The 246,839-nt window shown below is 58.5% G+C and overlaps 9 protein-coding genes and 1 pseudogene across 19 annotated transcripts; 7 read left to right on the top strand and 3 right to left on the bottom strand.

Moving 5' to 3' along the window:
• Nucleotides 1-3,689: 3,689 nt before the first annotated feature.
• Ube2i (ubiquitin conjugating enzyme E2 I) lies at nt 3,690-18,396 on the bottom strand. Of its 8 annotated transcripts, XM_046441808.2 has the most exons (7): nt 17,018-17,128; nt 13,129-13,205; nt 12,896-12,979; nt 11,571-11,643; nt 8,133-8,242; nt 7,957-8,036; nt 3,690-5,462 (listed from the first exon to the last, which is right to left on the bottom strand). In XM_046441808.2, exons 2-7 carry the CDS (start codon nt 13,192-13,194, stop codon nt 5,399-5,401), a joined length of 477 nt encoding a protein of 158 aa, XP_046297764.1. In that variant the 5' UTR covers nt 13,195-13,205; nt 17,018-17,128; the 3' UTR covers nt 3,690-5,398. The 8 variants fall into 8 exon arrangements, with proteins under 8 accessions (XP_046297764.1, XP_058434646.1, XP_058434640.1 ...); XM_058578663.1 differs by lacking the exons at nt 3,690-5,462; nt 7,957-8,036; nt 8,133-8,242; nt 17,018-17,128 and adding exons at nt 8,249-9,789; nt 18,111-18,396; XM_058578657.1 differs by lacking the exons at nt 3,690-5,462; nt 7,957-8,036; nt 8,133-8,242; nt 17,018-17,128 and adding exons at nt 8,249-9,789; nt 17,341-17,611.
• Nucleotides 18,397-39,086: 20,690 nt separating this feature from the next.
• On the top strand, nt 39,087-40,865 carry LOC124078658 (mastin). Its single transcript, XM_046423656.2, has 5 exons — nt 39,087-39,201; nt 39,385-39,565; nt 39,783-40,057; nt 40,154-40,317; nt 40,423-40,865. Exons 1-5 carry the CDS (start codon nt 39,141-39,143, stop codon nt 40,591-40,593), a joined length of 852 nt encoding a protein of 283 aa, XP_046279612.1. The 5' UTR covers nt 39,087-39,140; the 3' UTR covers nt 40,594-40,865.
• Nucleotides 40,866-49,081: 8,216 nt separating this feature from the next.
• Nucleotides 49,082-51,198, top strand: LOC124090974 (serine protease 29). Its single transcript, XM_046441794.2, has 5 exons — nt 49,082-49,213; nt 49,368-49,548; nt 49,724-49,989; nt 50,472-50,638; nt 50,712-51,198. Exons 1-5 carry the CDS (start codon nt 49,153-49,155, stop codon nt 50,874-50,876), a joined length of 840 nt encoding a protein of 279 aa, XP_046297750.1. The 5' UTR covers nt 49,082-49,152; the 3' UTR covers nt 50,877-51,198.
• Nucleotides 51,199-56,846: 5,648 nt separating this feature from the next.
• On the top strand, nt 56,847-75,724 carry LOC124093562 (uncharacterized). Its single transcript, XM_058580024.1, has 14 exons — nt 56,847-56,866; nt 56,963-57,023; nt 57,178-57,358; nt 57,535-57,800; nt 58,325-58,491; nt 58,565-58,726; nt 61,761-61,998; nt 62,208-62,286; nt 70,108-70,357; nt 74,205-74,265; nt 74,429-74,600; nt 74,721-74,986; nt 75,129-75,292; nt 75,361-75,724. Exons 2-14 carry the CDS (start codon nt 56,963-56,965, stop codon nt 75,523-75,525), a joined length of 2,232 nt encoding a protein of 743 aa, XP_058436007.1. The 5' UTR covers nt 56,847-56,866; the 3' UTR covers nt 75,526-75,724.
• Nucleotides 75,725-82,160: 6,436 nt separating this feature from the next.
• On the top strand, nt 82,161-88,735 carry LOC124078614 (tryptase beta-2-like). Its single transcript, XM_046423527.2, is given in 7 exon segments — nt 82,161-82,260; nt 83,373-83,647; nt 87,222-87,282; nt 87,445-87,616; nt 87,739-88,004; nt 88,147-88,310; nt 88,379-88,735. Coding segments are annotated over 7 exon segments (1,203 nt in total). The 3' UTR covers nt 88,544-88,735.
• Nucleotides 88,736-96,061: 7,326 nt separating this feature from the next.
• Cacna1h (calcium voltage-gated channel subunit alpha1 H) lies at nt 96,062-118,121 on the bottom strand. Of its 4 annotated transcripts, none has more exons than XM_046441761.2 (33): nt 117,990-118,121; nt 117,783-117,916; nt 117,525-117,622; nt 115,750-115,909; nt 114,369-114,678; nt 114,159-114,251; nt 113,250-114,042; nt 111,415-111,857; nt 109,989-110,140; nt 109,121-109,306; nt 108,526-108,643; nt 108,283-108,438; nt 108,061-108,151; nt 107,744-107,952; nt 106,442-106,864; nt 105,952-106,052; nt 105,743-105,866; nt 105,597-105,665; nt 105,314-105,498; nt 104,998-105,124; nt 104,794-104,919; nt 104,626-104,715; nt 104,326-104,518; nt 103,711-103,728; nt 102,446-102,597; nt 101,736-101,845; nt 101,446-101,579; nt 101,149-101,219; nt 99,873-99,951; nt 99,264-99,385; nt 98,770-99,193; nt 98,485-98,645; nt 96,062-97,839 (listed from the first exon to the last, which is right to left on the bottom strand). In XM_046441761.2, the coding sequence occupies exons 1-33, from the start codon at nt 118,080-118,082 to the stop codon at nt 96,805-96,807; spliced, it is 6,780 nt and encodes a 2,259-aa protein (XP_046297717.1). In that variant the 5' UTR covers nt 118,083-118,121; the 3' UTR covers nt 96,062-96,804. The 4 variants fall into 4 exon arrangements, with proteins under 4 accessions (XP_046297717.1, XP_046297725.1, XP_046297734.1 ...); XM_046441778.2 differs by having other exon boundaries at nt 97,661-97,839; nt 98,485-98,592; nt 117,990-118,105; XM_046441769.2 differs by lacking the exon at nt 103,711-103,728 and having other exon boundaries at nt 117,990-118,105.
• A 40,333-nt stretch (nt 118,122-158,454) lies between these two features.
• On the top strand, nt 158,455-185,755 carry LOC124093552 (large ribosomal subunit protein eL6-like; annotated as a pseudogene).
• Nucleotides 185,756-188,605: 2,850 nt separating this feature from the next.
• On the top strand, nt 188,606-193,887 carry Tekt4 (tektin 4). Its single transcript, XM_046423414.2, has 6 exons — nt 188,606-189,269; nt 190,523-190,593; nt 190,927-191,070; nt 191,841-192,063; nt 192,731-192,885; nt 193,610-193,887. Exons 1-6 carry the CDS (start codon nt 188,736-188,738, stop codon nt 193,824-193,826), a joined length of 1,344 nt encoding a protein of 447 aa, XP_046279370.1. The 5' UTR covers nt 188,606-188,735; the 3' UTR covers nt 193,827-193,887.
• Nucleotides 193,888-199,278: 5,391 nt separating this feature from the next.
• C1qtnf8 (C1q and TNF related 8) lies at nt 199,279-200,711 on the top strand. Its single transcript, XM_058572782.1, has 2 exons — nt 199,279-199,490; nt 199,915-200,711. The coding sequence occupies exons 1-2, from the start codon at nt 199,280-199,282 to the stop codon at nt 200,463-200,465; spliced, it is 762 nt and encodes a 253-aa protein (XP_058428765.1). The 5' UTR covers nt 199,279; the 3' UTR covers nt 200,466-200,711.
• Nucleotides 200,712-208,143: 7,432 nt separating this feature from the next.
• Nucleotides 208,144-209,235, bottom strand: Sstr5 (somatostatin receptor 5). Its single transcript, XM_046423210.1, has one exon. It carries the CDS (start codon nt 209,233-209,235, stop codon nt 208,144-208,146), a length of 1,092 nt encoding a protein of 363 aa, XP_046279166.1.
• Nucleotides 209,236-246,839: the final 37,604 nt, after the last annotated feature.

The following is a 246,839-nucleotide window of genomic DNA, read 5'->3' as shown; positions in this document are numbered from 1 at the left end:
CACCCCTGCAGTCTTACGTCAGTTTCTGCTAACTTGTTGGAACAAACAGGTCTGGTTGTCATGGTGATCATAATGGCTTTGGGGTGAAGGGATGAGACTGCAGTGGCTGTAAACAGGAAGTTGGGGAGGCACCTACTGACTGCCAGGGAGGGGGCCTAGCAGGGCCACTGCAGGGGCTCTAGCCCTTCAGACTAACCTTTCTGCAGGGCTAGGTGGACCCTTGGAGACCTCATTCTTCTACAGGTAGGGAAAACTGAGGTCCAGACATAGGAAGGGGTTTCTCTGAGGCCACAACAATAGGCGGGGTCCCAAACTCAGGGCTGGGTCTCAGTTCCCCCAGGATAAGATAAATCCCCAGACCAAGAGTAGTATTGTGCATCAGTAACACCACCAACTCGGAAGCTGAGGCAAATGGATCAAAAATCCAAAGGAGCTGGGTGCGGTGGCACACTCCTGTAATCCCAGTGGCTTGGGAGGCTGAGACAGGAGGATCACAAGTTCAAAGCCAGCCTCAGCAATTTAGTGAGGCACTAAGCAACTCAGTGAGACCCTGCCTCTAAATAAAATTCAAAATAGGGCTGGGGATATGGCTCAGTAGTTGAGTGCCTCTGAGTTCAATCCCTGGTACCTCCCCAAAAAATGTCCAAAGGAATTGCTGGGTGCGATGGTGCATACCTGTAATCTCAGCGACTCTAGAGGCTGAGGCAGAAGGATTTCAAATTCAAACCTGCCTCAGCAACTTAGCTAGACCCTGTCTCTAATACAAAAAAGGGCTGCAAATGCAGTTCAGTAGTTGAGCTCCCCTGGGTTCAATCCCTTGCACCAAAAAATAAATAAATAAATAAATAAATAAATAAATTCTGGAGGCCCTAAGCAATTTAGTGAGAACCTGTCTCAAAATAAAAAAAAAAATTTAAAAAAGAGGCAAAAGGGCTAGGGATGTACTCAGTGGTAGAGTGTCCCAGGGTTCAATCCCCAGTATGTAAAAACAAGTGATAATCATCACCCCCAGGGTTCTTCCCTCCACAGATTAGTTTAGTAGGGTGTTGAATGGATGAGTGACATCCCATTCGGTGACCTATTCCTTCATTCTACCCTGATGGGGTCTGAGACCAGGTCAGATGGACCTGAGTCAGAGGCCTGGCCCTGATACTCCTGCTCCAGTACCTTCTCCACTGCCTGGTGCCTCTGTTACCCTTGTCTGTAAAAAGAGTTAACAGCTACACCCCTGAGGCTACTGGGGGATCTTGGTAGGCCTGTGTCTGCTGGAGTCTCCTCCCCACCAGCAGGTGGGATAGGAACTGCAGAGTCCCACTCAGTTCCCAACTCTGTGGTTGGGGGTGGAAGCTCATCCTTGTGTTGTCTGGTGGCTGAGAAAGAGGACAGGAAGGCAAGTCCCCACCCTCCTTGTGCCTGGCCCCAGACCCTGCTCTCCTGCTCTCAGACCAGTGCCTACAGCTGCTGTGCTCTGAGGTGAGGGGCAGAGAGAGGCCATGCAGGTGCAGGACCGTCTCCATGCAGCTGTGTTGGGTCAAGGGGCACACCCTGCCTAGATGCCATTACTGCCCCAGGAATCCTCGCAGAAGCCGAGCTTTGCTCCTGAAGACCACTTACAAGCCTGGCTGTGTGCACGCTCAGGGTCTCAGGCTGGAAAGGCTGAGGCAGTGTGAGAAAAACACCAGGCTCAGGAAGGCCTGCCTGCTCCCTGGCTGCTGAAGGGTACCCATGAGGGCTTCTGAGAAGTCCAAGTGACCTGCTAATTATCACAGGGCCACCCTCTGGTGGCATCCCTTGGAATTACAGGCACAGCTCCGAGAGTTAAAGCTTCTTCACTGTCCCCTTCCTTCAGGGTCAGAGGCAGGGAAAGTGGGGCACCAAGAACCTTGGGTTATAGACAAAGGTCTCTAGCCAGGACCCTAGCTGTTGTGGGGCTGGAGGATCTCGAATATTGCAGAAAAGAGGTGGCTGGGTGGTGGTCTGGCCCAGTCCCGGCCTTTTGCCCAAGGTGCTATCTCCTGGGCTGGGGGTCACCGGGGTCCATATCAGAAGCTCAGTGGGCATTCTCAGGCCTTGGTATCACGGTGGGTCTGCAGTTTGTGAGGAGGAGCCCTGGGTGGGGAAAGAGAAGCAGACCAGCACAGGACTCTGTCAACTGAAAAACAAAGGATGTTTCTGGACAGAGTGCCTGTGAGGCCCTGCAGCAGAGGGCCTGTGGAGCATGAGATTCTGGTGCCTGCTTGCAAGCAGTGCTGCTTCCCAGGAAGAGCTCATTCCTGCATGCAGCTCTTTATTGGGACCCAAAGGGGCAGAGGATGAGGAGACAGGAGACAGAGCTGAACATGGCACCTGTGCACTGGGCTCCTCCATGCCCATCATCCTATGCAGAACATGGGCTGCGGGAGCCTTTATCCTGCCCAAAGGGAGGACCCTTTTAAGGGCGTGGAAGCCTGTCTTTCTTCAGAGGGGGCATCCTGAAGGAAGGACATAGATGGCTTGGCCTGGAAGGGCAAGGCCCAGTGAGATAAGCCTATCCCACGCATCCAGGAGTCTTGTTTGTCTCTTCCCCACAAGAGCTCGGATATGGCAGCCTCTGGACAAACAACCTTTGGGTCAGGCCAGCGGACAGGCAGAATGGGTAGGGCCATTGGCTCCAGCCCTTTCCCATCAATGGTCCAAAGCCAGGGTCACCACCATGGCCTGGTGGCTTCCTCAGAGGGGTCAGCAGTATCTGGAGGCCTCCAGAGGAGTTCCTTGCCCTGTGGAAGTTCCTAGACCGCCCAGTGTCAGGGGCAAGCTGAGGACCAGCTGCAGGGAACAGGTCCTCAAATCCAGAGCTTCTCAGGCCCCTCCCTGCTGTGGCTGGCTCAGACTGGTTCCAGCAAGTCCAAGTCAGTGCTGGGCCCTCCAACCTGGCAGCTTGTTGCCATGGAGACCCCTGGGCTGGAGGCCTGCTGTCAGCAGCTCAGAGGCTGCAGAGGGAGCCCAGGTGGCCTGGGGCTATGTCTATGGGGACAGGCATGATAACTGGACCAAGGCTTCGCAGCCCAAGAAGCCAAAGGGGACCATAGCAGGCCCTACCTAAGTCCTGGGCAGCAGCCATGTGCTGTCGTCAGGGTCTCTGTGCCTCCCATAGCCTGGCTGACCCCAAGTCCCACAGGCTAGAGATGGAGGTCCAAACAGGATGCCAAGGCCCAAGTACAGGCCCACATTCCTGTCCTGCCTACGGTCAGTTTCCCCTGGGAGGTGCCCTGGGGCCAGCTCTATCTGCACTCACACAATGGCCTGCCTGCAGAAATCCCTCCTGGCACGGCCAGTCCTGGACACACCAGAGTCCAGGAGCCCTGTCATGGTCTGAACTGAGAGCTCTCCCCTGCACACCTGGGAACCTATAAAGCTTGTTGTCCCCTCTCCGAGACCCACTCCAGGCAGCAGGGGAACAGCTCAAAATTCTAGGTCTCAGGGCCCAGAAGAGTGTGGAGAGACATGGGGACACAGGGCATCCACCTTGGCTTGAGTGACATCACTGGCTGCTGAGGTCTGATTCTGGGGGCTGGAGGCCGTTGGGGGCCCTGCTGGGCAGGGTGAAAGATCAAGAACAGGGCCCTGAAGAGGAGGGGAGTCTTTGCCTAAGAGGCTTTAAAGCCCAAGGGGATGGGTCAGGGCAGGAAAGGACAATCAGAGGGCCACAGTTTGTGGAAATGCTTTAATTTGAAGATTCTTGGATACAGTGGTTAGTCTGTTGCCCACGATTCCTTACTAGCATGGGCCTCATGCTGGGAACACCCTCCTCCCTCAGGTGAACACAGTTATCACATTGCATGTTCTCATGTTACGCGTCACATCTTTGTTAAGCCAAGGACCGTGGTACAGAAGGAACATTTCATAGCCGAAGTCACTACAATTTGCCAGAAACATCAGTTACTTTAGAATACTATAAAATATATTGAATTTCCATATATTAACCATATACATGTGTAACTATAACTAAATGTAGTCAGTTGTTACAAAATGACATTCCAGGAGCAGGCTACAAATGAGGGAGCGGAATTCCCCTGGCAAGGCCCTCTGTCTCATTAACTGCCAACCTGAGGATTCCAATTCCAGGGCCCACTCCTTTCACCTGTTCCTTAGGTTCTGGGGGTCCCCCAATGCACTGGCCCTGCCCTCTTCGTGGATGCACTTGGTCTTCCAGGTGGGAGAGCGGAGTGGCTGCAGGCCTCAGCCAGATCTCAGAGCAGGACAATGGGCCATTTCTGCCTGCTGCATCTCCCTGTCCTTAGGGGCTTGCCTGCCTAGCCCTGCCAGGCAGCTCAAGGTTATGGTTGGGGAGCAGCTCCTCCTCACCACCGGTGGCTCCAGTTCCTGTAGGATCAGTGGACAGTCGTGTCTCAGGGCTTCCTGTGACAAGACACACCCAGGCCAAGGGCCCTTCAGGCTGCCAGGCTAGACGCAAGCTGGGGCACAGGAGGGCCATGGCTTGAGGCTGCCTCCTGGGGGGCCACAGCAGTCACAATCAGTTGGGGAGGGCAGATGCTGATCGCAGCTGGACTGAGCCACTGTGTCCTCCTTGGCGGCTGCAGCTGCACAGGTACCAGCTTTGGGTGGGAACACTTTACAAGGGTCTGGACACGACTCCGACTTCACCAGGTCTGCACTCCAGGGCCCAAAGATCCAGGGACAGGAGGATGGAACCTTGGACAGACCCCACATAGTCCTATCCAAACAACAGGACAAGATAGTGCCAGGGACCTGGTGCACCCACAGCAGGGGCCTGAGCAAGGGCACAGCCACTGGCTGGGGAGGCTGGGCACACCAGGTGCCCTCTCCCTGTAATGATGATAGTGCAACAGAGCCTTTATATAAACAGTTTATTTACTCTAAACAGCAACACAGACAAACGCCATATAAACACAAAGGAAGAGGTGCGGGTCGAGACGCTGCTGACTTTGGATCGGAGGCGCATTAGCAACAGCCAGGTTCTGAGAGAAGGGTGTGGGAGGGAAGGACAGGGACTTCCACACAGCCCGCTGGAGGCCGGGACAGCTCTGAACGGTGAAGCATGCCTGCATCCGAGCAAAGGAACTAGCTCCTAGGGGCTTACCCAAGTATAAAAGTTTATAATTTTACAGCAGTTGAAATACTGACATCAATATTAAAATAAAAGCAAGTTTTACATAACAATCAAAAATACAAAAGACTGAAGGAAGAGACCCTGTATGAAAAACTGGGGCAATTCAGCGAATTGAGAACTGTATGCCAGTGGCGGAAATGGAAGATGGCGCCCGCCCAACCCTCCCAGGCGACCGGTAACTGCACGAGCGACTTGAGATTTGCAAAAGGTGTAAACAAGTTCTTGCCAAACCAATCCCTTCCTTTTGCGGTGCCACAGGGTCGCTGTCTATGAGGGTGCAAACTTCTTGGCTTGTGCTCGAACCCTTTTCTCATATTCCACTCTGTTTTGGCTGAGGAGGTCAAAAGAGAAGAGATAAGTTAGAAGGCAACAGTGTGGCCCACCTCCCAGGCTGGAGGGCCACTCAGGCTGCCTGGAGAAGCCAGCACTCACCAAGCCACTGCAGGGGCAGCAGTGGGGTGCAGCCTTGTGGCAGAAGGCGGGAAGGCTGCAGAGGCAGGGGAGCTGGGTGGGGAACCCACACTAGCTCCTGGATGGAGAGTGGGAGCAGGGAAGAAGGCCATCAAAAAGGGAGAAGCAGCAACCTCCATGTGGAGACTCCACAGCCAACTGGACCTCCATGCAGTAGGCAGAGAGGCCCCACAGGCAATGAGGGCTGAAGGACGGGGGGGGGGGGCAGGTGGCCTGCAACATAGTAATCTGTACCAAATTCAGTTTTCTCTTCCTTTTCTGAAGAGTGCAGTAGTTGTTCACAAGTGCAACCCCATTACTGACCAGCATGGGCAGCCTGGTGGTCCCCCACATTGATGCTGAGCTTACTATGTACACCAGATGAGCACACTGCATATAGCCTTGAACTCCAGGCCCAAGTGATCCTCCCACCTCGGCCTCCCAAGCAGCAGGGATTATAGTTCCACTGTACCTTAATCAGATGTTTGCAATTATTAGATAGCATTAAAAATTGTGGTCAAGAGACTGCTAAGCACTAGTTTTTGCTCCTCATTTCTAAAACCAGACACAAGCTTCTGGTGGGCTTTCCATGTAGCTCTCGGCTCAGACAAAGGTGCAGGAGGCAGCATTGTGCAGAGTGCTGGAGCAGCCCAGGACACGGGCCAGCCTGCATGACCCACTTGGGCAAAACTGGCTGGCCAGGCAGGCAACCCCACATCAGGAAGTAGTGTGACCCTGGTGACATTTGTGAAGCTAGACTCCTAGGAACAGGGATCTTAGCAACCTCATAACACTGGGGGCTGATCTGAGACCCCATGCCACGCCAGCTGTGTCTGAGTGAGTGAGCTTCCAGGGTGCTCCCCAAGAAACAGGTCTGGAGCTCTTCCCAGCCCTGCTCTCGGCCTGAGCCAGGCCCCAGCCTGCACGCAGCTCAGGCCCAAGGCTTTGCAGACATCCCCAGGGTTGATGACAGGCTCTGGCGGCAGGGCCAACCAGAAAGGCCCAATGCCCAGCACCAGAGCAAGCAAGGGCAGAAAATGACGATGTGCATGCCAGTCCTGGGTGTGGGATGGGGAACAGTTCAATAGGAAGGTGATGGGCCCAGGGCAGCAGCCCAGCAGCGCAGGACCCACCAGGCGCCCTCACCTGCTCTGCTGTTCACCAAGCGAGGCTGGGTGATGGATGAGGCCCCTGCCCAGCAAGCCAGCCTGCTGGAACCTGGGAAGGGACCTGAAACTTTCAGGACATTTCGCCAAAGGTGCTTTTGGGGTAGACGGTGTCACAGAGACCTTGCTCAGGTGAGAGAAAGTACACACAGCAAGCCAGCAGCACGAGCCCCAGGGACACAGGACATGGGGCCACACAGCACAGCCGCAGGCCTCCACGGAGGGGACACACAGCGCACCCACAACAGGCACGCACCCTCCACCAGCAAGAGGCCAGCCACAGCCAGACAGCTGGGCTTGTTGACAGTGGCAGCACAAACGGACGGAGGCCATCCCAGAGGCTCCAGGGCACTGCCTGGAGGCCACCAGGGAGGGAGACACATAGCACCTGGCCATACACCCAGGGAGAAGCACATTTCTCAAGAACCAGCACCTTCCCCTCCTGACCAGCTCCAATTCAGGAAATGCCCTTGGAAGGAACAGACTACTAGTGATAGGGGTTAGAGCCCCTCTGGGTCCCAGGCAAGAGGGACACAGGGGGATGCTGCTCTCAGAAAGCCCTCCACTCCATTCCTCTTGGTGAGGGTGCCCATGCTAGACCAGCTGGGGGTCTGAGAGCTGTAGACAGAGCTGTCAGGGGCCAGGGGGCCCTAGACACCAGAAACGTGACCCTGCTGAGGGCAAAGGTCTTTCTGGCTGGCGGACCCAATCACACCAGGCCCTGATCCCTCAGCAGACAAGGCAGGACCCAGGGACCCCATCATGACAGCACCACAGGAAAACGTGGTGGAGGCCAGGACTGTGCGAGGCTGTCACTGAGCAGCTCCCCTGCGCTGGGACACAATCCCCAGAGGAGCCACAACAGTGATGGGGTGTGCTGTGCTAGGAGACACTGTCTCACAGGCCCACAGGAACTCATGCCACCCCACTCTAGCGCCTGCCTCCAGGCCGAGCAGTGCCTGGCCCCACCAGCCCTGGCTGTTGTGCTCCCTCCCGATGGCCCCTGCACATGCAGCTCAGTCATCAACAGGGCTGGCAACGGACACATGCCACACCCTGCACGTAGCCCTAGCCACCCCGAGTGGCCATCCCATCCTCCCCTCTGTGGCACCACCCTGGCTGCCGGCAGCACCCGGCTCTCCTTCCGACAGACGGCCTGGACTTGCACTTCAGGGAAGGCCTGCAGGTAGCAGGCCAGTTACTACTAACCAGTAAATCGTGTAGGCCTCTGCTTGAGCGGGGTCTTGGATATTTGGTTCATTTAGAAGTTCCTGTATTCCTAATAAGATCTGTGCGAGACAAAAACAAGAGGGCACAGTGCGTTCAGTGGCTAGACAGGTGGTCTCTGCCAGGATGAGCCCAACAGGCCCGGCCAGCCCACATACCTGCTTGATCGTGATAGCTGGCCTCCAGTCCTTGTCCTCCTCCAGAATGGACAGACACACAGTACCAGAAGGGTACACATTTGGGTGAAACAGCGGTGGCTCAAATTTACCTGGATGAGGGGAAAAGAAGGAAATCACTGTTGAGAGGCAACTCTTAGCTTCCCCACCGCCCTCCTCCCCGGTGCTGGGCCCTTCAGGGAGAGAAGCAAGGCCAGGAGAGGACGGGAGTGCAGCACACATTTCCTTCTCAGAAACAGGGCCTGAAGAATGTGACATGTCTCCCAGGGCAGGAACTCCAGGGACAGCAGACAGCCAGGAGCGGGCCAGGCCAGCTCAGCCCAGGGCCCCCTCCAGAGAGGACTTGGGAAGGTGTGGAGTAAAGAGGCACAGTAGCAGGCGAGGGCGGACAGCTGGAGCTCTCCCCATTTTCTTCAACCCCACCCCCACCACCCCCAAAATAGGGAAGAGGAAAGTCTGCTGGTTGTGGTGCTCCAGGGCGTCTCATCTTTCCTCTGGGCAACCTGCATTTTATGATTTGACCATACCCAGAGTGCAAGTGCAGCCTGGTCAGTCGCTGGAGAGGAGCAACCGACCAGCACCCAGGAACTCAGCGGGTACCCTCCCAATGCTGCTCTCCAGCCAGGCCGCTCCTGCCTGCAGGTGGCTTCCTGGGCCTTCTGCCTTCGGCCACAGTGCACGTGAGCAGGTGGGGCCGTGGAGGCGGTAGGCTGCAGAGAAGGAGGTTTGTGCTGCTCCACTGAGTAAGGCTGCTGTGCTGGACGTGAACTCTGGTGTGCGCAGGCACAGGGCCAGGGCAGCACCAACAGGAGTTGCCAATACCAGGCCTCTGGGTGCCCCTTCGCCTCTCCCCTGAGCTGCAGAGGCAGAGCCCCTTTCTTGGGTCGCCATTCGCTGGCTGCTCCTGAGTTCTTGTTCTACCTCCCACTGCCTGGCAGGACCTCCTCACACACTCTGGACACAGACCTTCCTCACCCCTATAATGTACCTTATTGCAAACTAAATGCCTAATTTTAATTTAATCTGATTTACCAACCTTGTTACTTCTATCAACAACTTGCATGGAGAAAGAATGCACACCACGAATACCAGCCCCCTGCCCTGGTTGGCTTCCCTCCAAACTCAGCAATTGTCCTCCTGACTTTTAACTCACAAGGAGCAGGGCCTGTTGTTGAATCCTAGGAGAGGATATAGCCCTGTGTGCAAGGTTAATAGCCCCTCCATGCCGCTACCAATGCACACCTGGCCCATCTCCAGCTCTGGTTATTACAGATGGGGCGGCCTGGGTCTCCTGAGGCCTCCCTCTGTGAACACACACGCTCCTGGGTATCCTCCAACATGGAGCTATCCAGGTTTAGCTCCAATGGTCGTGGCAGACAGACTTCCAAAGAGAAGCTCTCAAACAAGCATGTGAGGTATCTTACTGCCCAGCACCTTGCCGCATCTGCCCTTCTCTGTAAGACAGCAACATCCAACCAAGATGCCGACTCTCCCCTCCGGTGATGAGCAGCTGGATTTCCCTGTGTGGACTGGCCAACTAGACAGCTCTGGACAGCTCTTCTGTGAAGGGCCTGCTCCACCTCGTGGTGGTTTGCCTTCTTTGTGACCTGTAGAGTTCTCTTTTCTTTCTCACAGGACCCTGCAGCAATGGGGATGGAACCCAGGGCCTCAACCATGCTAGGCAAGCTCTACCAAGCTGCCCCGTCCCATCTTCTCTGGGGTTTGCTCCTCTCCCTGTATCTCCTGATGAAGAGTCTTCAGGCCAGTCCAGCTGGCTGATCCCCAAGGGCCAGTGTTCTGTGCTTTCCTGGGTGCTCTTGCTGATCCCTGATCAGAAGACAGCCTCTGTGCCTCCTTGCCTCCCCTTCTGCTGGTGCTGTGAAGCAGGCAGGGTCATCCACAAAGAAGGAGACAGCTCTCTTATCCATTGGTCATCCCTGAGGCCAGACTCACTACACCTAAAACACACTACACGGCCTTTCTGGTCCACCCACTCTTCTGTGGGTCTGCCTGCCTGTCCTCACACCTGTCCCAATGTAGACTTCCATGCCCTGAGGCAAGTCTCAGTATCTGATGAATGGCAACTGGCCCATCCATTGACAGGTCTGGGCACCCTCTGCCCTGAGAGCCTCAACCTGGGTCTCATGACATCCCCAGGACTGCATGGGCCCTGACCATTCCTGCCCTCTGCATTTCCATATGCACTTTGAGCCTGCTGGACTCTGAGGACTGCATGACATGTGCAGAGCAGCCAGGGATGCGGTTGCATTCCCAGAGCTGAGCCCTCTGGGCCACACAGCAGAGCCTGCTGACTGTCTAGCTGTCCTTTGCTTCTTCCAGAAAGGCCTTGGTTTCCAGCTAGAGACCTCACCACACCTGGTGGGATTCACTTCAAGGCATCAGATGCTATTGCAGATGGCTTAGTTTTACACGTTCATGAGCTGCAATTCTATGGAAATAGGTTTCAGCAGGTTAATTGTTTGGCAGCAACCCTCCCAAGCAGCTGGTGACCTGGACGCTTCTTCCCAGGTCTCCTAGGGGGCTTTTCCCACTTTGATGCATTTGCTTGGATTTTGCAGCAGGGTATCAAACGAAATGGCTATGTCTGTCTCATTTTGGGGTATTTTCCCCTCTTAATTAAAAGAAATCATTACAAAGTAACTGTGCCCAACAAAAGGAATCCAAATGGCTGAAGACAACCTAAAACAAAGTTAAGTCTCCACTTTGTGTTCTGTCAATAGTTAATTTTGAAGCTTTCCTGTGGGGCTATGAGAACGTAGAAGACTTCTCTCAGCAAAGTTCACACCCAGAGCTTCCCCTCTGGGCCAGCGCTCTTCCCAGCACCCACTGGCCATGCTATATGTGGGTATCTAGCCACAGGAGCAGGACTGATGACCCCTCCCCGCCCAGGTCTTGCCTAACTGCATCCAGATAATTTTCCAGTGGCCACCATTTTAAACTCAGCTCAGGCTTCTCTGAGCAGCAGTTTGAGTGCTCTGTCACCCAGGCTGCAGACAGCCACAGGAACCCTAACAGACAACAGCTGGGTGGCAGCAGACTGGGTTAGGGTGCAATTCTGAGCCCTAATCTTGTTGTATGCCTGTCCCCACCAGGGCTGGAGTGCCTGTGGGCACAAAGTGAAGTTCCTCAAAGCTGACAGCCATGGAGGGTGCAGGCAGTCCGGGCCTGGGAGCTTCCCCACTGATCAGCTGGGATCAGAGACTAAGCTGATCATATGCACTTTCCACCCCAGGACTGGACAGACTCAAATCAACAACCTGCACAGGAGACTTAGGCTGACTCGACCAGAGCTGCTTTGATCTCCCACACTGCACCACAGCACTGGGGCGGGGTGGCAGCCACCATGGCTCGGGCAGCCCAAGACTCTGAAGACGACCACAGGTCTCTGTAGGAACTCACATTTCGGTGGCGAGGATGGATAATCATCTTTGAAGAGCATCCGCAGCTTGAACAAGCCTCCTTCCCACGGAGTCTGTTGGGAAGTAATCGTGATTAGGTGTGCCGCTTGTGTGCAGCAGGCAGACCCAGGAGGGCTGGTTTCCTCATCTCACCAGCTCCCGGGGGCCAGAGACCCAACACCCTCAGTGGCATTGTGGAGACTTGCTCTGAACCCGTGGGAGAGCTGGAAAGGAGCAAGGGCAGCAGCTGGGCTCTACAGAAGGCAGGGGCCCTCAGAGAAGTCAGGATCCACAGCTCATGGGCTGCTCCAGGGCATCAAAGAGCTCAGGTACTGCAGGACATGTGCAGAGCAGCTGGGGGCATGGCTGTATTCCCAGTGCTGAGCCCTGAGAATCTGGGCCCAGCAGCTTGCATCCCCAACCTCAGATTCTTCAAGCCAGCTGCCTTACATCTGGCCTGGACAGGGACTAGTAGTGCTGACCCACAGCCAGAAACCCCGCCCAACCTGGAATCATGGGGAGCACCAGGGTATACCTCCTACCCCAACGCAACGGGCAAGGGACATTCTCAACAAAGGCTGGGGATTCCACCTGTACCACTCAAGAGAGCCACACACAAATGGACCAAACACATCTCTGTTCAGGAAAACAAAGTCCTACTAGAGATGGCTTTGCTCAACTCAAGGGGACGAAATCTGGGTGGTAAGCACCCCCAACCCCCGGCACAGTCCAAGTACCTCAGGGGTTCACAAGTGCTGTGTGTGTGGATGGCCATTAGAGTCATGGGAGGCCCTCACACCCAGATCTCCATCTGACACACAATGAGGACAGACAACGAGCTCAGGGACACCCAGGTGAGCCGAGGCCACCACCCAAGTTCTGCATGCGAGGGAACACTCCAGGAGTGCATGCATGAGATGGGCTCATCCTGCCCTTGGGGTCCCATGTACCTCACCACATCCTGAGGGATGGGCCAGAGCCCAGTGCTCAGCCAGCTCCCAGAAGCTCCTCACCATGGGCCCTGGCCTGGCCCCCGGGCCTGCCCTCCAACATGATGCCCTAGGAGGTTCTTTGTGCTCCCCACAACCCAATGGGTCTGACCATTCCCCACAGCTATGCCCACTCCAAACCTAGCCAGTGGCTACTTCCTTCTGATCTCATGTCCCCTCTCTGGACTGAGGACAGGCCAGAGCTGTGGATATGACTGGCAGGCCCACAATGCTGAGGGCTGTGGGCCGTCACAGAGGGTGAACACCTAAACCTGAGTCCCTTCTGGTAGTTCTTCTCCTGCTAAAAACCAGGACCAAGTCCTCAAGCAGCTCTTACCCCCTTCTTTCCTGGGATAGCACATTCCCAGTTCATCAGGTTCATCGTGCCGTCTGGGTTCTTAGTTGGGACAGCCACAAAGCCCTGAGAGAAAACAGCCACAGAACCAGGTCAGCACCAAAGACCAACTGCAAAACCCCACCCAGTGGCCACAAGCAGGCCACAAGACCACATGCAGGGACCTCAGGGCAATGAGGACCGTGCCCTGGGCAGCAGAGAAACAGAGTCCTTACAAAAGGATGGTCCTTCCTCCAAGCTTTTCTCTCCTGGGCGAGTCTGCTGAGGGCGATCCCCGACATGTTCAAAGTCCCTGCAATAGATGAGACACACCATAGTGTTAGCAAAAGCAAACCTCAGGTCCTCTGCACCTCCCAGCACACCGGCCAGAGTCGGCAAGCCATGTCCAAGGAACAACTGACCAAGGCTCTGATCCAGTCCAGCAGGATGTCTCCTCTGCAAGCTACCCCCAATGTATTCAGCATCACACTCTCCACATTCACCAAGACACTACTAGGTGGGCAAGTGGGGCAATATTGCTGTGCCCCTTCCCCAGGGCACTGTTGGAAAGAGACGGAGGTCTAAGGCCATAGCTGTGCTCTGCCCACAGGACACACACTCCCCAGCAGACACAGAGCACACCTGTCCTGCCTTCTGTCCCCCATTCCACTTTGGGACTCCCAGGAAAACGGTAGGGTTGGCAGGGATACCCACAGCATCACCTGAAGACTCATGGTACAGAGATGGGGCCCTCTCCTCATGATGCACTAGATGTGGGGGGCTGCTGGGACCCCAGCTTAGCTCAGACCTGGCCAAGAGGACAAGCCATTTCAGCATGCCAGTCTACCTGCCCTCCTGCAGCCTTGCCTGCCAAAAGTGTGCTGACTACCTGTCTGGAAGTCTGCCCCAGGACCCTGTGCAACAGATGGTCCCAAGGGAGGGCTTGCCTGCACTGCTCAGCGTCTGTCCTGCAGCACACCAGGACACACAGGGCCTCCAAGGCCCTGACCCCACCTGGCTGCCACCTGCTTCCTCTACCACACAAGTCAGGACTCAGTTACTGCCAAGCTTGCCAGAACACTGGAACCTAAGGTCTTCAAAGCCATTGGGAGCCCAACACTCCAAACACATACCAAAGCATTAAGCGATGCTCTCACAAGACCAGAGCATTTCCCTGAAGTGGCCCACACTGAGGGTCATGGGGTGGGGTGGGGTGGAGAGCAGCCTCCCCTGTCCTAGAGAGAAAAGGCCCACACTGAGATGAACCTTGGCCCTTAGCAACCCACGCATGGGATTGTGCTGGGCTGAAAACACCCATCTCCCTCTAGGCCAACCCCAAAGTCCCCTTGTGGCTGGGCCAGGCTTCAACATAGCTGTGAAGCACTGAGAAAGGACATACAGACCCCTGCCCAAGGCACAGTCTCAACTCAAACCAGCCTGATTTGTGGTAGGAGCTTCCCACTGCAGCCTCTGGCTGGCCCCCACCTTCCACTCTCCTCCTCTGGCTCCTCTGATGCCCTCAACTCAGGCCACCCACTTTGCCCACAAGGCCACAAATATCTTAGCAATCAAACCCTTTGCCCAGCACAACCCCAGGCAGCCTCCCACCTCCCCAAATAACTCACACTGCCACAAACCCCACTGGCTGGTCCAGCAACATAACCAGGAGTCCCTCACTACCCTTGGAGCACAGCTGTTCTTAATGTGGCCCCACAAGCAGTACCACCTGGAAAGCAAGCCCACTGAGCTCTGGGTGGAGTTCTGCATTGGGGTCTTAGGTGGCATTGGGAGAGGGCTGATGAAGATTTTAAACCCAAGGGTATTTCACCACTGAGCCACATCCACATCCCTTTTTAAAAATTTTACTTTAAGACAAGGTTTCCCTAAGTTGCCTAAGCTGGCCTTGAACTTAGAATCCTCCTGCGTCAGCCTCCAGAGTTGCTGGGATCACAGGTGTGGATCACTGAGCCCAGTTCTTAGATGACTTCTGACACTCTAACCATATAGGCAGAGAAGGGGGGTTGGGAGCCACCAAAGGCCACCAGGTGGCCTTCAGCATCACTCCAAGAGCCCAGGGTTCAGGAAGCTGGTTAGGGTCACCACAAACTACCAACAAGGCACAGGCATTTTTTAGTGGTCATGTGCACTTGGGTCTCATAAGAAAGAAAGGTAGGCCGCTAGGGCAAGAGGAGGCCACAGTGGCCATTGGCTCCAACACCTGAGCCCAGAGCACATAGTTGAAGGCTCCTACCTTTCCTGGCCTCAAGATTAAATCCAAAATAGGCACACCAGGCTCAGACCCAAATCAGAACTGTCCTTCACCACCACAGAGTGCTGGTGTGCCCACTCCTCCCTCCCGAGCAGGACAATACCGTCTATGAACAACCATGGCTGCTAGGCCTCTGCCATAAAGGCCCCCCACCCCCTCAATGGAACATTTCCCCCTTCAGGACACTCAGGATTGGGGTGGCAGTGGCATTCTTGTAAGCAAAGGGGAGACAGACACAGATGAGGAAGTATGAAGATGGAGAGCACCTGTCAGAGAGCAGGTTGCTGCCTGCTCAGGAGGGCATGAGGGACAGAGGAGGAGCAGAGATGGTGGGAGCAAATCTAGGGTCTGACTGCTGCCAGGACTCCATCACAGGACACCTCTCTGGCTCCCAGGTCAGGACAAAGGTGCCCACAGAGGCACCTATCCCAGTACCCAACTGTGATAGTCGTTGGTGTGAAGACATTGAGGGATGCTCCAATGAGACTGGCTGTGCTTCTTCCCAAGGCCTGGCTGCCTCTTTAATGTCCTCTGCCCCAGAGCACCCTGACATCAGGGGGTGGGCCCACGGGAGTTACTGACCCAAATGAGGCTTGGTTCCCAAGACAGGGAGTTCCATTCCTGCTGGCCTCCTGGTGTCCAGGAGAAAGCACCCAATCTGTCACAGAGCAAATCTGTTCATTCAAACTCCCACTTAAACTCAGACCTGTCTCCCCAAATTAACAGCATCACTTGATGAGCAGCAAATGTTATTAACTATATAGAGCAGGAAAGTTTTCTGAGACAAAGACAAAAATAACCCAGAACTATCAAAGACCAAGCAAGGCACAAAACCCATGCAGTGTGGGGAGATGAGAACTCTGCCCTCACCTCTCCTGGAGCTCTCACAGTGGACTGCGGGGAATGCAGAGATACTTACAGGCTGAGTAAGGTGCTTACCTCCCCCAGACTCCACCTGCCCGCGTGTAACATGGGCTCGTAGTACTATGACATGCACGGAGAAACCTCTGGCGGCGGCTCTCCATCCAGACGCACTTCTGCATGCACCATGCACTCTGCCCTCAGGCCCAGCCACATCAGATCTGTCCCAGGACCCAGGCTATTTCTGGAGCAAGGTTCCAAAACCCGAGAGGAGCCAGACACCCATCACTTCAAACCCCAGAAAGAGGACCTCTATGGAAGCAAATCGTAAATTTCGGCTCTATGCCAGTTTCCTGTTGGTTCGCTACAGCACCAATCCTCTAACGTACACAGGAATGACCAACAAAACCCTAAAGACAGGTTCGGCAATCCCCCAGAGGGAGGAACTAAGCTTTGGCTCCAAAGATACAAACCAAGGCAGCTGCTGTAACGCCAGGTGCGCGGGTCGACGCGGCCCACTGACCACGGCCTTACCAGAGTCCCGCTCACCCAACTACCAGTGTCCACCTCCGTCCAGCAGCCTCGCGGATACTAAGGGGGATGCCGGGAAACTACAGCTCGTCTGATGTCGGGACGTCGGGTCAGAGAACACCCCGTGGACCGCGACGCAAACCCGGGTGGCCCAGAACCGCGGGGCGGGCGGGAAGGAGGCCGTGGGCGGGGAGAGGCAGCGGCCCGTGACCCCGGCGGCGGCGGGAGGCCGCGACCTGGGGGAGGGAGGCCGCATCTGGAGGAAGATCGCGGACGAGGAGGCAGGGAGACGGCGTCGTGAGTTCGCGGACCGAGAGGCAGAGAGACCGCCGGGGGAAGGAGGTGGCGGAGAGGGAGGCCCCGGCGGGAGGGAGTTCGCCGACGGGGAGGCCGCGGCGGGCTCGGCACTCGGCGGCCGACCGGGGCGCGGGCCGGCGGCGGCGGCAGGGCCGGGCGGCGCTCACCTGGGCGGCCGCGGCCCGGCGCGTCGCGGCGGCAGAGGCGGCGGCGTTCCCTTTGTCTCGGGACTTCCCTCCGCGCCCGCCGCGCGCAGCCCCGAGCGCAGGACCCCGGCGGGCGGGGCGGGGCGGGGCGGGGCCTGAGCCGGGCTGCCCGCCGCGCGCCTGCCCCGCGCGCCATCGCCGCCGCCCCGCGCCCCGCACCGCCCATGTCGTCGCGCGTCTCTTGTCGCCCGCGCCCCGCCGCCGCGCTCCCGCCGTCCGGGGCCGCCCGGGGAGTCCGCGCAGGGGCCGCCTCTCTCGGCAGGCGGCGCCACGGACGCCCGTACCCTTAAAGGAGCCGCGTCCCCGGCGCGAGGGAGCGTCTGCAAACTCCCCTTCGGAGTGCGTGCGTCCACTCGAGGACACACCGGCGAGCCGTGGGGGGAGTTGAAGGCCGAGACCCCCAAGGGCTGCCCGGATGCCCGGCGGGCACCTCCCGGGGCACGGGCCTCGGAGGTCTCCTTGGGGTCAGGGCCCGGACCCGGGGGACAACGACCGCTGAGGCCTAAGTATCCCCCAAATCGTCGCAGGACGGTGACGATCCCCGGAGCTCAGCGCCCTGTGACATGCCTTGCAATTGGCCAGCTCGGGGCGATGGGCGGGGCATTCCGCGAATCCACCCAATGAGCTGAGCCCGTACAAAAGCCCGAACAAGCGCACACCGACGGGCGGAGACGTGTGAACGGTCCCTAACCCGCTGGCTGCCCCTGGTGGGGGAGGGGCGCGGCTCGGTGCCGTGGGTGGTGGGGCGCGTCCACAGGGACCCTTCCCGCCCCACGCCTCGAGTCCGCCCGAGTCTTCCGTGGCTCTGCTGACCAGCCGCTCACGTCCAGTGGGCGGCCGCCGCGTGCGGGACATCCCGGCCCCTGGGAGTCGGCTGGGCGCAGGACGCCAGTAGGGACAAGTGTCTGAGCCCCGCCAGGATCAGCTCGGCACCAGACTCCTGGGATGGCTGGGACGGAGATGTGCTCCCGGACAGCGGGAGCGGCCTGCCTCCGCTGCTTCCATTCATTCACTCCCGCCTCCTTCCTCCCCGCTGTCTTCCCTCTTAACTTACTCGCTCACTCTCTTCCTTTCTTCCGTCTCTCCTTGCTCTTCTCCTTCTCCTTTCTCTCTCCCCGTCCCTTCTCCCTCCCTCCTCGTGGTCTCCTTCCCTATCCCTCTCCTTCCTTCCCCAGAGTTCCCAGGGCATGGACCACGGGTCCCTTGTCCGCTGGTTCACCTCTGGCCCAGTGCTCGCTCTCATGAGCCATCTGTGCAGGGCTCCCCTGTGCTCCCAGCCATCCTGTAGATCTTGTGGGTCTCTGCCGGGCTGGGAGGAGAGTTGGGGCCAGAAGAGGGATTAAGTCTGTCTGCTCCCTGCCCTCCCCCACAAACGGAAGGCTTCCAAGTCTCTCCCAGACTGAGCTAGGTCCCTGGATGGGCCTGGCCTGGGGACTGTCCCTTCAGCAGGTTGACTGCAACACCCCATCCAGTCTCTGGGCCCTTGGGCCTCAGTGGACCTGCATTTCTTACATGCACCACATTTGAGCCTGTCCTGGGCTAGTGTCTGTGGGGCTTTCTGGAGGGAAAGTGAGGGTCCAGCACCAACTGTAGTCAAAGAGAGGGCAGGGTTGGTTTGGAGGGGTCATGAGGGATGTAGTTTGGGGAGGTAGACTGGACATGGTGAGTGATTGTGGAGGGCCTAGACCTGATCCTATGGTCCATGAGGAGCCATAGAATGTTATGGAGCAGGAGAAGCAAGTCAAGGCTCTGGTTCCTATTCTGTGTGTGGTAAGGGGATAGAAGAGATACTGGCCCTCAGCTCTGGTTACTGAGTTCCAGACAGCATAAAGAACTCTTTTCCTTATGGACAATGGTGTGAGGCCCAAAGACCCTCATGCTGCAAGGGATGTGGGGACTGGTGGGAGGGAGGAAGAGGTGTTGGGCTGGAGGAGGGCAGGGGGCCACCTTAGATATGGGGTCCTCAGCTCAGGAGCCTTTGGTGAGCACCTGTACCCTGCACACACATTCTCAAGAGGACAAGGGACTTGACTGGGGGAAACATCAGTGGGGTGTGTATGTGAGGAGTTTGTGCAGAATCAATGGGTGTAATGTCCTGGGGAGGGTTCTAGCTGCTGCACCTGCCCTTGGCCTAATCCCCTTGGGAGGGGCACAGTGAGTGTGGGCTGCCTGGAAGAGGGGCAGGACCCCCTCCCCTGGGTGTTTCTTCCCAGGCAGCTGGGACAGGGCTTTGCACCCACAGGGTTCTGAGCAGGGTCTGGCTTCAACAAAGAAGATCCACATGCAGGAGAGTGAATTTTTTTTTTAATGTTTATTTTTTGGTGTAGATGGACACAACACAATGCTTTTATTATTTTTTATGTGGTGCTGAGGATCAAACCCGGGTCCCGCCCTTGCTAGGTGAGCGCTCGACCACTGAGCCACAATCCCAGCCCCAGGAGAGTGAAATTGGACCCTTACCTTCCACCACACGGAAAAACCAGCTCAAAGTAGAAGAAGATGGGAAAGCCCAACTCAAGATTCACAGTGATTTCTTGGGTGTGGCACTGAAAGCCCAGGCAACAGGCAAAGCTAGATACATTGGATTTCAACAAAATGAAAAATGGGTGCATGAGAAACATGGTGCAGAGAGGATCCATTTGCAAACCTGTTGTCATCTGATAACACATTAATATCCAGAACATGCACAGAGCTGCAGCCCCACAAGAACAACATTGCCCCTCTCCACACCAGATCCAGATGCCCTCTGCCTCCTGCTCCCATGAGGGCTACACCCCTGTCTTGCAGCCCCACCTGGCCAGGCCAACTTTCAGAAGATATAACAGGTAGCTATGACCCTGGCCCTACGGTGCCTTCCCACCCTCCTAAACTCTCAGAGGGAAGCCTCTAACCCCAGTGGGCTGGGCCCTCTATCTCTGTCCTTGTAACATTCTAAGCAGGGAGGCTGGCCAGGCTGAAGGTGCAATATCCCCTTCCTTCCATGTAAAGACAAGTGACCTTCCCATTCATCTCAAGTATCACTGGGCCCAGAGAGCAGGTACAATGTTCAGAGTGCCCTCGGTTTGCCCAAGGACTCTGTGCCCTAAACCCCTCCCACCCCCAACCATGCTCATCACTGTTAAACTGCCAAATTGCCAGTGTTGCTAAAGAATGGTGAGGATCAGGCTGGGTGCTCAGAACCTGGCTGTGGTCCCGCCTTGGACTCTGTGTCCCCCACAGATGTCTCTAGTTCTGTTCAGTCTTGGCTAACAGAGAACTGAGAAGCTGGAGTGAGAAACAGCTGGCTGGCTGGGGCACGGCAGAGGAAAAGGGGTTACCTGCAAGAGTTGGGAGGTCCTCCACTCCCTTGCAGGAGGCCCTGGGCACTGATTTTGTCTGGCTCAGAGCTGTGCATCTTTGCATCCTCAGCTGACCAAGAGCATCCTGGTGTGACCCCCTGTCTGCTCCTACCTGGCTCGCCTTTCATTCATTTCCTGCCCAAGTACTGAGCTCAGGCCAAGCCCGGGTTTATGTTCTTTTAGGGTTGAGGACAGTTTGCTGCCCAGCGCTCCTTCAGGAGAATGGGAGAAGGCTGTGCATGTGTCCCTTCCCTGTACATCCACAGTCCTGTACCCTGCCAGGGCCTTGGCCCAGCCTCTTTCCTGCAGCCCTCAGATGACTCCCAGGTCCCTGCACTTCTGCCCACTCCTACCTCCTCGCATTTGCTTGTGTTGTCCCCTCCACCTGCATGCCCTCCCTTACTCAAATGACAGCCTGGTGGCTCTGTGACACCTCTCTCAGCCCCTGTACTTTGGTGGAAAGCAGACAGTGGGGCCTTTGGAGGATGGAGCTCACGAGGTCTGCAGGAGCCAGGGTCAGAGCTCGTTTGGGGCACACTGGGTTCTGGGTGCTGAGAGACACTGCTGACAGCATAGACCTGGGTGGGCTCGCAGTGCAGGTGCCCAGGTTTGAATGAAGGGACATCCAGGAACCAGTCCGTTTGGCTCTCAGACGGCACCCAGAGCCCAACAGAGGAGCCTGCAAAGGAGCAGACATACTCTCAAGGGGAAAGAAACCACGGAGATTTGTCAAAGGAACCGCTTGAGGCATTTTCCAGGACCGAATGACCAGTTGGGCAAGGGCTCCTGGGGAGGGCTAGCAAAGCAGTGCCTGATGACCATCCACGTGTCATGCTCAGAGGATGCTTTCAGCTCCGGCTCTCTGCCGCCCCTGGTGGCCTCATCCGGGCTAGGTGGGGCTGGAGTGGACGACGGGGCCGACAGGGCCTTGGGAGCTCAGCGCCGAGCCAGCGAGGACCCCTCCAAGGACACCGGGTGTCTGAGACCGGAGCCGCACCTGCAGAGTGGGCTGTGGTCGTGTTGGGACGCGGAGGACAGGCCGCGGGCACTGACCAGTGGCTAATATTTCCAGTGAACGGCCATGGACCTGCAGTCATTTCTCTTGATCACACGGGGGCGCTGTGCCACAGCTCTGGGGAGGGGCGGGGCCGGGGCGTGGCTGCAGGTCGCACCTATTCCCCTGATGCAGTGCAGGTAACTCTGGGCTCGCGATTTATAGGCGCTGTAGATTCCCTGCAAGGCCGACATTTTAAACTTAAGCTTCTTAGGTGGACTTAAGAGACTACAGAAATGGCTTATACTTTTGCACAGATAAATGCGTGTGTGCACACATGCTCGCTCAGTGCCGCCGTTGGGGGGTGCAGTCTGTCTGGATCATTTGTTAAACTTGGGAGGGACAGGTGGCTCAGCTCTCTGGGCCATGCTCTTCTCAGCTCCAGGAAAGCAGGGACATTAATGTACTCTCAGTTCCAGGAGCAGTAGCTGGCACGTGTTGGGTGGTCAGTAATGATTTGTAGAAGGAATGAACCAGCCAGTGTCTCACTGGACATTAACTGAAGATGGGTGGACTGAGTTGGTTGGATCAGACCAGAAGCTTGAAATGAAAATGGAAATGGAAATGGTAATGGTAATGGTGGGGCTGGGATTGTGGCTCAGCGGTAGAGCACTCGCCTAGCATGGGCGCGACCCGGGTTCGATTCTCAGCACCACATAAAAATAAAGGCATTGTGTTAAAAAAGAAAAGAAAATGGAAATGGGTTTATGGATATGGAAAGTGAATTTCCACCTTTGCACCACCCTTACAGACTCAGGCCATGGTTCCATCTGTACACTTGGGCTCCAGTATTGCAGTGTCTCTCTGTCCCACACAGGGGACAGGGGTGAGAGTAGCCCTGGAGAGGGAAGTGGGAGCTGGGCAGCCAGCTGGGCTGTAGAAGAAGGGGAGGGACCCCGGTGGACAGACAGAGGGAGCACTGGAAGAGAGGTGATTCACTGGTGTCTCAGTCCCACCTGACCCAAGACCCAGAGGGAAGGAGCCAGGGAAAGGCTCCCAGTGTTGAGATACAGTGCTCAGAATTTCTCACATTCCCAAGTGGTACTGAGTCAGCTCAGCTGCCCTCCCCTCCTCTGTTGTGCTCCCAAGTGAGAACCTGATGTAGCCGACATCCACAAGTGTGGCTAAGTTCTCTTTCAGGTGACTGTGCCTCTTTGTCCACGAGCAGAATGATGGTACCTACTCCACTATCATGGGAACAGTGGCTGTCCAAAGATATGTCCATGTCCTAATCTAGGAACCAACAAGTTTACATTATACGGATTTCCTGTCCCTACAGCCTTGGAAGGACATGTAAGAGATACTGGGCACTTTGAGTTCCCTTTGTCAGACATCAGCAGGCAGGAAGAAGTGCTGCCATATTGGCAGGGCCATCTTGGTGGCCCCTATTAATTTTGAGGCAAAGCACAAAGGCTGCCTTTGGCCTGGGAAGTCCCTGTGACCAGAGTAGTCTATGATACCAGGCAGTTTCAAAGTCTCCAGTGGTAGCTGGATAGGGCCTCTGCTACCCAGGAAAGTAACCTGACTGGCTCTGTTGAGTCCTTATAGTGGCCCCACAGGACTACAGACTTAGCTCCCTGTTTCCCCAGGAAGAGAAACTCCCTGGTCCTGCAACCACTGTCCCCAGAGAAATAAAAAATATGAAACAGGACAGGAGAATCCATTAATTAATTTTTTTTTCTTTTCTCTCTTCTGGACACCAGCAGGCAGGAGGAAGTGCTGCCATATCTTTCTTTTTGCTTATCTCTCTTTTGCTACAGTCATCCTGCTGTTAATTTCTTCCTATGACTTTAAATTTTCATCTATTGCTGGCGTGGTGGCACATGTCTGTAATCTCAGCAGCTAGGGAGGCTGAAGCAAGAGGATTGAGAGTTCACAGCCAGCCTCAGCAATGGAAAGGCACTAAGCAACTCAGTGAGACCCTGTCTCTAAGTAAAATACAAACTGTAAGGGTAAAAGAAATTGAAGTTAAAGCGTAAAAGTTAAAGGGTAAAAGACTGGGTGTTGTAAAGTTTCTAAGCTGCAAGGTCTGAGTTAAAATGTAAAGGATTAGGTATTGTTAGGTTTCTGTGCTACCTGCAAAACCTGAAATTTCTGTAGCTGTTAAGACAGTGCTTGGAACTGCCCAGTAAATATTTCCCCTGACTATTTGGTTGTTTAATAAGGGCTCTGTGTGGTCGCACGGAGGCATTGCAGGGCCTGGACCAATCAGTTTAAATGTAACCCCCTCCTTAGGAAAGACCTATCACTCCAGCCTGACCTGTTCCCGCCAGTGAATGAACTAATCATGTTTAGGAGTTGTTGTTCAATTTTCCCGCGCCTCATGATGATTTGTTCTGATGTATACAAAGCCCTCCGCCCTCCCCAAAAAGTGTACTTAAGCAGTGCTCAGCCCCTGCTCGGGGCTCTGGGCTGCTTTCCCTTCTTGAGTGGGCACGGAGCCCCAGCATGCTGGTTCAATAAATCCCCCTTCTGCCAATTGCATGAGTGGTCACTTGGTGGTCTCTTTCTCAGACGTTTCGCGGGACCCTTACAAAACTAGGGCTGGAGATGTGGCTCAGTGGTCCAGTACCAAAAAATAAATGAATAAAAAAAATCTATTGTATTTTTGCCTCTTTTTTTAATATTTATTTTTTAGTTGTAGTTGGACACAATACCTTTATTTCACTTATTTTTATGTGGTGCGGAGGATTGAACCCAGGGTCTCGTAGGTGCAAGGCAAGCGCTCCACTGCTGAGCCACAACCCCAGCCCATTTTGCCTCTTTTTAAATTGAATGTTTTTAATTATAAGTTGATGTGGTTTAATTTGCACTCATGGCTTCTGTTTAACAACTCCATTAAAAGTTCCTGAAAATCAACATTGGCCTTTTCAAGCTGAACTAACTCTGTGAAGGGGTGTAGGGGTTCACCACCTCACTGCTTTCTTGTCATTTCTTGTGTACCAGTGGGTCAGAGAAGGCAGATTTTCCCAAATGGCACAGCCAGGCTGTGGGTAAGCCCAGAGTGCTCACAACCTCCTTGGCACTCCAATCCCCACCTCCTTGGTGTGATGTCTTTTTCTCATTTGTAAACCTAAGCAGCAAAATTGTCCCTGGAACCTTAATGGGAACACCCAGACCTAGTGGTCTAAGCAGCACTGACCAGGGGCTGCAGAGGAAGGGAGATTTTAGTTATGAAATAAATTCCCCAGGTCGCAGCCATTGGACAAAGGACTGTGTCTTGCAGGTTGTTCATGGTTGAGGGACCCTGAAGACTTATCTCTGGTGATGGAATGCAGGTGAAGCCAGAATTAGATAGGCAGTCAGTATAGATAGATAAATCAAGTCAGGTCAGATCTAGGAGGTCAGTTTTGAGTGAGTCCGGGAAGTTGGAGACTGCCCCCTGAGGGATTGAAATGTTAATTCCTTCAGAGCCCTTCCTGCACCCTTATCAGGAACCTGCCTCTGCTTCAATCTGTTGCCAAGGTAACCTGTCCTAGGAATCGCCCCTCCCTACAGGGAGTTATAAGGTTGTTAATGTGTCCCGGGTTGCAACATCCTGCCCTTCCCCCCTCAGCCCACTGGGTTCCCACCTTTTGGCCATCCCGGCGAGCATTCCTGGGCCTAGCCTAGTCATGTATGCAGGAAGTAGAAAGACAGGGGAAGGGCAGAAGAACACAGGAAGCCTAGGACATATAAAAAGGGCAGAACACCTTGCTTCTTGGGATACCAGAATACCAGCTATGGCCCCCTTCTCCCTCCTTACCCCTTTTTAAATAAAATTGCTTTGTATGTTTGCCTCGGCATGCTTCTCTAATGTTCAAACTTCAACATGTGGGGAAGCAGGACATCACTGTCACAGATAACCGGTGGTATCACGGGGAGCTGGGCCAGCCTGCTAGGGAGGCAGCTGGGTGTTAATACCCTCCCCCTGCTTTCCCAGGGCTGGTCTCTTAACTGATCCCAAATTCCCCATTTTAACCTGGCCTGCGGGGAGGGTGCTAAAGACCCAACAGGGAGAGAAAGTCAGGCCCCCTGTCTTCCTGTATCCTCGAGCTGCAAGGGCCCCACAGTGTCTCCCTGGGGGTTGTGGGCTCCTTGTCCCTGTAGTGATGCAATGTCCCTGCTGCAGGAGGACTCAGGCTGGGGCTCAGGTTGGTGGCAACCACAGTTGACCGTTGTCTGATTAACCTGTTTTCAAGCCTGTGCCCAGCAAGGCCAGGGGAATTGGAGGGAGCTGATGACTGGTGAGGATGGGTCTCCACAGGGTGGCCCAGTACAGTCATGTCAAATCCAGTGGCATTTTAACATTCTGGGGACACCAGTGCAGGGAGCAGAGGGCCCCTGGTGAACAGGAACACATAGGGCTTCAAGGTCTTGGACACATTAATCTAGACCTGGAGCCCTCATTCCTCAGGCTGCAGACAGCTTCAGGCTGAATCATTCCCACCCCTCAGGGCAGGAAGGATCCCAGAGAGGGGATATAGCACCCACACTGCTCCTTGCTTCGGAAGTCTGTCCTCTGCTCCTCTGGTGCCTGCTGTGGCCCCACTCCCTGAACTCAAGCCCCGGCCTCAGCCAGCTGGGGGGACATGGAAGGTTCAAGGTCCCCAGAACAAACCCTTTATTCCCAAGAACAGTGGGCACCTCAGGCCAGATGTGGAGGGGCCTGGCCCAGAACCAGAACCAGGAAGAGCCGTCCTTGTCAACGCGACTGGCCCTGAGCGCAGGGCCCCTCCTCAAGTCTTTCCACCTTCTCAGGCTCAGGCACCTCTGTGCTGCAGGCTGGGCTCCTCCAGGAACCTTTAGGTCCCTCCACAGCCCAGCTGCCCCCAGTCTCCTTCATACAGAGCTGTCTTTGTTCCCCAAGGTACCCTCCCCTGGGGCTGCTCCACCCATCTACTTCCTTTGATGAAAAACAAATGTCTCTCAGAGCTGCCAGGAGGAGGTGGCAGTAGGACCAGTCCAGTGAGGAAGCAGCCCTAAGCAGAGGGCCCCAGACCCTGGGAGCCAGTGCTTCTCTGGCCCCAGCCTGGCCCTTCACCCAGGATGCTGTGGTTGCTGCTCCTGGCTCTCCCCTTCCTGGGGGGCTCACTCCTCTGGCCACCTTGAGTCCCAAACCCACTCCATCCCTTGCCTTCCCACCCCAGGACTCGTCCCCACCCCCAGGGCTCACAGGACCATTCCTGGGGTTGCATGGGCATCATCCACTCGCCAGGAGCCTTGCTGCCTCCTGAGCCCTGGGGAGACCCTTGTCTGGTCCCTGACAGCCCCTCCACGTGCCTCCCCAGACCCCCGCCCAGGACTGGAGCTGGTGGGCATCGTCGGGGGATGCCCTGTCTCAACCAGGAGGTTCCCGTGGCAGGTCAGCTTGAGGTTCTACAACATGGGGAGGAGACTGTGGGAGCATGTCTGTGGAGGCTCCCTCATGTTGGGGACCGCAAATCAAGTCAAGATGGCGCCTGGCAGTTTGCCAGGAGGAGTGGTTTGTGAGGCAATGCCACCGAGCCATTAAGATGGTGGGGATTCCTTATTGGCTGACTGCTGTATCTGGATGATGCTAATTGAGTCAAGCTGTGTGTAATCAGTTAGGTATATATACCTCTGCTGTTCCGCAATAAAGCGGTTCCCACTACCTTGAGTTCCCGCTGAGTTCCTCCACAATAAAGCAGTTCCCGCTTCAACCTTCAAGTTGCTTGTCACCTCCTGGTTATTTTGCCCAGCCGGAATGCGGCACCCTCATCCACCCTCAGTGAGTGCTGACAACTGCCCACTGTGTTGAGCCATGAGTGGGCCCCACCCATTTCCTTTGCTGGGTATAGGTGGGCACCTGGAGGGGGCCAAGGGGCCAAGGGTGGGAGGCAGGATTTTGGGGGCCCCTCTCTGGACTGCAGGGAAGCCTTGGCCCTGAGGGTGTGGTCAGATTCCTGGGCTGCTGCAGAGCTTGGCCTCCCTGAGGGCCTGGCCAGCCTCCCTGAGGAGTTCCTGCTCCACTCTCCCAGGGGGCAACTGGAGGCTGTGCCTTCAGGGAGCAGGTGGGGCAGCTGAGGCTCTATGAAGAGGATGGGCTGGTAAAGGTGGCTGAGATTGTCTGCCACCCCAAGTACAATGAGAGCCTGTCTGTCAGTGGAGGTGGGGACATCGCCCTGCTGTAGGTGGAGGTCCCTATGACCAGCAGATGCACCTGGTCATCCTCCTGGCTGCCTCCCTGAGAGTCTCCCAGGGGTCAATGTGCTGGGTGACCTGCTGGGGCAATAGCAGAATCCAAGGTAAAGGGTAAGAGACGCTTAGGTGGGGATGGCAGTTGGGACATGGGTATAGGTAGCTGTAGTGGAAATCCTCCCTCAGTGTGTCTTTGGGATCCTCTCTGTGGCAGCAGCATACAGAGCTGGGCTGCAGACCTCTGGGCGTCCTGGCTGCAGCTGGTGCAGAAGCGTGCTTTCTCACAGCTGGCGGGGTTTGGGGGTTGGGCCTGGTGTTGTTGGCAATCCAGGGGCCAACAGACTTGTGGCCCCCTGATCTCTGCCTCAGTCAAGATGACCCTGCTTGCCTGTGTCCCCCACCCTCCCACAGTGTGACTCATCTTAATCTAATGAAATCTGAAAAGACCCTATTTCCAAACAGTGGCAACCATAGTACTGTGGCTGAGAAGGAGGACATGTCTTCTGGGGCACTGCTAACCCCTCAATGGGCACTGGATGTGCTTCTGATTCACTCCCCACAACCTTATTTTGGTGATACTGCTGCTTACTTTGTAGAAAAGAACCCCAAACTCAGGAAGGTTGTCCTTTGCCCCAGACCCCCAGCTGTCCAGTCCCTTAAGTGAATATGTGTGGGAATGTGTGACTGGCCCCATTCCCACCCAGGTGCACCCCAGGGAGAGCCCTGGGTGACTCCCCCCTTCCTGAGGGTGGTCTCCACAGGATGCTGCCCCAAAGGCCCACAGGCTCTTCTTCCGCCCCCAGGTGAAGGTAGGGGGGGACCCAGTTCTGAGCCAATTGTACATCCCCACTGTGGGCCTCTAGGAAGGCCATCTGCCTCCCCACTTGGGCCCCACCCTGCTTCTCCCAGCAGAGCCCCTGCCCTTGCCCTTCTACTTTCCAGAAGTGAAGGTGAAGGTCAAGGGGAACAAGAGTTGTGGTCTGAGCTGTGGCTTCGCCTTTCCTCCACACTCCTCACCAGTTTATCAAAAACGATAGGCTAACGGCTGGGACCCAGGTCTGTGGCCCTTGCCAGGTGAGACCCCAGATTCTCTCTTCTGTCCCCTCCTGGCCCAGGAATTGGGATCCATCAGACTCACTCCCCACAGGGTGACTCCAGGAGGCCCCGCATCTGCACATAGAACTGCACCTGGGTCCAGGTGGGGGTGGTGAGCTGGGTGGGGAACCTCTGTGGTCATGACAACCTCCCTGGGGTAAGTACCCGTGTGATGAGCTAGGTGCCCTGGATCTACCCCCCCCCCCCCCCCCCCCGTTCCCTGCTTTCCCGGGGCCTTAGATGGGCCGGGTCTGCCTGGCAGAGGAGACCCAGCCTTCTGTGGTGATGCTCCTTTAGGCCACTCATGTTCCAGCCAACACTCAGCTGTCCTTCCCACCCCTGCTCCACGTCAGCACTGTCTTCAGCCTCCTCTACTTCCTGTGCTCAGGAGAGAGGCAGGGGAGGCCCCCAAGGGTGGTGTCCGCCTGGAAGGGGTGTGCCTGGGAAGGACTTGCAGGGTCTCCTGCCTTCTGCTCTCCTTGAATCACATTAAACTGCAAAGCCTTCTTCCTGTGGCTGAGTATTTGTCCATGCGGGGCCATCCTCTGGGGGTCCTTAGGCTCAGGCTCTTTGGGGGAGGCAGAATGGAGCTGGGAGGAGGCTCAGGATGCCCTGGGCCCGTGTGCTCCCGTCTGGATGTCCAGGGCTCCACTAGGGAAAGGAGCTGCCGAAGATCAGCCTGGCTGGTGGCTTCCCTTCTGCCCCCTCCCCTCTCTGCCCACTCCTTAGTCTCCTCTGGGCCAGGCCTTGGGCAGTGGACCTGGGTAAGGGAATAGCCCCCATGGTGGCTGATAGGAGCCAGGTCCACAGACTTCCTGGGTGCAGCGCAGCTTGCAGAGACCTCTGTGCGGATGAGGGATGGCCTGGAGTGAGGCCCTGGGTGGGCTTGCAGGGCTGCACACACTCCTGACCATGGCAAGCCAGGCTCCTCTGGGCCAGAACTGAGATGGGGCCACAGGGATGCGCTCAGCCCAGCGAGTGGGTCCAGGTGACCAGTGTCTTGACTCCAACTGCAGCTTCTCCTCCTGGGATCCATGTGCAGTGGCTCTTGACCTTGGAAGGAAGCAGAGCCTCCAGGGTGGGTAGCGGGGTGCTTGGTTCTGCCACCACTGTCTGAAACCCTGGCTCAGGGTTCCTACCCCCACAATCCACGGGAGACCTCCCATGTGGTCCTGAGCATGAGTGCCCTGCGCCCCTGTGGTGGTGTGCACATCCCAGTGTGATCTGAACCCTCAGCCCCTGCTTCAGGCCTAATGCTGTCTCTCAGGGAAGCAGGGGCTGAATTCCTTCAGAGCCAGGCCTTTTCCCACCAGAGAGGGGCAATGTGGGTAGGCCATGCCTGGGATCTGCAGCCACAGCCCACATGCCCTCACTCTCATCCAGCCAGCCAACATGTGCAGGCCTTAGTCAACCTGTCCAGCCAACACCCCCTTGCTGTCTAGCCAACACCCCCTTGCTGGCCTAGGCTTTGTGTCCAGCTACACCTGTGCCATTGTCCACTGGTCACCCAAAGCAGTGGGTCCAGAAGGCCCCCTGCTGGGAAGCCTGGGTCTGGGGATGGCCTTAGTGACAAGAAGCCTCAAGCCAGGCCAGCCTGCTGGGCTGTGGGGGAGAAGGCAGGGAGGCATGGCGGTTTACAACTTGTCTCAGTGAAGCGGAATTAAAAGAGGTCGTCAATAAAGGTAGGCAAATCCAGTGAGCAAGGAGGCCAATTAGGGTCTGGGAAATTGGAGCGGGATTGAAATATTAATGTCTTCAGAGCCCTTCCTCCACCCTAATCAAGAAAGACTTCCCCTGCTCCAACCTGTTGCTAAGAACCTGTCCCAAGGAAGTTATAAAAGTTATTAATTAATGCACCCTGTTCCCCCATCCTGCTTGGCCCCTGCAGCCCATCTGTTTCTACTTCTCACCTTTTGGCCATGCCACCAAGCATCTCCCGGGCCTAGTACACAGGAAGGAGAGAGATAAGGGGAAGAGTGCAGGAGAACCAAGGAAGCCTAGGACTTTAAAAAGACAGACTGCTCTCGATTCTTGGGATACCAACTATGGCCCCCTTCTCCCTCCCAGGAGAAGTCTATGTGATGGCCCCCCCCCTTTTTTTTTTGAGAGAGAGAGAGAATTTTTTTAATATTTATTTTTTAGTTTTCAGTGGCCATAACATCTTTATTTTATTTTTATGTGGTGCTGAGGATAGAACCCAGCGCCCCACACATGCTAGGCGAGCGCGCTACCGCTTGAGCCACATCCCCAGCCCCTTTTTATTTCTTTCTTTTATACATGACAATAGTGAAATGCATTACATTCATAATTATCCATTCGCAGCACAATTTTTCATAACTCTGTATATAAAGTATGTTCATGCCAAATTATGCCATTATACATGAGCTCTCTTATTGATTTTTTTTTTGCATTACAATTCTTTTTTTTTTAATTTTTATTGTTGGTTGTTCAAAACATTACATAGTTCTTGATATATCATATTTCACACTTTGATTCAAGTGGGTTATGAACTCCCATTTTTACCCTTTTTTAAATATTTATTTATTTTTTTAGTTGTAGTTGGACCCAATACCTTTATTTAATTCATTTATTTTTATGTGGTGCTGAGGATCGGACCCAGGGCCCCGAGCATGCTATGTGAGCGCTCTACCGCTGAGCCACAATCCCAGCCCCTATGTGACCCCCTTTTAAAATAAACCCTGCTTTATATGCTTGCCTCAGCGTGCTTCTCTAATGTTATACTTCAACATGTGAGGGAGCAGGACTGGTCACTGGTAAATGGCAGTACCACCTGTTTTCCTGGCGCTTGCCTTTAACTGTCCCCAACAGGAGAACAGGAGAAGAAAGGCCAGGCTTCTGCTCTTGGTCCTGAGCCAGTTCCTGGGTCCTTGCCCTCACCCTTAGGCTGTCTCCTGGTCATCGTGGGCTCCTTGGCCTGCTGTGGTACAAAGGAGGCCTGGGGCTGGGGCTCAGGTTGGTGATGCCCATGGTTGATGTTTGTCTGATTAACCTGTGTTTGCAAGGCTGGGCTCAGCAGGGCCAGGGAGCATTGGATGGGGCCAATGGCCGCTGTGGGCCCAGCACAGGATATTGATACCCATCACCGGTTATCTGTCAGGAACTAGAAGGAAATTCTCCTTCAAAGATTAGCCTGACAGCCCCCTGGGAGACATCCTGCCTGGGAGGCATCCTGCAGCTACTTATCTCACCTGAGACATCCTGCGGCCACCTATCTTCCTGAAACCTATCTTCCTGAAACATCCTGCGGTTATCTCACCTTGTGCAGACATCCAGCAACTGCCAATAAGAGAGCTTCCCCATCCCCAGCATATAAATACCCCTGTGTGAACAATAAAAGTTTGCAGCTTGATCAGAACTCTTGTCTTGCTGTCATCCTTCTGTGTCTCTTGTCCCTTCATTCCTCCCCATCTAGGTTCGCTGCCCACGTTGATGTGTCCTGCCGGACGGGACAGTTATCGGTGAGGAGTCCTGCTTTCCCACATGTTGAAGTTTGAACACTAGAGAAGCATATTAAGGCAAGCATATGAAGCAGGGTTTATTTAAAAAGGGGTAACATAGACTTCTCCCACAGGGAGAAGGGGGCCATAGCCGGTATCCTGTTATCCCAAGAAGTGAGGTGTTCCGCCCTTTTAATATATGTCCTGGGCTTCCTTTGTTCTCCTGCATTTTCCCTCTAATCTTTCTCCTTCCTGCATACTTGACTAGGCCCAGGAATGCTAGGTGGGAAGGCCAAAAGGTGGGAAACAGGTGGGCTGAAGGGGGAAGGGCAGGATGGAGTAGGCAAGGACACATTAACAACCTTATGGCTCCTTGTTGGGAGGGGGAATTCCTGGGACAGGTTACCTGGGCAACAGGTTGGAGCTGGGGCAGGTTCTTGATAAGATCCCACAGTGGACTGTCTCCAACTTCCCAGACTCACTCAAAATTGGCCTCCTGGATCCGACCTGACTCGATTTACCTATCTATACTGACTGTCTAATTCTGGTTTCAATATGAGCGTCTCTTGTGTGGCCTCCGTTTTGTGCTGGGGAGCCCATGAGTAGCCACGTATCCAGTCACACCACTCTGTATTCTTTGCATCATAGGAAACTGGACTTCAGATTGGCCCAAAATTCAATCCCAGTGTGTCTGGGGACCTGTACATGCTCATGGCACTTGGAAGGGATCCTCAGCAGAGCAGAGCATTCAGAAGGTCCATTGGATCTGCAGTCCACCCACTGCTCTGGCGTGCCCAGTGTCCAACTGCACCCTCTGAGGCTGTAACAATGGTCCACTTTTTACTTTGAATGCAGCCCTTGCTGCTCTGCTACTGGCAACTGATTTTTTTGGGGGGGTACTGGGGATTGAACTCAGGGGCACTCGACCACTGAGCCACATCCCAACCCTAGTTTGTATTTTATTTAGAGACAGGGTCTCACTGAGTTGCTTAGCACTTCGCTTTTGCTGAGGCTGGCTTTGAATTCTCATCCTCTTGACTCAGCCTCCCGAGCCGCTGGATTACAGGCGCCACTGGGATTAAAGGCATGTACCACTGCAATTTATTTATTTATTTATTTTTATTTTTATTTTTTTATTATTATAGTTGTTCAAAACATTACAAAGCTCTTGACATATCATATTTCATACATTTGATTCAAGTGGATTATGCACTCCCATTTTTACCCCGTATACAGATTGCAGAATCACGTTGGTTTTTATTTATTTTTAAAATGAACATGTTTCTTTCTCTTCCTCTCTCCCTGCTTCTCCCTAATCACTCCCTGTCCTTAATCTCAGTGGATTTAGTATTACCTTTCTTCCCCATCCTAGGTAGATTTATCTGTCCTTTGGCACACACCCACCAGACTTTGGGGTTGGCACCAGAATATCTCAGAAATGACTATCTCCCAAATTAACAAGTAAATTACACCTCCAGACAGAGAACAGTGGAATGTAGCCTTTGAGTCACCTCTTTGAAAGCCGCCTGTTCACACTGATGGGCAGAATCACAGTGTCTGAGACAGGAGTCCCCTGTGTTTCTCCTTTGCCAGCAAAGCTATAAACCTTCCTTTCCCTCAAAACCATGTCCTTGTTATTTTATTGGCATCAGGGACAAAGACAGAGCTTTTGTCAACAGTGCTTGGTCTCTCTCTCTCTCTCTGTCTCTCTCTCTCTTTTAATATCTTTACTTCATTTATTTATTTTTATATGGTGCTGAGGGTTGAACCTAGCGCCTCGCACATGGTAGGCGAGTGCTCTACAGCTGAGCCCCAGCCTCAGCCCAGTGCTTGGTCTCTTGCTGAACATGATTTCTGTAAGAAGATGATGACAGCCTTTTAAAAATCTTCTTTCCAAATCTAATCTTTTAATTCCTTTTTCTCTTTTCATTACCCTTGTTAGGACTATAAAAACATTGAATAAAGTAGAGACAGAACTCTTAGTGTTGTCTTTTTTGTTTTTGGTGCTGGGGCTTAGAACCCAGGGCCTTGTGCACACAAAGCAAGTACTCTACCAACTGAGCTACAGCCCTAGTCCTCTCTTTTGTCTTTTTAAAGGATGCTTCCAAATCTCCATTTGGGATAATGATTCCTCTAGGATTTATCTTTTTTTTTTTTTTTTGGTGCTGGGGATTTATCTCAGCAGCACCACTGAGCCATCTCCCCAGCCAAATTTTGTATTTTATTTGAGACAAGATCTCACTGAGTTGCTCAGCACCTTGCTTTTGCTGAGGCTGGCTTTGAACTCATGATCCTCCTGACTCAGCCTCCCAAATCACTGGGAATACAGGCATGTGCCACTGTGCCTGGCTTGGGTTTTATCTTTTGTATTTGTTTTTGTGATGCTGGGAGTTGAAGCCAGGGCCTCATCCATGCTAGGTGAGTGCTCTGCCACTGAGCTACATCCCTAGACCTTTTTTTTTTTTTTTTTACTTTTTTGAGACAGGGCCTGCTGTGTGCTGAGGCTGGCCTCCAACTTGCTATCCTCCTGCTTCAGCCTCCTGAGTCACTGGAATTACAGGCATGGGCACTGTTCTCGCCCCAGGACTGATTTTTATAGTTATCTTTTACCAGGCAAATAAATTTTTTTTCTTTCCTTTTCACTGAGTTTTATATTTTACATAATGAATTGATGATTAATTTTTCACACTTACTGAGATTTTTATAAGATTTCTCCCCCCCCCCCCCTTTGGGTACCAGGGATTGAACTCAGGGCACTTGACCACTAAGCCACTTCCCCTGCCCTACTTTGTATCTCATTTAGAGACAGGGTCTCACTGAGTTGCTTAGGGCCTCGATAAGTTGCTGAGGCTGGGTTTGAACTTGATATTTTCCTGCCTCAGCCTCCCAAGCCACTGTGCCCGGCTGGGTTGCCAGCTTCTTAACCCACCAATTTAACAGGCTTGTGCCCACTTCAACTCTCTGTCCTGTGGCTGAAGCCAGAATTAGACAGGCAGATAGGCTAGGGTCTGATCCAAAGAATGAAGGGATTGAAATGTTAATTCCTGCAGAGCCCTCCCTCCACCCTTATCAAGAAAATCTGCCCCTAGCTCCTACCTCTGGCTAAGGTAACCTGTTCCAGGGACTGTCCCTCCCTACAAGGAGTTTTTAATTATGCCTTCTTCCTGCCCCATCACTCCACCTTGGCCTCTGCAGCCCACCTGCTTCTCACCTTTTGGCCATCCCACCAAGCATCTCCTGGGGTCTAGACCCGTTTGCAGGAAGGAGAGATAAGGGGAAGAGAGCAGGAGAACAAAGGAAGCCTAGGACTTATAAAAGAACCGAACACTCTCACTTCTTGGGATACCAGGATACCAGCTATGGCCCCCTTCTCCCTCCCAGGAGAAGTCTATGTGACCCCTTTTAAATAAACCCTGTCTTATGTGCTTGCCTCGGCTTGCTTCTCTAATGTTCTTCAACACGTGAGGGAGCAGGACTCATCACTGGTAACCTGCAGTATCATGACTACTGATGCTCAGAGCTTTCAGGGTTTGTTTTGCCAATTTCTGACTTCTTTTGTAGGAAGTGTTGGGCACCATTTCTTTTCTTTTTTTTTTAAAGAGAGAGAGAGTGAGAGAGAGAGAAATTTTTTTTAATATTTATTTTTTAGTTTTCAGCGGACACAACATCTTTGTTTGTATGTGGTGCTGAGGATCGAACCCGGGCCGCACGCATGCCAGGCGAGCGAGCTACGGCTTGAGCCACATCCCCAGCCCTATTTGCATTTATTTTATGCTAAACTTATTTAATTATTTTATTTATTTATTTTTAATTTATTATTTTTGTTTTTGTTTCTCTGGCTTCTTCCAGGATCTTTTTCTCCTGGTTGAAGAACAATCTGTTCCTTTTCACTGAGGATCACCTACCTGCATGTTGCAGGGGACTCCTGTAGGGGCGAATTTAGCTGGACCCCATAGGACTCAACCTGGGTGTGTTCAAAGTCACATCTTTTGGACACTTGGTGGCTTTCTGGACCCACATACCCTTGATGGCCTGGTGGGTTTCCTGGGTGTCCTTGAAGTGGACACCAAGGTTTGAACCTCTGGATTTGCCTGTTGTGTGGGTGTGTGGGGTTCCAGGGAGCCCTCTCAGGCTGCCACTGGGAGGCAGAGGCTTCTCTCCATGGGCAGCTGGAGGCCTCCTTTCATTTCTTTCAGTGCTTTTGTTTGCTCCTTTGTTTTCTGGTGCTGGGGATGGAGCCCAGGGCCTGGCACTGTTACCGCTGTTGACTGGTGACGAGTTCTTGCTTCCCCAATGTTGAAGAATAACACCAAAGAAGCACGCCGAGGCAAGGTCAGAGTAGAAATTAGAAGTTTATTAAAGGACAGCAGAAAAGACTTCTCCCGGAGGAAGAAGGGGACCCAAGAGGTGGAATCCGTGGAAGGGATGTTGTCTCCCCTTTTTATAGTTTTGGTGATGGAATGTAGGTTGGAAGGCCCGAGGGGTGGGACACAGGTGGGCCAAAGAAGTAATCTGGTCAGGAAGGACTTCTGAGTCAGCACCTTTTTGCTGGGGGCTGTTCATTAACATTTCTTTGAGGTGGACTTTGGCCTAGGGCCTTTTCGGGACTTCCATGAGTTGTCCTGTGTTTTCCCTGAGTCATTCTCCGCATGGTCTCCATTTTAGATTTCACTCGATATTAGACCCGATTTATCTAACTACACTGACTACCTAACTTTAAATCTGGCTTCAGCACACGCCCACTTAGCCTTCTAAAGTGGTTTTTGATGGGAGCAAGTTTTTAATTTAATTAATCAATTTCTGAACATTTTTATGCTTTCTTGGTGAACACCTGTCCTTGTCTCTCCTTTCTAAACAGTGCATTTGGGGTCCTCTCTTGTATGCACCTGTGGGCTGCATTTGGACTGTGTTAGAGCCACTGACCCACGGAGGCTGCTCCCACCCCCTTGACTTATTCTTTTGTACAATTCACTTGTTTTCTGTGTTTACTTTCTTCCTTCCCTGCCTCTGTGCTGGAGGGATACATGCGTGGACCTCCCCATCCACCACACGGATGGATACCATCTAGACTGTGGGTGCTGGGTTACTGGGCAGGGCTTTCTCTTTTTCTTGGGCGCTACCTGTTTTCTGAAGATAACAGTGGCCTTTGCCTTAATCATTGATTTCCTTTGCTGACTGTATCTCTTGCAACATTTTCTGAAACCGTCCTTTCATTTGGCTGTCTCATGGGTGTGACACTGGCTTTGCCTGAGAATGCGCTGCCTCCTGCTTGAGCCGCTGTTCTGGGGAGGCACAGTCCAGGCTCTAAGTGTCTTCCTCAGCATTTGAAGCTGCTCTGCTGACAGTGTACATCCCCTGTTGCAGGTGTCCCATGCCGATCACAGGTCTCTTTGTGGGTATGGAAATTTGTGGGCAGTGTAGGGAGGCAGTGTCCCTTCCATAGGGCACTGTGGTCAGCCCTTTAGTGTCTGAGGCCCAAGAGGAGGAGTGGCCACCTAGGCAGGCAGGCAGGGTCCAGGGGACAGGGCGATGGCCTGGGTCCTCAGCCTGAAGCCCCAGTGTTCCTGGGGGCTGTGGAGATCCAGAACCTGCAGGGGCATGGCAATGTGTGCAGGCAGGGAGCATCTGTTCTGCTGCCACATTTAGGGATCCCTTTAGGCTGAAAGCCACTTGATGTGTGGCTTTAGTGGACCAGGGTCACCTGCAGGCATGGGAGGGGGCTCCAGAGAGACTTGTCAGACAAGTATCTCTGTCTTCCAATGGCAGGGGGCAAAATTTGGCCCATAACAAGGAGCTACTCCCTGCTGGACCTGAAGAGCCCATGGCCTCCTGGGGAACAAGGAGAGACGTCCTCCCTTCCTCTCAGGGTCTGTCTTCTCTCAAATGCGCACCCCCCACACACCTGGCAAGAGGTCCTCATATTCCCAGACTCTTCTAGAAGCAGATTCAGGGTGTCTTAAGCCAGGGTTGCAAGGGCTTTGGGATCACAGAAGGCTCATGGGAGGGGAGACCAGGAGACCCCACAGCTCCCTTTTTCTGATCAGGAACCATGACATAGCAGTCCCCCAGAGACCCACCCACCATACACAGTCCTTAGCCTAGGGACACAGAGAGGCCTGAGGAAGGCATCAGGCATCAGAGACGACTGTCACTCTTTGGGGGCCCAGGCCCCAGCCCTCCAAGTTTGGGGAATGCCCCGAGGGTCTCGGCAGGCCCAGACTCTCTCCTCCTGTGTGGTCTCTGTCCTGCCTCCCCAGCCTAAGTGCTGTCCACCACCTGGCTCAGCCCACAGGAGGGACCCAGCTGTGCTGGAAGCCAGAGGGGGGTAGGGGTGGGGGGTAGGGGTCCTGGTCCTGGCTGCAGTCAGTGTCCTGCCCAGGTGGCCCCCAAGGAGGTGGCAGACAGAGCTTGGGCCCCTCTTCCTCCATCTTCACCTGCATGTGGAGGTCACTGTGAGGTCAGCATGCCAGGGCCCACCTTCCTGGGCCTCCCACCCTCACAGACCCTTCTACAGACCTGCGGATAACAAGGAGGCCTTCCAACAGCCTTTCCTTAGCTGAGGTCCCCAGCCCGTGTCTGAGCTTATGGCTAGGAGTCCCTCCAGGCTACGGAGGAGACAACCACAGCTGGGGTGTCCCTGGTCCTTCTGCAGCCCTGCTGAGGACAGAAGGAAGTGCCTGAGGAGCCAGCCTCTGACTTGTCCTTCACGGTATTTCTCTCCCTTTCCAATGGCACACTCCCACACTCGTGGTCTGTGTCCTTCAGCTACAAGGGGAGCAGGGCATATGCCAGGGCTTGCCCCACCTGGCCCCAGCTTCTGGAGAAGTGCTTGGCCACAGCACTCCCCCAACCCCCTCCCCCACAGGGCTGGTGTGCCAGTGCCCACATCCTGTGGCAGAGGGATAAATGGGGCCTGAGGGGACACCCAGGGAGGGAGCAGGACCGCCGTCCCAGTCCGCCCTCAATACTCCTGGCCCAGGAGCTCTCCGGTCCCTAGGATGCTGTGGCTGCTGCTCCTGGCTCTCCCCTGCCTGGGGGGCTCCACTCCCCTGACCCCTGGTGAGTCCTAACCCCACCCCACTCCATGCCTTCCTGCCCCAGGACCCGTCCCCACCCCCAGGGCTCACAGGACCATTCCTGGGGTTGCATGGGCATCATCCACTCGCCAGGAGCCTTGCTGCCTCCTGAGCCCTGGGGAGACCCTTGTCTGGTCCCTGACAGCCCCTCCACGTGCCTCCCCAGACCCCCGCCCAGGACTGGAGCTGGTGGGCATCGTCGGGGGATGCCCTGTCTCAACCAGGAGGTTCCCGTGGCAGGTCAGCTTGAGGTTCTACAACATGGGGAGGAGACTGTGGGAGCATGTCTGCGGAGGCTCCCTCATCCACCCTCAGTGGGTGCTCACAGCTGCCCACTGTGTTGAGCCGTGAGTGGGCCCCACCCGTTTCCTTTGCTGGGTGCAGGTGGGCACCAGGAGGGGGCCAAGGGGCCGGGGGTGGGAGGCAGGATTTCTGGGGCCCCTCCCTGGGCTGCAGGGAAGCCTTGGCCCCGAGGGTGTGGCCAGATTCCTGGGCTGCTGCAGAGCTTGGCTTCCCTGAGGGCCTGGCCAGCCTCCCTGAGGGGCTCCTGCTCCCCTCTCCCAGGGGGGAGCTGGAGGCTTGTGCTTTCAGGGTGCAGGTGGGGCAGCTGAGGCTCTATGAAGATGACCAGCTGGCAAAGGTGGCTGAGATTGTCCGCCACCCCAAGTACAATGAGAGCCTGTCTGTCAGTGGAGGTGGGGACATCGCCTTGCTGCGGCTGGAGGTCCCCTTGGCTCTGTCTGAGCAGGTGCACCCCGTCATCCTCCCGGCTGCCTCCCTGAGGGTCTCCTCGAGGAAGCGATGCTGGGTGACTGGCTGGGGCAACATCAAGGACTACAGTGGGTATCAGGGAGGCCTTGTGTCCATTCTATCTCCATTGCTGGGGTGAGGTGGGAGCCCCCAGCCCCTGGTGCTCACCTGGCTCCTCCCCACAGCACCACTGCCTGAGCCCTACCACCTGCAGGAGGTGGAGGTCCCCATAGTGGGGAGCCAGGAATGTGACCGGAAGTACCAGAACATGTCCTTCCCAGACATCTCCGAAAGGGTCATCAAGGAGGACATGCTGTGTGCAGGCAGCAGGGGCCGGGACTCCTGCGAGGTGAGGCTCACCCACCCTGTCTCTGTCCTCAAGTGGTCAAAGAAGTGGGGACCCAGGCACTCCAGGCAGGGGATCTTGGAGGTACTGAGTCTGGCCTCTCCACAGGGTGACTCTGGAGGACCCCTCGTCTGCTTGTGGAACTGCACTTGGATCCAGGTTGGGGTGGTGAGCTGGGGCCACAGCTGTGGTCATGCCGACCTACCTGGGGTTTACACCCGTGTGATGAGCTACGTGTCCTGGATCCATCACCATGTCCCCCAGTTTCCTGGATGCTAGACAGGCCAGGACAGGGCTATATGATGGTGGCGACCCCCGTCTTCCTTGTGATGCCTCTGCTTCTCCCAGTTCTACATTCTCCCTAACTTCCTCACTCTTTTCAGCACTGAGACCCCTGCCCTCCTGGCCCAGAGTTTCCTGGACTTCCCTGAATCCCGGGAGAGAGGGGCTCTGAGCTGGTGTCTCTTAAAGTGTGGTGGGTGTGGATGGGTGGCAGGACCCAGGCCTCCTGCTCACCCTGTCTCCCATTAAAATATGCATTGTCTAAGTGATCTCTGTTTGGACTTGGAGCCCAGAGGTGGACACTGGTGAGCCAGCAGAGTGGCTGTCCTTGGTCAGTGTTCCCAAGGCCACAATACTGGCAAGAGGAAGGCTCTGATAGCCTCGATTCACCTTGTGACCCTTGGCCTTCAAAGGGAGGCAGACCCACAGTGGGAACAGTCCTGGGCTGCACATCCACTGGCCTGTTTGGGCAGAGCTTGGCTTTGGAGGACCTACTCGACCCGGCACTGCAGTCCCCACGCAGTGGTGTCAAGATACCCAAGCGGCCATTCCAGTTCTAAAGATGGGGATGCTGACTTCACTGTGGTACTCTACAACCCCCTACCCATGATCTGCATTGGGCAGCATCTAGCTGAATTCAGTGGGAGGGTCGGGTCCCCACTGACATCTGGGAGGAACCCTCTCCCATGGTTGATGGCTGAGTCCTGCAAAGTTCATAGTGAATTCTGAAACCTCAGTCCCAGTGTGGTAGCACTGGGGAGGGAGAGAGGGAATTAGTGCCCTTGTAACAGGGACCCCAGGAAGCTCATTAGAGGACATGGGAGAAGAAGGTGCTATCTATGAGCCAGGAAGGGGCCCTCGCCAGAATGTCCATGGACACCTGGACCCTGACCCAGAGTTAGTAAGCCACTGAGACCACAGCAGGGGTTGGGACAGCATCAGCCAGGAGGTGACTCCAAGCTTGGGAGCTGGCTTTCAAGTTGGGGGACCTCCCCTGCTTCCTGGGACTGGGAGGGGACCACGCAGGTAAAAGCCCACAGATTTCCACCAGGCAAGTGAGTGAAGCAGGTCTCAGAAGACCTTGTGGGGCAATGCTTAAAAGCCCACAGAGACAGTGGGGGTGGCTGCCAGGGGTAGGGATTAGTGGGGGGTTGGAGGGCACAGGCATTTTTTGGGGGAGTGAGTGCTATAAAATCAGCCCTGGAGATGCTGCACAGCCCTGCGAATGTGCTGAAACCCACCGCACTACACACTAAGTGGGTGGATGGTGTGAGTCTTATCTCAATAAAGCTGCTAAAAAAACAAATAAAGTTTAAAAAGTCCACAGTTTTCATTTCACCCCCCACCCCCACGTTTTTTCCTTCTTTTTGTGGTGCTGGGGATTGAACCTAGGACCTTGCACGTATTCGGCAAGCACTCTACCACTGAGCTACATTTCCAGTCCTTTTTATTTTTAAATTTTAATTTGGGACAGGGTCTGGCCTTGAACTTGTGATCTTCCTGCCTGAGCCTCCCAGGATGGCAGGCCTGTGCCACTGTGTCTGGGCCCAGCTCTTCTAAGGTTGCAAAACTAGACACATGTCCCTAGAAGCTGCTGAGCACCTGAGTCCACAATTAGGTCTGGGCCTCCTGGACCCTTGGACATGACACATGGGTGTCCAAGGCTCTTGCCCTGGAGGCAGGGTCTGCCGCAGAATGGTACTGAATGCTGGTGCTAAGTTTGGGGAATCCCCCTGTGGGGACTTTCTGGCTTGTGGGTCAGTGACTTGACATGGCCAATGGGGGAGCCTTGTGTGCAGGATTCCTGGGGTGGGGGTGGAGGTATTCACAGTTGGGCGAGGGCCCAGATGGCAAGAATAGGATCGCCAGGGGAGGCAGGGCCACCAAGGAATCCTGGTGCCAGCCAGCAGTGCCCTTGTTCCTCAGCTCCTTTTCAGTGTCTGGCAAGGACCTGTCCCCAGAGCCGTGGAGCCCACTGGGGCTCTGAGGAGCGGACCTGCCCAAGTTTATTTCCAAGCCGTAGGCCCCCACCTCACATCTCACCAGCCCTTGGTGACTAGGCCCCAGGAGACAGCTGAAGGGACAGGAAGCCCTCTTCTTCCAAGGGCAGTTGTCTAGTGCCCCTGGAGAGGCAGGAAGAGTGTAGGAAGTGGGTCCCTGGCTCCAGCTCACACAGACCTGGCTCTCTCACTATGGGGCCCTGTTTCCCAGGTCCTCTGGTGTTCTGGGCTCCACGTGGCTCGTCTGGGCCCTGGGGCTCTCTGGGGCTGGGGTTGTTGGTGGCTCTGTGTGGAGGATGCTGCTGTCCAGGCTTCCAGGGCTGGTACCAGGCCCCACTTGCACTGTGTCCTTGTCTCTCCTGCACCTGGGGTTCCGTGCCTGTGGGTCCTGGCCCCATTCAATGTTCCCGCTGTCCTGGGACCTGTCCCCATCTCCAGGCCTGCACTGGTTTGGGAGGAATGGTGACCCCACTTGTGGCTGGGGGGCTCACCCTGGGTCCTGGGAGGCACCAGGGCGGCTGTCAGTGGTGAGCTCTGGGCAGGGCCCAGTGTTGGGGTATGTGGGCATTGTGGGGTCTTGACCTCCAGGAGAGTGGCCCTGACAGGTCAGGATCTTCGACAAAGATCACCGCCAGTGGGAACACATGTGGGGACCCTGTGTCGGCCCCTGAGGGCACTGGCTGCTGCCTGAGCAGCAGGAGTGACTCGCTGTCCACCTCTCCTAGGGTGCGAGGGTCTGTGGAGTGGGGGCAAGCAGAGGGCTGGGGGATGGCTGAGCCCCACTGAAGATGCCACCGCCTGTGCTCTGCCCTTGCCTAGCTATGGGGGCTCACCTCTGTGTCCTTCTTGTCCCTTCATAACCTGAGGCCTCCTGCTGGTCTCTGGGGAGGGACAGCTCCAGCAAGGTCCTCTATGCCTCCCTCATTGGGCACCTCTGACCTGGGAAACTCCCCAGCCCCAAGGGAGACAGCTTCATCTGCTGCCCAGCTGCCAGCCCCAAGCCCAGCATAGGAGTCACCTTGGGGCTGGGTAGGAGGCTTCTGGGAAACCACTGGTGAGTGCAGGTGGCATTCTGAATCAACTGGGCCACCTGAGTGCCATCAGGATCCCAACCATGGGGTTTACAGGAGGAGAACTGATTGTGCAATTTACCAAGGGACAGAGCAGAGGCAAATGGCATAGGATATACCCAACAGATGAGGAAAAGGATTGGAATATTTGGTTGACACATTCAACCACATATTTGGATAAAGATAAGGCCTTGACAAATTCGCAGGATGTCACCAAAGCCTGCAGCAAATGTTCCGCTTAATGGTGAAATGCAGGTAGCCCCTCCTCTGGGCCAGGGACCCGCAGGGCCTGCCCCCTCCTTGCTTCTGCCCCACGTGGGGCAGGTGACCTGGAGCTACAAGCCAGCTGAGAAACCAGGGGAAGGTGTAGGCCAGGCCAGGAAGGGGCCAGGCAGCAGTCTTCCTAGACCTCCCAGGTTACCTGGGACACTGCAGAGGGGCTGACAGTGCTTTCCCAACCTGAAGACTGCATACCACCTGGAAAAAAGTCTGGCAGAGCAGGCAAGGGTTCACAGAGGAGCCAGCCAGCCAGACAACTTGGCCTAACTATGCCCCATGTGGGTGGCCATGGACAGGGAGACTCAGCGTCCTGGGCTACCGATATTAGGGATCGCTACCGATTATTCCTAAAGTGTGACAGCTGAGTCTTTACGTGTTTAGGGCAGCTTTGTGCAAGTAGACTGTTACACCAAACTGTTGATTAAAAGAGAATTAATCTGGCTGGGGCTGGGGCTCAGTGGCAGAGCGCTTGCCTAGCATGTGTGAGGCACTATGTTTGATCCTTAGCACTGCATAAAAAAACTAAACAAATAAAGGCATGCTGTCCATTTACAACTATAAACAAACAAATAAACAAACAAAAAACAATTAGTTCATATTTTTTTAAAAAGAGAATTAATCTTTGGTTATAAGACTCAATTTGATAAGAGAATTTTTGAATAAATTGTATTTGGTTGGCATGAAAAATTTAGGAATTAAAAATGCTTGGCTGGCCCTGCTCTGCATCTCCTTGTTATTTTTTTGTGGTACTGGGGATCAAACCCAGGGATTCCAGCATGCTGGACAAACGTTCTACCACTGACCTACATCCCTAGCCGCTGTTTCTTTTTTTCTGCCACAGGCTGAGTCCTGCTGAAGTTATATAGAGAACACTGGGCTGTCTTCTGGACAGGAAGAAGTCATGAGGCAAGGACTACAGTTATTTTTAAAGTCTATACTGCGTGGTTGCCTATACTCACAGCCCTCTCACAGGCTGAGGAATGGAGATCAAGGAGCACATGGCATGTCTGTTGTGACTACCGGGATTATAACCAATCACAGGATTACATGACTCTGGTTACAATGTCATCACCAATGGTATTTGTTCCCCTATTTGTTAAAGAAAGTTGCTTTTGCTCACTCAAATCTGTAAAATTTACATTTATAAATTGTACATTATAAGATCTATAAATTTTACATGTGTCATAAAAAATAAAATGTATGGCCAGGTACAGTGGTGCATACCTGTAATCCCAGTGACCCAGGAGGCTGAGGCAGGAAGATTATTGCAATCTCTAGGCCAGCCTGAGCAATTTAGCAAGACTATGTCTCAAAATTGAAAAAATGAAAAGGCCTGGGGCTTTCGCTCAGAGAACCCCTGGGTTCAATCCTCAATAGAAAGAAGAAAAAAAGAAAGAAATCAAACCTATCTGCTCACATCCGTCCTCTCAGCCCTGCCCTGCAGCCTCACCAGCAGAAAGGTACTTAAGCTGTTGGGCCAGCTGTGGAAGTAAACTCAACACCGCGCACGAGTCAGTTTGAAGTGGAAAGCACAACTCCCAGTCCCCTTGGCTCTGAGGTAGACGCCCGGATACCCAGGGTGGTCTGGAGGAAGGCTTTCGGGAAGGCAGCCCACCCAGCAGCAATTCCCAGAGGAAGGGCGCTTGGGCGTATGAAGGTGGCACATCTCCCCAGCAGCACCGCAGAGAGCTTAGCTGGGTGGAAGACAAACAGCCTCACGGGCCTCCTGCCACCCACTGCCATAGGCTCCAGTCCTGTGGGAATTTCTTGTGTTTTTGAGAGTTTCTCTTTTTTATCGGTGTGTTGCAGTTGTACGTGTTGGTGGGATTTATTGTTACATATTTGTACATGACATACTAGGAAGACGGAGTTTGGCCAGTGTCATTAGCCAGTGCTTCCCACACTGAAGGTCTTATTTTGTAAAAGGAAACAAAAACAAAAACAAAACAAACAAACAAACAAACATTACAGGGGGATATTATGAATTATCTTCGTTTACATATAAACAAAAAATAATTTTTTTGGTTTGTTTTCAGTGTTGGGGATCAGACCCAAGACCTTGCGCATGGTAGGCAAGCAATGCAATGCTGAATTACATCCCTAGATTGTTTTAAAAAGAGCACAAAAACCTAGGCCAGCAGGGTGGCTTAGTGGTAGAGCGTTTGCCTGGCATGTGTGAGATCCTGAGTTCAATCTTCAGCACTGGAAAGAAAATAAAAAATAAATAAAAAAGAGAAACTTAAAATCCAAAAATGATAAAAGGACAGCAGCGGCGAGGCCCCAAGCAACGCAGTGAGTCCCTGTCTCTAATTAAAAAACAAAACAGGGCTGGGGATGTGGCTCAGTGGCCGAGGGTCCCTGGGTTCAATCTCTGGTACCAAAAAAACAAAAACAAAAACAAACAAACAAAAAAACAGATAAAAGGAAAGAATTGGTGGTTTTAACCACCTTTAAGTCTAAAACTGAAAGACAAAGACTCACGTGGGGATGAACCATACGTGGGAAGGAACATAGTGTCCAGAATATATAAAGAGTTCAGGTATTCAATAAGGGAGCAGCCGACAGGAGAAGTGCGCTGGCCACTGGGGCTTCTAATTCCCTCTGTCCTGTGGAGGCAGGAATGTGGAAACCTCCTTTCCCAGGGTGCCCTAGCCGAAGGGCTCTGATGAGAAAGGGGCCCATCAAACACGTGTGTGCAGTGAGATTGGCAGGTGAAAGAGGCGTGGCCTCTCTCTGTACTTCTGCCGGAGATGAGGCTGGCTTTCCTGAAAAGTCCAGGGTACAAGAGAAGGAGACAATGCCCACAGTCACAGATCGCAGAGATTGTACAGAGCAGAACCCTGAGGGACAGGCTCACAGGTCCTGGCTCCATAGCAGTTACAGCGCCCAGGGAGCTGGCTGGCTCTGGGAGAGGCCCAGGCTGTCAGGAGCACACCCTGTCCCTGCCTCCACTAACTCCCCACCTGGCCCTTCTGCCTGTGGTGGGCCTCCTCAGAGCCTGGGCGGCATCTCTACGCCAGCTCCAGCAACTGCAGCCACTCCCAACTCCCTGCATCCTGTCGTCCCCATCTGAGGGGCACCAGAGGGGCAGTGGATACCACCCACCCTGACTTGTCACGCCATGTGCAACAGAAAATGGTCCCAAGGATCCCAGAAACACGGGACAGTCTCTCGGGTCCTGGGAAGCCCCAGCCCCAGTCAAGGAAGCTGGTTTATCCTGATGGGGTTGAACTGGCCTCCAAGGCTGGGCTCCAGGCCATTCCTCCCTGGGTTCCATGACCTTAGGCCTTCAGAGCCCTCGGCTCAGAGACACTGGTGCCCCTGTGCTGGATCCCTCTGTCCAGCCTTCTGCCCAAGCAGCCCTCTTGCGACACTGCCTGGGTGGCCACATCCTTCACCTGAGCCCAGGCATCCTGGCCACAGCCCATCTGGCCCCAGTCCTAACGGTCACACAACTGGAGCCCCAGGTCCCTGGTTCTTTCTCTGATGCTATCGCTGAATGTGCTCATGGTGGCCTGGTCCTGACCCTATCAGGGTGACCAGATATCCTGTCCCAGTCCTCGATTCTTAACCATTGTCTTGTTCAAGTAGTGGGGGCCGCAGGTGGACCCCTCCATGCTGAGGGGCTCAGGCCCCATGCTTGGCATAGAAGCAGGATGTATAGTGTTTTTCTGGGGAGATGGCCCTGGTGTCACTGTCTACGGGGGCCACACTGTTTCAGGAGGGCACCAAGGGCATATCCCTGGCCCTACTTCCTACTCCACTGGTGGCAGCTGCCCTTATGGAGGGCCTGGGTGGCTGGGTGCTCCCTCCAGGTCTCTCCTGAGGCCCCAACATGTGCCCCTCTCCCTCCTCTGCTCTTGCCAGCTGGTTCTAATAGCCTGTGGGGCTCAGCCACACTGGACACCCCAGGGCTCCACCTCCTCGATGCCAGAACTCCATTGCCCCAATTCCAGCAGAGACCCTACCTGGACACAGCATGGTTCTACCGTGCTCAGTTTGGGTTTCTGCAAGCCAAGACCCAGAGCCCCCAGACCCAGGTCATGGGGCTCTGGGGGATCACCCAGTCCTGTGCAGGGCCCTCTGCCTGCCTCAGGCCCTCAGTCCTCTGCCTCCTGGTAAGGTGGCCCTTGGTCCAGCTGTGGATCTCCACGATCCCCTCTGCAACTGTCCCTGTTCCCAAGGCACTGCCGGCCCTGTCACTCACAGCCACTGTGATCTGCATCACCAGCCATCCTAGAGGTCTGCCTGCACCTGGAGCTCAAGGCCAGCGAGTCATGAGAGGGACAGGAATCTCTGTCCCAGGGGGGAGCAAGGAGAAGCTGGTTCCTGCTGGGTGCAGAGGCCTGAGGGCCTGGGTGAGATGGCCAGAGAGGAGGTGGCCAGCTTGCTGGCTCTCCACAGAGTGGAACTGCCCACTCAGAGAGAGGTCCAGTCTGTCATGGAGTATGCATGGGGATGGTGCATGGGGGCCTCAGGACTGACCCTGAATGTGGGGCTGTCCCTCAGGGGCCTCGGGCAATGCACCTGCTGGGCTTTCCCATGGCCAGCAGGAAAGATTGGTGGTGAGAGATTGGTCCGCACTAGCCCAGACAGAAGCAGAGCCTGGCCTGGCACAGAAGGTGCCAGAAGACAGAGGCCCAGCAGAGGAGCCTGAGCAGCCGCTCCCCAGGACGTGGTTCCTGTGCCCAGATGCTCCCAGCACAGGGAGCTTGGCCACCTGGTAGTGGGCACCTCCGTGTCTGGGGAAGGCTGCTGACTTACCCTGTCCCCTGCCAGGATGCTGAAAGACCTCAGGAGGTGCTGGCTGGCCCTTCTTTCAGCACCAACCCTGAGCCAAACAGCCCTTCTCCCACCCCAGCCTCTAGTGACATTCTTCCAAGAACATGGTGAGGTCCGAGTAATCCTGACTCTGGCTGATCCAGACCCTGGCAAGGACCTAGAACCCCGTGTTTGGGTCACCAGCCCCTTTTGTATCTCAGGCCAAATGCCACTTCCTCTCTACCCCTCCTCCAAGCAGAGCGCTGGACAAGCCCCCTGCCCACTTCCTGTGGCTGGAGGATAAAGCATAGAGAGGCCCAGGGAGAAGGGAGCCCAGGAGCCCTGGCAAGGTAAGGTGCTGTCCCTGCAGACTGCTGTGGCTGGCCCTGGCCCACTCTACCCCTGGCCTCAGGTAGCCCAGCACCCTCTGTGTCTGTCCTCTGCAGATGCTGAGCCTGTGGTTTGTGACCCTTCTCTTGGTGGGGACCTCCAGTGCTGGGACCCCGGGTGAGTCCTGACCCATTTGACCCTGTCCCTTCACCAAGGGTCCTGTGAGCAATGTCCCCAGGATCTGGGGACATGTGCACGGCCTGTTCGGGCCCGAGTTGGGGATCTTGGCCTGTGTGCGCCAGGCTCCCTGACCTTCATCTGTTGCTTCTAGCACCTGTCTCTCAGAACGACCTGGTGGGCATTGTGGGTGGCCACAGTGCCCCCCAGGGGAGGTGGCCGTGGCAGGTCAGCTTGAGGGTCTACAGCTACCGCTGGGCTGCATGGGTGCACATCTGTGGGGGCTCCCTCATCCACCCACAGTGGGTGCTGACTGCTGCCCACTGCATTGGCCGGTGAGTCTCCTCCCTTCTGCCCGGCTCTGGGTTGGATATGGGGGCTAAACCAGGGGGTGTGGGCAGGGCCTGGGCTGCACACATGGGGCCACTTGTTTTTCCTAGGCCTGCTGGCCTTCTGCAATGTCCAGGGGACCTAGAGTGAGTTGCCGCCATGGTTTCTTTCCGACTCCAGGAAAGATGCTGACCCATCAACCTACCGAGTCCAGGCTGGAAACGTTTTCCTCTATGGGGACACGAAGCTGCTGCGTGTGAACCGGGTCATTGTCCACCCTGACTATGTGGATGCCCATTTGGGCTCAGACGTGGCCTTGCTGCGTCTGGCGAAACCTGCAGTGTGCTCTGCCAACATCAAGCCCGTCAGGCTCTACTCTCTCTCTGATAGTGTCACCCCGAGGGACCAGTGCTGGGTGACTGGCTGGGGCACCATCAGCATGTTTGGTACATACAGAGGGTGTGGCTGGAAGGGTCTCTGCGTGGGACCTACACTTGCTCTGAGAACTATTGGAGGCCGGGTGGTGCTGGGTGGTGCTGGGTTTCTGGGTTACAGCTTCAGAGGGAATCCAGGGAATGGCCGAGGAACCCAGGGCACTCCCACCTCGTCTCCCACCCACTGCGGTCTCCATGGGAGCCTCAGCACCTGCACAGGGAAAGCCTGAGCCCAGAGCTCAGTGCTCTGAGCGGGGAAACGTTTGGTTTTGAAACACCAGAAGAACACGTTGCTCATTGTCTCTCTGATGCCCCAACTGCAGGCCGGTAGAGTGCCTGTGTGGAGTGCCAGGGTTCAGGTGGACAGGGTCCCTGTGAGCTGCGTTCCCACACAGTGTGCGACAGAAGGGAGCTGAGGCCAGGGATGTAGAGGGGCTTGGGCAAGGGTGGGGTCTAGCCACACCTGTGCTGCTAGCCCCCCTTTCCTCTCCCAGGCTTCCTGCCCCCACCCTTCCGCCTGCAGCAGGTGGAGGTGCAGGTGGTGGAGAATGCAGTCTGCGAGCAACAGTACCACAACGCCAGCAGGCACCGCCACAGGGACCGGAGGATCATCTTGGACGACATGCTGTGTGCGGGCAGTGAGGGTCGGGATTCCTGCTATGTGAGTCCTTTTCCACCTGCCCACCCCCATTTCACCTTTGGGGCCAATACCCAGTGACTCCTTTTCTTCCTAGGGTGACTCTGGAGGGCCCCTGGTGTGCAAGGTGACAGGCTCCTGGAGCTTGGTGGGAGTGGTCAGCTGGGGCATCGGCTGTGCCCTCCGCGACATTCCTGGGGTCTATGCTCGGGTCCAGTCCTTTGTGCCATGGATCCAGCAGCAGATGAGGAGGTACACCTGAGGGCAGACCACTGGCCTTCTGCTTCTGTTGGCCAAGCCATCCAAGGAGAGAGAAGCCAGCTCACCTCCCAAGCGTGCTGCTCTGGCCTCAGTCCCCACCCCTGAGCCTATGGTGCCCAGGTCCACTCTGACCCCTGGTAGCAAGCAGTTGATGGGCAGGGTGGGGCCTGGGCTTGCTGTGCAGTGTCTCTAATGAGAAGACCTGGGGAGGGGCTTGTGTTCCAGGGCACAGGTGCCCATTTTGCTTAGTGTCCAGCAGTTGAAGGACATTCGAGCTGTTTGCGCTTTGTGGCCACGATGAATAAAATGCTATATGAACATTTGCTGTCAGGGTTTTGTGTGAGTGTAATTCCTCTTTTTCTGGGAGAAATCCTCAGTGGTTGTTTTGCCCAGGAGACAATGCTTGTACTTTCCCAGTGGGGCTTCGATGCCCTAGGTCTGCATACTCCAGACCTGGTGCTCCAATCTTGTCCTCGACTCTGGGCTCCTTTCATCTTGTCACTCTGTCCCCTCATGTGCAGAGCCTCCCAACTGTGTCCTGGAGCCCAGATAGGCCATGATGCACAGGGTGGGGTGGGGTGGACATGCTGAGTCTGAGCCATGTGGTGGTAAGAGATTGGCCCTCTCCAGAATCAACCAGGGACAGTGAGCTGAGGGCCAGCTCAGACCAGAACTTCCCTGTCTTCTGTCCCCCTTGTTTATTCTGCTTGGGGCCTGGGACGGCTCAGCACCCAGATCATGTACTTAAGGTTATTCCTGAAGCCTTGTGGTTACCTTGAATTCCCACCAACCATCCCCTTGCCTAATGTCCTAGGGGAAGGCTGATGAAGTATGGCCTTCCCTCACTTAGGGCAATCCTGACCCTGGGCGTGCTGTGGAGGGCGGGGCTGGCCACGCTGTGCAGAACCTGGAGAGTAGGGGCTGGGTGGGAGCACCTGCATCCTTGGCCAGTCATGCAGCCCCTCCTGCAGATTCCAAGCTGGCCTGGTGAGAGAGGCAGAGGAGGCAGGCCAGCCTGCAGGACCCAATTCTTGGTCACTGCCAGGAAATGGAGTCTCTTGAGGAAGAAACTCAAGGCACAGGGGCAGTGACCAGGGCGCATGCTCTACGGCATGCAGGGATCCTGTGGTCTTTGGGCCTGTCAGGAGCTAAACTAATACCAGAAGAGATTTATCCCAGGCTGCTGGGTGGGGTCAGTTGGGCCTCATGAGAGGAAGCAGCATTGGAAGGGGAGGCCTGAGTCTGGAGGGCTCCTGGCCTGCTGTGGAGGCAGGAGAGAGCTGGCCTTTCTTATCTGCAGCTGGGCAGGGCTGTGAGGGAGAAGAGGGCATTCCAGGGAGGTGGGCAGTCACCCAGTCAATGTGGCAGTCTGCCTGAACCTGGAGAACCCATGGTCCAATCCACCTACCTGCAGGCTACCTGCAGGCCCTTCATCCACAGGCAGGCTCCACCCCAGCCCAGCCCTCTCCAGCCCCAGGCTCCAGGATCCTGGCAGGACAGGTAGGGTGGGAGGCCAAGGGGAAGTCTTTATGGGAGCCCAATCCTGTGATGGCAGGCCAGGTCAGATGGCATGATGTCATCGGCAAAGGGAGGAAGCGAAGCCCCAGAGTCCTATGGGTCCCGGGGTGCTGCGGCTTTGCAGATCCTGCCCTTTCTCTCCCCATGGGTGTGATTCCCTCGATGCTTTTCATATCCCCTTCTTGGGAGAAAGGGGTGAATCCTCTGGTCCCTGACCTTCTGCGCCGTCTTGCACCCCTGGAGGAGTGACCACAGCACCTCTGTCTGGTGTCCCCAACTCCTTTGCTCCAAGGTCCCTCAGGGCTCCTTTAATAGCCCTCTCCCTGAGTTTTATGCCAGTCAGATTCTGTGAGCAAGGTCTGGGGGGGAGGGACCAAGTTCAATCCAATCTGTCTCTGAGCTCAAGACCTGCCCTGCTGGACTTCTATGTGGGGCTGGCCTCGAGGCGCCTGGGATGGCATTCCAAGTCCTTCCTCTTGAAGCATTGGGCTCTCGGGCTCAGGAGGAAACCTAGACACAGGACAGGGAGACAAGATTCACCAGCACGCCCAACATGCCAGAAATGGTGCTCTTGGTATGCTGCTCCTCAGAATGACAGCCAGGGACACATCCTGCCAGATGCCAGCAAGGAGACTGACTGGAGCTACTATTACAGGTGGCTGCTTAGTCCAAATTCATTCCAAGTTAACCAAAGTTAAAACTTCAGTTGCTCAGTCCCATGAGCTGCATTTCCAACAGTCAAAATCTATGTAACAGGGGTTCACTTGATGCTTTGAAACTTACAAGTTTTTTTTTCTTTTTCCCAATCTTTCTTTCCCTAAGCTTCTCCTCCCTGATCTTCTCCTTCCTCATCTCTTCTCCTTAATCTCATTTTCTCTGAATCACCTCTATAAAAACACCTTGTTCCTGATGATGGACAGAATCACAGCCTTTAGGACAGGAGTCCCCTGTGTTTCTCCTTGGCTAGCAAAGCAATAAAGCTTCTTTTTCCTTTTTCTCAAAACCATGTCCTCATTATTGGATTGACAACGGGGACAAGGACTGAGATTTCCGCAACATCTACATGCTGCGGTGGCGACAAGCCTGCACAGCAGTTAAGAATGTTGCCTGTTATTGTAGAAAGTTCCACAGGGCAGCACTGGCCCAGGGATTCCAAAATATGATCCCAGTGGATAGATCTAGAGATGTAGGTGGGAGGGGATCCCCCTCCCATCCAGCCCTGGGCCCTTCATCGACAAGACGGCACCAGATTCCAGAAAAGGGGCACCAAGGTGGGGGTGCCTTGCTGGGCTGCCCACCACCTTCTGCCCTTCACCCTTCTAACGTTGCCACCATCTCTGCAGCAGTGAGAGGCTGTGTTCCCAGTTCCCAAAGCCCACAGTACAGGGGCCCGGCGGCCACCCCTCATGACCCATGAGAGGATGGCACATCACCTGCAGAGTGCAGGGCCAGTGTGTCCACAGAAGCAGTTTCACCAGCCAACACTGAGTGCTGACTGGTGTCCACAGGGTCCCCAGGTGGGTCCTGCTACCCATAGGCTGGGAGGCCCAGGCTGCCCACTTCTGTAGGGCAGTGGAATGGGAAAGAGAATTTGCGGCAGGGAAGGGCCTCCAACCACACAGCCTTATGGGCTTACAACTGCCTGACAGGCACCCACTCCTACAAGCTGGGGGGGCCATCATACCAGCTCTCCAAGGAAGGTCCAGCACTGCTCGAATCCTTTGGATTAGGGAAGAAGATGGGTTTTACTATTGGAAAATCATTGAAAATAGAAAAAAATCTAAAGAGCAAATGATTTAGAAAACACTGGAAAGGTAGAGGAGAGAAACCATCACAGTTGAAAGGTGAATTCTACTTGGAGGCCCTCGACAGCCCAGAATGGCCATTCTCAGCCTAAGCCGTCCTGCCAGCCTTCCTTAGCAGAAGCAATAAGGAATACATAACTGGCTGGTCCCAAGAGCCACCTGATTCACCCTGTCCCACTCCTGTTGGTGCCAAATCCTTTGTGGCATGTTCTTGGTAGATGAGAGATGGTGACCATCACCCCTGGCGACTTCCTAGGGGTAGGCGTCATTCCAGGCACACTGGGTAGATTACTCCCTTCTCCTGGGGAGGCACCAGCATCCCACTTTCCAGCTGAGGAAAGTGGGGCAAAGAGAATGACCATCTTCCTGAGGTGGTGCCCTCAGCAGGCTGAGGAGCAGCTGTGAAGGTAACTACCCCCTACCTGTTGCTCCACTCCCCACCTGCAGACCCCCTAAATGACAGGCGCACAGGCCCTGGCTCCACAGCAGTTACAGCACCCAGGGAGCCGGCTGGCTCTGGGAGAGGCCTAGGCTGTCAGGAGCACACCCTGTCCCTGCCTCCACTAACTCCCCACCTGGCCCTTCTGCCTGTGGTGGGCCTCCTCAGAGCCTGGGCGGCATCTCTACGCCAGCTCCAGCACCTGCAGCCACCCCCAACTCCCTGCATCCTGTCGTCCCCATCTGAGGGGCACCAGAGGGGCAGTGGATACTACCCACCCTGACTTGTCACGCCATGTGCAACAGAAAATGGTCCCAAGGATCCCAGAAACACTGGGGACAGTCTCTCGGGTCCTGGGAAGCCCCAGCCCCAGTCAAGGAAGCTGGTTTATCCTGATGGGGTTGAACTGGCCTCCAAGGCTGGGCTCCAGGCCGTTCCTCCCTGGGTTCCATGACCTTAGGCCTTCAGAGCCCTCGGCTCAGAGACACTGGTGCCCCTGTGCTGGATCCCTCTGTCCAGCCTTCTGCCCAAGCAGCCCTCTTGCGACACTGCCTGGGTGGCCACATCCTTCACCTGAGCCCAGGCATCCTGGCCACAGCCCATCTGGCCCCAGTCCTAACGGTCACACAACCGGAGCCCCCAGGTCCCTGGTTCTTTCTCTGATGCTATCGCTGAATGTGCTCATGGTGGCCTGGTCCTGACCCTATCAGGGTGACCAGATATCCTGTCCCAGTCCTCGATTCTTAACCATTATCTTGTTCAAGTAGTGGGGGCCGCAGGTGGACCCTTCCACGTTGAGCGGCCCAGGCCCTGTACCTGGCATAGATGCAGGAGGTGCAGTGTTTCTCTGGGGGAGATGGCTCTGGTGTTACTGCCTAGGGAGCCACACTGTTTCAGGAGGGCACCAAGGACATATCCCTGGCCCCACTTCCTTCTCCACTGATGGCAGCTGCCCTTATGGAGGGCTTGGGTGGCTGGGTGCTCCCTCCAGGTCTCTCCTGCGGCTTTCCCCAACATGTGCCCCTCTCCCTCCTCTGCTCTTGCCAGCTGGTTCTGACAGCCTGTGGAGCTCAGCCTCGCTGTACACCCCAGGGCCCCACCTCCTCAATGCCAGGACTCCATTCCCCAAATTCCAGCAGAGACCCTGCCTGGACATTGTCCAGTTCTACCGTGCTCAGTGTAGGTCTCTGCAAGTCAAGATCCAGGCCCCTCAGGCCCAGGTCATTGGGCCCCTGGGGATCATCCAGTCCTGTGCAGGGCCCTCTGCCTGCCTCAGGCCTTCAGTCCTCTGCCTCCTGGTAAGGTGGCTCTTGGTCCAGCTGTGGGTCTCCACAGTCCCTTCTGCAACTGTCTCTGTTCCCCAGGCATTGCAAGCCTTGTCACTCACAGACACTGTGACCCGCATCACCAGCCATCCTAGAGGCCTACCTGCACCTGGAGCTCGGGGCCAGCCTGTCATGAGAGGGACAGGAATCTCTGTCCCAGTCACCTAAGGGCCCATGAGATAGCCAGAGAGCAGGTGGCCAGCTTGATGGCTCCCCATGGAGTAGGACTTCCCACTCAGAGAGGGGTAGAGTCTGTGCATGGGGGCCTCAGGACTGACCCTGAATGTGGGGCTGTCCCTCAGGGGCCTCGGGCAGTGCACCTGCTGGGCTTTCCTGTGGCCAGCAGGAAAGATTGGTGGTAAGACATTGGTCTGCACTAGCCCAGACAGGAGCAGAGCCTGGCCTGGCACAGAAGGTGCTGGAAAACAGAGGCCCAGCAGAGGAGCCTGAGCAGCAGCTCCCCAGGACGTGGTTCCTGTGCCCAGATGCTCCCAGCACAGGGAGCTTGGCCACCTGGTAGTGGGCACCTCCGTGTCTGGGGAAGGCTGCTGACTTACCCTGTCCCCTGCCAGGATGCTGAAAGACCTCAGGAGGTGCTGGCTGGCCCTTCTTTCAGCACCAACCCTGAGCCAAACAGCCCTTCTCCCACCCCAGCCTCTAGTGACATTCTTCCAAGAACATGGTGAGGTCCGAGTAATCCTGACTCTGGCTGATCCAGACCCTGGCAAGGACCTAGAACCCCGTGTTTGGGTCACCAGTCCCTTTTGCATCTCAGGCCAAATGCCACTTCCTCTCTGCCCCTCCTCCAAGCAGAGCGCTGGACAAGCCCCCTGCCCACTTCCTGTGGCTGGAGGATAAAGGATAGAGAGGCCCAGGGAGAAGGGAGCCCAGGAGCCCTGGCAAGGTAGGGTGCTGTCCCTGCAGACTGCTGTGGCTGGCCCTGGCCCGCTCTACCCCTGGCCTCAGGTAGCCCAGCACCCTCTGTGTCTGTCCTCTGCAGATGCTGAGCCTGTGGTTTGTGACCCTTCTCTTGGTGGGGACCTCCAGTGCTGGGACCCCGGGTGAGTCCTGACCCATTTGACCCTGTCCTTTCCCCAAGGCTCCTGTGAGCAATGTCCCCAGGATCTGGGGACATGTGCACGGCCTGTTCGGGCCCGAGTTGGGGATCTTGGCCTGTGTGCGCCAGGCTCCCTGACCTTCACCTGTTGCTTCTAGCACCTGTCTCTCAGAACGACCTGGTGGGCATTGTGGGTGGCCACAGTGCCCCCCAGGGGAGGTGGCCATGGCAGATCAGCTTGAGGGTCTACAGCTACCGCTGGGCTGCATGGGTGCACATCTGTGGGGGTTCCCTCATCCACCCACAGTGGGTGCTGACTGCTGCCCACTGCATTGGCCGGTGAGTCCCCTCCCTTCTGCCCGACTCTGGGTTGGATGTGGGGGCTAAGTCAGGGAGTATGGGCAAGGCCTGGGCTGCACATGTGGGGCCATTTTGTCTTCCTAGGCCTGCTGGCCTTCTGCAATGCCCCGAGGGACCTAGAGTGAGTTGCTTCCATGGTTTCTCTCCAACTCCAGGAAAGATGCTGACCCATCAGCCTACCGGGTCCAGGCTGGGAACGTTTTCCTCTATGGGGACACGAAGCTGTTGCATGTGAACCGGGTCATCGTCCACCCTGACTATGTGAATGCCTTCTTGGGCTCAGACGTGGCCTTGCTGCGTCTGGCGAAACCTGCAGTGTGCTCTGCCAACATCAAGCCCGTCAGGCTCTCCTCCCTGTCTGATAGTATCACCCCAAGGGACCAGTGCTGGGTGACTGGCTGGGGCGCCATCAGCATGTTTGGTACTTACAGAGGGTGTGGCTGGAAGGGTCTCTGCGTGGGACCTACACTTGCTCTGAGAACTATTGGAGGCCGGGTGGTGCTGGGTTTCTGGGTTACAGCTTCAGAGGGAATCCAGGGAATGGCCGAGGAACCCAGGGCACTCCCACCTCTCGTCTCCCACCCACTGCGGTCTCCATGGGAGCCTCAGCACCTGCACAGGGAAAGCCTGAGCCCAGAGCTCAGTGCTCTGAGCGGGGAAACGTTTGCTCCTCTAGTTTCTAACCTTAAAAAATGTGTTTTTGAGACACCAGAAGAACACATTGTTCATTGTCTCTCTGGTGCCCCAACTGCAGGCCTGTAGAGTGCCTGTGTGGAGTGCCAGGGTTCAGGTGGACATGGTCCCTATGAGCTGTGTCTCCACACAGTGTGTGACAGGAGGGAGCTGAGGCCAGGGATGCAGAGGGGAGGTGGCCGTGGCAGGTCAGCTTGGGCGAGGGTAGGGTCTAACCACACCTGTGCTGCTAGCCCCCCTTTTCTCCCCTAGGCTCCCTGCCCCCACCCTTCCGCCTGCAGCAGGTGGAGGTGCAGGTGGTGGAGAATGCAGTCTGCGAGCAACAGTACCACAACGCCAGCAGGCACCGCCACAGGGACCGGAGGATCATCTTGGACGACATGCTGTGTGCGGGCAGTGAGGGCCGCAGTGCCTGCTATGTAAGTCCTTTTCCACCTGCCCACCCCCATTTCACCTTTGGGGCCAATATCCAATGACTCCTTTTCCTCCTAGGGTGACTCTGGAGGGCCCCTAGTGTGCAAAGTGACAGGCTCCTGGAGGTTGGTGGGAGTGGTCAGCTGGGGCATCGGCTGTGCCCTCCGCGACATTCCTGGGGTCTATGCTCGGGTCCAGTCTTTCATGCCATGGATCCAGCAGCACATGAGGAGGTACACCTGAGAGCAGACCACTGGCCTTCTGCTGGTCAGCCAAGCCAGCCAAGGAGAAGCCAGCTCACCTCCCAAGTGTGCTGCTTTGGCCTCAGTCCCCACCCCTGAGTCTATGGTGCCCAGGTCCACTCTGACCCCTATCAGCAAACAGAGTGATGGGCAGGATGGGGCCCAGGCTTGCTGTGCAGTCTCTCTAATGAGAGGACCTGAGGAGGGGCTTGTGCTCCAGGGCACAGGTGCCCATTCTGCTTAGTGTCCAGCAGTTGAAGGACATTCGAGCTGTTTGCGCTTTGTGGCCACGATGAATAAAGATACTATGAAAATTTGTATTCTGGATTTTGTGTGAGCAAAAAGTCTCCCTTTCTCTCAAGTTATCCCAATCCAGCTCTTTCTCAAGAAGAGAAGTGCCCAAGTCCTCTGAATTAGGGAAGAAGATTTTATTATTGGATAATCACTGAAACTAGTAAAAACTTTAAAGAGCAAAATGTCTTAGAACACACTGGAAAGGTAAAGGAGAGAAACCATCACAATTGAAAGGTGAATTCTACTTGGAGGCCCTCCACAGCCCAGGATGGCCATTCTCAGCCTGAGCCGTACTGCCAGCCTCCCTTAGTAGAAGCAATAAGGAATACATAACTGGCTCGTCCTAAGAGCCACCTGATTCACCCTGTCCCACTCCTGTTGGTGCCAAATCCTTTGTGGCATGTTCTTGGTAGATGAGAGATGGTGACCACCACCCCTGGGGGCTCCCTAGGGGTACGCGTCATTCAAGGCACACTGGGTAGATTACTTCCTTCTCCTGGGGAGGCACCAGCACCCTACTTTCCAGCTGAGGAAAGTGGGGCAAAGAGAATGACCATCTTCCTGAGGTGGTGCCCTCAGCAGGCTGAATAGCCGCTGTGCAGGTGCCCACCCCCTCCACCTTCTCTCTCTGCTTGGAAGTCTGTCTCTTTGACCACATTGGGTTCTTCATGGACAAGGCTCCCAGATGAGATGGACCCACCATGTTCCAGTGATAGATACTTATCCGTGGGTTGGGCAGCATACAGGCTCCTGTAGATGAAGGCTCTGGGGTGAGCTCTCCTCTCCCTGCACAGCTTTGCTGTCCTCACTGCCCCAAGACCTGGCCTCCTCCACAGCCCAGTCAACCTCCAGACCTGTGTAATCAGCTGGGAGTGTCTATCCTGTGCCACAGTCCTCAAAGCTCCCTCTGTGTGACTGTCAGCAGCCATCTTACAACAGAGACTCATCCCAGGCGGAGGCTGTGGTGCTGTTGAGCTAGGCACCTGTGCTCTTCTCCTGTACCAGCATGCTCACCGCTCTGGCCGTGAAGGGGTCTTTCTTCCCCTTGGTCATCCCCTACTGGGTGACGTTTGTGGGACATCAGGCAGAATGGTAGGTGAGAGGCAAGGGGCTAGGGCCAGAGGGACTCACCCCAAAGTAAAGCAGAGAACACCCCAGCCTTCTCTCTGTTCTGAACTCCTCCAGTATCCTTGTCCAGCCAATCCAGGCTACCAGTCCTCAGTATCCTCCTTACCAGGACCCTCAGCTGCAGGTCCCTGGGGAGGCAATCCACTGGGAAGGTACAGCCAGCTGCTTCCCAAAGCAGGCTCTGGTTGCTTCTGTGATGCTGACTCTGTGCTATAGAGGCTCTGCCTGAGCCCCACAGGCTGTAGGAAGTAGATGTGCACATCATTGCCTGCAGGTGTAGACTTATGTCTGTGAGCCCATAGCCAAGGAGATGCTGTGTGCTAGCTACTTCCATGGCCATAAGGCTTTTGCAAGGGCAGCCCCCTGCCCACCAAGCCCCCAATCCACAGTGGGGCCAGGGAGAGTTACTGAAACTTTAAGGCCAGTGGGGATATGGAAGCAGAGAATTGGTGATGAACCTTTGCCATGGTTGGCCAAGCCCATCTCCTAATCCTCAGTGACCTGAGAGGCTTTAGTTTTCAGCTGGGGGGCGTGGTCTGGCTCAGGGAGGGTGCAGACTCTGCCTGTCACCTTGGTAACCTGGTGCCTAGGACTGTCTGACTGCAGCTGGTATCCATAAGTGCTGTAAGGATGAACCTAGAATTCCGAGCCAGCCTTGGGGGAGTGTGAGGAGGTGCTGCTAGGTACAGAGGAACATGGGTGACTCCCAAAGGGTGTAGCACACACCACCAAGCAAGGACAGAGCCCTGGCCTGTTCGTCACACACAACTGGAACGCCAAAGGGGTCCCCATGTATCACATTCCCTGGTGTCCAGCCCTCCCGGCTCCCTGCCCACCTCAGCCTCAGTCTGAGAGCCTTCACCTGAGCCCTGTTCTTCCTTATTCTTCTTCTAGGATGATGATGGGGGCCTCTGGTCTGTTGACTCAGGGACAGGTGCAGGGCACAGGTGGTGATGCTGAGCTTTAGCCAGGGATGTCCAAGTCTCAGTGTCCTGGAGTGTATGCCAGGTCACTGCCTACCTGCTCTGAGTCCACATCGTGTGCTTCTGCCTCACCACTTCTCTGGGGGCTGATCCCTCCCAAACCTCCCAAACCTCTCATCTCTGGGGCTCCTTCTCTGCTCTGTCCTGCTGGGTGTCGACCCCACCGTTCCTTTCCTGTGTGGCCAGTAGATTGCTTTAGGGCAAAGGGCAGAAAAGTAAAGTTTCTGGGACTCCTGCTGAGCAAAGAGCTGGGCTAGAATGGAAGCACAATTGGGGGTTCTGAGAAGAGTAAATGCTTGGGAAACGCTTCTGGCCTGTTCACTGGATCGAGAGCAGGGGCTGCAGGACCAGAGGGGTGCGCTGTTGGTCTGGTGTGCACAGGGCCCGCTCCTCAAGCCTCTGCTGCCCTAGGCAGGATGGGCTAAGAAATTTGCATGCCACTCCTTAAAGGGCAAAAAGCTGCCTCTCCCCCTGCTTTTAAATTTTTTTTTTTTTGGAGTCAGGACAACCTCCCGAGCAGCTGGAGTAGCTGAGACTAACAGGCTTGCGCCGGCTCTTCGGGGTAGCTCTTTCCGTGGTGTTTTGCTATTTTAATGCCCATCATTCTTGGACACTGGACTCCCCCAGTTTGTGCCCCGTGCGGAGGGGCGGGAGTGGGCGCCGCAGTGGGGAGAGGAGCTCAGAGGAGCCAGACCCTTCCGCGGGAAGGTGCGGGAGGCGGCCATGCACCGCCTTGCCCAAACACCCCCGACACCGCCAAGCCGCGGAACTTCACTTACAGATGACCATGAACTCCACGACAGCGCCAAGCGCGGTCGCGCAGCCCCAGGGTCTCCAGGACCACCCCGGCAGCCAGCGCGCACCGGTCAGCGGGGGCGGACCCCACCCACCTGAGGCCCACACGACCCGCGCACACCTGGCCGCTCTTGATTGGCTGGTGGCATCAACCGGGGTGCCCACGATCGGCCGCAGGCCCTATGGCGTTAGGGGGGCGTGACCGGCAGTTCCCGGGGCCAAGCTGCAGGGTCCGCACCGCGCAGTGACCAGTCTCCTCGCCCTCCTGTCTTCCTGCAGATGCGGACCCGGAGAAGGACCCGGAGACCCCTGTGAAGGTGGGACTCCCGGCTCTCCGCATGCGGTTCCCTGCCTACGGGTAGCCCTGGGCCACCACTGGCTTGCGGGCTTCACTCCTGCGCACTGCTTCTGAGCTTGTGCGCCTTGTGCAGGAGTTCCTGGCCCTTGGGTTGTGGCAGAGTGCTGTTCCACCGAAAGGGTCGCTAGGATTTGCTGATCCATTCACAAGCGGATGAACATCTGGCTTGTTTCCACTTCAGGCTCTTATGAATAAAGTTTCTGTAAACATTTTTGTGGGAACATAAGTTTTTAATTATCTTGGGTAAACACCGAATGGAATTGCGAAGGCATACAGCAGGTTTGCATTTATGTGGTTTCCGAATTATCCTTGAAGGCGCTGCAGAGAGTGCATCCCTCTCCGCGGTGGATGGCATCAGTGTCCTTGCCAGCACCTGGGATCTGCAATCTCTGTGGCTTCAGGACTTCCGGGGAAAATGCAGTGTATCCCACCCTTTTGTTTTTCTTTCTTTTTCTTCTTTCTTCTCTCTCTCTCTCTGTTTTTTTTTTTTTTTTTTTTTTTTTACTGGAAATGAACCAGGAGCGTTTTACCGCTGAGCTACATCCCCAGTCCTTTACAGATTTTATTTTTAGACAGGGCCTGTTGAGTTGCGGAGGCTGGCGTCAGACTTGAGATCCTCCTGCCTCAGCCTCTTAAATTGTTGGGATTACAGGCGAGGCACCATGCTCAGCTCATGTGTTTGTAATTTGCATTTTTGCCATGGCCAACAGTATTGTGCATTTTACCACGTGTTTATATTTTCTATTTATATATCTTTAGTGAATGTTCAAATATTTCCCCCTATTTAATGTTTTAATAATTTCATAAAACTTTATACACCTCAAAATGCTTTCAACCCTGTGCCATGAAGAACTGAGATCTAATTGTACAGAGCATGATAAAGCCGGATGGTACCAAGGAGATGAAAGGCCTGAAAGACCTGACCTTCTCTCTGTTTGAAGCAGGAAGCCATGAGCCGAGGCCCAAGTGTCTGCCCACTGCAGGGACAGTGGGCAGTGAGCCCTGGACCTGTAGGGTGGTGGGGGACAGCCACACACCTGTGCCCTGGGCAGGGAGTGAGGAGGAGGAGAACAGGGCTCCACCAAAGACCCCACCTACTCCTGTATCTCCATGTGGACACTACAGCCCGGGGAACAAGCTTAGTGACACAGAGAGACCACACAGGGACAGGATGGGACCCGGGCATCCCTGCAAACCCAGGCGGTGGATGGAGTCCTTGCCACCTTCTCCAGGAAGCCCTCCCTGGATCCTGCAGCTCACACCTCCCCAGAGAGCCTCTGGGAGCCCAGCCTTTGGGGTTCTCCTCCTGAGGCCCAGAGGAGGGGAGACAGCTGGGGGAGACAGCTCAGGACTCCGTGATAACCTGCCCTCCAGGATGTCCTCACATCCGTCCTCAAGTCCCATGACTCCACCACAGATCAGATGGGCAAAGCCCCCCAACTGCCCAGACCATGCAGGGCTTCCTCTCTGGCTGGGACCTGATGACTGAGCTGATTAGGGGCCCCGGGCCCAGCCTGAGACTTTCCCACCCCCTCCCCAGCCCCATGCACAGGCTGGGGTTGGAGGGCCCCACCAAGAACCTCAGGGCAGGACCCCTCTTAGGAGTGGGGAAACCGAGGCAGGGTGGCAGTCCTCTGATGGTGAAGCAGGCTGTGGCTCTGCGAGGCCCAAGCCCAGCCCCCCTCATGCCAGTACCCGGTCCTGGCCGAGGCTCATGGTGCATGGTCTGAGCTGGGATGGCGAGGAAGGGAATGTGCTGGGTGGGGCCCAGCCTCTCTCAGATGGACCACACCTGGGAGGTGGCCGATGGGACAGGGAGTGGGACCTGCCTGGTCAGCACAGCACAGGGAAGCAGGGTGGGGTCCAGGTGTGCCTAGCCCAGGCTGCCTACCCAGCGCCCAGCAGCCTCACATTGCCCAGTGACGGTGGGGTGCAGGGTCTTAGGGAGCCAGATCCGCTGAGACCTGACCCCCAGGAGGGGACTTCAGGAACCTCACCTTCCCCAGCTCCATCTTTGGGGACTCCATTCCCCTTCACACTGCTGCCTGCAGAGCCCTTGACACCCCGGAACCCAAGCTGTTGTGAAAGATACCCCAAATCATCCCTGGGTCCCCTTGGCACCCCTGTGACAGGTGCTGCTTCCTCTCATCTGACAGAGGAGTTCAGGGAGGGGGCGGCCATTGCCTTGGCCATGCCCCCACCTTGCAGGGTCTTCTCAGGTCCATGGAACATGGGTTGAGCCAGTCCACTATTTTGGAGCCAAGCCTGACTTGAAAGCCAGTTCTCCAGGTTTCAAAGGGGGACCTGCACTTGGGTGACTGCCCTGCGGTCACCACTCAGAAATCCACCTTTGTTTTCTGAACCAGGGTCCTGCAATTTCAGTTTGCATGAAAACCCCAAATCCTGCAGCTGATTGCAGCATCGTGTACGGTGCTTTCTAGATGCACTGTTGGGGTCCTGAAGGTAGCCCCAGTGCTGCCATCTGCCAGACCAGGGTGTGCGGATGGTGGGGACCAACCCATTGCTCCATGACAAGCCAGGTTATTCAGATCCCATGTGCTTTTTCTTTTCATGCCCCTTTTCTGCTGCAGTATCAAATCCAGTCTGCCACATAAGATTGGTCATTGAGCCATCTCTGTTCCTGCTAATCTGGTATAAATGAGTCAATAGATGAGGAAAAATAAAATTTAAGAAGTGCTCAATGTGATTACACACCTGTAATCCCAGTTACTCAGTATTCCTGGGTGCTGCCCAGGTCCCCTAATCTGTTCGGTCATCAGGCCCCAGGCAGAGAGAGGACGGTTGGGAAGGGCCTGCCCTGTGCCCATCTTATCTGCAGTGACCATGGGACCTGCAACGGGTGTGGCCAAAGGGTGATTGCCGAGTGTGGGTTTCCATGGGTCACTACTCAGAGGGCCAGAGCTGTCTCTGGCAGCCTTGGTCTGAGCCTTGGACTGCATTTTCATATTTCTTTTTTTCAAAAAAATACACTATTTTAATCAATTCATTTTTATTTTTCCCACTTTTTATGGGTGCATTATAGTTGTAAGCACTGGTGGGATTTGTTGTTATATATTTGTACATGCACATAATACATAATGTAATGATATAATTTAGCCAATACCACTCCTTAGCACTTTTTCCCTCCCACCCCAAATACACTATTTTAGAAAAGATTTAGATTCATAGAAAAATTATAAAGATAGAATAAGGTACCCATACTCCTTGCATCTGATTTCTGCTGTTACTAACACCATACATTGGAATGATTCATTTGTTATAATCAATGAGGTGATATGATACACTATTTAACAAAAGTCCATAGTTGATTTGGATTTCATTACTTTTCCCTGAATATCCTTTTCCTGTCCTCAGGCTCCTCTGGGCAGGACAGCTTCTGACTTCCCTGCTCTTGGCTCCAGAGGGTTTTGCAGAGTGCAGTCACGGGGTTTATAGAAGGTCCTCTGTCAGGATTTTGCCAGCTGTTTCTCTCATAGGAGTATTGTGGGTCCTGGGGGAGGACCACAGGGGTGAGTTTCCTGCTCCTCAGCTGCATCAGGGGCGTATGTGGCTGTGGAAGTCCATCTTGCTCACCTGGTGGAGAGAGTGCCCAGGTGTGTCCACTGAGCCGGCTCGCCTCCCCAGGCGAGTCTGGTCAGTACTGTGCAGAAAGAAGCCGTGAGGCGTGGCCATGCCTCACTTCTGGAGAAGCATCCCCTTGTGGAATTCTGAGGGAGACTGAGCTCTTTCTCCCAATTTGATTATTAATTCAGTTACACATTTGTATCTGTTTGGACTCATGAATGTTGAGCTTTGGGTCAGGGCCCAGCAGTCCTTCATCTGTGGCCTTGGTTGTTTTGGCCTGTCTTCAGGGGCTCGCTTGGTCTTAAAGTGTCTCTTGCATCTGGTGCGAGACGCCGTGGCTCTTGTGCATCTCCTGCCAGGGGCCCAGGGCCAGCTATCCCCTGGTTCCCTTCAGTGAGAAAGGCACTGGAAACAGAGACTGGGCCACGTGCCCCTGCTGCTAGGGGGTGTCACTGCCTCTTGGCCTTCTGCCACCAGAGCACAGTATCGGTGCCACGTGGGAAGGAGATGTGTGTCTATTTGTAGCAGCACTCCCTCTGTATGCTGTCCTGAGTCTCTCCTGGTCCAGCACCTCAGGGGCCACGCCAGCCCCTCTCCGAGCTTGCTACAAGACACCAGCCCTCCTGTGCTCCACGGATCAGTCCTAGCACCCTGTGTAGCAGCTTGGGTGCTGTGGACCTGCACCCCTGTGGGGGCTTTCTCCAGGGAGCACTGGCCCTGTGCCTGGTCCTCCCCCAGCCTCACAGCCAATGCCCCCACTGTCCAGGGCCGTCCGTGTCCCCCTCCCTGTTGTAGTTCTTCCCAGGCACGTACCATGGTTCACCCACCTGTGTCCTTCTGGTGGGCTTTGGTGTTTCCTGCTTGGGTTGTTACAATAAAGCTGAAGTGAACATTATTGTTTAAGTCTTCTCCCCGAGCTACATTTTTATTTCTCTTGGGTAATTCCCTAGGGTGGAATGGCTGAGTCACAGGGAAACTTCGTTTCTGAAAGTGTAGCGGCTGCAGAGGCTGGGGAGGCCGCTCAGTGGCAGGTGCCTGACTGGCATGCATGAAGTCTGGGGTTGATCCCCAGCAATGTAAAAAAGAAAAAATAAAATTTGTTACAGACCAAAGTAGGAAAATTCCACTTACAATGGCATCCAAAAGGTTAAAACACCTAGAAATCAACATGACCAGAAGGTGGAACACAGGTGCTGGGCTGCCTCTAAGCCCTTTCCCACATTCCTGATGCTCTGGCATTTGGGAGACTGCCCCTCAGGGCTGGCTAATTCCTGGAGGTGGTGAATGAGTCCCCTGGGACTCACCTGACACCTGTCAGGTGGTGCATGAACCTTGAGAGCCTTCTGTTAAGGCCACACATGAACTGTCTGAGGTCTACTGTGGAGCTCCACTCACGGGAATTGTGCAGAACAGGTCAACCCACAGAGATGGCAGACTGGAGGAGAGTGGGGACACGGGGTCTGTTTTTTCTGGCGGGGGTGGTGGTGGAAATGTTTGCACGTTGCCTGGAGGTGGCTGCAGAACATGGTGTATGCACTAAACCCTTGGACTTGTTCCCTCTGAATGACAGGTGTCATCCATGCCGATTTATCCTCATTAGCAAATGTCTAAGTTGGTTGCCGAACGAAGGCAGGTTCACTGGTTCCACCGTTCCACGTAAGGAGCTCGCTTATCCACAAAAACGACTGTTGAGGTTTCCAGAGAGATTGGTCCTTCTTCACCCTCTCCCTGGCAGTCTGGCCGTTCCTCGCTTCCTGGCACTTGGTCCTGTCAGGCTTTGGTTCAATCTCAGACTCTGGGTTGCTGCAAGCTCCTCTGGGAACATAGTTTTGGACCATTTGAGAACTCCAGTGACAGGAGGGTTTTAAAGGAGAGGTACCTGCCCACAGCACCACCCCAAGCCTCCTGAACCCTGAGACAGTCACAGGCATCCTGGTGGCTCCTGTCACTGGAAGTCTACCCACTGCCCCAGGGCAGCAGGAGCAGAGGACCTGCTAAAACCCAGGGCACATCAGGTGGCTCCTCGGCTGACAGAGATGGCCCTTTGTCTCCTGGACTCTCCTGAGCCCTGGCTTCTAAGAAGTTCAGGCCAGCACCTTGCAGGGCACCCTCACACTGGGCCATCTGATGCTTTCTCACGAGTAGACTGAAGTTCTATGCTTTTGGCAAGAATATACAGGTAGGACTGAGTGCTGCGTCTTGTTGAGGGTGTCCAGCCTGCTGTCCACTTTCACTGCTGGATAAGGGGGGACTGCCAGGTCCCTTACTGTTTTCCCCTTAGTAACTAATACATACTTCATGGGGAGATTTAAGACTATGTAAGTAGCTGATTTCTCATCAGAATTTTAATTAATTTATTTATGACCACACAGACTCATGAGACATCCTATCTTATTCAAATCTTAATTTGTTTCTTTTTCCCAATTATAATGTGGTATGCCAGTCAGATCTGGGGATTCTGGGGGCTCATACAAATTGGCTTCCATGTCTTTTTTCTTTTTTTTTTTTAATTCACTGCTAGACATTGAGCATGGGGTGCTCTACCTCTGAGGTATATCCCCAACTCTTTTAAAATCTTTTAGGTTTTGGGATAGGGCATCACTAAGTAGCTGAGTCCAGTCTTGAACTTGTGACCCTTCTGCTTCAGCCTCCTGAGAAGCTAGGTTAGCAGCGTGCATCACCATGCACAGCTTCTAGGTCTTTTTCACAGGTCTCAATTTCTCTTGGAGTATTTCCTTGTACAAGATGACTTTCGCTCCTTTTTTACTTCCTCTGATCTGGACATTTCTGCAGGAAACCCAGTTCCTTTCAGTGGTAGATTGTATTTAGAAACCAAAATCTAGGGGTTGGGTATTTCTCATTGCTTTTGGAGTGTCTCTGCTCTCAGCCTTCTCAGGGGACATGTATGGGGTCATGCAGGTGTGCACATGTGCATTCCCACACTCCCTCCTCACTGTGTCTGCACAGGAAGCCATAAGCTCTCTGTCACCTGTGCCTGAGGCCGTGTTCCTATCCCATGGCTCATCAGGTCTGCCCCCTCTCCATCCTGGGCAGCCCCCCACCTAATTCTTCCCCCATGAGCAGCAGTCCCGCCTCCCCCAGGGCTCTCCTGCTCAGACTCTGACCTCACTCTGGGCCCTGTGGCTCCCCTGCACTGCCCGACCTGAGGCTCAGGACTGACTCTGAGGAAAGGGGCTAGGAGTAACTGTAACCCTTTGTTACAGCTCTAGCCATTTTGGTGGTATATGGCAGGACCCCTCGGTGACTTCCCCTGCAGCTCCCTGTAGAAGGGTATCTTCATGCCTTTCTGGTGGCTACGTGTGCCCCTCACTGTTCCTCTGCAGGATCTGCTGCCCGTCACAGAGCTGTAGAGTTCTGCTTTCCTCTTCCTTTCATGCCCTGCTTCCTGGGGTGAGGATCCAGTTCACCTAGGAATGTGGCTGTAGGCCCCAGGACAAAGGGTGCAAGTCCTTTGTCCTCCACAGGACTATTGAGGTACCTTGCTCCTGGGCTGCAGATGGCCTCTGGTTTTCCTAGTTTTCAAGTTGGGTGTGGCCCGATCTATCAAGCCTTTTCTTAGGTTCCTGCTTTGAGTTCCTTCTGTGCTTAAGGCAGGGGAGGTTCTCTTTTGTGCTGTGTGACTTTGCTTGTTACTTTAGGTCTATGATCCACTGTGAATTATGGTGTGAGGAACCAGTGGTTGAGACTCTGTCCCCTGTGCAGAAATGTAGATGTGGTCATGTCTGTTGAAAGATATCCTTTTCTTCTGTGGAACGTAGTTGGTGGTGTGTGCTGGTCTCTCTTGACTGCTGGCTGCATTGATGTATAGGTCCCGAACCCAACACCAACTCTGTAATCCCTGCAGCCTTATAGTCGGGCATCTCACATCACATGTCTGACCCAGAGCCAGTGTGTGACTGGGCCACCAGGGAGCAGGATTTGAGGGGTGTGATCCCCTCCTCCACTCTGCCACTACAGGGGTGGCCAGCTTCCCCTGAACCTGCCCCTCCCCAGAGCCTCTGTGGCCCCCAAAAAGCCTGTAGGAGGCAGAGGCCTCCATAGTGGACACAGGCTTACCCCAGCATGGATGGCAGCACCTTCAGGTCACACATGCTGTGTGCTGGGGGCTGGCATATCCTGCCAGGTGGGCCTAGGGCACAGTGGAGGGCTTGGGGCCTGGAGTCCAGCAAGACTCCCCACTAACAACACTGGCCCTCACCCTGCTCTGCCCTCCAGGATGACTGGAGGCCCGCTGACCTGCCAGGTGGATGGGACCTGGTTGCAGGCTGGCGTGGTCAGCTGGGGCGAGGCTGTGTCCATCCTTACCAGCCTGGGGCCACAGCCACATACCCATGTGAACTGGATCCTCACCCCAGAATTGGGGGCCTTGGGGCTGGGAATTCTAGGGCTCCCCTGGCCCCTTCTCCTGGCTGGGCTCTTCCTGCTGGTCTTCCTGCTGCTGCTGCTGCTGGCCTCCTGCATCCTGGTGGCCAAGTGCTGGCTGCACAGAACCTGGCTTGAAGTTCCCACACTACTAAGCCCTGATCCCGATTTGCATGACCCCCTCCCTCCCCCGCCAATCCTCCTCCCTGCAGAGCAGAGAGAGGGCAAGGGCCACATCCTAGGCCTGTCCGGGTTCTGTCAGCAGTTCAGTCCCTGCGCAATAATGCCTTCTTCCTGGAGGGAAACAAAGGCTGAGAAGGTGCAGTTATCTGCCAAGGTCCGGGGAGGAGGGTACACCGACCCAGGTGCTTTCTGTTCAGTCTCATTCACCCCCGCACGGCCTTTAGCAGTCCTGGAAGGCCCCCAGCACCGCCGAGGCCAAAAGACCTCGGTCAGTGGCATAACCTGGTCGTGGCAGCAGAGCCTAAAGGTGCACCTGCGCAGCTGCGCCCAGCGCGTGCCCAGCGTTGACGGCCGGGCTCTCCCTCTGGTGGAGACAGGAGGAACTGCGTCGCTCCGAACATCGCTTGGCTTTGCGGAAGAAAACAGCAAACTGTTTGTGAACCCCATGATTGGCGCACATAAAATCCTAAGGGTCCCGCAGACGCTGGCGAAGTAGAACTTGGCAAGGCTATGGAGCGTGACGAAATACAAAATGCTGTACTTTTAAATTTATTTTTTTTTAACATTTATTTTTTAGTTTTAGGTAGGCACAATATCTTTATTTTATTATTTTATTTTTATGTGGTGCTAAGGATCAAACCCAGTGCCTCGCGCATGCTAGGCGAGCTCCCTACCCCTGAGCCCCAGCCCCGGACCGTGTACTTTTTAATTTTTTTATTTTTGGTACCGGGGGTTGAATCCAGGGGCGCTTAACCATTGAGCCACATCCTCAGCCTTTTTTTTTTTTTTTTTTTTAATTTAGAGACAGGGTTTAGCTGCGTTGCTGAGGCTGGCTTTGAACTCACGATCGCCCAGCCTCAGCCTCCCAAGCTGCTAGGATTATAGGCTTGCCACCACACCAGGTTCAAAACGCTGTAGTTCTGAATATTATCCACTACTAACTGGAAAATGATCTTGGAAGCCCTAGCAAGAGTGAGGATCAATCCACAGTACCACAATCAATCAATCAAAACTTGAAAGTCAATATCGTTTCTATCAGAATTTTTTAAAAAAATTAAATTCTAGGCATAAAGACAGCACATTGTCCTGTTTTTGTTGTTATTTTGGGTTGTCAATTATCTTTACTTTTTTTTGGGGGGGGGGAGAGTTGCTGGGGATCAAACCCAGGGCCTTGCACATGCTAGGCAAGTGCTTTATCACTGAGCTACACACCTAGCCCCTCATGAACTAGGTATTTTTTGGGGTGGGGGAACCAGGGATTGAACTCAGGGTCACTCAACCACTGAGTTTGTATTTTCTTCATAGACAGGGTCTCACTGAGTTGCTTAGCACCTTGGTTTTGCTGAGGCTGGCTTTGAACTTGGGATCCTTCTGCCTCAGCCTCCCATGCCCCCATCCCTAAGTTTTTGACAAAGAAATATGTCTTTCACCTTTACAGATATTTCCACTTTCAGGACTTTCCTTTGTGTGAGTCTAGATTGTCACCTCTTGTTTTCTTTCTCCTGCTGAACTTCTTTTGACAATTTGGTGACAGGAGGTGCTGGCACTGGTCTTTCAGCAAGCCAACAGTTCATTTCCTTCTAGTAGTCCTTTGACGATGGCTTCCAACCTTCTGCTGACTGCCAGTTTCTGAAGACTTTCATTGATTTCCAGCCCTATGTGATGTGCCCCAGCCTGTTTTTCTTTAATTGTATTCTATTTGGTGTTCATTGAGATTGTTAGATCTGTTTGTTTATTTTTCCATCAAATATGTAAAGTTCTGGCCATTTGCTCCTCAAACATCCCCCATATCCATCCCCTTTCTCTCGTCTGGCTTTCTGCCTCACATTCTGCAGCCTGGGTCTCTCCCGACTGCATGTCCCGAGGCAGTGTGGGTTTCTCATCCCTACTTGTTCTGCTCTCCTGTCCCCCTCACCCACCTGGCTTTCTACCCATCTTGTCCCTTTGCATCTGCACTACCAGTTAGTTCTGTCAACAATCCCACCTCCATTAGAACAGTCTCCCCCAGAGGAGACGTGAGGAGGATGTGCCCCTCCCAGGGAGCGGTGGTGGGGCTCGCAGGTTTGAGGTGTGGGGGAGAGTGACTGAGTATCTCTCTGAGAGGGTGTCACTTCCAGTGACCCTAAGACCAGTGGCTGTCCTCCAGCGGAGGAGGTCCATGCTTAGGGCCGGGGTAGCAGATACTGCTTGCCCATCCTGGGCTCGCAGCAAATAGACGAGAGGCTCCATCACCTCTATCCCCTGATTGGCTCAGTGATAGCCAATCACAGGGACCACACCCTCACAGCTATTGACTGGTCCACCTTTCAGGCCAGAGCCAATGGGAGCATCCTTTGGAGGACAAGGGTCCAGAGCCCCTGACTCAGTGGTGCCCGCAGCCCCTGCCCGCTGTGTGTCCAGCCACCCCTGTTCACCCTCTTGCCCCCTGTGGGCTCCTGTGGTTCCATCTTGCCAGCCCTTGACAGGGCTTGGGAGTTTGTTAGAGAATGAGTAGAAGCCAGATCGCTGAGCAGGACAAGCCCCTGCTGGTCTCATGCTGTCCTTGGGGTGTCCAGAGGGCAGGGTGGGGGCAGGGGCTGCACTGCCCTCTGCTGAGGGCCCAGAAGTAGCAGTGAGGCAGAATAAGGGCTGGGGTCCCAGAGTCCTAGGTGAGGAGGTAGCCCACATGGGACCCTTTGAGTAGCAGTGTGTCAGGAGAAGGGGCATATGGACAGGCAGGACAGTGATCATCCCTGGACCTGGCGGGGGGTGCAGGAGAGGTTTGGGGGAGGACTGCTGGCTGCAGGTTTCTTCTGCTATCCTGCTCTGACCACGTGCCATCCGATGTGCAGATAAAGTGCAGATGGCAGAGATAATGAAGTACCCTCATTACAGTTTGATGGGGAGCAGCAGGGCCCCTTCCTGACCCAGACTCATGGTGCTGTTGATGTGACCCTCCCTCAAGTTGAGTCTCCCAGGGCTGTGCCACACCCCTGGGATCAGAGAACTTGGGTGGGGTGAGAGTGCCATCCCGAGCACTGGTCCTTTGAGGGTGGCCCACAGACATGGACTTATGCCCTGCATTCAACTTGAGGAAGCTTTTTTGGTAGGACAGCAATGGTCCCTGAATGCCACTGTTCCTGAGGCCTCCTAGGGAGTCCTCTGAGCCTGGGCAGGAGGGGACAAGAGCCCAGCTGAGAGGTGTTGCCATTCTGGTGCTAGAGATCCAGCAGCTGAGAGATGGACCCCTGGGAAGTACACAGCCCATGGCAGGGCCCATCTGGGAGCCCCCATACACAGGGGACCTGGCAGACCCTGAGCAGACTGGAGCCCTCTCATCCCTACACTCCCACTGGGGCAGAGCCTGAGAAGCCAGCATCCTGTCCTGGGGGTGGTTTTGTGGTTGCCTGTGCATCCCAAAGTTAAGGCCTGTGGACATCAGATAGACATCTTGGTGTGGGGGCATGTGTCACATGGGTGGCCCTGGGTCTGAGTCATCTACTTCCTCCACATCTGGATTGGAGGTGGAGGGCCCTCTGACCCTAGCCTGATTTGGAAGGATAAATGGAGGGGAGCAGGCTGGGTGGAGGAGAACAGGGACTGGCCAGGGTGAGTGTCCCCCACTCAGAGCCCCTGACATCTGTGTGCCCCATCTTTGGATCCCTGAGACCTCAGACCCCTAGTCTGGACCAGTGCTCTCATCCACATGGGCCCTGGCTCCATTTTGCTGCACACTCTGCCACCCTGATCCGTCTGGCTTCACGCTGCCCACTCCTCACTCCTTCCAGATGCTGAATCTGCTGGTGCTGGCACTGTCATTTCTGTCCAGCATGGTCCATGGGGCCCCTGGTGAGTCCTGCCCTAGGCCTGCCCTTTCCCTGCCCCCTGCCCCCTACTCCCTGCTGCACAGGCTGGGGCAGGTGGACTCTGAGAAGCCCAGCATTGTCCCAGGCAGGGGAGGGCTGATCCAGGGTGGGGCTGACCCCGGTGCTGAGGGTGCTCCCTGCCCCAGCCCCAGGCCCAGCTCTGGAGCGAGTGGGCATCGTGGGAGGACGGGAGGCCCCTGAGAGCAAGTGGCCCTGGCAAGTGAGCCTGAGACTCAACATCAGATACTGGATGCATGTGTGTGGAGGCTCCCTCATCCACCCACAGTGGGTGCTGACCGCTGCTCACTGCGTGGGACCGTGAGTCTCCATGGGACTGCGGGTGGGGTGAGGGCCTGGTTCATCCTGTGGCCCCAGATGCTCTGGAGGCTCTGATGTTGGGGCCACTTCGTCCTCCTGAGCAAGACTCTCCTTTCCCAGAGAAATCAGAAGCCCAGAGTTCTACCGGGTACAGCTTCGCCAACAGCACCTTTACTACCGAGACCAGCTGCTGGCCATCAGCAGGATCATCCCTCACCCCAACTACTATATTGTGGAGGATGGGGCGGACATTGCCCTGCTGGAGCTCGAGGATCCAGTGAACATTTCCAGCCATGTTCACCCCATCTCTCTGCCCCCTGCCTCGGAGACCTTCCCCTCTGGGACACCGTGCTGGGTGACAGGCTGGGGGAATGTGCATGATGGCGGTGGGTGGCTGGGACAGCTGAGGGCTTGGGCAGGGGGGCTCGAGACCACACCATGGCCCCAGCCCTGGGGGTTCCCTTTGGGGAACAGGGAAGGGCGCTGATCAACCTTCTCCTGAGGCTGCTCCCTCTTCTTTCACCCCAGAGTCCCTCCCACCACCGTTTCCCCTGAAGCAGGTGAAAGTCCCGATTGTGGAAAACCACCTTTGTGACGCGCAGTACCACACAGGGCTCTACACAGGGGACAGCGTTCACATTGTCCGTGATGACATGCTGTGTGCTGGGAACAAAGGGCACGACTCCTGCCAGGTGGGCCCTTGTCCCTCACACCCCCCACGTGGGCCTTGCCCCCCCGCACTGACTCTTGTTCTCCCCAGGGTGACTCTGGAGGGCCCCTGGTCTGCAAGGTGAAGGGTGCCTGGCTGCAGGCGGGCGTGGTCAGCTGGGGTGAGGGCTGTGCTCATGTCAACCGGCCGGGCATCTACACCCGTCTTACCCACTACTTGGACTGGATCCACCGCTATGTCCCCAAGGTCCCCTGAGCCAGGTTGGCAGGGTTGCCACCCAGATCAGGGCATCATCAGTCCTCTCCTGCCTCAGCACACTGTTTTCTTCCCAGGTGGCATCACCCCACCTTCCCAATCCCCCTACTCCTGCCCTGTGGACCCCTCCACCTGCCTCCCAGTCTGTAGGTGGCAGGTGCTAATTCTCCTGGCTGCTGTGTCTCATTAAAGTGCAGAGAAAGCATCATGGTGGTCACTGTTTTTTTTTTTTTTTTGGCTAAGGGCATCTCTAGGGAAGAAAGGTGTCCAGGTAGCGACTGGGTGCACCAGCTGTAGCTATGGGGTCCCTGGCCCCGAGACTTGGTCTGCGGTCATGAGTCGGGCCTCCTCACCAATGCCTGTCCCTAGGCCGGCTGCTCTTCCACACAAACTTGTTTCTTTTTTATTCTTTTTTTCAGGGGATGGGTAGCAGGGATTGAACTCAGGGGCATACTGACCCACATCCCCAGCCCTATTTTGCATTTTCTTTAAGACAGGGTCTCACTGAGTTGCTTAGGGCCTCACTTTTGCTGAGGCTGGCTTTGAACTTGCAATCCTCCTGCCTCAGCCTCAATTACTGTGAGCCACAGTGCCCTGCTCACAGGTTTGTTTCTGTGTGGTGTGGGAGGTAGAACAACGTGGGCAGCTGAAGGGAGCAAGGTAGAGGACAGAGAGCACCCGTGGCCAGGTGGAGAGAGCATGGGCAGCTGCAGAGCCCAGCCCCACCCACCTCTCCCCATCCTAACCCCCTGCCAGGTGCCTCTGCGTAGCTCCAGTGTTCTCTGGTCTGCTTGGAGGTGAGTGCTGCCCTGGTGACAGCTGAGTGCAGCAGGGGTCATTCCTTCTCTCTGCCATGCAGAGCCCTGTTTGGCAGCTGTGTCAAGCTGCTGCAGATGGGCTTTGGGGTTTCCGACTCCAGGCCCTCAGGACTGGGAGGCTGAGCTGTCCAGACATGCAAGGTGCCCAGCATCTGGCAGGTTTGGCGAGGGCAGTGGCTGGGCTCAGGGTGCCTTCTCCTCCTGTTGGGGCTTCAGACGTGTTCATGGGCATAGCAACCCACCTGTGCTTCCTCATCCTTCCGCCTTCTGTACACGGAGTGGCAGAAACCCTCCTTCGAGGTTTATTGTGTTTTTATGATTATGAAAGAGGGCAGTGCTTTCTTGCAAGGGGCCCTGTTCCACACCTGGGTCCTGGTGGGGCTGTGAGCTCCATTGTCCCCCTCTACGGTTGGGCTGGAGCCCCGAGGGCTGTGCCTTCACCCTGGTCTTGCGCCCTTCCCTGTGGGACTCGTGTTCTGTGCTGTTGTCAGGCTGGGTTGTATTTCATCCAGTCTCCTGGGATTAGGCTCCATAAGCTCCAGGTGTTTCTTCCTGGCTCCTGGCCGGGCTGCAGGGTTCCCCAGACGTCCAACCCTGCCTTCTCTCCAGGCACACAGTATGTCGTGTGCAGACCCTGAGCTGGCCCCTTCCTTCCACAAACAGTGCACATGAGAGCTCATGGACAGATGGGGCCCAGTTTTGCCTCCTGGGAACCCTCTGTTTGGCACTGACCCTTTCCTTTGCTGGGGAGGGGCTCTGGCTTCTGACCCACTGTCCACATCGAGGTTTCAGGATAGATATGTCAGTCGGGTCCTTGATGAGTGCTGTGGTTGCTCCCAGGCCCTGTGTGCATCGTGTATTTAGACATGCTCATGCTTATAAAAAAGACAGTACCCTCCTTTAGGATGATTCTGAGAACTTTTGGGCAAGAAGAAACTTTTGGGGTAGGTGGTGGTACTGGGGATTGAACCTGGGGTGCTCTACTTCTGAGGTACCTCTCCACATCTTTTTATTTTTATTTTAATTTTGAGTTAGGGTCTCACAAAGTTGCTGAGGTTGGCCTTGATCTTGCATTCCTCTTGCCTCAGCCTCCCAAGGCTCTGGGATTGTAGGTGTGCACCACTACCCTTGGCAGAGAAGATATTTTCTAAAGAAACATTTGCTTCCTCTCCTTGCAGTCATCAAATACAAAGATGTTGGTTTAATCTGCAGAATCTCTGGAAATGATCTTTTGGGGGATCTGAATGGCCTGCCAGTTCCTCATCTGGACCCTCCTGCTTCTGTCTCTGCTCTGGTAGCCCCTCAGTCTCTTTAGGTATGAGAATCATGAGGAAGGAAGTACTAACCCTCTTTAGTGTTCCTTTTGGTTTTAATTTTCAATGACAAACTTGATGTCTGCCTATCAAAAAAACAAAAGATAAACCTGGAGGTATTTTCCTCTCCACCTCCACCCCACGGCCCATCTCTCTTGGGGTCACCACAGGTCGGGGAGTGATCTCCTGTGAGTGTTTCTGACATCCTTCAGCAAGGTTGGAGGTTGTGCACAGTGGGGGCAAGGGACCAAGGTTCCCCAGGAAAGGTGACATATGGGGGTGGGGGCAGATCCAGAGAAGAGAGGGCAGGGTGGCCTTCCTCTTATCTGGCCCTGGATCCCAGCTCAGCCCAGCTCAGGCCAGCCACAGTTGAAGGATTCATGTGGGCCTTGCCCTATCAGGGCTGCCAATCTCAGGGCCAGGCTGAGGGGTTGGGGCCCAGCCCCTGTCTTTACCATCCAGGGTTCCTCCCCAGAGACAGTGTCCAGAAGGTCAGCTCACTGCAGACAGATGCAGCCCAATGATGCCCCCCTGGGCAGCTGACCCTTCGAGGTGGGGGCATGGACAAGGCCAGGCTGCCCACTCCCTGAATACCTCTGTCAGATGAGAGGAAGCAGCACCTGTCACAGAGGTGCCAAGGGGACCAACAGGATGATTTGGGGTGTCTTTCACAACAGCAGGGTGTCAAGTGTCAGGTGTGTCAAGTGCTCTGCAGGCAGCAGCGTGAAGGGGAACGGAGTCCCCAAAGATGGAGCTGGGACAGGTGAGGGCCCTAAAGTCCCCTCCTGGGGGTCAGGTCTCAGCGGATCTAGCTCCCTGAAGACCCTGCACCCCACCGTCACTCGGCAATGTGAGGCTGCTGGGCCCTGGGTATGGCAGCCTGGGCTGGGCACACCTGGACCCCACCCTTCTTCCCTGTGCTGTGCTGACCAGGCAGGTCCCACTCCCTGTCCCTTTGGCCACCTCCCAGGGGTGGTTCATCTGAAGGAGGCTGGGCCCCACCCAACACACTCCCTGCCCCACCATCCCAGCTCAGACCCTTAGCATGCACCCTGAGCCTCGGCCAGGACCAGGTGCTGGGGTAAGGGGCCCGGGCCTGGACTTCGAGGAGCCACAGCCTGCTGCACCATCAGATGACTGCCACCATGCCTTGTTTTCCCCACTTCTAAGAGAAGTCCTGCCCTGGGGTTCTTGGTGGGGCCCTCCAATCCCAGCCTGTGCATGGGGCTGGGGAGGGTGGGATACTCCCAGGCTGGGCTCGGGGTCCCTAATCAGCTCAGTTATCAGGCCCCAGCCAGACAGGAAGCCCTACTTGGACTGGGCAGCTGGGGGACTTTGCCCATCTGATCTATGGTGGAGGCATGGGACCTGAGGACAGGACATCACGGAGGGCAGGTTATCACGGAGTCCTGAGCTGTCTCCCGCAGGCTTCTGGGCCTCAGGAGGAGAACCCCAAAGGCTGGGCTCCCAAGGCTCTCAGGGGAGGTATGAACTGCAGGATCCAGGGAGGCCTCCTGAATAAGGTGGAAAAGACCCAATCCACTGCCCGGGTTTGCAGGGATACATGGGTCCCTGTGTGGTCTCTGTGTCACTAAGCTTGTTCCCTGGGGTAGTGACCACATGGAGATACAGGCGAAGGTGGGGCCTTTGGTGGAGCCCTGTTCTGCTCCTCCTCACTCCCTGCCCAGGGCACAGGTGTGTGGCTGTCCCCTACCACCCTACAGGTCCAGGCCTCAAGGTCAACTATCCTGTCCCTGCAGTGGGCAGACACCACAGTCCTCAGACCTGTGGCCTCCTGCTGTGCCTGATGTGTGTCCCAGCCTAGGTGTGAGGATGGTGGCATTGCTGGGGGATGTCTGCATCTTGGCTGGTGTTGGTGGACCCAGTACTCTCTGGTCACCTGGGGCTGCTGTACTTGCCACCAAACACAGAGCTAAAGCGTGGTCAGCTGTGGCGAGGCTGCGTTCATCCTTACCAGCCTGGGGCCTACAGCCACATTCCTGTGTGAACGGGGTCCTCACCCCAGAATTAGGGGGCTAGGGGCCAGAAAGCCCAGGACTGTCCTGGCCCCACATGCCTGGTCCTGGGGGCCCGGAGAGCCAGCAGCCCCAGCAGGAAGTGTGGTGCTTCAGGAGGCTGAGCCCTTCCTCTCAGGTCCTGGTGTGCTCCTTGGCCATCAGGCCTGGGCCAGTGCACAGGGTCAGGGGGTACTAGGCAAGTTCCCCCTTGAGGGAAAGGGTGGGGTGAGGCAGGCTGGGGCTGGGCAGTGCTGTGCCTCTCAGTTGCTGTTTATGGCCTGTGGCTGGTTTCACCCTGCCCTGGGCTTTGGAGGACAACTGGCAACCAGCCCATTTGCTCTGGCCCCACCTGCCAGGCCAGATGGATCTTGGCTTCAGCTTGGGATGGGGACATCCACCCCCAGCCTCACCCTGGGGCCTGGAGGGCATCTCTTGGGCCTGCTGTACTGACAGTCTTTCCCTCATTACAGGCCTGTCCTTCTGTTTGTTCCTAAGGTGTCCATCAGGTTCTGCAGCCAGGTATGTCCTCAACTGGTGTGTGGGGAGTGGAGGGGAGGACTGGGTATTTGTCACAGGTGGTGCCTGGAGGCCCAGGGAGGCCACATGCTGGAGTATGCACTTGGGTGTCCTGGCTGAGGGGTTGCTGGGAATCTGCCCTGTGAAGGGACCTCTGTCCCCTTGGTGGTTAGTTTGTATCATTGGGCAGTTACTTTTGGCCTCACAGCACAGCTGTGGCTCAGAGGCACCACCAGCTCTGGATCAGCTACACCGTCGCCTTCCTCCTCAATGACTTTCCTGGTTGGGCAGGGGCCATTCCCACCAGCCTGCACCAGCTTCCCATCTCACTGGTTGACCACGTTGTCATCTATTGCTGCCACTAGGTGGAAGCTCAAGTTGACCCAGAGCTGGCCAGGGAGGACCCTGCATGCTGACCTCAGGGACTTAGCCTTTACCAACATCTGAGGGGAAACTTACGCAAGAAGACTCTAACCACGATATAGCGCAGAATTTGGGGGCATTCGGCACAGTTTCCCGTTAATGTGATGCCACCTCTGTCTAGTTCTCATCCCTGCTTGGCCAACCAGCCTTCCCTCCCTCCCCCGCTGCCTGGGTCTTCCTATTTCCTGTCATTCTGAGCCCCCCTTGATTCCTGGGGTGCCTGCCCTGGTCCAGCCCCCTGTGACTCCAAGGAGCCCTGCTACAATGTGTGGATCATGGTACTTAGAAACCAGCACATGGGCTTCTGGGGTGTCATTTCTCCAGGGAGGGCCCAGCAGGTGGGGAACTGAAGTTGTAAGAGGGAGACCCCCTGGAAGATGGGAGGGGCAGTGGGGAAGCGGTAGCAGGCAGGACGCTGGCCTCTGGAGAGCCAGCAGCCACCCCTTATCTTCCGTCTGAGGGGTGGACAGTCTCAGGTTTTAGATACAGGGGACCAAATCGTGAGGGGCCATGCTTCAGAGGCCGGCGTGAGGCCATGGTAGACCAGCCTTTGCTGTGGTGGGTGCTCACTGCTGCCCACAGCTTCTCTGGGTATGTCCAGGGTGAGTGGGGGCAGTGTGAATGTCCAGGCCTGTGGGCACACTGGCAGAACAGAGGACTCCTCTTGACTTTTGGCTCACTTCTGAGCCTGGAACCTGTCCTCTTCAGCAACAAGGAGGACTATGGTATGGCAGCAGGCAGCCCCAGGGCTCTGAGGCCTTCCTGGCCACCACACTGGTACTGACTTTGGAAGTTTCCGGACCCTAACCAGCAGGAAGAAGCTTCTGCATGTCTTTGTATACCTGGAGGTGGGGAGTGGCTCCCTCTCTCCCCACTGCTGAAATCTGCAATCTGCCCCTCTGGATATGTTCCAGCTCAGGCAGCAGGAGCCCGAGATGCCGTCAATCCTCCACACCTGAAGATTGAGGGGAATGAGCTGGACATGGATTGTGATGGGGTGGAGTCTGGTGGGCTGGACACCAACTTCTAGCCTCTGCAGCTGGCTCCCTCATAGCTGGGGTGCCACCACACCCATCCACCCCACCCTTCCAGGTCCTTGATTTCATGTGACTACCAGGTCCACCTGGGAGAGCTGAAGACCTTTGTCTCCTAATGTTTCCACCATGAAGTGAAATGTCCTGTACTCCAACTCCCCTGGACCACCAGGGTCTAGAAGGGACATTGCCTTGGTGCAACTGGTCACCCTTGTGACCTTCTGCAGCCAGATCCTGCCTGCCTCCCTAAAGCCTCAGCCGACTTCCACCCTGGGATGGGTGCTGAGTGATGGGCTGGGACCACATGCAGGAGGGAGGCGAGGAGCCCCCTGACATCCTCTGGACCGTGGCGGGAAGAGGGGAATTGGCCCACCAACCTTGGTGCATGTACCAAGGGGCCACCTCCTTGCCCACTCTGCAAGTGTGGGGGCTGGTGCTCCAGTCTGTCCAGAACCTGCCCCGTCCCCAGAGCCTCTGTGGCCCCCATACAGCCTGTAGGAGGCAGAGGCCTCCATGGTGGACACAGAGACCTGCAGCCAGGCCTACCTCAGCATGGATGGCAGCACCTTCAGGCCAGACATGCTGTTTGATGGGGGCTGGCATACACTGCCAGGTGGGCCTAGGGCACAGTGGAGGGCTTGGGGCCTGGAGTCCAGCAAGACTCCCCACCAACCACCACTGGACCTCACCCTGCTCTGCCCTTCAGGATGACTGGAGGTCTGCTGGCCTGCCAGATGGATGGGACCTGGTTGCAGGCTGGCGTGGTCAGCTGGGGCGAGGCTATGTCCATCCTTACCAGCCTGGGGCCACAGCCACATACCCATGTGAACTGGATCTTCACCCCAGAATTGGGGGCCTTGGGGTTGGGAAACCCAGGGCTCCCCTGGCCCTTTCTCTTGGTTGGGCTCTTCCTGCCGGTCTTCCTGCTGCTGATGGCCTCCTGCGTCCTGGTGCCCAAGTGCTGGCTGCACAGAACCTGGCTTGAAGTTCCCACACTACTAACCCCTGATCCCGATTTGCATGACCCCCCTCCCATCCTCCTCCCTGCAGAGCAGAGAGATTGCTGGGAGCCATTAGCCAAGTAGGTATGACAATTTCCTTGCCAGCGTACCCCATGTTGCAGTGACATTGAATGTACGTGACCTTGCTCAAGGACCAAGGCAGATTAGGGTGTTCCTGGTTTTAAGATAATCGTGTTTAGGGCGTTCCCAGTTTAGGTTCCAGGTTTAAGGTTTAAGATTATTCCTGCTGGGAATAGGGCGTATCCTGCTGCCTGAGTTCCCCTTGAGTTCTCACGGGATTCAGACAGTATATTTTGGAGATAGAAGCCCAGTGGAGGTGGATTTGGGCAGAGAATGGGGATTTGGGCAGAGAACGTGGATTTCCCCAGAACGTGATTGTAGACGGCTGGTGTGAGTTCGGGAATAAAGAGTTGCTGTTTGAATCTACAAGCTGTGTGGTGGCTCGTGATTGTGTGCCCAGCCAGACTGCGGCATTTGTGCCCAGCCAGACTGCGGCAAGAGATTGCAAGGGCCACATCCTAGGCCTGTCCGGGCTCTGTCAGCAGTTCAGTCCCTGCCCAGTAATGCCTTCTTCCTGTAATGCCTTCTTCCTGCAGGGAAAGGAAGGCTAAGGTGCAGTTATCTGCCAAGGTCCGGGGAGGAGGGTTCACAGACCCCGGTGCTTTCTGTTCAGTCTCATCCACCCCCGCACGCCCTTTAGCAGTCCTGGAAGGCCCCCAGCACCGCCGAGGCCAAAAGACCTCGGTCAGTGGTATAACCTGGTCGTGGCAGCAGAGCCTAATAGTGCACCTGTGCAGCTGCGCCCAGCGCGTTCCCATCAATGACGGCCGGGCTCTCCCTCTGGTGGAGACAGGAGGAACTGCGTCGCTCCGAACATCGCTTGGCTTTGCGGAAGAAAACAGCAAACTGTTTGTGAACCCCATGATTGGCGCACATAAAATCCTAAGGGTCCCGCAGACGCCGGCGCAGACGAACTTGGCAAGGCTATGGAGCGTGACGAAATACAAAATACAAAATGCTGTACTTTTAAATTTATTTTTTAATATTTTTATTTTTACTTATAGGTAGGCACAATATCTTTATTTTATTATTTTATTTTTATGTGGTGCCAAGGATCAAACGCAGTGCCTCACTCATGCTAGGCGTGCCCCCTACCACTCAGCCCCAGCCCCAGTCCGTGTACTTTTTAATTTTTTTATTTTTGGTACCGGGGGTTGAGCCACATCCTCAGCCTTTTTTTTTTTTTTTTTTTTTTTTTTAATTTAGAGACAGGGTTTAGCTGCGTTGCTGAGGCTGGCTTTGAACTCACGATCGCCCAGCCTCAGCCTCCCAAGCTGCTAGGGTTATAGGCTTGCCACCACACCAGGTTCAAAACGCTGTAGTTCTGAATATTATCCACTACTAACTGGAAAATGATCTTGGAAGCCCTAGCAAGAGTGAGGATCAATCCACAGTACCACAATCAATCAACCAAAACTTGAAAGTCAATATCGTTTCTATCAGATTTTTTTAAAATTAAATTCTAGGCATAAAGGCAGCACATTGTCCTGTTTTTGTTGTTACTTTAAGTTGTCAATTATCTTTATATTTTTTTTGGGGGGGGAGTTGCTGGGGATCAAACCCAGGGCCTTGCACATGCTAGGCAAGTGCTTTATCACTGAGCTACACACCTAGCCCCTCATGAACTAGGTATTTTTTTGGGTGGGGGTACCAGGGTTTGAACTCAGGGTCACTCAACCACTGAGCCCCATCCCCAGCCCTATTTTGTATTTTCTTTAGAGACAGGGTCTCACTGAGTTGCTTAGCACCTTGGTTTTGCTGAGGCTGGCTTTGAACTTGGGATCCTCCTGCCTCAGTCTCCCATGCCCCCATCACTAAGTTTTTGACAAAGAAATATGTCTTTCACCTTTACAGATATTTCCACTTTCAGGACTTTCTTGGTGTGAGTCTAGATTGTCACCTCTTGTTTTCTTTCTCCTGCAGAACTTCTTTTGACAATTTGGTGACAGGAGGTGCTGGCACTGGTCTTTCAGCAAGCCAACAGTTCATTTCCTTCTAGTAGTCCTTTGACGATGGCTTCCAACCTTCTGCTGACTGCCAGTTTCTCAAGACTTTCATTGATTTCCAGCCCTATGTGATGTGCCTCAGCCTGTTTTTCATTAATTGTATTCTATTTGTTGTTCATTGAGATTGTTAGATCTGTTTGTTTATTTTTCCATCAAATATGTAAAGTTCTGGCCATTTGCTCCTCAAACATCCCCCTTATCCATCCCCTTTCTCTCGTCCAGCTTTCTGCCTCACATTCTGCAGTCTGAGTCTCTCCCGACTGCATGTCCTGAGGCAGTGTGAGTTTCTCATCCCTACTTGTCCTGCTGTCTGTCCCCCTCACCCACCTGGCTTTCTACCCATCTTGTCCCTTTGCATCTGCACTACCAGTTAGTTCTGTCAACAATCCCACCTCCAGTAGAACAGCCTCCCCCAGAAGAGAGGTGAGGAGGATGAGCCCCCTCCCAGGGAACGGTGGTGGGGCTGGCCTGCATCCCAGTGAGGTTCGCAGGTGTGGGGGACAGTGACTGAGTCCCTCTCTGGGAGAGCGTCACTTCCAGTGACCCTAAGACCAGTGGCTGTCCTCCAGGGGAGGATGCTTAGGGCCGGGGCAGCAGACACTGCTCTCCCATCCTGGCCTCCCAGCAAATAGACCAGAGGCTCTATCACCTCTAGCCCCTGATTGGCCCAGTGACAGCCAATCACAGGGACCGCAACCTTACTGCTACTTTTTTTTTTTTTAAGAGAGACAGACAGACAGAGAAAGAGAGAGAGAGAGAGAGAGAGAGAGAGAGAGAGAGAGAGAGAGAGAGAGAGAGAATTTTAATATTTATTTTTTAGTTTTCGGCAGACACAATATCTTTGTATGTGGTGCTGAGGATCGAACCTGGGCCTCACACATGCAGGCGAGTGTGCCACCGCTTGAGCCACATCCCCAGCCCCCTCACAGCTATTGACTGGTCCACCTCCCAGGCCTGAGCCAATTGGAGCATCCCTTGGAAGACAAGGGTCCAGAGCCCCTGACTCAGTAGTGCCCAAAGCCCCTGCCCTCTGTGTGTCCAGCCACCCCTGTTCACCCTCTCGCCCCATGTGGGCTCCTGTGGTTCCATCTTGCCAGCCCATGACAGGGCTCCGGAGTTTGTTAGAGAATGAGTGGAAGCCAGGTTGCTGAGCAGGACAGCGCCTGCTGCCCCCTCCTGTCCTGGGGTGTGCAGAGGACAGGGTGGGGGCAGGGCCTGCACTGCCCTCTGCTGAGGGCCCAGAAGTAGCAGTGAGGCAGAATAAGGGCTGGGGTCCTGGAGTCCTAGGTGAGGAAGTAGCCCACATGGGACCCTTTGAGTAGCAGTGTGTCAGAAGGAGGGGCATATGGACAGGCAGGACAGTGATCATCCCTGGGACGTGGCAGGGAGTGCAGGAGAGGTTTGGGGGAGGAATGCTGGCTGCAGGCCTCTTCTGCTATCCTGCTCTGACATGGAGCCATCTGGTGTGCAGATAAAGCACAGATGTCAGAGATAATGAGGTACCCTCAGGACAGCAGAGCTGCACAGATAAGGCCGGAGACCACCCTGCCATATTCTTCTGGCGAGCCAGTTCCATGGGGAGCAGCAGGGCCCCTTCCTGACCCAGACTCATGGTGCTGTTGATGTGACCCTCCCTCAAGTTGAATTTCTGATCCCATGGGATCAGAGAACTTGGGTGGGGTGAGAGTGAGAACTTGGGTGGGGTGAGAGTACCATCCTGTGCACTGCTCCTTTGAGGGTGGCCCACAGACATGGACTTATGCCCTGCATTCATCTTGGGGAAGCATGTTGGGTAGGACAGCAGTGGTCCCTGAATGCCACTGTTCCTGAGGCCTCCTAGGGAGTCCTCTGCACCTGGGCAGGAGGGGACAAGAGCCCAGTCCTGACAGCTGGGAGGTGTTGCCATTCTGGTGCTAGAGATCCAGCAGCTGAGAGATGGACCCTCAATTCCCAGTGCCCAGCCCATGGCAGGGCCCATCTGGGAGCCCCCATACACAGGGGGACCTGGCAGACCCTGAGCAGACTGGAGCCCTCTCATCCCTATACTCCCACTGGGGCAGAGCCTGAGAAGCCAGCATCCTGTCCTGGGGGTGGTTTTGTGGTTGCCTGTGCATCCCAACATTAAGGCCTGTGGACATCAGATGGACATCTTGGTGTGGGGGCATGTGTCACATGGTGGCCCTGGGTCTGAGTCATCTACTTCCTCCACATCTGGATTGGAGGTGGAGGGCCCTCTGACCCTAGCCTGATTTGGAAGGATAAATGGAGGGGAGCAGGCTGGGTGGAGGAGAACAGGGACTGGCCAGGGTGAGTGTCCCCCATTCAGAGCCCCTGACATCTGTGCGCCCCATCCCTGGATCCCTAAGACCCCAGACCCCTAGTCTGGACCAGTGCTCTGATCCACATGGGCCCTGGCTCCATTTTGCTCCATGCTCTGCCAACCGGATCCATCTGGCTTCACGCTGCCCACTCCACACTCTTTCCAGATGCTGAATCTGCTGGTGCTGGCACTGCCTCTTCTGTTCAGTATGGTCCATGGGGCCCCTGGTGAGTCCTGCCCTAGGCTTGCCTTTCCCTGCCCCCTGCCCCCTACTCCCTGCTGCACAGGCTGGGGCAGGTGGACTCTGAGAAGCCCAGCATTGTCCCAGGCAGGGGAGGGCTGATCCAGGGTGGGGCTGACCCTGGTACTGAGTGTGCTCCTGGCCCCAGCCACTGGCCTAGCTCTGGAATGAGTGGGCATCGTGGGAGGAGAGGAGGCCCCTGAGACCAAGTGGCCCTGGCAAGTGAGCCTGAGATTCTACAAAAGATACTGGATGCATGTGTGTGGAGGCTCCCTCATCCACCCACAGTGGGTGCTGACCGCTGCTCACTGTGTGGGACCGTGAGTCTCCATGTGCCTGTGTGTGGGGGGTGAGGGCCTGGTTTACCCTGTGGCCCCAGACGCTCTGGAGGCTCTGATGTTGGGGCCACTTCGTCCTCCTGAGCAAGACTCTCCTTTCCCAGAGAAATCAGAAGCCCAGAGTTCTACCGGGTACAGCTTCGCCAACAGCACCTTTACTACCGAGACCAGCTGCTGGCCATCAGCAGGATCATCCCTCACCCCAACTACTATATTGTGGAGGATGGGGCGGACATTGCCCTGCTGGAGCTCGAGGATCCAGTGAACATCTCCAGCCATGTTCACCCCATCTCTCTGCCCCCTGCCTCGGAGACCTTCCCCTCGGGGACACCGTGCTGGGTGACAGGCTGGGGCAATGTGCATGACGGCGGTGGGTGGCTGGGACAGCTGAGGGCTTGGGCAGGGGGGCTCGAGACCACACCATGGCCCCAGCCCTGGGGGTTCCCTTTGCAGAACAGTGAAGGGCGCTGATTGACCCCCTCCTGAGGCTGCTCCCTCTTCTTTCACCCCAGAGTCCCTCCCACCACCGTTTCCCCTGAAGCAGGTGAAAGTCCCGATTGTGGAAAACCACCTTTGTGACGCGCAGCACCACACAGGGCTCTACACAGGGGACAGCGTTCACATTGTCTGTGATGACATGCTGTGTGCTGGGAAAATAGGGCACAGCACCTGCCAGGTGGGCCCTTGTCCCCCGCATCCCCCACGTGGGCCTTGCCCCCCCGCACTGACTCTTGTTCTCCCCAGGGTGACTCTGGAGGGCCCCTGGTCTGCAAGGTGAAGGGTGCCTGGCTGCAGGCGGGCGTGGTCAGCTGGGGTGAGGGCTGTGCTCATGCCAACCGGCCAGGCATCTACACCTGTCTTACCCACTACTTGGACTGGATCCACCGCTATGTCCCCAAGGTCCCCTGAGCCAGGTTGGCAGGGTTGCCACCCAGATCAGGGCATCATCAGTCCTTATCCTGCCTCAGCACACTGTTTCCTTCCCAGGTGGCATCACCCCACCTTGCCAAACCCCCAACCCCTTCCCTGTGGACCCCTCCACCTGCCTCCCAGCCTGTAGGTGGCAGGTGCTAATCCTCCTGGCTGCTGTGTCTCATTAAAGTGCAGAGAAAGCATCATGGTGGTCACTGTTTTTTTTTTTAGCTAAGGGCATCTCTAGGGAAGAAAGGGGTCCAGGTAGTGACTGGGTGCAGCGGCTGTAGGTATGGGGTCCCTGGCCCCGAGACTTGGTCTGCGGTCATGAGTCGGGCCTCCTCGCCAATGCCTGTCCCTAGGCCGGCTGCTCTTCCACACAAACTTGTTTCCTTTTTTATTCTTTTTTTCAGGGGATGGGTAGCAGGGATTGAACTCAGGGCATACTTGACTCACATCCCTAGCCCTATTTTGCATTTTCTTTAAGACAGAGTCTCACTGAGTTGCTTAGGGCCTCACTTTTGCTAAGGCTGGCTTTGAACTTACAATCCTCCTGCCTCAGCCTCAATTACAGGTGTGCGCCACAGTGCCCTGCTCACAGGTTTGTTTCTGTGTGGTGTGGGAGGTAGAACAACGTGGGCAGCTGAAGGGAGCAAGGTAGAGGACAGAGAGCACCCGTGGCCAGGTGGAGAGAGCATGGGCAGCTGCAGAGCCCAGCCCTGCCGCAGTCTGGCTGGGCACAAAATCACGAGCCACTCAAACAGGAACAAACTTTATTTTTGAAACTTCCGCCAATGCCCTGTATGCTCCCGGGTAATATGCCGACCCACACATGCACGGGGTGTTCTCCAGGACACACACACCAACAGGAAATCCCTCCTCCGGAATTCCCTCCTACCGCACTTCCCCAACCTATGGGAACTCTCCAGGAGTCCAGTAGCAGGTGAGGTGGACAGCAGGGGTCTAATATCCATTTGAATGCAGGTCTTAACATAATCATATCATCTCAATGGCTTGCTGGCTTCACCTTTCAACCAAAAATGCCATGCATCATTACTACTTGGCTATGGCTCTTAGCACAGCCCCACCCACCTATCCACATCCTAACCCCCTGCCAGGTGCCTCTGTGTAGCTCCAGTGTTCTCTGGTCTGCTTGGAGCACCTCCAGGGCTTGCCCCTCCCTGAGTGCTGACCCTGTGACAGCTGAGTGCAGCAGGGGTCATTCCTTCTCCCTGTCGTGCAGGACCCTGTGTGTCCAGCTGCTGCAGATGGGCTTTGGGGTTTCCGACTCCAGGCCCTCAGGACTGGGAGGCTGAGCTGTCCAGACATGCAAGGTGCCCAGCATCTGGCAGGTTTGGCGAGGGCAGTGGCTGGGCTCAGGGTGCCTTCTCCTCCTGTTGGGGCTTCAGACGTGTTCATGGGCATAGCAACCCACCTGTGCTTCCTCATCCTTCCTTCCGCCTTCTGTACACGGAGTGGCAGAAACCCTTCTTCGAGGTTTATTGTGTTTTTATGATTATGAAAGAGGGCAGTGCTTTCTTGCAAGGGGCCCTGCTCCACACCTGGGTCCTGGTGGGGCTGTGAGCTCCATTGTCCCCCTCTAGGGTTGGGCTGGATCCCTGAGGGCTCTGCCTTCACCCTGGCCTTGTGCTCTTCCCTGTGGGACTCCTGTTCTGTGCTGTTGTCAGGCTGGGGTGCATTTCATCCAGTCTCCTGGGATTAGGCTTCATAAGCTCAGGTTGATTCTTCCTGGCTCCTGGCCAGGCTGCAGGGTTCCCCAGACATCCAACCCTGCCTTCTCTCCAGGCACACAGTATGTCGTGTGCAGACCATGAGCTGGCCCCTTCCTCCCACAAACAGTGCACATGAGAGCTCATGGACAGATGGGGCCCAGGTTTGCCTCCTGGGAACCCTCTGTTTGGCACTGACCCTTTCCTTTGCTGGGGAGGGGCTCTGGCTTCTGACCCACTGTCCACATCAAGGTTTCAGGATAGACATGTCACTTGAGTCCTTGGTGAGTGCTGTGGTTGCTCCCAGGCCCTGTGTGCATCGTGTATTTAGACATGCTCATGCTTGTAAACAAGACAGTACCCTCCTTTAGGATGATTCTGAGAACTTTTGGGCAAGAAGAAACTTTTGGGGTAGGTGGTGGTACTGGCGATTGAACCTGGGGTGCCCTACTTCCGAGGTACCTCTCCACATCTTTTTATTTTTATTTTAATTTTGAATTAGGGTCTCACAAAGTTGCTGAGGTTGGCCTTGATCTTGCATTCCTCTTGCCTCAGCCTCCCAAGGATCTGGGATTGTAGGTGTGCACCACTACCCTTGGCAGAGAAGATATTTTCTAAAGAAACATTTGCTTCTCTCTCCTTGCAGTCATCAAATACAAAGATGTTGGTTTAATCTGCAGAATCTCTGGAAATGATCTTTTGGGGGGATCTGAAAGGCCTGCCAGTTCCTCATCTGGACCCTCCTGCTTCTGACCCTGCTCTGGTAGCCCCTCAGTCTCTTTAGGTGTGAGAATCATGAGGAAGGAAGTACTAACCCTCTTTAGTGTTCCTTTTGGTTTTAATTTTCAATGACAAACTTGATGTCTGCCTATCACAAAAACAAAATATAAACCTGGAGATATTTTCCTCTCCACTTCCACCCCCAGGGCCCATCTCTCTTGGGGTCACCACAGGTCGGGGGGTGACCTCCTTTGAGTGTTTCAGACATCCTTCAGCAAGGTTGTAGGTTGTGCACAGTGGGGGCAAGGGACCAAGGTTCCCCAGGAAAGATGACCAATGGGGGTGGGGACAGACCCAGAGAAGAGAGGTCAGGGTGGCCTTCCTCTTATCTGGCCCTGGATCCCAGCTCAGCCCAGCTCAGGCCAGCCACAGTTGACAGATAAAAGTGGGCGTTGGCCCTATCAGGGCTGCCAATCTCAGGGCCAGGCCAAGGGGTTGGGGCCCAGCCCCTGTCTTTACTATCCAGGGCTCCTCCCCAGGGACAATGTCCAGATGGTCAGTTCACTGCAGACAGATGCAGCCCAATGCCACGCCTTCTTGGGCAGCTGACCCTTCGAGGTGGGGGCATGGCCAAGGCCAGGCTTCCCCCTCCCTGAACTCCTCTGTCAGAAGAGAGGAAGCAGCACCTGTCACAGGGGTGCCAAGGGGACCAACGGGATGATTTGGGGTGTCAGGCCTGGGATCCAGGGTGTAAAGGACTCTGCAGGCAGCAGTGTGAAGGGGAACGGGGTCCCCAAATATTGAGCTGGGAAAGGTGAGGTTCCTGAAGTCCCCTCCTGGGGGTCAGGTCTCAGCGGATCTGGCTCCTGAAGACCCTGCACCCCACTGTCACTGGGCAATGTGAGGCTGCTGGGCGCTGGGTAGGCACCCTGGGCTGGGCACACCTGGACCCCACCCTTCTTCCCTGTGCTGTGCTGACCAGGCAGGTCCCACTCCCTGTCCCAGCGGCCACCTCCCAGGGGTGGTCCATCTGAGGGAGGCTGGGCCCCACCCAACACACTCCTTACCTCACCATCCCAGCTCAGACCCTTACCATGCACCCTGAGCCTCAGCCAGGACCAGGTGCTGGCATGAGCGGGGCTGGGCCTGGGCCTCGCACAGCCATAGCCTGCTGCACCTTCAGACGACTGCCACCCTGCCTCAGTTTCCCCACTCCTAAGAGGGGTCCTGCCCTGGGGTTCTTGGTGGGGCCCTCCAACCCCCGCCTGTGCATGGGGCTAGGGAGGGGATGGGAAAGTCCCAGGCTGGGCCCAGGGCTTGTAATCAGCTCAGTCATCAGGCCCCAGCCAGACAGGAAGCCCTGTGTGGTCTGTGCAGCTGGGGGGCTTTGCCCATCTGATCTGTGTTGGAGGCATGGGACCCGAGGACGGATGTGAGGACAGGACATCCTGGAGGGCAGGTTATCATGGAGTCCTGAGCTGTCTCCCCCAGGCTTCTGGGTCTCAGGAGGAGAACCCCAAAGGCAGGACTCCCAGAGGCTCTCTGGGGAGGTGTGAGCTGCAGGATCCAGGGAGGGCTTCATGGAGAAGGTGGCAAGGACCCAATCCACCGTCTGGGTTTGCAGGGATGCCCGGGTCCCATCCTGTCCCTGTGTGGTCTCTCTGTGTCACTAAGCTTGTTCCCTGGGGTAGTGTCCACATGTAGATACAGTAGCAGGTGCGGCCTTTGGTGGAGCCCTGTTCTGCTCCTCCTCACTCCCTGCCCAGGGCACAGGTGTGTGGCTGTCCCCCACCACCCTACAGGTCCAGGCCTCAGGGTCAACCCTGTCCCTGCAGTGGGCAGACACCACAGTCCTCAGACCTGTGGCCTCCTACTGTGCCTGGTGTGTGTCCCAGCCTGGGTGTGAGGATGGTGGCATTGCTGGGGGATGTCTGCATCTTGGCTGGTGTTGGTGGACCCAGTATTCTCTGGTCACCTGGGGCTGCTGTACTTGCCACCAAACACAGAGCTAAAGCGTGGTCAGCTGGGGCGAGGCTGCGTTCATCCTTACCAACCTGGGGCCTACAGCCACATTCCTATGTGAACGGGGTCCTCACCCCAGAATTAGGGGGCTAGGGGCCGGGAAGCCCAGGACTATGCTGGCCCCACATGCCTGGTCCTGGGGGCCCGGAGAGCCAGCAGCCCCAGCAGGAAGTGTGGTGCTTCAGGAGGCTGAGCCCTTCCTCTCAGGTCCTGGTGTGCTCCTTGGCCATCAGGCCTGGGCCAGCGCACAGTGTCAGGGGGTACTAGGCAAGTTCCCCCTTGAGGGAAAGGGTGGGGTGAGGCAGGCTGGGGCTGGGCAGTGCTGTGCCTCTCAGTTGCTGTTTATGGCCTGTGGCTGGTTTCACCCTGCCCTGGGCTTTGGAGGACAACTGGCAACCAGCCCATTTGCTCTGGCCCCACCTGCCAGGCCAGATGGATCTTGGCTTCAGCTTGGGATGGGGACATCCACCCCCAGCCTCACACTGGGGCCTGGAGGGCATCTCTTGGGCCTGCCGTGCTGACAGCCTTTCCCTCATTACAGGCCTGTCCTTCTGTTTGTTCCTAAGGTGTCCATCAGGTTCTGCAGCCAGGTATGTCCTCAACTGGTGTGTGGGGAGTGGAGGGGAGGACTGGTGGGAAAAGCTCAGGGGGGACAGGGTATTTGTCACAGGTGGTGCCTCAAGGCCCAGGAGTCCACATGCTGGAGTATGCACTTGGGTGTCCTGGCTGAGGGGTTGCTGGGAATCTGCCCTGTGAAGGGACCTCTGTCCCCTTGGTGGTTAGTTTGTATCATTGGGCAGTTACTTTTGGCCTCACAGCACAGCTGTGGCTCAGAGGCACCACCAGCTCTGGATCAGCTACACTGTCCCCTTCCTCCTCAATGACTTTCCTGCTTGGGCAGGGGCCATTCCCACCAGCCTGCACCAGCTTCCCATCTCACTGGTTGACCACGTTGTCATCTATTGCTGCCACTAGGTGGAAGCTCAAGTTGACCCAGAGCTGGCCAGGGAGGGCCCTGCATGCTGACCTCAGGGACTTAGCCTTTACCAACATCTGAGGGGAAACTTACGCAAGAAGACTCTAACCACGATATAGCGCAGAATTTGGGGGCATTCGGCACAGTTTCCCGTTAATGTGATGCCACCTCTGTCTAGTTCTCAGCCCTGGTTGGTCAACCAGCCTTCCCTCCCTCCCCAGCTGCCTGGGTCTTCCTATTCCTGTCATTCTGAGCCCCCCTTGATTCCTGGGGTGCCTGCCCTGGTCCAGCCCCCTGTCACTCCAAGGAGCCCTGCTACAATGTGTGGATCATGGTACTTAGAAACCAGCACATGGGCTTCTGAGATTTCATTTCTCCAGGGAGGGCCCAGCAGGTGGGGAACTGAAGTTGTAAGAGGGAGACCCCCTGGAAGATGGGAGGGGCAGTGGGGAAGCGGTAGCAGGCAGGACGCTGGCCTCTGGAGAGCCAACAGCAACCCCTTCTCTTCTGGCTCAGGGTGTGGACAGTCTCAGGTTTTAGATTCAGGGACCAAATCGTGAGGGGCCATCCTGCCCAGGCCGGCGTGAGGCCATGGTAGACAAGCCTTTGCTGTGGTGGGTGCTCACTGCTGCCCACAGCTTCTCTGGGTGTGTCCAGGGTGAGTGGGGGCAGTGTGAATGTCCAGGCCTGTGGGCACACTGGCAGTGCAGAGGACTCCTCTTGACCTTTGACTCACTTCTGAGCCTGGAACCTGTCCTCGTCAGCAACAAGGGGGACTATGGTATGGCAGCAGGCAGCCCCAGGGCTCTGAGGCCTTCCTGGCCACCACACTGGTACTGACTTTGGAAGTTTCCGGACCCTAGCCAATAGGAAGAAGCTTCTGCATGTCTTTGTATACCTGGAGGTGGGGAGTGGCTCTCTCTCTCACACTGCTGAAATCTGCAATCTGCCCCTCTGGATATGTTCCAGCTCAGGCAGCAGGAGCCCGAGATGCCGTCAATCCTCCACACCTGAAGCTTGAGGGGGATGAGCTGGACATGGATTCTGATGGGGTGGAGTCTGGTGGGCTGGATACCGACTTCTTGCCTGTGCAGCTGGCTGCCCTCACGGGAGGGGTATCACCACACCCATCCACCCCACCCTTCCAGGTCCTTGAATTCATGTGACTACCAGGTCCACCTGGGAGAGCTGAAGACCTTTGTCTCCTAATGTCTCCACCATGAGATGAATTATCCTGTGCTCCAACTCCCCTGGACCACCAGGGTCTAGAAGGGACATTGCCTTGGTGCAACTGGTCACCCTTGTGACCCTCTGCAGCCAGATCTTGCCTGCCTCCCCAAGGTCTCAGCTGACTTCCACCCTGGGATGGGTGTTGAGTGATGGGCTGGGATCACATGCAGGAGGGAGGCAAGGAGCCCCCTGACATCCTCTGGACCGTGGCGGGAAGAGGGGAATTGGCCCACCAACCTTGGTGCATGTACCAAGGAACCAGCTCCTTGCCCACTCTGCAAGTGTGGGGGCTGGTGCTCCATTCTCCCCCGAACTTGCCCCATCCCCAGAGCCTCTGTGGCCCCCATACAGCCTGTAGGAGGCATGGTGGACACAGAGACCTGCAGCCAGTCCTACCCCAGCATGGACAGCAGCACTATCAGGTCAGACATGCTATGTGCTGGCATACCCTGCTAGGTGGGCCTAGGGCACAGTGGAGGGCTTGGGGCCTGGAGTCCAGCAAGACTCCCCACCAACCACCAGTGGCCCTCACCTTGCTCTGCCCTCCAGGATGACCGGAGGCCTGCCAGGTGGATGGGACCTGGTTGCAGGCTGGCGTGGTCCGCTGGGGCGAGGCTGTATTCATCCTGACGGGCCTGGGCCTACAGCCACATCCCCATGTGAATTCCTCACCCCAGAATTGGGGTCCTTGGGGCTGGGAAACCCAGGACTCCCCTCTCCTGGCTGGGCTCTTTCTCCCGGTCTTCCTGGTGCTGCTGCTGGCCAAGTGCTGGCTGCACAGAACCTGGCTTGCCCCTCCCTGGTAGCTCCAGGACTTGTCTCTGACACAACAGGAAGTCTCTTAAATAAGTTAGTGTTTATTCTGCTTTGTTCCCGGCCCTCCCTTTTCCCTTAAGAAGCTGAGTTTTCTGTATCAGATTATTGCAACATTTAACCTGGATTTATAAAACAAAGGGAACAAAACAAAGGACTGAATCCCCAGGCCAAAAATCCTGGATGTACAGGGCCCAATGGGGAAAGGTCAGGTGTCTTATTGCGCAGCTTCTGTCTCCCTGGTGACGTGGCCATTCCCAGAGTCCCGGGGATGTTTCTGGAACACTCAGGGGATGGGGCAGGGAGTGACATGGGGACGGAGTGCACTGGGGGTGACAAAGGATGATAAGGACTCAGACTCTGAGCAAAGGTGGGGTTGGCTGCAGTGGCCTCAGGGTGTGAGGCTTCTGCTAGGGTGAGAGGTCCAAGCGTGTGTTCCCTACACAGTCACGTGGACTGCGAGGCTAGAGCTGTGGGGCCTCCATCGAGGAGCTGCCGGTCTTTCTCCTGTCCCCAGCACCTCGGGCAGTGGTGGCAAAACTCAGGAAAACCCCAAACTGAATCTGCACGGTGGAGGCTTGTGGGACCCAGAGGCTGCTCCCCACGCGTGGAGAAGGGGTGTCCACCCTTCTCCCTGCTCTGACGTTCTTCCCAGGCCCCTCCGTCCACAGCAGGGGCAAGCTGGGGTCTGCTCACAGCTTGCTTGGGCGCCCCTCTGTGGGATGCTCCCAGTCCCAGGATCAAAGCCCTGTGTGCATCAGCCCAAGCTACACAGATCCATCTGCACTGTCACCCAGGGCAGGGGTGGCTGGGAGCAACCCTGCTTTCTTTAGCGGGGTTTGGGGAACTGTGAGGTATAGTTCCTGGTCCTTCTGTGGGGCATCTCCAGAGGGCAAGGGTGGCTCTGTTTCATGGGGTTCTAGAGATGTTGTGGCCCCTGAGAAGGAAGCTGTGGGTTCTGGGGTCCCACTGTGGTCACTGTCCAGCAAAGGGTCTCCACTGGGGCCCCCCACATTCAGTGGCTCAAAGGCAAAGCTGGGCACAGTTAGATGCTCTGATCGGCAGGCCTGGCCCCAACGCTCCGCCTTGGCCGCAGGGTCCCCTCCTGCACCTGGGCCCTCGGTGGGCTCCAGGCAGTCCCTGTGCAGGGCAGCCTCGCAGGATGGGGTCCTGCGCCGCAGGGTGCTGCTGCCACCTTCTGCTGCAGGGGGCCGGGTAGAGCTCTCATCCTCCATTGGGGGATCCACAGAAATGCAGGGGGGGCTCATCTTCTTCTTCCTGCGTGCCCCCAGGGCTGGCTCGAGCTCAGGGACCCAGGCCTTGACCTCCCTGGGATCCAGGTGGCTGTCCCCGCTACCCAGCTCCATGGAGGGCCACCTCTGCATGTCCACCCGGCCTGGTTTGTCTAGGAAACCCTGGGCGTCCACACTGCAGAACCTGCGTAGGTCTTGCGCGCTGCCTGCCACCCCTCGGGCCACAGGGGAGGCTGCAAGGCTGTGAGTTGAGGCCAAGGGCCAGGGCTGGGCAGAGCTGGTGATGTGGCTGACCTCCTCGTCAGCTGGGTCTGAGGCTTCAGCCTCATCTCCACTAGGGGCCGGCAGCCGGCTGGAGATGCAGCGTTGTCCGAACATGTGCTTGCGGGTGCGAATGCTGGCAGGCCGTGGGGAGCAGGGTGGGGACCGTGAGGGGCCCCCCAGGGAGTCCTGCCTGGCTGGGCTCTTCTCAAAAGACTCTGTGGATCCCGGGGCACTGTCCCCACGGCCATCAGCCTGCTCTTCCAGCGATTCTCTGCGCATGGCTTCCTGCAGAGACACCAGTTCAAGGTGAGGAATGGGACTTTGGCCAGCAGGATGAGGGGGCAGGGAGCTGCTGGTGTGAGCAGGGATTTGTGAGGCTCTGAGGGACCGGAGCCATCCATTGCAGCCACCAGTGGAGGGGAAGCCCTGGAGGCCTGAGCTCCGGAGGGCAGAGCCTGCACAGGGTCCAGGATGTGCTGAGGGGCACAGGGTGGGACACAGGGTGGGGCCCAGGCCTCACAGCCCATCTAGACACCAGGAGGATGGGATACCCCGAGAGCTCCCAAGCAGCAAGGGGCTCTCCTGCTGGCCACAGGAGCTGGGGAGAACAGGTAGGGGCTGTGGGTCAGCCTTGGCAGGCCAGGCACAGCTAGGACCCAGGAGCCGGCACTCTGCCACCGTGAGGGCCCAAGGCTATTGCCTGAGGACGACTCTTGGGCCCTGTGACCAGCTCTGCAGTTATAAGCTGGGGTCTACCATTGTGCTACCATAAACCACCACTGGCTTGATGCCCTGAGGTCTGCCAAGGGGCAGATGGAACAATCTGAGCCTAAGGACACAGCATCTGCTCACCCTAGGCCTCAGCACCACCTATCAAATGGAGAAGGAACCCCATGAAGCCCCCCAGGCCTGCGGGATGAGGGTCCCTACCTGTCTGCAGAGCAGCCGACTGAGGCTGGGGGAGTGGGGTGCGCCACGGGGGGACAGGGTACACTGAGGGTCGCTGCCCCTGGCAGGTGGGGATGTGGCTGATGGGACCTGCAGGGAGGCAGAAGGCTCCAGGGGCGGCGAGTGAGCGGAGGTGACCAAGCCTGGGGCAGGGACGCAGCTGAACCAGGTGTCCTGTGCCCCAACCCCGCCATCCCCCACCCGCGACTTGCCAACCCCATCCTCCCTTCTGCCAGCCCCGTCCTCTTGGCCCCCCAGGGGTCACACCTGAGGGGGTGCTGCCCGCGTAGGTCTCCATCCTGGCCTCCTGCAGGGGGTGGGGTTGGGGGGCCGTGGCGGGTGCCACGGGCCGGAACATGCAGCTGTCGTTGGGCAGTGAGAGTGTCCTGGACACAGACACCTTGCGCACGGCCAAGAGGGTGGGGCCATCTGGGCCTGTGTCTGGGCTTTCTGCGGGTGAGGGGCGGGCGGGGGGCCCCTGCGACATCTCCAGCTCGAGCTCGGCATCCATCTCGGCATCCTCGCGGGCCTCCTTGTTGCTCTCCTCCAGGTGCTTCATGAGCACGGCCACCACCACGTTGACCAGCACGAACTGGGCCACCAGCACGAAGGTGACGAAGTACAGGGGCGACAGTGCCGGCAGGTAGCCTAGGCAGTGCTTGTCCTCACGCGCACACTCCCGCAGTGTGTCCTGCGGAGGCAGCCAGTCACTGCGCTGTCCCTGGCCACCCAGGCCCCACCCAGGGCAGCTCCTGCCCTACCTTCATGATCCCATTCCAGTTGTCCCCGGTGGACACACGGAACAGCGTGAGGAAGGCCATGCCGAAGTTGGCAAAGGTGGCGTGCCTGCTTAGGCCCTCGCAGGGGTTGTCCTCAGTGCACTCTGTCAGGGGACACCCTGCTCGTCAGCATGGAAGCCTCCACCACAGCCTCCCAGCACTGGCAGGACAGCTAGTGCAGGCTCAGCAAGGACGGGGCTGATCTGGAGGGTCCCCACTTGCCCTGGCTCGGACTGGGTCAGAGTCTTAAGTGACAATCCAGAGGACACACTGCCAGCACCTGCTTCCTGGCGGCCACAGGGGGTCAGCAGGTTGGTGTGTGCTAAGGCCCAAGTGCAGTCCTGCCTGGGGCCACCTCTGGAGGACAGAGTGAGCCACCTGTGCACGTGCTCTAGTGCTGACCTCACGGGGTGAAGGCCCAAGGGGCCAGTGGGAGAGTGGGGAAGGACACCAGGGGTCTGTGGCCTGCCTGGGTTGGGGCTAGGATCCTGAGCCAGCTGCAGGCCTGTGTGGGTGGAGGAAGAGGGAGCCTTCCTGACCCCCTGGGACTGGTGGTGCCCAGCAGGGAGTAGGTGGCGTAGCCACACTCACCTAGCCTCCCAAACAGCTCCACTCCCAGGGCAGCATAGATAAAAAACAGGAGCATGAAAAGAAGGCCAAGGTTCCCTACCTACACGAGAGAGAAGCAGAACAAGGTCAGCCCTCGGCCCAGCCCGTGGACCTGTTCCCGCACTCGGCCCAGGCAAGGTGGGGTGAGGACCCGTCCTGAGCTCTGTGACCCTCCTGGCCCTAGAGTCTCCTGGACCTCCCGTTCTGGCCCCAGGTCCAGGGCCCCTCCCGAGTTGGCCTGACCTTTCCCTGTCCCCCAGTCTCTAACCCTCCATAGCTCATGCCCACCCTGCTTGCCCAACTGTCCACCCCTGAGCCGCTGCCCTGGGGCTGTCCACCCTCTTCCTAGCATGTGCTCTTCCTGAGGCCCAGAGGGTATTGCTGAGGGATCTTGTTTGCACTGTGCAGGGGCCACTTCTGCCTTGGGGTCCCCATGGCAGGGCCCTGGGCCAAGGCTCAGTGGACAGGAGTGCCACCAGAGGCCTTGTCCCTGCCTCCCTGGAGAATCTGTGCAGCCCCGCAGCTTCTGAACGGCTGGCACCTCAGCACCTGCTCCAGCACCCTACAAGGCTGGGTGTGGCCAGGCCTGGGCCTCCCTCCTGTCCCTATGGGTGGCTGGGCAGAGGGTAGAGCACCAACCAGCATGTCACTCAGATGGGATGAAACATGCTGCTAAAGATGGTGGGGGTGGAGGGCTGGTGGGGCGGGTGGTCGGGCACACGGTGGGGAGGTGGCTGGAAAAAGCATGGGGAGACAGGGGAGTGGGTGGCTGCTGGCGTTGGGTGAGGAGGCAGGCAACTGGGCACTAGGTCATCAGCTGTAGGGCAGGGCACATGGGTGGATGGCCAGTAGGCTGGGCCATGGCCAGGGGGAGCAGGGGGACTGGACTCTGTGTAGACAGGGCCATGCAACTGGTACCTTTCAGCCTGAGGCCAGAAAGGACAGGTGGGACTGTGGGTACAGTATTGTGGACATTGGGCCAGTCTTCTACCCACATCAGGCTCACCGTGGTCCCCACTGGCCTCAGCCCCTCCCTGGCTCTGTGGCCCCTGACCTCTGAAAGTACACTGGTCAGAGAAGGCACTGGTCACTGCTCTTGCCGTAAGACAGGTGAAAGCAGGTGACCTGCACCCCTCCTCCAGCTCATCTGAGCTACACACATGGATGTGAGGGAGGAGGGGGATGGTGAGCCAGGCCCTCCCCGAGGTCTTGTCCTTTACAATGCCCACCCTCAGGTAGTGCCCAGACCCTGACCTACCTGGGGCAGGGCTTGAACCACAGTGTCCAGCAGGGCCCGCATGCCTGTGGCCATCTTCAGCAGCTTCAGCACTAGGGTCAGGAGCTGAGTGTTAGCAGTCATGCTGACCCCCACCCGATGATCCAAAGACCCTGGACACCGACCCTGCGCTCCCTGTCTGGAAGACAGGACTACCCCGTTAGCTGCAGACATCTCAGGCGACTCAGACCTGTCAGTGGCCCATCCTGCTCTGTCTAGGCCTCAGAGGCCATCAGAAGGTTCTACTGACAGTCTAGGGGACCCCAAGTGGACACCTACCACGGGCGATACGGAGCACACGCATGATGCGGATGATGGTGGGGTTGATGGGTAATGCGGCATTCATTTCAATCTCCTCCAGGGCAATGCCCATGATGGACAGCAGGACGATGGCCAGGTCCAGCTGGTTCCACCTGGCCAGCAGAGGGCGCAGCTGAGCACAGCCACCACCCCAGAGCCCACTCAGGGCCAGGGCAGGAGTCTCCTGCCTGCCACCTGCACTTGTCCCAGGACAGCCAGGACTCCAAGAAAACCCAGGGTGCCTCAGGGCTGCTAGGGGACCCACCAACCTGTCCTTGAAGAACCGCCGGAACCCAAAGGCCACCAGCTTCAGCACAGCCTCAATGACAAAGACGATGGTGAACACGTAGTTGCAATACTTGAGGGCCTCGTCCAGCGACTGGGGGACAGAGGGGCAAGCTGGTTGAAGAGGCCCTGAGTCGCCCCTGCCGACTCTACCTGCTCAAGTGGCCTCCTGCGGTCATGAGGCCCCAGCCCCAGGACACCCTGCAGCATGTACTTGGGCGGTCAGGTCTCCCATCTCTAGCACAGCACACAGTTGATGCTTGACACAGTAAGGGCCCTCTCAGCGTGCAGGGCCTGCAACTGCGCCTGGCCACTGTGGCCCCAGCTCTGCTGACCTGGGTGCCTAAGAAGCCTGGGAAGCGTCACCCAGGTAAGGCCACTAAGTCTGGGGGGGACACAGGCCCTCGCCCCACCACGCCCTTGTGCCCAGCCTCACAGCAAGGCATGTTCCTCAGGCTAAGCTGCTTCTGTTGGAAGGCTCTACCATTCTACACCCCAACTAGGGGCCAGAGACACAGGTGCAGGGAGCATGAGGGGCACAGGCCATCCCTTGCCAAGGACATTTATAGCCAGCCTTAGGCTGAGAGCGCTTTCCTGGGCAGGTGCTGTGGGTTTGGGCCTGGTATTTAAAGAACACCCTTGGCTGGACAGCAGCAAAGCTGGGCTGGACTTGCGGCTGTGCCACTGGGCCCACCTTGGGCTGGTCATAGTGCTCCATGGACATAGTGATGACGTTGAGGCCAATGACAAAGGTGATGAAGAGGTCTAGGTAGTGGCTGGTGCACAGAGAGTGGATGGAGCGGCGTGCCTGGGAGTAGTCAGCGTAGTAGGGCCGGCGCTGGGCCTCTGCAGGGAGAGGGGTCGTGAGCAGCCAGCGCCAAGTGAGCGGGACAGCTCAAGGAGGGCCCAGCTGTCCTGGTCGGCCCCTTGGGGGCTTGCAGGAGGCCAGAGGAGGGCGTTCTCTTGGAAAGGGACCCATGCTGTAGAAAGGCAGTTCTGTGAGAGTCCATGGGCTGGGATTGCAGGGAGGCCTTGGGGTAGGTCGGCCTCCTGGACTGGGAGGTCTGGACAGCCCCCAGGAAGGGTGTAGAAGTTGAGGCGGCCTTCCTGCATTCTACCCGGGTCCCTGCACCAGAACTGCCCTCCTGAAACTTCAGGCTGGCCAGCAGGAGATCTGGCCATGTTGGCCATGGACCAGCATTGGGATGAAAGGCTGGGCAGGGCAGCCCCTTATCTCCCAGTCCAGACCCCGTGGGCCTGCCTAGGTAGGGATGTACCCTGGCCACAAGTAAAGTCCCTTCCTGTGCCATCTCCCAAGGGGCACCTGGTGATAGTGGTCTGGGGTCAGCCTTCTGAGGTCAGTAGGGCTCATGACAGGAAGGCAGGACCTCCCTGGGGAGTGCCTCCTCTATGTGCCCCTGAAGGTCTGTCTGCGAAGTGCCCTGCCCACAGCAGCCCTGTAGTGCTGCCAATTCTTGCAGGAACGGTATGGGCTGCCCTGTGCCCCGGGGCCACCTTGGCACGCAACCACAAATTTGGGGCTGAAGGCCTAGGGCAAGGGAGAGCAGGTGCTGACCAGAGCGACCCCCCACCCTGGAGGCTCATGCTCCTTGGTCTAGCATGCAGTCACTAGAGAGCTCAGCTCAGCTCAGCTAAGGCAGCCAAGGGGGATGGCAGCTTGCACAGAAGACGGAGTAGCCACAGCCGTCAGAGCCAGGGGACACTTTTTGTCCCCAAGAGACAGCAGAGACACACACATGCAAGCTGCAAAGAGGGACAGGCCAGAGCGGGGGCAGCGGCATGGACACTGGAGAGCAAGCCACAGCCTCCCCCCGCCCGCTGGCACCTGGCCCTAGCCTGTGCCCACCCTGGGGGACCCCAGCGAGCCTGTGTTCCTTCCCCATGCGGTGTGATGGCCGGCCAGCGTTAGCGGGCTGAGCATGCGGGCAGGGCAGGTACCTGGGCTGGGGAAAGTGCCTGGAAAGACAAGGAGACGTCTGAGGGCCGCAGTGGGGGGCGGCATTGGGGGCCTGCCAGGGGCGGGGCATGCCTGGGGCAGGGGTAACACCAGGGCCCTGCCAGGGGTAGGGGGGACACTGGGGGCCTATCAAGGGTGGGTGTAATGCCAAGGACCTGCCAGGGGCCTGCTGGGGGTGGGGGAAATGTCAGGGGCCTGCCGGGGGTGGGGGACACAGGGAACCTGCCAGGAGTGGGGGAAATGTCAGGTGCCTGCTGGGGGTGGGGGACACTCGGGGGCCTTCTTGCTCCCAAGCCACAGGCCAAACTCTCAGGGGGCATGATGGCTCTTGTAGAGGGGACCCATGGGATGAACCTGTCCCTAGAGAGCAGGTGCAGGCTGGGGCGCCCCGTTTCCTGGGTCCCTTGAGAGGGGACCCTGCCTCCTGCCACAGTGGGCGCCCCAACTGCCCACGCCTGCTGGCCCCTCATGAGGCCGGGCCCCCATGCAAGGTGGGCCACGTGCAGAGCCATTCGGGTGGGGCTGCAGGCCCCGGGGCTGGTGCCACGGCCCTGTGTGCAGGTACCGACCCGCCACCGCCACCAGGGGCGCCTTACTCCTGCGCCGCCTCTCCAGCCGCCGTTGCCGCTTCTCCTCCCGCCGGCGCGCCTCCTCAGCCTCCTGGTGCTGCCGGCACTTGTGGAAGTTCTCTACCACCACACCCACGAACATGTTGAGCACAAAGAAGCTGACGATGAGCAGGAAGGAGATGAAGTACAGCAGCATCCAGGGGTTGTGGTTCTGCACGGGCTATGGCACACGAGGCGGTGGGTTGCCCTCCGCCCGCCACGCCCACGGCGGGAGCCCCAGGACACAAAGGGTGACTCCAGGCCTCTGTGGCCTCCCAGCCCGCGCACCTGCTGGTCAATGCCCACGGCGTCTAGTCCATCATACATGATGTTCACCCAGCCGTCCTTGGACGATAGCACGAACAGTGACATCAGCGCCTGCGAGTGCGATGGGTCACCAACAGGGCCGCGCAGTGGTCAGCCCTGCCCTGGAGGCTCCGCACGCACCGCGCCCACCTGGCCCAAGTTGTCGAAGTTGTACTTGCGCCGCACCCAGCGGTAGTGGGCAGCCCGGCACTCAGCCTTGGTGGAGATGTTCCTGGTGTCGGCACCCTCGCAGTAGTAGAACTTCCCCTTGAAGAGCTGACCGGGCACGGCTGTCACCCGGGGCACCCGCCCAGTGGCCCCCAGACCTGTCCACCTGGGCGGCAGCCCACCCACCTGCACCCCCAGGATGCCGAAGATGATGAAGAAGGCGCAGCAGATGAGTACGATGTTCCCGATGGGCCTGAGCGATGAGATCAGCGTCTCCACCACCAGCTTGAGGCCTGGAGCCCGGCTGATGACCCTGGCCCAGTGGAGGGCACGCGTGGTTGAGCCACACAGCGGCTACCAGGTGGGGTGGGCCACGCCTCATCCGCTCTGGACACCTGTGGTGGCCCCACCCCATCCTCCCGACTCTGTCCTACCTCAAAGGCCACACCTCCACCCTTGGTGGCCCCCTGTCCTCCCATCCCTGTTCCTGTCCTTGCCCTACCTCAGAGGTCGCAGGGTCCGCAACAGGCGCAGCACGCGCAGAATGCCCAGGATCTTGGCACCACCAGCGGAGGCCATGGCCACAACGATGTCCACCAGGGACACCAGGACCAGCAACCCGTCCAGCACGTTCCAACTGCTCTGCAGGTAGGCACGCTCGCCCCACAGCAGACCCAGGGCTACCACCTGGGGATGGTACTTGGGCTAGGTGGGAGGCCCACAGGCAGGGCTGTGGGCGGGGCTTGGCAGTGGGCGGGCTAGGGCGCGGCAGTGGAGAGACCTACCTTCACCATCATTTCCACCACGAAGATGGCTGTGAAGATGTAGTTGGAGACGCTGAGGAAGGCCCGTTCCTGCAGGGAAAGTCCGGTGGGAAAGCCGCACTCTGCCCTGCCCGGCCTTGCCCCAGTGGCCTCCGACGGCAACTCACGGTGCTCCCGGGGTCAATGTCTGGCCTCTCCAGGGCGATGGTGATGCAGTTGAGGAAGATGAAGACGAGGACCACGTGGTCAAACATCCGGTGCGCGATGACCTTCTGGCAGCAGGCACGCAGCCTGGGGAGGGGGCTGTGAGTGTGGCTGGCGGGCCCCACAGCAGCTGCGGCCCTGGGGTCACCCGCCAGCCCCCCTGTCCTCTCACCTGTTCTGCGGGGAGAAGAGGTAGAGGGCCCAGGACTCGCGGCTGCGGCACCACTGGGGCGTGTAGGGCTCCAGCACCTTGTGTAGGCGGAAGCAGCAGCTCTGGGGAGGGGAGGTAGCCCTCAGACCCCAGGCGCTGCCTTGTCCCTCCTGGGGGCCAGTCCACCGAGGTGCCTGTTGGGGCTGCCCCTCCCTCCTGCTGTCTGCCAGGAGCCTCACCTTCCCACACTCCCAGGCAATGGGCCGTGATTACAGCGAGTCCACTGGCCAGCTTGGTGGGGCCCCTGAGGCACCCAGCCTGGCAGACACTGCCTGCTTCACCAAGGGGGCTCCAGGCAGTGGCTGACCACAAGGGAGGGCCGGCCTTGAGGGCAGGGGGCCAATTGGGATCCCCAGAGCTGAACTCCACCCCTGGCAAGTCTGCTGCCCTGACCCACAATGGGCCCAAAACAGCACAGGGACAGCTGTGGGTCTTGCTGGGGCCCACTCACGTCTTCCACATCGTCATCCAGCTCAACTGTGTCCTCCTTGTGACTGTCAATGCGCAGGAAGAATTCACTGGGCAGGGCCACTGTTTGCCCATTACAGTCGTGGAACTTGGCTGGCAGGAGGGCGGCAGGCCGCGGGGACTGCAGGTCCAGTGTGCTGTGGTGGTCCAGGGATTCGGCGCGCCGCAGTGGGCTGGCTTGGGGCCCGGGCGAGGACCCTGGCCTGGAGCCGGTCCCTGGCCTGCCATCCTCGGCCTCATCGTCTGTGCTGCCCTTTCCGTCGCCAGACAGCAGCGATTCGCGCTCCCCACGCTGGCCGCGGTGCTTGAGGCTGGGCGCGCGGCCCAGGCTGCTCCAGCTTGAGCGCCGGCTGCTCCAGGCGCTGCTGGGGCCCCAGTGGGCACAGGGTGAGCTGCGAAGGCTGGCCTGGGGGCGGAGCAGGAGCGGGAACACGCACTGGGCCCACACCCACTGGCAGGTAGGGCCCTTCCCTGGCTGCCAGTCAATGGCTGGAACTTGTAGCAAGCTGGGTCACACATGTGAGCCACCCTGATGACTAGGGACACCATCCACGCTGTGTTCTCATGACCCTGAGCCAGCTGGAGGCTCAGAAATGCCAGCGCTTGCCCAGGGGGGTGCCCCTGGCTGCTGTGTCCTGTAGGGTCAGCAGGAGGGCCCCAGAGGGCTGGGGCCATGTGCAGCACCATTTCCCTGGGTCACTTCTGTACTTGCAGAGGGACTTGGCTGCTGTCTCAGGGCATAAAACTAGACCCACGCCTGGGGCCTCTCCTGGGCTTGCTGTGCTGCTTGACCCCCAAGCAGGAGCTGAGTCTCACTCCCCGTCTACCTCCTGGGGAGGAGTGGCTCCCCACCATCCTGTCCTAATCCTTCCCCATGTCTCCTAGCTACACACGGCCCCCTCCACTCCCTCTGCTCTCCCCTCACAGCCACGTCCACAGGGCAGCACTTCCTGGAGTTTCAAAGTGCCTGAGACACCCGGGCCACACACAGTGGATGCCTTGCTGGTGGCGACCCCTGAGTCCGACCCTAGTCCTATTTCCCAGCCCTGTTCCATTTTTCCTTCCTTGACCTCTGCTCGACCACTTTCTCTCATTTTGAGCTGGGATAGGAACCTGCTGGGCCTTCTGCTAGCCTGCAGGGACCACGTGGAGTTTGCCTGCCTGCACATAGAGCACAGCACTGGCCCCTCAGACTTATGTGGCCAGAGCTTTATGAGGCACATGGATTTTTGCTCGTCTCAGGGCAGGAGGTGCTACAAGGGCCTGGGCAGGGGATCATCCTTACCAGAGACTTCTGGTCCCCCTGCTGGGGGTCCACAGAGCTGCTGCTCCCATGGCGTGAGTCCAGGAGGCCATGGGCCACGTCCAGGTGTGGAGAGCTCTTGGGAGTGGGAATAGGCGTGGCTGCCGTATGCATGATGAGGGGAGGGGGCAGGCTCCCCCGGCCCTCCAGGTGCCCGTTGGGGGTCACCACCAGCGATGACATCTTCATCTCTGGGTGGAGTGGGCCCCGTGAGCAGCTAGATCCCAGGAACAAAAACTCCTCCCAGCCTACCACACCAGGACAGGGATGCCCCCATGCCGGTCAACACCCCCTCACACCTGAGGCTGGCAGGACCCTAAACTTGTCGAGATCCTCCTCAAAGTGGGTGGATGTCTTGTCCTCATCAGAGTCGGATCTGGTGGCATCACCCTGTACCCGCCACGCACAAGGCAGACGTGAGGCTCCCTCGGTGGGCCCTCAGCCATGGAGGCTGCAGTGAGGGGGTAGGGCATGGGCAGAAGGGCCCTGAGACCGCCTGCCGAGGGTGCCCGAGCCCTCACCTCTGCCTGGAAGCCCTCCACCAGGATGGCCACCAGCAGGTTGAAGAGTACGTAGTTGCCGAAGGTCATCAGGGCCACGAAGTAGAGGGCGGCCCACGAGGAAGTGGAGGCCATGCCATTGTACAGCACCACATTCCAGTCCTCCTGTGTCAGGATCTGGGGGGACATGACTCAGGCCTGGCACCAGCCCGTGACCCCTGGGCCCTCGGCCCATCCTTCCCACTCAGAAGCCCCTGGGTGTACCTGGAACACAGTGACGATGGCCCAAAGCAGGGAGTCAAAGTTCTTTCTGTCAGGGACAGTGTCTCCTGTGTCTGTCTTCAGGCTGAACTTGCAGCCAAACAGGTGCATGCCCAGGATGCTGAAGGCAGGAGTGGGGTGCACTGAACAGGGACCCTCCATCACCCCAGTGCCTGACCCCCTCCTGGGCACCCACACTTGTGGCTTAGGAGGCACCTACACCCAGAACCAAGGTGGACAGTTGAGGCCACTCTGACTCTGGGCAGTGGCCAGGACCTGGGATACCTGTCTCATCCCTGCTTGGCCACAAGAACCAGCCTGCCTGTGCTGCCCACCCTCTCCGAGCCCTGTGCCCAGGCCAGGATGGCACATGCAGGCACTCAGCAACCCCTCCAGGAGCCTGCATGATCCACAGTCCCCACCTCATCTGCCTGGAGGCTCCACCTCCAACCCCCACCTGTGAACGGCACCCTAGCACCCGCACACAGTAGGTGCTCAGTCGTGCTTCCTGAATTCAGGCAGCGGTGACAAGCTGACTCCTGAGGGCTCAGGTGGGGACAGGCATAGCTCAGCTGCCCTGGGGGAGGCCGGTGCCCACCTGAAGATGAAGATGAAGAGCATGAGCAGCATGCAGAAGGTGGCCACGTTGTCCATGGTCTTCATGAGCACCACGAGCTGCCGCCGCAGTGCCGGCAGGAAGCGTACCAGCTTTAGCACCCGCAGAAGCCGGAAGGTGCGCAGCACGGACAGGCCTCCATCCGCCTGCCCCACGATCTCCCAGACGCTGCAGGCCAGGGTGCCAGGTGGCGGATCAGTGTGGCTGTCCCGACCCGGGGCCCTCTTCCCGGAGGCAGGATGGCCTCTGCTCTACCACACATCTGGGAGCAGGCTGGGCTGCAGAGGTGCCCAGCTCAGCAGCCTGACTGGCCATGGGACCTGCAGGCTGCCCAGCTCCTGAGCTCCCAGAAGACTTGGGCTCTCAGCAAGTCAGAGAAGTGTCTCAGCCTCGTGCCTCCTGTCCTGACCTCTGTGGCCAGGACTGGCTCCTCTGCTCCCAATTGCCTGTTCCTGCACTCCTGAGGTCTGCTTCCTCTATGGGAGCCGAGGTCACCCTCAGATTCCCCTGCCACTCAGTACTGAATCTTGCTACAGCAAACGCCCAGAGGTGAGCATGATGTAGCCCCAGCTGCTCTTCCTCATCAGGATGAAGGGCTACTGAGCACCCAAACTGGCCTGCAGAGACCAGCTTCTCCAGATGCTAAACACCCACCGAGATACAGCTGCCCTAATGTGTGGCCCACGGTGCCTGTGGGGAAGGGACTGTCCAAAGCCTGAGGTAACCAGGGCCCCAGCCCACCTGAACCACCACCATCAAGCTCCTTCCTGTGGATGATGCTCTGCATTTCAAGATTCTGCCTCAGAGCAGAGCTTCCCGGGTCCCTTGGCCTGAGTGGCCACGCACCCACCTGATGACCACGATGATGCCATCAAAGATGTTGTAGGGGTTCCGGATGTAGCCCAGCGGGCCACAGGCCAGCAGCTTCAGCAGCATCTCCAAGGCAAACATGCTGGTGAACACAATGTTGCTGATCTCCAGAGCATTGGTCAGCTCCTCTGGCTGCAGGCAGGGAAGAGGGTCAGGGCCTCCTGTAGTGTCCTTCTGGGCACTGAAGGACAAGCAGCTTTGGCTGCATCAAGGGCCCAAGGGACTGAGGGCTATGTAGCCACTCAAGAGACTGCTCATTTGTGAGCTACAGAAACAGCACCCCAGGGGTGCCCTCCAAGTGGACAGCAGACCTGCCTAGCCCACCACAAACTCTCTGCTCCCCAGGACCTGCCCAACCTTCCTGCGATTGCGGCTCAGTGTGCAGGCTGCCACCGGCCTCCTCAGACCCTCCACAAGGCACAGGCCATGGGGAACAGAGCTGGGTGTGGGGCTGGGGGCTGTTGGGTGCAGCAAGTCAGCAGCCTGTCCACGCCCCCTGTAGAGCCCAAGGCCACACTGCTGGGGTGGGAGCCTGTGTGTGATTGTGCATGTGTGTATACAGGCAAGCCTTGCACGTGTGACCGTGGAGTGGGTGCGCACGTCTGTGTGCACAGAAGCTCCTCCAGGTGGGGGCTGTGCTGCCCAGAGTCCCGCCCTCCCGGGACAGCACCCTGCCTGGGGCCTGCCTAAGGCCAACAGTGGCTGCACTTCCCCAAGTGACTCTGGGAAATAACAACTGGACATGCCCAGATGTTAGAGGATGAGAAGACCGCTCTGGCTGCTAAGGGGGATTTGGCACAGTAGCAACAGGAGCTGGCCCTGGACCCCAGGAGAGGACACCTGCCCTACTGGACCCATTGTTCCTGCCCTGGTGTGGCCTCAGTCCTGAGGGCAAGGGTCAGCTGTATAAGGGGCTCTGGTGCCCAGGCAGGTGAGGGGTGCTCGGTGCCCTCTGCACCCCTCCTCCTGGGCCCAGGAGTCACTTCATGGGGGCTGCTGCAGCCACCAAGGGCCCCTGCGGGTATGGCCAGGGTTTGGGCCATTTGCCTCTCCCAGAAAGCACTGAGAAGGGCTGGCTGGTTGGATATCCTTGGGCTCAGTGCCTCTGGGTGCCCTGACCTGGGGGTTTTCTGGTGGTCTCCTGGCTCCCACCCTGACTGGGAGAACCTCTGGGCTGGAGCCAGAAGTCCATGTCCACGGCTCAGCAGAGGCCTAGCCTGAGGAGTCAGGAGCATCTGACTCTTACTGCCCAAGGGACTGAGGCTATGCAGACCTCTCCTTGCTACAGAGGCCACCACACGGACCCTTGGGGCCTGAAGAGGCGCAGCCTCAAGGAGGCAGAGCTCTGAGGCTTGCTAGTGGCCATGTCCTGGCTCTGACCCCGTCCATTCCCCCGAGGGCCCCACCTGCTCATGGTACTCGACGCCCATGCTCAGTGTGTTGACCAGGATGGCCACCATGATGCCACGGTTGAAGTACTTGCTCTCTACGATGCGGCGCAGCTTGCCACTGAAGGAGGCCCAGAGACGGCCTGGCCAGCCTGGCCCGCTGGAGGCTGGTCGCCGCTGTGGCCGGCATTGCACACCACCCTGGCCTGGTGTGTCTGCTGCTGGGGGTGGCTGCATGGGATCGCGGCGGTCGCTGCGTTGCACGTCCTGTGTGAACTCGTAGACCCCATGGGCATCTGAGTCCCCGCTCTCAGAGCCACTGAACTCAAGCTCAGGGTCCTCCAGAGCACTGGCACAGTATGGGCAGTTCTTGAGTTCACAGGTGAGTGTGCCCGCCTGGGGGCTGGGCAGAGGGCAGGGCACACTCAGGCCTGAGAGACGGCTGGAAGCCCGGCCCAGTCCTGTGGGGACACAGACAGGGTCAGATTTGCACAGAGCGCCAACCCCAGGGCACCAGGTCCCCAGAAAGACTGCCCTTGTCCTGATGCTAGAGGCTGTGATGGGGCCTCATGTGGGATGAGGCCTCTGAGGAGGCCTGGAGCAGACAGCAGAGGGGGCCCTGGACAACTGGCATCCTCAGAAGAGGGAAAACATGCATGGGAGAGTCCTGTGCAGCAGCGGGCAGGGGCTGAGGCACCACCCAGCATCCAGCCCCAGCAGCCTGTGGTGCCTGGGCCTCCAGGAGCCAGCCCACCATGCTAATGCCAGCTTCTGGCCTCCCAGAGCCCAGAGGACGTTTCTGTTGCTGTGAGCTACCCACCTGAGGCACCCTGACAGCAGCCAAAAACATAGGGCAGACGCACCTGCAGGCACACACCTGGGCACACACGTATCTGGGTGTGCACTTGCACACTCAGATGTCCCTGGGGACCATCACTGCACACCTGGACACACTTGTACACCCACACGTGCACATGGGGGCATTCATGTGTACAACTGGGCACATTCTCACACACATGCAAACCTGGGAACACATGTACACCTGCACACATTTTTGCACACACACAGGTGCACTTGGGGAAGTCACAAGTTAGCTAGGCACACACGTGTACACCAGGGTGCACACATCCCCAATGGTGGCACTCCTGTCACACATTGGGGTGGGGACACTTGAGGTGGGCAAGTTTGTCCCCTCTACAGCTGCACTGCCCACAGACACCTAAGATTCCATTTGCTGACATCAGGGTACGCGGTGGCACCAGCTCCCCACCCAGCCAGTCGCCCTCCTAGCTGTCGCCATCCCCCACAGAGCAGGCAAGGCCTCCATCACTATCCTCCTTGCAGGGGCTGGAGCACATGTCCCCTGCTGTCCCACATAGGCCCTGGTAGAGCCTCCAGGAACGCAGGGGACCTGCTCCCCGGGAAGCCCCATGTTTCCCCTTGGGCTGTCTGTCCCAAGCGGGACTCTATACTCTCCTGATCCTTGGGGACCCTGCACCTTGATTTCTACTCCCACACTGCCCAAGCCTCAGTTTATCCACCAGCAAAGGAACCAGCTCCCAGCTACTAGGGGCTCCACAAGTCCTCCCAGGCCATGGCAGGCCATGGACGTGGGCACATGGTCCCCCAGGACCAGGAGGGAACGTGGGAGGTGTGCCAGGCTTTCCTTGCCAAGCTGAGTGCCATCTCAGGGCAAAGACTCTGCTCCTCTGGGCCTGTCAATGGGGCTTCACGTGGGATGGAGAGATGGGGCCCCTCTTCCTCCCTGACTGGCAAGGTGCGGGGTACACAGGCCATACCCCAGGGTGCTACCAGGTGCCCTCCTCCTCCCTGGGTGGTGTTGGAGTCCTTACCATGTTCCCCAACCACGTGCTGCATCTTCTCGTAGGGGCCAGGGCCACCCAGGCTCAGGGGGCTATGCCCCATGGTCCTCGGGGGCACGGCCCGCTGGCCCTTGGGCCCGGGGCTGGTGCTGCCTTTGTTGCCAACCAGGCCTGAGGGCAGGATAGTAGGGTAGTTCATGGTGCCCAGCCCCGAGGCCAGCTTGAGGCTGGCAGCAGTGGTAGCTGCAGTGTGTGCGACCCGGGCCCTCTCCTGCGGCCCCTCCACGTGGCAGCCGGCGTGGTAGATGCTGTGCACAGACTCGGAGTCAGGCGGCCTATGGCCCAGGCAGGGCGGCGAGTGTGGCGCGCCGGCAGGCACCAGCCTAGTGTCGCGGGTGCCTGGTTCAGGAGTGGGCCTGCGCGGGCTGCCATGGCTGAAGTGGTGGTAGTGGTGGTGGTGGTGGTGGTGGTGGTGGTATACCAGGTGGTGCACGGAGGCTGCGCACCTGCCTGCCCGGCGCTGCCGCTGCCCGGGGCCCTGGCCCTGCAGGCTGCTGCTGGGGTCCACCTTCTTGCGCCAACGGCTCTGCCAGCGTGCATAGAGGCGCAAGCCGCGGCGCTTGACCTTGCGGATGACGTGGCCCACGTACTTGAGCAGCTCCTCGTAGCAGCTGCCTGGCTCTGAGAAGCTGGCTAGTGTGCTGTCGTTGGACAGGTAGCGGGCACGCTGCTCACGCATCAGCTGGTTCTCCCGCTGCTTGGTCTCCGAGAACTGCGTGGCGATCACCACCAGGCACAGGTTGATCATGAAGAAGGAGCCCACCTGCGGCAGGGTGGGAGTGACCACCACTCCCAGGACACGAGCTACACCCTCCCCTTAGGGGTAGGGCAGGACGCAGGGCCGCCCTGCACCCCCACCCCTCCCCAGCCCACACTCACGATGATGAGCAGGATGAAGTAGATGAAGTTGTAGAAGGAGTGGGCGTCCATGACGTAGTACATGATGTCCACCCAGCCCTCCAGCGTGATCACCTGGGGAGGGAGGCGGCTGCACCCTGGCCCATGCCTGCTCCAGCTCCCTAGCCAGCAGTCAACACCATGCCCTCCTCATGGCCCTTCCAGGGCCCTGGCCACACCCTCAGTGCCCACCTGGAAAATGGCTATCCAAGCGTAGCCGATGTTGTCGAAGTTGATGGCACCGTTGTGGGGGTTGAGGTCCCCTGAGCGGCACACGTTGTAGTACTGGTTCCAGTTGATGCAGGCGTTATGGCTGGCGCCCGCAGCCTGGGACTGCACGTAAGCCTCCCAGCCCAATGTGCACTGCATGCGCAGTTCCCGGCGGCCGGGGATGTGGGAGCACTTCTGCATGCCGTTGTCACGGCGTGAGGAGCAGATAAAGGGGTTCTCCTCACCCTCCTCTGTCTGGTAGTACGGCCGTAGGAAGGTCAGGTTGTTGTTCCTGCAGGGCAGTGGGGCCAGAGCGCGGCTGGGTCGGTGCCTGGGTCTCACTGAGCCTGAAGCCCACTGTGCTCCCTTGGGAAGGGGGCTCAGGATGTGACTGCTCCACTGGGACTCCCACTCCTGCCCCCAGGAGAGAGAACGCAGGGCAAGAGCCAGTGGGGTGAGCACCCAGGGCAAAGGCAGACGCCATCCATTGGCACTGCTGTGGGCATGGTCAGGACCTGGCTAGGGAACCCATGAGCCCACCTGACATAGCTCCAGAGGCCCTGGGCTGTCCTGATGCCCTCCTCCCCTTGATGGCCAGGCCTGGAAGGAGGGCCAGAGAATCTCAACCACTCTGGGGGCCACTGGAACTTCCTAGTAGGTCCCTCCTCTCTTCCTGCCAGACCTCCCCAGGGTCTCCCAGACCACTATGAAGGGCAATGAGGGGTCAGAAGCAGATAGTGGCATCTGTGGGGGACTGTCCTTCAGAAGGAGACGAGGAGACAGGATGGAGCCTGGCTGCTCCTCCAGTCAGGCCTCCTGAACTGCAGACTTCTAATGACAAATGCTTCACACCCCAGATGCAGCAAGCTCCCCTGGGGCATGGGAAAGCTGCTGTGCCCATCCTGAGCAGGGCTGGGCACTCCAGGACAAGCTGGGGGAAGCCCTCCGAGGTCAGGCTCCATGGCCCTGGGCACACCAGAGAACTTGCAGGGGTCCAGGAGAGCAGGGCTGGGTGACCCACAGGTAAGTGGGAGCTCAGCCCCTGCAGGGCCTTTCTACCAGCACTCCCATGTCATGTTGGGAACGCACAGGAACAGGGAGAAGAAACAAACCCAGGCAGAAAAACAAAGAGAGAAACCCAAAGCCAGGACCTTGGTTCAACCTAGGGGGCCTCCAGGTAGGGAGCAACTCCCAGCCTCTGGCCTGCTGGGTGCAGGTCTTGCATTGGGGGTGTGGCCTGCTGGGTGGGAGGGGCCAACAGAGACGGGGGGGGGGGGGGGGGGGGGCTGATGGGTGGGAGGAGCCACTGTGAGCAGGCCTGCTGGGAGGGTGGGGCCTCACACTGGAGGCAGGGCCTGCACACCTGACAAACGTGCTGTCCAGGAAGCAGCGGTTCCGCAGCAGGCCGGCCCAGAGCTGGACACCAACAATGCCAAAGATGAAGAAGACGAAGAAGCAGAGCAGGAGGACATTCCCGAGCATGGGCAGCGTGTCCAGCAGCAGGGTGACCAGGATCCTCATGCCTGCGGGAGGCAGGGCTGCTGGTCAGCTCAGCAGAGTCCTCCTAGAGGGTCCTTGGGCCCGGGCCCTGCCTGAGCTTTGCTACTGTGAACAGTAGCAAATTCCTAAATTGCTACTAATTCCCACTGTGTCAAGTGTGCTCATGTGGGTACTCTGGGTAGCTGTGCTAGTCCCACGGTGACTGGTGTTCCCCACCTGACCTACTGCAGGCCCCGAGGGACACTCCTGGGTCACAGCCACACCAGAGAGGAGCAGGCCGCAGCTCCCCATGGGTGAGAGCTGGCCAGTTCCTGCTCCCTTCGGATGGCAGGGTCCTGGCCACATGGGCTGACCGCACACCTCTAGCATAGCACCTCAGGCTCAGGGCTGCCTCTTGGGCTCCAAGCAGGTGGAGCTCTGGCTATTCCCAGTAGGAATCGTGCTACAGCAGAGCCTCAGAGCCCCTCATCGAGGGGCACGGGGGACAGGCACAGAAGGCAGGAGGCAGGCCAGAAGCCTTAGGCCACATGAACCCAGGGCACCAGAAGGCGGGTCAGCCCAGGCCTCAGGGTCCCTTGATAGGTCCTCAGGAGGGGCAGTGCCCTGTTCCTCAAGGTGTAAGCAGGGCCATGCTGAGGCTGCAGGTAGAGCCCTGGGCCATGTGGTTGGGCATGGGGAGAGGTGTCAAGGTGTCATGGAGGTTCAGGTGCAGGGGGCAATGGCAGAATGAGCCCTGGGTCTTGGGGGAGTCCAAGCCAGGAGGGACACTAAAGTCTCAAAAACAGGGAAAGGAACAGAGTCACAGTGGACAGACAGACACAGTCAGTGGGCTGTACTCTGGCCAGCAACTGGCTCAAAGTTCACACATTACCCAGGGGTCAGAGTGGACCTAGGGCAAACAGTGGAATACAGTCTTTAACATGTCCTGGGAATTGTCATGAGGAGCACACGGTCCTGTGTGCAGAGTCACCCTGTGGGACAGATGCAAAGGCACTTGACCCAGCAGAAGCCATCTGTGGACTGAGCTGGGTCATTCGACTGCTCCCACAGGGTGGCCTGGGGAGGAGCTGCTGGCCCTGTTGAGTGGACTGAGCATGTAGAGGATGCTGTGCAGCATGCGAGGAGTCACACCTGCATCCCTCACCTTGCCACCTGGAGGGGTTCACTCTCTCCACTATTACAGTGAGAAAGAGGGGCTCTGAGAGGTTCAGTAACTTGCCCAATACCACACAGCACTGGAGTCCTATCTGACCCTGGAGGTTAGAGCAGACAAGTCGGTAGAAGCCTGACCCATGGGAATTAAGGCACAACCCTGAGCCACGAGCCCTTTGGTGGATCCTGGTGACCTTGGTTATCTAGAGGTGTTGTCCCCTACCACCACTGTCACACCCTCCTAGGGCAGGCGTACCCTTGCTGGGGCCACCAACTCCAGTCATGCCCTAGAGAGTACAGTAGTCCCTGCCACTCAGTGCTGGGACCAGGACCATGTGAACCTGCCTGCCCATCACGCCCTAGCCTGGATCTCCCCAGAAAGGAGGCAAGTCCTCAGGGCCCAGACAAGCATCAGGGTGGCCCTTCAGCTCCCAGTGCCAGGGCCTAAGTGGGATTAGAGAGCCCTGGATGGGGCCTGTCACTTACTGGGCACGCGGTTGATGGCGCGGAGGGGCCGCAGCACGCGCACGGTGCGGATGGCAGAGAGGCTCACGTTGTGTCCGTCCAGGGAGTACTCCATCATACTGGGGAAGCAGGAGGCCCGAGGTTGGCAGGTAGGCCACTGGTCCTGAATCCAGCCAGGCTGGGCCCTGAGGCCCATGACCTGGGCCACCCACCTCTCCTGTCCCTGGCTGCCACCCAGGGAACCCGGTACCAGCCAGCCCCGTGGCTGCGGCCACCAACCCTGCCATGACGATGAAGAAGTCCAGCCTGTTCCACGTGTCGCCCAGGTAGCACTTCTGCCCAAATAGCCCCAGGGCCACCATCTTGATCACCATCTCCACAGCGAAGAAGGCGAAGATGAAGTCATCGAAGGCCTGGTGGGAGCAGAGGTCAGGCCGGGATGCCCCCCCCCCCCAGGGCCCGCCCGCCCACCTGCCGCCCGCCCACCTCCAGGATGCTGCAGCGCTCCGAGCGGCACTCCAGGTCCTCGCAGGGCCGGAACATGCCCAGGGTCACACAGTTGAGCATGATGACCAGCATGCTGACGTGCTCGAACCATGTGCTGGCGTTAAGGACCACGTGCAGTGAATAGCGCCCCCTGCCCACCCGCAGGCCAGCCTGGCATATCCTGGACCCCCATGTCCCTAGCGCGGGAGGGCCACCCTGGCCACTTGGCACCAGAATGCCTGTCCATTCCAGAAGGGGCCACCAGGTGGCTCCCTGGCTCTGGAGTCCATAGTTCTGGGGAGAATCTGTTGCTGCTGCCTTGCCCCCCAGTTGACTCCTCAGGAACTCCTTGGACAGGGGCCCTGTGGCCAGCCAGCTATGCTACCTGAGGCCTCTGTGGGGGAGGCTCCCAGGGTTTCCAGGGCCTGGCCAACCTCCACAGTGGCCGGGTTGTGGGGGGCCGTAGGCAGGGTGGCCCACAGCCAGAAGGACCCAGGGTAGGGGAACCCCCACCCCAATAGCCCACCCCAGGCCTGGCCCATCCAACTTTGGTGGCTTTCCCTGTGCCCCCGCGACCACTAGAGAGCCAGCTAGCAAGGAGTTCCCATGGGAGACCCGGACCTACAGTAGCTTTCTAAAAGACCACCTGCAGGACAGAATGGGGAAGCCAGGTCTCGCCTGCAGCCCCACCTCCCCAATACCAACCCCAGCCACAGGGGTTGGGCATCCACCCTCACAGCCAGGCCAGGCTCCAGATTCAGCCTGGCTTCACATCTCCTGGCAGGTAGCCACTAGCCTCTGAGCCTCAGTGTCCCTGGGCTTCCCTTGTGGGTCACTGCCCCCTGGCCTCACCCCACTGCCCCCTCACAGGTCACTGTCCCATGACCCCCTGGCCAGCCCCCCCACTTAGCCCTCATCAGCTGCTGCCCCCTGGCCACTGGACCCTGTGCTGGCTCCAAACCAGGGAACTTCCTCAAAGTCCAGGGCAGCCCTGCCCTCCTCCCTGGGTACTCTGCCCCAGCTGCACGGGGCCCGTGTGTGTGACTTGGTAGGGACAGTGGCTTCGTGAAGTAGTAGGTGGAATTGCACCAGGAAGGGTGCACCCACAGGCAGGACTGCAGTACTGACAGGAGTGCCCTTGCTGTCACACAGATGGCCAAGCCTCAGGCAGGGGGCAGGTGGCTGAAGCCACATGTCAGGCCGCCCAGCTAAGTCCTGGCTCCAGAGGCAGGTCCTCCCCATCCCCTTACACCCACGTTTAGACCCAGCACCATCAGGAGCTGCTGCAGAGGGCACCCCAGACTCATAGGCCACCCTCCCTGTGCCTACCAGTGTGTGAGCAAGGGCCACCAGGAGTGACCAGAGGGTCAAAGAAGCTCCTAGGACTGTGCACAGGGGTGTCAGGACCTCCCCTGGGCAGGGCAGCCAGGTGCACATGGCCCACTTCCTGTCCTGTGAGGACAGTCCTTGTGTGTCACACCACCCTTGATCACACTGAGGACAGGCGGCATCAACCAGCCACATCACACAGAGCCCAGTGACTTCCAGTGGCTTAATTACACAGCTGGATTTTCTGGATCTTAATTAAAATTCTGTAGGTTTTGAACCAATTTCTACAAATCAGAACCAATTTCCACTGTGGGCCAGAGAAAGCCAGGCCAATGTGTGGACAGGCGTCTGTGCTGCCCAGGGCCTGTTGCTGGAGGAGCAACCGGGGACTCAGCAGGGTGGGGATGTGGGACTGATTCAGACTGGCAGAATAAGGCGGTCTGTCCTGTGAGGGCTCCCGTAGCCCTAGGCCCTGGGCCACAAGGAGTAAGGAACTGAGAAGCCCAGAGAGGGGCTTGGAAAGGGGGCCTAGGTCCCATCCCTGCAGGCCCCTTGAGCAGTAGGTCCTGTGCATGGGGACTCCAAGTGCCCATTCTGTGGGCTGCATGCTCCAAATGTGCACCCCCAGACCCCCTGCTCCCTCTCCTCTCCCAGGGGCTCAGAGACAGTACCCAGCTGGGAAAAAGTCCTGCCTGGGGCTTCAGGACACGGCTCCTGTCCTCAGACCCTCAGGCCTCCTGCTGCAGAGGGTCCTGGAACAAAGGCACTCCCCAAGCCTCCTTTCTGGGACAGGAAAGGCCATCCCTCTTTCCACTAGGGCTGCCAGCCCACAACACCAGCACTCTCTCGCCTCTCAGGCCACAGCTGAGCACTTTCCAAGGAGCTGGACTCCAAAGCACCCCAGACAGACTCCCCAGATGTGGCCTTACCAGCAGGGAGGAGAGCATGATATGAGACGCTGTCCATGGTGCTGAAGCGGTCACTCCACCTGGGGCCAACCCAGGAGTGCTGGGCTGGGGAAGGCAAGGCACAGGGCGCTCCCCAGCCAGCTGGAGCCATGCAGCTCTTCCTGAAACCACACTTCAATCTGCCCCTCCCTTGGGGGAATTGAGAAGTGTGGTCATGGCTGTTTGCCACCCTGGATCCAGCCCAGGAGCCCCAGGGCACTGCCTAGGGATGGAGAGGCCAGACTCCACACTCCTCTGCTGAGCAGAGGCCACCTTCCCTGTTGATATATGGCTCAGCACAGTCCCTAGACCCGCTGCTTAGGGTCCCCACCTGCCCCCACCCTATCTAAGTGACATATCTGGGCTTGTCATATTGATGACAAGCACTCTCTGAGCAATACCAACACCATATTCCAGACACTGGGATTGATGCAGAGCCTTAAACCCATTGTGGGCTTGGACCCTCCACTGGGCACTTTCCTGTCGTAGAAAGGCAGAGACAGGGGTGCTGTTGTCCCTCACTGGGAGGGACCAGCAAGGCCCCAGAGCCTCAAGCTGGTTGCAGCTTGTCCTTGGAACCACAGGAAATGCAGCCACACTAACTGGGCCAGTGATATGGGGCTCCAAGCATGGTCAGAGTGACCCCCAAGCAAGACAAGCACCTCTGGGAATCCTAGGCAGGGACCCTGCCAGGCTGCATCATAGAAGTCAGACAGACACTGCTACACTCTGCTGCTGGAAGGATTAGGAGGTATCTAGCAGCCTCAGCCCCACCCGAAGCCCCCAGAGCAATCTGCTCAGGCAGCTAAGCTCCATTAGGCCAAATCCATAACAGCCTGCGTTCTGGCCTGGGCAGGAGGCGGGGCCTGCAGGAGTGCGGGGAGCCCGGGTGAGGCTGCCCTCCCGTGTGCTCTGCTCTCCGGTGGACCCTTAACTGGGGAAGCCCTCCCCCCCTGCTCTGCAGATGGGGCCTGCTGCTGCTGGAGCCCACATGCTGTGCTGGCTGCCCCGCCCGCCCTGGTTCTCAGAAGCACTCAGCCTTACTTTTCCAATTTGCTCAAGAAGAAAGGCATGTTTATTCACGGAGAAAGCCCGACCTGCAGAAGAAACAGCCCAGCCCCAGCAGAAGCCAGGGTGCTGGGGAGCCCAGGCATACCCAAGCAGTTCCCTGGAGGAGAACAGGTGGGGCAGAGGACACGGGCAGAGGACACGGGCAGAGCCCAACGCTGACTCTCTTCTCTACTCCTGGGCTGCCCTGGCTCAGTGACCACAAGATACAAAGGGGTTCTGGCCAGTGGATGTCATTTTTTTTGTCAGCAGAGACCTTGGCCTGGTCCAGCAGAGGTCCCTGTCCTCCAGACGGGCAGTACCTGGCCATGCTCACCAGGCCAAGGGAGTCCACGGGCTTTCAGTCCTTCACAACACACCACAGCAACAGACACAATAGCCCCTTCTCTGGGCCTGGTGTGTGGACACCAGAGACGAGGGAGGGACCCCTCAGGAAGGCTCCAGCCCCACAGCAGCTCCATCGCCCCACCCATCTAGACCCCAGGACCACCCAGGACATGGCAAACCTGATCTGCAGAGCTGGGAGGAGTGACCACAGTCTGGCAGTTCCTCAAATTGACTAAGGCAGGGCTCCACAGGACCAGCAGGCCATTCCTGGGCGCACCCTGAGGCCAGGTCAGAACTTGGCATCCTCCATGGTTGCATGTCCACAGCACCCACTGCAACAGCCATAGGCGGAAACAGCTTGAATGTCCATCAACAGATGAGTAGAGGGACCACATAGGCCGTCCACGTGAGGGGCCAAGGGCCAAGCCCACGCCTGCTCTGCCACAGACCACCTGGGACCCGCCCCTGCGACGTGCAGCTGAGGCAGAGGGAGAGCACAGGCCCAGCACGGGAAGTACACCAACGTCATGTAGAGCTCACTTTAACTCCTTTAACTCATCCTGTGGTATGCACCACACCTACCACCATCACACACCGGGTTGGTCGCTTCCCTTGAAGGACAGCTCTGGCAGGCACAGCCACGCAGAGGGGCCAACTTGCCCCACCATACCCCCGCAAGCCCCCCCCCAGGCACCCCCCAGGAGAGCCAGCACAGGGGCCAGCAGATGAGCCCAGGACCTCGGCCAAGGCTGCAAGGCTTGGGGTAGACAGGGTGCAGCCTGGGCTGGGGGCTAAGCCTCAGCAGGGGAAGCTGGGCCCTGTGCAGAGGTGCACCAGGCTGGGCTGCCAGCCTGATAACCCTGCCTCAGGAGCCAGGCCTATTCCCTGGTGGGTCAGGGTCCCAGGGCCTCTGGTCCCCCTGCCTGGGGCAGGGCCCCACCCAAGGAGCAAGCTGGAAGCCTCCAGGAGTTGGAACTAACCCTGACCTGGAGGACTGGAGGTCCCTCTGGGCAGAAGTTGGCTAAAGAGTTCTGTGTGAGCCTCTCTGCATCCTGCGAGGCCAGTGTTCATCTCTCCACAGCATTCCCGCATGGAGGCCAGGCCAACTCTCCTGCCCCAGCCGGGTGGCCACCCGTATGAAGCAGCAGTGCAGCCTCGGGCCAATGCACCTGCCCAGGCGTCTGAGCGTGACCATCCCCAGAAACCCTTGTTGGCTGACTGGATTAGTAGTTAAGGCACTCTGCAAGGTCAGGAAGCTTGCCAATGTGGGGGGTCCCCAGGAATGGAATGGAGGCAGCCCCTTGGGGACGTACCAGGACATGCACAGCACTCTGCCCACTTGTGGGCTGTCTGGGCAGTGTCGGGGACAGATGCCCTGACCTCCATCGTCCCCTCATACCCATTCCAGCCTGAGAACTGATTCCCACCGGTCCATGCCAGCAGCTCATCAGTCCCCCAGATCTCAGCTTCACTCCTTAAGACCCAGGGTCCTGTCCCCAGCTCCATCTACTTGGGGCAGAGAGACCACACTACACTGTATGCCCACTGACCACTGTATCCCAGAGATAGCCCTCCAGGAGGCTCAGCTCTGCCCTGGCTCCTACCATGCCCCTTCCTGCCCTGTACTTGCTGCCTCCAGGCATCTGCCTCTCAAAAAGCTGACCAAGGCACTCCCCTGCTCAAAACTCTGCTGTGACTCCCTAGTGCCCTGGGCACAAAGTCCAAACCACAGCCCCAGTGAAGCCATATCTGCTCCTACCTAGCCCTGGCTGTTGCAGGGACTGACCTTTCACTCTTCCTGTAGTGATCTCTCAGCCCACAGGATGGCCCTCCCCAGCAAGCCTGAGGTCATCATGGAGGGTCTGAGCAAATGACCAGGGAGGCCTCCATCAGTGCTGGCACTTGCTGGAGCCAACGCTGGGGTCTCCAGTGGCCACCCTGATCAGGAGGCTCTGGGAAGAAGTGGGGCAGAGCAGGAGGGAACACTGGTCAGGGACTGGTCTGTGAAGGTGGACATCCTCCTGGAAGGGGCTGGCACATCTGGAAATGTGCAGGATGGAGCAGAATCTCCACCTGTGGGATGCTTGAGACCCCTGGAAAGAGCCCCAGGCTGGCAGACTGACCACACGTCCCTGTGGGTACCACCCAGGGCAACAGCCAACGGGGTGCTTGAGCTGCTATAGGCAGGGACCTTGCAGTGAACTTGCCTGGCCATGATGGCCATCCTACCTCAAGACCTGCACAAAGTACCCCCCAGCCCCAGACAAATCCCATGCCTGACCCATGAGACCTCCTGCCCTGCCACATACCCAGCCTCAAGGGGGAGGTGGTGGAAACCCTAAACCTATGGGACAGGATGGCACCTGAGGAGCTCTCAGAGCTGGCTCTGTGACCCTGGCAGCCCCGTGGGCACCTGTCCTCGGCCTCCAGGGCCTCTTGGACAGGGCAGAGCCACTCCTAGGACTCACTGATGAAAAGAAGTCTTCCCTACAGAGGCTGTTGCCATGGTGACAGTTGTGACCAGGTGTGGCCCAGCCACCCTGCCCAGTGCTGGGGCCCACAGCTCGGATCTGGGCATTGCAGGGTACATAAGAAGGCTCCATCTGTTTGGTGAAGGGGTGGGCTCCTGGGAGGGGACTGGGACAGGCAGTTGGAAATGACATGGCACCATGGGGTCAGGAGGCAGATGCGCCCCCACACTGACTCTGCACAGGGAGCATGGGGTCAGCTGGCAGCCCCAGGTTCCCACTGTCCCCAATCTGGGGGACAGAGTGCTGTCCTTGTCTGACCTGGTTCCCAGCTTCCTGGAAGCAGACTCACCTCTGCAGATCCATGCTGACCACCCCCACCCAACCCCTTCCTTCTCCAGGGCTAGCAGCCTCGAGATGGTATAGCAGGGCTGGCTGGGGCAGGGCCCAGGCCTCCCTCATGCCCACTCCATCAGCCAGGAGGTCAAGGTGTCCAGAGGCTGTGACAGGAAGGCCCAGCTGCCTGGGACCACTCAGCTTCCAAGGGCACTGAGGGTGGGCCCTGGGCTTGGGGCTCAGCCTGCCCACCATCACAGAGGTGGTGGGCATACCCGTCACAAGTTCCAGACTTGCCCACGGGGCAATGCTGGAGTGAGCCAGGGTGGGGTGTCCCTGCCAATTCACCACCTCCATCTAGGGACTGGGGGTCCCCGGGACACTGAGCTCTCCCAGCCTCTGTCCCCATCCTGCCCCTTGGCTTGTCCATTCTGGGAGACCCTAGGCCCTCTTCCCCTGTGGCCTGGCCCCTGCAGTGTGGCCTGAGAGCTGGGCTGCGTGACGCTCAGCTCCATCCGGCTGGGGCTGGGAGCCAGGGAGCAGCCAAAACCGGCCAAACATGGAGCTGTTTGCTCTCCAGCCGCTCAGGGTCACACAGGGGAAACCGGGGGGGGGGGGGGGGGGAATCCACAGGGCAGCACGCCTCCCACTGAGGCCAGGACGCAGGAGCCCCTCCCCACTGTGGTCCTGGGCCCAGGAGACCACTCCGAGTGGTGGGCTCCAGCTGCCAGGACGCTCTTTCTCTTCCTCAGCTTCTCCCTGTGCCAGCAGCCTCAAGCCTCAGGGCCCTCTGGAGCCTCTGCGGCAGCCTTCGCCTGAGGTGGCACCCAGGAGGCCAAGGCCTCGCGGCTGCTGTGGCCTAAAAAGCACAACAGATGCCCTGGTCCCCACCGGCAGAACTGCCAAGCTAACCAGGCCGCAGTGTTCTCACCCGGGCTGGAGCACATGCCCGGCTGCCTTGGGAGCAGGGGACTGGATGCCCCCAGAGCAGTGCCGTGTGCACGCACACCCTCCAGGCCTCAGAACGGCCGGGTGGCAGCTCCTCTGGCCCCGTCCCCATCATCTTCCCAATGGGAAGATCTGCTGGGACACCACGGGGCCTGTGGCTCCTCTAACTGCACACTTCTCAAAGTATGCTGATCAGGACAAGTGCCGGTCTCTCAGCTCCTAACAGAGCTTGACTCAGGGTGGTTCAAGGCATACCCTGTGGACACACCCAAGCCCACCCCTCAGGTCACGCAGCGCAGGAAGACAGACTGTGCTGGCAGAGGCGCCACATCTAGGCCCTGCCAACCACTTGGTGGCAGCATGCATGTGGCAACACCAAAGAATAGACCTACAGGCCCAGGGAATTCCTGGAAGTGGAGCCAGCCCCAGCCTGTTTCTCTCCCTCATTTCCAGACCCTCCAGGTTGATCCCACTAATATGGCTCTGGTTCAGCCCACTAGGTACACCGGGCTTGGGAACTGCCCCTAGTTAGAGACCCCCTCCCCCAGGCTGGCTTTGCCCTGGGAGCAGAAGGCAGGAGAGGCCAGCGTCATCAGGGGATATCTTCCTAGTCAGGCCCTGCCCATCTAGGTCCCCTGTAGGGGGGCTTTGCACACACTCCAGGCTGTGGAAGGAAAGGGGGGGCAGTGGGAATACAGCTCAGGGGCCCTGGGGAAGATGAACGTCTGCCTACAAGGAAGGCTCAGGGCCTGCTTTGCTGGAATTCTCTGGGCCAGAAATAACTGCCCAAGCACCACTGCACAGCTGCCTGAGGCCCAAATTAGCGACCCCAAGGGACTGGATGCTCCTTCCATGGGAACGTGGCCTGAGCGCCAGAGCCTGCTGCACCTCAGGTCGGCCGGGCAGCCAGCAGGGCTCATGCTGAGGCTCCTTGCTGCAGGAGAACCAGGTGGACCTGTCTGCATGCAGCACCAAGCCACATCCATCCCCAGCAGGCTGGCAGCCAGGGATGCAGGGGTGCTGGCCCAGGGCACCCAGGGAAGGGCTGGCCCACAGGACTCAGAGCCGACCTGTTTGGGCCCTTTGGGGGCTGTAGGCTGTCCAACACATCAGAGCCAGAGGAGTCTGGAGGCTGAGGGGGCTCCCCATCTCACACGGTCCATCCAGGGGGCAGGCGGGGGGTTGTGCAGGGCCCATCTGCCCATCACTACACTCCCATCTCTCTGATATGCAGCTTTGCCAGCCCTGCCAGCTCTGCCTGACCAGCCTGGTCCAGGCCCCTCTCCCCAACTCCACTGCACCCAGCAGCAGAGAGAACTCCACATCCATAAAGCCAAGGCCAGTGAGGGGCTGCTGTTGGCCCTGCTCCTAAGAGCAAGCCCCTCTCATGTCCTCAATGGCCACTGCCCTGTATCCACGCTGAGGGTCCAGAGGTCTGGTCTGTGCCTCAGGCTGGGCAGCAGAGGGTGGCTGGGCCTCTGCCAGACCTGGCCCACCAAGTCCTTCCTCAACTTCCATGACCATGTGCCTTTTGTCTCTGCACATTGCTGGTGAGACCAAAGTCTCACTGGTGTGAAAACCCAGCTCATGTGACGCATGCATGTGCACTCAGGGAGCTGCTCACCCTGCCACATGGGCACACAGAAAGTCACAAGGAGGTGCCTGTCTGCTGGTGTCCAGCGTCCAGAGGAAGCCAGGAACCCTACAGCAGGCGCTGCCAGGCAACCAGGCTGTGTCTGAGAAAGACAGCGGCTGGTGGCACAGACCCCACTCTCCCACAGCTTAGAAGGAACGCCTTCCAGGCTTTCCGCCCCCACCCTCAGACAAATGCAGACTGACCCTGTCCAAGGGCCCCAGCCGAGCTCCCCACACAGAGCCCCAAGAGCCCTCCCTGTGACCCCAGGTGCTGGGGACAGGGCAGGCATCCCCAGGCTGGCAAGCAGGGCACGGGGATGGCTGAGCCCCGCTGGTCCCACCAGGTCTAGTCCAGGCCGCCATGGCTGATGCCCACTGATCACTCACTTGCCATCACAGCCAGCACCTCATGGGAGGCCCCAGGACACAGTGGCAACCCCACTGGGTGGGACTGGTTTTCCTGGCCTGCTGTCCTGGGGGCTGTTCACTGAGGCCCAGGCCAGCCCAGCGTGTGGTGGACCAAGGGCTTTAGAACCCAAGCCCTGTGAAGGGTCTAACCACAGAGAGCAGTGTCTGGGACCTTCTAGAAAAGTCCCAGGCACTGGGAGTGAGGCTGATGCTCCCCCTCCTAAGTGGCTGCTAGGACACAGACACTACAAGACAACAGGACACTGGCCATGACTCACCCTCTCTGGCTTCCCTGCCCAGCACAGTGGTCCCTGGGAGCCCCTCATTCTCTCCATCCACCACCCTGGGCTCAGATCTGGACATATAAGCCTCATCTGCCTGCTCAAAGGACTGCTGGACATTCCCAATTCACAGGTGAACAGAGGCCCAGGGTCATGCAAGTACAAAGCTGGTGGGGCCGCCCATCACCCCTATGTGCCTCTTCCCAGGCCATTGGGAGACCCTGCACCCAAGCTGTCCACCCCAGCACCTGGGTGGCCCTGCACTCTGACAGTGGCTGCCTTGCTGCCCTCCTCATGCCTGCCTCCGGAGCCCGAAGGCCACTCACTACGAAGGCTGAAGTGGCATCTGGCCTTGGCCCTGCCCTCCCTCTACCAGCTGCATTAATAGCAGTGACACTTTAAAAGAGTAGCCCAGACCCTTGGAAAGTCTGATTTCAAAGTAAATCTAGATGAACTTTGGTTCCTCGGGGCCACTATCCCTAAAAAGCCAGGTGCCTTGCTGCCCAGCCTCAACCTGGGCCTGACATTTACACATGGCTACTGCCATGTCTTCATCCCTGTCCCAGGAGCCTGCTCAAAGCTCAGGACTACAGGTCCTGCTCAAGCCATGCTCTGGTCAGTGTGCAAGGACCAGGCTGACTGTACATGGCTCCTAGTCCTACACACCTGTCTCAGGAGCAAGGTCATTTTCTGCCCATTGATATGAGAACAACCTGAAAGTGTGCTAGGTGCTGGCCCCTCATGTAGGGCAGGACAGGGACGGCCGCTGCAGCAGGGGCCACAGGCTGCAAACCTCAATGTTATGCCTTAATCTTGAGGTCAGAAGTCTGGGATTGGGTGCTGGCCGGGATGGGCTCCAGGGGGCCACAGCAGCTGCAGGGGAACAACTTCCCCTGTGTCCACTGGGGGCAGACAAGCCCAGAGGTCTCTCTGGAGGCCTTGTCTCAGGGTGCTGATCCCATCCTCAGGTGCCCCATGGCTTCACGAATCCAGATCTCTCCCAAGGGCCAGCCTCCTGAAATCACCACATTAGGGATAGGATTTCACTATCTGATCTGGGGACAGGAGCATTCAGACCATGGCGATGGCTTCTTCCCCCCAGGCTCAGTGGCCTTCTGTTACGGGCTCATTTGTATCCCCTGGATTCCTAAGTAGAACCTCAATTCTCAGCACATGACTGCACTACGATAGAGGACCTTTGCACAGGTGACAAAGGTAAATCAAGGCCACAAGGACAGGACCCTAGTCCAGGTTGACTGGTGTCCTTGCACAGAGTGCAGAGGGATGACCGCGTGAGGACGCAGGGAGAAGGTACCATCCACAAGCCCAGGACTGACTGGCTGGCCACACTGGGCTCCTGAACATCAGCTCCCAGGATCACCAGGTTAACACACCCATGTGTGTGGCCACTGCCAGGGCCATTGTGTGGTACCCTAGTAGACAAACATGGCTCTGCCCATAGTACCCTCTCTTGGGGCCCCTCCCCACCCTGGCTGGTTCTGGCTCACCCCCCAAGCTGGGAGCCCCTGGGACAGTGGCAAGAGTAGGATAGGACATGGTTGCTAAGACAGGAATGATCAGACAGCAGCCACTCACCACCTGGGGTGGCCCCCATTCCTCTCCCAGCACTGCCCCTCTGCAGATGGCTAACTGGGGCTCCAGACACCTCTCTTGCCAGCTTGGAGAATCCATGTCTGGCTGCCACCAGGAGCTCCACTGGCTACCTCCCCCCACTGCCCAGAGAGGGGAGTCACACATGCAGAGACACGTCCACTTGCTGCAGAGGGCGCAAGAGCTATCCCTTGCCCCAGACCAGGGAGGCCCCTGCCAGGCACCAATTAGCTTTGCTTGGCTCAAGCTATTCGGGGAGACTCCGGCACAAACATTTCAAACCACAGTGTCTGCCTTTAATGCACTCAGAGTCTTTAAGCCCAGACCCTGGCTGAGCTGCTGTGCCAGCCAACCTGCAGAGCAGTGGAAGGGATCACACAGAGCCCTGCACAGCCCATCCACAGGACCAGGTGGGAGGAGGCCTGTAGCTCCCCCAGCCCCTAGGCCTGAGGCTGCCCCCTCATCCTGGACATATGGCAACCCAGTAGACAGAGAGCCAGGAACATAACCCATGCTGCTGGCCAGGGCCTGGGGGGGAAATGGGGACCAGGGTCTGCCAGACATGGGTTCTGGCCTCTGGCCCCTGCACCTGCCTCCCACACCTAGCTCCTCTCCGGCTTTCAGAAACTCCTACTCAGCTCTCAAAACCCACATAGAGGCTCTTCCCCCAGGAGCCCTCCAGCTCACTGAGCGCCTGCTTCACATCAGGAACTGGCGTCTCTGAGCCGGGCGGCACAGGGCTGGGGAAGGACAGTGCATGTAAGGCCCACAGGAAGTGGCATGCAGGGTGGGGCACCAGGAATGGGCAGCGAGGAAGTCTCGTCCCAGATTGAGGAGACCCCACACCCCACAGCCTGGCTTCCGGGTGCAAACTCTCTGAAGGGACCCACCAGGGCGAGGGGCCCTGCGCGCAGCAGGCTTCAATCCCAACAGAGTGTGCACTCAGTGGGGCCGCACATGAACACCATGCAGTAGGCCTCGGTGTGCCTGCAAGAGGCACTGTGTACACACCATGGGTGGTGCACAGCAGGGCCCAGAGGCCAGCCTCAAGGTCCTCTGCAGTGACCATGGAGCAGTGACCATGGAGCAGTGACCAGGTTGGGTCTGCAGGGATGGGGTGGGTGCCTCCTGCTGACTGCAGACCCAGGCCCTAGGGAGTCTCCTGGCCTGTGCTCTGCCGACTTGCCCATCTGGCTCCTCTCCAGCTGCTGTGTCTGGATCGATCCCTAATAACTCGATCCATTATGTTGGAGCAGAATTCTTGGAAACCGGCAGGAAAAGGAAGGTTCTGTGAATCGTCTGAGTCATTTTTTTAAACTAACAATGGGCGCCTCCCCCCTCCCCAGCATGGCAGGCTATCCACACGCTGCTGCCGCATGTTCCAGAAGGTGCTGGCTGCCCCTGCTGGGAGAGGGCCCCCCACAGCTCTGCGCAAAGTGGGGTCTCCCCTTTCCAGCAGATGGAGGCCCAGCCCCTCCCTCCTTCCCTCCAGCTTGGCCACGTCCCAGTTCCCACCCCCTCAAATCCAGCAGTCCCGTGGGCTCTGGCTGCCCACAGCTGGGGGAATCCTGGTGCTGGCTCCCTCAGGAGACAGTGCAGGGGAGCCCCCCATCCTAGTAATGACAGGCCGCATTTACATTTGGCTGGTGGAGCGTTACTCCCGCCTCCCAGGCCCGCAGATGTGGTGTATGCCTCTGGGAGTCCAGCCCCATCAGAGGGAGAACCTGGAGCCAGCCTTGACCTTGGCAGCGGCCTCAGGACCAGGGTGGCCCGGCCAGACCAAAAGCCCAGTGGGGCTACTGCAGGGCTGGGCAAAATGTAGGCAGAGGCATTGTCCAAGTACACCCAGCGGCCTCAATCCCCAGGTGTCACCCTGCGTACCAGAAAAGCCCAAGAGCCGCCTGTTATGAAAGGTCCTGCCCAGACAGGTGCCTCAGAGACCAGCCAAACAATGCCCTCCTCCCCGGTGTCCATGTCTGGAGAGGCCTTTCCCTGTGACAGGACGTACCGGGACACACAGTCACCATCCCTGTTTTCTATGTGAAACTGTGAGGACTGTTGTAGTTCTCGACTTTCAAACACTGAAAAGGAAAAGGGATGGGACCAAGTCACAGTGGTCACAGGGCCTTGTTCTCACGTCCAGTGGGAAGGGCCCCTGGAGACCCCAGAGTGGGAGCGCTACAGCTGGGCTGGCGAGCAGGAGTGTGAAGAGCTGTACCGCAATGTGAGGGCTCCTGCCAACACCCCCACACCTACCTACAGCAGCTGAGCCTATCCTGTCCCTCCTGCTGGGTTCTGGGGCAGCTGCCACCCACCCAACTGTAGCCCTCCGGGGCCTGCACCCAGCTCAACGCCTCTGGAGCAGTAGCATTTCTGGCACCCCATGCTGCTCCTGGCGGATGCCTCTCCTGCTAGATGCCAGCTACCCACCAGGACACCCTAAGAAGTCCCTTGGTCTGGCCTGGCACAGTTCTGGGACTGTGGCTGAGCAAGTCATCCCAAGGCAGGGCAGGCCAACCTCAGACCCTACCCTGCCCCAGAAGTCAAGCCACCAAGTTTCCCCAAGTCTATGGTCCCAAGAGCAACCTCCTCGGGGCTGCTGCTGGTCTACATAGTCAAGAAGTTCTAGATGGGGGCCAGTTCTAGATGGGAGCAGTAAAGCACTCGTCACCCATGTGTGAGGCCCTGGGTTCGATCCTCAGCACCACATAAATAAAATTTTAAAAAGGTATTGTGTCCACCTACAACTAAAAAAATATTTAAAAAAAATAGTTCTAGATAGGGGCGCTAGGCCACATGCCACCCATGCGGGATGCCTGCTGGGCTGAGGGGTGTTCATTCTGTCCCCATAGCTGCAGGAAGCCAGCTCCAAGGAAGCTGGTCGCTTTAATAATAAATCGTTTAATTAGGGAATCCCCAGGCTCCTGTTAGGATCAGCACAGTGTGGAGCACGGCTGGAGGATAACCTGCAGCTCCCGCCTGGGCTCCCCGCCCCTGCCTGCTGCAGCCAGTACTGAGCCTGGCTCAACACTCACAGGCAGGCGCACCCTGCCTGGGGACGGGTTAGGCCAGGTGCCAGCAGGGTCTGGGCAGCCCTGGTGGCAGAGGAGGCACTGCCTCGGCCTGCTGGGCCATGCTCCACCCCTGGCTCCACACTGAGCTCCAGGGGTGTCACCCAGTGTGATGGGCAAGGGAGAGCCCTGGGCTGGCTTGGCCAGAAGCACCTACTGTGCTCCATCCACTGCAGACCTCTGCCCAGCCCAGCACCTAGGGGCCCCAAGATGGGGGGCCTGCCAGTCGATGGGAGGACAAGGACGCTCCAGGACCTGAGCCCGCTGGACATGGGTTAGGGTTAGACTTGGAAATCACCATGCCCTCTAGACCCTTCCAGGGTACTAGACTCAACCACTCATGCCTGGTACCCACCTTAGTTCGTCCCACTTCCTCGGCTGTGCTATCCTGCCTGGATGAAGGAGGAATGGATGGGGGCCAGGAGGGGGATGGGGTAAACCCCCCACTATCCTGCACTGGGTCCTGGCTATGCAGCCAGAGGACCAGAGGCCTAGGTGGGGACCACAGAAATGGCGTCAACAGGGGCAGACCAGGTGGAAGGCAGGAGGTGGGAGGGGCTGCCAGGGACAGAGGCAGGCCTGTGGTCCCCAGCATAGTTCCTGGGTCTCCTCCAGGTCAGGTTAGGGTCATGCCAGGCAGCAGCCAGCCAGACTGGAGGAGACCCCAACCGAGGACCATAAACCACAGGAAGAATGCTACCCATGGGTGGGGGCTGCAACCAGGTCCTGCTGTGTCCTCCTGCTATAGCTCAGATCCTATGCGCCGCAGAGGAGGGTCCCGTCCTCCAAGTAGCCCAGCCAGGCCCAGGCCAATTTTAGCTCCCCACCCAGAGAAGAGGGCACGGGCACACACCAACTCGGTTGACATGGCAACCAGGAAACCAGCCTAGGCCTCAATCAGATCCTTACTCATTGAAAAGGAAATATATTTTCTAATTGATGCTGGGGAGTCCATACTGATCCTGTGCTCACGCAGGGGCCGAGGGCGGCTGTGGGATGAGGGGCCCCCTCCCCCTCATCTGGCTTCCCGGACTCTTTCCATACCCCAAGGCCAGCCGACAGCTGAGCCTGCCCAGGGACGCCACAGATTCCTCAGCCCTCCAGCGCCCTGGCCCCGCCCCAGGGAGCCCAACTGGTGGGGACGCCTGGCCAGCCTAGCCAGCATGACCTGGCCCAGAAAAAATCCTGGAACGCATGGAGAGGGCTTCTCCTCATAGAGAGGGCTTCTCCTCATAGAGCGCTCTGCAGAGGGAACTGGCGGTGGGCAGTGCCCAATGGGAAGATGCTCCAGGGCTCAGGGACCAGGTCATCCTGGCACAGACCCTGCACCCACCAGGCAGCTGGAAGCACAGGCCAAGAGGGAGGCACCCGGGAGGGGCGGCGGGGGCTCAGCCCACACTGTCTCTTCCCCCGGGGACTTCAGCTCTGCACATAAACAGTCTAAATTAGGAATTAAAACATCCCGCGATCCCAACCATCCGGCAGACTGTATTTCAAACATGCAGAAAAACACCCCGACTGTGAGCCCTGAGCTGCCCAACATGACCTGCAGCACAATGGCCAAGGACATCTGTGGCCTCCCCACTCTAACAGGCCCATCGTATGAACCCTTTGTGGATATAGCTAGCTGCTCCTGGGATCATAGATGGGCCAGGAGGAGCAGGCTGGGTAGGGCTACCCTAACTCCCCAGGCCCCTGGCAGTCAGGTTGCTCTGCAGACTTCCACCAAGTCCAGAAGCAGGTTGGGGCTCCCTGCTTGCCAGGGAAGGAAGCCCCAAGAGCTTGGAAACTGAGCAAGATCCTGCCCACATGGCCCTGGGCGAGGGCAGCAGCCCCAGGCTGGGCCCCTCACAGGGAGAGGGACTGGGGGCCACTAGGGAGCCCAGGCCATTGATGGGGCAGCCACAGCAGGTCCTGGGCCAGGATGCCCAAACTTAGGTTGCCAGCTGTGGGCCTTGTCCTCAGGCCAGGAGCCTCAGGACCACCCAGCCAGCAGTAACCTACCAGGCTTGGCAACAGGCACAGGGCAGGTGCTTCGGGCCAGGAGGATGTCTCGCCTGTGAACCAAGGACCTTGCTCAGGAACCTGGAGCAGGCTGAACAAGTGAGATGGGGTGACTGCAGCACAGAGGCCGCGGTGAGAACAGCCAGCACAGGTCTGCAAAGGGCTTCAGGGATGTCTAATGGTGGACAGCGGGGAGCAATAGGTGGTCCTGAGCAAAGGGATCACGTGTTGATATCTGGAGGCAGACTGGGAGCTCTGGGCCTGTCTGAGCAGAGAGGGCAAACAAAGTCCAGCACCACATGAGGACATAGGCTCACCTCTCGGCCTGGAGCAAGGGTGCCTGGCCCTCTCCACATACACCTCTTCCTCAACCCTCTACGCCCACAGCTGCCCAGCATCCTGGTCAATCTCCTGTGGGTGCCTCTCTGGGAAACCCACTGGCTAATCCCTATAGTGTCCCAAGGCCATGGGCTAGTGGGGACAAGGGTGGCCTCTGCCCTCAGCTGCCCCTTAGCCCTGGGCCAGGGGAAGATAGAGCCACTGGGCCCTCCTGTGTGGTATGTGTGGAGCACTCCTCAGGTGGACTGATCGGCCATCCTTCCACCCTCCCACGGTCCCTACTCAGGTATAACTGTCTGCTAAGCATGGAACCCCTGCCCACAGGCCCCTCAGCATTGCCCCAAGACCTGGCTGGGAGCAGGCTCACTCAGAAGAGGCAAGGGGTGCTCCAGAGCACGGACCCCAGCCCTGGTCAACTCCACACACTCCTGGCAGGCAGGCCACTGTGACTGCAGGTTGACCTGCCCCACCCCATCAACTCAGCAGCCAGGGACAGCCAAGAGTGGCATTTGGATGGTGATAGCTGCAGACATGAGCATGGCCTCAGAGAGCCTTGCCTTAGGTCCCGGCTACCCTGCAGGCTTGCGGATACAGTTCACCTACTCCCTGGGGGGTGCCTTCTGGTCATACACCACGTGCCAAGGCCTGGAGGCCAACTTACAACCCAGCCTCATAGAGCCCGCTCTCCAGCAAACCCCAGAGATGCTGCCTCTGTGCTCTGCATCTAGGGGACCCACGTGTGGCCCTGGAGGAGGGATGGGTCTCCTAGTGAGCCGGGTGGGGCTGGGAGCAGCCTCAAATTCACTAAATGGCTTTATGTAACCTGGGCTGCGGGCTCCCAGGGCCAGGCCGGTAAACCGGAGCTGACGGGGGATTAGTGACAGTCGTTGCCATGGCAACCCCATTAGTGGGAAACATGTCGTGGTCGGAGCAGCTCTGGCCTTCTCTGCTCCACAAAGGTAAGAGGAAACCCCAGAGATTCATTAGCAACAGGTTCCCATGGCAACCGCGCCAAGCTCATTAATAATTTTTTTTTTTTTTAAATTTCAAGTGTGGGTGTTGAAATTCTCCTGAGAACTGACGGATATCAAGAAAGCACACGCGCCAGCTACTCCCACCCACAGCCCAGGCGCCACTCCACCCGCCAGTGCCTGGGGCACTGGCACCAGTCCCCACACCTGTAGGCCAGGGCAGGGGTTCCCCAGGCAGGGGCAGCCAGCTACCTCCTGCCCACTAAGATGGCCTTGAACCCAGCAGGCCACATCTAAGCCCCCTTCTGCAGCCACAGGCAGGGGCTGCCCATGCTGGAGACACCACAATGTGTCTGCAAAGAGGGGCAGTCCTGCTCCCCTGGGCTGGTGTGGCAGAAGCCTGGCTCCAGGTGCCCCGGGCCCAAGCAGGCGCTCTGAGAAACGGGTTGGCAACTCTGGGATGAGCCATTCCCGCATGGCACAGCAATTCTGCTCCTGGTGTTTGAGAGAGAACTGACCCGGGCTCCCAAAGAAACTCACATGTGCCCCTCCCCCAGCACTCCTGACAACAGTCTGATGCAAACAGCCCGGGTGCCCTCAGTGGAGAACAAAGCGCCCCAACCACACCGTGGGGCACCCACAAAGGACACTGTCCCTGGCCACCATGTGGGTGAACCTAGAATACGATGCTCAGGGAGAGCTATCACAGAGGACATGGGTGGGGAATGCCCAGAGCAGGCAAATGCAGAGGCCACCGCAGCCAGCTCTCACGGGACCACCAGCGGGCACGGCGTCTCCTCCGCATTATGGCCATGTCAGTTTACTGGAGCAAAGGCTGCATGAGTCTGGGGACGGAGTGAAGACCATGGAACAGCAAACCCTCCCAGGTGCAGTGGCGTGTGCGCCACAGCCCATGGAGGTGTCTGGGAAAGAGCCACAGGCAGAGCCAATCGGCCCACCTGGCTCTGGACCCTGCGAGCTGGCAGCAACCTCCACTGAGCCCGGGGCTCCTGGGTACTGTCATGAGGCCCCCGTGGGCCGGGCTCTCCTGTCTTCTGCTTGGGCAGGAATGCAGCCCAGCACAGGTGCCTCCAGGGCGAGAGACAGCAGGCATGAGGCGTTTCTGGGTGTAGACAGCAAGCTCCGATGCTCATGACCCTGACCAGGTCCCCATCCCTCTTTGAAGGGCAGGAAGCACCCCAGTTCCAAGGCCACCTGGCCATGGGGCCTGCCTTCCTCCTTCCTGCAGTCCCTGTCACCGAGGAGAAAGTGAGAGACACAAGGCCTTCCAGGCTCAGCCCACACAGTGCACTCACACAGGGCACAGCCCCCTGGCTCCTCACGGCAGCAGGACAAACCCAGCGGTTCCTAATTAGAAGACAAAAAAGGGCTTGTTCTCAGCCTGCCAGCCCACCCCAGGCAGCCAATTTCCCCCTCAGGAGCCACAGACACGCCCACGCAGGGGGGCGCACCACAGCAGCTCCCTCACTGTGGAGAGGGGACTGGTTTCCAGCCAAAACTTCAGGAAGGAAGATGTGTCCATGGGGGCAGATGCAGGAGGGAAGGGCAAGACTGGAGGCTCAGTGGGCTGTGGGAGGGGGTGAAATAGGCAGAGCAGCGGCCCCACGATGCACGCTCAGAAGGGAGACCCCACACCTGCTGACAGCCTGGAGAGGCAGGAGGGGAAGGCTGCCCAGCTGGGGCCCTCTCTGACCCTTCAGCCAGTGTCTGGGTGCTGTGCTGGGGTGCCCCAGCACCCCTCTACGCCAAAGCTCTGCTCAGCCATGACCAGAGCTAAACCAGGTCTCAGTGGGGTGAGGCCTGGCCCCTTCCCTGCACCTGCCCTGGCAGACCCCTGAGCCAGTTGGTCCTCTCCCCACCAGTGACCAGATTCAATGGAAGGCTCTGGGACACGGAAGAAGATGGGGCCTGAGCTGCAGAGGCCCAGCTTCTGAGACCCAATAACGATGCCCCAAGTTTGCTGTTTGTGAGCCACTGTCCCCAGGTCCATGTGGCAAGCTGTTCCTGTGACACTGCGTCAGGCTTCTAAAATGTTCCTCTGGATGGCAGTGCTCAGCTAACAGGTGGGGTAGGTTCCTGGACAGCAGTCCTGTCTCCTGGAGGCCCAGCCAGTCTCCTTGCACCTCACACCACACTGGGCAAGATTCCATGGTCCCCTCCTCACTCTGGCCAGGCCACTACCACTGTCCCCGCCCCATCTGGGACATCCGTCATATCACAGAATTTCGATGAAACCCAACGACCCTGGGATCAGCCAGCTCAGGGATGTTCCTACTGGCCCAATGCTCAGGAGCCCTCCCTGCCACGGCAAAGGGGACATGTTTCTGCCACATGGGCAGCCAGCTGCACTAGGACCCAACCCAGTCAGGAACTCACACTGGCAGTGGGCTCACCCCATGCCTCCTCTGGACGTCAGACCTCTGACGGCCTCCCCCAGCCCTGAGAGACCCTGTCCCAGGCTATGAAATCCAAATCCACTAACCAGACTCCCTGAGGCCTCTGTGGGGTTCAGGCATAAACCTCATGAACAGGGCAAGAGGTCTGTCCCAGAGAGCCTGCTCTGGCTCCCGCCTTGCTTCCCTGAGGTCCCTTGGAGGGTGGGGCAGAGAAGATGTGGCCAGCAGGGCCTGCATCCAGGACCTGGGGGAGCAGGGCTTGGTAGGGGTGTCCATCTGAGGGGCAGGAAGGCACCCCACAGGGGTGTGGAGCCAGACCGGGTGGGCGGGGGCCACATTGCCCACAGCACATCCTCGCCACCTCAGGCAGAGGCTGAGGTGCCCCAAACAAGCAGCCTCTGTGGTACCTGGGCTGCCAGACTCCCGGGTGCTGAGGGCCAACCCAACGTACACCCACAGGAGGAGGGTGGGGACGGAGCCAGCCTGTGCCCACTCCAGAAAAGAATCAACCATGGCCACGGTGCCTGGAATGGGGATGCCTAACTCATAAGACAGACAAAAGGTCCCTTGGCTAAACCTGAAATTGAGATGGAAATGTCTTTGCCCAATGCTGCATTGGCCACCCTAACCTGAGAACACTCCTTACTACAAACTCCCAACTTCAGTGGCACCCTGGGTTTCCTCTGGCAGTAAGACCCAGGCCAGGGCCCTGGTGTGTCACACCACAGAGGGTGTCCGGGGGGCTGGCATGCAACATCCCAGCCTGGACACAGGCCTGGCGGATGGACACAGTCTTTCACTTCCCCAACTAACCAAATATACTAAGCAGTATAGACACAGGGTGGGAGGGTCCCGGTGTGGCAGCAGGGGTGATGGTCTCAGGTCCCATCTAGCATTGCTGAGCCCTGTGCCACACCAGCTGATAGAGACTCAGCCATCCTCGGGGACAGCCAGGGGCCATGGCTGGAGTAGGAAATGCCCAGCTCCCCATCAGCCCAAGGAGAGTCTGTCCATTTCAATGAGGCACTAATGCAGGCTGACTCATCAGACAGCCGCCATGGGTGAACTGTGTCTGCTCCCAAAGACAAAGGGACACGGCAGGGACAGTGCTGTGTGGGCCCTGGGCAATGCTTGCCCACTCTGCACCTTCCTGATAAGCAGTGACCATTCCTGGGGCACACATTTCCTATCTGTGGTGGCCAGGCTGTATGCCACCCAGGCTGAGACTGGGCATAGGCTGGCTGCTCAGTGGGCCCACCAGGTCAGACCAGAGCCAGCCTCCTGGGTGAAGCACAGCACAGCCCTCAGAGGCATCAAACACCCCTGTGCCCCTCTCCTAAGCCCTGATACCCCTAGGGTCCCCTGGGAAAGGCTGAGCAGAGGGCTGTGGATCCTTAAGATGCAGGGCAGGGTCCTCCCAAGGGCAGGCTGGCCCTCAACTTGCAGGATGCCTCATCTGCCCACAGCACAGGACAGACAGGATGGGCAAAAAGCCCAGGGACGTGCAGCCACCTCAAGGGTCAGCCTCCCAGAAGGCCCAGACAGGCAGGGGCATCCAGCCACTGTCAGGGTGGAGCCAGGACCGTCCATGTGGCTACAGGGGTGGGCATCCATGGGATGATGCCAGTTAGCCTGGGGACACCAGGAGGAACTTGAGGGCCATGAACCCCCAATGTCTTCTGAGCTGGGGCCCTAGGGTGGGCTGTGGGTACAGCTCCAGACTGAAGCTCTCTCTTCTCAGGTGCCTGTAGACAGAACCCTTCTCCATGGACACTAAAGGGGTGGTCCTTGTCCTCCAGGCACATGGGCAGCAGCTGGAGCCTGATACATCCCTCTGAAGCCACATCCAGGGCACCTGGACAGAAGTGAGCAGGCTCAGCTGGGCTCATCCACCACTGAGCCCCACCTGTGCCCCTCAGAGGCACAGGTAGGTGCTCTTGCAAAGGGTCCCAGACTCCTGGAGAACTCTTGGGTGGGGAGGCCAGCCAAGTGAACACTCGTGAAGGCTATCTTCAAGGTTGACCCTGGTGGACACCTCCCCTTGGGAGCCCCCTTGCTGGGGATGGGAGAAGTGCTCCACTGCCTCTTGCCACCTCACCCCAGGTGTCAGCAGGACAGCCAGATGGGCCTCTGACCAGGCAGGAAACACTGGCTGCTGTAGCCTCCCCCCACTGGGCACTCAGAATGACCAATTTCACGGTGATCGCCCTCTCCCCGGGTGGCCCTGTCCTCGTCTCAGAGCCTGAGGCAGCACATCTAATCTAATCACGACTTACCCCCGAGGACTGGCTCCCGTTATTGAATTCAATTGCCTCTGGCTGAACCTCCTTCGGGAGGTGGGGCATGCCCATGCTGGGAAGGGGCTCACACAGGGCTCCCTATGCTCACAGCCTCCCTGGGCAGGCACAGAGTAGGGGTCAGCATACGAGACAGCTGGACCAAGCACTGTGGGCTGGGGGCTTCACACAACAGAACTCGCTCACACAGGCCTGCAGGGCCAGAGTCCGCAGTCCAGGCTCCTCCTGAGGCTCCTGGGGAGCCGGCCCTGGCCTCTCCAGCCCTGGTGTCAGCACCGTCCTTGGTGTGCCTTGGCCTGTGCCTGCACTGCCTGGTCTCTGCTTCTGTTGTCAACACTGTCCTGACTCTTCCTATGAGGACACCTATCATCGTATCTGGGGCCACCGTGACCCAGCACGTCCTCAGCTTAACATCTGCAAAGACCCCATTTGCAAATGAAGTCACATTCTGAGATCCTGGATGGTCACAGATTTTGAAGGAGACAAGTGTTCAGTCTGGCACAGCAACCTACATGTGTGGCCACATGTGGGAGATGTGCTGTCCACCCTCTGCACAGCCACAGGCCCATTTCACAGGTATAAAAATGAAGGCCAGAGGCAACCTGTTTGCAAAGATACTGTAGCATCTAGGCAGTGACCCAAGAGGCTCCAGCCCCTTGGTACAATGGGACCCCAGGGGGAGACCCAGGGCCACTTCTGCCCCTCAGCGAACACGGGTCTGTTTATATCCTAGGCCCTGCGCCTTTTGAAGAATGTCTTCTGAGCTGAGGCCCTGGCCCCTGGCCTCATCTCTGACACTGAGCCTGGTGGTGCCCCCCCATGCAGACCAGGCAAAAAACCCCAGGAGGCCCAGATGCTACTCAAGGCTGGGGTCTGTGTCCCATCAGCCAGTCAGAGTCCCTGTGGCCAGCCACTGCACTGGCCACGTGCAGCAGGACCAGCCCTACCACCATTCCCCTGGACTACATCTGTCCCCTGTGGCTTCTGATGCCAGGCCCCCCTCTATCAATGATCAAGAAAGACGCTGAGGGCTGGGGAGGTGGCTCAAGCGGTAGCGCGCTCGCCTGGCATGCGTGCGGCCCGGGTTCGATCCTCAGCAGCACATACAAACAAAGATGTTGTGTCCACCGGAAACTAAAAAAAATAAATAAATATTAAATCTCTCTCTAAAAAAAAAAAAAGAAAGACAGACAGACGCTGAGGTGACATGGTAGGAACCAAGGCTCCTATGGCACTGCCACACAGGCAGGCTGGAGGGAATTGCTGGTCACCTTCCTGCAGCCAGAGACTCAGGATCCCTGGAGGCCCAGCCCTGCAAGGTGGACTCACTGACTTCTGGAGGCACTAAAAGCCACTATCCCCTGGTGAGCATCAGGTGTCCCTCAGGGTCCTCACAAGTGAAATGACCTCCTCAGTAGGGACCCCACCCATGCGCAGGTAGAAGGGAGAGAAGAAAGGGTCAGAAAAAGGGCAGGAGCAGTGAGCAGAGGCCAGCACTCGGATGGGGGCCTCTGCAGCCCAATGTGACCACTCCCTTCCCAGGCTACTGTCCCCACTGCACCAGCACTCTACCTCGCCTGGAGCCCAGGCGGGAGGGTGGAGGAGTGAAGCTGGCACAACCCAGAAGGAAGAGGACAGAGTGACCAGGCAAGCCACCATACCTGCCAAGTACAGCCCCATGTGGTGCCAGGGGTCAGGCACAGTGTGGCACAGCATTCATGCAAGGCCAGGCACAGGGCTGTGCCCACCAGCAGGAACAGCCTGGGGGCTCGGCCTGGTTCCTGGCCACCCTGCCCTTACCAGAGGCTCAACCAGTGCTGGGTTGGCATCCATGCCCTGCTGTGCCGGATGGCTATAGATCCCCATGAGAACTCAGACCTACCCCTGCATGGCCACCCAAACACAAGGGACAGCCCTGGCTTGGGTCTCCACCCAGGAGTGGGACTGGCATAGGGCCAGGCATGCTGAAAGGGAGCCCACACCCCTGAGGGCAACCCCCAACTTACAGGGGCACAGGGGACTGCAGCCAGCTCCCACCCCCAGCAAAAACTGGGCTGGGGCTGTTCAGCATCACACTTGCGAAGGGGTGCCCAGGGGCCCCTGGCAGCCAAGATGGACATTATGCTGGCCCACAGAGTATGGGGCAAGACCCACAGCAGGGCCCACTGACCCTGCAGGCACCGAGGTGGCAGTGAGGTTAGTGGCCTGGCACCCCCATACAGAGTGCTCTGATTCAGCACATTCATCAACTGTCCTCACTAATCAACCCTCTGGGCTCTGACAGCTCTACCAGCACTCCGCATCCTGCCAGCAGTACCCCGTCCCCCCACCGCAGAGACTGTAAGGGCCAGGGAGGCCTGGGACACCAGCCTTGGGGCGCCACACCCCTCAAGTCTGTTCCGGGAGGCCTTCCTGAGCAGAAGAGTGGCTGCTCGCAGGCCCATCTGTTGTCCCGGGCAGACAGAGCACTCCAGGGACCATGCCTGAACCTACTGCCAACTCTTGAGCCAGGCAGGGGGCCGAGAGCCAGCCAGGCTCCTTTCTTCTGTGTCCCTGCCCCCTGGACTGCATCTTGTCTGGGCTCACGTCTCACCAAGGGCCTGGGGCGGTCAGCCGACTTCGCTGTTGCTGCCCAGGATGGGCGGTCAGTCTTTAGTCTCTGTCTGGAAATGCAACCTGAGCTGCAGGTCCTTAAGTAGCTCCAACTGGTGGCCAAATTAACCTTCGAGGGGAGGAGAGCACGTCACACCCACTGGCCTGGAGGAGGAGTGCTGTTCTAGTGGGACCAAGAGCCCCGTGGGCAGCTCAGCACAGCCAGGGCTGATTTCTGACACACAGAGGTAACGAGTCGTGCCTGACCTTGACTGCTCAGTGCCAAGGTTTAGATGTGGTGGGCGCCCGGCGGAGCTGCTTTGGATTCAAGTCAGGGTGTTTGACAGGCTGGTCCACCCCCGCATTCCTTCACATCCTGACCCTGACTCGGGTCTTGGGCCAGCTCCAGAGCCCAACCCAGCCCGCTGCGCGGGGGAGCACCCAGACCACCCTAAGCGCTCCGCTGGGCCAGGAGGAGCCCTCAGCCTGCCACAGTCAGGCCCCCAGCTGGGCGGAGCTTGGGCACTAAACTGGGTCTACTGGCTCAAGGCCAGCACTGTCACATCTGTTTGGCCTCAAGGGTGGGGGGCACCAGTGCCTTCCCACCTCCCAGCCTTTGCCCAGTGGTGCCTCCAGCTGCCTTCCATCTCTGCCTCTCCTTAATAAGCCTAGGTCCAACACTGTTCCTCCCCTGAAGACTGGCCCCTGACTTGCTATCCACAGCACCAGAGCTCAGAGGGCAGGCTCCAAGTCCAGGCCATCTGCCTGTGGTGCCCACCTGCCTCAAAAGCTTTTGGCCACCCCTCATCTGTCTCAGCTCTGCCAGGTTCCTCACACAGGCCCAGTGTCTGCCAGTGGACGGAATTTCCCCAGCCCCCCAGCCCCACTGGCCTCCTCTCTGATTCACCCTGCTCTCCAAGGGCCCCCACCTGCCATGAATAAGAGGACCACAGATCTGGGTGGGTGCTGTGGGGAATCATGGGGGCTTGGCCAGGAGACCGCTGCTGGATGGAGTCACCAAAACCCAGTGCTCACAGGAACCCTCCCCACCACTCCATGTTCCTCACAGACACACAAGGGCCTCTCAGGGAACAATGGGAGAGGCACATGGGGGTCCGGGGAGTGGGCTGCCACTGTCCCAGTGTGGCCGACAGTCAGGCTCCAGGACTCTGTCCTTCCTGACACCAGCAGAAAGGGGCTGCCGATTCCACAGTGCCAGGGGTGATTGGTAGCAGGCAGGAACAAGGCCAGGGAGAGCCACCAGTGCTACCAGAGGTGAAACCTGGGGCACCTGCACAAGGTGCCCAGCAGCACAGGCTGGGAGCTGTAGCCAGGAGGGCAAGAATGGCCAGTCCACCCCACAGCCCACACAGCAGGTGCATGTCTTTCAGCAGATCTCTCCCAAATACACCAAGGATGCACCTGCCACCCAGAGCCCTAGAGGAGGATGGTCCCTACCAGCGCCTGGCCTGCTGTGGGCTCCAGCTTCATCTCGCCATCCTCCCTGATGGGTGCTGAGGACCAAGTATGATGTGGCAGTCCCACTTGCAGGACTCACTGGGCTTTGCTGCCATCATGCCCATCGTGGTGAGGGAACGTCATGCAGGATATGGTGAATGACTCTCCAAGAAAAAGTCCAGGGGACCCCTGCCTGGGAGACGCCCACCTGGGGCCTCCTCCAATAGTCTTAGGAGGGGTGAACCACCAGCTTCCCAAGGGGTCCCCACACGCTGTCTGCCCTGCCTGCCTTTCACCTCAGCAGTCCACCTCCCTTGCAGTCCACCTCCTTGTTCCCTGTGGAGGGTGGGGCCACCTTCTCCCACCCCAAGATGAGCCCCAGGCGGGAACATGTCCTGTAGACCCAGGCATGGTCCATGCCCAATATGAACCGACACTCCCCAGGCTCCATTTAGCTCTACAAGGCCAGTGGCACTGATTGTGCTCAGGTGTGTGGCCTCTCCTGAGAGAGCCCTGGCATGTGCCAGGGTCCATAGAGAGGCCTGTCCCTCAGCATGGAGGGCCCAGCGCCCTTGGCAAACAGGAGCAGTGCAGACACCAGACCCCCTTTGGTTTCATATCCCACACTCTAGGTGGGAGTGTGGGATATGAAACCAGAGGTGGCCATCCACTGGGATAGAAGCCGTGCCCAGCCCACAGGACGTGTGGGTAGATGTGAGAAGTTGCCCTGTAGGGCCAATTTGAAAATCTAGGGAATCAGAGGCCAGAATGAGGTGCCTAGGATGGGGAAAGGGCTCTAGGAAGGAGCAACCCCTGGGCCTGGGACCCAGGAACACATGAAAGAGACTTGTGAAGGACAGGCAAGGTTCCAGAAGCAGAGCCCACCCTCCTGGGCATCCCTGCTCAGAGCTCAAGCCCAGGGGTCTTGGACAGCTCCAGGTCCCCAGGGCCTGCAACTTCCAGTGACCAAAGAAGCCCCAAGAACCAGTGTGGATGTCCTGACACAGTACAGTTCTGAGCTCAGACAGCAGAGGACAGGGCAGGGACAGGCTTTCTTCAGACCAGTGTCTGCATGTCCTCAATGGGGACACTCACATGGCCACGAGTCTGCCCGAGCCCCTGGCAGTCACTGAGGAGCAATAGGGCAGCCGAAAGCATGGATTTTTAAAAAGATGTTGTAAGAACTTAAGGCCGTCCAGCCAAGGACATGCCAACACAAGGGCTTCTGAGCCAGGCTAGGCTCGACCTAGCTCTGCCCTTTAGCTGCCAATGACCTTGGGGTGTCCTTCAGACCCTCAGAGCCCAGTGACAAGGGCATTTGGTGCCTAGCCCTGGGGGTTCCTCCTAAAGACCTGGCCAGCCCCCTACCCCAAGTGCCCACTGGCCACCTCAAGCCCTGCACACCAGCAATCCACCTCCCTTGCTCACACAGTTCCCCTTCCCAGCCTCTACGCAACCCTGGGAGGCCCCGTCTGCCAGGAACCAGGATACCAGCAGCTGCCAGGCAGGCGGGCTGGAAGTCAGGAGCCTGGGGGAGCCGGGGCAGAACATAACCCAGCTGAGCAGGCTACAACACACGGGTCCCACCCACCTTCATCTATAAATAAGCCGTGTAGGAGAAACAGTGCTCACCCAGAAGTTCCAGCACGGTTGTATTTTTAAAGAGCAAAATAAATCAATAAGGACAAGAACTGTCCTCGAAGGCTCCTCTGCCATGGACGGCAGCCACCCTCAAGGTGAGACAAGAACACACGTGTTTGTGCTGGGCTCATCTATCTGGGGGTTCTGGAAAGGTCCGGGACTGAGAAAGTCCTTCCATGCATTTTAATAGCCAATCAAAGCCCAGCTTAGGCTAGTGGGTATCCGCTAGGAGCGCCAGCCAGGGAGCTGCAGGTTGCTTCACGGAGTGTGGGTTCCTGAGCAAATCGGATTACCTCCGACTCCGAGTTTACCCTCCACAGGAAGGACAAAGGGTCCTACCAACACCAGGTCCACCTGCAGGGAATCCCAGGCCCCTCCAGCAACTAATTCTCTCCAGTTACTTGGCCACACCAACTGCCCATGGCTCCCCCTGCCTCTTACAAAATCACCCTCTCCCAACTCCCAGCAATCTCAAGAGCCATGGAAAGCCTCAGCCCACATGGGCTTCCCCAAGTAAGCTGATACCCCACCTGTCCAGGCATGCTGGCTTATTTTAGGACCTCACTAAAGCCTGGATGCACATCCTTATGCAGGGGCCTGGCATCTGCTGGAGGTCACACCAGTCCCCATGTGGCTGGGGCCCCCATAACCCCCACCCCAAAGTGCAGAGCTCCCAGGGGACCCAGAGTACAACAGTCCTGGGAGCTGGGTTCCTCTTGTGACACCCCTTGGGCTGCAGATACTCTGCATCACCAGTATTCAGGGTAAGAGAGTCAAACTGCTTCTAGGTACCCACAGCAAGGAGAGTGAGTGGCACAGCAACTCCAAGCCAGCAATGCTACCAGAGGCCCACCTGTAAGGACAGGTTGGCTCTCTCCCCCAGCTGAGCTCCCTGGCACCTTCCAGCCCTCTCCAGAAGGCCAGCAAAGTCCAAGTCCCTCTTGGGGCCATAAGGGCATCCTCCTCCTCAGGCCAGGAAGGGGCCCAGGCACAGGACCCCTGAGGCACTGCCAGCCCCACAACCCTCGGCCCTTGAGGGCACACTCTACCTGCACGAGCACCCAACTCCACCTTCTCTGCACACAACAACCAACTAGAAGCAAACAACCTCACTAGAAGTCCTCAGGGACACAACCAGCCCAGAACCAGTGTCAGTGTCAGTTTCAAGACACTCAACTGCAAGGGGACAGGGCGGCCAGGCCCAGGCCTTCTTCCCCTAGCTGGTTGGCACATGCCTGGGAATGATGAACATGGTCATTGTTCTGGGGCCTGCCAGCACTACCTTGTTGCCCACTGCCACACCCAGCTATGCCACCTTCCTGCCTCATCACCTTTGATCTGGGTTCTGTAGAGCCGAAAGACCTACAGCCACCCTGTAAGGTCTGTCCCACTCCAGCACAGAGGACGGTCGGACACCCATCCACCACCTCTACTACATAAGAAGACAAAGGCAGTGCACAGCCTCTGAGGCAGGCCCAGGCTGAGGCCACAGCCTGCTGTCTCTACCACCACCAAGAGTCTCCTTTATAAGCAGAAACGAACCCGACTCACCAGTGTTTGGATTTGACAAAAGAAACACCGGTTTTATTACTTTTTTTGGTACAAATTTCTCTTTTGTATTTAATATTTATATAGTTAAACACACAAGGTAGGGAAACATACACACACATTGCTCATCTTGCCTCTGTCTCCTTGACTCTGACGGAGAAAGTTTATGAGCACCCTGTCAACCCTCCCTCAAGGCAGGCCGCCGACCTGCAGCCAGTGGCAGGAAGGAGGAGCATCCACTGCCAGCCACCCTGGGGACCAGCTCCACAGGCGCCTGAGGAGAATCAGGCAGCACCAGGCATAGAGCAAGGCTCTTTTTAGAGCCAGTCCTTAAAGGCCACCAGCTGGGGGCCCCCAGAACCTCCATCTGCATCCCAGGAATTGCCTCTGGCCCATTTCAACTCTGTTCTGGAACCTTCCTTTAAAGCCTGTGTCCGTGTCACTTCTTGGGCCAGAGAAGGAACTAGGGAGTAGGGGTTCCCAGTGCGCAGTGCTAGTTGCCTCCCTGCCCCCAACCCCAGCTGCGCATGACTTAAATCAGCCCCGGCACCGAGTTCAGCCTGGAAAATCGAGTTCTCAAACCAACGTCACCGCCTCTCTACGTGGAGAACGGGCTACAAGCCCTGCACCGTGCACAGCCCCCACAGGTCTCTTGCGCTTAGAAGCGCACAAGACGCAGGTGGAAAACTTTGCTCCCTTACTCCATCCCCTGTGGACTCCCCCTCCCCAAGGAGGTTCCCGCCTCAGACCGGAAGTTCAGAAAGCCTAGAAGAGGGATTCCCGTCCTTGCCTCCATCAGTGGGGCACAGGAGTTGCAACCTCTCCTCCGAGAGCCACCCCTTCTTACACCCTCTCCAGTTCTGTTCTGACTTGGCTCTGAATCGTGATACCCCATGCGATCGTCAGAGGCGTCCCCACACCCACCCCCCACACTGCCATCTCTTTCCGAAGAGCGGGGCTCTTGTGCCCCTGCCCTGCGCCCCCACGCGCCAGGCCCGCACCAGGTCCAACGAGCCAGGGCGCACGAGAGCGAACTCGGAAAGGGTCCCGCGTCCCAGACCCCCGTGCCCCACCGGCCCGGGAAGGATATGGGTTACAGACCAGTCGGAGGCACCAGCTGCGCGGCCGCGTGGTCTGCCCGAGGCAGAAGAAGACGGTCGCCGCCAGCGCCGGGTACGGGACAGGCTGCTCTTCGTCGGCGCCCAGCTCTGCGCCGCGCTCGGCTGCCGGGCTTTCGGGGGGCGAGGCGACGGGCCTGGACCCCCGCTCCGCCTCGCGTCCCGGCGCCCCAGGACTCTCCGGGGACGTCCCTACCGCCGCTGCAGGGCTCGGGGGCGGCGCGCCCAGGGGTACCCGGACCTCGTCCGCGGCCAGCGCGCCCTCGGTCATGGTGGCGGCGGGCAGCACCTGCGGAGGGAGGGCAGGCGGTGACCCGGGCCCCGTAACGACGCCCCAGCCCCGCCTCGGGCGGAGCGGAGCTGCGGGAACAGCCGCGGCCGCCGGGATGTCTTTGTCTTTCCTTATTAGAGACAAATGCGCCCCCCGCCCTCGTCCGCCCCCGCCCTCCCGCGAGGACTGGCGGCCCCACCCCCATCGCCCGGGCGAAGGGCGGCGAGTGCCCAAAGGGCTCCGCGCCCAAGGCGCCCAAGTTGAGAGGGTCCCAGGCGCGCAGTAAGAGCGCTTCCCCGCCGCGTCTCACCTCGCTCCAGAGGCCGGCGGCGTCCCCGCGGGCATCGCCCGGGAGGCGCGGTCACCGCGGACCCAGCCCGGCTCCCGCCCGCGGCCCGCGCCGCCGCCCTGACCCGCACCCCCGGCCCACCCGGCGCCGGCTCCGGCTCCCGCTCGCCCGGTGGTGGCGACGGCGGCGACCCGGCGCGGAAAGCCGCTGGGTGCACGGCGGGGTGGGCGCGGGCCGGGGGTGCGGCCGGGCCGGTGAAGCGGCGAGCGAGCCCCGAGCCCGTCCGCGCTCAGCGAAGGAAACTTCGGAGTGAGCAGCAGGCGGGGGGGGGCGGGGCGGGCGGGGGCAGCCGCGGGGCGGGGCCAGCGCGGCCGGGGCGGGCTGAGGGCGGTGCCGAGGCGGGTAGGGGGCGCCCAGCGGGTACTGGGCGGGGACGCCAGGAGGGCCAGCCCTGCCCCCACCCGGGACGCCCGCCCGCCCGCCCGCCGACATACCCCCACCACGCCACGGCCCACACTCGCCCGCCCCAGGTCGCGGAGGCTGGTAGACCCCCGCCCTCGCCCCCCAGCGGTCTCCCACCCTCCGGCTTCGGGTCACGCGCAGCACCAGGGGGCGCTCGCGGGGAGGCTCGGACGGGGGGCGGGCCGGGAGCATCGCCAACGTCCTTCCCCGCCCCCCACTGCAGGGGCGCGGAGGCGGTGCCCCCCTACCACGCCTCGCGCACCGCCCCTTCCCCTACTGCTAGGGTCGGCAGAGGGGGTGGGGCTCGGCAGGCGTGGGATGTGCGCCGTGGCCGTGACCGCGCGATGTATGCCCCTCCCCCGCCGCGTGTGTCCTGGGTGTGCCCGAGAGCGTGTGTTGGCGCGCGTGGGTGTCGTGGGGCTTGACCCGCTGCCAAGTGTCCATGGGGGCGCCTGGGATGCTCTATTCCTACCCCCCACACGCATGCACCAGCAGTTTCCGCAAACTTGCCCTGTACCCATCCCCCTCCCGCGTGGGGACTGAGGCACTCCAGTGGTCTCGCAAAAAGAATGCATGAAGAGCAGGGCTTCCTGGGATACCCCCTCCAGGGCCAATCCAGCAAGTTCCCCATCAGGCCCAATAAAGGCCCTCTCTCTGCTCCAGGCCCCTGGGTGCATTACTGGGTGGGGAAGAGGTGGCCTCTAAAGATGCCAGGGATAGCAAGACCCATGTGGGTGGGGGGACATCGACAGAAGGGCTGATGATACTCAGACTCCTGACTCCCCACTTCAGGTACCCCAGTCCTGGCCGAGTCTCTGAAGGATTCTTTGCTTCCACAGGAAGACCAGTACCTGGGTCATGAAACCTAAGCTCTCAGGTGTGAGTTACCTCACATTCCAGCCAAAGAGGGACTCCTTTGCTTTTTCTGCAGCTCACCCCCAGGCCTGGTACTGGAAGACTCCCCTTCTTCTCCAAAGATTGGGGTTCCAGGCTGCCCCTGCTTGTGTGGGTGGAAGGCCAGGGCCCATCCTGGGACCCCAGACTTGGAAAGGCCCTGGCAGGCCCTGTGGCATGTCATTTGCTGAGTGAGCTGCAGAGAAGTGGATTTCCAGCAGGTACTGCTGTGCAGGGACAGCTCTGGTGGGCCTGGGTAGGGTGCAGCTTTGCCTGTGGGCTGAGGGACCTGAAGGCAGGAGCCATGGCTGCAGGGGTGCAGGTCCAAGGGTGCAGGTCCAAGCATGCAGGCTGCTCGCTGCTCAGCAATACCTCTTCCTGTATATGTTAACTTTTCAAGAGGAGGAAAACATTTACTTTATTTTAATGCCACTACTTAGCAGTGAATGGCTGCTGGTGGTAATTAAGGCCCTCAAAGAGCAATTAAGGCCCCAGCCACCAAGGAAAGGGACCCTGGCAGGTTCAGGCCCTTGGACACAGCTTGGAGGGAGCTCATTCAAATGGGGCAGACACACAAGCCAAAGCAGGCTCCCTGGTTAGGGTCAGTGGAATGCTTTTTTCTCAACACCCGCCCCCCCCCCAACTCCATTAAGAGTCAGAGTGAAGCTCAAGATTCTTGCTGAGGCTGTTGGTGATCTGGTGGACAAATATTAGTTGGGGATGGACAGTGTGCCAGGCCCTGGTGGAGCTGGAAGTACAGTTGTGGTGACCACTACAGGTCCTGTCCTTATTCCAGGGAGCTTCAATTCCATTGAGTCGGCAGGCCACAGATAAGTGCATGGACAGCAGAAGAAAACATTACCACCCAGTTCAAGTGCCATGTAGGCCAAGAGAGACCATCTTGAGGATGGCAGGGTGGCCAGAAGAGGAGCAGGGCTCTTTCCAGCACTGAAGGCCCCAATGCAGAGATCCAGTAGCAGGCAGGAGAGTGCTGGGAATGGGAGGACCCAGAGGGAGCCTGGGACACCTAGGCTCAGTGTGGGCTGGGCAAGGGTGGAGGGCATAGCCTGATTCCTCCAGGGCTCCATGGCGCCTGCAGGGAGCTGTATGGTGTTCTGAATGCAGCAGCTGTCACCCTCCTTTGTCACACTCTACCCCCCAGCTGTCTACAGAAGAAAAAGGGTTGTGGATTTCCATGTTTTAAAAAGTATCTGCAATCTGACACAGCCTGTGGCCAGCAGGCACCCGCTGCAGACCAGCAGGACCACTTCAGGCCTAGGGGGGAAGAGTCCTTCCCCCAGCCCCCTCTCCTCTGCCATGCCACCAAGCTCTAGCAGGCTTCGTGTGTCTCCGGGCTGGTACTCACTCTGTGTGCTCCGTGTCCAATGGCACTCTGTGTGCCCAGGACCCTGGCTGCACAAGAGCACCTGTTGGTCAAAGACGATTCAGCTGAAACCCAAGTTCACTCCGCTGCAGCGGGGCCACCACTTCCATGTGACACACTAGCCATAGAGAGGAAATGAAGAACAGGTAATTGTGGACAGGAGGTGTGGACGCCTTGAAACTGCACAAGTGTATTGCCTACACATGGCCAAGGGGGGTGCCGGAGTCCCGGAGCCTGGGACGATGTGGAACTTGGCATTGAAGTTGTTTAAGCAAACTGTACAGCAGGTTCAGATGTGTCTTAAACCCTCCAGGCCTCTGGAAAAGAGAGTTCTGCTTTTTTGCTGTTTTCTTCCCCCCATCAAAGGGTAGAGCTTTTGCTTGACAAGAGCTGTTGGGGGGACAAATGGCTGGGAGTCCAGCCAACAGTCACCAGCACAAGGACTCCTCGTGCAGTTATGGGGCTGGATTCTAGACTAAGAAGTCCCCTCCACCTGGTTGTCAGTGGTCAACTGGAGGCTTGCAGGCCCCTGGGCCCCTCTAGCTCAGCAAGCTGGGGTACCCCTGTTAGGCTGTGGCACCTGTCCGGCTCAGAGGATCCCTCAGCATCCCCACCCTGCCAAGCCTTTGCTCCAGGGCACCCCGTCCACATGCACTGTAGCCCCATAGCCCCTCCATCTGGCCTGTGTGGCCTCTTCCTTCCTCTCCAGCCACCCCCTCCATAGACCCAGGTCCTTCCTGAGGCCCTGTGGGTGGAGACCCACAGCTTCCCAGAGCTGGAGCAGACCCTCTTCCAGGCACTGACTCCTGCCTTTCCTCCCTGCCTGCCCCCTCTGGACCACAGACCCCCACAGACTAGGTGAGCCTCTAGGCCCCTGGCTTGGCCCCACCCTCAATTATCCAGCTCCCCCCAACTCAGCAGGCCCCATGCTTGGGGGTTTCCAAGGTGCAGCAAGATGATTTTGCATTAAAGACGAGCTTAGGACATGCAGGGGGCCAGTGTGTGTTCCACTGAGCCTGTCTACCAGAGATGCCTGAGCTTGAGGAAGATGACCTCCATCAGGAAAGCACCCCCGGCTTCCTGCTCTGTCCTGGGGTCTGAGGGAAGAGCACAGGCAGCTGGTGCACTCTGACTGTCTATGGGCAGCCTGTAGTTTCTGGTGGGCCAGGGCAGGTGTGGACAGAGAGTGATGCTCCCATCAATGCAGGTATCCCAGCCAGGCAGGGTCAAGGCCAGAGCTGAGGTAGCCTTGCCACCTGCCCTGGAGTCTAATACCTGCAGAGGATTCCAGCCTATGTACCAAGGAGGACCTTTAGGCCTGATTTCAAAACAGCAGTGGGCTGGGATGGCCCCTTGGTGACAGTGGCCAGGGGGTGACAGCAAGGACACCAAAGCCAACTAGGAGTGGGCCCCTGCTGGACCCACAGGCAGGAACCACAACGGCAGTTGAGTCTCAGGCTCTGCCAAAACAACTCTGTTTATTCAGCCTTGGGTCCAGCTCATAGCAGGCCAGCCACTGGGCCAGTGACATGTGTCCCCATGGCACTACACTGGACCTCACTGCCCTGGACCCCTCCTTCCTGAGAGGTGAGTAGCTGGAATCTAGGGGCCACCAGCCAGGAGCCCAGCCCCAGAGGAGTGCGGGGGACCCAGACTGCTCAGCATCACTAGGGAGAGGGGCTAGGGGTGAAACACAGGCCCCAGCTCTACTCCTGCCCCTGGGGCACCTTGCTGGAGATGTTCACCCACTGACAACTCCTTCCTCCTCTCTGAGCCCTGGGGTCACCATGTCATGTATGGCCCACTCACCTGGCAAGTCCTCTCCACCTATGGGGACTGGCTCACATCACACGTAGTTAACTTGGGATTTCAGACAAATAATGAATGACTTTAAGTACATCCCGTTCATTATTTGAAACATGGTAAGAAACACTTGTTTATATCTGGAATTCAAGTTTAACTGGGCATTCTGTGTTTTACCTGGTGACCTACTGGAGGTAGTGAGAGGTGGTGAGGCTCCAGCCTCAGGGGAGCTAGGTGTCCCCCAAGGACACTGGTGCTGCAGAAGCCAGCACCGGGCGGGCTATGGCTGTGTGCTCCACACAGTGTATCCCATTCTGTCCTGGCTGCATGAGGGAATACCATCACTGGGTGCCTTGCACAAGGCAGGCCTGTGCCTGACTGGAAGAGCACATAGCTGCTGGTGCTTGGTGGATGGAGCCTTCTCACTTCCTCATCTCTCTTACAAGAGCCCCAATCACCTGTCACCAGCCAGCTGGCCCCATGAGGCATGGTGAAGGATGGGGGCAAGACCTGAATTCTGGGGGGCATTTTAACAGACCCCAGGGACTTCAGTGGGAGCCAGGTAGGCCCCCTCAGGTGGAGGTGGCTCCAGGAGGAGCAGAGCCTTCAGCCTGTCCCTTGGGGTCCTTGAGACCTCTGAGGTCCTCGGGAGCCAGGGCTACCTCTGCAGCCACATCTGGCCAGGACAGGCAGGAGGTGGACCCATGATAGGAAAACAGCAGGGATCTGGAGTCACATGCCCAGACAACCTCAGCAGGGCATCACCCAGGACTGAGCGCACCTGGAGAGGGGCATGCCAAGCTAGGGGCCCTAGAGTCCAGGCTGATCATCTCTGGCTAGCTTGGGTCACTGTGGGGACAGGGCAGCGGTGGGTCCCTGCAGGATGCCCTAGGCAGTGCTGTAAAAGCAGGGGAAAGCCCTTACAGGCCACTTGAGCAGAAGTTCCAGACCTGCATTCTGCAATATAGTTGCACCACAAGAACCTGGAGGGAGGGAACTGGTGGGACTCCCTCACTTGATGCCTGGTATATAGTCGGTGTTTAAAAAATGCTTTCTGGGGCTGGGTTTGTGGCTCAGCAGTACAGCACTTGCATAGCACTTGCAAGGCCCTGGGTTTGATCCTCAGCACCACATAAAAATAAATAAATGAAAAATAAAGGTATTGTGTTCACCTACAACTAAAAAAAAGCTTTCTGGCTGGGTGAGGTGGAGCACGCCTATGATCCCAGTGGCTTGGGAGGCTGAGACAGGAGGATCATGAGTTCAAAGCTAGCCTCAGCAACTGCGAGGCACTAGGCAACTCATTGAGTCCCTGTCTCTAAATAAAATACAAAATAGGGCTGGGGATGTGGCTCAGTAGTCAAGTACCCCTGAGTTCAATCCCTGGTACCCCCCCAAAATGCTTTTTGACCCCTGGCCATGGGGCTGTGATTGCATGTGAAGACAGTTGGGGGACCCATGACCCCCAGCCTTGCTGGGAAGAGCAAGGTGTCCCTGCTTGCAGGTGATTGTCTGGCTACCAAATGACCTGAGCTCTTGTCTGGGGACTCCACCTGGGGTCACATGACATTTCTTCTTCTGGAGTCCTGACTTGGCAATGACAATTTCACAAGTTTCAGAGTCAAATGATTCAAACCTATAACCGTAGCAAGTGAGGATCCACCTGTTGAGCACAGCTGAGGAGAGAGCTGGGTCTCTCTGGTGGTGTCTGCAGACCTGGCCACCTCTCTCTGGTGGTGTCTGCAGACCTGGCCACCGTGTTACCAGGTCTTATCCTTCCTCGTCCTTTCTTACCTTGCCCAAAGCCTGAACACGCTGGGGGACAGCAGAACCCCTTCACCAGGTCTGGCCCTGGGCACTCTGAAGAGGCCCTGGCCAGCGTGGGTGGCCCTTTCTGCAGGCTGTGCTGTGGAGGCCAGGCAGAGGGAGGAACAGAGAGAGGGCTTTAGGCCTCTCTTGGGTTCTCACATGGCCTGTGTTTGAATTCCAGCTCTAACACTTTCTGGCTGTGCGGCTTGGGTAATTGTCTTGTCCTCTCTGAGAATTAAATTTTCTCTTCTGGAAAACATTTGTTTTTATGAAATGAAAAGTGATGATGAATTGGCAAACAATTAACAAAATTACCACAAGACCCTTCCCCAAAGAGGCCAAAACTGCATTTACACAGAAACCTGTACACAAACGTCTGTAGCAGCACCATTCACAGAGGCCAAGAGGCGGGAACAACCTCGGTCCAACAGACAACTGGGTAAGGGAGCTGGTCTATCGGTACAGTGGAATAGTATTCAACCACAAAAAGGAAGGGAACACTGACTCGTGGATGAACTGTGAAGGCATTCTGCAGCATGAAGGAAACCAGGCGCAGAGGACAGGTGTCGTGATGTTTATGTGAAAGTTCCAGAATAAGTCAACCATAGACAGGCAAGGGTGGTTGCTGGGACCATGGAGCTTCTTTTGGGGGTGGTCATGCACTGCAAGTATGGACTGCACATGGTGAAGGATGGGGGCTAGACCTAAATTCAGGGGGGGCATTTTAACAGACCCCCAGGGACCTCAGTGGGAGCCAGGTAGGCCCCCTCAGGTGGGGGGCTCCAGGAGAAGCAGGGCCTTCAGCCTGTCCCTTAGGGTCCTTGAGACCTCTGAGGCCCTGGGGAGCCAGGGCTGCCTCTGCAGCGACATCTGGCCAGGCTGGCAGGAGGTGGACACATGACTGGGAAGAAGCAGGCAGGCACCAAGCCCCTTCCCTCCCCGCCCTGTAGGCCTGCTCAGCCCCCTCTGTGGGCAGGAAGGGCCTGGCAGATCCTCCGTCAGAGCCCTTCCAGGCTATGGGGCATCCTTTCTGAAAGAGGTCCCCTAGAGGTCCACCTGGCAGGTACCCCAGATCATAGGTCAGACAGGCAGGCAGCCTTCTCAGCATCTCTATCCCCAGTCCATGCCAGGGATACCTCTAGGTCTCCCCTGATGCCCAGCCCCTGGCAGGTGCATTCTTCATGCAGCCCCAGCACCTCTCCCTTCCACCCCGTTCCCCAGAAGCCCAGCCAGGTACAGACCTGGGCACATCCTGCAGGCAGCCCAGTGCCTTCCCCCCTTACCCCAGGAGCTGGCCAAGTGCAGACCAGGCACCTCCTGCAAGCCCAGTGCCCCCCCCCCCAGCAGATAGCCAACAGGGCCTGGGGGCAGGGGCTTGGCCTGAGGTGCCACCACTACTTGGTGCCATCTGAGGGAGAAGCTGAGTCAGACGGGGCCGGCAGTGTCACATGGAACAGCCTGCAGGCTCCCAGGGGTGCTGAGGGTGGGAGTTGTTCAGGGTGGCGTGGCCTTGCTTTACAGCTTGGTTTTTGTCATAGAACTGAACAGGAGGCAAGACCTACGTGACATGATCCCTGGAGGCAGGTAGAGGGGCTGAGGCTGCAGTCAGTGGCCAGTGGGACCAGGGCTGCAGAACTGCTCATGCCCAGCTAGGAGGTGAAGCTGCTCTCACTTTCCTAAATCCAACCCTGGTGGATGGTTCTTTATGGTTAACTGGATTAGGTCATCCGCTAACAGACATTTGAACAGTGCCTCTGAAGGGACTCCCCCTCCCAGCTGTGACAAAGGTCAGTTCCCAGAGGCCCCCATCCAGTGTCTGGCAGATGACAGTGGCAGGTGCATGAGCCCACAGGCCAGCACCAAGACCTGCTCCTTGGCTTTACTGGTGACTCCAAAAGCGTTCACCAACTTTACTGTAGATCTTCATGCTTGTTTAAGCTCTGCTGATTCCACCTAACACTGTGTCCTCAGTGGCTGTCCGAAGCTGTGTTGCAGAGTGGATGGTTCAGGGAGGGAGAGCTGCACCCCAAAGGGCAGGTGCAGATGATCTGTCTGATGAGAGCTGTGATGGGGCCTCCAAGGCAGCACCTGTTGACCCTCCATGCCCAGCTGCTGCCTATGGCCAGTCTCCATGGTCCAGCATCCCTATGCAGGGACACTGTCCTTCCATGGAGAGTGAATAAGGAAGAGTGGAGTTTCAGGCTGCAATAGGCGCCAACCCTGGGCCCAGAACTAGTCCCTGGAGGGTTAACCTCCAACAGGTGGCAAGAGCAGACTGGCTCCAGGGGTGCCCATAGAGGTATAAAGAGTCACTATTATTAGTGCTAAAAAGACAGACAAACCAACTTGGGAATGATCAGAAGACTAGAATAGAATGCCACCAAAAATTCTAGGCAGCAAATAAGAGAGGCAAAGTGTCCAGTGTTATAGTCACCAGGGGCTCAGGTTAGAGCCAGGATGAGACGGCACTTCAGGCCCACTGGATTGGCAGGCATGTAAGAGGGCAGGCTAGGAAGGAGCTGGAGCACTCACACTGCCTGCAGGTCTGCAAATGCTGTGGCCACAGGGAAGAGGGACTCCGGATGTCCTGCATGCTCCTTCCTCTGGGTGTCTATCCTGCATCCAAGTTCACAGCAGCTCCTGACCACAGACCACACCTGGACTCCTCCACAAGTGCCCACCAAGCCAAAGCACAATGCCACTCTGAAGACAGAGCAGACTTAGCACTAAACACCGGCGATGCTCAAGGTGCGTGTGCCCAGTGGAAGGAGGCAGAAAGCAAGTGTGGACTGCAGACTTTTGTTCAGGTAACTTGAAAGTGCAGATTGACCCTGGTGACAGGAAGCCATTGATATATCTCGATAAAGCTGCTCTAAAGACATATGTGCAACCCCCTTCAAAGAACTGGACACTCCACGACCACGTGTTTCATTGCATGTGAAAATGTCAACACTAAAGGCAAATTTGTGAGAAGCCTGCCGAGGTGGCCATTGCTGCCTGCCCTGCGGGCTGCCCCAACTGTGGATTCCCACACGGCACAGCAAGTTCTCAAGCAGTTTTGATTCCAGACCACACACAGGCCCTCATTGCGCTGTCTTCTGCCCTGCTTCCCAGAGCTGACCCCTCAGGCAGTCTCTGCCTGCCCCAGGGGCCTGTACAGAGGCCTTCAGAACCCCAGATGGCTGGTCCAAGACTCTAGGAGCAGTGGTTGCATGGTCCCTGGGACCCTGCAGTGCCCAGTGTGTCCCCAGACCTGGGTAGTATTTACAGAGCCCCACTGCAGGCCACACCCTTCCAGGCAGCCACAGACAGCCAGGGCTGCTCCCTGTTGGGACAGCTGAGCCCTGGGATCTGCAGGCCCCACCCTTCCCTATTGTCCACCCTCAGCCTACTTGGACTCCTCATTTCCCTGATGGGGACACCAAGGCCCAGCGAGAGGAGGAGCTCACCCAGGGCAGACTGAAGGACAGCGAGCACTTTGGTTCCCTCCAGCCTGGTGCCACAGTAGCTGGAGGGTGGGGAGGACAGTGTCCACCCCTGGCAAGGAGGTAGGTGGTGGGCAAGGGAAGCATGTCCCAGCATGAGGATCTTCACTCTGCAGCCAGCAGGGTTCCTTCCCCTACAGTCAGGGGAGACCCAAGAGCAATGCCGTTCTGGGGGCAGGTGGGAAGCTCCTGCCCCTCTCACCTCCCCAAATGTCCTCCTTCCTGCCACTGGTCCTGCAGATCCACTTGTGCCACATGTGCGTCTAGTAGCTGGATTCTCCTCCAACCTGAAGTTACAGGAATGAGCCCCCTTCCCACCAGCTGCAGGGCTCTGACCACTCTGTGTGGCTGAGGATGGCCAGAGGCCCAAGTTCAAGACCCAGCTGGGTTCCAGTGCCCAAGGGAAAGGTGCTGACCCCTGAGCCTCAAATTTCCCCTCTGTGGAATGGGCATGGCAGCCATCCCCCACCAGGGTTGCTGACCACCCAGGATGTCCAGCCCCAACACGTGTGAGGGGCCAGAAACACTGGCCTCTTAGACACTCCCTGCACTAGGTGCCACACAACAGGTGCCACACAGCAGGTGACTTAAAGCAACCGAAATGTCCTCTCTGTGCTTCTGGAAGAAAAATCCTCTGGCCTCTCCCACCCCCCAGTGTGGCCGGCAATCCTTGGTGTCCCTAGGCTGTGGCTCCAACCTCTACCTACCTCGTCACAGGGCCTTCCAGCCCTGTGTCCCTGGTTTGTCCATTCATTTCCTCTTATGGGGACATTTAGGTCCCACCCTGGTGATCTTTTATATTGAGGATCTTTTAATACAATTACATCTGTGGTGACCCCTCATCCAGGGAGGTGACGCTCACTGGTTCCGGGGTTAGGATGTGGATGTATCTGGGAGCAACCATGCACCCCATGCAGCCCCCAGCCCTGGCCCTGTCCGTTGTGGCAGTCCACCTTCCAAACCACCCGGAGGCAACTCCAAGTCCAGCCCGGTACCTTCTTCCTCTACTCAGCCCTCCCTTTGCCAAGTCGCCCATGGATACCTGGCCCGCTTCCGTCTCCTCCTTCAAAGACTGTGCACAAAGCCTCATCGGCAGAGGGCCTGGGGCTGTGCGGCATCCCCAGGAATGCAGTCGGCAGGATGTGTGGGTCTCCTTTATGGCCACTTCCTTCAGCGGTGCCAGCTGCCTGTGGCCACCTGGCAGGGGGCCTCCTTGTATGGTCAGGACTGATGTCTTCCCTCTCTCTTTTCTTCTGCCTGAGTTGGAACATGGGGACAGCAATCTTACCAGTGTTTTTACGTAGGTCAGGACCAGCACAGGGCCCACTCTGAGTCCCCGAGAAACAAACTTGGTCACAGAGCCATGTCTACAGCTAGGAATCTGGGCTCAGGGCTTTGCAGGGATGTACTAGGGCATATCCTGGCCACAGTAGTCACACAAGAAGGTTAACCTGAAAGTCCACCCCAGTAACACCTGGAACCGGCATGTGACAAACATTATGCAGGTTAGTTCACCAGAAGGAGGAAGATCTTCCTAAATGAGGGGGTACAAACCAGGCAGTAGGCTTGGCATCCCCTGGCAGGGACTGGGATGCTGATAAGTGTGAGGATATGGATCAAAGACTAGACCTGAGTCCCTACGAAGCTGGTCCTTGGAGGCAGGGCAGCAGAAAAGGTCCACTCTCAGGCACCATCCATCTGTCCCTGGCCTCTGGGTGGGAGGGAAAGGAGTCCCTGGAAGTTGTCATCTGGGTCTCCACAGTTTCAGACCCATATACTTGCAGGGCTGGAAACCCTCCAGCTGAGAAATCCAAAGAAGCTTGTCCCAGCCAGTGACGTCTCAGGGTGGCAGAGGGACCACCTTCCAGGCAAGCTGCCTGATTCTCCTGCTGGAGCCAAACTCAAAAGGAATGAGTCCACCAGCACTGTGCTGTGAGTCCCAGAATCTGAGCGGATGCCCTGTCAAGCAAGGAGAATGGGAAGGAGCACGTCAAAGGTCAGGAAAAACACAAAAGAGGGAATCAAGGGCTGGGGATGTGGCTCAAGTGGTAGCACACTCACCTAGCATGTGTGAAGCACTGGGTTCGATTCTCAGCACCACATTAAAAAATAAAATAAAATAAAGATATTGTGTCCACCTAAAACTAAAAAATAAATATTAAAAAAAGAGGGAATCAAAATTCTTAGGGAAGAAATAAGTTACCATTGGGGAGAGGGAGTGAGTGAAAAGTAAAGAGTAAATGGGTAGGTTAAACAGCTAATTGGGCATAGCTGATAAGAGAATCAGTGAGTTGGAGGATGAAGGTGGTAAAATCACCCTGATGCCCCACAGAGTAGTCTAGAGGTGGAGGATAGGAAAGAGCTTAGAAGATCTGGAGGATGGACGCAGGGTCTGTCAGGCCTCTAAACAGGCGCCATTGATCTGCAGCCAGAGCCCACCATCTGCTTCTGTGAATAGCACCTTACGGGAACAGCCTTGCCCAGCAACCTACACAAGGTCTACAGCAGCCTCCACACTACACCCACAGGGATGGACCGCTGAACAGAGATGGCTGGCCCACAAGCCTACAATGTTTCCTATCTGGCCTTCTCCAAGAAATGTAGTGAGCCCTACTCTAGAAAAGTTGCAGAAGAAAGAAAGTAGAGGCAGAATTTGAATTGTTACGGCTGAGAATTTCCCCACGTCAAGAACCCTCAAATCCCAGAAGCATAAGAATCCCACTCAGGATAAATAAATGAGCACTGTGCAGTCAGGCTAAGCAAGGTGTGTGTGTGTGTGGGGGGCACAGGTGCCAAGAGGAGAGGAAAGCCCTCGGCTTTGAGGAGCAGCAGGTGGACACACAGCTGGCTGACGTCAGCAAGGTGAAGCCAGCCGGCCATGGAATGACATCCCAAAGCATGCAGGGAGATGTGGCCACCAGCCCAGAACCCTTGCTTAGCTACAGACACCACCTGACATGGAGGGGGAGACCTGGAGAGGACTTCTTCACCCCAGCTCCTGATGCAAGAACTGCTTCACAGGAAGAAGACCCAGAGGCAGGGAGCATGGCTTTCAAGGCTGAGAAGGCTTGATTTTTGTAGGGATAGCAACTGTCCCCAAAGTAATCCACACATTCTAGGCAATTTCCTCAAAAAATCCCAACAGGTGTTCCTTGGTGCATACCAAGGTGATCCTAAACTTGAGCTGGGTGAGCAAAAAGCCAGGAGGAACCTAGCCAATTTCAAAGGAAATTCCCTCAACCGGATTTCAGGACTTGTGGTCATGCTAAAGCCACTAGAACACCAGGGAACAGAAGGCGGAAGCAGGGTGGACCTCCACAGTGAGAAAAAGGTCTCCCGTGGCTGGGTGTGGCACGAGAGAAGTCCTGCTGCCCTTGAGGAGGTGCTTGCTGGTGACACTGCCTGGTGTGGGAGCCTGCTCAGAGGAGCCCAAATAAGTGTTCAAGAAAGTCGTGAGCTGCTCATCAAACACAACCACTACTGTGTAAATTATGTAAACGCGCAATTAGCGCCAGAGTCTAAAGAAGTTTCAGTTTAAGGAACATCCTTCATAGCTGGGTGAGATATGAACAGTGGTCATGTGTGGCTTGGGGCGCAGCCTGCTCTCAAACTGTAGTCAAACTGCAGCCTTAGGGGACAAGAGCAGAGCAAAAGGAAGCCGTGAGTGAGAACCAACTGGCCATGTCTCCTATTTCATTTCTATCTACAAAGCTTGGCCACATGGGTGCGTCTCCTACTTTGTAAGTTGCTGTGTGTGCAAAGGCGTGCGGGCTCTGCCGAGCAACTCTCACACCTCAAGAACGGAAAACAGCAGTTCTCAAAAGGCCTCATCAGGTGTGGGGATCATTTACGTAAATTTACAAACACCTGCAGCCACGCGATGCGGTGTGGATCCGGGTGCCATCTCTCCTATTTTACAGTATGTGTAAACTATCTCGTGATTGGGAAGCCAATTTTAAATGGACAGGTCTAGCTCTCAGGGTCTCCTGCTGTGGCTCTAACGAGACCCCACCCCGGCTCAGTCCTGTTCGCTGGTGGACTCGCTGGGGAACCGAAAGGACAGAAGCAGCCTCTGCAGGGCTGGCTCACAGGTAGAGGCCACGGGAGGCCGGGTCACCACCTGAGGGGCGAGGGCAGTGCTCCCAACCCCCTCCAGATGCCTCCTCCCCTGCCTGCAGGCCTCCAGGACCCTCCCCCACCTCCATAGCGACCCCCCAGCTCCCCCTCCCCTTCCCAGGTCCCTTCCCTTGTTCTCCCCCAGGGCGCCCCCTCCAGATGAATCCCCCATCCAGAAGCCTCCCTTCAGGACCCCCCCCCCGCCCCCAGTCTCCTTCCTGCCATCCCCGCCACAGCAGCTCCCAGCCCCTCCCCTCTCACGTCCCTCCTGCCACCACGGCCCCCTCCTGGCTCACTGCAGCCCCTCCCCTCGGCCCCTCCCAGGCCCCAGGCCCTGCCCCCGCCGGCGGCCCGGCGCGAGGGAGGGGAGGCAGCGCGCCCGTTGGGCCCGCCCAGGCACCGCGGAGAATCGATCCGACTGTAATTGGGGCTTGCAAGAGGTTTAATATTTAACTGGATTAAATATTTAAACAGGGCGGGCTGTGGGGGAGTGCAGCGGCCGGGAGACGGCGGACAGGTCCTGAGGCTGGTTCGGCCCTCACTCGGGGGACCCGCATGAGGCAGAACCTGGCGCGGATACGCAGTGGCGGCTGAGAGGCCCCCGGGTGGCAATTCTGCGAAGGTCATCAGATCATCCAAAAGGGGATCTGTGCCTAGCAAAGACCAGATGAGCCTCGGACCTCCCGTTTTTCCCTCCCTCCGTACTGGGAATGTTTTGTCTTTGCCCAAACATTGGAGTAGCAGGAGCCTGTCCCTCGACCGCTTCTCCAGAGGGGGTGCAGGAGGGTGGCACAGCCAGATGGGGACCAGACACCTGGGCCCTCCAGCCTCTTGGCGCCATGCCCCCACCCCCTCCACCAATCGAGGCCCTGCCCTGCAGGTTTGGACCCTGCTCTGGGGATGTAGCCCTCTGTCCCATGGCCCAGGGCTTTTCCTGGCCTTCCCCTGGGCTCTGGCCAGGCTCTGCCCCCCTGGGTTCCCTGCCACAACTGCTGGGGCCAGGAAGCCTGTCATTGGCCTTGCAGTGTCTTGTGTCCCACCACTGCTGTGACCATGGGGCTACGTGGTGTTTGCTCCTGGTCCCCTTGGGCTGCGGCTTCCTGCACAAAGCACCCCATGTGTCTGGCTGGCTGCTCTGGGGTCTGTGGAATGTCAGCTCAGTGTGGAGGAAGTGAGAAGGCAGCATCCTCCTGATGTCTTGCAGACCCCAGGAACTAGGAAAGAAAGCCCACACCCTGGCCAGCCCATGGCTGCATCTGAAGCCACCCTGGATCTGGAGGTCCTGGGCTGGACCCCAGAGCATGACCATGGTTGAAGGAGAAACAGAGAAGAGAGGGAGAAGCTGAGACACAGGGAACCTGACCTCAGGTGTGCCTTCTGCAGCAGGCAGCCCGTAGCATGCTGATGGATGTGCACATACCTGGCTCAGGCTTTCTCTAGCCACTGGAGAGCAGGTCTGGGTGAGAGATCACAGGGACCTCCTGGTTGTTGACCTGGGCAAGTGACTTTCCTCTCTGAGCCCCAATTTCCTTACCTGTAACATGTGTTAGTATTTATGTCTGTGCAGAGGGTGGTCATATGGCAAAGTGCTTAGCTGGGGCCTCGATATCGTTGCTCTGGTCATCCTCAAAGGGTTTCCTGGTAAGTGAGGGATAGATAGACTGAGAGAAGCTGAGTAGAGCCAGGCAGGGTGGAGGCCTGGTGTTTGGGGGTCTTCTGCGACACCCCGTCAGCTGCCTAGAGGCTCTGCACAGCTGGGAAAGGGCCTGACCCAGATTCCTAGATGCTGCTGGTCTCAGGCAGGAACTTGCTCACTTGCTTCTGTGCAAGATGAGGCCTGTTCCTTTTATGGAAGGTCTGTCCTCATTCTGGGCTCCACCTTCCCTGAAGAGCCCAGTGCTGGGGTCTTGCCCTGGGGATGCCTAGAGGCTGCAAGAAAAGAGGCAACCAAAGACAGCTGGAATAGACTCAACTAGGGACAGGAAGATAGGAGGAAGGCCTGTGAGGGTGTTCCACAGGGCCAGGCCTTCCCTCCCCTGTCAGCTTACTGGGCAGCAATATGGCCAGGCCTGGGAATAGGTCTTGTCCCCAAAGGACCCTCACCCAGTCATTGCCCCAAATGTCAATGCTGAAGTAGCTGGTGGCTCCAGGATCATCCAGGAGAACTACTGAGGTTGGTGGGGAAAACAGAGGCAGGGATCCTGAGTTTGGGCCAGCATGGTGAGCAGGATCAGGCCCAGATGGCAAGTAGGTGCCTATGGGGCTGAATTGCCGTCTCCCATAGGATGGGGCTGGGCTGCATTTGCTCATCTGGTCTGGTTGTTGGCATGAATGAATGAAGGACGGTGGAGGGATGCAAGCATAGTAGGATGGGTGGGTGGAGTGGAGGGAGGGATGGGAAGGTGGAGGGAAGGGTGGATGATGGGTGGGTAGATCTCACCACCCTGGCTGTAGGCTCCCCAGGGAACACCTAGCTGGTGGTGTTCTTAGACAACCAAGTAAGGGCCAGCAGGACCAACTTGCCAGGCTGAAAAAATCCAAACCCAAATCTTCTCCTGAGGAGCCTGCCTAGGGTCTGTATATCTGCTGGGGACCACCACTCCCCAGGGCTGCAGGGACAAGACAGGAAAGGCTCAGGGCAGAGACTGTGAGCTGGGAGGTGTGGGGTGGGAGGGTCGCTCCTCTCTGCTGCACCAGGCTGCCTCCTGCCAAGCTCGGCTCTCCCCCATGCCACTTGGTGATGCACTCAGGTCTGAGAATGGAGAGGCCCATACAATACTGGCCTGTTGTTCAGACTTTCTTGGGTTTTTAAAGCAGAAGTACAAAAACCAAGTTGCTGACCAGGCCTCTGAGGCCTCCCTGAGCAGCTCCCCAACCCAGCCTGGGCAGCAGCTGGCATCTTCTGAGCCATGCCATGAGGACATGGTGGATGTCGGCCATATGGGCTGCAATTGGGGCCTTCCTGGACAGACTCTGGTCCCGTGGGTGGACACTGTGATGCTCAGATTGCACCATGAGGGTTGGAGAGGAGCCAGGAGTTCCTAGCAATGGTTCAGCAGGAGCACCAGGAATGTGCTAGAAGATGCTGCCCCTGTGTCGTCCACACCCATGGTGGACATCTGGGTGCTGTGACCTCCAGTGCGTGTGCCCATGCAGGCCCCACATGCCCACACCAAGCCCTCCCTGTCTCCCTCGCCCTGAACTGGGCTGGGCTGGCCTCATCCATTGGTGCAGTCATGGCTGGGCCCTGGAGCCCCCAGGCCAGCTTCCTGATGGAGTGTCTGATCTCACAGCCCTGTTGGCCCAGACAGAGGAGCACTCTCAGACTTGGCGCACCTGCCCTGCACAGACCCCCGCCCAGCCATGGGGGGGCACACAAGGGGCCTGATGAGACTGAGGGGATCTGCTTGGTGGGCACCCAGGGCTGAGGAGTGGGGGCACAGTGCCTGGCATGGCTCAGGTTCTGTTCTCAAGGACAGAAGGAAGCTACTGGAGTTCAGAGGATGGACATTTCCTCAGGGCTCCAGGGTCCACTCCAGTGAACTGTGTGGGGATGGTGTGGAGGTCAGGGTCACTGCAGCTGCCAGGATCCTTCAGGGCTTACCTGCAGGTGCCAGACCCAGGGCAGGGGACCCTAGGCCCCTGTATCCACCTGCCTGGAGAAAGCAGATCAGAGGCCCCTCTGCCACCACAGAGGTACGTTTGGACACCATCCCTGAACCCCAGACCACCATAGAATGTCCCCAGCCAGCCAAGGGGCCTGAGTGAGGTGGAACCAGGACCTGAACTGCATGAGGAGCAGGAAGGCTACAGCAAACCTCTCTGCCCCCAGCCCCTGCCCCCGGGCAACCGAGCCCTCTCCGGGGAAAGGAGAGGTGGACCCCAGGCCCGTAGCTTCTGTGCACATGGCCCACACACTGCTTGGGTGGGAGCAGACTCACTTCCCAGCCCTGAGACCAGGAGCACTACTCTACCGTGTGGGCACAGCCACCCAGGCAGGGTCCCCTCCACCTTCTCCAGCTCCCGGTGGCTGTGGGAGGCCAACCTTACGGGTGACTGAGTTACACTCCCCAGCTGGGTGCTGAGGCACTCAGTCACAGAAATGGGTGTGTCTTGCTACAGCCCCATGGGTGAAGCTATGCTCACCTGTTTCTTTGTAATATAACCCCTTGCCCTGTTTAGGATAGAATCTTCCTTGGAAGTGCCTTGTGTGTGTCCCCTCCTCTTACTGTGCCCTTGGGTGTGGCCTACCCAGGTGTCAGTCAACCTGCTGACAGTGGACATCATGAAGATAGACTCAGCCCCCTGAAACCTGACCCCTTGCCTCATTTGAATAGCTTCTCCTCAATAAAAGGGGTCAGCGCGTGCTCTCGCTCTCTCTCTTTCTGCGGACCCTTAAGGTCAGAGGAGCCGTCACAGCAACCCCAGAGAAAAAGGTATTTGTGTCTCTTGTGTGGTTATTTCGTGCAGCCCAGTTAGCCCAGTTTAACTAGAGTGACCCCTGAGCCTTTTAGTCTCGAGAACAGAAACCAGGCAGGTGGCTCCAGGAGTGGGCTTCTGGCCACATGATTCCTGTCTGGGCCTCCGTCACCACACTCTGTCCCTGCCTGCTTGTGTCTGTATCCTCTTCTGTGTCTTATGAGGATGCTGTCATTGGATTTGGGACCTACTCAGATAATCCCCATGATGAACCAGGATGATCCCATCTTAAGATCCTTAACTTAATTACATCTGCAAAGACTCCTTTCCCAATAAGGTCACATTCCTGGGTCCTTGGGGTCAGGTCATGCACGTGGCTGTCTGGGGCCGCAGCTCAGCCCTGCCTGGCATTCCCCGTGAGTCCATGAGAAGTCGGTCCCCAGATTGGGAGTTCTGGGGAGGACCAGAAGGCCTCCCGCTCAGGTGTCTGATGGAGGCTGAGTGTTAGGGACCCCGAGCCACGTGCCCACCTGCAGTGAGCACCTGGGAGGTGGCTGGAGTTCCTCCTCAAGGCTATGATCTCATCACTGCTGAAGCCTCTTATAATTAACCCTCGGCAGCATCCTTTGATTTTCAGCAACCCTCGAGCCATGCCCACAGCTGGAGGCTGAGGTTCAGCCAGGCTCCCTCGGCTCACACCAGCAGACTGACCTGCTGGTGGCTGTTTTGGTGAACAAGTTCCTCCTTGCTCTGGCCACTGAATGAACTCCTATTCAGTCTTCAACACCCATAAGATCTGTGCCCTTAAAATCTAACTTTTCACTGCAAGCAGTTATTCTTTCTCAGAGGTGAAGACCCTGGGGAAAATACCGGGGCAGAAAGTGGCCTCTGTTCAGGGATCAAGACTAAGTGGAGGGTTGGCAGCACGGGCCTCAGAGGGAGGAGCTGCTGGTGACCACCAGGTGTTTGTGTGACTTGCTGTTGTGCCAACAAGTGCCCAGACCAAGGCCAGCTTCTGCTGTGCTGTTCAGGCTACTGCTAAAGGGGGTCCTGGGCTGAGCTCTGAGCTGGGTGCTTTGGGGGGCAGCCCACTGCACTCTGGAGAGAGGTGGAGGTGGCTGGGTGGCTGGGCGTCTGGCCCTGTGTCCCAAAGAGCCATGGAGACTGGGCCTGGCATCTGCACTGGTCCTGCCCCTCCCCCATGAGACCCGGCCCCATCCATCTCCTCCTCCTTGGCTCCGCTGTGGACAGAGCCTGAGTGGCCTGGCGGGGGAGGTCTCCACGGAAACAGCCATGGCGACCAGCTCGTGGGCGGCTGTACTGAGGACCTCATGACACTGTCCAGAGTCAGCAGAACAGCCAGAGCGAGGCACCAGGGTGGGCCAGAGTGGACAGGGCCAGAGGGGGCGGGCAGAGTCTTCAAACACCGCCTCTGGCTCCAGGCCCAGGGTCCTGCAAGGCAAGTGAAGGCCCCATGTTAGTCTGGTGGTCCCGATAACCCAGGACGCTCTTGAGCACAGCTGCCCAGCAGAAGGGGCCCCTGGGGGGCTGCTCCACTGAACCTCTGTTGGCAGCATTGCCAGGCAGGGCTCCAGAGACACAGGCGTGTCCTCAACCTGGCCTGCACTTGTCCTCTGCAGAGCCCAGGCCATACCCAAAACCAATCTCTCCAGATCTCAGGGTCTGTAGGGTAGAGAAGTAGATTATCACACAGGAGGGGAGAAGCTGAGTGGTGAGCCTCATGTGGGAGGGCAGGTGGGTACATATCAGATGCCCCTTGCTTGCCTTGGGCCAGGCGAGCCTGTAACAACACAGAAGATGCAGCACTGCAGCCCTAGGAGCCCCTGAGCCCAGCCACTCAGCTCTACCCTATTCCTATCTATCAGTCATGCCAGAGAGTCATGCCCCCACCCCTGGCTCCCCAGCAATGCCCCAGCCCCAGGGTGGGCAGCCTGATGTGGCTGAGGAGGCCCAAGAGTTACATAGGCCCAGCTTGCAGAAGGTGCTCTGGCCACCAGCCCCTCTAAACCTCCTGCAGGTCAGAGGCCCCTGAGGGCCTTGTGCTCAGGGGTGGACTTGGGGACATGTGGGGCTCCTTCCTGCCTCCACAGGAACCAGCAGGGGCAATCTAGGCCCAGGTCTCCACTGGCCCTTCAGAGCCTGTTGGGGAGCCTCCTGGTGACTAGAAGCCTCTGCCCATAGAGTGATTCAGATAAACAAAAGGTGCCTCTGCCCCTTGGAGGAAGGCTGTCCAGTGCCCCGGGGGTAGGCAAGTCTGGCCTCTGAGGCGGAGGCAAGCCTGTTGGATAGGAGGAGAGAAGAAGGCATGACCAGACCTTTCCAGGGTGCAGTCAGGGCTGGGCCGGGTTCAGCTTGGGAAGTGGGAGGATGAGGGAACTCGGGCTTGTAGGGGTCCCAATAGGGACCCCAGGCAGTGGTGTGCTGGGGCGAGGCTCCTGGGATCCCCTACTCATTCCATAAACGTGACGTGTGCCTGTGTGCCAAGCCCTGTGCTGCTGGGGGCAGTGACACTGACAGGCTGACCCTGTCTTCCTGGGCTCACCAGCTAGGAAAGTTCCCAGGACCATGGACTCCTGGTCCTCCAGGATTTGGTACAAAGGGGGTGGTGCACAGAATCCAAGAGGTGGCAAAGGAGATGTCTCCTGGGTACAGAACAATAGACACTGAGTGCCCATCCTGTGCAGGACAGTCAGACTCCACAGGGAAGTATAGGCTGAGCCCAGTGATGGGGCACTTCCCCCAGCCATCCCTAGGGAGATGGAGTCTGAACTCCATGAGGGGAACAGCCTGGGGTGGGCTGGGGCCTGGTAACCCAGAAGTCCCCATCTCCCTTTCCTGCAGGCTAGAGGTGTGTGCGTGGCCCCTGGCAGCCTGATCCCAGAGCATAGTGTTTGGTTCCCAGGCTGTGGCCTTGAAATGCAAATGTCATTGCTCTATTTCCAATAAATAGTTTGCATTTGTGCCTGGAGGAGCCTGCACCGTTCCTGGGCTTCTGGGAGAGATGACCATGTCTACTGTCCCTGGAGAGCCAGGCAGGGCATCTTCAGCTCTGCCCAATGATAGCCCAGAAGTTGGCATGTGACCCCATCATGGGTTTTATAGATGAGCAGCTGAGGCTTACACCCCAGAGGCCCTGGGAGACCCCACAAAAGTCTGGTTCAGAACAGGTCAGTGCCCCATGAACTGCTCAAGCATCCCCCCGCCCCCTGTCTCAGGAGTGGCCCCTATGGGGTCAGTGAGGAATGCAGCTGCCCCTTGGAGGGTGTGGCCAGAAGCCAGAACTGAGGCCTGTTCCTCAAACTCAGACCCCTTCAGCCTGGCAGAGCACAGACAAATAGGCAGCAGTAAGGCTCTGGCCACCTTGGACACCAGGGCCAAGATGGTAGATCCAGCCCCAGTCCTTCTGATTCTGCAGCCCCTCTGATTCCGTCCCAAACCCACTGGAGCCAAGGGTGGGGAGGCCACTGTAGTGCAGGGTGGGACAGGAGGAGCTGGGTTGGGCGAGGCCACCCATCGTCCTGCTAGGTTACCTCCAGCCTCACCCCAACAAGCCAGCCTGTGTTTTCTGCTTACTCTCTGAAGTCCAGACTGAATTGCCAAATATCGTAAGCTCTGATCTTCCCGTTCCTGACCTGGCTGCACAGAGGGGTTGCAGCTGCCAGTCATCCTGTATGCAGTAGGTGCTCAGTAAGATGCCACCTACGGCCTGGTGTGTGGGTGCAGCCCAGGAGGGAGCCCCTTGTCCCCTGCTGCCCATGTTCCGCTGAAGCCCCAGACCATCAGCCATCGCCCGCTCTTCTAGGAAGTTGTCTTGGGACTGGGGGAACCCATGCTGCTCTCTGCTGGGCATCTGGAGAGGCAGAGGGGAGTCAGACCCTCAAACACTCTGCTGAGGATGCTGGCGGGACTTGCCTCTCACCAGCAGAAACTGCAAGTGTTCTGCAGGGGGACAGAGGTCCCAGCAGGTGCCAAATCCAGCACAGGCTGGGTCACTCCAGCTCCCAGCCCCAATAGGGACTAATCGCCCTCATTTTCAAACTGCCCGGACCCCTGTCCAGGCTGCCAGGAGAGGGGCTTGTGGATGTTCCAGAGACCCTGGGCTGAGGGCCAATGCCCAGATTGACACTGTGCTTTGAGAGTAAGGAGAGACCTGCAGTCTGACCCCTTGGGGCCAAGGCATGGAGGGGTGCTTGGGCCTGGCAGTGGGGAGCCAAGATCCATTTGGACACCCCCAAGGTCATGGTTGCCTCTGCTAAGGGTCAGCAGATAACACCTGGGACGCCATAGGGAGTCAGACCACCTCTCAGACAGTGGATATCACAGTGATAAACCAGCCGAGCCCCCTACTCTGGGGGTTTGGGGAACACATGTCCCCAGCTCAGAGACAGCGGCTGAGGCTCAGGGCTGAGAACCTGCCAAAGCCAGGAGCTTGGGACCAGGGAGACACCAGGCTCAGCCTGTCCTCCTCACCATTCCAGATGGGCCCATGTGCTCCCAGGAGGATAGGGCCAGTGCCTTGCTTGGGGGAGGGGCATGGGGCCAGCCTGCTTTCAGGTGGGTGGCAGCAGAGTCCCCCACAGAGTAAGTTGCAGGAAGAGAGTTCCAGGGCTGGGTGGGGTTCCGGGGGATCCCTGGCTGGGGAGGGGGTTTCTGTAGAGGCCCTGGCAGTGCCATTGGAGGCAGGTATCCTGATCTGCTCTGAGCTGGCCCCTTGCTGGGCTTCCTCTGTGGGCAGTAGAATTGAAGAACTCCTTCCCTGGGTCAGCTTGAGCCAGTGAGGCGCTGCCCCAGGAGAGTACACCTGATGGCTCCTGCCCTCCCTCCCCAAGCGGCTCAGGAAGACACGGGGCGCTCCTGCCTGCTCTGGCCCCTCTCACAGGCCACAGAAGAAGCCCAGGTGTCACTTCCTCCCTCCACTCAGCCCCTGGTGTTCCTGTCCCTGGCCTTGTCACCCTCTGCCCCCTACAGCTCAGGCCCCCTCCTGTCCTCTGGGGCCTTTCCTGTCACCTTCCCCCAAAGCCTCCATACCCCTGGCCACTGGCCCTGAGCAGGGTCACAAACCCCAGATGCTCTGCCACCCGATTCATTCCTGTCTCTCTAGAGGCAGGGACTTCCACCTGCTTTGTGTCCACGCATTCAGACTAGCTGGGCTGGGCTGGGCTGGGGTGCCCAGCCCTGTGGGTGCTGTGGGGGAGCAGAGAGGCCACAGGAGCCCTGGGCAGGTGAGTCCTGAGGTGGGAGAGGCAGCTCTCGCCAGCACCCCTGGGAGGGGTGAAATAAGGGGGGTGGCTGGGGCCTTGGCCTGGTTGGGGCCTTGGCCTGTCTCAGGCCGAGCAGTGTGACCTCAGGAGCTCTCCATGACCAGGTGATGGTTGAGTCACCTCCTGGAGCCCAGGCAATGGAGTGCCCCCACCCCATGGGGACAGTGTCACCCATCTTTGTGCGAGTGCTAGATCATTGCACAATTGGGGGTACATGGCCCCTGGTCTCAACTGGGTTTCTGCTTCTCAGAAGGGCTGTCCAGCATCTGCTCAGGTCTAACAGATACCTTGCCTTGGATTAGCATAACCCTCTGTGCCTCAGTTTCTTCACCCAAGGATGGCAACAAGGTCACAGCTCCAGGGCCACTTAGAGACCTTGGTGAGGCCAGAGTGCTCTGCGTGGGGTGGAGTCCCATTTGCTCTTTTTCTCTGGCCCAGTGTCCCCACCCCAGGGGACAAAGACCCAGGCCTGGCGGGGTTGTGAGGGGGACTTGGGTGTCTTCCACCCACAACTCACTCCAGCCTGGCAAGTAGGAGCCCATGGGCAGGAGGTGCTGAGTGGAGGCAGGGATGGCTGCGTGGGCGCAGGGGCTCCGGCACAGGCAGGGGGTTGCCAGGCAACCGCCTCAGCATCCGCTGCATCTCTGCACGTGGGGCGGATAAGCCCCGGGTTCCAATGCGTGTGCTTTGCACTTGAAGGTGCTGCTTTCATTCTGGACAGGGTGTGTGGTGTGTTTGGAGGATGCTGCCCAGGTGCCCTTCCTTCATGGCAGCAAGGGTTGTGTCCAGGGCTGTAGCCCCTGGGGAGAATGGAGCCTGCTGAAAACCCAAGCTCTGCTCTCAGGACAGGGGACCAAGTTCTCCCAGCAACTTCCTGTGGCTCAGAGCTGGGAGCCACATGATGGGGGCCAAAGGGGTCTTCCTGATGCACTAAAAATGACACCAGGGGCTGCCTGTCCCTCTGCCTGGGCCAAAGTGAAGAGAGACCCACTCAGGGTCCAGCCCCTCCTGGACCATCTTGGGCAGAGACTGGGCCTCAGTGGGGGACTTCACACCCAGCAGGGACTCCCTACAGGGTGCTCTGAGCTCAGCTCTGCAGTGAGGGACCATGGTATGTGCAAAGGGCATCTTGGGTGACTTGGTGGGTCCCCAACAATTCTGGGTGACCAAAGTGCCAGAGCCCTTCCAGGCTAGAGAACTGGGTGCTGTGAGCTCCAGGAGTGATGTCAAGCTGCAGGGGAGGCAGGGCCAGAGGCAAGCTCACGCTGGACAGGCCTCACTGCCCTGGGGTTGCATCTGAGGCCTTGGAGAGGGGTCTCCTGCCAGCTGAGCATCCAGAGGACATAGTCCCTGCAGGCCCAGTTCCCACCTGTCCACCCTCTTGGAACAAAGCCCACGCCTGGCCAGGGACTGGTGTTCTGCACCTTCTGTGGTCCATCTCCTCCACAGCCCAGGTCAGGGAGAGCGTCCCCTGCACCTCCAGGCCTGCAATTCCTCCTGGGAAGTGTCCAGGGCTGGGTGGATGGCAAAGGCCCCTCATGTGGCTGTGGGTTTACTGTGACCCTGTGCTTCTCTAGACATAATGTGGCTCCACCCTTGAGCGTGCCAAGCGTCCACCTCTTACTGTCTCGGGGACACCCTCTTCCAAGTAGCTGTGGCACACCTTCCAACTGTGGCCGTGCCTCACCTGTCCTGAGGGAGGTCTCTGGGTCCCTCAGTGATCTGTGCCTCGGCCGTACACGTGGCCCCTGAACTCCACTTGTCCACACTCTCCTGCAACCCAGGGCTGGTCAGGCACCAGCTGGGGCTGCCCCATGTCCTGAGTGCTCAGTGGTCAGCCTGACCAGGATCCAGGTCCAGGCCACAGCAGCCCCGACCTCAGTCTGGAAGCTTCATGAATTGATGGGGGAAGTGGGGCACTGTGCAGGGCAGGAGGAGGCTTTCTGGGGAGCTGGCCTTGAAGGGGTCAGTGCATGAGAACCTCTTGCCCCTGGGGGACCCTGGCACCTCCTGCCACCTGCTGGGGAGCAACCAGATTAGTAATTCTCCAGAGCCTGATGACAGGTGACAATCTTCCCATCTAATTGTCAAAGCTCTCTCCCTTCAACTGCTCCTCACCCCCGACCCCCTCAGCCCCCTGTCCCTTCCTGCTGACAGGGAAGCCCCCAACCCCCTGTTGAATTTAAGTTTCTCAGATCCAGTACACAATTCATTCTCAGGGCAGAGCCTAGAGCCAAGGCGCTCCCCAGCCAGCCAGGACTTGAACTTGAACTCAGCACTGGTCCAGGAGGGCTCTGCAAGCAACCCAAGGTTTCCTCCAGCCCCTGCCCAGCCTGAACCCCTATGGTGGGAGGGTCTCCTGGTGAGGGCAGCTGGGGTCAGGGAGGGGTCAGGAGAGGACTGAGCTTATCACACTGAGTGCCCAGTGGTCAGGGCACTCTATAGGAACCTTCTCAACTGGGATGTTGGGGATTCGATGTCTTGCTGACCAACCTCTTTCTTGATGGCCATTTCTTAGTAGCAGAGGGGACAGGCCAGCCCATCTCTCTCTCCATGGGTCCTGCTGGCTCAGGGCAGTTGAGAACCCCACAGTGGCAGCCCAGGCCCTCCTTGAGGTGCAGGGGTTTCTGCGAATAGTGACCTAGAGGAAGGACTACAGAGTGTAAACCAGCCAGTGAACACGGCCTGGAGATGGGTGGGGCAGACTTGGAGCTGTGCTTGGCCAGAGAGAGCTGGGGTCTGCCTTTGCCCAGCGTGGGGCATGTGGGTGAAACTCTAAGTGCCGCACATTGGCAGGTCAGCACCCCCAGCCCAGGGCCTGGGCCCAAGACCCCACCCAGCTACCTTCCTGCTGACAGGGAAGCCCCCAGCCCCTGTAGTGGGGGGCTGAGTGCCCACACTCCCCTAGCAGCTCCATAATGAACCCTTAGGGTGGCCCTGGTTGCCACACAGACATCCTGAGGGATGGGGGCCCTCAGCCTCAGCCCCGAGCCCTCCCTAGGCCTGCCTGCTCCCAACCCCAGCAGCCATGTCCTTTCAGAACTGATGTCCCTGGCCATGGAGTCTCTCTACCTTCTGGAGGGTTCTGGGCTCGCTGTGGGGACAGATGGTGGGGCTGAGGAGGGGGCTGGCCTGGCAGCAGCCTCACTGAACCTTGGTTCTTCATATTGATCAGGGACAATTATTCCATGGTAAACTCCATTATGTATCCCACACACCATTAAGAAGTTTAAAAATAACAATTTGTCATGGATCCCGGGGCCAAAGTTCAGGGCAGGATGTGGGCACTTGGCTGAGAAGCGGCTGTAACATAAAGGTGCACCTCAAGGAGGGGGTGGGATGATCCATGTGCAGGTAGGGACATTGATCTCCCCCAGGGAGCCTGGCCCCTGGGAGACACTGTCCTCTTCAGGACCCAGGAGACCCAGCCCCTTCATGCCCTTTCTGACTCACACTGGCACTTGGGGCTGCTACACAGCTCTAGGGGGCAGGGCTCAGCTTCCTGGGGCCACTGCCCTAAATGGGAAGTAGGAGTCCAGGGGGACAAGGACAAGAATGTTGGTTCATGAGCAAGGAGCAGAGGGGCGAGTGAGGGTCTAAGGCAGGTCTGGGTGCCTGGGGAGGTGTTTATCCCCTGAGAGGAACCCTGGCCTCAGGGACAGGCTGAGGGGTACAGGCAGGGGCCCGAGGGGAGATGGGTAGGGCACAAGCAAGCCCCAACTCAAGGGCCCCAGGGTAGCTGAGGATGTGCTGCAGGCAGGAGTGGAGCCAGTGGGAGCCCCTGACCTAGCTGGGCAGTGAGGGGCCTGGCTTGACCCTTAGCACCCTCTCCCAAAGGCCTAGTGATCCCCACCAAGATCAAGATGGGAGGCCATTATCATAGCAACAGGCCATGTTCCCAGATTGCCCCATGGCTATGGGTCTCCTACTCTAGCCAGGACTTTGGGTGGCTGGGGACAGGCAGCCTCTTCTCCCAGATTTGCTAAGGGGACACACAGGGTCAGTTCCAACCTGCACCCCTCCCCTATGGATGCCATCACCCAGATTCAGTCCTTATGTCTCTCTTGTCCCTCCTGACCCCATCCATCTCCATGGCCTCCTGACATGCCACACTGCTACCAGGCCCCAGCTGGCCAGTGGACACATTGAGTCTCATGCTGGGTCAGTGTCTGTTTTAGCCATGAGCCAACTGGGGGCCCTGGGAGCTGGAGGAGGTAGGAAGGTCCCCCCTGGAGCCTGTAGAGGGAGCCAACCCACTGGCCCTGCCACACCTTGAGTTCAGACTTCTGGTCCCCAGGCAGCGGAGCAAGGGTGTCTGTTGTTTTGGCCCCGAGGGCTGCGGGTGCTTGGCTGGGACGGTTCTGGGAAACCAGCCATGCCCGGTGGTTTTGTGGTGATCTTAAGGTGCTGTTAGGGCGGTATGAGAGGTGCATGAAGCACCGTCCACCTGGCTGTGGGGTTGGCTGTGTTCTCTAAGAAAATGCTTCCAATAAGCTGGCACCAGCTGCCACTCCCGTCCCTGCCCTGTTTCCCAGGAACTAAGTGGCACTCAGGTGCCTCTGGCTGGGTTCTCTCTTGGTCCATGATGGTGAGTTAGGCAAGTTGACTGGTGAAGTGGCCCTCAGGAGACCAGGGCTCTGCAGCCTGGGTTGAGCTGGCAGCTCTTCCAGTCCCTATGAACCCCAATGCCCACTCAGGGTTGAGTCCTTGTTGGCCACTGTCCGTCCAGTCAGTGGTGGTCCCTCTGGGACTCTGGCAATGGTGCATACATCTGCCAGAGGACGTTGGCTTTGGGCATCTCTTGGTCAGGCCCAAGCTACGCTTCCAGAGCCCACTATGCTTCCAGAGGGAGGCAGAGGTGAGGGCAACCCCGGAGGCAAGTAGGAGGGCCTGGGATCTGTGGGAGCTGAGCCCAGCTTCAGGAGGGGTCCCAGGGTGGGTCCTGGGCATGGAGGGAGGTGGACACTAGGAGTGAACAGCCATGAAGTCACAAGGACCAGGGGAGGGGCTGGTGGGGATGCACTGGTGGAACAGGCAGTTCAGAGTTCAGCAGCAGCCCCTAGAAAACCACTCCTGTGCATCTGGAGTGATGGTGTTAGTCAGCACGTGGCGCCTGCCCTTGAGTCGAGGCGAGCTCCCCAGAGCACCCTCTTTGCTCTTGTTCAGAAAAGCAAGATTTCCAATAATGCAGAGTGCATTAGCGCTGCAGGGAGGGGTCTGGTCCATCTCATTGGCGGCAGCAGTGTCTTTACAGGCCCTTTGTGTGGGCTGCGTGGTTGAAAGTCGATGCATCTACTTAGAGCATGCCCAGGGGGCTGCATGGGGCAGGCGCCCTTAATGGGGAGCCAGGAGGGCTGCCTGTTTGCCCACCTGCCTGGCTCTGCCTTGTCTTGCTGGGCCCTGCCTGAGTGGTGGGACCTTCCCTGCCCTGGATTGCTGCATGTCTGCTTTTAACCACTATGTGCAAAGAGCCCTGGTTCCCAGGAAACTCCTGCCCTTCTGGTGGCCTGAGAAGCAGAGGTTTGGGCATGTAGAGAGTGTGCCTTGATGACTGTGGGCCAGTGGCTGCCAGGCCCTTCCACTCTAGCAGGCTAGGCACCCCGAGGATCGTTTGCAGCTGCTGTCTCTGGTGTGTTTAGGGTGCTATGGGACCTTCTACCTGAACCCGTCCTCACACCCACTGGGAGCTCATGGGCATGTTAGGTTCCTGGGCAGATGCTGTCTTCAGGCCTGGCCCTCCCCATTGCCAGGCAATGCCCGCTCTCCTTCCTGGCATTGAGACCAGTCCTTGGGTGGAGTGGACACATCAGAGCTTGTTCTCTGTTGGGCAGCTGCTCCACTCCAGAAGGTGGGTGCAGCCATGGGCTCCCAGAAAGGGAGTGCTAATGAGGCTGTGGGGATGGACTCTACAGCTGGGCTGGCCCTGGGGATGGGCATCTCATCACAGTAGGGGTTCTGGGCAGGGGTGGGGGGTGGGGGCAGAGTGCAGTGCACCACCAGGCTGAGGGGGGAGGGGAGGGGGGAGGGAAGGTTGAGGTTGGCTTTGAGGGAAGGAGGCCAGCAGGAGGGGATCTCCTTTAAGGAAGGTCACATCAGAGGAGGGGTCCTGAGGCCCAAAGCCCTGACTGGGAGCAGGAGGTGGAGGGGGCCTGAGCAGCAGGCGGGCCGGGCGGGGTGCTGGTGGGGAGGGTGGAGTGGCTGTGACCTGCACTTCTCCTGCGGGCTCTTAGCCTCCTCCTGGAGAAGAGATGAACTCTGAGTGCCCCTGGGTCCACCAGCTAAGTGACTCCAGGCCACATCCACTGTTCCAGAGAGGACCTCTCAGGACCTGGTGTGTGCGTCCAGTCGACATTCTCCAAGTCTATTTTCGGCTGTCTGGACTAAGTGCTGGGTGGGGTACAGACCCTCCCATCTATTTTTGCACTCAGGTGGGGGGCACATGGGGCTAGCCAGACCAGGCCTGCGGTCCAGGGTCCTGACATCCCCTAGCTGCACTTGATATGCCCTTGGTAGGCTATAGGACCCCACAGTGTCCTGATCTCAGGGCGGCACTGTGTCCTTCACTGGCCGCCTCCCAGCGGGACAGGGCTGGGGAGGACCAGCACCCTGGTGGCTCTCAGGGCCTGCCCTACAAATGACTCTCCCAGCCCTTATCTCGCTCCAGCACACCCCTAATCAGCTCTGTTGCCCAAGAATGCTCTGCAGAAGATGTTCCCAAGTCTCTTAGCATCACAGATTGCTGAGAGCTCCCAGCACTGCCCCTCCCCAAAGCTTCTTCCCGGATGGCCCAAGGTCTCAGGAGCCACTGCCACGGCTGGCTGAACCCGAGAACAGGGCCAGATTGTGTGGCCACCAGAGACCAGCTGGGAGGGGAAGTGGGCAGCTGGCTAAAGGAAGGTCAGTGTGGGTGGCAGACCCTACAGCAGCTGGGGACCCGGTGTGGCCCCTCCAAGGTTTCTTCCAGGTCCTCATCCCCAGACCTCACAGTCCGCAGCTCAGGACTGAGCTTGGCTTCTATAAATGCTGCATGGGGCATATTCTGTGTCCTGACTAGAGGGCAGGAGACCCCATCTTAGAAAGGTTGTGGAAAAGTCCTCCCTCCCATCTGGACTGCCTGGGGCTGCAGAGGACACAGGGTCCAGGAACTCAGGATGGAGGAAGCTCCACAGAGACTATAGCCCAGGGCAGCAAGGACATCAGTGGTCAGCTCAAGGCTGGAGAGTCAGGGTGTGATTTGCAATAGTCAGGGGCAGGATGTCTCTGTCCCAGATGGAACTTGAGGTGTCACCATCCCCTGTACCAGCCCAGCCTTCTGGGCCTCCTTCCCCGGCGGGGTCTTTTACCTGGTCCTTTCTCTTTGTGGGTAGACAAGCACACAGTATAGAGGCTTCTGCAAAATCACCAGTGAGGCGGGGCTGGATGGGCCCCAGAGTCGCTGCTTTTGGACTCCAGTGATGTGCCCAGTGCCCAGCCTGAACCTCCACTGTGGTGGCCCACATCTGCCCACCTTGGGACAAGGGTCCAGTATCCCCATCTGGCTGGAGTCTTCCCTCCTAGGAAAGATCAAGCCCTCAGCCAGCTGGTTCCACTGGGGTCTGCTGGATCTAGCCAGAGGTGATATGGTCACCACTCCCCACAGGCCCTGCCAAGACCACCAGAGCCTGCCCAGGGAAGGAAACTTCATGGGGGACTGGGGAGGTCAGTTTGTAGAGGACATAGTGAGGCCAGACCTATCATGGCAGAGAGGGGTTGACCAGAGGTGGAGGGGCTGACCAGAGGTGGAGGGACAGGTCAGACTCATTTCTCTCTTCTCTCTGCAGGAGGTCCTGCCTTGGGCCAAGCAGGGCCCATTCTGACCAGAATCACAGGCCCCTGGACAGAAGCCATGCTGTCCTCCATCCCACGTAACTAGAGGACAGCAAGCCATGCTACCCACCTCTCCCCACTGTTGGGACCCTCATCACCGCCAAGTCCAGGCCCTTTGGAGGCATGTGGTGTGAATGCTGGGAAGCCCGTGGGGGCAGCAGGTGGGGATCTGCCCAGGAACCCAGGGTGGGCTGCGGTAGGTATATGGCCCCCTCTGAGCCCTGCACAGTTGGGAGGCACGGTGAGTCCTTCCTGGGGCCACGGGGCTGGGACTGGAACCACCAGTACACTGCCCAGGTTGTCCCTGGTAGGTGCTGTGAGCTCTCAACTCCTGTCCCAAGGGTCAGCCCACTGGTGCTGGGTGCATCAGCCTGGCTGGGGGCTCCTGTGCTGCAGCCCTGGGAACTGGTCCTGGCTCTTCTGGGCAGCAGGCAGGTGAGGCTGCCAGCTCCACAGGCCTGGCAGGGAGGACGCTGCTCTGATCGCCCACTCAGCACGGGGCCTCTTTACTCTGTGCTGTCCCTGACCCTGCGAGGCTGGAAGGTCTCTCAGGAGTTTTCAAAGGCTATGCTGGACTTTGAGCCATCCTCTGAGGAGCGGGGACTGCCTTGGCCTCAGAGCCTGGCAGCTGGCCTTGTCCCCGGGAGATCACACTCTCTGCCCAGCCCCCAGGTGAGGTTGGAAAGCTTCCGATGGAGCCCCCATCTCCGCCCAGACCCACGCCCCTCAGCCCCTCAGGGTCCACCTGCTAAGCCCAGGGCTGGGGTGGATTCCCATGCCACTGGTGCTCAGGGGCCTTGTCCACATGGCCCTGTTCAGCTCCCTGTGCTGCTGCCTCCCCTCCTGTTTCCAGGCCTGTGACTGAGGTGCCCCAGGGGCGTGCTGGCCCCCTCACCAGCAGATCCTGGGACTCTTACCTTGAGGGGAAGCTGAGGCCTCAGACCTTTGACATGGAGACAGACGGGACCCCCGTGAACCCCAGTGGTTCCCTCTCCCCTCTGCACCTGGATCCTCTGTGGGGACCACCAGAAGTGGGGCCCGAGACCATCAGGAGGATCTCGCTTCTCCCTAGTGCTCTCTGCCCGCCTTAGACCCACCAGTTAGAGGCACAGGTGGTGTGGGCCACCCACCCTGGGATTCCAGAGGCCAAGAGTCAGGGTGTGGGCTACGTGGGGGCTGAGGCCCAGGGCACTCTTGTTCCTGCTATGGCCAGAAAAGAGGCCCTGCCATGGATGGCTAACCTGCAGCCCTGGGCTGGGGTAGAGATGAAGCAGGAGGTGGACAGACCCTGTGGTCACCTTGGTCACCCATGGCCCCCATGCTGATAAAACCAAGGTGCTGGGTGGAGCTCAGGGTGCAGCCCTGACCCCTCCCCCAATTGTCTCCACAATTGCTCAGTCTGGAGATGCTGAGGATCCTGTGTGAAGATGTCAGATGTGCCACATAAGTTAGCAGTCACGTGAAGTGAGCAGGAGGAGGAATAGGAAGGGGAGGAGGTACTTCCCTCCATGGGCAGAGGCTGCTGTGTGCTCATCTGACCTTCCTCCTTCTGTGGGAAGGAGTGCTGGGAGCCCTGGTGTCTGGGGGGCTAGTGAGTATGCGGGGAGGGCTCCAGCTTCTGGCATTGGGGTCTTTCTTAGGGTCCAGTGAAGCCCATCTCCCTGGGCTGCCCCCACCTTGTCCCCAGGACTGAGTCCTCAGTGAGGCTGTGGCCATAGTCCTATGGAGAACACAAGCCTTGAACACTCTGACTCCCTTATTGGGGTGTCTTGGAGTGAGGCCACCTATCAGCCCCCACCAGCCTGGGGTCTTGGGCCAGGTAATGACTTGACCTCTCTGTGCCTCAGTTTTCCCACCAAGGTGCTTGGAGTCGGGGAGGAGGGAGACATGGGCATGGAGCCTGTTGACCTCTGCGTGTGGCTGGATGGCCCAATGGCTGGTTAGCGCGGGGGTCACATTGCTACTGGCTGTCAAGCCTTCAGGGCCAGCACCCTTTCCCACCTGCATGGCCTCAGCTGGGACGTCAGCAACCTCCACGAAGCTGGCCCATCCTGACCCGGCTCTGCAGAAGCAAAATCTCTGCTAAATCCTCTATTTAATTTTCTTCTCTAGAAAATTGTAGGAGTTCTGGAGATAAAGCTGAGCTGATAAACTGGGGATTTGGCCATTCTCGCAGGCAGCAGCCCAGGATGCCCCCCTCCGCTGCCGTGGGCCGGCACCCCACAGCAGGCCTGCATAGGCAGGCACCCGCCTCCTGGCTCCTGGGCTCCAGGGACACCTGGCAAGGACACGCGAGTGTCAGACCCAAGGACACCCTGGGCCCTGAGAGAAGACAGAGAACTTCAGGGCCTTTCTCAGCTCCTCTGCCTGGGTGGGCAGTGGGCACTTGGGCTGGCCAGGGCTAAGGCTCTGCCCCAGGAGTCCCACCAGCCTGATGGAGACCAGCAGCACCCTTCTCTCGGCTGCCTCCTGTCCAGACAGCCAGGGTCTCTTCTGGCTGCCCAGCCTCCATCCAGTCTCTGTGGATCCAGTCTAGGCCCAGGCCTTCTGCCCACGTCCCTCCAGCTCCACGCCCATCATGCTGCCATCAGGGTACCAGGTAGCTTCCAGCCACTTCTTAGTACAAATCTGTCTCAGACCCTGGATGCCCAGATCTGTAGAACGGCCCCTTTGATGGGTCCTGCCCTCCTGTGGGTGCTTCCCAACTTCCGAGGGTGTGTGTGCTTATGCCAGGCACTCTTGGTAGGGATGGGCTGTTGCCTGTCCTTCTTGTCCTGCCCCCATTGTTTGCAGCCCTTTTCTATAGTGTGGGGTCACTTGCAAGGCAGGGACTGCCAAGGCAGGTGCAAGAGCAGACCATTTCCAGAAAGCCGAATGGACTGCTAAGACCCCCGGGGCAGACATTCTGGGCACTGGGTCACTGGGCTGCCTGATGCAGAGGCTGGGCAGAGCACCTGGGTGCTTCCCAGAAGCCAGCTGCTCAGCTTCAGGCAGGTGAGCTGCTATAGCGCCTTGCCTGGGCTCTGCCTCTGTGGCAATATCCGTGGTCCTGGGGCCCCTTCTGCACCCGCCTGAGGCCGGGGTGTGATGGAGGAAGCGGGTCACCAGCCTCCTGGTCCACCTGGTCTGCCATGTGCAGAGACACAATGGGGACTCCATGGAGGGTCATCCCAAGCCCCTGTCACCACACAGGCACGACTTGTGTCCCCTGCAGACTGTGGCCTACAGTGCTCTTCCTCCAGAAAGCCTCCTGGGCCTGCCTCCCCCAAGCCTCTTCTCCCTCGCTTCCCGTGTCCATGTGACACATGGTGTCCAGTTGCTGCAGGGCCAGCTCATAGCTGTCCAAAGTGCTTTAAGTCCTCCTGTTTATCAAAACGTCTTGCTGGTCCCAGGAGAGGTGCAGGGATGTGCCACCCCCCACACCCCTACACAGCTCCTTAAGTTGTCGTTCCTGCCAGGATAAGCAGGGGGGCCAGGCCAGGGTGGGGGACAGCCAGGTGGCTCAATCTCTCTCCCAGTCCCACCATGTTGCATGACCTTGGGCCCGTCCTGGCTATCTGGGCTTCCCAGGAAATGCCTGTCACAGGTGGAGGCTGTGAAGCTAAGTGGAGGTGACATGCTGGTCACCTGCTGGTACCTTCCAGGCTGGAGACAGCAGGCAGGGGCCTTTGGCCTGAGGCCAGCTGGCCAGACCCAGCAGGAAGGTCCCTCTCACCCAGGCCCACCCCAGTAATGGTATTTGGAGAGTCTCTGGGGACAGGCCATGGTCACTGCTGCTCCAGAAGAAGCTTTCTGCATCTACGTGCCGTGCAGGTACGGGAGGTCAAGGATGACTCAGTTCTCTTTCCCATCTTACACAACGGCAGTTGAGAAGGCTGACCTGGACACTAGGAGAAGAAACCTGCAGCCAAGAAGGCTGATGTCATTGGCAAGTTAAAAAGGGAGACCCCGAGCTGAGAAGCCCAAGAGGGGAAGCCCCACTGCAGCCGAGACCCTGTCCTGGCTGGAGGAGCTGGAGATACTCCCCATCTGCGAGGTGTTCCTGAAGGGCCGTGTACGAGAGGAAGCACTCAGCTGCTGCATCAAAGTCGAGAAGAAGGAGGAGAAGGTTCTTGTTGCTGTCACAGCACCAGTTGGTGGTGACAAGAACGGGAGGTGCCAGGGTGGTGAGGCTTTGCAAAATGCCTAGATGCTATCCCACTGCAGATGTGCCAGGAAAGCTGGCAAAACACCCCCAGCCAGCGGGTGGGAAACTGCGAGCCAGCCTCACTCCAGGCCCATCCTGATCTTTCTCACCGGGCGCCACGGAGGCAAGAGAGGGGTCTTCCCAAAGCCGCCGAGCAGTGGCTTGCTACTTGGGTCGGCACCTCTTTCCTTTAAGCAAGTTCCTCTGCATAGAACACACCAGAAATGTGCCATCGCCACTGCCACAAAGGCTGATGTCAGCAACATAAAAATCCCAAATACCTCACTGATGCTTACTTCAAGAAGAAGAAGTTGGGGCTGGGGATGTGGCTCAAGTGGTAACGCGCTTGCCTGGCAAGCGCGGGGCACTGGGTTCGATCCTCAGCACCACATACAAATAGAAAAAGATGTTGTGTCCACCGAAAACTGAAAAATAAATATTAAAAAATTCTCTCTGTCTCTCTTTAAAAAAAAAAAAAAGAAGTTGCGGAAACCCAGACACCAGGAAGGTGGAATCTTCAACAAAGAAAGAGAAGATATGAGATCACAGAGCCGCGTAAGGTTGATCAGAAAGCTGTGGACTCACAAATTTTACCCCAAACCAGAGCTGTTCCTTATCTCCGGGGCTATATGCCATCCGTTTTTGCTCTCACAAATAAAATTTACCATCACAAATTGATGTTCTAAATTTCTTACATAGAATCGAATTAAATAACTGATACATTAAAAAAAAAAAAAAAAGAGGTGGTCAAGGATGGTCACAGCGTTTCCAGGGAGAACCTTGAGGTCTGAACTACTAGTCAGGCCAAGGTCATGTTCCTGGGTGAAACTGGGATGGAGCCCTGGGGTCTCCTGGGCCCCCTGGGGCCCAAGGCCATTATCACAGAGAACTGGTATCAAAGCCGCCCTTCTGTAGCCAGGGCCAGTGACTCTGCGGCTACCCTGGTGGGACAAGACTAGGACTCAACAGAACACTGCCTGGGCGGCATGGGGTGGGCTGAGGCCAGGGCAGCCCCCCACCTATCCACAATCCCAGAGGCCCCTGTACAGAGATGCATGTTTCAGAGCCAGGCCCCACAGCCATACAGCCCCTGGGCCACTGCCTGCAGCTAGCCAGGTGACCACGGCCCTACCCTCTCCAACCCTATGCTTGAGCAGGGCTCTAACAGGCCCCTGTGGCCCCAGCTCAGGGGCTGCCTGGGGCTTGTGAGGTGAGACCCCACATGACAAGGGCACCTAGAGGGAAGGGACTCTGCAGAGAACTGGTTAGGGGCATCCTTTGGGGCTGCTCTGGGAGGAAGGAGCTCCTGGTCTCTGAGCAGCAAGCTCAGTCTGGATGGGGCCCAGGGCCTTTCTGACCCCACTGAGGCTCCAAATCCTCAAGGGGAGGGGTGCCAGGGCCCATGCCCCAGGGAACCATGGCAAGTTCCAAGACCCAATCCTCCCATCGAAAATGTAATTTGGAAACCAGCAAATCCAATAGGCCTGAGTGCCACAAGTGCCCGCTCAGCTCCAGCACCATACCCTGCATAGCTGTGCCCACCCAGCCAGCTGCCCACCCTGGCCTTGCTCCTGTACTTGACTGCCCAGGCTGTGTGGGGCATGAAGGCCTCAAGGTCACCATTTAGTGGCTTCCACTCAGGCTACGCCCTGAGCAGGCAGGGAAACTGGCTGCCAGGGCCCCTGCCTGGCTACATAGAGGATGGGGCAGGAGCTATTCTCAGGCTACCTTCACCCATGAACACCTCTGGCTTCTGGACAGAGGGCCAGGGACAGTGGTTGAGAGGGAAAGGCCCTACCCATCCCCCCAGGTACTCTATCCACCAGGCTGTGGAGCCAGCCTCCTGGAGCTCTGCCTCAGACGGAGCCTCATGGGAGCAGGGCCCAGCTACCATGCTCCCTGGAACCTGGACACTGAGGCTGAGGGTCACCAGGCTTGGCTCAGCCGGGCCTCCTCTTCCTTTGCAGTCCTCTGGGTGTGGGCCAGGGGATGGAGGCCGGCAGCTCCCCATCACTCTGGCTATGGGAAAGGGCATCCTGTGAAGCACAGGCTCTAGACAGAAGGCAGAGCCAGGGGTCCCGTCCAGGTGGCCCTGTGCCTGCAGCCATCTGGGGAAGTCACACGGGGGCTTGAGGATGGGCCCCAGGCCACATCAGCCCCCAAGGTCCCACCTCCCGCCCCTGAAGGATAGCAGGAGCAGCTGCTCAGTCTGGTCAGGGAAGTCTCAGGACTGCTGTCCCCAAAGCCCTTGTGCACGAAGCACCGGCTGCACAGGTTTATAAGGGCCACGCTGCGTGTGGGAGGTAAGGCCAGGCCAGACCTGTACCTCTGTGACAGCAGCACGGAACGAGGGCCTTGCTGCGAGGTCAGTGTAGGGGAGGGCGCCAGGAGGCACAGCCAGGTTAAGGTCAGGCCAAGGCTGGTGTGTCCGAGGAGGAGGCTGGGGGCCAGGGGAACTGGAGGGAGAGGAGGCAGAAAGGGCTGGAACCACAGGACCCCTGTTGGGGTAGGATGCAGGTTTCCTGCTGGGAGGATAGTGTGTGGTGGGGTGCCAGCAGGGAGGCTGCAGGGCCACCCAGAGCAGGGTGGTCAGGGAGCTGGTGCCCAGAAACATTCTACAGCTAATAGTGCCACCTGCTGCTCATGTTGGGTGTCGCCCTGGCCTGGCTCTCCCTGGCCCCAGGATGGATGGGACCTGTTCCCTGGGGTGCAACCCAGCTCTGAGTGACCTTGGGACACACTGGGCAGACCTGCTGCCTCCCTCCGGGGTAGATGTGGCAGTCTGCCTTCAGGCACAGGCTGAGCTCAACCCCACACAGCCACCTCCCTGCACTGTCCCAGGAAGACCTAAGCTGGGACAGCTAGGAGGAGCAGATGTGGCCAGGGTCCCAGTAGGCACTGCCCTGGGCTCAGTCTCCCAAGTGTGGAGCAGGGACCGGGTTGGGACTGCAGGCTCTGACTGGGTGAGACGGCAGGTTAGGGGTTGGCTGAGGGACCACTGGTGTGGAGTGGAGCTGGTATGGGGGACATGGAGGCAGGAGAGAAGTCCCCTCGAGGACTGCAGAGGTGAGGTGCACTGTCTGCACTAGCACCCTACCCCAGGCCCATCCCGGACTGCCCCTCCCTCCAACAGGGCCTCACAAGAGACAGGGCCTCACTGTCTTGCTATTGGAGCACAGAGTCCAGCACAGGGCCAGGCCCGGAAAACAACCCTAGGCACAAAGGACAGATGAGCCAACAAAGGTAACAGAGTGCCTAGGGCTACAGGATCCCTCCCCTGCAGGCTCCCAGATCACAGGGACACACAGGCCTGGGATGGCCCCCTGCTCTGTCCCCCCTAGAACAGGGACACATAGGCCTGGGACTGGACTCAGGAACCTCCAGGAGATCTGCACCTTAGTCATGGTGGGGGGGATGATGGGGAGGAGCTGCTGGGCCCTTTAAGAGGCAGTTCTGCTGGCCCTGACTTCCCCCTCCCCCGAAGGAGGGGCCCTGCTGCCCAGCAACAAGAGGTCCTTGGTGTGTACAGTGTCCTGTCGCTTGGGCGACCAGGAGCTGCTTTCTCTTGAGACACTGTGGCTGGTGCTGTCCTGCTGACCTGGCTGCTGACTTCCAGTGACCCTCCCCCTTGTGCCCCACCCAGCCCCTGGCTGGGTGGCCAGCACCATGGCACAGACTGATGTGCTACTGACTAAGGAGCCGGCCCCGCAGACCGTGCCACCGTGTGAGCTATCGCCCAAGGTGTATGATGTGGCCTGCAATACGGGGGCCTATACGTCCTCAGGCCTGGCCACCACCGGCTTCCGCACGGCCAAGTACCTGATGGACGAGTGGTACCAGAACTTGTATGCCCACTACCACCAGGCCTTTGCGGACCGTGACCACTCAGAGCGGCAGCGGCATGAGAGCCAGCACCTGGCATCGGAGACAGAGGCGCTGGCCCAGCGCACGCAGCAGGACTCCACGCGCAGGGTGGGCGAGCGCCTGCACGACATGCACAGCTGGAAGTCAGAGCTGCAGCGGGAGGTGGAGGAGCTGATCGCAGATACTGACGGGCTGCTGGCCCAGAAGCTGCGGCTGGAGCGTGCCCTGGACGCTTCGGCAGTGCCCTATTCCATCGCCATGGACAGCCTGCAGTGCCGGGAGCGCCGCCAGCACCCTGACCTCGTGCGGGACCATGTGGAGGTGGAGCTGCTGAAGGTGGGCAGAGGACAGCACCTGCCACCCTAGGGCCCGTCCTCTCCAGAGCTCTGGGAAGTGAAGCCCGGCCCTGGCCCCGGGGTCGAGTTTGAGGCTCCCCCTCCCAGGACGCCCCTGCCCTGGACTTCTGTTCCCACAATGGAAACTCAGGGCAGTCAGAGCAGAAGGCATAGGGGCAGGCCAGGAGCTGTTTGCACCAGTTCATGCCACATGCCGCCCCTTCCTCACCTCCTGAGTTTCCCTTCTCTGAATGTTCCCTGTCTCTTTCAAACCCAGCATGACATGGCCTTGGGAGCCCCAGGAGGACTAACAGGCCTGGTTGCTGCTCCTGGGTCTGCAGAATTCCTGAGTCTCTCAAAGTCAGGGCCTCTGTATGCAAAGGCCTGTGGCAACGTGAGATTCAGGGAGATAAAGAGCCTCCCCAGTCCCAGGGCCTCAGAGAGCCCCTGCCCCAGCCCACACTCAGGCAGCAACTTGAGTCCCTCCCCTCCCACATTCTCTCCACATGCCTACCCACCCCCTCCAAGGGCCCCTGCGAGACTGTCTGCCTGCTCAAGATTCCCTAACAAGAACACCAAGGAGTGGGGACACAGACCACAGAGGAGGAGGGGCGTAGAAACCCTACCAAACCCAAGTCACAGGGAATAGGGTCCTTCACACACAGAACAGAAACCCACACTGGGCATGGTGGTGTACTCCTGTAAACCCAGCAGCCTAGGAGGCTGAGGCAGGAGGATCCCAAGTTTGAGGCATCTCATTTAATTTTTGAGGATCTTAATGAGATCTGTCTCAAAAATAAAAGGGCTGGGGGTGTAGTTCAGTTGTAGAGCAAACCTGGGCTCAATCCCCAGCACCCCCCCACACACACCCCCCAAAAGGAAACCCAGCATTACCCTCACATTCTTGATTCTCTGAGGTCCTCAGAGGGTAAGGCTAGCACTTTCAGTGCACTGGGTGGGCTTTGGGGATAATCTCAGAGCCTAGGGAAACTGTCTCAGGTGACCCTCCCCGCAGCCCCTAGAAGCCCCTGGCAAAAAACACCACCAAAAAGGTTAAGAAGCCCAGAATGAGCCCAGGAAGAAAGCTGGCTCACCCTGTTCTCCAGGAAAAAACAGTGGGGTGAAGGCTGACGAGGGGCTGGACCTGAAGTTCTACAGGGATCCAGGGCCCATAGTAGCCTGTGCCTCCTCAGACCCTCACCAGGGGTGATAGCAGGAGGGCTGCTGCTCAAGAGGGGTCTCCTCCTCCTCCAGGAGGCTGAGCTCATCCGGAACATCCAGCAGTTGCTGAAGAGGACCATCATGCAGGCTGTGAACCAGATACGGTGGGTCACAGTGGCCCCCAGGGTGGCCTAGGGATGGCCCCCGTCTCCAGCCATAGGCTAGCTGTGGGGTGGGACATGGGGGTGTGTGACCCTGTGGCTCAGAGAGGGGAGGGGGCCACCAGGCCAGTCGGTAGCACAGGGCTGACATTTTCAACCAGGCCAGCATCTGTTCTGAAGTCTCCTACCTGGGGGGCTGCTCCTGGCATTGCTGGCTTGTGAGGGCCCCGGGGACACCCTGGACAGTACAGGTCCTGGAGCTGAGCTGGAGCCCGTACAGCTGGGAGGGGTTATGGTCCTGGTGCCCTGCGGCTCCAGACCACCTTCCCTCCCCAGGCTGAACCGGCAGCACAAGGAGACTTGCGAGATGGACTGGTCAGACAAGGTGGAGTCCTACAACATTGATGATACCTGTGCCCGTTACAACAACCAGAGCACCCAAGTGCAGTTCCACCCACACTCCACCAAGCTGGAGGAAAGGTGAGAACCCCAGGGCAAGCCCAACACCTGCCCACTCGCGGCTGCCCCTGTGAAGATCTGCAGGACTCCTTCCCCCAGACCCCAAATACTCTCATTGCCCAAGCCTCTTGGGCAGCACTCCGCTCTCGGGACCCACAAACAAGACCCCTGCTCCAGCCAGGCACAGTGGCATGGGCCTGTAATCCCAGCGGCTCTGGAGGCTGAGACAGGAGGATCCCAAGTTCAAAGCCAGCCTTGGCAAAAGCGAGGCACTAAGCAACTCAGCGAGACCACGTCTTTAAATAAGATACAAAATAGGGCTGGGGTGTGGTTCAGTGGTCGAGTACCCCTGAGTTCAATCCTCGGTGCCCCCCCCCCCAAAAAAAAAGACCGCTGACCCTGTGCCCAGCATCCGTGCAGTTCACACAGGGCCAGGGAGGCGCCAGGTTGCGTTTCCGCACGCGACCAGCAGAGGGCACGCGGCACCAGCCGGAGTCAACGCCACCTGGGGTGGGGGGCGGTGGGGATGTGGCTTGGCCGTGGGGCGAGGGATGGGGCGCCATGGGACGTAACGGGGCCTTGGAATCTCGTAGAAGGACACGTGGGGACGAGGCGGAGTTACCAGGACTTGCTGGGCCACGGGACCGCGGGCGCACGGAGAACGCTACAGGGCGGGGCTACAGGGGCGCGGGGGCACTTGGCGAGGTCACGCGGGGCGGGGCTGGAAAGCACGCGGGAAGCGCCAGAACGGTCCGCACAGTCCCCCCGACCGGCCACGTCCCCGCCCGCAGCGCTTCCACGCCCGAGACCTGGGCCAGGTTCACTCAAGACAACCTGCTCCGCGCCGAGCGGGAGCTTCTGGCCTCGGCCAACTTGCGGACGCTCATCGACGCAATCCTGCGGGACACCAGTGAGGACCTGCAGCTGCAGTGCGACGCCGTCAACCTGGCCTTCTCGCGCCGCTGCGAGGAACTGGAGGACGCGCTCCACAAGCTGCGGTGCCACCTGCACAAGGTGGGGGTCGAAGGGATACACCGGCCTCTGGGAAGCCTACCCCGTCAAAAGCGCCAGCCCGGACACGCCCCCGCATGGGCACGCCCACTCCTTATGGGACAAGTCCTCCCTGGGACACGCCCACTCCTGGGAATTCTCGCCCCATAGAGAGAGACTGGATCCTCTGGGGCATGCCCAGCCGTGAGGGGCCTCCTCTGCCCTCCTCTGCCTTCCGGCACCGCCCCCTGCCCCTGTGAGACCCCAGAAGCAGGCATTCACATCTCACTCCTTAAGCTGGTGTAAAACCAGGTTCCATTGGAAGTTCCAAGTTTCTGGGTGGCTGACCAGCAGTGACAGCCTGCAGGGTGGGCTGGGGTCAGGAGGTGTGGGGCACAATGTGTCTTGGCCTCTCTCTGACTCCAGGCACTTAGCGTGGCCTTTGCTTGCCTCCATGTCCCAGGGTTGGGGCCTGTTGACCACCAGGGCTCTGGACTCTCAGGCCAGAGCTGGGATGTAGCAGGCTGCACCAGGTGCCCCTGGATGGGGCTCCTGCTAGACACAGCCCTGAGGCTGGGGTCTCCAGCCAGGCCTGGACAGCGTGGCCAGGGAAGGAGGAAGTGCTGGGGAGGGAGAGAGGGCAGCCTGCAGGTGCAGGCCTGGCTCAGGGCCATGACACTGTCCTCTGCAGATCCTGCGGGAGATCACTGACCAGGAGCACCAGGTGGCCGTGCTGAAGCAGGCCATCAAGGACAAGGAGGCCCCGCTGCGCGTGGCCCAGACCCGCCTGTATCAACGCTCATTCCGGCCCAATGTGGAGCTGTGCCGGGACACTGCCCAGTTCAGGTGCCCAGAGTCTCTGATCTCCCTCAGCCATTGAAGCCTCTCACACAAGCAGATATGGACCCTGGACATGATCCTGGGTGGGGCTTGCATGTCAAGGTTCCATGTCACTCAGGGCTGTCTGATCTTCCTGCAAGAGACCTCAGGGCCTGACAAGCTGAACTTCTGAGGCCACAGGCCCAGAGGAAGGCCCTGCAGGCCTGTCTGCCCACCCTGCCTCTCTGCTGTAGAGTGACTGTGTTCCTGCTGAGGCATGGATGGGCCACATGCTTGTTTTCCTAGTTCATCAAGTCCCAGTTCCTCTTCTAACATGAGTCCCCCCTTCTTTCTCCTTCTCTGTCCTTCAATTTGTTCAAGAAACTGGAGGCCTCAGCAGGTTCCAATGGTGGGTACTGTGTCCAGTCATCAGGGATTGAGCCTGGTCAGCTGGCCACTGCTTACCATGGCCACTTGGTGCTGCTATTGCCCAGGGTCTTGCAGAGCCCAGGGCAAAGGCTCCACTTCCCTGCTGGGAGCAGCTGGTGGAGGTCCTGCATAACTTGGAGAGAAGAGCCTCTTCCTTCACACTGTGGCCCTTAGGGCTCCACCCAAGGGCATGGCCCTGGCCCTGGCCCTGGCCTGCGTGCCATAGGGTCAGCTTCCCTGTGAGTTTCCTGACTGCCCAGAGTCCCCAACTTCTGGAACTCTGCTCCCCACCGAGCACCCACTCATGCGCCTCTGCCCGCAGGCTGGTGAGCGAGGTGGAGGAACTGCACATGTCCCTGGATGCACTGAGGGAGAAGCTCCAGGAGGCAGAGCAGGCATTGTGCAACCTGGAGGAGACACGTCTGAGCCTGGAGAAGGACATCGCCATCAAGACCAATAGTCTGTTCATCGACCGCCAGAAGTGCATGGCCCACCGCGCCCAGTACCCCAGTGTCCTCCAGCTGGCCGGCTACCAGTGACTGCTGCTGGCACCCGGTGGTACTGTGTTGTCCCAAATAAAAAACATATTGACTTTCTGCAGATGCGTGTGGTCCAGGGTGGAGTCCAGTTGCTGTCCATCTGGGTAGCATCTCCCATCCTGTACAGCCAGGCTTTGCCTGTAGACCCCATTGTCCTGGCCTGGAGAGATGAGGGCTCAGAGCTGAGGGCCAGTGGTCCTGTGCTTCAGTGGACATCATCAGCCTAAGTGAAGACAGAGGCTCTCCACAACCCAACTTCACTGTTGCACTGTCCAGTCCAGAGCAGGGCTGTCCAGCTGGGCCTTCCCCTCCCCTCTGGGCTGGCTTCTTCCGGCCATCTCTGGCCTTGGGCATCCTGTTGGGGTCACCTCATGGCTCCTTCCCCAACACCCCAGGCCTTACCCTCAGCTCCTGTATCCTCAGGATGGGCTGATCCTCCCCAGCACCCTGCCTCCATAGGACCCGGGAAGGGGGCTGGTCACACCCTGAAGAGTGGGGAGGGGGCTCTTGTCTCTGAGGCCCAGGCCCACAGGGTGCTAGTACTGCCCTACAGGGAAAGGGGAGAGGAGCAGAGGTGCAAAACCATCTGCACATGGACACCTAGCCCCAAGAGCCTGGGCTCTGCTGCCCCTGCCCCCACCACTTGCTGACCCCTACATAGGCCACTCCAAGTCCCTGTGTGGACCCCTGCAGTCACAGACCCCAGGAGAGCAGGCAAGTGCAGAGAGCCTTCCTGGGATCATCATCCACCAGGATGGGGATGGGGTGCCTGAGTGGGAGCAGGGCAGGGAGGGCTTCCTGGGGGAGGCCTTGGCTGCTGCAGTGTGGACCAAGGCACAGAGCCTGGGTCAGGGGAGGAGGTGGACATGCTGGATAGAGAGAGTCCTGAAGCCTCTTGCCCTCTTTGGCATTCTTCTGGGCCAGGCCCTTGGCTCCCTGGACACTCACTGCCCACTGAGGGGGAGAGGCAAACATGGCCTAGGCAGCAGCCTCCTGCTTTCTGTGCGGGTCACTCTCACACAGCTGCCCTGCCAGGCCCCACCCAGCCTTTGCCTGGCAGCCCTGCCCTTTCTTCCGCAGCCTTGACACCTGCAGGGGAGGGGCAGCAAACATGGGAGGAGCCTCCAGGTCCTCCCTTCAGTAACGTTGCCTCCTGGCCCCACAGAAACCACTTATCACGGCTTGGTCACCACGACGACAGCCAGAGCCCTGCTCTTGCTTTCTAGTGTGCCATTTAAATTCACTCTGGGTGCTGCCACCATGAAGCTCCAGTGGGGGGACAGTCCAGAGGTTCTGGGGCTGGCAGAGACTTGGAAGCTGTGCCTCTCAGCAGTACATGGAGCAGGTGGCCTGTACCCCTCTGCAGCTCATGGGTAGGGGCCTAGGAGCACGGCCAGCCATAACACCGTGGGGGCTGAGGACTGTTCATGTCATGTCCACACAGTTCTTCAAAGCCCCTGGAGGCCACCAGGTAGGACCTGGAACAGTGACCCCTCAATAGCCTGCAATCCCTGCCTCCTGCAGTAAACACCCTAGGGGCCAAGTGGCTGGGGTGAGGTCACCAGTTCCAGACCCTTGAATGCCACTACCAAGGAGGGAGTCAGGCTGCCTGCCTGGAGAAGGGACAGGAATGGCTAGACCTGTCCCCTGTCTGTCGCTCTGTGCAGAGCTGCTGCCCCATGTTGGCCAGGTGCCGGGGGGTGAGACACTCTCTGCTGTCCCACCACACCACGCCCCTCACCGCTAGTGGCAGATCATCACCAGCTCTAGCAGCAGAGTGTCTGCGAAGAGGCTCAGGAGATAACAGCCCCTCTGGGCCTCTGCTGCCAGCCTCATTATCACCTGCAGGCTCAAGCTGCTCTGCACACCCTGCCCATCAGCACACAGGGCCCTCGTCCCTGGTGTGGGAGAGCAGCAGGCTGCTGGGCTGAGGAGTGTCGGGTGTGGGGGCTGTTCCTGGGCGAAGTTCTTCACCCCTAATGCTGGGGCGGGGGTGGCTCAGGAGGAGTTACTCTAGTCACACTGTGTGTTCCGGCTGCTCAGGCTCCTGGGGCCACCGTGGGTTTGTGTGCATTTGACCCCACACACCCGGGCTCCACGGCAGGTGAGCCACATCTGCAGGGCCTGGTTTTGCAGTGAGGCCCATGGCAACATGGCAGTAGGGATGGGCCTTCAGCCTGGAGCTGCCTGGCCGGACCACTGGGGTCTCCTACTCTCAATGAGTGCCCTCTAGACTCCCGGATTGTCCAGCCCCTCATCCCTGAGTCCATCTGGTCACAGAAGGTCCCTCTGTGGATCCCCTTCCTGCTGCAGAGATCACACAGGGGTCCTAGGGAGGGTGAGAGAAGCTCCAGGTGACTTAGGCCTCCACAGTAGCCAGGAGGACCTGGTACCCACCCTGAGCTGCCCCTCTGCCCATAATGGGCCCAGCTTGCTTCTCCTTGGACAGGGGGCACTCTCTGCCACCCAGGGGTCTGCTAGGACCCCAGGGCTCTTCTTGATCCCAGGAGGGCAAGGGTAGAGAGGGAGGGCTGCTCCCAGCTACAGATTTGATCCCCCTCTCCAGCTCTCTAGTTACCCCGTGCACTAGAGTCAACTTTGCTTCATACACAGCATCATCCAGCCATACCTGGACACAGCTTCCTGGCAAATCAAGGCATCGCAGCCCGCTTCCAATCGCCTGCGTTCCCCTATCTGTGCACCCCTGACCAGGCCACTTGGTTGCTCTCATAGGCAGCAAAGAGCTGGCCCTGGACTGACCTTAGGGCCTCTGGCTACAGAGTACATGGTCTGTCCTTCCCTGGGATGGCCAGACTTGGGCAGCTGTAGTGGACTCCGACTCTACCCATGTTACCCCAGAACCCATACCAACTGTCTGCACTCAGGCCACCCCGGGGTTGGGGCCATGGGCCACAGAGCCCCCAACCTCCTAGGCACCAATAGTGTAATACTGACACCCCCTGAGCCCTGCCTGCTGCCTAGGTAGGTCCTAGGTAGGTCCAAGTGTCCTCCTGGGGACACTGGCTACCCCTTGCCAGTGGAGAATCCCAAGACCCACAGGGGTACTGACTGCAGAGGTGTCAGGGTACTGAGCCTGGCACCTGGCCCTTCCCTGCTGACACAGGCTCCCATTTCCATAGGAAGAAAGCGTCACCCTCCCAGGCTCCTGGCAGGTGGGGGCAGGGGGGCAACCAGCGGGGACACAGAACCCCCTTCCATGACATTGCAGGATGTCTACCTCGGGGGCCATGACGCCCAGCCACGCTCTCCAGTTGTCATGGAGATGCCAGTGTCTGTGTCTGAGCTAGGGCTATTTCTGTCCTGAGACTCATTGTCCTGCCCCCGCAGAGTCACCCTTCCTGCAATGGCCCCTCCCTTCAGAGCCCGAGGGTGCGTGTGCTGCCCGCTAGCTCCTGCCCAGACACTATCCCAGGCAGGGTCCAGGAGGACTGGGCCCCTGAGGGCCACCAGACCTGAGGGGCCCCCCAGGCCCCTTCCTGGGCTTTTTCTCTCCCCTTGAAGAGGTTCTTCATCCCCACTGGCTCTTGGGGGGTCCTTGGCCAGCCCCACGAAGTTCAGGGTAAGGGTCTGTCTCTCATTGGGGGCAGCTCTGCTGGTATCGGGGAGCACTGAACAGTGGTGGGGAGATGACCCTGAGCCCTGGTACATGGCTGAGGCTAGCAGTGTCCTCTGAGGCTGGACTTCACCATTTTGACCAGATAGTGACCTTCTCAGCCACTCCAGAGCTGCCATTGGTGCCCAAGTCTCAGAGACAGGGATCCAGTGTTCTTCGGGAACCCTAGGACCTCCAGCACTCCAAGGGCAATGCTGGGGCAGCACAGGGAAGCCCTGTCCACCCCACCCAGCTCCTGTGGGGACATGGTGTCTCCTGACGTCTACAACCCAGACGAGAGAGCTGCTCGGGGGGCTGCAGGCCAGGGTGGGATGGGCAAATCAGTCATGGGGCTTCAGATCTTCACACCCTCTTCTGTGTTGCCATAGCCCACAGTGGGTGAAGACAGCTGTCCCCAGAGGGGGCCACCAGGCCCTGCTGGGTGCCAAGCTGGGGTGTGAGCTGTCACCTCTGAGGCTAGCAGCCCTGCTCTGGCTTTTGCCAGCCTTCGACAGCCCCTGCCTACCCTCCAGCCTGCAAACACCCACAGCTGGGTCTTCCATCCCCCACCACTGCCTCCCGCCCTTCTCTCCTCCCTGGTCATCAGTGTGGACAGCCAGGGGGCAGGCTGGTGGGGGAGCTGGGCCAGCCAACCAGAACCAGCAGGCAGGGGTGGGCCACCCTAGTTCTCAGGCTACTTCTGCTGCCTCTCCAGCAGGCAGCCTGGCTCAGGGGGAGTCAGCCCTAGGGAGTCGCCATGTCCCATGTCCCAGGTTGTGGGGCCAGGGCCCTGTGTGGAACTGATCTCTGGCTGACACTGAATGCAGCCCTATCTGCCACTGACTGGGGGGGCTCCACTGCTGGGGGTTGGGGGCATGGCACCAAGGGGCACTGTCATTATCCTTAAAAGTCTGCCCTCGTGCCAGGGCTTCTGGCGGTTTCATGGAGGAGTGGAGGCAGACACCACAGACCCCGAACACAGTCTACTCTCCAGGGCTCCCTCTGTCCATGGCCAGACGCTCTCTGTGTCACCAGGTGGGTTGGTGGCCCAGACAGCCTAGTGCACATGGGGGCCCTGGCCTGGGCCCCCCACACTAACACGTGGCCTTCAGCACCCTGCCCATGCTCTGTCCAGTCATCCCTCCCCAAACAGGGAAGCAACCTTGGTTTCCTGTGGGGAGCAGGCTCCAGCCTGAGGCGCCACTCGCCAGCCTGCCTGCCCAGGCCACCCCAGGCCCCTGCTCATGAGGGGCACTAGGTTGGGCAGGAGGAGCTGGAGCCCTGGCAGGCTGTGCAGCCCTTTGGGGCAGGTGACTGGGGGAGGCCTGGCAGTAGGCAGGGGGCTCTGCCTGCGCCTGGCCCAGGGGCAGTGTGGAGCTGCCCTCCGCCTGTTGGTCTTGGCCATCCTGGGAAGCCGCAGGCGCCAGGCAGTGTGAAAGGCTCCTTTCACAGACTGCTGCAGGACTGTGGGAGCTCACGGGGCTATAGCTGGTAGCGCTTGCTGCTGAGAGGTAACCGGATTGTGGGCTGTGGCAGATAGGGGTCCCCAAGCTACCTGGGCAGGCTGGGCTCCCTCCACCCAGCAGTAACCCCCACAGCTGTTCCCCACCCATCTGCCTGGTCCAGGGTGCCCTGGGCTCCTGGACTCTGGGCAGTCAGGGTGTTGCAATTGGGGGAGCTGCAGCTTGGGAGGGCAGGGTCCACAGGGTGCACTGGGCAGAGCAGCCCTCAAACCTTGGCTGGGCTCCCACTGCAGCCCTGAGGCCCTGACCTGACACACTAGGGGCTCTAGCAGGCTCCTTCTCAGACGCCACTCTCCCCCACCCCAGGTCTGACCAGGATGGCAGCCCCCGCCCTCATGGTCCTGGTGCTGGTGCTGCCTGCAGGGGCCTGGCCTAGCCTGGGCCTGTCCAGGAGGCCCTGTGTGCACTGCTGCCGTCCACCATGGCCCCCTGCTGCCGCCCCTGGCCCACACACCCCTTTGAGTGAACAGGCCCCGTGGGTGGGGCTGCCCCGTGTGCGGCCCACCATTGACATCTCTATCCTCAAAGGTGAGTCTGCACAGAGGTGCCACCTGCACCCAGCCCCTGCCCCACAAGCAGGAAGCAGGCTGCTCTGGGGGACTGAGTGGGTGCTGGGACCCTGGGGCAAGGAGGGTCCTGAGGCTGGACAGCAGGCTGTGCTTAGCTCAGACCTGGGTAGGAACTTCCTTGCTCTTGCTCTGCACAACCCAGCTCAAACCCTCCTCTGCAGCTGCCTCAGCATGGCTGCCCCTTTGGCGAGTGGTTTCTCACTGTCCTGAGAAGCAGATTGGGGCCCTTACAGATGAGGAAACTCAGGCTGGGGAGAAGTGAGGCCATGGCCTGGGTGGCCTCAAGGCCTGGAGCCCCAGCCTTGGACCTGGCAAGGTAACGGGGCCTGCAGGCGGCGGGAGGTGGGGACCGTGCTGACCCAGGCCCTGCTTGCTCCCTGCAGGAGAGAAGGGTGAGGCAGGGGCCAGAGGTCACGCAGGAAGGAGCGGGAAGGAGGGTCCCCAGGGCTCCCGCGGCCTGCAGGGCCACAAAGGCCAGAAGGGGCAGATGGGGTTTCCGGGTGCCCCGTGCCAGCATGCCCACGTGGCCTTCTCTGTGGGTCGGCGTGAGGGACTGCACAGCGTGGAGGACTTCCAAGCGGTGCCCTTTGATATGGAGCTGGTCAACCTGGACGGCACCTTCCACCTGGCCACGGGCCGCTTCCGCTGCAAGGTGCCGGGCATCTACTTCCTGAGCCTGCATGTGCACACCTGGAACTTCAAGGAGGCCTACCTGCACATCATGCTGGACCAGCGGCCCATGGCCGTGCTGTATGCACAACCCAGTGAGCGCAGCCTCATGCAGGCCCAGAGCCTGATGCTGCCGCTGGCGGCCAGCAGCACCGTCTGGGTGCGCATGTTCCACCGTGACCAGGACAGCGCCATCCACGGAGAGCCCGGGGACCTCTATATCACCTTCAGTGGCCACCTGGTCAAGCCAGCTAGTGAGCTCTAGCTCATGGTCCCGTGGCCTTCACTTCCAGACCCCTGCCCAGTGCAGGACTTGAGTGGCTGAGCACTGGGGTGTAGGGAGAGCAACTCAGCACCCGGCCTGTCCTTGTGAGGTCTTCCACAGATGGAGTGGCCACACCCAGTCACAGGGGGCAGAGGGATATCATGGGCCTGGTCTACCATGGTGGCTGAATGCCACCGTGGGACCTGTTCTATCTGCTCATAAAGGCTGTGCCAGGCCCCAGGGCCACACACGGGCTTGCTCCTTGTCGGGGGTTCGGAGGCACCAATGGGGGCTGGGCTGGGCTGGGGGAGGCCAGGGGTCGCAGGAAATTGCTGGTCTTTGAGGCACCAGATTCCAGCAGGAGAAAGACAGCAAGCTTCCCGGGGTCAAGGGCGGCACGAGCAGAGAGGGGTGCTGGCCGGGGATGGGAGGCTTGCCCTTGGGGTGAAAAGTGGCTGAGCACTGGAGGGCTGCTTTTCTGGGTCTCCAGGGTCCCCCGTGTCTGCAGAGGGCTGGGCTGGGGGGAGTTGGCACTCCATGCCGCAGAGCTTGGAGCCAACCCCAGGTCACAGGTGACTTGGCCAAATATGTGGGAGCAATTATGGGGGTCCCTTTGGAAAAGGAGTGTGGGCTGTGTCTCTCTTTCCTGCCCCTGGGGTCTGGCCAGGCTAGGTCCTGGGAACCTCCATCCGCCCCCAGGTCTGGAATCAGACTTTGCCTGCCACATGGCCCTGCATGCCCTTCCTCATTTCCTTGGCCCCTCTGGCCCCTCTCCTGCTCTGACCTCCTCCTCTCTGGGTCCTCCTTGTGTCTCTTCTCAGGGGCTGTTCCTTCTCCCCATCCCTAGCCTGTGTTCTCTGGCAATGAGACCACAGGGCACTGGCAGGAACAGCATCTAGAATCACCAAACGGCCGAGCTGGCTGACACTCTGGGAAGGCACACAAAGCTGCAGGCCAGGGTCTGGAAGGTGGCAGAAGGCAGCTGCTGGTGGGCCAGGAGCCCCTCTCCCCCTGGGAGGCACTAGGGCTAGGCTCCAGGGATGCTGGCCCCTTGGGCCTTGTCCATTCTGGAAGGCCCCTGGCCTGAGGAGTACCCTTGTCCTCTCTTGCCCTGGCCCCACTCCCTGCCTCCAAGGGCCTCTGACTGGGGTCATGAGATGAATCCCAACCAGCTGGGACTTTCGCACCTTGGCCCAGGAGGCCCTGAGGGGACAGGCTCCTCCTTGGCCACCAGGGCTCACCCCAGGAAGGGAAACTGAGGGCCCCACTTGCCCCTTACACAGCATGACCTGGAGAAGATTCTCCTATTCTCCTGACCAGGTGTGGGGGACACAGCTGGAAATAGCAGCCCTCCCGGTCACCAAGGGGCCAGTGGAGGGGTAGACGCCAGTTACCTCACAGGCCTGCAGCCCTGAACCAAGGCTAGAGCCAGAGCCAGTAGTCATTTTTTCCCTTCTACCTGGTGGCCCAGGTGCAGGGACAGTGGGCAGAGGTGGCAGGAGAGGCAGCCAGGGCAGGGAGGCAGAGCTGCAGAAGGTTGGCAGCAGCTGCCCTACCAGGCACAGGGCACTGCTCCCTTGTGAGATGGGCCCAGCCCGACTCTTGGAAGCACCCCTCGTCCTCATAGAGAGATGTCCACTCCACAGGGACACTGAGTGTTCTGGCTGGCTTCTGAGGACAGATAGAAAGCTGAGGTCCAGCCAGGGCCCACAAAGCACCCAGCACTTGCAGTTCTGAGAGTCGACCTCCTAGAGGAAGGGCCCCTGGTGGGCAGGGCTGAGGGGACAGTGCAGAGGCAGGAGCAAGGGCTGCATGCAGCAGCAGGCCATGAAGGGCTGGCCCCTTTGCTGTCCACAGGAGCTCATCAGTGGGGGAGGGGGCTGCTTCCAGCCGTGGCCAGAGCCTGCAGCCCCCATCCCTCCCCATCTGCAGCAGCCAGTTTTCCACCTGCACTCTCAGGGGCCCTTCCTCCAGGCTTCCCTGGTGTGTCTAAAGGTCTTGGGAAAGTTAAGGAGGAGGCCAGGCAGGGGGTCTCTGGGGACAGGGCTCAGGAGGGGCTTAGGGCCAGTGTGGGACTGGGGGCCAGGCCCTGGCACCTGGAAACTCCATCCCAGAGAGTCAGCCCCACCCGGGATGCTGAGGTGTGGGAAGCCCCTGTGTTCTCTTATGGTTGGAGTAGCTGGACACACCCGGGCTGGTGGCAACCGTCAGGCACAGCAAGAAGCTGCCTGAATGCTAGTGGTGTGGCAGTATGTGGCGGCAGAGAGGCTTCCCTACAGAGAAGAGGTATCTACACAGGGTATCTACATCCTCCCACTCCTGAACTCCCCTCCTGCCCATCCAGGACACCCATGTCCCTACATCCTGAGGGCCAGCCTGGCCAGAAGGGATCCAGGAGAGAAGTCCCAGCCCAGTCCTGGCTGTGCATCCTCAGGCATGTTGCCTGACCTCTCTGAAGCACCAGGGTGTGTGGTTGGTGCTCACAGGAGCCACACGGTGAAATCCAGGTCCAGTTCCAGCCCAGCTGGCTTCAAACATCCTACGTTCTGTCTCCCCTGCTCTGCAGCCTCCACTTCCCTGTCCTGCAGTGGGGTGCAAAGGGCCTCTGTTTGGGCTTCCAGTGCAGGTCAAGCAACCTTGCCTGGGGCTGAGATGGGTCTGGGTGCTGGGCCTTGGAGGAGCCTGCAGACATGGGGGCCAATGTGGTGGCCACTCTCCCTACTCCCACCCACTCAGCACGAATGCAGCTGTCCAGAGCTCTATGGGGGCCCTGGGGCAAGGGTCCCCTTGGGAAGGCAGCCTTGGACAAGGTCTGCCAGGGCAAGGAGAACACCTATCCACACCGGGCTCTGGATGGGGGCACCCAGGAATTCCGGAGGACAGCCCTGGACCAGCCACCTTGGACCTGCAGCCTCCTTCTCTGCAGAAAGCCCCGCACTGCAGGAGGCGCTGCAGGGAGTTTCTGATCTCCAGAGCCCAGGAATTGCCCACCACCACACGGGGAGGCAGGGATGAGTCCAGACAAGGGCCCAGGCAGGACCAGGGCCAGGCCTGCTGCCAGGTTGCCCACTGGAGGGACGAGAGTAGTGGCACCTGCTGACAGTAGCACAGCTACCATGTGGACAGGCCAGGGAGGGGACCCCGTCTCTCTGACGGTGGCGAAGCGTATCTGTTAAACCCCATATGCTGGGTTAGAGAGGCAGTGGGACACCTAACCCCCAGCCTCAATGCACTTGTGGGGATGTGCTTGGGGCCACTGTCCTGGCCCAGGATGAGACAGCAGTTATTTATTTTTAAAAATGACCAAGAAATGGAAGAAGATAAGAAAGTCACATTCAATTTTCTTCAAAGTAATAAAAGCCCAAGGGGCACAGGCCAGCCCAGGCAGGTTGAGGATGGTCCTCGGAAAGAGGCTGGAGACCTGTCACTAGCACCCTCATTTCCCACCCAGTGAGAGGGCAGGAATGACAGCCAGGAGCATGGTGAATGCCAGATGTGTGCCCCTGGTTCAACCAGGAATGAAGGAGGGAAGACCGTGGCTGTGTGGCAACCCCAAGATGTTTAGGGGAATGACCGGGAGCTTCCCCATGAGAGGGACACAGGTGGCAACGTGGTGCCCAAGCACAAGGGAACCCTGGACACCTGCTGGGATGGGCCCTGAGGACAGGGTGCTGGGTGACATAAACCAGTCACAAAAGGGCCAGTCCTCTGTGCTGCCATCCTGAGAGGTCACATCCTCTAGGGGAGCCACAGCCAGGTGGGTAGAGAAGTGATGAGGCTCCTCTCTCCTGGGCCCCTGCCTGGCTCCAGGGGCCCTGGGCCTGAGCCCTCAGGCTGTTCAGAGCAAGGGGACAAACACAGGCTTGGCCAGGGCAGGACAGGCCCAAGTGGGAGAGCAGCAGGAGCCCGGCCAGTATGAGGGCAGCTCTGGGATGCCCTCACTCCTGGCCGCCCGCTCAGGCTCATGACCCTCACCTCGTGAACTTGGGTGGAAGGGCCACGCTCTCGGATTTGCTGGCCCCATCTTGGCCTTCTCGCTGCCCTGCACTGACCCCAAGGACACCTCCCAGGGGTGTCAGCCCATAGGAGCCCAGCAGGGCATGAGCCTGGGGGCTGGTCCATCTCCATCCAGGGAGGAAAAGCCCCAGGGCCAACCAATCAACTGCCGTGATCAGGACCCCCTCACACTGCTCCTGAGTGACACTTCTTTCCATGCGGGAGATGCCTCAGGAAGCGTGGGGATAGGGAGCCCCAGAGTCGAGCAGGAGAGAATCACAAGTGGATGTCCTAGCCTGGCTTCCTGGGACCCCACAGCCCCACCAACTCCCACCTTGGCAGACCCTCTGATGGGAGGCAATGGCATCCCCAGCCCCCTGGCCACCTATGCCCCATCTATTCTGCCCAGTGCCCACCCTCACCCTTGCTGCTCTCGCTTTCCCCAGGACAGCACAGCAGGGGCCTGATGGGGACATGCCCTCCCCAGCACTCACCTGGGACCCCCAACATGAGGAGGCGGGTGGGCTGGCAGGAGCCACTGCCCAGTCCTGTGAGCCCAGACTTACTCGGCTGCCATCCTGGGGGCGGGGAACGCCTGCTCTGCTTGTGGGGGCTGTTCCCCAACACCCACCTTTCCTGACCTGTACCCTGCCCTGCTGGGCAAATAGAGACCTCCTGTCCCCCATCCTCATCCCTGCCTTGCAGGCCGGATTTCCTGAGCAAGGTCACTCTGGGAACCGCTGGAGCCCAGTGGCCAATAAAACCCATCGATGCGGATGGAGCGCCCATAAAGCAGGTTGCCGCTCCCGCCCAGGATGTTTGCCCTGTGCCACCCCCACCCTACTGGCCGTGGCCTGCAGATGGTGGAGGCTCTGCAGCCTCTGTGGTGTCACTGCCCCTCGGTCACATCTGTGGAGACTGGGGACCCCGAGGCCTCAACGGGAGGGCGGGGAGCAGCTCAGGACTCCAAGGGCTCTCCAAGCTCAGGCCTTTATGGCAGGTGCCCTGAGGTGTCCCACCTTGCTCACACAGGTCAGGACTGGTCCCAGGAGCCACGGGCTGCATAGAACCTCCCAGAACATCCCACAGGCTCAGCCCACCACCTGAGGTCTCTCCCTCACTCATGCCCCAGCTGGAAGCCAGCATGGCCCTAGGCCATGCCAGGGACAGTGATTCTGCCTCTTCAGCACCCTGGGAGTTCACATTCCCTGCCCCAGATACCTGGCCTGGGCCCAGCTGCCTTGCCCCTTCCCTGGAGGGCCTGCCCTCCACCGGCTCTCTCTTCCTCCAGTCTTGGTGCTCCTGATCTCTCCTGTCCTCCTTCCTTCCTGGAAGCCAGGACAGGCTGCCCCAGCCACCCCACCCCAGGCTGGAGAGCTCGGGCCTGTGCTCCTTTGCCTCTGGATCTTCACACAGGCTGTTTCCTTTGCCTGGAATGCACTTCCTGCTCAACGCTCCCTGCAACGAAACCCCAGTGGGCGCACAGTAGGTGCACACCAGTGCCTGTCCAAGGACACACACTTTCCGGTCTCCCAAGCCAGGGGCCTGCACTAGTGAGATGTGAACCAGGTTCAGCGGTGAGGCATCCCTGGAGCTCACTGTCCCTGATGGGCCTGGGGGCGAAGGCCACATGCTGCTCAGGTTGACCAGAGGGGGGTAGGCTCCCAACGAGGGGAAGACTATCAGCAAAGGCAGCCAGGAGAGCACCTGCAGCCAGGTGAGCATGTGGGTCCAGCAGGGCTGTGGGGCTGGGGTGTTAGACAGAGGGACAAGGGGTCCTGGGGCTGGTGTCTGGACAATGCTACAATTTCACAGGGGCCTCAGACTGAACAAGATGGGGCAGGAGGCTTCCAGGAGGGCCAAGTGTCCTCTGGCAAGGGGCACCTGCCTTACTGCAGAGGCCCTGTAGTCCCCTCTCTGTAACTAGGAGCTGGCCTGCTGGGCTCCGGGCAGGACATTCTGCTGGCCCCACCCAGGGAGGGCCTCTGTCAGATCAGATCGACTGGGGAGGTTGGTCTGGGCAGAGATTTCCGAGCCATCTGCTCTCCCCCAAGCTGTTCCAACAGGAGCACCTTTTCTCCAAATCCTAGGGGAGGCCTGACAGGAGGTGGGAGCTGCAGAGCAAACAGGCCTTGGTCTCTCCCTGGATGTCTTTCCCTGGACGTGCCTTGGGATGCTGGACCTGTGGGCAGGGGTGGGTTTTGCCTGCAGCCCCTGGGGGCAGGCAGAGTTCTGTGGAACCCACATCGAGAACACTTCACCTGCTCAGAGTAGCTAATCCCAGGAGGCCAGGGATGGCCAGCCCCAGCTCGGCACCCTGATGACCCCCACTTTGTGAACCCTGCTGCCCACTCCCAAATGGGCGTGGCCAACCCATCCCAGCCTCGCCTGGGTTCAGTAGGCAGGCCGGGCTGCGGGCCTCACACCTACAACACACTCTGGTTCCCGCTGGCTTCCCATGGCTTCAGGGACAATATTTGCTTTGAGGAAGGATCAAACATTTATTCTCTAATTCATTCAGGGAGCAGGTTCTCGAACACAAGTGCCCTCAGCACACAGAATGAGTGTCCAGGCTTGGCCTCTGGCAGAGGGTCGTGCCTGCTGCCCAGCAGCACCAGCCTGGCCTTTGTGCTACCCAGCCCTGCTTAGCCTGGCCCAGCACCCTCCTGCAGGGCTGGGCAGTGCCAGGCAGGGCTGCCCCAAAGCAGTGTGCCCCCTGGGGGGAATCCCAGCAAGGTTTGGCACAGGGGTGCTTGGCCCCTGCACCTGGGCAGTTCCAGCCTAGAGGGCAGATTCCTCGGGGGCCCACCCTTTGCTGGCATTTGTGTTAACCCACATAGAGCGGCCCCTGTGGATGGCTGCAGGCTGCCTCCTAAGCCCCCAACCAGGCAGAAGACAGGACTGTGCTGCCTCGTGGCCCCTGACCTCAGAGACACCTCCCTGCCCCGGCTGGGCCCCTCAGACTAAACCCCTGCCAGTGTAGCCATGCCCTGTCCCTGTGGGTGCCCCTCCCCCATCCCACTGTGGAGCCCAGGAGGGTGCCTCGCTCTCCCTCTGGACAGAGGTGGTGGGGGACAGGTGGGTGGACAGAGGCCCCAAGGAGAGGGTATCCTCTGGGATCCCAGTTCATGCTGGCTGCCCAAGACCTACATGGCTTTGCACCTGCCTCCCCGAGGTCCACACAGCTATAGGGCCAGCAAGGAGCTGGGGTGGCCACTGGTCCCTGGGAGCTCTGGGGAGCAGAGGCCACAGCTGAGCATACAGGGAATTGTGCTCTGTGACCAGGTGACTCAGGGCTCAAGGACGAGGGCACAAACAGAGAGTGGGCAGAGCCCCAGCACAGGCTCACACCAGTGGTCAGGAGGAGTGTCTCCCTGCAGCTGGCCTCCTGGAGAAACTGCTCCCCGGCCTGGATGGCTGATGTAGGTTGGGGCCAGGATGGGAGGCGGAGATGTCAGGCACTTCCTGGGGCATGACCAAACCCCTTCTTCCTCTCTAGAACTTGGCCTGAGCGGGAGGACAGGCCGGCAGCTAGCTGGTCACTGAGGCACCCATCGTGCCATGTCCACACCTGCCCTGGCCCCATTCAGCCCCATCCTCACAGGGCCACTGAGGAGTATCCATCTTGTAGCCCCAGGGCTGCGCAATGGGGAGCCCGCAGGACCTGGGCACTGCTGCGGCCTCATAGCCGGCTGGTCTGCATGCGCCCATTGGCCTCACAGCTGCGCACAGGCAGTGCCACCTCCTGTGGCCGTCCACTCTTGTCCGGCTGTGGCTCCACGGTGTCTGCATCCTCTGCACCATAGCCCCCACGGAGGCACAGAACCTTCCGGAAGCTCTGGCGGAAGTTGTCAGAGAGGAAGCCGTAGAGCAGGGGGTTGGCGCAGCTGTTGGCATAGGACAGGACCACCACAAAGAAGTAGAGGCCGGCGGAGGTGGGCTCCTCGGGCAGCGTGAAGGCCAGGTTGACGATGTTGACGATGAAGAAAGGCAGCCAGCAGCCCACGAACACCAGCACCACCACCACCACCATGCGTGTCACCTTGCGCTCCGACCGCCGTCGTCGCGAGGAGCCCACACGCACACCCGACGCCTTCACCTTCACCACAATCAGCAGGTAGCAGAGGCAGATGACCAGCAGCGGCCCGAAGAAGCCCAGCACGGACGTGTAGGTGATGAAGGCGGCACCCCACAGTCCCACTGGCTCCGGCCAGCTGAGGTTGCAGGTGCCCCATCCTTCCTGGACGTCAGCGAAGACCAGCAGCGGCAGCGACATGAGCAGAGAGAAGGCCCAGACGGCTGCGCTGGCCAGTTTGGCCACCCGCGGGCGGCGCCACCGGGCAGAGCGCAGTGGATGGACCACGGCCAGGTAGCGGTCCACACTCATGATGGTCAGGCAAAAGATGCTGGTGAACTGGTTGATGCCATCCAGTGTCATGACTAGGCGGCACAGGAAAGAGCCGAATGGCCAGTAGGAGACTGCATTCTGTGTGGCCAGGAAGGGCAGCCCCAGCATGAGCAGCACATCGGCCACGGCGAGGTTGAGGATGTACACGTTGGTGACCGTCTTCATCTTGGCGTGGCGCACTACCACATAGATGACCAGTGTGTTGCCGCCCAGCCCTACCACGCATACCAGCAGATACAGGATGGGCACAAGCACTGCCCGGGCACCCACTGAGGGTGCCGGTCCCCCCTGCGTCCCGTTGTGGCCACCTCCAGGGGTGACCGACACATTCCAGTCCTGCATGGAGGCCGGGAACAGGGGCTCCATGGTGGGGGCCAAGGCCACGTGCTGGCCAAAGCCGTCTCTAGAGAAGAGAAGGACAGGTGCGGTGAGCGGGGCAGACGGGATTCCTTCCTCCTGCCTCCCTGCCCCGCCCGCCTGGTGGCAGGTAAACATTGTTAGTCATGTTCAACTGGGCTGGAAATCACATTAAGCAAATTGTTTGGAAAACAAGGGAGGAAGGAAAAGCCATGTGGTCAGTAGACAGGCGTCCTGGTGAGCCAAGACAGACGTGGCTGTTGATAGCCACAGCGGCCGCTCTGTGACCTCCCACTCCACTGGCCCTGAGGCCTCTTAGACCCCTAGGGGCAGCACAGCAGGAAAGGCACCAGGTGGTCAGGGGCCTCCAGAGCAGGACTGCAGCACCCAGCTGACCTGCAGGACATGCAGTGACCTCAGCCTAGCTCTGCTGGGAGTGGGCGGTGCTGGGCTCCACAGGGCCTGGGCCTTCCTCCCCCAGGAGGCTCTGTCAGTGTCCACCTGGCTCTAAGGAATGCTATCCCTGGCACATGATGTCCACCTCACAGCAGCCTGTTTTGAGAAGCTGTGCAGTGGCACCAGAGGTCCCTATACCTGGACAGTGGCCACAGCCTGTGGACTCCAGAGTGGGTGACACGGAGCTAAATAACCTAGGAAACAGCATGGGAGCAGGTGGACATGAGAGATGTACAGAAGGTGCTGGCCAAGGACACAGCCCAGGAGGGTGCAGGACTCGGGAGACAGAGCCCGGTGGGGACAGGCACGTGTGGTATCAGTGGAGAGGCGGAGACAGGCACAGAGTATATCGACATGGCAAGTCCAGGGGTAGGCACACATCAAGATGCATCTTTCATAGGAAGATGAGGCTCACGAGGGAGCAGCTGCCTGCCCAGGAGGAAGGGCACCAAGAGGCAGCCACTCTGGACCCACAGAGCCCCTGGGCCTGAGCCAGGCTGCTAGCCACGATCAGTGGCCTGAGTGACCCATGCTATCTCAGACAGGGGATGCTCACACCACTGCCAGGGCTGGGGACACCAGGGATGGGGCATAGGCAATTAAGCCTGGAAGACAAGACAGGACACCCTCCTACCCTGGGGTCCACACCCACACCTCCAGTCACCTAGGTTGTAGGCCAGGCTGCTCAGCACTGGCTAGTCGGCCTGGAAAGTTGGCAGGGGGATGGGTCATGAGCTCACTTCAGGTCCAGCAGGGCCATGGGGGTTACCTGCTGCGCAGAGACTGCTTCAGTGTGTTAGGGGTCTCAAGCAAGGCCTGGACAAAGATTGTCAAGGAAATTGACTTTCTTGGTGGGAAGGTGGTAGGGATTGAATCCAAGGGTGCTCTGCCACCAAGCAGCACCCCCAGACCTTTTTATTTTTTATTTTAAGACAGGGGCTCACTTTCTTTCCAGGCTGGCCTTGAACTTGTGATCTTCCTGCCTCAGCCCCAAGTTGCTGGGATTATAAGCGTGAGCACTGTACCATACCCAGTCCCTATAAATTTGACTTTTAAGAAGTAAAATGAACAAGTGTCTATTCTTAAAAATAATAGACCTTTGTCATGAACAAATACAGTCATTTAAATGCACAAACAAAACCCAAGCCCAGCAAAGTCCAGATCAGCTCCAGTCTGGAGAGTATTGAACAGATAATTGGAGAACTGAACGGGGCTGAAGGAGCCCTGCACAGCAGACTAAAATATCAGCCAGGGCTACAGGGCGAAGCCACAAAAGACAGAGAGGAGTCTCCCAGAGCCCACAGACAAGCTGTGTCACCAGCAGAGGAAAGTCATGGCCACTGAGCAGCACAGCATCAAGGACAAGGAGGGAACTCTCAAGAACACCAGGCAGAGACAAGAGGGAAGCATCACCTGGTGTCAGGAGTGACGGGAGGACAACGTGCTTCCATCAGCAAAGAGGAGCTGCAGCCTGGCAAACCTGAGAGACCAGGCTGCCACCTGGAGTCCTCCTAGTGGAGCGCCCGGAGCCAGAAAGGTGAGGACTGATCAGAGCTGTGTTGCCCGGGTGGTCAGTGAGGCTGCAGGTGTGTGGTGAACATTTGTGTTGCAGAAATCTACCTAGCAAAAAGTCAAGGTAGATGCCTGTTGGAAATGACTGCTTTTTAAGGCCGTGTCAGGGAGTCCCTCTGGCTGGACTCCAAGTTCTCAGGTCTGAAGGGCTGTTAGGGCATGGGACGTGGTACCCGTTGCTTCAACCAGCATCTGCATGTGGCCAGGAGCGAGTCTGCCTCAGATACAGGCTGCCCTAGAAGCTGGTCCTGGAGGACAGCAAGGGGGCTTGTTTATCTGTCCCCAAGGCCTGGCCCCAAGGGCCTCTCCACATTTCTAAAGGAAGCTGAGCATTTAAAGTAATGTTTATGGCTCCCACGGACAGCTGTGGGAAGGCCTGTAGGAGGCCTGTGGTCTGGAGACAACAAATTCTGTGAGAGGCAAGGTGAGTGACGTGTATGGGCTGCGGTCACCCCCTCCCCAGAACACCAAGGAAGGGCTTCTAGCCCATACCCCTGAGGCCTGAGCAGGGCAGAGATGACCAAGCAGCCCTGAAGGTGGGCTGCCCACTTGTGAGGGTGGCTCAGGTCCTTTCTGTCACAGGCCTTGGACTCCTGAACATATGTTTGATCTTAAGTAAATTCCTCTTGTCTGCAGCTCTCAGCCACTCCCAGGTGCCCCAGTTGCCCAGAACCCAGAAGGGCTCAGCAGGCTATCAGGCTCCCACTTCTGCTGCCGGTAACCACGTCAACTCTCCAGTTATACTTCATAGCAGGAAAGAAGGAAACAAGCCCCCATGCTACTCCAGCCTCTTGGAAGCTCATCCTGACAGGCCATTAATCAGAAGCAGCAACTTTAGTCTCAAAAAGTAGGCAACTGTGAAAAATTGCCCCAGGCCCCTTTCAGATGCAGCAGGAGGGAAGTGACCATGGGGCCTGTGGCACCCAGACCCCCCCCCTCTCAGGAGAGGATCTACTTAGCTGGCCCACTCTCATGGCACCAGGAGCAGGCCCAGCCCACATACCTGCCCCACTCTGGCTGTGTGCTCCTGAGCAAGCCAGGCTGCTTCTCTGAACCCTGGCTTCAGGAGCAGCACCTCCTGCCAACTGCAAAGTTACTGAACACATGAGATAAGCTCAGGCATGAAGATACCAGGTGCAAGGCCTGGTGCTCAGTCATTGCTCCCACAGGCCACCCTAGGTAGCTCAGCTTCTCCCCAGCATCAGGAAGGGCATCTGCCCAGGCTCCTGGGAGAAGATGGGCGGGACAAGGGCCTGGGAACAAGGATGGGTCTCAGAACCTGTGTCCCCTAGGCCTGACAGCCATGGTCAGGCCAGCCCCCAATAAAATCTGCAATAGCCGGCATCATCAGGTAGCTGGAGCTTGGAGAGGTATGAGTGCTGCAACTCAGGGGACTCCCAGACCCCTGCCTCACCAGGGGGAGAGCATACCAGTGTTCTTGTGAGCTGGAGAAAGCATAGACTGCATCTTGGCTGAGACAGCAGCCTAATCCTGCCACCCTCCCCCAGGACAAGCTTCCTGACCTCTGCTTCCTCTGTTGGGACCCCCTGCCCTGCCCCCAGCAAGGCTCTGACTGTGCAGCCAATGGCAATCCCCACTCCTGCCCCTCCACTCTCTTTAGGGCAGCCTGGGGCCAGGGGCAGTATCCTCCTCACATTAAGGGAAACAGGTGGGAGCAGGCAGGCCAGAGCTGCACAGCCCCCCTCAAGGGCTCAGAAGGGTCTGTATGGACGGTAGATATTTCAAGACTACCTTCCACCTCCAGCCCACTTCTTTGGAAATTTCCATGGTTACTTTCCTGGGGAATCAATACTGGGTCATGATCATTAATGTATGGACCACCTCTGCCCTGGAGGCTCCGGTCCCACCCTATTCCCAGAGCTTGGGGACTGTTCCAACACACTTGGTAACCACAACTGGCTCTGGGTGACCTGGCTCCTAGCCTCCTTGCCCTGGGACACACCTGGCAGCTGGCAGGTTCTGGGGTGGACAGGGTCTGCACCCCACTGCAGGGCATTCTTGATTTCCTGGAGGGGTGGGTATACTTGGAGGTCAGGTGGGCACAAGTGCCCAGCTGGGATCTGAAGCTCTGTTCCCAGCAGGCAGGGGTGCACCCCAGTCCCCCAGTTGTGAGAAGCACCTCCAGAACCCCAGACCTTGATGCTGCATCAGGCCTTGGGCCCCAGAGTTGGTCATACTCTACCTGCAGCTTAACTGCAGCTTGAGGACCCTTGGCTGAGTACATGGATCTCCACCTCCCTCCTCCTTCCCCAGCCCAGAGTTGGCCAACCCCACCTTACAAGACGCCTATCCTGCACCCTAGGCTCCTATTGCCTCCATACCGTTTCCTGAACCCCCACCAGTCCCAGCCTCAGAGCCCTCCCACCAGTCACAGAGCACCCTCGGGGCCATCTGGGTTCCTGTGGCTTCTGCCCTGACCCGGGTACAAGGGGCGGCCTCCAGAACGCAGAGGCCTGAGGGCGACGAGGGGAGGGGGCTGCGGAGAGAAAGGGGTGCAGCTGCCCAGTCTGGAGAGCAGACGGAGGGGGACACAGAGCAGCGACAGGTGAATCCTGCGAGTGTCCCGGGCCGGGGTGCGTGGGCGCCTGGGCGCGCCTCAGGCACTGGGTGCGCAGCCCCGGTCCCCAGGCCAGGGTTGCGTGCAGAGCGCTGAGACCTTCGGAGACGGTAAAAGAGACCCGAGCGCGACCTGGGCCGGGGCGCAGGGCAGGGGCTCCCGCGCGGGATGCGGTGGGCAGCGCGGCGGCACTCACCTGGCCAGCGGCTCCCTCCGGTTCCCGTAGCAGTGTCCGCGCAGCGATCGCTCCGGGCGCCGGGAGGGGAGGCGGGTCAGGTCGGGGGCGGGGCGAGCGCCGGGGGTCGGGTCGGGGCGGGGCGAGTGCCGGGTTTGGGGGTGTCGGGGGCTTGCCTTGAGGAGGGGAAGAGACAGTATGAGGGTTGGGTGTGGGGGTCGAGGCGGGTCACGTGTGGGCGGGCGGGTCGCGCTCTGGAGCGAGACTGTGGGAGAGGCGCTGACACTTCTCCTGCTTGGCTCCCCGCGAGTCCCCAGCCCTGACCGTAGGTCATTCCCAACACCTCTGTGCAGGGACCTGTAGTCCCGGTCCTGTTGGCTGTGACTCTGATGACGGTCCCTGTCCCCACCCCATTCTTTTGCTGTTCACTCTGGGTCGCAGACCCCAGCAGAGGGCCAATGGAGTCCCTCTATAGTCCTCAGTCTGAGGACTGAAGAGGGGGCGCCCTTGCGCAGCGGGAGGCCTAGGGGTTTACCGAGGACTCTCTGAGATGGGAGTAAAAGGGAGGGCAGAGTTGACCCCAGCCGGCTTAGTGGTCCTGAGTGGTCCTGAGAATCGCAGGATGCCTGCTGGTTCATCTGTGGCAGGGTCTCCCTGTAGCAGAACAGGGTTCCCAGGGGCCAAAGCACAGGCGCGGCCTCTGCAAGTGTGACTGGACCGTCAATGCTAGCCCCTGGTTTTAACAAGGAGAACTCCCCTGCTAGGCACAGATAGCTGAGTGGGCCTGAGGAAATCCCACCCTGGGATGCAGTTCCCAGGACCCTTACCCTGCACCTGGAGCCTGGCCACTGTCTGAGTGAATGAGGGGTTCCAGGAGGCACCCATACCTGGAGGAGTGTGGGGAGCAGCCTAGCTGCCTGTCCACAGGTGGGCATGCTGCTGCTCCCCTCCTGTTGACTCTGCGCAGCTCCCTTCTCAGGGAGGCTGGGTACCCGGACTGTTTTCTCTCTCTCTCTCTCTCTCTCTCTCTCTCTCTCTCGTACTTGAGATTTAACCAAGGGTTGCTCTACCACTTAGCTACATCCCAGAACTTTTTATATTTTATTTTGAGACAGGTTCTCACTAGGTTGTTGAGGCTGTCCTTGAACTTGGTGATTCTCCTGCTTCAGCCTCCTGAGTAGCTGGGATTATAGGTGTGTGCCACTGCACCTTACTTCATTTTGTTCTTTATGCTTCTCTATGACTCCATATTTCCTACTAGGAATGTGATTCTGTGTGTAATGGAGAAAGTGCTTAGAGAACTAGGAAGCCCAGCCTCAAAGCTATCATGTGGAGGCCCTGGCTGGTCCTTGAGGCTCACAGTACCCTTCCCTACCCAGACTTGGATCTTAATGTTCAGGAAGTCGTCCAGCTGCCCTTCTCCCACCCCCAGACCCCAGGCTCCCAAGAGGCTGAATAGACCCCATCCCCGTGGAGGGCCAGCACCCAGTTTGGAGAAAATGGAGTTGGAAAGAGGAAAGCCAGCCTGTGGGATGCAGCCCTCCCCACCGGCCCCATGGCTGCCTCTCAGGTTGGAGGAGCCTCCCTGGCCCCAGGGCAGTTGCTGAGCTGATGTCCTTCCCTGAGGTGCTGCCACAGCAGCAGGGGTGGTGGTGGGGGGTGGGGGCAGAGCACCCTCTGCCCTGGGCAGGCAGGCTGAGCCGTCCTGGCTTTCTAGGACCTCTGTGGAAGCAGGCTCAGCCTGTGCTGGGGTCCAGCACCTGGGTCCCGTGGGTGGCTCCTTGGGATGAGGTAGTAAGCTGGGTCTGCTGGCTGGCAAGGCAGCCTCTCCAAGCACACAGGTGTGATCTGCTGCACACCAGCAGAGTCAGCAAACCATCTCTACATACCTAGAAAGAGCGCTCCTCAGGTGTCTGGCTGCCCTCAGTGGTATAGAGGTGCCTGTGGTGAAACAGCATCTGCCCACAGCTTAGGACAGAGCTGAGACATGCAACAAACCAAGAAACATTTTTTTTTAAATTAAAAAAAAATTTTTAGTTGTAGTTGGACACAATACCTTTATTTAATTAATTTATTTTTATGTGGTGTTGAGGATTGAACCCAGGGCTAGGCAAGCCTCACATGTGCTAAGCAAGTGCTCTACCACTGAGCTACACCCTCAGCCCTTAAAATTTTTTGTACTGGGAATTGAACTCAGGGGCACTCAACCACTGAGTTATTGAGTTACATCCCCCATTTCTTTTATTTTTTGAGACAGGGTCCCCCTAAATTGCTGAGGCAGGCCTTGAACTTGTGATTTTCCTGCCTCAGCATCTGAGTCTCTGGGAGTATAGGTGTGGGCCACTGCACCCAGCTCAAAATATATATATCTTTTAAAGGTAGAAAGTTTTAGATTGTAATAAATACAGAGAGAAGCATAATGACAAAAATAACAGGCACGAGGGGCCAGGATTAATTCTCCAGGGAGGAGTGGCCCAGTGAGGAAGAGAGCCACAGGTGCAAAGGTCTGGGGCAGAGAGAAGTGTGTGGCTAGGCAGGTGAGGCCAGAAAGGTGGCGATCCCAGCCAGGTCTCCAGGAGGACTCCTCTCACTGTGTTGTGGGGCCGGTTCTGTTTCTGTCCCACCACTGTCTTCTCCCACTTGCTGATTGCCCAGGCCCCTGGATCAGAGAGCTAAGTGGGAGCAGCCCAAGCTTCCTGATGTGTCCACGTCTTGGGGTAGAGGGCTAGTAGAGTCGCTTGCAGAACCTGGCCAGTTCTGGGCTCAGGAGGTGTCAGGGGGCCGACTGGGTGCATCCAGTCTGACCATGCATCTTAATTTCCACGTAACAAACCTGCTTCAGACCTGCCAGGCCTGGCTGGCTCCAGGAGCTGGGTCAGCAGAGGCAGTCAGTGTCCTTGGCTCCAGACCCTGTGCTGTCCACCAAGAGCAGGCCCTTCTGTCTCTGACTGCCTAGGGCTCCCCCTAACAGGGACTCAGGCCTGGGCCTGGCCCTACCCCCAACTCCAGCATGGGGACACTGGGCCCAGCAGCAGCCAGTGTCCCCAGCTCACCACCCTTCAGGGCGAAGACCCAGGTTTCCCATGGAACCCTGCAGCAAGACAGGCTTGACCAACACAGGTCCCTCCCTTCTCCGGGCCTGTTCTCCTACCACTGTGAGCGGGGAGACAAGAGCCTGGCCTCAGGCCCTGGACAGGACCAGAGGTGGTGCTTGCTAGAACAGAGCACAGAACAGCCTCTGACCCCTGGGCCCAACCCAGAGGCCAGTCCAACCACCCTATAGCTGGGGAAACTGAGGACCCAGGCAAGGGGTCCACCCTGGTTACAGTTATCAGACAACCAAATTCTCCTTCTTCTCTCCTGAGACTCTGGTAGGGACAAACCAGCAAAGGGATGAGAGCTGTCCTGAGACCCTGACACTGGGTAATCACAGGGCCCATGGAGACCCTTCTAGGCCAGCCCTGACCTGGGACCCTGGGAAAAAGCTTGAGGGAGGGACCCTCTGAAGGGCAGGTCTCAAAGACTCTGCCTCCTCTCCCTCACACCTTCTTTCCACCCAACCCAGGCTGGGTGCCCTTCTGTCCCAGGTCCCTTCCCTCCATCCTCGCCTTGGGTCAGGGCTGGGTGCAGGGAGGCAATAAGCTGGGTCATGGCCCCTCCCCAGGCCTTGCCCTTCCTAGTGTAAGCCTCTCTACTCTGGAGATGCCTGGGCCCCACCTTGCCCCCCACAGTGATGGCTCCCCTGGTGGATCTTCCCAGAACCTACACAGGACCTGTCCCCACCTGCCTGGCAGCCCCTCCCCAACTAGAGCTGTCCTCCTAGCTCCTGGCCTCACACCTGCCTGACCATCCTGTTTGGGGCTCCTGAAGAAGGCTTCAGAGTACCACTGTCCTGGGATTTTTGATGCCCTAGATGTGGGTCCCCGGGGAGCCTGGGACAGAGGGGAGGCCTGGGGGCGCCTCTGCCTACCTCTGCCTCCCTAGTTGCATATGCTCTGAGCAGTGCCTGTGCCCAGCCCCATGCTTCCCTGGGAGGATCAAGTGAGGTGAAGCCTGCCTGGGGACACTGCGGAGGTCCAACCAGAACGGGAGGATTAGCAGCTGCCGGGAGCCCTGGCAACCGAAAGATGGCCCCACGGACGTCCCAGGGACGGTCTCATCCTGTCTATGACCCCAGTGTGGCCACGACCCCCCTACTGGAGCTGCACAGTGGCCGCTAGACACAGCCCTTGCCCCCACCCCTGCCCAGGCAGAGGCCAGGTGTCCCTGCTCAGTGATCATTCACAAGCCAAAGGCCAGCTCCTTCCACTTGGCACACCTGAGGCCTCCTGTGCTCGTCCCCAGGCTGGGGTGCCCCCAGGTGGCGAGGAGACCCTGGTCTCTACCTCCCACCAACTCTGCCCACCAAGCCTTTGCCCTGGCTATGCTCCATGCCTGGTGCACCCACCTCCCTTCCTCCAGGAGGTACCCTGGCTCCCACAGGCTGTGTCCACCACCCTGCAGAAGCTCACAGGAGGCCCCAAGACCTGGGGTTCTTGTTCTCTCTTTTCTTGGGGTCGGGCACACGCAGCCTCCCCATGAACACTGATCAGCACACTCACTGGCCCTGGCTGCTGGAGTGGGCACCATGGCCCATGGGGAGAGGAGGCAGAAGAGCTTGGCCTCCCGCAGGGCCAGCGAGCTGCCCGCCCAGCTGCTGTGACTCTCCGCCAGGCTCCCAGCAGGAGCAGGACAGTCACAGCGCATGCAGGGCAGTGGGCAGCCGTCTCAGAGCAGGCCTGGGCCTATGTGCCACGTTGGAGCTCTGCTGGAGTCCTGCCCGCCCCAGGAACAGAGGGCATTGTAGATATTAGACTGCGACCCTCGCGGGCTTCACGAATGAAGGTTCAACTCATGAGAAACCGTTAGGGAGTTTTGAATTAAAGAGACAGACTCTAATTACCTTTAAACCAGCTCCAGGACAGCTCCTCCTAGCTCCAGCCTCCAGCCACCTATTGTGGTAGCGAGGTTTACTGAAGAGGCCAGCGAGAGAGAGAGAACACGCCAGGGAGTGTGTTTTATTGGGGAACAAAAAATTCTGGGGAAAATCCCATCCAATAAAGATTAAGGGGGGCAGCATCCCAAGGTCAGGGGCAACGATTGGGTCTTCGGGGTAGTGGCCAGACTCGCCTCCGCGCGACAAGCCCTCAGACCTGGGGAAGGGTGGGAAAGCTCTGACACAGCTATGCCTAAGCGCCTCTCGCCCAGCCAGGGAGGTAACTCAAATCACGTGCGAGGATGGTGTCCCACAGCAGATTCCAGCCCAGAGGGCGCTCTGAGGTCCAGGGTCAGGTGCCTGCTATGGCAGACAGCAGAACATGGACACCTACCCTGGGTCCAGACAGACAGAGGGTGCCCCTGGAGCCTTCTGAGGACATGCCTTCTACAGGACCTGAGCCCAGCCCTTGGGGACCTGGGGTGGATGGCCCCCTCCTGACTGCACATGGTTTCATGCTCTGTGGTGCTCCCCCCACTTTAAAATAGGGGTCATATTAAAATGCAGTTTCCCTAGCCATCCCAGGGGAGGGAGGGAAGTGGCGGCATTGGCCACCTGGGTGGGTGGGCCTTACAAGGCTCCCTCTCTAACCCACCCTGCCCCTCTGCAGAGCCCAGCTGGGATGGAAGGGGCCCCTGCCTTCTCCGCCTGCTCCTCCTGGCCCCAAGTGCTCAGTGTTGCTGAGGGACCAGGGAGGTGGCCCTTGGGAGGGCACTAGTTCATCAAGTGCGTCTCCAGGGAGTAGCCTGGGTCCATGGGGTTGCTGAGCAGGGGCAGGGGTAGCTGTGAGTGAGCAGGGCTGGGTGCTCTGTGTCTATGATCCCAGCCTCACAGCTGTTTCCCTGAGCTGGGCCTGGGTCCATCCTGGTGGCCCTGGGGCTGCCAGACGGGCACAGGGCCATCCACTGTCAAGCCTTCAGGAAATTGCCCATTAAGGCCCCGTTACTGTTCCGCCCTAGCCTGTAAGCTCAGCACCATTCAAAAATGACCTGCATGGTGCCACACGCCAGTCAGAAACCTAGTGTTTTCCTGCCCCAAACGGTCCTACGGGAAACAGCCCTGCTTCTTGGCCTTTCGGCACAGACACAACCCAGAGCCCAAGCAGAGCTGGGACCCAGGAATCCCCCAGACATCCCCCCGGGTGTGAGGCCTGCCTCAGCCCAGCCTCAGCAGATGCTGCCCACTGAGTAGCACCCTCCTCCCACTAGGGATGGCATCAGGGCCCATTGGTGCCAGTCTTGTGCCTGAGGAAGATGGCAGGGGCCCAGTGGTCCCAAGAGGCCAGTGGGCTGAGAGGAGGGCTGGACCCTGTCTGAAAACCCAGGCTTTGGGGCACTCTGGTGTGCCCTGAGGAGCTTGTTACCTGGGTGGGCCGGATCCTTGTAGCCCAGCCTCCTGGAGCAGAAGGGAGCCCTGTGTCCCTCCACACTGCCTGGCAAGGCCCAGAGCCTTGTTTCCATGCAGGTACGTCTGCGGCTGACTCACTCCCAGCTCACTCCAGTCTCTGATTTCCCGCTTGGAGGCAAATCAAAGGAGCACATTTCCCTTGATTTGTTCACATCAATCAACTGTTAAATCAATAAAAAAAAGAAGTCCATTTCACTCACCGGAGGCAAATTGGATATGCTGTCTTCCTAATACGCTGGGATTTATGACTCACCAACTACCTTCACTTCATTTTGGTGTGAAGATCTAAGGGCATTTGGAGACAGAGTTCCTCATCAAGCACAGATCACTAAACAAGTCACTGGAGGACAGAGCAGAGCATCGCTCTGGCTTCCTAGCTTTGTGATGCACAGTCACCAGGGCCAGGGGGATTGAGGGTCCAGCCCAGACACCTGTCCCAGTGACCAGTTGCACCAGGGTCAGCAGCACCCGCTGCCCTCCACTTAATGGCCTCTGCCAGGCTGTGGCCCCAGTGCCCTGCCAGGAGGACTGTTATGGGGCCAATGTCCTGGAGGGACCAGCACCTCTGACTGGGCTGGCCCCTGCAGCGTACCCTGTCACTTCAGCCCAGGGCTGGGCTGTGAGGACACTGGCCTGCGCAGCCAGCAGTTGTAAGCTTTCAAGAGGACCCTGGATCGTATGCACAGGGCCCTGATTTCTGCATGTAGTTGGCGAATTCAAGGACAAGTGTCCAGGTCCTAGGCCAGGCCGGGCCACCTGGGCCCCTGCAGCCCTGGCAATGTCCTTCCCAGTGGCTGGGCCTGCTCCTGCTCTTGCAGCCCTTTAAGCTGGCTGTCATGCCTAGATGTGCTACCCTGGGGGCCTGGGTGGCATCGGGCACTCCAGGCAAGGGTGCAGTTGGGAGGTCCTGGCTCTGCTCTGTCAGCCCTGGGCCCTAGGCCCTGGGCAAGGGCCACCTCGGAACTCTGCTTCCTTCTCTGTAAAATGTGGACTTAAAGGCTGACTGAGGGTGAAGCCCTGGTCTTTGCCAAGCTAATGCTCATCTAAGTGTCATGGTGAGGGCATTTTGTGGATGTGGCTGATATCCACAATCAGACTTTGAATAAAGCAGATGACTCTCAGTAGCGTGGTGGGCCTCAGCAGATTAGTTGAAGGCCCAGAGCCAAGCTGAGATTTCTTGAAGAAGGAGGGATTCTCCCTTAGGCTGAGTGTTCCCAGCCTGTGCCACCTGGGACCTCAGACTTAGCCTGTGGTCCTGCCAGCCAATGCCTTGCCGTGACTCTTCACATGTGTGTACACATGATGTATGCATGGATGCACACACAGGGGTGTCTTTAGCCAGACCAAGAAGACTAGAGCCAGCTGGCCCACAGAAAGCTGAAGATCCCCTGCCCCTGGGGCAGATCCAGCCAGTGACTTTGCTTTGCCCCCACAGCACCTCCCTCCTGTAACACCGAGTTGGGGAGGGATGGTGGGGGCCTGTGGCTGTCCTCCATTCTCACTGCCCAGCAGCTACAAGGACTGACCAGGGCCAACTTCCCAAGACCCACATGGCAGAACCAGGCAGGGAGGCTCCTGATGGTGCCAGCAGTCACTTTTGTATCTCCCGGGACTCCCATCCCTCTGTCCACTGAAGAGTCAGCCTGGATGCAGGGCATCCAGGACCAGGAGTTGACACCTCAGTGTAGTAGAAGAGCATCCAGCTGCTCCTACTGGGAGCAGGGTTCAGCCTGGGTGCTGAAGCCCATGCCCACTCCAGTGCCCACAGCCTTGGGCATCAACAGAGTTCCCCTACTGGGGGATGGTTCAGGTGCACAGCACGTGGCCCTCGGGCCCTGTGGGTGGAGGGCGCCTACCCACAGCAGCCTGCTGGTGCCTGCCACTGTGTCCACCCCTCTCAGGTTCTTCCTTATGCTTTCAAGGCCATGCCCACAGTCTGCATGCAGATCCATGCTTCTGAGCCTCTGTGGGACCCAAAGGTGCTCTGTCACTCCAGGCATGGTGTCCATCCTGATGTGCTGGTCACAGGTAGCAGAGGCAAGGGTGGAGATGCCTGGACGCTGGAGCACTGGACACTCCCTCCAGCCTCAGGCTCACACCAGGGACCAGTGACATGGCCCTGCAGGGCCACGGACACATTCCTTTGGCTCCATGTCCAGGTGTGTGACCTGGGCCAGGCCCTGGAAGAGTCAGGCCACAGAACAAGGCCAGTGATGGTGCTGGTGCCCCTGCCAGCAGTTCCTCATGGCAGTGGGAGTAGCCCTGTGGGAGACGGGGGCACCTATGCCCCACGGCCTGGGCCTACAGCCTGAGCTGGTGACTAAGGTCTGGCCTAATTCCCTCAGAGCCAGCAGGCCAGTGGGCAGAGCGTCCAACTGCCTTGTGAGGCCTCAGTTGGCCTGAGTAGGGGGTGGGGAGCACCCAGGCTGACCAGGGGCACCTGGCCAGGAGCTGTCACCAGCCATCACGGTCCCCTACCGCAAGGACTACAGGAACCTGGTGCAGCTCCACAGCCCCGAGCGCCATCCCTGAATCTTGCCACCCCTGCAGCAGAGGGGCCAGGCTGGGAAACCAAGCCCCGAGGGCCGAGGACCTGTGCACAGTCCCACTCAGGGCTCCTGTGCAGCCGTCAGACCTGAAGGCTCCTCATGTTCTAGCAGCCTGAACCGGGATGTGGGCCAGCCACACTGAAGACCCCGGGGAGGGTCCTTCCCCTCCTGGCGAGCCCCACTCCAGTCTCTGCTGCCCTCAGGTGCAGCTGGTTCTCCTTGTTGTCAGTGGCCTCTTATAAGAACCCTGGTCATTGGGAACCTACCTCCAGGGTGACACCGCTCACTAGCAAGTGCCTGGCTGGCTTGTCACTTGGCCAGAGTCCCTGGGCCTGGGAGTGCCTGATGGCTGTTCCTGGCCCCAGGGGACTCTGGCTGGGCAATTTATTTGCGCATTAATTCAGGGGGTCTTACAGCGGTTTTCTGGAAATCTCTAAGAGCGCCATCTCTAGCCTCATTAGGGTGGTTGGGCACATGCATCTACAGTTGCATCAGGGCTGCCCTCCTTGCAAGTGGGGCTGAGGATGGGCCCCTGCACCCCACCCACTGTCCCCCTGCACCTGCCATGGCTTCTGTCCTGGCCTGGCCTGCCCTCCCCCATCCTGGCCACTGAGCCTGAGAAGTGGCCGTCAGTGGCACTGGCTCCCCATCCTCCCTCCTGAGCCTCTGGCGTGGGAGCAGGAAGTGGCACTGAACAGACTCTGTGTCCCACGGGATACTCTTTGAAGTCTATCCCTATGCAGCCTGCCCCTGGAGTCTCAGGTGGTTCTCACTACGGCTAGAGGGATCAGGAGGGGCTGCTAGAGTCGGGGTGGTGACAGCAAAAAGGAGAGTAGGTGGCACTGTGAATGCAGAGCTCCATGGTGAACCCCATATCCTCTTGGCACCTGCATGGGGAGGGGAGATGCGGGGAACGGATCCTGGCAGGTGCAGAGCTTTCCTGTAGCTGCTCAGCTGAGTGGCAGGGCTGGGTTCAGACTGGGTGCTGAGGCCTGTGCCCACTCCAGTGCCCACAGCCTTGGGCATCAACAGAGATCTGTGGGCAGCTCGATGGGTGGGGAGAGGGATGTAGGGTCTGGCTTCAGGACACAGAGCCCGGCGTGTCCTGTGGAAAATGGTCCAGTCTGGCCAAGGTGGCTACCCAGAGCAGAGACCTGCAGCCAAAGGGGTGAGAGAAATCAGGAAACCTTCCAGTAGAAAAGCCACCTGTGAGATGAAGGGGCTCTGAGGCCTCTGGGTGAGATGCAGGCATGGGCGTGCCCAGCACACCAGCAGGGGGCATCCTGGCTGCAACTTGGAGGGGCTGGGGGCAGGTCAGGAGGGTAGGACATGAGCCCCTTCTCTCCAAACCAGGCAGCGGGTGGGCAGGTGGGAAACGGTGACGCTGCCAAGCCCCTGGGTCCCTGCCAGGCTCCATGTTCCCACAGGCACTTTCCTATCAATCCCCATGGTATTGGCATTGTGACCATTGCCCCAGAACAAACACTGGCCTCAAAGACAAATGATGGGCTCCTAGCATAGTCTACACAAGGTGGGGAGTGCACACCCAGACCCCAGGGTCTGCCCCAAGCCCCACCCCTGGACGACTGACCCTCTGTCCCCAAGCCTGTTCTTCAGGTCCTCTTCCTGGGACTCCCATGTTCTCACTGTGTGCCTGATCAGGCTGTGACATCCCCTGCTCCTTTCTGCCCAGCTCCAGGGGCGAGGTGGGATCTGCCCGCCTGGACCCCACGTGGGTAGTGAAGGGAGGGCCTGAAGGGGGCTATAGGTAGCGCAGGCCCACCTCCCGGGGTCCTGGGAGGACATAGCCCTTCCCCACGCGAGGCAAGAGTTCAGAGGGAACTGGGCTCAGGGCTCCCACAGGCCCAGCACTGGCTGCCCACACATGTCGTTCCCTCTCTCACCCACACTGGGGCTCTGTTCTTTGTCGGCTCTGACCTGGGGCCTCCTGGAGGCAGCTGGCTCAGGCGCCTCCCACTGGCTCTCTAGAGTCAAACTGCAGGATCAGCTGGCCTCTGTCGCCATCTGGTAGCCATAGTGGTCCCTGCATGTGACCAGGGTGTGGGGCTGCAGAGGATCCCATCCCTACTGGAGGAGGCAGGTTAGGACAAGGAACCCTGGCAAGAGAATGGGATCTGGGACTAGATGGACCATGTCACCTCTGGCCACAGTCTCTAGGATGGAGACTTCAAGGGCCAGGGATCTAGCACTCTCCATGGCTGGGCAAGGGCAGCTGTGCCTCCTCAGCTGACCACTCAGCTTCTCTGAGCCTTGATGTCCTAGACAACACAGGGTGCTATTTATTGCCCACAAGTCCACTCTGCCAGGAGTTTCCAGGAGAGCCCTTCCCTAGCCAGCACCCAGGCCCAAGTCAGATTCTCTGCAGCACCTGCTGGGGCTGCTTGGCTAACTGGCCAGAAGGCCTGCCTAGGCCCCATGTACCCCCCGGCTGGCCTTCTCTTGGGGATCTGCCTTGTCGGCCTTGAGGGCCCTTGAGTGTGTGTGGCATGGACAGACAGGGAAGGGGATGAGGAAAGGCATTTCTCAGCTCCTCCTTAGATGGGCTGGCAAGAGGCTAGGGACAAGACCCAGCCCCACAGCAACCCCATGGCTCCCCTAGCCTTGGCGCCCAGCCTTCCTGCACAGGCTGGTCTGTGGGCGACTGTCCGCCTGCAGGACTACCAGGGGACTACTAAGGCTGTGCTTGGCCCTGGCCCTTGGCTGCTCAGCTGTGTTCCCAGTGTCCCCACAGGGGCTGAGCCCAGGTGTCCAGGACCTATCCTGACAGCTGTCTAGGTTCCATCCCTGTGTGGGCTCCCTGGGCCCCTCACAGGCTTGAGCCTGGGGACCCCAGCCCCTCCACCTGCCCCTCCCTCCTGGGACCCCTGAACCTGCTTCCAAGTGAAATGATACTCAGAATCACCTCTGGGCCAACATCCTGAGAGGACATCCTCGGCCCTGCTGTGATCAGTTGGAACAGCTAACACTATCCACTGGGGGGCGCCCGTGCCATTCACAAATGTCCTTGATGCAGAACATGGTCCTGCCTGGCCTTGGTTAAGACCCCGGGATCAGGGAAGGGAGCTTCTCGCCTGTGCCTCTCTTGCTTCATGGATAGGATAGAAATCCCCCGTTTTCAGGCCAAGACCCAGGGCCCAACGGTGGCTGTTGATCTCTCTGAGCTCTCCGTCTTTGCCTGGGGTTGTGGGGATAGCACAGAGACCGTCCTGCCTCCCCCAGCTCCATGTACCCTCTGCTGGCTTTGCTGCTATGGTTAGTGGCCAGCACGGTAGACCCTGCCCAGCAGCAGCTGGCTGGCCACCCTCCCAGCAGCCTGGACTCTGCTCGACAAGGCTGGCCACACCTGCCACGGCAGCTGGTTCAGAATCCCCAAATCCTGGCAAAGCAGTCACTTAGCCCATGTCAGCCAGGCCAGAGCTGACTGGACCTGAGCCCCATGTGGGGCTATCATGTCCCCATCCAGGCACTGCTGCAGTGGTTTGGGGGTATTCTGTGGGAGATGGATCCCCTTGGTCATCACAGGTGGGGAATATGCCTGACATCCCTGCCCTGAGTCCAGGTGGCTGCTGGAGAGCCTGGGGCATCCACCCCAGCGTGTCAGCATGGGACCCAAAGGGCCCTGTGCTAGGTATGGCCTGGGGTAGGCCCTGGACCGTGGGCGGGTCCAAGAGGAGGGACTCTGCCTCTGCAGGAGCCGCTTGGCCAGCGCCCAGCACCTGAGCTGAGTTTGCTGCTTCACACCTCAGCTGCTACTGGCCTGGGGTCCAGCCCTGCTTCCACCTTGCTGGACATCAGGCAGTCAGAGCCAGGGGCTAAGGAGGTGACACTGGGCCCTGGTAGGAGGGTCTGCCCCCACCTTCCCAGCCTTGGGCAGCAGGAAGCAAGACAGTGTGGTCAGCAGTTTGCTTTGCCAATGCTCACTTACTCTGCATCATTGAGTGCCTGCTGTGTGCTGGTGTGTCCTCATCTCTGGGATGGACCTACTAAGGGATTCATAGTGACCACTTTTCCCCAGCAGTGCTGACAGGTCATCCATGCTGGGTGTGGGGGCCAGCACCTGTTGCTGTACTCTGCCCAAAGGGCTCAGTGGGGGGTTTCCACACAGGCTGGGGGTGATTGTGGTCACTGAGCAGGGATTTGGAGGGATTGGTACTGCCACATAGTGAGCACACTGTGGGGACAGTTTGCTGGACAGCACAGGACTGGGCTTTGTGGGGCCGGAGACGGGTGGGCATGTGTCCCCACATCCAGCCTAGCGTGGGGACTGCAGCCCTGTCCAACCTTCCATTCGCCACCTCGCCCCGCCTTCCCCCAAGCATCTGCAGCAGCTGTGACCCATCCCCTGGGGCCGGTCGTCCTGGGCTCTGGGCTCTCCTGGCTCCTGAACCTCCGGCCCAGCTGTCGCAGGGGAGGCCATGCCTCTCCTCAGGGCCAACAGCTGCAGGCCCGGAGCCCCCTCTATCCCTCCCCAGAGCAGGTGTGCCCCCACAGCCCCGCCCAGCCTGCCAGGAACTGGTCCCGGGACACAGGCTCTTGGCCCTCATCTGTCTAGCCTGGGGGGGGGGCAGGCCAACTCTGGCTTTAGTGTTCTCAGGCCTGGGGGCACCAAAAGCCAGGCCCCTGACCAGCCTGTCTATTCTGGCAGAGTGCTCTCCATGGGCAGCCCCTCCTAACCCTGCAAGGCCGGCTGTGGAAATGAGGGCAGGATGCCATGCCCAAGGGCTTAGCGGGGAAGGAGCCCACTTCACCCAAGGAGTAGGGTTCTGTTCCTGGCCCCAGAGATATGCAGAAGCCCAGAGCCCATGTGGGCATAGCCTGTGCCCACCTTTCAAGTGCCTTCCCCTGTCCCCACACAGACAGGGCCCTGCCTACACCACCCTTCTCTCAACACCTGGAGGTCACTATCCTCGCTGTCCCCCTAGCCTATGGGCATTGTCCACTCTATGTGTCCAGTTATGGCCAGGAGAGGGGCTACTAGAGCCATTTGTGCACATCTGTGATCTGGAGGCTGCTGTCGTCTCTGGAGAGGCTCCCAGCAGCCCATCTTGCCCTCGGGTGCCTCCCACCTCTGCCCCACCTGTGGCCCACCTGGCTGGCTCAACTCTACCCATTTCCCTGTTTGAGGCTTCCACACAGAGACCTACCCTGGGCTTCCTCCCACCTCACTCCGGCTCTGGGCCTGCCCCCCAGCCTCCCCCAGCCTCTGGGCTCTGTGCCCACCTCCCCCAGACAAGCACTCCCTGCTCCCAAAACCTTCTTGGCTTTGCCACTGAACTGTCACAGTGCAGATGCAGCCCACCTCTGCCTATGCGTCCCTTTCTTGCCCTCAGAGCCGTTCCTGGTTCACACGGGGCCCACTGGCAGTGCCCCGTGCACCCTCTTTGAGGACAGGGAGCAGCTCCCACCTAACCTCCTCCCAGGAGGACCCAGATGGGGGACCCTTGGGGCTACTGACCTGAACGCCTGTACAGAGGAGAGGCTGGGGCTCCCAGGAGCTGCCCCCATGCAGCAGCCCTGTTACCACTGGGGTCTTCTCTGGGGTGAAATGACTCCCAGCATTAGCTCCATCTGAGACCTCAGGATGTGACCATGTGTAAATGAGGTCATTGCAGATGTCACCAAGTTAAGCTGAGGATGTGCTGGTCCCGGTGGCCCTAGATACCATGACAGGCATCCTCATGAGAAGAGTCACAGAGAACAGTGGTTGACAACAGAAGCAGAGTCCAGAGTCGTGCAGCCACAGGCCATGGCACACCAAGGACTGAAGCTGACACCAGGGCTGGAGAGGCCAGGGCTAGCCTCTCCCAGGGCCTTGGGGCAGCGGTGCCTGGATTGTGGACTCGGCCTGCCCCACTCGGGAGAGAGCATGTTCCCATTTTTAAAATCCATGACCAGTTTGTGATCGTGTGTTACAGCAGTCCCAGGGCCCTATCTCAGACCCCATCTACAGCACTGGGTGAGGCAAAGAACTGCCTGGCCACCTCTGGGCCACAGCCTGTCCTTGCTTCAGTGCCAGGTGGGCAGACTTGAGACTCTCCACCAGCCCCCATGGGCTCGTGGTGGCCTCAGCCTGTCCCCTGACTCTTGCACTCTCATGGCCTTCAGTGGCCATTCTGACCCCTGAGGCTCTGCCTAGCCATGAGCCTCCATGGTCCTCAATTGGACAGCATCACCCTGGGCCAGGGTGGGCAGCAGCAGGAGGGCCAGGGCTCAAGGGGTGCAGAGCCCTGGCGAGCTCCTCTCACCCACAGTGCCAGATGCCACAGAGGCCACTAGGCCCTAAGGCTGTACCTTAGCACTCTGTCCCCAGTGTCTGTTGGGGACAGGCAGAGGGCCAGGGTGTCGGGGTGCCAGGCCCTCCAGCAGTGTTTGCAGGGCAAGGGTCAGGAGGTCTGGGGAGGAGGGAGGACTCTGCTTCTCCTGCTCCTCCAGCTGGGGGTCTGCGCTGGCCCTGGTTGCCTAGGTGCAAATGAGAGCGCCTAAGGCTGGGGCCTCCCAGTGGCCAGGCCTCTGGGGGCTGAGCCATAGGTCCTGTTTGTCCAGGTTAGCAGGCTCCTTCCTGCAGCACCCCCACCCCATGACCCCCAGCCCTCTGCCCCTTCCTTCTGGGTACAGACACCTTGCTGCTCTGAGCCTTGCAGGCAGGTGCTTGGCCCGGGCTTGGGTCTCCCCCGGGACCTTCCTTGGTGATTCCAGTTGGAGGGAATGGATGCCCCAGGGACCCTCCCTTCTGAGAGACACAGTGCTGCCCTCGATGTGCATTTTACTGCCTCCTGCCACTGTTTAATAGCTCCACAGCAGGTCTGCCGTGGCTCTGCGTGGGGCATCATTCCCTCAGATTTCTCTTTTCCAGACCTCTGGGTGTCGGCGCCTGCTGGCCGCTTATCATATTTTCCCTCCAAAGAAGTGGTTTTGGTATTAAGATCTGCATTTCAGCTGGATTGCTCTACCATCCTTCTTCTTGGGATTGCGGCTCCACCCGTGCCCCTGGTGGGTCAGCCCATGGCCCCAAGCTCAGCTCAGGCTCCCCCCAAATGCTCCAGCCAGGAGCAGGCTGGGCCACACCAGGACCCTCAGGCATCTCACTGCCCAGAACAGACCTCACCTCTGGGGAGGCCTTCCAAGGCTCCCAAGAAGACAGAGCCCTTGTTGAGCGCCACTGCATGCCAACAGAGGGATCTTGATACTGGGGTCCCTCCCTCAGGGCAGGGTGAGGTGCTGAAGCCAATGCTGATTGGGACAAGTGTGTGTGCCCTGTGCATGGCCCCTGTTCTCTGCACTGCACAGAGCCATCTCCCCTCCCCAGAGGAGCTCAGCAGCTGTCCTGAGGCCGAGGTGGGGCAGGCCTGGCGGTGGTACCTAGGTGGCCCTCAAGGAGACCTGCTGCCCCATTCCCTTCCTAGGCCCTGGGTCCCCAGGTGGCCTGTTGTTCACCTTCAGCATGGGGGAGGAGACCCCACCCTCTGGATTTCCCTACACCCAGCTGCCTCCAGAGACTGGAGTCTGAGGCCTCCCTTGTAGATCTTGGGAGCTCCTAGCTATGAGCTGAGCTCCCCACCAGCACACAGTGCTAAGCAGGAGTCCACCCTGCTTAGCTCAGAGCACCACAGGGTGCCAACACATGTGCTGAAGGACTAGGTTAGGGGCCACCCAGCAGCAGCCCCCCCCCAACACTTCCAGGCAAGGCAGAGACAGAGGTCACGGCCCCCAGGACCAGCATACGAGGCGGGAGGAGTCGTTGGGTCATTCCCTCACCACCCCCAGCACCAGAGAAGCCCCGGCCTTGGTGGGCAATGCCCTGAACTCCCACCCACTCCATTGCTTGCTGCTTATCAGGCTGCCCCCGAGGCTGGTGGGGACCCGTCTCTGCAGGCCACAGAGGTACCCGCTGTGCTGGGCACAAAGGACAGGCAGAGCAAGCTGTCCTGATTGTTCAGTGCCTTCCCAGCCCAGCTCCATCCTGTTGACCACCATCAAGTCAGATCCTGAAACTCTGTGGGCCACTGCCCACCCAGGGCTGGTCCATGCTTCCTGAGCTAGCCCTTCCAGGACAAGGGCTCCTTCCTGGAATGGACCTGGCTCTGTGTCGCACTCAGGAGATGGAGCTCTGTGGTGATCCCAGGGGACATGTGGCAGTCACCCTCTCCCGTCCTGCCACAAGGACCAGCCTGGCCTCCCTGCTTGCCACATCCTCAGGATAAGTGGAGGTTCCAAAGGGCCTGGGGATGGGTTTGTAGGAGCCAGAGGTGCCCAGCACCCACCTGGTGCATGGGCCCCGAGTCTGACTAAAATTGGCTCTTCCCAGGGCTGGATGGGGCAGGGGTTATCCTGCCACCCAGGGGGCTGCCTCCTCTGTCCCACGGAGACGGCAGGGGCCGCAGCTCACCTCTGGCATCCCTGACAGCATCAAGCTCCACACCACACTGACCACAGATGGCTGCTGGGGAGAGGCCTATGAAGCTGCTGACCACTGTCACAGGCCCCTCAGCTGCTGGTAGACACATTTTCTGACCCCCAGGCCCCACTTATAGGACCAAATGCAAAGTCAGAGGAACCCAGTGAGAAATACAGGTGTTCACTGAGCTGAGACCGTGGGGATCATGGGCCACAGCTGGCCCTGCCAGTGTCTGCTGCTGTGGACATTGAGGCCAAGGGTCTTGCTCCAGCACTGGCCTGCTCCTGGGCCCTCAAGACAGGTGATCTCCCGTGGTATTGCCCCCACCCCTCAGCCCAGGGGTGCAGCTGCTCAGGCTGAAGGGCTTGGGGACAGGTTGGCCCCCAGCCCACCTCTCTGGCCCAGGCCACGCCTGAGCTGGCTGAGAACAGCCTGTGGCACCAGGCTGCAGCCTTATCCTGGCCCAGCTGGCTGCCCCCTCCTCCCACACGTGTGAGCACAGCTGTGGGCCCCCAGGCCTAGGAGGGACTGCTCAGCCTTGCACAAGCCCCAGGGTGGAGCTGCTGGGGCAGCCAGGAGGAGAGCTCCAGGGGGATTGGCTGGGGCACACTCCACCGTGGGGGCTAGGTGGGGACCCTTCCAGGGACCAGCACCCCTGAGTCCTAGGATCTGCTCACACTACTGAGGATACCTGGGTTCAGGGGCCTGAGTATTAGCCCAGGTGGGGGTCTCAGCCCCGGGAAGGTCTCCCCTCCAAACAGTGTCTCAGCCTTGGGCAGGGGTCTCTGTCCCAGATGACCACTCAGCCCCAGGTGGGGGCCATTGCCTTCTTCAGGCTGCCCTGGTGGATCTGGGGTGGTGCTGCCTAGGACCACCTGGCACTGGGCTGGGACGATGCCCTCTAAATAATGGCTAGGAGTGACCTTACAGCAGGACCCCCCCCCTTGCCAGGAAAGAACCTGAATAAATCCTAGGAACCCATGTGCACCCAGGCAGGGGGTATGGGGTGAGAGCTAGGTGAGGCCCCTTCTCCAGCTGCCCCCCCGACCATCCAGAGGGTGGTGTCTTGGCAGAGCCCACCCAGGCCCAGTCACCGCCCGTGAGGAGGGGCTGCTCAAAGGGGCCAGGACTTGCCTCCGGTCCTCCACAGGAGGGACTGCTGGGTGTCCTGCAGTGAAGTTAGGAGCCCTGCTTGTCTGCCCAGAGGTGGACAGATTGCACACAGGCTACTGAAGCTTGGGCTCCCCTGGAGGGAAGGGGTCATTCAAGCCCTCCCCCAGCACTCCGGGTCCCCACGCAGAGCCACTCAACACTCTTTAGGCCCCTGAGGCAAACACTAGGAACATAACTTCCTGAAGCTCTCTTTGTATGATCACTGTGGTTCTTAGAAGATACACAGTTTCTCTGACTTCTGTGAAGAGCACAAGTTGCTGGGGCTTGAATAGGGGAACAGCGTCAGGCCAGGCTGGATCCAGGTGCTCAGCTCTCTTGCCCATTCCCACTGCTCAGTTCAGCTTCTCTGTACCTTACTGTCCCAGAAAGGTGTTCTCCTCTAAGCAATGTGCTCTGGGGGACAAGAGGCTATGTCCCTCTTTTATCCAGCTCAGGTGGACCCTGTGGGGTCACAGGCCACTTTGTGTGGTGGGGGAGGGGACACTGGTAACATTCCCACCTGCTCCACAGAGTCCACGTGGCCAGGGGAAGAGAAGCCTCCGTCCACTCCAGGATTTGTGGGGTCTGAGGCTCCAAGAACCTGGTTCTGAGCCTGTGGTACCTCTGCCAGTGAGGGCACCTGGTCTTCCCAGGTGGTGTCCTAGAGTGTTGGGAAGTGGCCAGGACCACTTCCCCAGACCAGGCCTTGGCCTGAGCCCCATATCCCAGGCCTCCTGATGCTGGGGACACCGCCGATCCTCTCCATCTGCTGGGAGCCCTGGGCAGTGCCCTGCAGGGTCCTCAGGGACCCTCTCCCAACGGGATGTGTCAGGGGGTAGGACGATGGCTGGGTAGCCTGGTCATCTGTCAGGAGCTTCCTGCCAGGCCCTGGCCCTGAGGAGGCTGAGGCCTGGGGACCAAGGTAAGTCAGGGGCAGGCAGCACCCATGACCCTGGCCTGGCCACTGTTGGGCTCCAGTGTGCCGGAGAGGCCCATGGCCTGAGTCTTACCCAGGAAGACCCCCAGCCCTAGGCAGGCAGACGGTCTTCTCCTCAGAGGAGTCAGGAGGAACGGCCCAGGGCGGGGGCTGTGGCATCTCTGTGGCCCAGTGCGGGTGGGGCCAGCCTGGTGGCTCCGCGCTGCCCAGCCAGGACAGCCGCCCCACACAACGGGGCTCTGAGCCCGGGGTGGGCCGGGAGGCGCTGCCCGCCGCCCGCCGTCCGCCCGCTCACAAGGGCCCCATTGTTCGGCTGCGGCTGTGGGCAGCAGGTGGCTGCCCGGTCCCACACGGGGAGGCCCTGCCGCCAGCCGCGCGCGCGGAGGAGGGCACGGCGGGCACGGCAGGGTGGGGGGCTCGGGTGGGCCGGGCTGGGCCAGGGCATAGCACCCAGCCAGTCGCAGGATGAAGGCGCCCATTCTCTGGACACTAGCTCCGCCTGCTCCTTGGTGGCCAGGGCCACAGCCTGGACAGCATGTGGTGTGGCAGCCCAGGCCAGGGCTGGCCGCACTGGGACATGGGCACCAGAGCTGCGGCCTGGACAGTGGCGGGGGCCGGGAGGGGAGGCTGGGTCTGGTGGAAAGGTCCAGCCAACCCCTGGAGGTGGAGAGCCCAAGAGCAGAGGGCAGGCTTGGAGTGCTGGCCACAGCAGGGGCCCACCTATGGGCAGGGCCAGGCTGTTCCATTCTCCCTCAGAGCCAAGTCACGGCTTGACTGAAAGGCCTCCCTGTTGCCCACCAGCGGCCCCCACCCCCCGGCCTCCCTGGCCGCCCGGCTTCTCTGAGAGCCCCCTCCCCAGCAGCTCCCACGTGGCCTGTCTTCCGGCAGCTGGCGGGGAGGGGGTGTGAGGAGGGGCTTGGCTGCCTTCCTCCCGCAAAGGCCTGGCTCCCCACCCCCACGCTGCTGTCTGGGACTGTGTGGGGCGCCCGAGCTGCCCCTCCTGGCAGCACTAGGTAAGGACAGCTGGAGCCAGGCCGGTGGCTGGACGCCGGTGGTCAGACAAGCTGCTGGCAACCAGACGCCAAGCCGGTGTCACAGCAGACCCCCGGGGCCAGGTCACTGCTTCACAGAGGGGTCGTCCCGGCAGCAGGCTGGGCTCCTTCTGCTGGGGTGCAGTTGTCCTGGGAGTCGGGTGCCAGGTGATGTGTGGGATGAGGACGTTGGCCCCAACAGCAGGAAACACTATGTGGCCCCAGCCTGACGCTCCCCAGGGGCCTGAGGGCATGGATGCTCACACCAGGTGGGGACCTGGGTACCTGCCACAGGGGGATGGGACCAGAGTCCTGGCCTAAGGTGCCCCCATGGCCAGCAGTCGCTCTGGACACAGTGCCTGTGGGTAGTGCCTCCAGGTCCCACAGGAGCTCCACACGATGGCCTCAGGCTGTCCAGAAGATGGGCTCAGATGGGGATGCTAAGGGCCCGCGCCGGACGCCCTCTCGTAGCCCTGGGCCCTGAGGGCACTCACAGCACACATGTCCCCCCACAGCTCGACAGGAGTGGGGTCTCACAAAGACCCAGCCCGCAGCCTGGAGAGGCCGGCCAGCCACTGGGCTTTGAAAGTGAGGCTGTCTGGGCCCTTTCTCTTCCCTGGCATCTTGGCCGGGCCTCCCACGGGCCCCTGCCCGACGTCTCCCGCCCCTGGGCCCAAACCTGGCAAAGAGGCCACACTGGGCTGGCAGCTTCAGAAGGGACTCTGTGCACAATCCCAGCCTGTTGGCCTGACCACCGCGCAGGGAAGCCGGAGTGCAGGGAAGCGGTTCCAGGCCACTGAGAGGCCTGCCTGGCCGAGGTGGTACCCCTCTGCTGGGTGTGGGAAGACACTGACATACTGAGGGAACAGGTCCCTCCCTGCCTGCCCAGAGGCTGCCTCGCTCAGCGGGGCCCAGTGAGGGGAACTGGGGTCCGGGGAAGGGGCGTGTGGCCCTGATGAGGCCACCAGCCTCTTCCTGTTTCACCTGCGTGGCCTCTGGGCAGCAACTCCAGGCCAACCCTGCAGGAAGCCCACCAGAGCCTTCTCTCTCCTCTCAGCAGCAGCTCCCAGTGGAGTGCCGGCCCAGGAGGCCAAGTGAGGGGACACAGTCTCCCCAGGCCTGGAACAGCCTCTGAAGCCCCCATGTGAGTGTCCTGCCTCACTCGGATGCCTGGGACAGGGTGCCCCCATATCTGGGGCCTGGGCCTGGCATGGAGCTGGTGGACAGGGTGAGTCCCTACCTCGCATGTGACGAATGTCACTCCATGAGTCCTCTGGGGACCTGCCTCTGAGGGTGAGTGCCCTTGGGGGAGTGAGCTGAAGCTGCCCCGACTTCTCCTTCTTAGGCGTGGGCAGGCTGGCCTGGGCACAGGGGGGTGGGGTGGGCAGGGGGATGGGAGCCTTGGAGCCAGAGGGCCCCAGGAGAGGGGCGTGGGCCAGGGCTCCCGCCACAGTCGCCTGGCGCCCGTCAGCAGGGACATGCCGCTACACCATGGCACCAATCAACTCTCCCCCAAGGTTTCCTGGGCCAATCTGGAGCCGGATCAGACGAGGAATTCCACAGCCGGCGGAGCGGAGCCAGGCTTAATGCTGAGCAAACCGCCTCCCTCCCGCAGCCCCTCCACAGCCCGCCCTCGCCCAGGGCTGCCACAGCCAGAGCCCAATTATGGCCTCCGACCAGCCCCTGGCTCCTGAGGGGGCGCAGCTGATGCTCACTGGGCCCAGGGCGTCTCCAGTCCCGCCTGGACGGTGAGTGGCTGGCGGCCTGCTGCCCTCCTGCTAGGAGGGGCAGCAGCTGGACCCCTGGGGGACTCACTGTCCCCCGCAGGGCTGCCCTCTGGCCCTCCCTCCAGCAGCTGCCCATCATTTGGCCCTACACCATCTCCCTGCCCAGCCCCTAAGGCTGGACTAAGGCTGGTGTCCTGTCCTGTGTCAGTCCACGGACTCCTGGCTTCACCTTCCCCTGCTCAATCGCACTAGCAGGTTCATGGAGCACCCTGCCTGTGGCCACCTTGCAGCTCTGAGTGCAGGGCTGGGGTGTAGCTCGCTGGGCATTGAGGAGGAACAGGGCGGGGCTGCCTCAGGAGGAGGGGGCTGCAGGGAGGGCAACCTGGACATGGTGGACAGGTCCTGGGGTCCCCCCTCTGGTTCATAGCAGAAGGGGTAGTTGTCCACCCCGCTGAGCTCTAGGGAGGCTCCTGGTGCACAGGTGGGCTGGCGGCATCACCCCCTACCCCAGTTCTGCTACATGGCCCACTCTCAGCCCTTCACACCTCTTCCCTTCCCCAGGACACCATTCCTACCACAGGGCCTTTCTGCTGCTCCTCTTGGAATTCTCCACCCCACAGTTTTGTATGTGGGTTCTATCTTCAGACCCAGACAAAAAAGCACCCTCCTCCAAGAAGCCCACCTTGACCAGCCACATTACCACACAGCCCATTTCTCCATGATGCTTGTCCCTCACGGCAACCCACTGGTGTGTGCACGTGCCTGTCTCTGGCTTCTGGAGGGTACAGGTCGTGAGCTCCAGCAGGACCCTGCCCAGCGCGGGGTCTGAGACCTAGGAGGTACGTACTTGGGGCGTGAGTCAGAGAACAAGTGATCTTCAGAATCCCTGCTGAAGCTGAAAGCAGAGAACTGGCCTCGGGTTACACGATCCCACCACATCTGGTGCCCAATTCTTCTCACTGAATTAACCAGCTGTTTCGGAGTCATGCATAACCCGGCTGATTACATTCACTTTTGAAGGTTGATTTGAGTTAAAGGAAGAGAACTCAGCTCGGTACCAGACCACGCACCCAGAGGGTGGAGAAGGGAAAGATCAGCTTCATCACCGCCCCGAACAAAGCTGTGTCCCACGAACGTGGCCATAGATCCCTACCTCACCGCCATACACGGGGACAAGTTAAGGTGGACGGAGGATTGCATCACAACACAAAAGCTGCTCAGTGCTCCAAGAAAATGGAAATGGAGTTCCAACAAAGTTATTGTGAGCACTTCCTAAACTTGATGCTAACACCAGGCCCATATAGAAGACCCACAGTGTCCATGAGCATGCCAGACACCTCAGGAGCTGGCTGCAGTGCTCACTGACCCTGCCAGCATGCAGCCACAAGTGGGGATGATGAGAGCCGCTGGGCCAGCAGAGGCAGCCCTGACTCCGAGGATGGTTTGAGGTGCTCCCTGGAGGCTGGCATTGGAGGCTGTGAAGAGGCTGGGTCATGTCCTAACCCACTGTTTTCTGGGAGTGCGGTGCTCAGCGTGGCATTGTGGGCCCCGCCTTGCCTGCAGGATGGATAGATGTCACTGCTTCAAAACAGCCCAGAGTCCACTGCGCACTTGATAGGGAGATCCAGGGTCTTGAGGAAGCCTCTGGAGGGTTCTTGTCAATCTTGCCTAACCCCAGGAACTTTCTGCTGAGAACTGGGGCACAGGTCAGGCTTTTTAGGATCCTGAGTACCAGGCATCATAAACACAGGATGTCTGAAATAAAGAAGTGATGCCCATCTGTGTGAGGCTGTTTGAAGTGGAGAGGGGAAGCTGGAGCCCCCACGACCCTCTGCAGCTCTCCACTGGGTTTCACCAGCTCTCTACCAGCCTGTGGCACCACTGGTGAGGTGCGGACGTGGGGCCTCTCCAGGAAGAGGGTCTGAGGGAGCCTGGTCAGCAGGGCTGCACCACGGAGTCACACCAGGCTGGAGCCACACTCGGCCAGTCCCGCTCTCGGAGCCTTTGCTGGTGGGAGCATGGCCCTTTGGTGACTCTGTTTAATGGTTTCAGGTCCTGCCTCTGTGTTTGAACTCCCAGCCTCTCAAAGAGACCTTCCTGCCTCCCATGTCCAGCTCAGCCTGGGCGGAAAAGAACTAGAGCAGGCCGAGGATGGGGCCAAGAGTGTAGCAGGATGGCTGGGCTCAGCGGGTGGCCCTGGGCAGAGTCCCTCTGCCCACCTGGACTGGCTGGGCTAGCTGTTGTCTGGGTAACCATGTGGGGAGTCTGCACTGGCCTTCGGCAGGTCCTGGGAGGCTCTGGGAGGAAACAATGCTAGGGGCCAATGTGTGCTTGATCCAAGAATCATTTAGATACACCTGAGGGGTCTGGACAGCCTAGAGGTGGTCCCCGGCTTCCCTCAGCCCTTGTCCTGATGCTCCCCTGCATCCTGAGTAGGTTCTTCCTGCTGCCCAGTGTCCACAGCCCTCTCCCCAGGCCCGTCCCTCCTCTCCCCATCTCTTCTAGGGGTCCCTAGCTCACTGCTGCCCTAGCCTCCACAGGGCAGAGCCGGTCTGAGCAAATCCTTCCTGGGTGTCAGCCAGAGCCAGATGAACCCTGTGTTGCCCAGGCCGGCCCTGAGGGGGAGGGCATGCCCCTACTCTCCCCCACTGCAGTTCCAAGGCTACCCAGGGGCTGGGGCAGGGAACAGGAGAGAAGGAGGCCTCAGAGGAGAAGGGAGCCAGTGGTTAGAGGTACAGGACCCTGGGGAGTGGGTGGGGGGCCCTGGAGGACAAGTGTGGGCTGCGGACCCTCAGGGATGCAGAGGGCCCAGGGAAGGAGAGGCCGCAGAAGCTGGAGGCTGTGACAGAGACTCACCAGGTGGGCCTTGCACACTGACTCTGGGGAGGCCCCAGGTGGGAACAGGACCTGACCCTGGGGTGGGAGGTGGCTGCTTAGGGTCCCTGACACTGTCTCTCAGAGTGTTAGGCTAGGGCCAGAGCTCCTGGCCAGGTTCCTCTAACTTGGGCCTTGTGGTCCCCGAGGCAAAGCCCCACATCCCTAATTACACGTTGGGACCGTGGTGGGGACAGCCTGGCGGCGACTCAGGCCAGGCTCTGGTCTCAGAGGGAAGTTTCCTGTCTCCGGGTCCCCTGGTTACCAAGCTCCTCCAGGATGGCCATGGGTCAGTGCACGCTTGTGGCCCTCCACTCAGTGTGTCCATGGACTGGGAGCCACCTGTGCCCTTCAAGGTCCCCAAAACCAGTTCCCCCGCACAAGCCAGAGCTCCTCTCCTGGGACTTAAAGACCCAGATGGAGTCTTGCCCATTCTCAGCTAACAGAGAGCCCTCTGCCCAGGGCTCACTCTGTAGCAGGAGGGTCCATGCTCTTAGGAGGCTGAGCCCCAGGCCATCCTGGACTCCTGCTTGGGCACCCTTCCAACCTGGTGGCTGGAGAGTGACCTATCCTCTCCATTGTTCCGGTTAGCACTGTTCAGTGCAGAAGGGGGCCACGGCAAGGAGGGGTCACAGGGCCATCTGGAGGCTGCTGCCCACATGGGGTAACAGGAGCTGATTCCACTTTTGCAGCTCAGGAAAGACCTGGAGGGACCTGGCCCAGGGTTTCACTTTGTTGGGGAGGCACGCTGGAAACCTTTGATATTCTCCTCTCCGCATGTTCTAAAGGGTCTTGTAATAAGGATGTCTTACATTTGTAATAGTTTAAAAAACTTTATGCAAAGTAATAATGGCATGAACAGCCCAGAGGTTTCTGAGTCCTGACCTTAAAGATGAAGCCCTCCAGCAATTGGGTGCCCTGTGGAGGTGCTCAGGCCACAGACACTCTGCTCCTGCCCCTGCCCCTGCCCCTGCCTGGGCAGCAGCTTAGCGAGCCCATGGCTGTGCATGGGGAGGACTCACAGCCCAGAGGCAGAAGGAGCTTGTCCAGCCGGAGGGGGTGGGACCCCCACAGAGCCAGAACTGCCCTTGTGGGGTCCAGGCCAGTCCTGAGCTGCCGCCCACCCAGCCCCACAGCTCAGGTGCTGCCCCTGTCTCTGGCTTCGATTCTTTGCAGTCACAGCCTGGTAACTGGCAATTACCAAAGAGAAACCACAAACCACTGTACATAATTGTCCCAAATCCACAAAGAAGCGAAGGCACAACCCCCCGCCCCAGGGGGGGCGGGTAGCAGCAAGGGCCGCTGGTGCTGGCTCTAAGCAGATGCCAGCTCTCAGCAGCAGGATCTTGGGGGCCCCTCCCAGCCCCCCATGAGGATGCCCGGGGGGGGGGGCTCCCCTCCCCACCTGTGTTTGTGTCTGTGATCTGCTTTCCAGGCTCCCTCTGGAATTCCAGCCCCCACCCCACCCCCCGCAGCCAGATCACTCGGCTGGGAGCCGGCACTTCCCTCGGAAGTTTCTTTCTGTGGCTGGAGCCTGAGGTTGGCGCGGGCAACTGGAGGAGAAAGCTTCCTAATTATAAGTGTGCAGAGAAGGCTGGCCTAGGAAGCACCAGGGTCACATGCTGGGAGCCGACAAGCACTGCCCGCCAAGCAAGCTGAAGAGAATTATGGCTGGGCGATGTCCCCCAGCATGCTCTTCCTCAGTGCAAATGTTCCAGAGCCCAACCTGGGCCAGGTGCAGCTGTCTGACCCACACTCGGGCTCCTGGCCCCTGAGAGTGACCACCCCTTGCAGGCCACAGAGCCTCCCCTCATCCTCGAGGTCTAGGATGGGGGTAGAGATACTGCCAGGCACCCCAGGCCAGGATGCCCACACTGTGGCATTAAAGCCCAGGAAGAACCTTGCAGAGAAGTTGGGGGTTGGGGCAGCACAGGCAGGGCCCAGAGGTGAGGGTGAGGGGTGAGAATCTGGCCCCAAGTGCCCCGGCCCCTCAGGGCAGAAACCTCAGAAACTGCTCCCTGGACTTGGGGTGGACAGGTCCAGGGCCAAGTCCCTCCAGAACTCATCTCACATCCTCCCTTCAAGGGGACCACAGGCCCTGGAGGTAAGTTGGGGGTCCCAAGCTCCTTCCCCTCTGAGACCCCATGGCAAGGATGCGACAGGTGGGTCCATGTTCCTTTGGCCCTTGTGTGCCTGGGCAAAGACCTACTGTGGGTCTCCCTCCCACCCAGACTGAGACCCAGCCACCCATTCACAGGGGCAGGAGAATGGTAGGCTTGTGGGGTCTGTGTATGTGGCAGTGCCTAGGACCTGTCTGACAGGCTGGTGACAGGAGGGAGAGGTGTGCCCCCTTGGGGTCTCCAGGTCCTGGTCTCAGCAGCCCTGTACAGGGGCAAGCAGCATGTCCCCCACACCAGGCAAATCCATGCATGTGGAAAGCCTGCCGGGCACCCAGGAGGCATCTAATACATGCAGTTACCTTGAGCGGGAGGGAGAGACAGGTCGAGAGACAGATAGCTAGGGGCCCCTAGGGTTCGATGCATACAGCAGCCCCTGAGCCCAGATCTGCCCTGGGACCCACTGGGCCCCAGAATCTGGCTCCCTTCTCTGACCTCTGCTCCCTGGACTTAGCTTAATGGCCCCTCATAGAGCTCTCCATTCTCCCCTCCCCTAGCACCCACTCACCAGCCAGACAGGGCCCTGTTGTCCACTGCAGCCCACACCAGAGGCAGGGGGACGTCAGGCCACTGCCCGGAGTACACGTGGCTGCTTGGTAGGGTGGGGGCCACTGTCTTGCCCACGTGTGCCCAGGGCCATGGCTGGCTCTGGACTTCCAGGATGGGGCTCTGGCTGGGCCTGACCAGCCCACCTCACAGGCCATGGTGAGGGCCTCTATCTGTGACAGGGCCTGCTGGGAACATACCCCACCTTTCACCCAAATGAAGCTGAGCCTTGGTTTCCCTGCCTGTACCTCCAGGGAGGAGGGAAGTGTGGAGACAGTGTTGCTGGTGCTGACCTGGGCCCAGGGCCAACAAATTTCCCCTGCTTCCTTATGTCCCTGGTGAGCCCAGCATCACCAGGCAGGCCCCTCAGGGTATCCTGAGGGTCACTGCCATAGTTGGCAGCTTCCAACCCTCCAGTCCCTCTGGGGTGCATTGGGGGGGACATTAAGAGAGGGTTAGAGGTGTCAGCCGCTGCCCCAGGCAGCATCCACTTGGGGCCAGGCCCCTTCAGCACTCTGCTTGTAAGTCCCCTCTCCAGAAGGCCCTCCCCTCCTCTTTCCAGAGTCCAGAGCTGTGAAGGCAGCCCTGCCCAGGGCCAGCGCCCCTCACTGGGTTCCTGGGGCCCTGGCAGTCTGACCATGCTGCTGGTAGCTTATCCAAGCCTACCCCTCACCCAGACCAAGGCACCCAGACCTCCCAACTCTGCCTCCCTGCCTAGGCTGGCACAGTGCCCTCAGGCCCCAGCAAGTCCTGACCTACGGATGCCATAGTCTTGGGAGCCACCCCTACCCTCCACCCTGGCATCACCATCTCCACACACCCCGACACTTCTGCCCACACCACCTATGTCCAGCTTTTCTGTCCTCTCTGGTCTGAATCAGCTTGGACCAGATACATCTTCCCTCCCTGAGCTCTCCCCATCCAAAGGAGGGGTGAGTAATTACATCGCCATAAACTGGAAATGCTTTTCAGCTGCAGTGACAGGAGCCAGAAGGTCCAGCTCCCACCCGGAGCTCACAGCTGCAGGCTGGGCTGGCTGCCTGGTGGCCAGCAGGGGAGCCAAGGCCCCAGGGAGCAGGGGCTTAAGGGGTCAGGGGCCTGTCTGGGGCTACCCTCCCATTTACCACTCACCCAAGGCCAGACAATTGGAGAGAGACAGATGGACAGCCAGATGGATGAATGCATAGATGGGTGGATGGATGGGGTCTATGGCTGGCTGGCTGGCTGGGTCTGTAGATGGATGAGTGGGTGGATGGATGGTTGGATGGATGGGTGGTGGATGGATGGGTGGTAGATGGATGGGGCTTGAGGCTGGCTGCTTGGCTGGGTCTGTGGAAGGATGGGTGGATGGGTAGGTGGATAGATGGGGTCTATGGCTGGCTGGCTGGCTGGCTGGGTCTGTGGATGGTTGAATAGATGGATGGATGTTTGGATGGGTGGGTGGGTGGGTGGGTGGTGGATGGATGGGGTTTGTGCCTGGCTGGTTGGTTGTGTCTTTGGATGGATGGTTGGTGGATGATTGGATGGGTGGCAGGGGGGTAGCAGGTGGGTGGATGGTAGATGGGTGGGAGGGTGGGTGGTAGATGGGTGGATGGATGGATGGGTGGGTGGGTGCATGGGAGGTAGGTGGGTGGTAGGTGGGTGGCGGCTAGATGGGTGGTGAATAAACAGCTAACTAGGCCTGGGTGGCAGTGGTCTAGGAGGGGGCAAACAGTGTTCAGCTTCCTTCCCTTGGATGTCAGGGGCCCTTGGGAACAGAACCACCAACGTGGGCATTCTGTCACTGAGAGGCTCACAGAAGCCATGAAACCTTTGAATTTGGCAGATGGTTGTACAGTTGGGCATATCCCATGTAACCCCAAAGCCTGCTCTGATATCTTTCTCATAAGGAATTGGGCACTGAAGCAGTAACTTTGTCCCATTGAGGATGCTGGGAACAGGTCAGTCCATTTGGAAAGCCAAGCATGAGTTTTAATCCCGATCACTCAGAGGCCATCCCAGGAACCCTGTGTGCCTGTGGCAGCCGGTTGAAGGATTGCCTGGTTGCGATTCAGTGGAAGATATCTAGATGAGATCATCCTGGATGAAGTGACTGCAGTCCTCAGAGGGTAATCTTCTGAGACAGGCAAGGGACAGACTCTGAGGAGGGCATGTGAAGATGGAGACAGAGTGGAGTCCTCGGGCTGTCAGTAGCTCCCCTGGAAGGCCACTGTCCTCCATCAGGGGACCCAGGCACAGTGCTCAGAAGCAGCCTGAGGTGTGGGAACCTGCCGACTCCAGGAGCCCCCAGGCTCCCCGAGGCCTGCCTGGCCACCCCACCCTCTGAGGTCATTTTCCACCCAGCCCACGCTTGCTGGAAAGAGCAAGGACACCTCGCGGGGCCAGACGCTCCCCGGTCGCCAAGCTGGAGGGGAGGAGGGGATGCAGGAACCTGACCAGGCTGCAGTTTACAGCAGGAGGCATAGCTGGCAGCTGCCAGGGGAGCGGCTGGCGGTTGGCGGGGCCTTGGCCTCTAGGACAGGCCTTGTCCAGGGCTGGTCAGGCCAGGAGGAGCTGAGGGCCTGGAGCAGCTGGGCACACAGATGGAGATGTCCTTGAGGGCAAACACCCCTGAGGTCCAGGGGGCCCTGAAGTGGGGACACCCTTACCAGTCTCAGAAGCTGCCCTGGAGCCTCAGCAGCCCCTGGTGGGCTTAGGAATCCCCCGTCACCACACTTTACAGAAATTCAGACTCACTGTGGCAGGGGATGGCCACAGGGCCCCACCATGGCAGACCCACATTTGAATCTGGTGGCCACTAAAGGTACACAGCAGAGGTGGCACTGTCACCGAGCACTACCACGAGTGGAGGGCTTCAGGCAGCAGGATGGCCGAGGCCAGAAGCCTGAGGAAAGGTGCGGACAGGCCTGGGCTTGCTCCCAGGCTCCAAGGAGGCCCTTCGGCATCTGGCGCTGGCAGTCCTGGACTTGGGACTGTGTGCCTCCTTCTTGGCCTCTGTTGCACAGCCTCTCTGCACATCTCTGTGTTTCTGTTTTCTAGTCAAGAGCCTGGTATGTCATTCAGGGCCACCCAACCTCCCGTGGGATGACCTTCCCACAGTAGGTCATATTCTGAGTTTTGGGGGGACCCAGCACAATGAGCCACCAGGGGCATGAGGCCTCAAGTCAGGACACTGTGGGCTGTGCTTGGAGCATGGGGAGCTGTTCACTGAGCCTGGCCTGTGGGGAAGGGGGAGGTGGCCCTGGTCCTGGACCAGACGGAGGAGTTGGATGCACCAGGGCAGTAGGGTCACTGAAATAGGGACAGAACCCACCAGCCCCAAAGCTTCCATTTGTTGGTAGGTGCAAATTGAGTGGTGAGCTGGGCCTCATGGAGTGACCAACTAGGGAACAGCAGAGGGTGTGCACATGGGAGGTGGCACAGGCCCAGGCAGGGGGCGGCAGGTGTCAGCTGGGCAGGGAGGCAGGACGGCCTGGTGGACTGACATCATCCCCCAGGGCCACTGCACACCTGTAGGGCTCCATGACTGGCCATGGCATTGAGTGGAAGCCAGCTCATGGGTCTTCCTAATGGGCTTCCTGGCAGGGAGGGGCTGAGCCTCCAAGAGGCTGTGGAGCCCCATGGCTGGCCAGTGATGCAGACCCCTTCCCAGGAGCAAGGCATGCACCTGGCAGCTGGAGGGAGGCTATCCTTCGTCTTGGGATGTAGCAGGGCCTTCCTGCCTCCCCACAGTGCCAAGCAGCCCAACCCAGGGGCTCTGCCGGGAGTAGACAGGGCCATCTGTGTTCTGTTGGGTGGACAGCCTGGGGGCTGCTCTCAAAGTGGGGTGTTCTGCCAACAGCAGCCCCCCCACCCTTGCAGGCAGCATTTCTGCCCTCCGCGTAGGTCACTGTAGGCTGTCACCAAGAAACCCAACAAAGTCAAGCCCTTAGCTTTCCAGAAAGTTCCAGGGTACCATGCAGTAGCTGGGTGGCAACAAGCTGTTCCCCACACCCCACAGCCCAGCCCCTGCCTAGGGGAAGGTCTCTCAGGAGACCCTCACCCTCAGCCCCTCTGGAGGCAGAAGAGCATGTTGGGCCTCCCTCCAGGTGGGGCCAGGGGCCTGCTGCTCTCTGGCTGGACGTGCGGGCACTGGGGGTGGACAGTGCCTGTCCTGGAGCCATCCAGCGCGAGCACCAAAGGATGGGAGTCAGGGAGCCTGACGCCATGTCCCACCTCCTCGGAAGCCCGGGTGGCATGATCCCACAGCGGGGATGCAGCTCCAGCAAGCATAGGGGCTGATGCTGCCAGGGACCAGGGCACCGAAAGGGGCTTCTCTCCACCTCGGCCTGCTCCGTCCCCTCTCCTGGCAGTGGGAGCTGCAGCTCCTGCAGGAGGTGGGGACATCTCTGCCTCTCGTGAGCCAGCAGGATGGGTTTCTCCTCCAGGGGACCCCAGGTGGCAGAGTGGCCACCTCTTCTCCTTCATAATCCAAAGGTGGGCTGGGGTCTTTGGCAAGGATCTGTCCAGAGGTCCTGCCCCAGGGTCTGTGTGATCACCGGTGACAAACTACATTGAGGCTGAGCCTGTGGTTTAAGAGTGGAGCTAACCCAGCTTCTGTGAGGTATGACTGCCTGCTATGTGTGATGTGGCCTGACAGCACCCAGCCACCTGTGTTTTACCACGAAGCCACCGTCCCTGCTACCACTGTCATCACCGTCATCTGCACTAACCTCGCAAGGTAGACTCTGTTCCCTCCAGAACCTGCACCCAGCCAAGGGAACGCTGTCTTCGACCTCCAAGATGGACTGTACCTCTTTCCTGCAAACCTCCTCAAAAACAGGGGCCCAAGTGGGGACCTGCCGTAGCATCACCACCAGAACGCTTGAGTGTGCTTTCAATGCTCCGTCCCAGAGCATGTGTGATCTAAAACGGGCTGGCCCTGGCACAGACCCCACTCACCTGGCTGTTTTGTGGCTTTGGACAGGTGACTGAGGCTCTC

This window comes from Marmota monax, unplaced genomic scaffold (genome assembly GCF_021218885.2).
Source record: "Marmota monax isolate L192 unplaced genomic scaffold, Marmota_monax_Labrador192_F-V1.1 WCK01_AAM20220418_F8-fsc00035, whole genome shotgun sequence".
NCBI lineage: Eukaryota > Metazoa > Chordata > Mammalia > Rodentia > Sciuridae > Marmota > Marmota monax.
Note: the sequence above shows the minus strand (reverse complement) of the source record. Positions and strands in the feature narration are given on the sequence as shown.

Excerpts from the sequence above, each read along its gene's own strand:
- Ube2i (XM_058578663.1), bottom strand. The coding sequence starts at position 13,194 with ATGTCGGGGATCGCCCTCAGCAGACTCGCCCAGGAGAGAAAAGCTTGG. Across the intron at positions 12,980-13,128 it reads GGAGGAAGGACCATCCTTTT|GGCTTTGTGGCTGTCCCAAC; the intron begins GTAAGGACTCTG and ends GTTTTCTCTCAG. Across the intron at positions 11,644-12,895 it reads CTATCCCAGGAAAGAAGGGG|ACTCCGTGGGAAGGAGGCTT; the intron begins GTAAGAGCTGCT and ends ACTTCCCAACAG.
- LOC124078658 (XM_046423656.2), top strand. The coding sequence starts at position 39,141 with ATGCTGTGGCTGCTGCTCCTGGCTCTCCCCTGCCTGGGGGGCTCCACT. Across the intron at positions 39,566-39,782 it reads GCTGCCCACTGTGTTGAGCC|GGGGGAGCTGGAGGCTTGTG; the intron begins GTGAGTGGGCCC and ends CCCCTCTCCCAG. Across the intron at positions 40,058-40,153 it reads GGGCAACATCAAGGACTACA|CACCACTGCCTGAGCCCTAC; the intron begins GTGGGTATCAGG and ends TCCTCCCCACAG.
- LOC124090974 (XM_046441794.2), top strand. The coding sequence starts at position 49,153 with ATGCTGAGCCTGTGGTTTGTGACCCTTCTCTTGGTGGGGACCTCCAGT. Across the intron at positions 49,549-49,723 it reads GCTGCCCACTGCATTGGCCG|GAAAGATGCTGACCCATCAA; the intron begins GTGAGTCTCCTC and ends TTCCGACTCCAG. Across the intron at positions 49,990-50,471 it reads GGGCACCATCAGCATGTTTG|GCTTCCTGCCCCCACCCTTC; the intron begins GTACATACAGAG and ends TTCCTCTCCCAG.
- LOC124093562 (XM_058580024.1), top strand. The coding sequence starts at position 56,963 with ATGCTGAGCCTGTGGTTTGTGACCCTTCTCTTGGTGGGGACCTCCAGT. Across the intron at positions 58,727-61,760 it reads AGCACATGAGGAGGTACACC|TTTGTGCCCCGTGCGGAGGG; the intron begins TGAGAGCAGACC and ends GGACTCCCCCAG. Across the intron at positions 74,987-75,128 it reads GGGGAATGTGCATGATGGCG|AGTCCCTCCCACCACCGTTT; the intron begins GTGGGTGGCTGG and ends CTTTCACCCCAG.
- Cacna1h (XM_046441761.2), bottom strand. The coding sequence starts at position 118,082 with ATGCTGGTCATCATGCTCAACTGTGTGACCCTGGGCATGTTCCGGCCC. Across the intron at positions 104,519-104,625 it reads CCGTGGGCATTGACCAGCAG|CCCGTGCAGAACCACAACCC; the intron begins GTGCGCGGGCTG and ends CGTGTGCCATAG. Across the intron at positions 99,194-99,263 it reads ACTGGAATGGGATCATGAAG|GACACACTGCGGGAGTGTGC; the intron begins GTAGGGCAGGAG and ends CTGCCTCCGCAG.
- Tekt4 (XM_046423414.2), top strand. The coding sequence starts at position 188,736 with ATGGCACAGACTGATGTGCTACTGACTAAGGAGCCGGCCCCGCAGACC. Across the intron at positions 191,071-191,840 it reads TCCACCAAGCTGGAGGAAAG|CGCTTCCACGCCCGAGACCT; the intron begins GTGAGAACCCCA and ends CCCCGCCCGCAG. Across the intron at positions 192,886-193,609 it reads CGGGACACTGCCCAGTTCAG|GCTGGTGAGCGAGGTGGAGG; the intron begins GTGCCCAGAGTC and ends CTCTGCCCGCAG.
- C1qtnf8 (XM_058572782.1), top strand. The coding sequence starts at position 199,280 with ATGGCAGCCCCCGCCCTCATGGTCCTGGTGCTGGTGCTGCCTGCAGGG. Across the intron at positions 199,491-199,914 it reads TGACATCTCTATCCTCAAAG|GAGAGAAGGGTGAGGCAGGG; the intron begins GTGAGTCTGCAC and ends TGCTCCCTGCAG.
- Sstr5 (XM_046423210.1), bottom strand. The coding sequence starts at position 209,235 with ATGGAGCCCCTGTTCCCGGCCTCCATGCAGGACTGGAATGTGTCGGTC.